Here is a 288,358-nt window from a genome sequence, read left to right as displayed (position 1 = left end):
TGTTTCCAAAGAACACCAGCGGGTGCTTCACAGAGCATCTGGCAAAGGCGATTGACCTGGACAGGAGCTGGGAAGTGGGTCTGGTCGAGCTGCACTATCCGCATACGCTAAACATGTTTGATCAAGATGAAGATTTTCTGTCCATATAGTCTAATCGCTGATGAACATGTACCTTACCTAGAGGGTACTACTGCAACATCGATCAGCTCATACATGAAATGAAACGTGCTGTGGAAAAAGTTCTGTTAAACCTCTCTATTACACTAACCTTCACATCACTGGCCATAATGAATTGTTCAATATTCTCACATTTGAGAAAATTTTGGAAGGTCCCGTTAAGAAATTATTTTCTGTCATCAGTTTGTAGCATTTTAGGAGTACGATCCTCTTGAAATATATTTCGGAAATCACTTGTCACGACACCTCCAGACTTTTCAGTGGCACAGCCCAGGCATATTTAGACAACATGTCTATATGTGAGGAGATGTAACAGAAACCATCATTGAACTCACTGTAGTCTCTCATGTTCACCAAGTCGGCCTGCCACTGCCAGTCCATTTCAGGTACCAGCGTCCTGCTTCTCTTAAAGCTCACACGTGCTGGCTTGTGTAGAATATAAGCCAGCTGGCCGGACAACCAGTCTGACACACAGCCGCGGCTGGCGCTCACACCCCAGGAAGTTGTGGCCCTCACCAGACTCCCCACCCTGCCGTAACTTAGTTGGCAAGACCTGGGTTCGAGCCTTTACAGTGAGGCACAAACTAGGGCGGGAGCGGCAAGTGCACAAGCCCTAGAACCTGAATCCATTACAATAACAAAAGGACAGAATTAAATGGGGTTAATTTCGAAATCGCAAATATGAGATACCATAGCGCGTTTTTTTTCCACTTCCTGGCGGAAACGGGCTTCCGTAGTTTTGTGTATTCTTGATGCATCACAAGGAGGTACAGATGCAGCCATTCAAAGTGCACGGTACAGACACGTACCGGAAGTAATTGGCTACGGCGTTGCGCATCGTGACGCATGATGATGCGGGGTACTGCGGTATGTGATTGGTTGACCGACAGGGGCACTCGTAGTCCGTTGGTCTGTCGTAGAAAGACTTACAGTACAGTAAACGTCTTTACTGTGCCCGTTGTAGATATTGAATTTTACCACTGAAGGGAAATCTTAGTAGCTGAGCATAAAAAGAATAGGAGCTCAGTCAATTCTTATGGAATGTGTTTTCTTTCTTCTTTTTTTCAGCATGGAATAAACCTGTTACTTGATTCATATGGATGCCTGGTTCCGCCGGGGATTCAAAACATTTTTTATTTAATTTTTTTAATCGGGTATCAAAGGGAATAGGCAGTATAACCCTGTTCATGCACAAACTGTGGCATGTTACATTGATTTGGGTGTCTCCTCTTGCCAGAGAGCTCTAAATTGCATTTTGAGCGCAGTTGTTGACTTTTTTTAAAATTGCATTTTGGGCACGGACAGCACATACAATGGTTAATGAACTGCGCCAAGAAATTTAAAATAGTATTCTTTAGGTGTGAGGGTAGGAGTGGACCGCAGCAGGCTTAATCAGCAAACCAGGAAAACAAAGAACAGGACAGGTGAGACGTGTATCCAGAAAGCGAGTGATCAGAAAAAGGAAATGGTGTTACGCCCAGGTTTTCAACCCAATTGTTTTAACTTGCTAATGCATCAGACACATTTCCTGGCATATTGTGTTTTAAATAAAATAGGAGTGTCTTTCCCTGGCATTAGCTCATCGGTATGGTGTAAGTTTTATCTGTACCATATCATACAGTATATAGGTACAGAATTCAAGCTGCACCACTGTATCGCTTTGGTAAGGAGACGGACAATGACCAAAATCACGAAGACTCTCTCACACCAAATAATGAAGATGAAAAGAAACGGGAAGTCAACACGGGACATTGTACAGCAGTTGGCTTCGATGGACATCTTCGTTTCTGAAAGCACAGTGAGACGGCATTATAAAGGGGAGAGGAGGCAAAGAGAATCTAAACCGAGGACGATTCAAAGGTAAATAAATTTCTAAAAATACCTTTCTTGCATGTAAATACAACTACGCACATTATTTTTAAAACTAACTGTTGATCTCTTTTTTTTCAAGTCCTATTGTGCGAGTTATCGACAAACTGACTGATGAAAATGATGAGCTACCGGCGATGCAAGTCCAAAGACGGCTCTGGGCTGACCTTGGTGCAACCATTAGCCCGACATCGATAAGAAGAGTACGCAGGAGGCTTGGATGGAGATACAGAAAAACCAACACATGCCCCATGATAAGACTAAAAAACAAAGAGGAAAGACTCAAGCAAGCGCTCCAATGGATTGAACAGGGGGAGGCATTTCAGGATGTACTTTTTACCGACGAAACAGTGGCTCTGGAACAGTTTTCAACAATGGCATTTTGCAAAAAGGGGAGACATGTGGACAAGCCAAAGCCCAAACATCCACTGAAGGTTCACGTCTGGGGGGGTATATCTAGAAGAGGCCCGGGACCACTTCTTATTTTCGAAGGAATTATGGACCGTGTATTCTTCGAGGAAGTCGTGGTCACACACCATGCCGCCCCATATATCAGGGAGCAGTTTGGATCAAGGCACCGTCTCTTTCAAGACAACGATCCGAAACACACAGCAGCAAGGGCGAGGCTTATAGCAGCAGGAGTGAACTGGGTGAAAACTCCAGCCGAATCACCAGATCTAAATCCGATAGAGATGGTTTGGCATTCGTTGAAAGACTACGTTCGGAAAACTGCTAAGCCCGTCACAAAGCAGGAACTGATCGATGCGATCTATAAATTCTGTGAGGAAGAACTGACCGAACAAAATTGTAACAATTTTATTAACAGGCTGTTTCGTGTTCTTCCTAGGATTGTTGACCAGGGCGGAGGACATTCGGGAATGTAAGTCTGAGAAAGAGTCTCACATTTGTGGACAGTCTGTCCACAAACAAAACATGTAAAAAAAATGTAAAAAAAACAATTACTTTTTGTCAATGAAAACCGGTGTGTGTGTGTCTCTCTCTGCTGGATGTCCCTCTCACTCTCTGCTGAATGAATAAATGCATTTTATTAAAAACGCATTTGCGTTTGTCTGGTATTTACTTTGGTCCCTTTTAACTGTTTTTCCATCTACTTTATTGCCTTGAGATGCCACTTTTAAAGGTGAAATGTTAAATAAAGTTTATTATTGTTATAGAGAAACATGAACAGGTTTTCCCTGGTTCAGAAAAAAGACGATTAAAATCTGTAATCTTTGCACTTGTATGTCATCGGAAAATACAATCAGTTTCTGCTTTGTGTTAGGATGGTTTGGTGAGAAGGTGAGAAAGCTGTGCTCCTCAAAGCGCTTTACAGGATAAAAACAATAACAACAATAGTGGCTGGGCAAACGATTTTTTTTTATCGAAATACAAAATGAGATACTGTATAATGATGTGCATGAACAAAGTTATACTGCAATTTTCCTTAGATACGCGATTAAAAAAAATATTTTTTTGAATCCCCGGTGGAACACATTCCATAAGAATCAGCGCTTTACAACCCTTACTGCGTGCGACTGGAAAAGAATTTGTGATCGGATCAACGAAATGCTTTGTAGAAGGAGGCGCTCTTTTCCTCTAGTCTAACCACAAACAAAACATTCCTGTTAGACAAGAGGAATTGAAAAAAAACAATTTTGTCAATGGAAACTGGTGTGTGTGTCTCTCTCTGCTGAATGAATAAAAGCATTTTATTAAAAACGCGTTTGCCTGGTATTTACTTTGGTCCCTTTTAACTGTTTTTCGATCTACTGTATTGCTTTGAGATGCCACTTTTAAAGGTGATATGTAAAATAAAGTTTTTTATTATTGTTATAGAGAAACATGATCAGATTTTCCCTGGTTCAGAAAAAAAGATCTAAAGTGCTACACATAACTTTCTTAATTCGATGTATTTAAAGCAGTGAACTACTGTAGGTGTAACATAACATTCAGACATACAATCGAGAATAGTTTTGTGGTGTTTGTTTAGATGAAACATATAACGTAACAAAATTAAAGACGATTAAAATCTGTAATCTTTCCACTTGTACTGTATGTCATCGGAAAGTTTCTGCTTCGTGTAAGGATGGTATCAAAAAGCAATCTTAAGTGGTGAGAAAGCTGTGCTCAATGTATTTAAGGGACTTAAAAGTAAAAGGAGATGCTTCATATTGCTTGACTAATTTTAAAAACTAAGTTTTAAATGCAGACGCTCCCTCGGTGCCGCGCCGGGTGTAAATATCAAAATATACATTCGCCCCAGGCAGAGGCCGAAGAGCGCCCGGCTGGGGTGCGTGGGGAAGAGCATTACAGGAATGAAAGGTGGGGTATAGGAAGGCGTTCAGTCTGGGCAGGTATAGATAACACTTTTCTAAAACGTACTTGAAAAATAAAAATGATTACAATCTAATCCTTCCACGTTTGATCCCAAAATCCCAAGAGATATAAATCTAAACGGGTAGAAAGTTATGCTGAAAGTTTATTAAGATACTTAGAAGACAAAGATACTATATCAATTTATGTTGCATTAGCCTGATTATGATAAAAAAAAACACATAATTAAACACACGTTTGCGATTTAAATCAATATAAATGTTTATATTGTAACACATACTGTCCAGCCTCCATTTCTCTATAAAAATTTACTCTATTACACACACACACAATAGAACCAGGAAGCAGAAGCAGGGACCGTTGTCAGAAGGCAAGAAGGTGACTATTCATTGTTATCAAAAATGACTTAGAATCGATCATGTTGTGATATTTTGAAATATAAACGTCAATTGACTGTCCATACTATCGCTATTCTATTTTTTCGAAGAAATGTTTAAGAGAAAAGTCCAGCACCAGCTGGATTTGAACACACAACCCGTGAGTTGGTAATCGGGCACGTAGACCAGTAGGCTACAAGGGAAGTAACATGAAGAGAGAGGCGAAACAGCCCTACACAGCCCTGTCGCAGTACACGAATATAATCATATCATTATTCAATTTTTTAGATACGCGATTCCATATTATATTAGCAGAAAAGCTTAAAACTACCACTTTTTCACATGCTAGTTAAATACTTGGATGCTTAAAATCATTAGGGAGAAATGGAATACCAGTGTGTATTTTTCCCGATTCCTGGAATCTGACTGGCTGACACCCTTCTGAAGTGATTCCATAAAATCTGGTATACGGAAAAGAAAGCGTTGATACATACAAGTATCTTTTAATACAGTCTTTGCTGTGCTCTTGAGGATCATTGTGATATTTTGAGCTCTAGTTGAATGATAGGTGTCGCATTTTAAATCATTTTCGTAATTAGAAATTATGAAACGCCCTGTTAAAAGTAAGGGAGTTTTTATGCCCGTTGAAGTAAAACTAAATGCCTGACAAAGTATGGCTTGGACAGATTCCAAGTGCTTGTACAAATGTGCTAAAGAAATTATACTTTGAGTATACAGCTTGTCCAAAATCATTCATTATTAATACTATTAGTAATATCTTCGGTAAAGGCTTTGATGCATACATATTTCTGATAAAGGTAGGTTGTGTACTTTTGTCCAACTGAGCAATCTTGCTTTCATAAAATATACCAACATTTTAATGACTGATGATTTTTACAAGGTGACGCGGATAGTTTCCGGCATGGCATCAAATGACGCGATTAACCACGTGATACTGCGTGACACCGCGACACGCCCACCGGGGTATGCTGCGGAATACCCCACCCATTTTGAATGGCTGCATCTGTACTCTTCTCTTTACCGCACGTATGGAGTTTGGGTCTGATCGAGCTCGTTACTCGTCCCTCACGCAATCTACTACTTTCATCTAATACAGCCCTTTATTTGGCTTTAAACTCCACCTGTTACCCCTCACACTCAATGTTTCAGAAAAAGGGTTTTAATTTAAACTTTGCCCAGCAGTGTTTGAGCAGACAGAAGAAATAGAAGCGCCATTCGCGCCAGTTTAGCATAGTAACCACTAACTCCAATAATCCACTTATTATTATTATTATTATTATTATTATTATTATTATTATTATTATTATTATTATTATTATTATTATTATTATTATTATTATTATTATTAAAGAACCCCAGCTTCTGCATAAAAAAAACTATTGATATAGTGCATCCCCAACACTGGCTGGAGACGCTGTGTGTGTACGGGCTCAGCGGTTATATAGGACAGGACTCGGCGAGCTGCAGGTGAAACTCATTGCTCTGCGCTCCCCGTGCGGAATGCGCGTCTCCTCCCTCCAGACTCGTCACACCGCCTTCTACAGCGGGGAAAAAAAAAACTCCCCTTTACTGTCTTAATACATCCCTCTTAAATCCCAGGAACACAGAAACTGCGGGGCGTTTCTGTGAGTCAGTACTGGGTTTCTCTGTTCGAGATTACAAGCGGAAACAATTAAAGCGCTGAAAGCAGGAAGTTATTTCTGCTCGTAGGCATAAACGTGTAAAAATACATTTTCTGATTCCTAAAACCTAATAAAATCCATGTAAGTCTCCCTTTTGTTCCCAATGCACATAACTGAATATAAACCAGTCAAGTTCAGGTACTTTACTGATAGTTCAGGTACTGATGTATATGAATACACTAGTTCTGGCGCAGCTGTTACAACAAAGATACTTACGAACTATTTTTTTCATACGAGCTCTTGCCGTTTTAAAATTGAATATTTTTTCATTTCGCTAAATCACACGAAACACCAACAACACTCATCATAAGCATCTGACCAATCACATTCCTGAATTTTAAAAGTATTTAGTATTTATTTTTAACTTGTTTTATTTTTAAAAAAATGTATACACCTGTTTTACATATCCTTGCCATTTTTGGCATATTGTAAGTGGATTGTAACTTCAAATTGATAATTCCTGATCTTTATAACTGTGTATCATTTCTTTTTACCTTGTTTTAATATGTTTTAATTATTTTTGCATTTTATAGAAAATTTAAAATATGACTATCAATGCTCCTGACTTCTAAAACCTGTATTTATTCTGACATTTTTCTCTCCAACTGCAGATGAGGAGGGATGCATTTGATTTTAAATTGGTTGATTTTAGGGGAAAATGTACATTAATTTCTTTGTACGTATCATCAGTGGGAAACTTGGCATTTTGGGATGAATTGCAATCTTTACTGCAAGGCCTTCAGACTGATATAGAAATGACGTGAGATTTAAATGACACGTTTGATAAATCAGACAGGCACAGTACAACATCTAAAATGGCAGAACCCTCTAAAGTACTGAAATATTTTAGGCACATTCATAATCTACAAGATGTTTGGTGGTTACTGTGTCCTGCTACCCTTTCGTATTTTTTAGTGTGCATGAATGTGTCCCACTTCTTTTACTAGTTTTTAAGGAAGATTCTGAAATATCTGATTACGAGATCAAGCCAGAAAAAAATGATGACAATAAGTAGGAAGAAAGATACAATGTATTGACAATGTAATATGCTTTAAAGGATTAAAAGGAAAATAAATACTTTATCTATGCAAACTAATTCAACTGAACTCCTCTAAACACTATAGCCTGAAGAATTGCCGAAGCACAATGTATCACTTTGGGTGACACTAAGGGAAGAGGAACACAACACTCAAAACCACAAACAACTTATTTTCAACAGCAAAAATATGCTTGAAAATATTTGACAAAAAAAAGAAACCTTACATGCATGGAAACCAATATTTATCTGCTAGGGTAGAATGCAGCAGAGAACAGTAGGGCAGAAGGTTAGTGTAACTCTATAGTGCATCACAGAGGCCGGTCTCTTCCCCTCATTATGCAGGCTGACTTGTTCACAGTTAACTGTCCTCCAGCGATAGTCAGCTGCAATCACTGACATGAGACATGATGTTAATACTCTGACAGCACTTTGGCTGATTTGGTTAATGCGTTTTCCTATTAAACAGGAGATCTTGAGTTCAAATCCCAGTGGTGCCTTTCTTCCTGTCTTGTCTTATAGAATGTATCACTATGGATGATCATGTGCGGCTTGATTTTGTTAAATGCAAGTTTTCATTTTCTTTTTAGAACAACTTGCTTTTCATGAAATTCATACAGCTTGCGAAAGATGAAACACAGATCTTGCTTATCAGTGCAAAACAAATATCACAGGCCGGCAAGAATAAAGTCTTTTTTTTTACAAAAAGCTTGCAAATGGAGAAAAGGGATGCACGTGAGTCTCTGGGAGCTGTTAATTGAAAGGTTAGTGGTTCGAGCCCATTTCTCATTATTCTACTTAATTGGATTTCTTAGTAAAACCTTAACCCACTTGATATTTGCATGAAATGCAGTTTTTTTTGTGTGATGAACTACAACAAGTAAACAAGTGAGTACATTAGTCATTATCACTGGGAATGACCAGTCATGGCCAACATTCAAGGGAATCGTATTCAGTCACGGACTTTGACCTTCAAATGGTTGGCGGGAGAATTCATTTATACTCTCGTTGCACCCTTAGTTAAAATATTTAAAATTACAACACAGATTTGTTGGAGAACTTGAAAAGCAAAAAAGACAGTTGGACAGCATGATTATGTTAGGACTGTACATTTGTATTTCAATACTTTTGTATATTTATCTTAATTTTAATATACATGTAACCATAAATGCTGTTCTATATATATATAAAGATTGTTGTATTTTATAATATTTTAGCAGAGGGCACAAGGGGGTCTATTATACCTTGCGAAACATCCAAGACAACTATAATAGAGGCTCATATTTTAATAAAATTTGCTTTAAAAGAAAACCAAAATTTGTATGAAATCATCCCTCAATATCGACGTTCAGTTGAAGGATTTGAAGAAGCAACAGCGATAGGTGAGTACATTGATTTTGGACCCATGTTTGCATCTGAATAATCTTTCCTCCTGGAAAGAATTAAAAACAGGTCTGTTTTGAGTCTCATGATGATTCTCTTCTGGATCTGAAAAAAAAAACAGTGCAAATTTGTTTCCGATGTATTTTTCAATTTTATCAGATTTTTTCAGGTGAATGCAGTCGATACGTTCAAGTTTTTATATGATGACAGGACCTACACTTAGGGCTCAGTACTGATAACACTGCTGATATTGATGGAGTAGAAATAAGTGATGTATTGGCAGCTTTATCTGAGGCGAGAAGTCCTAGAACACCTACAAAAATGTTAGGATTCAGAGGAAGAAATATTTTTCTACCTCACCCAATCCTGCTGCATTAACGAGGCTGAAGTTGGCTGCTTATTCGCCAGCTTCTTATTCGCGTTTTTCGTTCCACCTTAAGTGCTGCTGTGATGTTATGCCGCCTTTCGCCTGTAGATGGCTCTCTATAGTCATTTTTAAAAATACTAATCCGAGTTGATTACTGCACATATCCTCAGTAAAGGGGAATATGTAAGTAATGATTATCCAAATTGCATTTTTGTATGAAACACATTTCAGAAAATCGAAAACCAATTTTCAAAACTCACAATAACACAAACTGGCATGTTAGACAACAAGTAAATAAGACAAAGGCAAAACGTGAATTCTCAAAGTCTCAAAATCTTGCATTTTGCAAGAAATGTTATTATAGCAGTTACAATGGGACATTTAGAACATGACATATGAGAATATATGGTTAACGGAGGATGAGCAAAGAGTGATGGCACTTTCTGCTTATTGCTATGACCCTCCCTCCTGATTATAAAATCGTCTCACAATTCTGCCACTGAGGTGTGAGACACAATGTAACAGACTCTCAAAATCCTGAACTTCAGGAAATGTTGCTGTACCATTTTTAAAATATGACCCTCTGAATGTGGCATGAGAGAATTTATAGGGAAAAGCTAATTGCTCTTTTTGTTGTATTGCGATGGCCCCTGTTTAGAAAAAAACATCTCAGAATTCTGACACAAAGGTGTGAGACAGAATGTAACAAATTATGAAAATCATGAAGCATAAGAAAATTTACTGTACCATTTTTTTAATATGACCCTCTGAACATGGCATGTGAGGATTTATAGTCAACAAAATAGCACCCCTTCTGCTGAATTACTTTTTCCCTCCTTCCTCGTTACCAAAACATCTTAGTATTCTGACACTAAGGTAAGAGAGACAAAATCACTCATCACGAACATTTGTAATTTACAAAACTTCACTGTTGCATTTCTGCGTTGTGACATTCTGAACATGGCATGTTAAAGTATATAGAAAACCTAGATCAGAACAGGTTAAATGTAATTCATAGTGATTTATATTTTTTTAATTCTTTCTAAATGAAAAAATATGTTTTTCAGTGATTATGACACTTCAGTATTACATAAAATATGCTTCAATGCCAAAATAAATAATAATGGAAAAAATACCCACAGTGGACATTCATAGTTGTGATTATAGGAATGTTATATATCAGGTGGGTAGCTGTGTCAGCATGCGTAGGCTGCATAGGAAAAAGTAAAGGATTATTCCATGCTGAAAACAGAAGAATGGAAACATAATGTGTTGGCCGTGGAGCCTTCTTCAGGTGTGAGAAAGACAGGGCTGTAAGCAAAGATAATTTCCTTTATCTTTGCTTACTGCAGTTTAAAGACTTTAGGAAGTTTTACGGCTAACAGCTCCACATCAACTTCCTTTTATAACTAACCTCATCAGATCCCTCAACTCCCAACTCTTCCAATTTCTCACTTCAGAGAAGGATAAAAAACTCAATCATCCTCTACAGAGAAAAACCATCAACACCCCTACCACCTCCACCAATCCTAACCTAATCCTTGTTTTTACTATACCCTCTGACCTTTCCCTTTCACCCCTTTACATCCTCGGCTAACTTATTTTAAAATTACAATAGACTGTATAGTATGTATGTTTAAAATTAAGGTAAATATGTCAAAATATCAAAATCCAACTGCACAGTGCTATTGTAACAATGCTTGTCAAGTTATCAAACAAACCTGCATTGTATTTTTAAAATATTTCAGCAGAGGATTCAACTGGAGTATAAATGAAGATTCGACGATAATTTTTTCTGGGGAGTTGCAATGTTGGGCATTATTGGACATTTCCCGGTGACCCTGACACGTGTTAAACACTCGCATTTCCTGCATATATTAAAATGGTTATGGTTTCGCTGAGAAATGCAATTGACTTAAGACAACGTTTATACTGCAGAAGAATCCCATCCCTGGGTGGACTCGAACCACCAACCTTTCAGTTAAAAGCCAAATGCGCTAACCGATTGCGCCAAGTTTTGGGTTAAACAAAACTCTCTTACCGTTTGTTTTGCCAGACGGTAATATTTCTTCTGCACTGATAACCAAGAATTGAATTTCATTTTTCGCAAGCTGTGTGAATTTAATCAAAAACAAGTTTTCCAGAAAGGAAATGAATACATGCATTTAACGAAATCAAGCCCTTTGTGATTGCCCGTAATGATACGTTCTGCACTACAAGATATGAAGAAAGACACGGCTGGGATTTGAATCCCGGTTCTTTTGTTTAATAGAGAAGCGCTTTAACCAACTAGGCTACGGTGACAGGACAACTATCCCCTTTTACAGCCGCTTGGACACACCGCTCTGAGACATCTGCGTTCAGTAAGCGCTGAACCTGCGCTCAGAGCAACTTGCCTCTTTTACATAGCAGCCCCGACACTGAGAAACGAAGAGAACTGGCTTTTATCTGGCATTTTCATGTCCAATGCGTTTGATATCTCCCAAGGGCGACAGAGTTCTTTTGCGACACTTCTTTTTTATTTCTGTAGCTTTGATAAAAAAACGAGAAATCGTGCAAGGGAAAAATGTCTTTTTTTTCATAGAGAAAACGTGCACCAGGAAATGTTGTGTTGAGAAGAAATGATTTAACATGATACGTGACCTAATTTATCGGAGCAATTGCTCAACCAGCAAGGTCTGGAGAGGTTGGAGAGTCTGGTGGATGTGATAATTATACGGTGTTGTGAAAGAAAACAGTCTTTCTTTGAATTCTCAGTCAATCGGAATTTCAGTGCAAAACATAAACCCCTTGTCTGATTTAAAGAGATTATATTTTAAAACTCATAAAAAATCAGAAAACACATGTTTCTCACTTTGAAATTTTAGACGGAGCGGTGCATTACTAGTAGCGACGCTGAGCACACTATGGGGAAATTCAGGGTATGTGAAATCCCAGCGGTTTAATAAACAACGCGTCTGATTTCGGATCATAAGATTGTAGGTTCGACTTCTACCTGGCTCGTGTAAATTTTATTCAAGCTCCTCAGTAATAGATGTATATTATGTAATGAACCGCACCTGAAAGCAAACGTTGGGTCTGTTTCCTTTGTTTTCCAGCATGAAATAGCAAATCGTTACAAAAAGCACCTGCTAATGTCCAATAACGGTTTTTTTTTATTAAATTACATTTTCAGGCTTCAGGCACTTTTTAATAAAACAAAAGTGTCCGGAAACTCATTAACTTTCAGGTTTGCTTGAACCTGTATTAAAAAAAGTTATCTGAAACTTCCGGGATTCCATTATCTGATGTAGCTGTCTCTAAAGTTGGACGTGATGTTAAGCAGATGTGAACTGTGCCTTTTCTCTTAAAAAAAACAAGTTCTTTTTTCCCTCTTCACTCCAATGCTGGAGACTGTAAGCCTCTGTGAGCTCTACACTGCGTGTCCTGTACTGCTCTATTTTGTTTAGATTATCTATGTGGTGTACAGATAGAACTCAACTGTATGGTGTGAATTCCGTGTTCAGGACCAGCAGAACCTGAAAAAGTAACAGCTGACCTCGACGTGATTTGAACACGCAGCCTTCTGATCTGGAGTCAGACGCGCTACCGTTGCGCCACGAAGTCACGGCTGTCCGTGCCTTTGAATTCCCCAAAGGAGACAAATCAGCTTCACAAAAAAAAATCTCATGTGAAGTGCGCAGCTCTTCCGAAGAGAGTCTCTTCTTACCACATTTTATTCTTCCTGCGCAGCTCTTGTGCAGGTGTTGTTCTCAATTACAGATCCAGGAACACTGATTGTTTTTTCTATTTTTTTAAATTAAGTACCCCATGGTGCAACGGTAGCACGTCTGACTCTAAATCCCCAAGTTCATTTTCAAAGTATATCGGAGTCAACTGATACTGATCAGGTTCTGCTGCTACTGAACCCGCAGTCTTCACCTTAAAGTTCAATTCCCCAAGCCTTTTGACCTTATATGTCCATCCCTTCTCGTCAAAACTCGTATTTTCACAGGGTACCCTTCAGAAATCGCAGTATAGAATGAAAAAACTCCAGTAGATCTCGGCCGCTGTTGGTGATTTTCCTTTTAAAATAAATGAATCTCTGGAAATTTTACGGAGTGTATCACTTTCACTGAGACCTAGAAGTGTTAAGCTGTACATGCGTCTTTGTGGCTCAGTTGTTAACCAAAAGGGTGGTGGTTTGAGCCCTTCCAGGGACGCTACGAGCCTTTTAACGTACACACCCTCCTCACTTCATTTCTCCACGGCCGGTCTTGTACCGCTAACAAATACAGAGCCCGTAGGAGGCAGTAAGCTCGTACTAGACCTCGTGAAACCCGACTGCTGCTAGTTGAATTTGTAATTTAATTTATTTAAACTTTTCTTTTCTGTCACTGACTTTTAGCAGGAAAGTCTACATCATACGTTTTGTGTGCAATTTATAAATGTGGTTCTATATTTTCCTTTTTCGCGTAGGCGCTAGCATTGCAGATTTGAATGCGAAAGTACAAAAAATAGTCATGCTCCACTTTCTTGTGATAACGGTAAGTTTTCGGTCTCTTTGCTTAATCCTTTTCGCTCAAACACTACAACTATCAAATAGGCAAACGTATCAAACTGTTGGCTAATTTATCACAGCCAGTCTGTTTTGCTCCACGATGCGCTGTAGCGAACGTGGGGTTCGTGAGGCAATAACCAAGAGAAAGTTCTTGGGCAGCACACACACAACTTATTTACGGAGCTCCTGTAGCCTTTTTTTCAGTGAGCCAGCACTCAGGGAAGATACTTTTACAACCCGTTCGACAAGGGTTAAACACACAAGGGCAGTAAAATGTATGACATCACATGCACAGATCTGAATGAATGTTTAGGCTGTTGGAAAAAAAAAGTAAATACTCAAATAGCCCATTTGTTTTTTGCCATTCTTACAAACGATCGACTGGCAAGCACTCCGCGAACGATTGGTTGGGCACCCCTGTGTTAATGCATTAAGCTTTGTTAACATTCAAATGATTTTGACTAATTTCACGTCATGTTCAGGAAAGCAAGAAAAGTTCTTCTGCATTTTCTGCAGTTTGACACGTAGAGCAACATGAGCTTGGAAAGCCGTATTCCTTCTTTTCACAGAAACGGCGAAAACGACAGGTGTTTAAACAGAGGGTGTCCCAATGTCTGGGACAACGCATTGTGATTTTGTATAAACGCAAATGGTTTCTGATTTAAGCGCAAATGTTCCTCATTTAAACGCAATGCTACCTCATTTAAAAGCCAACAACATTACTTTTTCTCCCTGGCGCTAATAAGCTACCACACATGGAGAAAAGAAAAGAAAATTCATATGTGCATAGGAAGGCAGAATAAAATCCAGAACTGTATTGGTGATATCGATAAACAGGGCTCATGTTCTCAATAAAACGTATTTGTATAAAACATTACAATTCGTAAATATATATTTTTTAATTATGCAAAGTGTCTGTTAAACCATTCATGAAGGATTTTTTAGACAAAAAAACACACTATTATATGAGAAAATATATTTACTATATGTGCATTTAATTTCTTTTTTTAACAATTTCGATTCCAAGGTCGATAAAAATTGTTGCCCTGCTTTTTTGTCATAAATACACAAGCTTGTTATGTCTTGTGTCAGAAATAAACTGCATGAAATTCGCTAAAGCAACAAAAAGTAAGCCACAAAGAAGACAAACATTTGCGTTTATAATGCAATGTCATCTCGAGCCTTTAAAATGACTTTAAACGCAATTTGTTTTTCTCTGTGGCTCTAAGGCTTTGTCATTTAGGTGTGCTGTTTTTTACGTATTGTAAAAAAGTCGCTAAATCATACGAAACATAAAAACTCCTATTGTAAACAATTGACCATTCATATTCCTGAATTTTAAACCTATGGAGTATTTATACTTTGTCTTAGTATTTGTGAATAATACAGAGCTCCTTTTCAAAAGCTGTCAGTACGGTTTAGTGCTTAGGTCTCCTGGTTTTCACCCAGGCGGTCCGGGTTCGACGCTTAGTATAGGAGCGCATCTGTGTTGCCTTCTGGATCTCAAATGAGCAGCTCAGTACAGATAAAAGCCCCGAAGAGCAGCATGCGGAGTGCAAAAAAAAGTATAATAACGATCGTCTTAGTGTGTTAAGAGAGATACATTGCGCGTGGTGGGGAGGTGTGACTGGCAAAGAGTGTTGACCTTCGAAAAAAGGACTCTCGGGAAAATATTTCCACATCCTGAAGAGAAGATTGTCCCCATTTCTCTAGTCGGAACTCCTCTAATGCTAGAGAGCTGTAGAATGTGGAGTCTCCTATCCTGCTCTGGGGGTAGGGTGTACTGTCGTTGCCGTAGCGCGGTGGTTATCACGTTCACCTCACACGCGAAACGTCCCTGTTTTCGCTCTTTCAAACTGCTTGTGGAGTTATTGCACGGACCCATGTTGTCCTCGTGAATAATTATTAAACTAAACAGCCAGCAGCGATATCACTCCTCTTCTTCATTAATTTCCTTAGTGAACGGCCATGTCTGTGTCCGAGCGCCTGGTGCGAATAGTGAGATAAGCCATTGTTTTCCGATATTTTCCAGTGCGGTTATTTATCATTGTTTTAATTAATTGCTTACACTTATATTATAGTGCTTTTCTGGACACTCCCCTCCACCACCACTGTGCAGCATCCACCTGGATGATGTGACAGAAGCCATAGTGCACCAGAAAGCAGAGCAATATAGCCAATTGATAGAGGGGGATTATTAGGAGGCCATAATTGGTAAAGGCCAATGGGAAATTTACACCCCTACTCTTTTCAGGAAGCACACTGGGATTTTTACTGACTGCAGAGAGTCAGGATCTCACTTTTATATCTCATCCGAAGGACAGCGCCTGTTTACAGTACAGTGTCCCCGTCACTATACTGGGGCATTAGGACCCACATGAGCCTCAAGGTCAGCACGCCCCCTGCTGGCCCCACTAACACCTCTTACAATAGTTTTTTCCCAGGAGGTCTCCCATCCAGGTACTGACCAGGCTCACACTTGCTTAGCTTCCATGGGTTGCCAGTTGTGAGTTGCAGGGTGATATGGCTGCTGGCTGGTTTACATATTGAACGTGTTACCTGTAAAGTCAAAGTGACACTTTTACACATGAATTTTTGTATGAAAGCAAAGGTTTCACAATATTTATTTTATTAGAATACTAGTAAATCCTCTTATTCGCCATGCAATTTCTTGGCCTTCTGACAGGCATGTGTTTTTTAAAGAAACTCTACTGTATAAAAAATAGAGAGGAGCTAAGATACCAATAATGGTTGCAATAATGAGCAGTGTTTTGATCATGCAGTTTCAGACTATAATGTGGCATGATATTCACTGCGTTTATCTGTGTCCTAGTGTCCAATGAAAATACATTTAAAGCAGAGTCCTTGATTCATTTACTCAAGCAAGGAAAGAAATTTGCTTCTTGATAATCTTTAACTGGACCAAATATATGCATTCCCATTTAGTGCTAGGTACCATTAAGGTGTAAAGTGCTAGGTACCATTAAGGTAATTAGAGACCTTCTGTAAGATAATGACATACACTGCACCTAACATTGGGCTTGAACCTACGACCCTCAGATTAAGAGTCTCATGCTTTACTGACTAAGCAAGTCGGGCACAGATGCCAAATAGACCTGCTGTCGTCAATTTGAAGAGGTAGCTGGCTTATAATTACAGTGCCTTGCGAAAGTATTCGGCCCCCTTGAACTTTTCAACCTTTTGCCACATTTCAGGCTTCAAACATAAAGATATAAATTTTTTATTTTATGTGAAGAATCACCAACAAGTGGGACACAATTGTGAAGTGGAACGAAATCTATTGGATTTTTGAAACTTTTTTAACTAATAAAAAAATGAAAAGTGGGGCGTGCAAAATTATTCGGCCCCCTTGCGTTAATACTTTGTAGAGCCGATTACAGCTGCAAGTCGCTTGGGGTATGTCTCTATCAGTTTTGCACATCGAGAGACTGAAATTCTTGCCCATTCTTCCTTGCAAAACAGCTCGAGCTCAGTGAGGTTGGATGGAGAGCGTTTGTGAACAGCAGTTTTCAGCTCTTTCCACAGATTCTCGATTGGATTCAGGTCTGGACTTTGACTTGGCCATTCAAACACCTGGATACGTTTATTTGTGAACCATTCCTTTGTAGATTTTGCTGTATGTTTGGGATCATTGTCTTGTTGGAAGATAAATCTCCGTCCCAGTTTCAGGTCTTTTGCAGACTCCAACAGGTTTTCATCCAGAATGGTCCTGTATTTGGCTGCATCCATCTTCCCCTCAATTTTAACCATCTTCCCTGTCCCTGCTGAAGAAAAGCAGGCCCAAACCATGATGCTGCCACCCCCATGTTTGACAGTGGGGATGGTGTGTTGAGGGTGATGAGCTGTGTTCCTTTTACGCCAAACATATCGTTTTGCATTGTGGCCAAAAAGTTCGATTTTGGTTTCATCTGACCAGAGCACCTTCTTCCACATGTTTGGGGTGTCTCCCAGGTGGCTTGTGGCAAACTTTAGACGAGACTTTTTATGGATATCTTTGAGAAATGGCTTTCTTCTTGCCACTCTTCCATAAAGGCCAGATTTGTGCAGTGTAAGACTGATTGTTGTCCTATGGACAGACTCTCCCACCTCAGCTGTAGTTCTCTGCAGTTCATCCAGAGTGATCATGGGCCTCTTGGCTGCATCTCTGATCAGTCTTCTCCTTGTCTGAGCTGAAAGTTTAGAGGGACGGCCAGGTCTTGGTAGATTTGCAGTGGTCTGATACTCCTTCCATTACAAGATGATCGCTTGCACAGTGCTCCTTGGGATGTTTGAAGCTTGGGAAATCTTTTTGTATCCAAATCCGGCTTTAAACTTCTCCACAACAGTATTACGGACCTGCCTGGTGTGTTCCTTGGTCTTCATGATGCTCTCTGCGCTTTCAACAGAACCTTGAGACTATCACAGAGCAGGTGCATTTATACAGAGACTTGATTACACACAGGTGGATTCTATTTATCACCATCAGTCATTTAGGACAACATTGGATCATTCAGAGATCCTCGCTGAACTTCTGGAGTGAGTTTGCTGCACTGAAAGTAAAGGGGCCGAATAATTTTGCACGCCCCACTTTTCATTTTTTTATTAGTTAAAAAAGTTTCAAAAATCCAATAGATTTCGTTCCACTTCACAATTGTGTCCCACTTGTTGGTGATTCTTCACATAAAATAAAAAATTTATATCTTTATGTTTGAAGCCTGAAATGTGGCAAAAGGTTGAAAAGTTCAAGGGGGCCGAATACTTTCGCAAGGCACTGTATGTGGTGACCAGGAGTCCAGTGCCTATCACGGTGTGGTGTGTTGATTATTCAATGCAGAGCAAATGTCAGTAGCCATTGAAATTAATGGTTGAAATCAAAAGCACTTTATTCTTTCACACAGTAACAGATACACATATAACATAGGACGATTTTCATACCGGGGTAAAGTTAGCTTCAAGTTCGAAAATGATTTTGGCACGCCTGTAGCATTTTCACGAAACCTCCTTCACGAAACCCAAAGTAAGGCTTGGAAAGGTCAGAATGCCTGCTTAGTGTGTAAAACACTTACTTGCAGCAGTGCCACATTCAATAAAACCACAAGAAAAAGGGATACAAGTGTATCAGTTTCAGGAAAAGGTAATGCACAATGGTTCTATTGGATGCAAGTGAAACCTTTTCTGAATGGAAATCAAGACAAAGATAATACTAAACAATGAATACTAATAATTTTTCTTTTATTTCTATTAACAGGACAGGAAATGGTGTTCCAATATACCAGGATCCATGATATAACATACTTAGATTTTACAGATTACCATGGGACAGACCTCGAAGAGTTAGTACATTAACAATGGCCAATATATACACTTAATAGGGAGGGCAGATGGTGAGTGGAGAAGGTCTGTTCACCAGGTAAAAATATGATTCAAGTGAAGCTGGAAAAACCAGGAATGCCGTACAAGTTAAATCCAGTTTGAATCCAAGTAAAGCACGACAATGTATAACATGGTGGGAATATAGACCATATCCGAAAAGATTATCATCCAATTTATCCAAACTCAGAATACACAATGAAACTTATGACAGTTGGCTAATAACCGCTCTTTATAGAAATGAAACTGGACTCATTATGTGCATCACAACATATACTAGGAGCATCCCAGGACCCAGAGTATGAATTAGTACTGATTTTAATTACATCCAGATGGACTAATTTGAAACCTTTTTTATGGACAAATGGACTCGATGGACAATATTATTCAATTAAATGTATCAATGTTATCCAGAGGAAACACTGTGAATATAAACAATGTTTCAATCCAACAGCCTGTGGCTATAAAATGCTAACAATATGTCCAACATTGATGACACCACCAACAGATGGACTTCTTAGGGAAGCAATGTTGCATGTTAAAATCATTACTTTAGAGGTAACTTATGTTTTAGCTAATGTTGTATTGCAATATAAAAAATGTAATCAATTGTAGAAACAAAACCAGTACTTTACAATGGCTGCAACAAAGCATATCTGTTACAACTTGCCCAATGAGGACCTGACACACCTCTTCGCATTACAGTGCGAAATCAGTAATCAGACACACCCCTACTCTTGGGTACTTTAACCTGCTTCACTCTCATCTCCCTGCTCAGTATTTGCTTGAACTTCTCGTGATACAATTCAGAGCCTTTTGCTATCTTGATTGCTTCTTGGTTATTCTAGACTTCTAGTTTGCCGACTCGACTTCGGTTTTGGATCTTGTTTTCGGATTGGTCTTTTGGATTGACTTCCTGGTTTTTTTAACTTGATACTTTTTGACTACGGATTATGGCATCCTGGTTTTCGGCTTCTTGTTTTCTCATCTCCCGCATACGGTCCATCTTTTGTCTTTCGTTTAAACAAAGTGTAGCAATATCCACACTAATTATAGATGACCCAATTATATCAAACTTAAATTGCACCAAGAAGTGCTCGGGGAAAAAAAAAGTTTGTTTGGAGATATTGGAGGTCTCTTTGGAAGTTCAAATTTGGCTCTAATTTCTTGGAAAATTGCAAATACAGAAGCATGTGCTAACTAGGCATATGCTCAGCAGGCATTGCAAGGTCTGGGTTTAGCAGATAATGGAGAAAATTATTTTTTGCATGCTGTAAAGCTTTAGTAGAAATAGTGAATACATTAGGTCAAGGTATAGTGAAAAACACAATTATTCATGTGAAAATTTTGCTAGAGATCTATTAAATGTAGTCAAAAGTGAATTATTGGATATCAGATTAGGAGTAGTCCTAAATACACTATTGGAAATGCTTAAAAAGTTAGGCTTACAATGGTTCACTGACAAAAATGAATTAACTTGACAGAATTACAACAAAACCCACTACATGAGGTGACACTATTACAGTTCCATTTTTCTTAGTGTTTCCACAAGTATCACATAAGCATAGATACAAGAAAGTAAGGGATTTTGAGAGTTTGCGTGATTCCATATAAAGATATATTCCATATTAGATTCCATATAAAGATCAAGTAATGACTCGTGGTAAGAGAAGATCTATAGTAAACAGAAAGCATGACACTGCTCACTACAACTGATTGCTGTCCTGAAACTCACCGTTATATTATAAGCAGTTGTAATACTTTACAGCCTTTATATAACAATTCTAAATTTATTTCTAGAATTGCATCCCTGTTGGGAACCTCACAAGCAATACAAATGTCAGCCACGCAATGGTGTATCACAAGTAATAGGTTTATTCCATGCTGAAAAGAGAAGAAAGGAAGCAAATTTCAGCTGTGGAGCATTCTTCGGGTGTCACTGCTGTCAATGGTATATCATGTCTGACAAAGAAACCTATATATATGGGGATTTATTGTGACCAGAAAAGCACACTTCTGCATACAGTTAACAGATGCTTGTGCGAAGGACACAGTGTACAAACACCTGTTGTTGCAAAAAAAGAATCTGACACATACGCTGAACAAGCAGACTGTTGTGTTGCATATATGAAAGTCTGTAGCATGGATCAGCGGTTAGTCCTTAACATATTGATCATAAAATATGTGCTTCTCCAATACCATGTTAGGTACATAGAGGAGATGATTATAACGGTATAAAAGGGTGCTTTTGAACAATGGCAAGCAAATCAGATAGGATTACTCTGACAGTCTGATCTTGGGGAGGCCTCTTCATTATTAATAAACCTCTTTCAATCCTTCACTGAACTGCACTGTGCCTCTTTTCTCTACAACAGTACAGTTGGAGTTTCAGGTTCTTTTAGGTACAAAATTACTGCATAGTATAAATACTCAGATCATAGTTTTTTTTGAGCTTCTAATGTGACTACTCAATTAGGGGACTACCTTCTTTATTATTTTTTTCCTGTTTGAAAAAACAATTCTCCCACCCTTCCTATCCCAGGAAACAAGATGTGCAAATTTGTAGATACACACACACCTACTGTATATATTCTCATATAATGTTAAAAAAATGCCTTGCAAAAAATAATACTAGCCATTTTTGCAACGATTTAATTTAAACTGGGCCGAGTATCACTGTGCTAAAGGTAGAATGGTTGCAGTTGTTAAGTCCAGGAGACGTTCATAGCTTTGCCACTTGGGGCATCTTGTTATATTTTTGTTTCTGATGTAAAAAAAAGGTCGGGGGGGGGTTCCTTTCTTCAATATACTACCCTATAGTTTTGGTGGTATAACAACCACAGGCTTCCCGGTTTCTGGCCTCCACATCAGGACCTGCGCGTCGTTGGCATTGGGCTTCACCATGGCGTTGGGCGGAATGGGCTCGTTCCTGGCCAGGATCTGGGGCTGCTCCTGGGCGGTGGGCTCCAGCAGCTTGGCACGCTGGCCCAGGGGTTTGCCGGGGTCGATCTCGATCTGCAGCTGCATCCTCCACTTGATGGTCTTCAGGATGAAGTGCTCCCTGCTGGCCTGGTTGATGGCCACCAGCCAGGTGATGAAGCTCTGGTCCCTGCGGATATTGGTCAGCTGGGACTGGTTGCTGTTGCTCACGGGCACGCCCCAGGACACATTGGGGTTGAAATTGTCGTCCATGGTGACGTTGAACTCTGTGTCCTTCATGGTGGGGCTGGTGAAAATGTAGATCTCTTTCTTATTGCCATACCAGGGGTAGTTCACCCCATCAGAGTCACTTATTGCTTGAATTTTACCATCCCTTAAATCAGGGATCTCCCAGCTAGACCTAAAACAAAACACACCAATTAATAGATCAGCACATCAACATGTAACACAGCAACAGTGCAAGTTTGACACTTTCCCCCTTTATAGTAACACACAAGTCTATGGTGGCTGGATTGATTAGCTACTATAGTGTTTCTAATTGGGTCATCATTACTTTGAGTTCCTGAGATCATATTGTTGAAGATTCTGATCACTTATGGATCAAAAACTCACACAAACTGAACTGTAGGAAAAATAGTCAAAATGATTAGAGTAGTTGAAAACATTAATGGTGGCTTGTACCAATTGATGATGCTCATAACATATGGTACTTCCTGAATTTGCCTAAAATATCCAAGGCTTTTGCACAGCAAGAACTAAGGAAGAATTTTCCAGCAGGAAAATGTGTTCCCATCTAACAAGAAAATATATATATATATACAGTGGTGTGAAAAAGTGTTTGCCCCCTTCCTGATTTCTTATTTTTTTGCATGTTTGTCACACTGAAATGTTTCAGATCATCAAACAAATTGAAATATTAGACAACGATAACACAAGTAAACACAAAATGCAGTTTTTAAATGAAGGTTTTTATTATTAAGGGAAAAAAAAAATCCAAACCTACATGGCCCTGTGTGCAAACGTGATTGCCCCTAAACCTAATAACTGGTTGGGCCACCCTTAACAGCAACAACTGCAATCAAGCGTTTGCGATAACTGGCAATGAGTCTTTTACAGCGCTGTGGAGGAATTTTGGCCCACTCATCTTTGCAGAATTATTGTAATTCAGCCACATTGGAGGGTTTTCGAGCCTTAACCGCTTTCTTAAGGTCATGCCACAACATCTCAATCGGATTCAGGTCAGGACTTTGACTAGGCCACTCCAAAGTCTTCATTTTGTTTTTCTTAAGCCATTCAGAGGTGGATTTGCTGGTGTGTTTTGGATCATTGTCCTGCTGCAGAACCCAAGTGCGCTTCAGCTTGAGGTCATGAACAGATGGCCGGACATTCTCTTTCAGGATTTTTTGGTAGACAGCAGAATTCATGGTTCCATTTACCACAGCAAGTCTTCCAGGTCCTGAAGCAGCAAAACAGCCCCAGACTATCACACTACCACCACCATATTTTACTGTTGGTATGATGTTCCTTTTCTGAAATGCTGTGTTACTTTTACGCCAGATGTAATGGGACACACACCTTCCAAAATGTTCAACTTTTGTCTCGTCAGTCCACAGAGTATTTTCCCAAAAGTCTTGGGGATCATCAAGATGTTTTCTGGCAAAACTGAGACGAGCCTTTATGTTCTTTTTGCTCAGCAGTGGTTTTCGTCTTGGAACTCTGCCATGCAGGCCATTTTTGTCCAGTCTCTTTCTTATGGTGGAGTCATGAACACTGACCTTAACTGAGGCAAGTGAAGCCTGCAGTTCTTTGGATGTTGTTGTGGGGTTTTTTGTGACCTCTTGGATGAGTCGTCGCTGCGCTCTTGGGGTAATTTTGGTCCGCCGGCCACTCCTGGGAAGGTTCACCACTGTTCCATGTTTTTGCCATTTGTGGATAATGGCTCTCACTGTGGTTCACTGGAGTCGCAAAGCTTTAGAAATGGCTTTATAACCTTTTCCAGACTGATAAATCTCAATTACCCTTTTTCTCATTTGTTCCTGAATTTGTTTGGATCGCAGCATGATGTCTAGCTTTTGATGATCTTTTGGTCTACTTCACTTTGTCAGGCAGGTCCTATTTAAGTGATTTCTTGATTAAGAACAGGTGTGGCAGTAATCAGGCCTGGGTGTGGCTAGAGAAATTGAACTCAGCTTTCCAAAGATGTGATAAACCACAGTTGATATATGTTTTAACGGGGGGGGGGGCAATCACTTTTTCACACAGGGCCATGTAGGTTTGGATTTTTTTTTCCCCTTAATAATAAAAACCTTCATTTAAAAACTGCATTTTGTGTTTACTTGCGTTATCTTTGTCTAATATTTCAATTTGTTTGATGATCTGAAACATTTCAGTGTGACAAACATGCAAAAAAATAAGAAATCAGGAAGGGGGCAAACACTTTTTCACACCACTGTATATACACCTGTTTGACCTGTATTGGCTTTAACTGACAGAAGTCATACTCATTCTTAATATCCCATGCATCTGTTTTTGTTAAAAATAAACATAGGATCGCACTGGTATCACACAAGTCCTGCATCCTCTTTGGATAACTCTGCAGTACCAGTGATTCAGATGTGGCAAGATTTGTTCAGATATGCCCATGAACTTTTTTGAAAAGTAAATCCATCATCTATCCACACATATTATACAGTAACTGCTTCATCCAATTCAGAATAGCAGGGGAGCCTATCCCGGTAAGCAAAATGCACAAGCCAGGATACACCTTAGATGGGACACCAGTCCCACACACACACACACACACACACACACACACACACACACACACACACACACACACACACACACACACACACACACACACAGGCCAATTTTCCCCAGAAGGCAACTAATCCACCAGTATGTCTTTGGACTTTGGGAAAAAACCCTCCCTATATTCATTAGAAGATACAACTCTATATTGTATCTTAGAATTGAACTCAGAGATGGTGTAATGCTAACCACTGTGCCACTTAGAAGTTGTTGCACATTCTGTAATTCCCCCCCCCCACAAAAAAAAATAAAAATTGTCAATTATTTTCTTTTAAATCCCCCCCTCATCCAATTTAGATTCTCCATAGTTTAACAGGCCTGCATTTACAGCAGCTCCTAAAACCAGCACAGGAAAGATATAACCCAGCAACCTTGCAGGAACCTGTGCTTGTCAGAGTTATCTGCTATTTTTCACTTCACAGATACCAATGGAGTCACCACTGCCTGGGGGGACTGACACGGCTCTCACAGCTGCTGACAGATTGAAATCTGATGATCCAATGGATGTTTTTGATATGCAGGAGACTGAAGGAAATGACCAGCATCATCAGGAAAGCAAGATCATCCTCAGTACCTGGGTCAAGTGTGCAAATACTGTCTAAAAGTAACAAGAGTGCTATGGAGGCTTTTAAGGGTTGTATTGAGAAGAGGCAGATTGGCATGTAGTGGAGGTATGTTTCATACCAAAGCGGGAGAATGCCTAGGGCATAGGACAGTTTAGAACTATATCTTTGCTGAATGTGGAAGGAAAGATCTTTCTGGCAATTGTGGCAAGATGACTTACTGACTACATGCTGCTTAACAAGTACATGGATATATTAGTGCAGAAAGGAGGCAAAAAAAGGAATAGGGAACTAACAGTACTATGGCTGGACCTAGCCAATGGATATGGCTCATTACGACATAAATTAGTGCATCTGACAAGTAAGATGTAAAATGGCGAGTAAGATGGCGCTGACAGTGAAGGCTGGCGTCCTGCAAGTGTCCTGCGAGCATCCATTCGTCCTTGTTTATTTAGTTTTATATAATAATATATTATATAAATAATTATAAAATAATCCAGATACGACCTCAAGAAAGCCATCAAAAGAGCTAAATACAACTATAGAGTTTATAAAAAGTTTTATAAAAAGTTTATAAAAAGACCAATCCACACAAGGCTCCTGGCAATGGCCATGTTCTGAAGTCATGTGCAGACAAGTTGGCAGATGTCTTCTCAGACATACTCAATCTTTCTCTAGCTCAGTACATAGTTCCTTCCTGCTTTAAGAAAGGCACCATTGTCCCCGTTCCTAAGAAACAGAGTCAGGTGTCTAAATGACTACTGCCCCGTTGCACTTACATCAATTATCAAGTGCTTCGAGTGGTTGGTCAAAGCATTCATCACCTCCTCACTGCCTGATACACTTGACCCATTAGTATTTGCGTATCGCCAGAACAGGTCAACAGAGGATGCTATAGCCACTGCCCTCCATACTGCCCTCTCACAAGGGGATAAGAAAGGAACATATGTGAGAATGCTGTTTGTTGATTACAGCTCAGCATTCAATACCATAGTGCCCTCAAAGCTCGTCATCAAGGTCCAGGACCTGGGACTGACCATCTCCCTCTGTTACTGAATCCTGGACTTCTTGATGTCCGCAGGTGGTGAGGGTGGGCACCAACATACAGTGGTGCTAGAAAGTTTGTGAACCCTTTAGAATTTTCTGAATTTCTGCATAATTCTGACCTAAAATGTGATGAGATCTTCATCTAAGTCATAGAAATATACAAAGAGAACCCAATAAAACAAATAACACACAAAAGGATATACTTTTTCATTCATTTATTGATCAAAATGATCCAACATGAAATGTCTGTCAGAAAAAGTATGTGAACTTATGCTTTACATAAATTTACAAATGTATGTAGAAATTCAGAAAATTCTAAAGGGTTCACAAACTTTCTATGCTCTACCCAGACTCTAAAAACTGGAGCCCCCCCATGGCTGTGTGCTTAGCCCTCTCCTCTACTCCTTATTTACTCATGATTGTGTCGTCAGGCGTAACTCAACTCCATCATCAAGTTTACGGATGATACAACAGCCATCGGCCTGATCACAGATGGTGAAGGGTCTGCGTACAGGTAGGAGGTTGAAACCCTGGCAGCATGGTGCCAGGAGAACAACCTCTCTCTGAACATCAGTAAGACTAAGGAAATTATTGTGGATTATAGGAACCAATAGGGAGATCACATACCTATTTATATCAATGGGACTGCAGTGGAGAGGGTCAGCAGTTTTAAGTTCCTGGGAGTTAACATCTCAGAGGACTTTACCTGGACCCACCACACCAACATCGTGGTCAAAACAGCACGGCAGCGCCTGTTCTTTGTCCGAAGGCTAAAGATGTTCAGAATGCCATCACATATCCAGGCCAGCTTCTGCAGGTACACTATTGAGAGCATCCTGATTGGCTGCATCACTGCCTGGTATGGAAACTGCTCCACCTGAAATCGCACTGCACCAAGTACCACAGAGGGTGGTGAAGTCAGCGCAGCTTATTACCGGCTGTAAGGTACCAGACATCCATGATATCTTCTCAGCTAGATGTCTTAAGAAGTCCAGATCCATTCTCAAGACCCCAGTCATCCTAGTATCGAAGCATTCAAGGCTGCTAAATAGCCAACCTGCAGCTTCAGCAAATCACTGTAATGGCTGCATGGACATACTGTACAGTTTTCATTGTATTTCTTTGTATTTGGTGTACTGCACTACTTGGACATAATGTATTGCATACACCCTGGACACATAACAGCTCTATTTATATTGAGTTTTGTTGGAGTTCATCTTATTCATATTCTATGTTACTTAATTTAGTCATTTTTATGACCCCCCCCTCGTAGAAAAGGAATTGCATTGCCGGCATGTACTGCTACACACTGTATTGTTGTGCATTTGAGAAACGTTGATTGAGATACTGGATGTTTACAGACAAGTCACAGGGTCACTGCTGAGCACTGAGCTGAAAATACACTGATTTGAAATTCAACAAACAAACAAACAAACCACAGACAACTGGACAAGTGTCTTTGTCCTGGTCAGTCAGATAAGTGGCTCACCCACACTGAAACTAACACTGTCCATGCTCTTGGACAAACCGTCCTATCTTTACTGGCATCAAATCACTGCAGGACTGGGTAAGTGCTGTTTTGACAATAATTTGTTCCCTGGACTTGGACATTGAATACAAGAAGCTCCTTATACAGTATACCAAGATGAGAGTGTCAGCAAATCCTATAAATGCAACGTGTAGTGTGCACAGTGTCACTAATAGTAGTGACATTGCATATTACTATTTAGAGAAGGTTAAGCTGCAACATGGTAATAAAAAGATTACTGTACGGCAGAACACATTTGTGTACATCTTTACAGTAAGCACTGATTGAATATGTACTGTAGCAGCATTTCCTTTTTTATTACAGGTACATAAAAACAAAAGATTAAATATGTGTCTTTTCGTATTTGCGTCTTCTTCTTTCTCATTTCTCTCAATCCCTTCCCTGTCACTCTTCATTTCAGAGACACAAAAGGGTTTCTCCAGAGGGAAATTTGAGTCCAGGCTACTGGTGCTGAATCTATTAAGAACCGTGTTAACAAGTACTCTGCTGGGAAATGTGAAATTTCTGAGAATATTCACATCTTGACTTGTGCCACTTGTTTCAGGCGTTTTAATATAGACCTTGTCACTTTCTCCACAGCAATTCTCTTAATTTGGTACTAATCCAGAAACCATTGCTGAGCTCATTAGAGCAGTTTGCAAACATCTCAATCTAGCTGACCATGGCGTAGGACGAATGCAATTAGTTTTGATTAAGAAACTAAACATCAAATGATACATTAATTTTTCCCCCCCTAAATAATACCAGTTTTGAACATGTTTTGATAGGTCCACTTCACAGTCATTAGAGTTCAGTTATTTTACCTTCAAATACAACCAGAACATGTTCCAGCCATGTAGCTACAGTAGTTCCTGGCTAAAGATCATGATTGAAATAAAGGCAAACATTCACAGGCAACTATGAATGGTGAAAGCAGAGCACCATTTCATAACAGCAGTTATGAAAATAACAGCACACGTAGGATTAATATGCTACCTGTTAGTGATCCCTTAGACAGTTCACTGAGGATATAAAATACCTGATAATCTCATACTCTTCAGCAAAGCAAGAGGTACTGGAAGTTACTGAGGAAAGCTTTCAAAAATAAAAACAGATACAAATAAATCCAGCCATTTTATTTCTTAAGATGTGTAAAAATATATTAGAATGCAACTCTATACTTCTATTATATAAACTGTATGTATAAATATTGCATAGTATGAACATGCTAAATGCTAATTAACCTCACTTTTATTTAAGCTGATCATACTGATAGTTACACTAAATCTAAAAGTGAAACCAAAAAGTTTGCTGTCGTGACACATGAAACTTTTTAATTTAGGACTCAGTAAAAGAAATGTGCACCACTTGTGAATTTGCCGATAACACAAGAACACTGCAATAACTCAAGTAGCACTGCCAGCTTGGGGTTCTAGGGGCGCTGGAAGTTTGGAAGAAGGTTATACAAACAGTGAAGCTGGGCTCTTCCATACTGAGCCATGTTAACATTAACCTCACAGTTAAGACTAAATACAGGGCTGCAAATACTATCCACTAGACGTTGAATTCAGGGAAGTGGGGGACACAGTGCAGAGAGTGCAAGGCAGGACACGCCCCGGACAGGACGCCAATCCATCACAGCACGCACGCACGCACGCACGCACACACGCACACACCAGGGCCAATTTCCCAGAGGCCAATTTATCAACCAGCATGACTTTGGACTGTGGGAGTAAACCCATGTGAACATGGGGAGAACATACAAACTCCACGCAGACAGCACCCCAGGAACTGAACCTTAGACAATGGAGTCCACCATGCTGCCCTGGATTTGATCATTCTGCTTTATTTCTGTGTACAATTTATATTACAATTGTAAAGTAAACATTCTAAATGTGGTGCCTGGTTACTTTTCCCTTGCTACTTAACAGAACTTTCATGTACATTATACTCTTTTTCTCCCACACAGCCACCAATTAATGATCTACCTCAAAGGAGGAAAGCAGCTCTTGGATGACCAAATACTTGGGTGTAATTTTGTGTACATAGGCCTTGTTTGAAAATTTCTGCCTGCACAGGCAAATTACAAGAAGGAAAAAAGAATAATGTCTTTTGCTGTATTTCTTATAAGTTGAATAATAATAATAAATATAATAATTGCTTACACTTATATAACGCTTTTCTGGACACTCCACTCAAAGCGCTTTACAGGTAATGGGGACTCCCCTCTGCAACCACCAATGTACCGCATCCACCTGGGTGATGCGACGGCAGCCATAGTGCGCCAGAACGCTCACCACACATCAGCAATCAGTGAGGAGGAGAGCACAGTAATGAAGCCAATTCATGGATGGGGATTATTAGGAGGCCATGATTGGTAAGGGCAAATGGGAAATTTGACCAGGACACCGGGGTTACACCCCTACTCTTTTCAAGAAGCACCCTGGGATTTTAAATGACCACAGAGAGTCAGGACCTCGGTTTTACATCTCATCCGAAGGACAGCACCTGTTTACAGTACAGTGTCCCCGTCACTATACTGAGGCATTCGGACCCACATGGAGTTTCAAAAGTGGGTAAGAGGGGTTTGAAGTAAGGTAAAGCATAACTGCCTGTTTAATTCACCCCTTACTGTCTACATTCAATCAATATAAGGCACAGACTAATGTTAAGGAACAAGTAATACATTTATTACATGCTGAAAAGAATAATGGAAAAGTCAGAAAAAACACAACATGAGCCTGTCTCTCAATAATAATAATCCAGTGTGTGATCTCCTGTCCCAGCCTGAGGAACAGACAGTGAGCCTGTCTCTCAATAATAATAATCCAGTGTGTGATCTCATGTTCTAGCCTGAGGAACAGACAGTGAGCCTGTCTCTCAGTAATAATAATACAGTGTGTGATCTCCTGTCACAGCCTGAGGAACAGACAGTGAGCCTGTCTCTCAATAATAATAATACAATGTGTGATCTCCTGTCACAGCCTGAGGAACAGTGAGCAGTCGTAATAGTTACAGCTTTCCTTATTTAGCTCAGCAGCTTTTATTTCGCCCGCGGCAAGAAGTGCAAGCAACTTGTGAAAACAGATTGGGTTTGCTGTGTTCAACCGGTTTGGTTTCTTCGTTTTGTAAAGCCGAAACGTTGCGTTTAATTTCTTTTTTCAGCATGGAATAAAAGTATTACTTGTCCCTTTGCACCTTATGCATGCTGACGCAGCTACCCACCTGAACTATAGAATAATGTTATCAGACTTGCGTCTGTTCACCAATTTATACAGGCTGTAGGAAGTCAAAAGATTCTGAAACGTTTTTGTAGATACTGTATATTGTAGCAGGTTGTGCTGAGCATTTTCAGTTTTGTGTTTTTATGCGGTAAAGCATTTCTTAGAGGTTGCACAGAAACGTGTTTTTATAGGGCTATACATATTTCTTACTGAAGTCTAGTAGATAGCCCCAATAAGCCATTGTATATACAGTATATATAATGTGAACATCAGCGCGCTTGCTAACGCGGTACTTACGTTCCTTCATCCCCGTATTCATTGTAAAACTGCATGTGGTTGCACGCTTGAATCCAGCCCACGGTCCAGGTCTCCTTAGCAGCGATGGGCGGCACCAGTACCCGGGCCGAAGCTCGGAAATACGGGGTTGTGTACCGCAGAGCAGAGAAGGATTCGTAGATGCTGGTGGGATTTGAGTCTATGATAGAATTCACTTCAAGAACGGCAATGCTTTCACGGAAACGTTTGGGAAAACTCTGGCTAGAGCCTATTGCATTGAATATCACTAGAACTCCCAAGAACGGCAACAGACGCATGAAAAACATAGTCACTGATTTTGTCTCCACTCAAGGAAATATATATATATTTTTAAAGAAGGTGTTACGGTCAGTCTTCCTAAACCGAAGGATGGATCCTATGTGGGTTCAGTAGACAGAACAATAACCAGAAACTTCCTCGGTAGTGATTTCGCAATCCGAAAGATTTGCTCAAAAACGGAAAAAAACAGACAAGTTTGAATGTTACACAAAGCCGCAATCCGAGAAACGAAATAAAAATACTAAAAGGGGTCCGAAAACAAGAAGACACTCTAAATGAACAGCCAACAGTAAGGGAATATCAAAAGTCAAACGCAATACTAAGCGAGGAGGATGAGCGGCGCTTAAATGCATTGAGAGGAGCGGGTGTGTCAGCAAGAGAGCAAAGCGGTAGGTTAGGTGGTTATCGATGTCTCTGCCTACGTTTTGATCGGGACGTCTGGGTCTTAACCGAAGGTCTTCACGGCACATAGCCTAGCGTTATCGCGATGGTTAGATATCCTGTTGCAGTTTCAAATTTTTTACTAGTCTTGAAAAATATCCACTCCCGGCACATGTTCTGTATAAGAAACTTACTGCACGTTTTATGCCAAATCAGTATTTCTATACTGGAAAGCTAAGGAGGTCCAGCATTTGTAATAATAATAATAATAATAATAATAATAATAATAATAATAATAATAATAATAATAATAATAATATTCTAGTTATCAATAGCATTTTTTGATAAATATACAAACAGCTTACTTTACTTCTCTGAAGCAGGTTTCCGTTTCTTATAGCCATAGCATACAGCAGTCCATTGCCGCAGAGAAGAAGAGCGGACATCAGTGGATTCTGTACAGACCTGCAGGCATGTCCCAGGTGAGTTCAAGTTCGCGATCAACAGTTACACCAAGAGCTGCAGCCACGCTTTCCTTTAAACTATCGGCGGTTTAAAATAAACTAGCCATTTAAAACAAAGTAGTGATTGACAGAACTAGACTGATCTACATGCTCTGATGCATAAAATAATATCGACATCTGCAACAGCAATGCTTGATAAACGATCTTTCCGTCGAGCGCTTGAAGTTCCTACCTCAAGTTTTAGTACCCTTATACGATCAGTCGTTTTTTTGTCTTACTTTTGTTATAGTTTCCTTAAAAGACGGAGGAGAGGATGTGAGAGCGATTTAAGCTACGTTTGCATGTTTCTAGTTGTGAAAGAGAGCGGAATTAATATTTAGATTTCTTCATAATGTCACATTCAGACTCATCTCATGCCTCCTCAATCTAATGGTTCCGTCCTGCATCGTTTACATTCAAATTTCATAACAGGAAAAAATATATATATTTTCCCTGCTTTCCCTGTTTAGAAAACCTTAATTCGCAGGCGCTTATAAATAAAAGATACTGTAATAAATATGCCCCTGCGCATAACATGGATGTTGGCTGCCCGGGCTGAGGAAGACGGCAAGACCCCTGTTGAGTGATGGTTTGCGCCCATGTGGTAGAGAGAGGAACTGGGTGTGGCTGGGGCACAAGCCCGAGAACCCAAATTCGTTACATTGGTGTTAGGGTGGGATGGATGGACAGAGACCTACAGCACCTGTTGGACTCAGAGATGCGCCAGTTCCCCCAGCAGGTGTCCCACCCTTAAGTGCCAAGAGCTAGAATGGCTCCACCGGTGCAGCCACTGTTAGAAATTAAATCTAGGTGGACTGAGTGAGCACACTTGGTTCCTGTTCTGACCCGAGGAAGACTTAAATAATCTAGACCAGGCTCATCTTATTCTTCTGCTTGCTGTAATAAAACCAGAATCTCCATCACTCCCACTCCCTGCTCTCTAAACTGATTTCAACATAAAATCTATCCAAAACCATCTCTGCAAATTCTCCCAGTGGTTGGTCATAAGAACAAAAGAAGAGTTAGAGACCCATCTAGCCCATTTGGTAGTAATTAATGCATCAGATGATCTCATCCAGCTGTGTCTTGAAAGGAAGCAGGGTATCAGTTTTAACAACATGCCTGGGTAGCTTGTTCCACCTTTCCATCACCCTATGAGTAAAGTAGTGCCTCCAGTTTTTAGTTTTAAATCCATGTAGTTTCCACTGTTCATACTAAAGAAATCCACTGGGTTTCAGTGGATCAGTGTCTCCACTGATGATCAATGTCCTTTGAGAATATGGAATAAAAGTATCAGTGTAAGGATCCTATGCAGACGCAGATGCATAGGATCTGTATATGATATGTACAGTTGGCTTGTGCCCAACAGAGAGGGGACTATTTCCCGTATCAGTTTCAGTATCAGTTTCAGTGGGCGGCCTGGGAGAACGGCTGGTCCCAGGGGGAGATGGCAGGCCACCTTGCCATGGCCCGGGAGGGGAAGGCCTGATAGGCTTTGCTGACCAGCAATACAGCTACATGGTCAATGCTGTGTTTGAGGAGACCGGTGGGCACGTCCAGAAGGGTGCTCCCTGCTGGGCAACAGAGGCCACATCAGAGGAATCGGGTGGGGAGGAGGAGATGGCCACCGGTGTTACACCAGTAGAGCAGCGAAGACAGGTCACCTACTTACCACTGTGGACATCGCCCAGGAGGTGTTGGGCGCCAGAGCCAGAAGCTGTCGGGAAACAGGAGAAGAGCAACCTAAAGGGGGCAGGAAAACCCGGAGGAGTGCTAGACCCCGCCTGCCATTGTGGGGTTCCTTTCCTGCCTCACTGAGGGCTGGGCATCAAGACAGCCGGACCCTCAGGATGGGAGACTATCAGCCTGCGCCTGAGGACAGTGATGGGACAGTGCACAGAGGTCCTCGGCAAGGGGGTGCTGACTGACTGTGAATGTAAAGTTTGGGGCAGCCCCCTTTTATCTCCTCCAAATTCATGATGACTGAATCCTGGGGGACTGGTTGGAAGGAAGGTGGCTGCCTAGACTTGGGCTGGTGGGAATTGGTGGGGCGGGGAACAGATCCGTCTCGAACATGATTATGTTAACTCTTGTAAAACTACTTCTACTACAGACCCAAAACCGATGTAAAACTAAGATCACCAGCAATTTTTTAAAAAAGATTCTCTGAATGAAACAGGAATTAACAGAAACTCTGTTCCGGTGTTTAATAAAGCTAAACAGTAAGCAGGTGTTTAAGGACAGCCCCAGAACTACTGAACACTTGCTTGAGGAGCTTTTCTCTGGTTAGACTGAGCACAGGCAGACATAGAAGTGTAAATATTGTGTCTCTGTACTTAGTGTGTATGTTCAAATTTACTCTTCTGTTTCAGATATTTGGACGGTCACTTGACAGCTCTTGAACTCATCAGTATTTATTACCTTGATTAATGGAAATGCAGGTTTCCCCCCAAAAAACTATCATCCTTTTATCTGACTTCAGTTTTGAAACTGGATCTTTCCCCTCTTAACATGGTATAAAGTTCAGGAATGAACTCACGTTTTCTACGTTATTTAGTATGTTGATATCAGCACAAAATATAAAACTCTTCCCCTTGACTCATGAATTACTTTCTTTATTGAAGGTTGTTCCTTTCCACCTGTCCTAGAGAACCGAATCCTGTGTGCTCAAGTGCTCTGAGCAAAATCGTTCATGTCAAGGATCGCCTCAAGAAAGAGAAAGAGGAAAATCAACCCTGATATTTTTAGCACTGTCTCTGTGTGTTTCTTTTCTTACTACTTCATGTCCTTCTCCTGCCTCTTCAGTGTTCAGACAAGAATGTTGCTCAACACCCATTTTCAACACATGAGGATATATGTCAAAACCTGATTTTCAGTTCTTTAAAGCATGTGTGCAGGCACTGTTCATTCATTATACATAAACGTAAAAAAATGACTCTGACGTTTGGTGACATTTGAGTTTTAGATGAATACAAGAGAAAAGAACTCCAGGTAACTTTGATAGAGAACAATGCTGTGTTTGTGTTCTAACCTGTCATAGTGATGCTACTATTTTGTTTGTACTAGTTTTCATAGTCTGAGAGGGGGTAATAAAGAAGCAATCAGCCCTGGCTCATCTCTTCTTGTTACTGTTTTCTGGGCCAACGTGGCTGTCACAGTCCATGACCTTAGTCATTAAGAGAATGAGCTTGACTTCTTCACAACAAGCACTGTGTAGAAAAACAGACAGTTTGAGAACAGTAGTTTTGCTCTCGCCACCCAGGAACCTCGTGTTACAATGAAGTTTCAACTTCAGAATGCCCCCAAGCTCAGATACAGCTACCCTTTCACTTTCAAAATGAGGCTGTATGTATTTATTGATATCATGGCTCTGTGGAGATAAGATAAGAGTTTTTTTAAGCAGGTCATCAAACAAAGCATATCATATCTTCAATGAGAGGCACTCTGAAAATGAACCTAACGAAATCTGCAACAATAGAAATATATTTGAACTTCCTGGGATCGTGGTCTTATTAACTACAACTGGCAAAGCAAAATATCTGTTGAGGGGCCTGTTCACACAAGCTCAGGCAGTCAGAGACTTGATGACAGATCTGGAATAGAAGGATGGCTGTGATGCCAGATTCTAGGTTATAGATCGTTGACTGAACTTTTGAAGTCACTTTTTTTAAAATTAAAATGTATGTGGCCTATTAGAGCTTCAGTACTGTCAAAGCCAAAGATAAAATCAACGTTCTGCTGTCAAACACTACAAGCTTCCTATCTATTACAACTGCACTTATAAGAAATGCCTGTGAAACTAACTGCCTATAAAGAGGCTTAAGAAATTCAGCACTCCAGTCCTTCTATGGTATTTCCTCTTGGAGCAAGTAGAGTGATAATAACCAATGTCCAGGAGTGTTCACTCAGGGTATGGATTGTTACCGTGCTGATATGAATCTGCTGGCTGTTGACCTCATGATCTGCACCAGGTAGCTTATTCCCAAGGAGCAAGGCTCAAGCTACGCTCAAGAGCCCATGGAATTTGCATGTTAGATGGTACTGTAAGATCCCCCCTTCTTGTCTGTTCCAGTCTAAACTCTGTTCCGGTGTTTAGTAAAGCTAAACAGTAAGCAGGTATTTAAGGAAATCCCTAGAACTACTGAATGCTTGCTTGAGGAGCTTTTCTCTGGTGACACTGAGCACAGGCAGACATAGAAGTGTAAATATTGTTGCTCTGTACTTAGTGTCGATGTTCAAATTTACACTTCTGTTTCAGATATCTGGACGGTTGCTTGACAGCTCTTGAACCCATCAGTATTTATTACCTTGATTAATGGAAATGCAGGTTTCCCCCAAAAAGCTATCATCCTTCTTTTATCTGATTTCAGTTTTGAAACTGGATCATTCCTCTCTTAACATGGTATAAAGTTCAGGAATGAACTCACGTTTTCTACGTTATTTAGCATGTTGATATCAGCACAAAATATAAAACTCTTCCCCTTGACTCATGAATTACTTTCTTTATTGAAGGTTGTTCCTTTCCACTTGTCCTAGAGAACCGACTCCTGTGAGCTCAAGTGCTCTGAGCAAAATTGTTCGTGTCAAGGATCGCCTCAAGAAAGAGAAAGAGGAAAATCAACTCTGATATTTTTAGCACTGACTGTGTGTGTTTCTTTTCTTACTACTTCATGTCCTTCTCCTGCCTCTTCAGTGTTCAGACAAGAATGTTGCTCAACACCCATTTTCAACATATGATGATATATGTCAAAACCTGATTTTGAGTTCTTTAAAGCATCTGTGCAGGCACTGTTCATTCATTATACATAAATGTAAAAAAATGACTCTGACATTTGGTGATATTTGAGTTTTTGATGAATACAAGAGAGGAGATCTCCAGGTGACTTTGATAGAGAGCAATGTTTTGTTTGTGTTCTAACCTGTCATAGTGAAACTACTATTTTGTTTGTACCAGTTTTCATAGTGTGAGAGGGGGTAATAAAGAAGCAATCAGCCCTGGCTCATCTCTTCTCGTTACTGTTTGCTGGGCCGACTTGGCTTTCACAGCCCATGACCTTAGCCATTAAGAGAATGAACATGACCTCTTCACAACAAGCACTTTGTAGAAGAACAGAAAGTATGGGAATAGTAGTTTTGCTCTCACCACTCAAGAACCTCGTGTTACAATGAAATTTCAACTTCACAATGCCCCCAAACTCGGATACAGCTACCCTTTCACTTTCAAAATGAGGCTGTATATATTTATTGATATCATGGCTCTGTGGAGATAAGATAAAAGTTTTTTAAGCAGGTCATCAAACAGCATATCATATTTTGAGTGGCATTCTAAAAATGAACCTAGCGAAGTCTGCAACAATAGAAATATATTTGCACTTCCTGGAATCGTGGTCTTATTAACTACAACTGGCAAAGCAAAATATCTGTTGAGGGGCCTGTTCACACCGACTCAGGCGGTCAGAGACTTCATGACAGATCTGAAATAGTAGGATGGCTGGGATGACAGATTCTAGATTATAGATCGTTGACTGAACTTTTGAAGATTCTTTTAAAATTAAAATGTATGTGGCCTATTAGAGCTTCAGTACTGTCAAAGCCAAAGATAAAATCAATGTTGTGCTGCTCAAACACTACAAGCTTCCTTTCTTTTATAACTGCACTATTGAGAAACACCCTTGAAACTACTTCCCATAAAGAGGCCTACGAAATTCAGCAGTCCAGTCCTTCTACGGTATTTCCTCTTGGAGCAAGTAGAGTGATACCAATGTCCAGGAGTGTTCACTCAGGGTATGGATTGTTACCCTGCTGATATGAATCTGCTTTTAACTGATTTCCAGTTTGAAACTGGATAATGTTTCTCTTAACATGGTATAAAGGTCAGGAATGAACTCGCATTTTCTATAATAATTAGTATGTTGATTTTAGCCAAAAATATATAACTTTCTTTATTGAATGTTGTTTCTGCACTCTGTCTTGATCTGTTATTTTCCATGTTTTAGTCTCATCTTGCTTTCTGGCGATCCTGCACACTTCTTCTTCTGTTCCTGGTCCAGTTCCTGCTTACCTGGTGGTCTGTGCACTTTTGGTCATTTCCAGTCTTGTTCCTGATTATCCTGTCCAGTCCTGCTGTGCTGCACCGTCACCTGCCTGGACCACTCCCACTGCTCATGTCCATTATTGCAGATCCTCCTCGGAATCTTCCATCATTGCTTGCCTTGGCTTCAGATGTTTCCATGAGACCTCATCCTTTCAGGTACATCAACTCTTTGCTCGTGTTAATGCCTCTTTTCAATAAACTAGTCTTTATCTCATGTATGAATTCTCTCATTACTCAATAGGCTTTAGGATTTCTTCCACTTTGCCAAAGTGTAACACTTCCCAGCTGGAAGAGTCAGTCTGAGAACAGAACTCAGACAGCTCTCTGCAGAGTACATCTTTTACCTGGAATCAGTGAGTCACTTTACTGGCTACAAATGATGGTTGCAGGCAGAGTGCACCATCTGACATTGTATAGCAGATCATCTGACACTGATACTTTTGAATGGCTAATGGATAATACACAATATATATGTATGAAAAATGTAGGGTATCTGCACACACAATAGAACACATCTTAAAAAAAACATTAGCCTACAGTATGTTTTATTCATATTGTCAAATATCTTAGTGACCTTGTGGATTAGAGAACTGCACTTTCCTCTCCAGAGAGTTTCTATACTGTGATCATACACTGTGTCCATAGAGTGTTCATGGAGACTCATTCACATAGTGTACACTGTAATAATGAGAGTATTTTTAGAGGGTGGTTGAGAGAATGATATTTGGATTGAACACCATGCAACCATATGAGGAACTTTTATCACTGATCTGGAAATAGGATCAGTTTTAACCACTGATCCAGGTGCCACATGCCTTTTTATGGAGGAAGAAGATTTGTGGAGGAAGAAAATCGGTTCCTTCTATGGGTGACTGGTGGAGTTTCAGAAAAAAAATGTACTCTGCTGTGTCACAACACATCGTGTCATTGTGTCCACATACTTGAACACAGTACAGAAACGACCTGTTCCCCTGTTGCTGTCAACTAAGACTGGTTTGTGACGCATCTCAAGGGCACAGGGGATATTGGGAAATTGCAAGGATGAGGCACTCTGTCCTACTAACACATGGAGAACGTGTTGAATTAAGCCGGGACCACTATGTGTTTGTTTTTTTCAATTTTGAATCCAGAACTGAAACATTCTGCTCACATTTTCTGGACGCTGTGTGGAAGCAGTTAAAAAGGAAAACAAAATGTTTAGTTGTAGTGAAAATTGAATAATTAAAATTATGGGAAGTGGTATTAAAACTGTACAATGCACTAGTGAGGCCTCATTTAAATTATTGTGTACAGAAGTGATCACCATGTTATAGATGTTATAGAAATTATATTGGAATTAGTGTGGAGAAGAGCAAACTGAGCGGAAGGAAATGAACTACACTGCCAAGCTGGAGGAACTGTGTCTCTTTAGATTGAACGGAGTGTCCTACACTTACAGATTGAAGGATCTGCTGGTCATTGGGGTGAAAGACAAGCAATCTTGGTGTCTGAAATATCAAGGAGGAGGTTCAAAGTGGCATTTCAGTGGGTAACAGAAGATGATTTTGCAGTGGAGCAACAGATATTGAGAGTATATTGAATGGTGTGCTGCTCATTCTAGTGTGGAGCCAAGTGTATTGGTTGAAGCTTATACTGGTTTTGAGCCAACTGTACTGGTGCAGTTCAAGTATGTGGACACTATGACACTACATATTGTGACTTCACCGGTCACCCATAGAAGGACCCCATTTTCAAATTTTCATAAAGTCTAGAGATGATACTGGTTTGGAGCCAGTGTACTGTGTGTCTATGTACAAAATTTACTGTATAAGAGTTTGAGGAAGAGTTTAGTAAAAGGATGGGAAGAGTAAAGTCTGAACAAAATACATTTCCTCCTTTAGAAATGTCAAAAGTAGCTCTATGTGTCATGAGCTGTGGTGTGTCACTGTGTGATGTGTCATGAGACTGTGGGTGAGTGCTGTAATCTAACCTTTGTTCTAACCTTTGTTCTAAGACTTAAAAGTACAAAGCTAGCTTGAAATAGCACCACAAAAGTGGAAGATTGCACTGTTGAGTCTATTCGTTTCCAGCATTATGGTGATTTTTGACATTGGTTATCCCAAATAGATTAAAGTTCCAAAAGGATGACACTATTACTGTTACATGTTCAATTTGGGGTACCACAGGATCAATGCTGGGACCAATATTTTTCTCTCTCTACATGTTGGTGCTAGGTAGGATAATCCGAAAACATAATATTAACTTTCATTCATATGCTGATGACACTCAAAGGTACATTTTGCTTACACTTAATGACAACTCGTCTATTATCACTTTATTTAATTGCATTAATGAAGTAAAGACTTGAATGTGTGAAACCTTTTTGTTACTTAACTCTGATAAAACTGAGGTTTTGTTGTTTGGAGGAAACAATACTGATAGGACTGCTATAACTTCAGCACTTAACTCAGAGGATTTAAAACTTTGCCTCAGAGACTCAGCACGTAACCTAGGTGTCATATTAGACACAAGGCTCTCATTTAACTCTCATGTTAAAACAGTATCTAAAACATGCTTCCTACAAGAAATATTGCAAAACTAAGGCAGTTTTTCTCCATTCAAGACACAGAGAATACATGCACTGGTATACAGCATGTTAGATAACTGCAATGGCCTACTAACAGGGAGCACCCACCACTCTTTCAACACCTTACTGTGAACTCAGAATGCAGAAGCTAGAATTGTTACTAGGAGTAGACCATATAACCCCCATACTTAGCTCTCTTCAATTGGCTTCCTGTCAGGTACAGGGTGGACTTCAAAATCCTTCTACTTACTTACAAGGCTCTCAGAGATCAGGCATCTGTCTATCTAATGGAACTTATTAATGTATACCATCCAAGTCGCCTGCTTAGATCACAGAATGCAGGTCTTCTACATATTCCATTAAAAAACAGTTGGCAGTAAAGCCTTTAGTTACAGGGCCCCTAGCTTATGGAATAGTCTCCCACCCCATATTTGGGATGCAGAGTCAATCTCAGTATTCAAATCATTCAAATATAATATTAGCGTGCCCAAAGGGATAGGGCAACTAGTTGGCTTTGGACCACTTGAGGTTTTTTTCTCTCCTTACTAAGGAGTTTTTGGTTCCTCTCCTCCATTGTCTTCTGTTCTGTATTGACAAAATTTATTGTCAATTGTATTGTTAAGCGCCTTGGGGCAACCTTGTTGTGAAAGGCACTATATAAAAATAAGTTGAATTGAATTGAATTATATCTAACTTGCCTCTTTGTGAAAATCTGAGAGCGTGCTGTTGCAGTTCAGTTTAACAATCACCTCATTGCAATTAACCACTTTGTAACAGAGAGAGGAACCACAGAGAACATTAAATTCCCATGGACTGAATTACTATTTCTATGATACTTAAACCTACAGTATGCCCACACTAAACCTGACACTAAAGTAGCTATCTCTGCACTCTTAAACTGCATTTCTGATATAAAAACCTTCATGACTTACAATTTCCTTTACAAACTGCCACAAGACAAGGCCCATGAACTCTGTAGAGCCAGTGCAGTAACCCTGTGGATTATACAGTACTGGAACATTAGGGTTATATCCAATCCTTGCTTGATTTTTGGCTCTCAGGTGCAGAATATTGTAAACACATTGTTCTTCCATCTCAGATATACCACCACACTATGTTTTATTTTGCCTTTGTTGCTGAAAAGCTGGTCAACGCTTTTGTCTTCTCTCATATTGATTGCAGTAATGCCGGGGTATTTAAATCCACACTGAACAAACTTCAGTATGACCAGAATTTGGCAGCCAGAATCCTGACCCGGCCTAGTGCAAGTGATCACATTACTGTCCCTGCACCGGCTTCCTGTCACGTTTCTTGTCAACTTCTAAATCCTCATGCTTACATACAAGCAGGGCTTGGCACCTCAGTACCTGTCTGAGCTACTACCTTTGCCAGCTGTTTGGGGTCACAAGTGAGAAACCGTCCAGCGGTCAGAGAGAGTTTGTTTGGTTTCAAAGTCTCCAGTAATGGAGCCAGTTCCCCTGTTTCTGTGCAAAATTATTCATACTTGTATTTATGAAGTATATAAAGGGTTAATTGAAGAAGCTTTCAGAAGCGTGGAGTGATAAAAGAAAAACACACTGGTGTGTAACAGTATTGTGAGTTCAGTGAAGTGTAGTTGCATTGTGGGGAATTGTCCTGTTCAGTCCTGTGTGTGTTACAGAGTGTGACAGTTTTTAAACAGGACAGTGTAACATCACCTATAATGAGTGTAAAGATGTATGAGGCTGAGAGGAAGATCCGTGATACCAGCTGCAGTTACCCCTGTAATGCAAGAACCTGTGGAAACACCCCTATATTTGAACTAACTTTTTAGAAAATAATCCTTTAAAAAACATGATCTTGTGTGACTATTCTCGGCGTGCATCTCTGACTGCAGCCAGCACAGGAAGGGACCTACGTGACGTCATCACGGCCAGGCTGGTTGGGACTTGCAGTGCAGACGCCCCCAGGAAGTCTCCCAGGGGGTTTATTGGAATTGTATTTCGTAACTAGTATCTACTGCCAGCTATGGTGAAGTGTTCAGACAGGGTTACACTTAGAGCGAACTACCTGCCTCCATGAACTTATTTAAAACAGGCGTGGTTGAAAACACCAGGCTCAAATTACTCCTGTAATACCTGTAATACCGAAATACAATATGAGGTATTAATAAATCAATATTTATGTAGCCTGGCAAAGAATAACCAGCAAAGGACACAAATATATTTTTGGGTTTCTTTATTTCCAGGTGAGTATGGTGTCTGATCTGTTTTGTTAGTTTGGAAAATAAAAAAACAAAAGAAATTACATATAACGATATTTTTACCCACACAAAATACAGTAGTGGCTCTTCCTACCATGAAGGAAAACATAAAAAACACATTTTAGTTTTACGGTTTCAACTGACCGTTACAAAATCGCATCTAAACTGAACAAAATATAAGTTACAGTTGAAGTTTAAACAACTCACCACGCAGCACGTGCAGAAATAGGCCGCTCAAAGTTCTACCCTCACCGAGAAGTACATTACAATGATAATTAGTATAATACTGTAACGCTTACGGCCGACAGGCGCTGTGTAAGAGCCGGCGTACCAGAGCGGGTGACGTCACCGCCCTTCCCTGTGATAGCAGGACCACAGCTACTGGGCTGTGGAGAGATCTCTCTTTAGCTCACGGGGCTAGGTCGCTGCAGAGAGACGCGGAAGTCCCGGGTTCGAGCCCCGGAGGGTGCAGGGGCCGACCAGATGCGGCAAGGGCGCCCGCCTGAGCCCCCGTTGCGTTACATTGGTGTCAGAAGCGGGGCGGGATAGCCCTTCGCCGGGGACGGCGATTTAAGCGGGGGAGAGTGTAACGCTTACGGCCGACAGGGCGCTGTGTAAGAGCCGGCGTACCAGAGCGGGTGACGTCACCGCCCTTCCCTGTGATAGCAGGACAACAGCTACTGGGCTGTGGAGAGATCTCTCTTTGGCTCACGGGGCTAGGTCGCTGCAGAGAGACGCGGAAGTCCCGGGTTCGAGCCCCGGAGGGTGCAGGGGCCGACCAGATGCGGCAAGGGCGCCCGCCTGAGCCCCCGTTGCGTTACAATACTGTAACGCAACGGGGGCTCAGGCGGGCACCCTTGCCGCATTAGGTCGGCCCCCCACCGTTGGGGGCTCGAACCCGGGACTCCCACATCTCTCTGCAGTGACCCAGCCCTGTGAGCTGAATAGAGATCTCCCCACAGCCCAGTAGCTGTAGTCCTGCTATCACAGGGAAGGGCAATGACATCACCTGCTCTGGTACGCCGGCTCTTACACAGTGCCTGTCGGCCGTAAGCGTTACAATACTTACAATTGCATACACTTAACAAACGGTGCTATACCCATTTCACAGCTAAACATAAGTCTCTGTAAAGAATAAAGGAACATAAAATACAAGGAACCTGTGAAACACATTACTTACAATTCAGTAAACAGATATTCCTAACCCGAGTAGATGTCTAGAAACTGGCTACGGCCTCAGTGCACTCAGTTAAAATCTAATATCCATCTTTCTAATCTTGTCTCAATCCTATGAAATACCCCTTTATACTTGTTAATAATTTTGATTTGAGACCTTATTTAGGGTGTAAATAGGGAAACAACACAGTATTCACTGTTACAACTCTCTGCAGAAATTCAGGGTTCTTTTTAACAGTAACTCACTACTTCCTAGTCCCTTCTGCCCATGCGCAAAACGCTGAACTCAACTGACAGGAAGTAAGATACACCGCGAGCTAAGAGGCAGCACCATCTAGTGGATTTAACATAACAGACATTTCTTCGAAAAAATAGAATAGCGATATTATGGACAATCAATTGACTTTTATATTTCAAAATATCGCAACATGATCGATTCTAAGTCATTTTTGATAACAATGAATAGTCACCTTCTTCCCTTCTGACAGCGGTTCCTGCTTCTATTGTGTGTGTGTGTGTGTGCAACAGAGTAAATTTTTATAGAGAAATGGAGGCTGGACAGTATGCGTTACAATATAAACATTTATATTGATTTAAATCGTGTTCTGATTTAACCGGTTTAATTCGTCACAGCCAGCACTCCGGCAGAGAGGGGGTTGAGTAGTGGAAGCAGGCGAGATTTCCAGCGAAAGACACCTCCCCCTCAAAAACCCAGTAAGCAGTAATGCTTTAAGTTGAAAATCGAGGTAGATTTTGAGGATGATAAAGAGGGTAAACTGGGATGGGAGGAGGGTTTGGTTTTGCATAAGGGGCAGAAGATTTCCCTTCTGCTTTGTGTAAGGATGGTATCAAAAGCAATCTTAAGTGGTGAGAAAGCTGTGCTCAATGTATTTAAGGGACTTAAAAGTAAAAGGAGATGCTTCATATTGCTTGACTAATTTTAAAAACTAAGTTATAAATGCAGACGCTCCCTCGGTGCGCTGCTCTGGTACACCGGCTCTTACACAGTGCCTGTCGGCCGTAAGCGTTACAATATACATACCCAACACTGCTTGTACCCATCTGTCATGCAAATAAAACACCTTGAATTGAATTGAATTGAGGGGAGAGGGGGGGAATACTAAAGCCAATACTGGCTCAATACCCTCAATGGGCTTTGACGTGCTAATGCGTTGGTTTAACAGTCCGGGTGTGGCAAGCTTCCAATGTCAACTCGACTCGATTGGAAGACAATGAATGTATTTTAGCCCTAAATGAATTAATAGCAAACATGGTTTACATAAAAGACATTTTTCCAAGAAAGTTTATAATAATACGATCTATAGTTGAAATCTGAGCCTACTGTAAATATAAAGGAAAAGCATTTTCAGAGAGCAATCACGCTGTGTTTATGTAGAAAAAGCGATTAGGTTTATGAGCAATCTAATTACCTATTTGCTTAAAACGCTATATAAAATAAAGTTTATTTAGAGATGAATGATCAGTGTCGCAGTTTAAATAATTTTTGTGTCTGCTTGGACAGATTCCAAGTGCATTTTTGCAATTTACGTTACATTGTCCAATGTTCTGTTGTAATACAGGCTAGAATACAGTTACAGTAGTCTAAGCTTTATCAGCCTATTTAAAATAATTTTTTTGAATCCCCGGCGGAACACACTCCATAGGAATCAGCGCTTTTATACAGTATATCGCCTTTAAACACATATATTTAAACACGTGTTTACGATTTAAATCAAAACGCGATTCAAATCAATATAAATGTATATTTTGTAACGCATAGGTGACTATTCATTGTTATTAAAAAGACTTAAATTCGATCATGTTGTGATATTTAGAAATATAAATTTGTTTGGTGCGAGTGAGGTTTTATTTAATCTCTGACCAAGGGAAACGTTTCATTTTTTCAAAGAAATGTTTGTTAAAAAATAAAGTCATAGTTCCATGGGATTCAATCACAGACCATGTGACATGGGAGTCAGGAAACTTACACACAGCGCCACCGGATTTAATAACGCAATAAAAACGCTATAAAATAATGTGACTAGGCACAGAAAAAGTTTACAGCACAGTACAATAATAAATGCTGACCATGACTTTAGAAGCATAAATTACCTTACACTCAATTTAAACACAAGCTGTCTTTCTGTATGAACCTCTAAGCTGGTTCATACAGAAAATGTAGAAATGCATTAGCCTGATTATGATTAAAAAACACATAATTAAACACGCGTTTGCGATTTAAATCAGAACACGATTTAAATCAATATAAATGTTTATATTGTAACGCATACTGTCCAGCCTCCATTTCTCTATAAAAATTTACTCTGTTGCACACACACACACACACAATAGAAGCAGGAACCGCTGTCAGAAGGGAAGAAGGTGACTATTCATTGTTATCAAAAATGACTTAGAATCGATCATGTTGCGATATTTTGAAATATAAAAGTCAATTGATTGTCCATAATATCGCTATTCTATTTTTTCGAAGAAATGTTTGTTAAAAGCAAAGTCTAGCACCAGCTGGATTCAAACACACAACCTGTGCGTTGTTAGTCACGCACCTAGACCAGTAGGCTACAAGACAACTTGCATGAACAGGGAGGCGAAACAGCCCTACACAGCCCTGTCGCAGTACACGAATATAATCATACCGTTATTAAATTCTTTAGATACGCGATTCCATATTATATTCCCTATTAATCAAATTCTAAAAGTATGCTTGTTGACTCCGGTACCACGTTAGTTAAAGACTTCGAAGCTTAAAATGTTTAGGGAGAAATGGAATACTGGTGTGTATTTTTTTCTTTAAAGTACCAAGACCAGCTATATACTGTATGTTTATGTTCCAAAATTAATATCGTTTATGGCCTTCACACGCGTTACAGTATGCTCCTATTCTTTTTATTGCTCAGCTACTAAGATTTCCCTTCAGTGGTAAAATTTAATATCTACAATGGGCACAGTAAAGACGTTTACAGTAAGTCTTTCTACGACAGACCAACGGACCACGAGTGCCCCTGTCGATCAACCAATCACGTACCGCGTCATCTTGCATCATGATACGCGATACCGCAGCCAATTACCTGCGGTACGTGTCTGTACCGCGCACTTTGAATGGCTGCATCTGTAGGAACAAATCTTAGCGCATCCCTGAGTGGGCTTGAACCACCAGCCCTTTATTTAACAGCTGTACATAGACACACTCCTGTTGCTTTTCACCATTCACACGTTTGTAGTTAAAGAAAATTAAATACTGGCGTTTTCCTGACAGCCAGCAGTATTTCTTCTGCACTGACCAAGAATAACCAAGAACTTTATTTAATCTTTCATAGGTTGTAATTTCCAGAAAAGGAAGTGAATACTTGTATTAAGCTAAATCAAGCCGACGGAGATGCACTGCAGTTGTTTTTCTCCACTTTTCGTTAAAAGGAGAAAAAAAAATCACTGGCATTTTCTTGCAGTGTTTCTGATAAGCAAGACTTGTACTTTATTTTTCTGAAGTTGTATGACTTTCTTGAAATTAAGAAACAGCTTGTTCCAGAAAGGAAATTAACACTTGTTTCAAAGTAAATCAAGATGTATATCTCTCTCTGCGTGTGCTCTTATCTGTCCATCTCTATCTCCTCTTCTCTCACTCTGGCAGACTGTGCAGAGTATCTGAAGGGGATGTAACACCACTTGGCAAAGAAGAAAAATTCTCAGACGCAGAATAAAAAATCATTATTCTCTTCTCAGTCAGATTCACAGCTCAGACTCACACTCGGACAGAAGCTCATCTCCATACTGTTCTCTATCCTGACAACCCAGAACAAGAGTATATTCAGACAATCAGTGCTGCTACATGAACAATATCAGACAGAACAGCTCAAGTCACATCTCCCCCTTTTCTCCTTCCTCACAGCCTCTTAGAGACAGAGAAGAGCTCCTGGTTCTCCTCTCTGTGAACTGGGCTCAGGGGTCACTGATCTGGCAGCTGTGGGCTCTGTTCCAGGTCAGAAGCAAGAAGCTTCTATTAACCCTTTCCAGGACCTCCAGCCATTCAATATTACTGTACTTTCTTTACTGTATGTCAGCCTCCAAACATGTTTTATAAATGTTTTATAACACACATGAGTGTGGAATTATCTTAGTATTTATGTAATAAACACCAGTATTGACACTCTGATCAGTATATTGATTATTAGTAGTTGATGATCCGATGTTCATGTCTACAATAGTGACTAGTTGACCAGTCTGTAGCTCTGAGCAGTGGAACTCAGATCACACAGAAGATTCCACACCAGCCCTGGGATTCAGCTGCTCTCACAAGTGTCTAACAGTCTTATAAATTTACAATTAGATTAATTATTGTAACAGTTACACAGTTAATTTAAACCATCAGACTACCTATGAAATTGAGAGCTGGCTGGAAATAAAACCAGGATACCCAATTTAACCTCCAGGATCAGGAGTCTGTTCCTCCTGATTCCTGTACTCTGATGATTCGTTTAAAACATTTAAAAGCGCTTATTACAGGGACTTGTGCTCGTTCTCTACTGCTCCACATGGGTACGCTTTGTAACACATTAATCTGCGAAGTAAACTATTTTTTTTCCTGTTTAATGAATTTCATTCCTTGGTTTGTCACTCTCCTCCTCCAACTGTTATAAATCACTTCTCTTCACAGCCCGGTGTGTTCTTTTTTTGGGGGGGTGTTATATCTGTAAGAAAAGCCCCCGGGCTCCGGACAGGAGTCTCCTCCAGCGGAGACGCGCTCTGCTCTGTCAGAAAGAGTGCTGTGATGTCACAGACACCAGCCAGAGCGCCGGGATCAGAGAGCGAGACCGCGGGAGGAGCGCTGAGATCACGAAGGAGAGTTATTGATCACTTATCTATCCACAACCAATTAATTAAACTGAAGAACCGTAGAATAAACTATTAACTTCACCGATTGGTGAGTACTGATTCTTTTCTTGACCCTCTTTGAATATCTAGAAAACAGTCAATAAAGACTGTATCAATCAATTACAATTGTGCGTTATATGTTAATAATGGTTAATCCAAAATTAAACAATGATTATTCATATTATTATTTAGGTTACTGTATCCCAGAGCAGGAAAAATATATTCCAAGTTGATAAATGAATGTAGGTAACAGTTTAAATGCATTTTCCAGTGTTTAAAAATCATAAGAATGGTAACCACGGCGACAGGCGCCCCGTCACTGCGCGTGTCTAGGTGTCTCGCATTTGTCACAGAGAGCGGTGTGACGTCACGGGCAGCAACTAATACTAATACCAGTGTCTTAATGTTAATATTAGTCAGAGTACAACTGGTAGTTTTAATGCTAGTGTTCATGTGAGTATTAATGATGATAGTGCTACTGATCGTTTTAGTTTTAATGTTTATATTCATGTTAATATTAATTATAATTATAGTGTTACTGTTAGAGTATTAACACTAGTAGTAATGTTAGTTTTAGTAATATCATTACTGTTATTATTAGTAGTTTGTGTCAGTGTTAGTGAAAGTCTTACTGTTGTAATATTAGTAGTATTTCTATTTGTGTTAGTCATCTTGTATCTGTAGATAAGTGTGTTTGTGGTATCTGTGTGTGAATGCATGCCTGTGAATGTGTTTGTATGGTGTGTGTCTGTGAATGTGTGGTGTCTGTCAGTATGTAGTTTTATATTTGTAAGTGTATGTGTGGGTATGTCTGTCAGTGTGTGTAGTGTCTATGTGTCTATGTGAGTATTAATGATGATAGCATTACTGATAGTTTTAGTATGAATGCAAGTATTCATATTAATATTAGTGAGAGTGTATCTGGTAGTTTTACTAATAATATAAGTAAACATGTGAGAGATTGTGATGATAGATACTTTTAATTTTAGTTTTAATGCTAGTATTCATGTTAATATTAGTGATAATTATACTGTTAGTGTCAGAGTATCATCATCATGTTAGTTTTCATGACAGTATTACCGTAATTATAAGTATTATTAGTCTAGTAGTAGTTTTTGTCAGTGTTAGTGTTAGTAACAATGATAGTGTAAGTTTTGGTGTTATTGTGTTACTGTGTTAGTGTTGCTGTTGTAATATTAGCACTATTGCATTAGTATTAGTTATAGTGCATCTGTACCTAAGAGTGTATGCGGTGTCTATGTGTGTATATAGTGTTTATTTGTGTGTCTGTGAATGTGTGTGAGTAAGTGTGTGGGTGTGTATCTGTGAGTGTGTGAGTGTCTGATTGGGTGTATAATGTGTGTTGTGTCTGTGAGTGTGTGTAGTGTCTGTGGGTGTAAATGTGTGTGAGTGTGTAGGTGTACAGATGCAGCCATTCAAAGTGACGCGCGATGACGCAAAATACCGCGGTACGTGATTGGTTGACTGACAGGGGCACTCGTGGTCCGTTGGTCGGTCATGGAAAGATTTACTAAAGAAGACGGGGGTTTGAATTTAATCCTTTCTGTAGGGGGTTTAGACTTCTAAGTCACAAGCTGGGGTTTATGGCAGAAAAGGGGGTTAACTGATAAGGATTGCAGATGCAAGCTAGGAACCCCCCTGGGTGTAATCTTAAACTGACCATTTGTCCAGAACATCGTAAACTGGCCAAATACCATGAACCCCCCTCTTTACCATCAGACCGAGTGACGTCAGAAACGGAGAAGAAAACACTATATAACCCAAAAGTTTGTACCAGTACGGGGAACAATACTTCGGTTTTGTTGTTTCTTGCGGGAAACAAGACTTCGGCTTTATTGTTCCTTGCATGCAATAAACTCATCTGTTTTACTTCATCTCGGGATCAAGAACCTTATTTCTTCTGTTACAACAGGGGGGAGAAATATGGCTTGCTATGAATCCTAACACTTTACAGGAGGTATTTTATTCATTATCGGCTCAGATATAGCTGTCAATAAATACATCATACATTTCAACTCCATCAATATCAGCAGTGTTATCGCTAAATGTAGTTCTTACATCCCCATTACAGTATTAAACAAAATATTGTAAGTATTAATTGCATGCTGCTGATAAAATATATTTTCGATGGAAGTTATAGTGTAGAGATGCAAGGAGTCACAGAGCAGTGAGTTGTACTATAGTTCAGACTTGAAATAGTGTATTGTACATGCAAGTTTACAATGCAACTGTATTGTTTTTACTCAGTTCAACTTTAAGCAAAATGATACTGCACGTGAATTCTCTTCGGTTTCTTGAGAAATAGTATTACAGTATAATTCTCCTGTAAAATAGTAAATATTTAGTCTAAATTTATTCTTACGTTGTGTTAGACCATGACAAAAGTCTTATTTCATGGCTTTGGTTCTTCTTTGTCTAGGCTTCACCTAGTTTGATAAAGGGTTTAAGTTGCTGTATGCCTTCCTATGAATCCTGGGAGCTTCACTTTCATGTTGTTCTTTATAAACTCACCTGTCTCTTATCTTTACGATATAAAGTTTGTTCCAGCTATAGTAAATATACCTCTAATTTTTAGTTGTTGTATAATTTCAATTCCAAAGGTCAGAAAAGTTTTATTTTTTTACTATCCCATGCATTGTATGCATATCATTGTGTTTTTGCAGTTCTTTCAACATAATAAGTAGTTTTTAGCTTTACATAATCATGTACTCAGAAATATTATATATATTGTATTCTAATAGTTCATTAACTAATGATTTTCTCATTTTTTCTTTTAAGTGATACTTTTACTTTTCCTTAATTTTGTATTCTAGGTATATGCAATATAATAGTATTTTCTTAGGGTTATCATAAAGCTGCACTTATTATCATTTGTAATAGTGTTTAAACTATTTACACTAATTCCTTCCTCTCAGTGAGAATATTATGATAAAGTGGTTGGCTTTTATTATTTTTATATATACAGATACATGCATTTAAAATGTACAGTACAACCCTGTACTGCGTGAAAGTATCTACAGATCACAGCGTTGTACCGCAGTAAGTGATTGGCTAGCCAAAATGACCGACAGGCAGCACTCGTGATGCATTGGTTGTTAGTGAATGATTGTGTGAAACCAGTATAAAAATTTTAAGCATCAAAATCTTTCATTCCGTTACATACTGTGGTTATTTTTGAGAAGTTTTTACGTACTTCTGACTGTATTAAGTTTATATACTTCATAAAAAGTTTAACCTTTTCTATGAATAATTGCTCTCGTTATCACAGTTGAAAAACACATACTTTTTATAATTTGATTAATAGGGAATATAATCTGGAATCGTGTATCTAAATAAATTAATAACGATATAATTCTATTCATATAGCTCAAATTATTACAGTAGTAGACTTTCTTTGTAAACAGCTTCATCAATTTGACTCATTCATCCCCTTGGAAACCCCTCATTCAGTTATAGCTTAAACTATCAAGCGGTGTGGTGGTATAATGGCTTAGGCATCTAACTTGCATGCTGGAAGTTGGGGGATTGAACCCAGCTCTTGCCATGAGTTTTCTTTTAACAAATAAAAATTTATTTGAAAAACTACAAAAGTAAATATTATTGACACTATATTGAATTTGTTGGTATTTATAAATATCAAAACACATTCAAAGTTAACTGAGTTAAGTGATTAACCTTTCCTATGAAAACTTGCACTCGTTATCGATGGAATCGCTTATCTAAAGAAATTAATAATGATATTAATTTACTGTAATCCACATTCTTTGTAAACATGGTTTATTTTTAATTTGACTCAATCGCGCATGATTACTTTCAAAACATTTTAAAACTGTTCGTCTCAGCTGTGTTTTCGAGCAGCCCTTGACAATCCAAGTTCAATACCTGCTTACGGGACAAGTTTTTCTTCTAACAAATACTTAAAAAAATAAAATAGTAAGTATTATGTACACTATATTATCATATTTATATATATATTCATCATAACATATTCAATGTTAATTAATATTAATAATGAAATAAAAACGTGAATTATCAAACGGGAATACTGTCAACTGTTCAACCGATTTGATTCAAAACACTTTATTCAGTTGGGCAGTTTAACAGATGCCTCAAGCCTTAAAACAAAGTTGTATATATTGTAATTAGAATCGAGAATAACAAATTAAAAATACCACTGAAACTATATATGTGTCTGGTCATTATTAACAGTATTAATTTAATAATAATAATTTCAAGCTTCTTGTATCTTTTTCAGAGTCATTTTTTTCTTCAGTTTTCATAAGTTTCGCTTATTAAAATACTCGTGTAGGAGACACAATGTTTCAGATGTCGATAATTTTGTGAAAAAATGACAGAGCCTGCAACCTACAGTTTTAAAGATCGTGATTTGTGAAAAATTTCACAGCTTTAATTTAAACAATATCTAGTACCTGCTTGCAGTTTTAGAAATCCTAGTTTGAATAAAGCGGATTCCAGGTGCAAGTGATAACGCGAGAAGACATTATGGTATATTTTTTATGCATCACTTGAAGCATGCTGAAGTCTCTCAAAAACCTAAAAATGTAACATAATATTGTGTGGCACGATGGGCAACCGATTCTTTTAATTTTTAAGAAAATCAAAAATAGGAAACATTAAAGTGTATGTCTCAAATAGACATTGCATGGTTTTAAAACCCATAAATACTGGTTTAGGAAAAAAATACGAAAAAAAAAATATTTTGTGTGATCAGCTTAGAATCTTTGTGCAAGCTGTACATTTTTTAAACTTTTTAATTAAACATTTTTTTAATTAAAGACTTTAATATTGTAAACGCAACACAAATTTCTTACAGATCCAGAACAATCACATTCTCCTGTTTTCCCGTGGTGTGAAATGAATTAGCAGGAGATTGAGAAAACGGTGCACCCACTGAGCTCAGAGAAAAGGAGGGTGCCGTAAGGACACCATTCTGCAGCCCAGTGTTTATGGCTCTGAGTGCGCCTGCCTTTAAAACTTAAAAATAGAATGTAAATAATTTATTTTAACTTGAAATATTTTATTATTAAACATAGCTTTCTCACCAGTTCGTTTTATTTTTTAAACGATCGTTAAACAAAACAGGGGCTTATTGTACTTTCTAATGACATTACACATGGAAAGATTATACATTTTAATCATTTTTAAGTAAAAAAATAAATTTTAGAAACATTTCATCTACACAAATATCACATACTATTTTATTTCTGATTGTTATGACAACAGATTACAATCTAATCTTTCCACGTGTGTGAAGTACAATAGGCTCTTGCTTTGATTAACGATGGTATGAAAAATAAATCTAAATGGTGAGAAAGCTATGCTTAAAGTTAATTCAGGAACTTAGAAGACAAAGACAATGATTGATGTTGTTTAATTTTAAAAACTAAATAATAAATGTAGACGCGATTGGTGCCATTTGCACTGCGAAAGCTCAGGCTGTGCTGCTTCTCCCCCCGTCTTTGATGGGGCGCAGTATTTTCACAGCCTCTGACTGGGGAAAAAAGACCAGCTGATGTGTCCTACATAACAGGAAGAGAAGAGAATGTGATTTTTTTTCTGTATGAAAAGTGTGTTACGTTTATGAAATTCGAGTATTTTAAACATTTAATTAAAAAGTAAAAATCTTAAAGCTAACACAAAGGTTCAAAGTTGATCACGAAGATGAAAAATCACCCAATTTTGTTGCGCATAAAAAGTGGTTTTTAACTAAACCATTTTTTTACAGATTTTAAAGTCATGCGATGTTAGGCAGGGACACGTCATTGTATCTTATTTTTTATTTAATTTAAAAAAAAAATAAATCGTTTGGCCATCTGGTTGATAATTGGTTGATCCAATTACTGGCAATTGTAAGACAAAATAACCATTCCACCCTCCCTTGATTAACTTAAAGATTTCCATTAAGAAATGCTTAAAAACAAAACCATTATGTATAATAATTAATCCAAATTCACACGCAGGAGCCAATTTTGCCAGACACAACATCCCAGAGCAAATCAGGCACTTGGGCTGAGATCTCCTTTAGCCCAGCCAGCTGGTTTCCTGTTGAATGACGTGACAGACTGGGTTCAATCCCAGGTGGTTTACTATATAGTACAGTTAAATTTTGGTTTTAATTCCAAGTTTAATTGTTGGCTGATTACTGGCTGATGACATTTGGATGAAGACAAAATATAGATTTTCTCAATTCAGGTGTAAACCTGAAAAAGACACATCATGTTCACAATAAGCTATAGTGGACTATAGTAGTAGTAGACTATAATAATAGTGGACTATCTTTATGCATTCGGCTCTGATCGCGCCTAGGTGCGCCTAGGTACATTACTGTCATGATCGCAAACCCCTCCTCTGAAGGGCGCTCCAGCCCTTCCTTGTTTGCCTTATTCCCCACACCTGTCCCTTGTTCCAGCCCCTTTTTAGTTCCCCCTTATAAGCCAGACGCAGACGCCAATCTGGGCTCTGCATTGGTTCCTGTATCATGCGAGCCCGGGTCCTGGATGTGTCTGGCTCCGTCATAGTTTTAAGTTTCTGTTCCTGTTCCCCTTGCCGGTCCAGACCCGGTTCTGGTTTTTAATCTCCTGTCTTGGATGGATCTCCTGGCCATGGACTTTTGCCTTGTTTGTGGACTTCTCTTTGGACTCGTCCCCGGATTGTTTGCCTCGCTACACCTTCCCCGACCACCAGCACTCCATGGACACGCCCCCCTGTTTTTATTCCCGTATCCTGCATGACTTTTTCCCTGTGTTTCCTCACTCAACCCCGGATTGTGTCATCCGCATAGGGTCTGGAAAGAAAGCTTTCGTGACAATTACAGTGCTCATTACCACTACAATGACAATAGAAGTTATTTTTTAAAGAAACGAATATCAAAATGTTTCCAAAACGTCCACTTGTGATACTTTAGCTGCTTAGTTACACAATCCCATATTAATATAACTATCAAGTGATGTTAAATCACTACAACATGTATTTTTTTACAATAACAGCAAGTGGTGTTTTTACTACGAATTCTTAGAAAAGGATAAAACGTTATAACTTTTTATGAATTACAGAATATAAGCTTAATAATGTTAGAACAAGCATGTTAAAACCAGAACCCATGTTAGTTACCAAGTTAAAGACTTTGATGCATAAAATATTTATGCATAATTAAAATATTTATGATGAAGGTGGAAGGTTGTGTACTTTTGTCCACAAGAGCAATCTTTCTTTTATAAAATATACCTACTTTTTAATGTTTAATGATTGACATTCTGTAATACACAGTTTCAAATTATTAAAAATCTAAAGAGTGTGCAATTTAAATTCTTAGTTGTAAAAAGACTGTCCCTCAGCAGTGACTGGGATTCGAAACCAGGCGTTTTCTGGTGACAGCTCAAACACTGTATATGAGATGTTAAGCTGTATATGATCTGTAGGTGCCATTGCTCCAGGTGAGGTGTGAACACACAACATCGCCATGACTCTGCTGTGCACACTGACTGATTGTGCCACTGGGGCTTCGCAAGTCGCAATTCAGTCCAAAGACTTTGAACAAACAAATGGTGAAACAGGGTTTCGTCTGTGGATCAATCTCCACATGGGGAAAGGGGACAGTGAAACAGTAAGGAAAATACAAGAGAAGAAACTGAAAGAATTATAATCACTGCAAAATAGGAAGAGATGGCTGGACATGTTAAACAGTTTGGCGGTTAATTTGTGACATTTTTGGTGACAATCAGCACACGGATTTCTCTTCATGTTCTTTAAGATGTGCAGTATATATTTTCAGTATAGATTGGTTACTTCAAAAGTCCAGTAAAGTGACAGTGGAGAGCTATCCGATACACATCTTAAAGAAGACTCCCTGTAAGTCGATTAAACATTTAATTTTCAAGTCAAATCCTTTACATGAAATAGACACCAACAATAGAAGGGGATGAGAAATGTCTTTTATCAAAATAAACCTGCTATTCACAGACCTCGGCCACAACATCTCCCAGGTACTTCTGCAGGATAAGGTCAAGCTCAGCTTTAGCCTGGCGGAAGCACTTGTCCACCTCAGATAAGTCACACCTGGCCATTGTATTTTCGAAGTAGGATTTCAGCGCCTCTTTCACCTCCTCATAGTTGTCCTGCTTCATGATTCCTGTGCCCTGGGAGAACAAGAAAGGTGAATATTCATCATCATCCCTCAACAATTCTCCAAATTGCCTGACTGCAGACACCACCATGAGGAGGAGCTGGAGTGACATAACATCATCAGTAGGCAGTGAGTCAAGAGAGGGGGAGTCATCCCACTGTTATCCTTATCCATGATCAAGAGTCTCACCCCCTGCTTTATGCTGTCCCTAGTGGTGATCTGTAGACAGTGTGTCTTCCACTTCACCCACCTCCTGAGGCAATAATCTTGAATAAACAGAGGGCTGGAGGCCCAGCCCGGCTCCTGTCTCTCTCCCCTTGGGGAAAGGAGATTTTCTCAGAACCATGTTGAGGTGAAATGGGAGTGGGATGACGCAGGTGTCTTGTAGAGGTGAGTCGCCCCTGTGTACCTCAGTGTGATTCAAGCAAGGGGGAGGGGTTTAAGGGACTTACCAATCCCGCGTATGCACCCTCTGATTCAAAGTCAGGCAGGACTTCATTGTACAGCGCCAGGCAGTCCAGCTGGATAGATGATATCATGTTCTGAGCCCAGGTCCGCACCCGTATCTCCTCCTCCTGGAGCAGCCCCTCCAGCTCGACCTGCAGGCCCTCCCTGAGCCGCCACAGGGCCACTGGGGTCAGGCCCGGGTGAGCGGGTGTACCAGGGGGTGTGTGAGGGGGCGAGCAATGGGGTATGTGGGCTGCCAAGGAGGAGGTCCATGCCCTGTCCTTCTGCACATCCCTCTCCGGGCCCTTAGGGTAGTTCCACAGCTGGGTCTCGGTCTCCTGCCTGGTGATTGGCTGGCTGGCCTGAGGGGACAGGGGCACAGAGAGGGCATGAGGAGGACAGAGAGGAAACTGAGAGGGTCTTCTTTAGGAGGACCAAGCCCTGCCCCTGGTCTCCCAGCAATCACAGTCACCATCATTGCAGCTGAAACCAAACTTTCGACAGATGTCACAGACATATCAGGCTCACAGACTTGCAGCTCTCGGCTGCCCAGGGTGAGACGCAGGGGGAGTCTGTTCCCTCTTCCTCTGACAGTCCTATCAGATGACAGCGGCAGACCCGATCCAACCCCACCTTTCCTTTCACACACAGCCACACACAGGCATGACTGTGTCACCATCATCAACACCTCCACCATTATAATCTCCACTATCTTCGTCACCATCATCTTCATCACATTTCTAATAAATGATCTCCACCATCTTCATCACCATATCCTTCTTCATCATGACAATCATCATGTCCACCATCGTCATCATCAACACCTTTCTTTACATAGAGGAGGGTGGGGGTGTGGAACAAGCTGTCTAGCCATGTTGCTAAAGCCAATACTCACGTTCCTGTGGGATCTGCCCCAGGTCTCGGTGTGACACCCTTCTCTCTGCTCGGCCATTCCTCTCTCGACTTGAGCGAGTTTCTCCAGGCGGTGCTGGGGAGGAGAAAACAGAGTTACCAGCCAGTCACACAAACACACATCATCATCATGGGCCAAGATGACCCTACATGACAGTGGCCTGTCGTCCTCGATCCAGAAGCAGTGTCCAGCCCTCAGCTATCCAGCTTCATGATCCCCAACATCCCTGTCGAGACCTGTTGAGGGGCCAGTTCTGCTAGACCAGGGGTCTCAAGCCCAATCACAATCCCTGGAGAGCCAGGTGCATCTCCAGGTTTTCTTTCCAAACAGGGCTAGCCAATTAAACAATTAATCTAATTATTTTCATAAGAAGATGTGGAAATAATGTGTTTAATAATATATTTTGATGTCTCTCACTGTTGAAGACTCAAAATATTCAAGGCATAGTTGGATATTTAAGGTCTGGATAAAGGTACAGTATTAGAATATTTTTTGTTTAATTAAAAAATTAGATCAACTTTGTAACCAAGACCTCTGGGCAGGAAACCAGATGATGCACCAGACCCTCTAGGAATGGAGTTTGAGACATGCTCACCCTCTCTCACACACAACCTCACACACACTCACCCTCTCACTACAAATACTACTACCACTACTACTACTACTACTAATAATAATAATAATAATAATAATAATAATAATAATGCAGACTTGCTTTTCTTGGGGTCTTGGGTCTGGCTCCTGTTTTGGCTGAGTCTCCTGTTACCTCCTTCCTGATCTGGGGATGTCAGACACAGTTCTGTTACAGACACGGGCTGGACTAGACTCACAAGCACAAACACCCACAGACACACACTCCCACACACTAACACACACGCAGATGCACACACTGTCAGGTAGAGTCTTTCTCCTCCTCAAGAGAAGACGACAGAGCCCTGCTGCTGCGATGAGCTTTAATTTCAGGAGGAGGAAGAAGAGGAAGAATCACAATATGAAGAAGACCATCAGTGGACTCACAGCTCTCTGGGTCTGGGGCCTGACTCTCAAACTTGTCTCCAGTCTCTGGTGGGTTTGGACATCTCTGTTCACCTCTGTAGACATCTGTGGACAGGACAGTTCATTTAGACAAACAAGTTCGACCAGACTTCACTCTCATAGTCAATCAATCAATCAATCTATTTTTTTCTTATATTTTGCCTTTTAATCCAGAACATCAAAGCACTTTACAAAACATACCTGGAAAATAGAGTATAAATGTGTAATACTGTAGTTCCTGGAGTAAGTGCTTGGATAATTCAACTACCACTGTTGTTACTTCTGCTGCTACTACTATGACCATGACTACAAATTCTAATACTAATTCTGATATTAATACTACTACTGCTGTCATTACTAGTAATAGTGATAAAAACAGAGCACTCACAGCTCTCTGGACGTTGGTCTGGAATCTAGAAAGTGGTTCCATTCTCAGGCGACTCTGGACCTCAACACCTGTTGATGGGTCACTTCTGTCAGACACACGAGTGGAGCCCAAGCCCACCTACACACACACTCACACACACTGACAGATATACACCCACACAATCACACACATTATCACACACTGACAGACACCCACCCACACATATTCACACACAGACATTACACACACACACAGACACTCACACACACTCACAGACACATTCTTACACTGACAGACACACACACATACACTACACCCACTCACAGACACACATTCACAGACACACACACAGACACAACACACACTCACAGACACAACATACATTTATACACACAATCAGACACTCACACACCTACTCGCACACATTCACAGACACACACATAGACTACAAATACTTATAGACACACACCAACACACACACACAGACAAAAACACACACACTCATAACTACAAATACAGTATAACTAACACTAACACAAATGCCACTAACATTAAAACAGTAACACTATCACTAAGAGTTACACTATCATTATCACTGACACAAACTACTAATACACTACTAATACTAATAATAACAGTAATACTATCACTAAAACTAACATGACTACTGGTGTAAATACTCTAACAGTAACTCTATAATTATAACTAATATTAACATGAATGACTAGCATCAAAACTATCAGAAGCGCAATCACTATTAATACTGACATGAACACTAGCATTAATATTAAAGCTACCGATTGTACTCTCACTAATATTAAATATGAATACACTCGCATTAGTATTAGTCCGTGACGTCAAACCACTCTTTGTGACGAAGGCAAGACACCTAGCCGGACACAGTGATGTGGCACGTGTCGCCGTGGTAACCATACTTATAATTTGTAAACAGTGGAAAAATGCATTTAAACTGTTACCTACACAAATTTATCAACTTGGAATATAATTTTCAAGCTCTAGAATACAATTTCTAAACAATCATTTGAATAATCATTCTTTAATTTGGGATTAAACAATATGAACACTAAACGCACTATGGTATTTGATCGATACAGGCTGTATTGACTGTTTTATAGATATTTAAATAATTTAAAGAAAGAAAAAAATCAGTACTCACCAATCGGTGAAGTTAATCGATGATTCTAAGGTTTTTTAGTTGAATTAATAGGTTGTCGATAGATAAGTGATCAATATCTCTCCTTAGTGCGCTCCGCGCTCCTCCCGCGGTCTCGCTCTCTGATCCCGGCGCTCTGGCTGGTGTCTGTGACGTCACAGCGTTCTTTCTGACAGAGCATAGCGAGTCTCCGCTGTCCGGAGCCCGGGGGGTTTTTCTTACAGATATACTGTAACATCTCCAAAAGAAAAAACACCAGGCTGTGAAGAGAGGCGATTCATAACAGCTTGAGAAGGAGACCGACAAACCGAGGAATACAATTTATTAAACAAAAAAATAGTTTACTTCACAGATTAATGCGTTGTATAGCATACTCCCGTAGAGCAGAACAGAAAGGGCACAAATCCCTGTAAAAAGCGCTTTTAAGCGTTTTACACGAATCTCCACAGAACAGAAGCCAGGAGGATCAGACTCCTGATCCTGGAGGTTGAAGAGTATCTCCTGGTTTTATTTCCACTCGAGCTCTCAGTTCCTCAGCCAGTTTGGTGATTTAATTAACTGTATAAGACTCCGTGAGAGACGTGTGGGAGACGCTGTATCCCAGGGCTGGTGTGGAATCACACACAGACAGGTCTTCTGTGTGATTTGAGTCCCACTGCTCAGAGGTACAGACTGTTCAACTGGTCACTATTGTAGACAAGACCATCGGTCTGCTGCTGCTGATAATCATATTACACTTATAAGAGTAGCAATACTGCTGTTCATTAAATTAGTAAAAATAATAATAAGAGATAAACACATATTGCTCAATTTTCAGTCAAACACTTCTGACAGAGGGATGGAGGCTGACTTACAGTAAAGACAATGAATCAGGGCAGTAATACTGAGGGGCTGGAGGTTCTGGAAAGGGTTAATAGAAGCTTCTTGATTCTGATCTGGAACAGAGCCCACAGCGGCCAGATTAGTGACCCTTGAGCCCAGTTCACAGAGAGGAGAACCAGGAGCTCTTCTCTGTCTCTAAGAGGCTGTGAGGAAGGAGAAAAGGGGGAGATGTGACCTGAGTCCAGGCTGTTCTGTCTGATATTATTCATGTAGCAGCACTGATTGTCTGAATGTCCTCTGGTTCTGGATTGTCAGGATAAAGAGAAGGATGGAGATGAGCTTCTGTTTGTTTTTTAGGTAGGAATTTGGGAAAAGTACTGAGTGACCCAGAGCTCTGTGTGTGTCTGAGCTGTGAATCTGACTGAGAGGAGAAAAATATTTTTGTTTTATTCTGCCTCTGAGAAGTCTTTTCCTTTGCCAAGCAATGTTCCATCCCCTTCAGATACTCTGCACAGACTGTCAGAGTAAGCAGAGAGGAGAGAGAGAGATGGACAGATAAGAGCACACACTGCGAGAGAGACAGAAATGGGGAGAGAGATGAGAAGGAGCAGGAAGACAGTGCAGGTGTTCAACCACACTGTGACCACAGGAGACAGGAGGCTTTTCTCAGCTGCTGAGGAGCTCAGTACTCATGGCCATTCAGGCTCAGAGGCTCTTGCAGCAGTAAGGTCTGAGAGCGTCTCCTCATACTGACACTGGAGCTCTGAGAGTCAGTCTCCATTCTGACAGGAACAGCCCGTCCTGTTCAGACCTGAGAGACACACTGAGAGAGCTGTGTGGGGAGAGGACCTGTCACCCTGTAGAGCTCTGAACATTGGACTCTCCTGTGTCTCCCTGTGCAGCACTAGAGCTCTGAACACTAGGCTCTCCTGTGTCTCCTTGTGCAGCACTAGAGCTATGAACACTAGGCTCCCCGTGTGTCTCCCTGTACAGCTCAGCTCTCAGCTGCCTCATCACACTGACACCCACAGCCTCACAGTACAGCCTGGTTTCCTGTGCTGGAAGAGCTCGGAGGAGCAAAAACCACAGACTCACTGCAGAGTCTGACCTGAGGCTCCAGTGAAGCTCTGCCTTAAATCACCGTTGTATTAACAAGGACTGAACTTTTTTTTATTATTTTGTTGCTTTTTCTAATTTGAAACTGACTCCTGCTCTGTGGCTCCTGCTGCTGCAGCTATTATGGTGAAGCTGTAACACAAGAACTCTGCTATATTGAACAGGAGAGTTTAAATACAGCATAACTGCTAATACTACTACTGCTACCACAACTGCTGCTGCCACTGATACTACTGCTACTACTAATACTTTACTGCTGCTCCTAGTGCTGCTCCTACTACCTATAATAATAAGGAAGAGGATGTGAGCTGTGCCCTCACACTGTTCAGACTGGGGGTGTATCAGTGTATCAGTATCAGTTCAGCTCCACTGTGCTGTTAGAGAGTCTCAGTCATGCAGTCGGCTCCACACAGAGAGACACTGGGGCCACAGCTGGAGGGGTTGGAACATCTGTGTGGACTGGAGCTGCGCAGGGACAGACTCAGGGTCTGAGGGAGAGCTGCTGTCCAACAGGCTCAGTACATAAGGGACAATCACTGCTGAGCTTTTCTTTCTTTTTCATTTAAATTATTGATCACAGTCACAGGACAGCCAGTTCTTATTCAGTCCACCTTGTCTCCGTATTCCTGTGCTGACCTGAATGACCTCACTGCCACCTTGAGCACAGGCTCTCCTCACACTGCCCTTGACCAGGACCAGAAGACATTACTGTCTGGAGACACAACAACTCTGTGACTCACTGCAGGACACCAGTCACTGGACACTGCCTTACACAGACAAAAAGACAGGACCTCGTTCTAGACACTTCCTGATACAGACTGCAAGAATTACAGGACCATATATACATAATTGATTATCTTGATACTGATTTAAAAATATAATACTTGTCTACAATTTTTTTTAGTTTAATATCTGATCTCTTCCTGCCCCTGCAGCACCTGCAGCCCTGCTGTCTGTATCTGTATCTGTGTTTCCTCCAGTGAGACACAGAGCCGCTCCTGTCTCTCCTCTCCTCCGCACTGCTGGGAGTGTCTTCAGGGAGAGGAAACAGTGATGTGTTTCTGATATATATGGAGAAGACTGAAAGGGCCCTGTGTGATTGGCCGTCCCGCCTGTGTGAGAGGTTCCTGCTGTCAGTCTGAAAAGGCAGTGCTGTGTGTGATTGGCGGGGCGGGGGGCTGTGTTGTTACTGGGGGTCTGGGGTGCGGAGCAGCAGCTCAGTTGCCCTGTGGGCTCAGGGGTGAAGACAGGGGTCTCAGCTGCGCTCTGTCCTGATGACAATGGAAGGCTGCCTGTCCATCTTCTCTCTCGCTGTCCTGGTGCTGCACAGCTCAGCCAGTAAGTGTTGAGTCTTCTTCTGTTCAGACACACAACAACTGAAATTAAAGTTTGGATGAAAAAAGGATAAAAAGTATTTTGAAATGAGATTGCCTTGAAAAATATTAATGTTCTATTATAACTTCTATAGAAAAATATGGGCTTAGATATGTTAATGTTTTATTTTAAATTCAGGTTTCTGGGTATTTGTCCAAATTTATTATAACTGCATTTTAGGGGTTCTATGAGTCAGGAAGAATTAATTGCTAGTGTTGAAAAGCTAATTCATGAATAATAATTTTACCTCATCTGATTTGCTGACATAAAACTAAAGTTTTAAGTGGAAAAACACAAATCTAAATTGAAAATGAGCTTGGGTTGAAAAATGTTAACATTCTTTTTAAAATTAAGCTTTCTGTGTAACAAAATTGTCATAATTGTTTATTTCTGAGTATGTGAATAATAAAAAAGCAGTACTAATAAAATAATTCCTTATAGCTCACACTTCAGTTGATATCTACTGTATAATTGTCTGTAAACATTATTTTAAGATGTTGCCATCAGTGTTATAAACATTCATGAGCTATTACACACCCTGAGGACAGGGCTGGGGATACAGGACGGGGTTCTGTTACTTACAAGTTATCAATCTACAGCAGAGGCTGGTTATCATCGGACTTTATTGATACTTTCTAAAATATTTGATATATAAAATATATATACTATCTATATAAAGTATTTACAACTCCTAATCTGTCACCGTAAAAATAAAAATATGTAAGCTATTTCTTAGACATAGAAAAAAATGAAGACAAAAAAGTATCTATAATAGTATAATATTGTGATTTGGAAATAACGAACACTGTGATTTTTAGTATTTTTATTGTTATTTTATTAATTAAAATCAATATTTATTATTTTATTATTACAGACTAATGTATGAATAGAAATCAGTGTGTTATTAATGACTGAAGTATCATTAAGACTGACATTTTATTATTAGGGAATGGTGTTTTCATAGAAATAATTAAAAGCCTGATGCATTAATAGAGGTAAGTGTATTGTTAAATACTAGTACATTTCTGAGACATATATTATTATTACAGTCTGATGTATTAATAGCATTGTGTAATTAAAGACTGGAATTTTATTGAGATTTTAATATTAAAATAATATTTTAATATTACAGAGTGATGTATTCATAGAAATATGTGTAATTATAGACCAAAGTATTATTGAGTCTGATAGACTGATAATTATTATTACATACTGATATATTCATAGTGATAAGCGTGTTATTAACTAACAGGAGGATTATTGAGACACTGGTATTTTATTATTAAATACTAATGTATTAATAGGTATACAGTAAGTTTACACTGGATTTTTAATGGTGCCAATGTATCGCTTGTGTGTTCAGACAGTCCAGGTTTCTGTCATTAAGCCCTGCGAGATTCAGTTACCGTAAAACCATGTATTTAATTTTGGTGTTATAAGAAATGTTGTTCCATTATGATAGGTAATTATGGGTTACCCATCTGCAGTTTAAAGATATACAATTGGGTTCTGAAAATGTAAAACACTGAAGCCATAGGACAATTGGCTCTTGTAGTTTTTAAAGTGTTAAAATAAAATTGATGTTATCATTATCTGGTTCCTATAGACCAAGTTTGCTGTGTTTGACATTGAGCAGGACAGGCTGATAATGGTTACATTCTGTATTGCTTTATCAAACAGAAAATGCAGAATTTAAGATCAATTGTGAGAATTATTATTATTATTATTATTGGGAAATATTGACTGAGGTGTAACAGCAATAATTTAACAGCTAAAGGACATTGTGACATTACAACAAGAATTTAAAAACTATAGGAAGTTGTGTTATGTTTATACAGGATTTGAGTGCTACTTCACAACTAAATTATTTGTTTTATGTTCTTAGTTGTTGTCTTAGTTACAAAATGATGGAATATTTGTTTGTATATTGTGAAGGTTTAATAAGATGTTTATTTGTTTATTGGAGGTATATAATCAAATACACATATTTAAGTATGGATAATACAAATTAAATTAATCATTACTTTATCACACAATAACACATAAACTAAGCCTTGAAATATTAAATAGGCAAGCACTTAGAGATTCATAACCCAGCAGTTGAGTTTTGAGCAGTTTCTCAGGAAACCACAATAATACAATAAGTGTCAGTATCTGTGTCTGTGTTAAACCTATCCTGTATTTGTGAAAAATAATGTGCTTCAATATAATTTAATTAGTCAAGCATGTGTTAAATATATATATTGACAGGTAAAGGCTAGAAAGAGACAATGAGAATATACCCTTAACATACTGTACATTTTAGAACAACATGTGAAGCACCTGTAAACCACTGACCACTGTAGTGATCCCAGACGTCTGACGTGTCAGTCATTCCAGGCACGATGCACTATAGTGGCCACAGCTCCCAGAAACACATGTTCGAACCCTCTGAAGTCATGCAGTCATTGCAGTTACTTTCCTCTACAGTGAAAGCAGCTCACAGAGTCCCAGTCATTAAAAACACTGTCCACTGTAGTGACCACAGCTTTCGGAAACACACAGACACAAATTGCTTATCTGAAGTCATACACCCTCCACTGCAGTGACCATATGTCCCAGAATCCCAGGGAAAAAAGTCATTGCAGACACTGACCACTGTCTTGATCACTATACTGAATAGTTTAATTTTAATTATTTTTCCTAAAAAGAATCCATTTGCCTTGCACTTAAATATTTTTATTACAAGATCTTATTAAAGGTGATAAAAGGTCTGACATGATTTGTCTTGATTTCAGCCTTTACATTAACAAAAGCTGAAATTTCAATAAGGGTGTATAGACTTTTGATATTCACTGTGTGCATACAAGTCCAAGCCCTCTGAAGTCATGCAGTCTTTACAGCCACTGTCCACTGTCATGACCACATATCCCAGAAAAATACAGAAACACAAGTACCAGTCTATTGAAGTCATAAAGTCATTTAAGTCACAGATCACTTAAGTGACTGCAGTTCTCAAGGTAGTATCCAGGATAGGCCTGACACATACAGGTGTGAACATCAGGGTGTCGATGTTTGTGTGACCGCTTTGTGAAATAGAGTGGGTTATCTCTAGTGGAGACTGAGTGATCTCCAGTGGACAGTGGTTGATCTCCAGTGAAAAGTGAGTGATCTATTCCAGTGGAAAGTGAATGAATCTTTCCTATGGCTCTTTCAGTCTGGTTTGACAGACTCATGTCTATTGTGTCAGAGTAGAGAGACTGTATTGCACTGATTCACAATTCAAGACTGCAGCTTCTCTTCTCTGTTCTAAATGACCTTTTCTCTGAGTTGGACACTTTGTTTAATGATATTGTGTGCATGTTTGTTGTAAAGTGCAAAAAAAGAAAGAGTGAAAATTGCAAATTTCCTTTTGGACACCTTGAAGAGCTGTAAAAATAGAGAAAACAAGCTCTTTCTAGTCACATTGTAGCAATATTCTAGGTACTGATTTCTTCAAGACCCGGTGTTATTTAGTTTTTATTGATTGATTCATTAGTCGAACATTTTTCAAAAGGTGGGTATTTTTTTTTGTGAGATGAGATGGGAATTTGAGAATTAATCTGTAATTTATGTTTTGGTAATGTATCTGATTGTGTTATAGTATTGAATATATAAAGAAAAGCATAGAAAATTATTTTCCTCTTATTTTGGTTGAGTATGTTTGTTGACTGAGGAACTAATGTTTTACTGAATGTATTATTGTGAATTGTTAAACAAACATGGAGACTAGAGTTAAACCCCTCCCCTCTCTCTGCAGGCAGTGCTGATGTGAGGCTGGTGAATGGTGCCAGTGCCTGTGAGGGGAGAGTGGAGGTGTATCACGAGGGACAGTGGGGGACAGTGTGTGATGATGAATGGGATCTTGATGATGCTGCAGTGGTGTGCAGACAGCTGGGCTGTGGATCAGCTGTTTCAGCACCAGGAAAAGCTCACTTTGGAGCAGGGTCTGGAAACATCTGGCATTTGAGCTGTAGAGGCTCAGAGGCTGCAGTGAAGTTCTGTGGCTCTCCAACATCAGCAAATTCAGCCTGTGGTCATAATGAAGATTCGGGCATCATTTGTTCAGGTATGGCAAGCTAATTTAACTTGACTTAAACTGTTTAAAATATGTATTTTCTCAAATATAATAAGATCAGTAAATAGAGGGTGCTATCATTCTGAAGATTCAGTGGGTATTTGCTCAGGTAGGATGAGCCATTTCATGTTTACCCAAAATGCGTAAATAAATATGATAACAGATATGATTAAGAATTTTACAATTTCCTTTAATTAGTATCATAATTATCAATAGATCACAATTGTGTTTACATGCAATATAACTGAGACTTTACGTTTGCTGGGTTCTTAAACTTTTAATGTCATTTTTACTGATAGATTGTGTTCAGTACACTAAAAAGAGGAAGAATGTGATATATAACTCTCAACGGTTTGGTTGCTGAATATCTTTTATACAGAATAATTTAACTAGAATAATAAAAAATGTCAGTGCCCAGGTCAGACAGTCCTGCTCCAGCAGTGCCAGGCTGTGACAGTCCTGGTCTTGTCCAGAGTGTCTGTCAGTGCCCAGGTCAGACAGTCCTGCTCCAGCAGTGCCAGGCTGTGACAGTCCTGGTCTTGTCCTAAGTGTCTGTCAGTGCCCAGGTCAGACAGTCCTGCTCTAGTAATGCCAGGCTGTGACAGTCCTGGTCTTGCCCAGTGTGTGTGTCAGTGCCCAGGTCAGACAGTCCTGCTCCAGCAGTGCCAGGCTATGACAGTCCTGGTCTTGTCCAGAGTATCTGTCAGTGCCCAGGTCAGACAGTCCTGCTCCAGCAGTGTCAGGCTGTGACAGTCCTGGTCTTGTCCAGAGTGTCTGTCAGTGCCCAGGTCAGACAGTCCTGCTCCTGCAGTGCCAGGCTGTGACAGTCCTGGTCTTGTCCAGACTGTCTGTCAGTGCCCAGGTCAGACAGTCCTGCTCCAGCAGTGCCAGGCTGTGACAGTCCTGGTCTTGCCCAGAGTGTGTGTCAGTGCCCAGGTCAGACAGTCCTGCTCCAGCAGTGCCAGACTGTGACAGTCCTGGTCTTGTCCAGAGTGTGTGTCAGTGCCCAGGTCAGACAGTCCTGCTCCAGCAGTGCTAGGCTGTGACAGTCCTGGTCTTGTCCAGAGTGTGTGTCAGTGCCCAGGTCAGACAGTCCTGCTCCAGCAGTGCCAGGCTGTGACTGTCCTGGTCTTGTCCAGAGTGTCTGTCAGTGCCCAGGTCAGACAGTCCTGCTCCAGCAGTGCCAGACTGTGACAGTCCTGGTCTTGCCCAGAGTGTGTGTCAGTGCCCAGGTCTGACTGTCCTGTTCCTGCAGTGCCAGGCTGTGACAGTCCTGGTCTTGTCCTGAGTGTCTGTCAGTGCCCAGGTCAGACAGTCCTGCTCCAGCAGTGCCAGGCTGTGACAGTCCTGGTCTTGTCCAGAGTGTCTGTCAGTGCCCAAGTCAGACAGTCCTGCTCTAGCAGTGCCAGGCTATGACAGTACTGGTCTTGTCCAGAGTATCTGTCAGTGCCCAGGTCAGACAGTCCTGCTCCAGTAATGCCAGGCTGTGAAAGTCCTAGTCTTGTCCTGAGTGTCTGTCAGTGCCCAGGTCAGACAGTCCTGCTCCAGCAGTGCCAGGCTGTGACAGTCCTGGTCATCTCCAGAGTATCTGTCAGTGCCCAGGTCAGACTGTCCTGCTCCAGCAGTGCCAGGATGTGAGATCTCTGTTCCTTGGGTTTATAACGTCTGGAGTAACGCTGCTCTTCTTTTGTGAATTAGATGATAATGATCAGCCATTTCTTCTGTAGTTATTAATTTCATACCTCTGGCTCCACTGAATTGGAAGAAGCAGAATTCATGGATGGATTTGTTATCAGTTTCTGTTTTGATTGATTTCACAGCAGTCTGTGTGCAACATGTAGCACTACTGTCAGCGCTGTAGTAATAGTTATGGGCATGTTGAGCAGCTGGAATGATAGTGATAATTTGGGTACTTTGTAATGTTCCACAGACTGATCAATTTGGTGTCTGTGAGTTTTATTTGCCCCAGTGTACAGCTAATAATGCACTGAGTTTCTTCAGAGACACATTTTAGAGAACAGGTGGAGGTGGAGGTGGAGATTGGTGATTTAGCCTCTTTGATCTTAATATACATCTAAAATTATTTGATTAACATATATCTACATTATTTCTGGAAGAAATTAATCAATTTTACATTCAGTTAAAACATTCAGCCACAAAATATTTTTTGGTTTAACTATTTGACGTTGACCTTTCAGATTTTCTTCCAACACTCCTCTCTTTCATTTAATTTTTATATCCTATTATCTATATTCTTATTGAAAGCACTTTGCATTATTGTACAATTGATTGTTATAGTATATGCATTTATAAAATGTAATTTTCTACGCCAAATTGTAGGTGTAAATCTGTTTATGAATGGAACAATAAGAAGTCAAGATTTAAATTGAGAATCTATTATATTTATTTTTTCACATGAAGTTGGTTTATTTTCATAGGGTAGTAAGTTTAATTCTCACAGGCACCAGGTTCAGTGACAGTGAGCAATGAGCTGCACTGTGAGAGATTACCTGCTCAGACTGACAGCCTGTAGTTCTCTATTGCAGGTTTTGTGAGGCTGGTGAATGGACACAGTCTCTGCTCTGGGAGAGTGGAGGTGAATCTCAAGAACACCTGGACCTCAGTGTGCGACTCTGACTTTGACTGGCAGGATGCAGAGGTTGTCTGTCGGGAGCTGGACTGTGGGGCTCCTGCAGTGATACACAGAGGCGCTCATTTCCGACAGGGCCAGGGTGCAGTCAAGTGAAAGCAGTTCCAGTGTAGAGGACAAGAGTCCAAGCTACAGCACTGCCCCACTGCAGCCAGGCCAGAGCAGAGCTGCTCCCAGAGTAGAGCTGTGAGTCTGACTTGTACAGGTAAAAGAGTCACATCACTGTCCTTCATGGAAACAATTGTTATAGAGTCGTAAATGATACGTATTTTGATTGGGTGATCTCTGAAGTAGACTGAGTGATCTCCAGGGGAGAGTGGGTGATCTCCTGAGGAGTGTCGAGTGGGGCAGCACGCAATCGGCATGTTCTAGGCAGGGTCCCAAGCACACACCCCACACACCAGACTTAATTTAAAACATGATTTGTTAGCTGGAACTTACAGTATATGACCTGGACCTGGCACAGTAGACATAGGAGCTTGTTGTTTTTGAGGATGTCGGTTGGCTGTGTTGGTGTTCCGATTGGCACCCGGTGTGGAACTGCTAGGGGAAGAAAATAACATAGGTGGTTCAGCGTAAGAACTGAGGGGATGGTGCTTTCTGCCTGGGCTGTCTTGTGAAACGTGTATCTACAGCCTGTGCAATGGCGAAAACTGCCCTTCAGCCTTGAGGCTGGGAAAACGAATCAGCCTAGGCTGTGCCAAAGCCTGTTTTAATAGCAGCAGCCTACCCTTCAGCCCACTCAGACTGTGTGGGAAAAAAGTACAGTTAGCAGGTAGTAGGTAGATTTTTCAATTGTAACAAAGCTCCTCACCAATGAAGCTAGGAAAAGTAAGATAAACAGCCAGTGTGATGGCAAGGACTGTTACAGAAATATCAACGCTATTCTTCAGGCCTAAGACTGGAATTGTAGAGATAAAAATATAAGTGAAAACCTTCATCTTGGGGACGGTTTATTAATACTTTATTTCAATATGTGCCAGGCTGAGGCAATTATTGGGGAATTTTTCTGTCTTCTCCAAGTCCATCCTGGTTTTATGTGGCCTAGAGCAGGGTGCTAATTTTCTCCTATGAGCTGCACATCGTTATCTTACGTATGGGGAAAACTTGGAAAAATGAGTCCCCAGGGAAAGTAGCACCCTTTGAGGAAACAATCCCTTATGGCATCACAATATCTGTCCTTATTCTATGCCTGCTATTGGTTTCTCACTCACTATGTGCTGGATCTTATAGTTTTTTTCACTGTATTGGTACTTTAATTTGTTGTATTTCTTGTGGCCTGCTGTGGTGTCATGCTGGTGAAGTTCTCTCCTATCTGCTGGATACACAGGGTTCAGGCTGGCGAACGGCTCTGACTCCTGCTCTGGCCGAGTGGAGTTACAGTGGCTCTTCAAGGACTGGGGGACAGTGTGTGACCTGTACTGGGACCTGAGAGATGCCAGGGCTCTCTGCCAGCAGCTGGGCTGTGGAGAGGCTGTAGCAGCACCAGGACAGGCCTGGTTTGGACAGGGCAGTGGACCAGTAAGGGCTGATGTGTTTGAGTGCAAGGGCAATGAGAGCCGTCTCTCACACTGCGCTGTCTCTTCATGGGGGAGAGCAGTGTGCTCTCATGGACAGGACGCAGGAGTCATCTGCTCTGGTGAGAATCGTGTATTTAAAACACAGTGACACTCCCTCTGCTTGCACACAGAAGCACACTGTTTTCATGATTGAATATCTGCTCTGTTACACACTCCCAGTTATGTAAGAGATGCAAAGATGAAAACACATATTCCTTAAAACGTGAGGGTGTTTTAAACATGTCATATCTATCTCAAATATTCCCTCAAGGTGTTATTAGGTTGTTATTTTCTTTCTGATGGATAGATGCACAAATACACTGAGGACTAAAGCTCAGTTTTATATTTATGTTGATATCAATGCTCTAAAAGATTAAAGAAAGTTCTGTACCTCAGTATCCTGTAATTAACATCTGACCTGCTTAATTAGTTTAATTAATAGAGCCCAATTAAACAGGAGCCTGAAAAGAAAGTGAGTCTCAGAAAGTCAAAGTTTACAGATGTTATGTGCAGTTGAGCCCCACACACAGCTGACATTCCACTGGTGAAACATCACTCCTGTGGACAGAAATGAGCTCCTTTCTTCTCTTTTACAGACTCAAATATGACCAGAGATTCACCTGGAGCAGGTAAAGAGAGAATGAGGACTGTCTTAATCACATCAGTGCTGTTTTATTTGTAGTTTCATTTCTGGTGTTAAATTGCTCCTCTCACACAAGGTTAACAGTCTGATTTCTCTCTCTCTGTTTGTTTCACAGACTTCCTTTCTTCAGCTCTTCCCTCTTCCAAAACACCAGGTATGAATAAGCCCCTGTTCTGTATCTCCAGGGCTCTCAGTGTGTGCTGATGTCTCTGTTGCTCAGTGGAATCCCAGATCAGTCAGTGAGGCAACAGCTGTGTGTGTGCAGTTTTTTCTGTGTGTCACAAACACACTCGGGTCTTTGGGATCTACAGGAAACACATCTATCTGAATAATGCAATTTGACACTGGTGGAGCTATTGTCTCTATGCCCAACAGTGGGTCAGAAAAAATAACTTATCTGGTATATTGTTTATGAACAATGTGGAATATGTTAAACTTACTGTATATATTAAATATATATATATAATATTATATATATACTGCTTATGAACAATTTGTTACAGTAAGTGTATATATTAAATTAATCAAAAGTCAAGAAACACTGTACTTGAACTGTATCTGCTGTGCCTAGTGGGCCAACTTGTAACAGGAGGTCATGGTGATCTCTTAGAACTCCTGATCTCTGACCCCTGACCTCTAATTTTCTGGTCCTAGATCAGCTATCCCTTAGGCTGGTTGGGAGAGGAGATGATTGTGCTGGGAGGCTGGAGGTATATCACAATGGTTCCTGGGGGACAGTCTGCGATGACTCCTGGGACCTGGCAGACTCTCAGGTGGTATGCAGACAGCTCCAGTGTGGGATGGCCCTCAGTGCCCCAGTGCCGGCCTCCTTCAGCCAGGGAACTGGACCCATCTGGCTGGACGAGGTGGGCTGTCTGGGGAACGAGTCGTCTCTGTGGGAGTGTCCCTCAGCAGGGTGGGGACAGCACGACTGTGGACACAAGGAGGATGTGAGAATCCTGTGTTCAGGTAGGGGAGATAATTAAAATTACAATGATTCAGATAATTTAATCCCACATTGTGGATATGGCTTGCATCTAGAGTGCCTAGATATGTTTGACTTGTGAGGATGTGAGAATCTTGTGTTCAGTAAGTTAGTTAAGTAAAATAATCCATATTCTTAAATTCCACGTTGTGGATATGGTTTGCATCTGGAGTGCTTAAATACATCTTGTTGAGGAAAAGACTGAGCTGGATGCAGAATTAATTTTAAAATAAATATTTATATTTATGATACAGTTGTGAATGCACATATTCACATCCCAGCAAAAATAAATAAAGAGAGAAAGAAGATAAATTCACCTCCACTTTAATGGGTATATATTAATCTCAGTCCTCCAGTAAAATCTAGGGTCCAAACTTTAAACTTCTCACATCAATAAGACCTGTTGTCTGTTTGGGTGTATTTGTCTTGGCCATGATCTTTCATGATTTTCTGCTTCAAATGTTTCATTTTGATTTGTTCCAAGAATGGCTTCTGGTCGGATCCTGATGAACCACTTGGTGTTAAATGTCACCCTGAGCCTCGTTTTCTCCACTCACAGCGCTGCACTGCTCACCCTGAGCCACGCATTCTACTTTCATGCCTCAGTCTCTTAGTTGTGCTGCTGCTGAATAGCCAAGCTGATCAGAATTACATTTTGGGTCAGAACCTGATCATGTAATGGGATTTTAAAGCTCTGTGTGATGCACTCTCCAGGTTCTGAATGAACAGAACCACACACTCCTGTCACCTTCATGTCAGCTGTGTTATTGTACAGCTGTCCTTGTTTCATTACGTGAGTCAGTTATAACTGGATTAGTACAGGAAATGAGACTGGTTGCTGTTCACATTGTTTGCTGGTTGTTTCTTACCAGTTCAGATTGAAACGTTGGGCTGTCTTGTCAGGGTTTGTTGCCTTTGACTTTCCCTGCTGTCTTGACAGATCACACTCTCCTGAGACTGTCTGCAGGCTGTTCAGGACAGGCAGAGGTTTACTACAATGGCACCTGGGGCAGCATCTGTGCCAACAGCATGTCAGACATCACAGTTGCAGTGATCTGTAAACAGCTTGGCTGTGGAGACAAGGGCACTGTCAGAGAGACAAACTCCAGGCTGAGCCCTGATCCCAAATGGCTGGACTTTGTCTCCTGCCGCAAACACGACTCCACCCTGTGGCAGTGTCCCTCCTCCCCCTGGGGTCAGAATGACTGCACAGACCGAGAAGTGGCTAACATCACCTGCTCAGGTACAGAGGGAAGAGTAATGCTCTGTAAATTAGTGTTTTGCCATATTTAGAACAGACAAAAGCTTTAAACTGAATTCTTAGTAATTTATATCCAAACATGTATAAAATTAAATAATTATTATTAATCTTTGAAGGTCCTAGAAAAGAAGCTGACAGAAGCACTCCAGCCCCTCAGGAAGAGCAGCCTCAGCAGCACTGCCCAGGTGAGTTCAGTGTGTAAAACAGTCAGAGACACTGCAGCCCTGAGCTGAGGAACAGTAACCATACAGCTCTCTTCTAGAGCCACTCAATACCTCGCTAACCTCTACTACAGTCACTGAGCTGAAGACACTCAGTAACCTCTCTGCTCTCATCTGCAGTCACAGATCTAATGACACTCAGTAACCTCACTGTTGTCTTTCAGTCCCATTGGCTCTGCGCCTGGCAGGAGACACTAACTGCTCTGGCCGGGTGGAGCTGCTGTACGAGGGCTCCTGGGGGACAGTCTGTGACGACTCCTGGGACCTGCAGGATGCCCAGGTGGTCTGCAGACAACTGGGCTGTGGAGATGCAGTGAGAGCAGTTGGAAATGCTGAATGCGGAAAAGGCAGTGGCACCATCTGGCCATATAAGGTGAACTGCAGGGGCAGTGAGCACCACCTATGTGACTGCTGGCACTTTCCTCTGAATGAGGCCAACTGTGGACACAAGGAAAATGCTGGGGTTGTCTGTGTAGGTGAGGGAGTCTTGGTTTCAAAGGGCTTGACATCTCTGGGTAATAGCATTATCTAAATGATAGTTCATCTTTGCTTTTGTTTTCATTTTATCAGTATTACCTCTATATTTAATCTGACTGAGCAGGTTAATGAAAGTGAACGCTAATTTGACCTAAAATACGCTGCCCTCTTTATTATACTTTAGCTGAATGACACCGGCCAGAATCCATCAATGCTCTTGAGAGGCTTACCCTGTCAGACCCTGTCAGGTTTATTTGCCTTTAAAATGTATCTGAAAGCCTTAACAAAGGAAATAAATTAATCCTCAATTTTTTCTTCTTCGCATTTGCCAAAGGCAACAGTCAATCCAGGAGTGAGATCAAGTACATAAAATAGTTAATTTTATTTTTCCTTATTTCGTAATTGATTTATCCTCATTGTTAAATTATTGTGCTGCTTCAGGTTCTCACTGTAGATGCTGGGCTTGTTTCTCCTTCCTGCTGTGTGAAGCTCAGTGTGTCACTGGCAGAGGATGTCACCACCTCATTGTTTCTTTTGAGGCACAAACTACCACCTGTATAGTGCCAGGCCAAGGTTATTTCATCCACGCTGAGAACCTGGCTCTGAACCTACCATGCTCATCCTGGATCATCACTTTCTTTGGCAGGTGTACAGACACAGCTCCCAGCAGGCCTGTCTATCAGTGCAGTGGTCCTCCTGCTGTTGGGGCCTCTGTTCTTCGTGCTGCTGTTACTGTTAGTGGGGCAGCTGATCCAGAACAGGAAGCTGAGGAAAGGTAGAGAAATAACAAACCTGAACCATGTTTATCCTGGAAATAGAACTAATCAAAACTGTGGATAGAAAATACAGCACTGTATTATTAAAGCAAATTTTGAGATTAAATGGATAAATTAGGTACTGAACACTCTAGAACAGTTAGAAGCAATTCCTGCACTAGAAAAACTCGTTAAACCTAAAATCACCACAGAAGAAAAAAATATTTATATTGACAAAATCGTAAAAAAGAAACATAAATAAAATTTTACTTAGAGTTCTAAGCACAGCTCTTAGATGGTGGTTCAGTGTCTTTCCACTTAATCAGCCACATTACAGAAGATAAAATTAAAAGGAGGAAGGTAAATATCTGTTGTTGAACACAAATACAGCTGCAATTTTCTGTTTTCTTTCCCCAAAGCCTCAGCAAAGACACAGTTTTTCAGGGGGCATGAAGCTCTTTATGAGGAAATAGAGTACAAACTGGCCAGAGAGGGAACCTACAGCGCTCCCAGGATAGGTGAGTGGACAGAGTCTTCAGACATGATTGGTCCCAGCAGAGGGTCTGTATAGCCCTTCATAGCAAAGACTGTCAAATACAGACACATACTGCATATGCAGAGGGCAATCACCTCAATATCACAAACTACTCAATTCTAGATGTAAATTAATTAAACAATTCAGTTTTGAAGTGCTAAGTCTCTTGCTGCTCCTTCCTTTCAGTCACACATCTCTCACACTAGTAATTCCATAGCCACGCTCTCGAAACGAGCAGAGGAAAGAGTCAGGACAAACCCAGTACAGCATGTAAAGTACAGCCATGACCTCATGTCATGCTGATATGAGGTTTTAGTTTGCTTACAGTGAGCAAAAATAGCTCCTGACCTGCATTATCAGTCCCAAACTCCCAGTGGGTAAAGTAAACAGAAGACAGTGCGGCTGCTGTCTGACTGCAGGTAATATTGATCTGTCCTCCTGTTCACAGAGACATTCCTCTCTGCCAAGTTGCCCTCTGGATACAATGACATGGAGGACAGTGAGGGAGACCCAGTACCAGGTAAGAGGGGGTGGAGTCACAGGTGTCAGTATGGGAATGGGGGATCTTCAGTCCAGTACTCACTCTCATCTCAAACCAGGGTGTCATTTAGAGAACTCCTGTAGAAAATCCTGAATCTTTCAAATATAACCACATGCGTTTGATAGCTTATAACTTCTGCTCTTTGGTGTTGCCTCAGCAGATCACAGAGGCTGAGCAAAACTAGACCTGGTCAATACTGGGATGGAGACATTTAAGGGAAAGTCAAGATGCTTCTCTAATAGTGTTGATTGAGCAGGAGATGGAGCCTCGAGTCCAAAGTTCAGTAGAAGTGTCCCAGTATGATGACTGGGGAGTAGTATGCTATGCAGTAGAAATTGTCTTTCAAATTAAATGTTAAATCAACAACCCTGGAGTCTTTCCTTAATTATACACAACAAATAATTTAAAATTGCACTTTACAATAACCAAATAAAAAACACGTTTTAGTTACAGTACTTTTTAGTTCACATAAACATCAAAGTGTTATGAAAGACTAAAGTTATTGCAGCACTGTGGTCAAGTAAGTCAGAGTCCTAAAGTGTAAATTCTTTGTCTATCTGTGTGATGCAGGAGAGTTGATGTCCTCTGTGAAAGAAGAGGCCCCACAGTACTATGATGATGCTATAACTATACTTCAGAGTCCAGATGCTTTGTCAGGTGGGTTATTTTAGTCCAGTGCAATGGGGAAACTCTGCACCCATCCCAGTGAGTCTGACTCTCTCTACTCTCTTAGTTTAAGCACAGCCTCTGATTACTAAGTCTGTGTGTTATTCTGCACCCGTTATATGAATCTGACTCTCTCTGTGTGATCTCAGCCCTGCATACTCAGTCTGTGTTATTGTGCTGTCCGGCTCCCTTTCTGATATCTCACAATGCGCACAACACCACTCTCTGTCCAAATACAGCTATCATTCACTGTTCAAAATCTAGGCATAGTTTTAAATTAACTACAGAAGTGAATAATAGTGGAAATCATGTTCCTTGATCTCCTGTATTTAAAGTCTGGTGTTTTAGTTCTAGCAAGATGTTCAGTTAATCAGTGGGTTCTGAGGAACTCCAGCATGTTCTGATGTGTGACAGTGAATCTGTGCTCTGTGTTCTTCAGATGAGCTGATGTACCCTGTGACAAAAGAGATCCCAGAGTACTATGATGATGCTGTAACTGTGCCCTTGAGCCTAGATACCTTGTCAGGTGGGTTATTTCAGTCCAATCACATGGGGAAACCTTGCACCAAACCCAGTGAGTCTGACTTTTTTTCTCCCTCTGTGCACTGCACAGCACATCACACTGAGTCTGAAGTATTCTCTGGGTTATTCTGCTGCTGGTGTCCAGCTCCCCTTCATATATTTCACAAGGGTTCACAGCATTGTGCTCTCTGTCCTGATACAGGCTGCACTGTTTCCATCTCAATAAATAATAAAAAACTAGAATTAGTTTGAAATGTAATATATACTGAAGTTCCCTAATTGTCTGTATTTAAAATCTGATGTGAGACAGTAAAACTGTCTCTGTGTTTCAGGAGACCTGATGTCCTCTATGGAAGAAGAGGCCCCAGATTGCTATGATGATGCCATCACTGTGCCCCAGAGTCCAGACACTGTGTCAGGTGGGTTATTACAAATAAGACTCAGTAGTATCAGCCTGCATAAGCCTTTGTCATTAGAAATGAGTCTCGGACTAATTTCACACCAGAAAATAAACACTAACTGGAAGAGAGGTCTCTTATTGGACCTGCTCTTCTGTTTACAGGGAGACTCCTTTCTGATGAGACACCCTCTGGATACAGTGATGTGGGGGACAGTGAGGGAGACCCCACTTCAGGGAAAGGGGGCTACAGACAGGGGGCTCAGTGTGGGTGAGGTAGTTCAGGGATGGGGATTATCCCGAGTAATCCATCTGCAGAGATCAATATTAGCCAATAAAGCTGTCAGGTGTCACGGACGTCCAAAGGGACTAACCGTGGGGAGCAGGAGAGCGGAAAAAGACCCATATGCGTGGCGGCGAGACGGGAAAAAGGCCCGGGCTCATTAGTGCAAAGAGTTCAGGATTGCCGTATAGAAACCTATGCCCTCAGGGTGCGGACGTGGGCCGCCCTGGTGCTAGGCGGGTATCAGGACATCCGAACCTCAATGCTGAGCGAGGACAGAGTGCAAGACCCGGAAATATATAACCCAAGGGAAAGAGAGGGACAGGAAGGACAGCAGACCGGAAACTAGGGACAGGACAGAGAAGGAGCGCCCCCTGGCTGCAGAGGGCGTGACATCAGGGAACCTACAGGTAGAATTGGAGGATCCTCATGCGTGACCGGAATCCCACAGAACGCAGAGTAGCAAAGAGATGATCCGAAAGACGAAATCCAAAGGCTGGGTCGATAAGGGAGGCAAAGGGTCCAGTAATGAGAGATATCCAAAACAATCCAAAAGTCAAAATCCAGAAGGCGAGGTCAAGAGGCGTAAGCAGAAGATCCGTAACAGGAGATCAGTCAAAAGGCTTGGAAACGCGCACTGGAGAATACTACAAGAGGCTTCTCATTGAATCCTGTTTCGTGAGAGCCTGGGGTCCGGCTGCATCTGGCTCCTTTATGCTTTAAGTTTCCTGTTCCTGATTCCCTGCCCCGCCAGTCCCGACCCGGTTCTGGTTTTTAATTACTTTGGATGGATCACCTGGTCTTGGACTCTGCCTCCCGTATTGGATTTCCCTTTTGGATTTATGCTTGGATTGTTCTCCCCAGACTCACTTCCCCTGGACACCTGCTCACCTTGGACACGCCCCCCTGTCTCCTGACCAACTCCTGCATGATATTTTTCCCTATTGTTTCTTCACCTTCCGGATCAACCACATAGGGCCTGGAAAGAACTGTTCCTGACAAAAGCTGTTAGATCCCATAGATCAGAGTCTCATTGAAGCCCACCTACTGACACACCCAGCCAGTCAGATGATTTAAATTAATCAGCTGCTGATCAATAATGAGCGAGTGAGATCTTGGCAGAAAAAAGCTTTAGTTTCTTTATGAAGTTAATTAGTGAGTGATCAGGTGTTCATGGGAATGCAATGGTGTCTGCATGCCTCTGTGTGCTTTGTGACATCTCTGTTCAAATACTGTACATCCGTACTTTACTGCCCTGTTGTCCCTCAACATCTTAATTTAGAATCTAGGATTAATTTTAAATTTATGAAAGAAATGAATAGGAGAGGAAATCAGGTTCCCCGATCTCCTGTACTTAAGAGTCTGGTGTTTTAGTCGCAATGTGATGTTTAGTTAATCAGTGTGTTCTGATGAGCTTCAGCAGTCCTGCGCTTTAGATGAGTCAATGCTCTGATGAGTGACAGTAAAGCTGAGCTCTGTGTGCTTCAGGAGAGCTGATGTCCTCTGTCAAGGAAGAGGCTATAGAGTACTATGATGATGCCATCACTGTGCCCCAGAGTCCAGACACTGTGTCAGGTGAGTTATTATAAATAAGATTCAGTAGTACACCCTGTACCAGCCTGCACTAACCTTTGTCATTAGAAATTATTCTCGGCTTAATGTCATATCTGCAAATAAACACTACCTAGAAGAGAAAAGGTCTCTGACAGGCCAGTCTGTGTCAGAATGACAGAGCCATTACTGACCTGCTCTTCTGTTCACAGGGAGACTCCTCTCTGATGAGACACCCTCTGGGTACAGTGATGTGTTTAGCAGTGAGGAAGACCCAACTTCAGGTAAAAGGGGCTACACCCAGGGGGCTCAGTGTGGGTTAGGTAGTTCAGGGATGGGGAAGATGACCCCCCGTAATCCATCTCTGTTGCACTCTCATCCAAGACAGGGGGGAATCAGGCATTTTGCAGTAGCAGTGGCTTCACTCTTGTCCTACAAGGATCAATAACAGCCAATAAAGGTGGAGAGACATGAATGGTACAAGGTTAGATTTCAAAGATCAGAGTCTCAAGAAAACACACCTACTGTCACACCCAGCAAGTCTGATTATTTAAAATAATCAGCTGTTGATCAATGAAGAGGGAGTGAGATCTTGGCAGAACAAAGCTTTAGATTCCCAAAGACCAGGAATTCTGTTCTCTGACTGCAGAGAGAATTACTAGGTTCAGAAATTATTAGGTCTTCATTACTGTGATTTTAGAGACTTAGTACTTCATAAGCATAAGTGAAATCTGCACTGAATCATCAATTCTTTTCAAAAAGATAACATTTTATTTGAAAAACTATTGAAAAAACTATTCTGTATACTATAACTGTTAGTCCGCTAAAAGCCATTGATATCACACCAGATCACTCCTCAGATATGTTCTATTATGGTTGTTGTTTGTTCTGCATGTTATTGTTATATCATAAAATTGCATATTGTTTATTTAGATTGGTTCATAAAAGTCACCAAGTACTCTTTCAATTTACTGTTACAGTTTCCTATTGTTACAGCAAGTTTTAAACATCCACTGTACTATTGTGACTATGGAAGTGTTCTTTTTAAATGTTGCCTCAAGCCAGGTGTATCTACTGTACATGTTTTGTTCTCAGGGGCTTGTTTGCTGAGATGTAGGCATGTGAGATTCAGTGATCAAATCAACTATAAAGTTTACTTTTGTTTAGTTATGTTAAGATTTGGGTAAGTGAAGTAATCAACAGTCCTGTAAAGACAGAAGGGGAGAGGTACTTTTCCAGATCAACCAGAAAGACCAGATTGGAGATTAGTATTTGAACCTCATTAAGAGAGATTGCCATTCTGTTGTTTTTAGAAACTTTAAATTATTATTTAGAGATTCCCTTGGCTAAAAACAGCATCTACTGGTGAGTTGGAGCATATTTAGAACAGGGAGATAGGTTACCATTCAATTTGTAGCATACAGATTCACAAGAAAAAATTTAACTGTAGATTTTGTTCTGTTTGATTTAAAAAATCAGCGATATCTCTTCTTTTGGCCTGTGTAGGTGTTCTGTAAAAGTTGAGTACTTGGTAGCAGTTTGGAGTTTTTCTGGATGGTTAGGATGTAGGTCTCTAAAACGCCTTAGTAAATTTGTAAATACATTTGTACATGTGTGCTGTATATTTATGCCATGTATTGTCATTGCTAGCAAATATTTGTTTAACTAATTGTGCCTGAAATACTTATTTTTTTCTCCCAAAGAACAAAGAATCCATGTGCCCCATAAGCCTGGGTATATTATTGGCAAAATCCTTACAAGTTGGGGATCATGATTATTGTAGTAATACTGATTCTTTCAATTATAAATTTATCTACTGAGTCATTTCTGATGTTCACCTTTTTATAATCCCTATTTGTAGCACTATTATTTTAGTAACTGAATCATTTGACAAACCATATTTGTCAAGGGCTGATTTAATTAAAACATTAATTTTGTGACACTATCTATTTTCAGCATTGTTAATAAACAATTACTTCTTATAGAGAAATCACACATTTACAATTTTGCAATACAAACTGTACCCATGACTAAAAAGTCATGAATTCAATTCTAATGACCTCCTAAACCACAAATATCAGCTAAAAGTCTTCCCTATCCATCAGCCTGTCCACTGCCTGTCCCTGACTCTGTGTCTCTGTGTCAGGTGTCCCCCACACTGGCCCTAGAGTGGACAGGGTCCTGCCCACACTGCCCTCTGAAGAAGGAGCCCCTGCCCCTGACAGGACTGACTATGATGATGTTGGGGACGAGTCTCAGGGAGAGGATGGGTGCTGTGAGACTGATGGGGCTGTCTGGGAGAAGCTCCTCCTGCAGGTCTAGACACAGAAGAGCTTCATCAACAGAGTCACACAGTCTTACAGCAGCTCTGAGCACTGAGACTGTCTGAGACTGTCTGTGGCCTGAGTCCACGTCTCTCCACTATTTACACATTGACACGGTCTGTGACCTGAGTCCACTTTACTCCACTGTTTCCGTACTGTCCTCAGTGTCTGTGTCTACAGTACCTGCAGCTTGTGTTTTAGAAAAGGGAGGCTTTAACATCCCATTTCTGCTCAGTCTTTCTTTTTTATAATTTCATGTTTCAGAAATTAGAAGAAAAAAAAACATTCATTGATGTACAATTCTGAATGTACCACTTTTTTGATGGGAATTTTTTTTAAATAAATTATATTAAAGTTTTGTTTTACAATAAACTTTTTAGAAATTTTATTTGCTTGTAATTTTTAAAGTATGAAATTAAAAGTATCAGTTAAAAAATTAAGGAGCCCTTGGCCACTCTCAATGATAAAATCGAACCCAGAAGAAGAGGAAACTTCAATGTTTGTTTCTTACAGATAACTACAGCCACAAAAGCATCTGGATTCAAATGAAAGGAACACAGGAAAGATAAATGTTTACTCAAACAATAAACACTTTGACAGGTGTGACAAACTGACATTAAAAAAAATCATCATGAAAGAATAGGCGTCTGAGCTCACTTCCTAAAATAATATTAGAATGTTTTTGGACTGTGGGAGGAAACTGATGCACCTGGAGGAAACTCATGCAAACATGGAGACAACATACAAACTCCACACAGATAGAACAACAGGTCAGGAATGAAACACAGAGCTCCAGCACTGCATGGTAGCAAACTTAACCACATTGTCACCTGTAAAATAAGTATACTTGCATAACGGGAAGATATTGTGTAAAACAATGTTTCATATATTTTCACTATGAACCCTTAAGAACTCATTTAACCTTTTGTCTGCTGTAAATGTTAGGATGCCTGCTTTTTTGGGGGGGGGGGGGAATTTTCCAAATTAACAAGTAATTATTAACATTTCCAAATATAAACACAATGATAATAAAATATACATATATATTTCTTAAAGATGTGAGTTCTACAATACTGTTACGGTATTGTACTGAATGTTATAGTCTGAAGAATCACCAAAGAACAATGTATCGATTTGGAAAAAGTAAAGTTATTCCATGCTGAAAAGAGAAGAAAGGAAACACGACGTTTCATATCATCTTCCTTTTATAACTAACCTCATAAGATCCCTCAACTCCAAATCTTTCCAGTTTCTCATTTCAGAGAAGGATAAAAAACTCAATCATCCTCTACAGAGAAAAAACATCAACACCCCTACCACCTCCACCAATCCTAACCTTGTTGTTGCTATACCTCCTGACCTTTCCCTTTCACAGGATGAGCAATCTCTTCCCAGCAAAGGCCTCAGTCCCCAAGAAGCTGGACATCCCATAAACCCAAGTCGACCTCAACCTCTCTTACCGAAAGATTATTTTTGCTGACTGCACCTGAAGCAGGCTCCACAAAATTGTGTTTTCTTTCTTCTCTTTTCAAAATGGAATAAAACTCATCATTTGCCAATGTATTCTCTCATGCAATGTTCAGAGGGTAATATTTTAATAAATTGTACAGTAAAATTTCCTGAAGGTCAGGATTTTGATAGTCTGCTACATTGTCTCTCACACCTCGGTGTCAGAATTGTAAGATAATTTTATAATCAGGAGGGAGGGCCATAGTAATAAGCAGAAAGTACAATCACCTTTTTCCAGTGTAAGTTCATGTTATTGTGAGTTTTTAAAATTATTTTCTGGTTTTCTGAAATATATTCCATAGAAAAGTGTAATTCAGACAATCGCTATTTATTTTGATATTCCCTTTCACTGAGGATGTCTACAGGATGTCACTGAGGATGTCTTCATCAATTTCCCTACGGGATTAATAAAGTATTATCTATCTATCTACAGTATTCCATCCGGATTAGTACTGACCAAAGAGAGCAATCTACAGGCGAAAGGCGATATAACGTCACTGCAGCAGCATTTAAGGTGGAACGAAAAACATAAAGATGCTAGTGAATAAGAAGCCAACTTCAGCCTCGTTGCAAACAGAAGGTATGAAAAGAGTCAAGGTTCTGTAGAGAAATTCAATCATTTCTTTTGCAGAGATGTTTACTATAAAGAGATGAGTTTCTCTGGGCAGACTCAAACCACCAACCTGTCAGATAACAGCCAAACATGCTAACCAATTGCACCAATGTGACTCTGACATTTTAATTATCTCCATTTGCAGGTTTTTGATTAAAGAAAAAACTCACTGCCATTTTTTCCAACATCATAAGCAAGATTTGTATTTCATTTTTCACAAGCTGTATGAATTTCTTGAAAAACAAGCTGTTCAACAAAGGAAATGAATATTTGCATTAAACTAAATTAAGTGGTATGTGATTGTCCGTGATGATCAATTCTGTTTGACAAGGCAGGAACTCCTGTTTAGCAGGTAGGAACTTTAATCAACTAAGCCACAGCACCAGCAGATCACTGCCCTTTTACAGACACTTGGACACACCGCTCTAAGAGATCTGCGTTCTTTGTGTGCTGAGCTCTTTTGTGCTGAGAAGATTGCTCTTTTCAGTCTTGGTATGCTTTCTTTTCTCCTTTGCTCCTGTATTAGAGCAGTAATATTTCTATCAGTGGCTGAACAAGGTATGAGGCTGGTATGAACATGTAGGCTGACAGCAGGGACACGTGGCCCACAAGCAGTGCCAGTATCAGTATCAGACAAGGCTGCAGTATATTGTGTTGGGAGCTGCAATAACCTTCCTCTGGAGACAGGTGCGCCTGCATTAATACAGCTCTTTCAAGTGGAAAGAACAGACAAAGTCCACAGTTACTCTCAGTTGATAAAGATATAGACAATGCTGCTCCAGGTAAAATTTGAACTCTCAACTTCAGGATGACTCTACTATGCACTGCTGTGCACTGCTGTATAAGCACCACTGGAGCTGCACAAGTTGCTCTCCTCATACAGACTGACGCCACACAAACACAGGGTGAAAAAGAGGTTTCGGCTGTGGATTCATCTCCACATGGGGTAATGGATAGTAAAATAGCAAGGAAAATACAAGAGAAAAAACGAAAAGAATTGTGCTCACTGCACAATTTGGAGGGAAAGAGGCGATCGGACAGGTAGAACAACTTGTGTGGCTAATTTGTAGCAACATTTGTTGTCTCAATTAGCACACAGAGGTCTCTTCATGTGCCTTAAATTACACAATTTGTGTGATCATTGTATGAGATTGGTTTCTTTAAAAGACCAGTAAATTGACAGTGCAGAGCTAGCCGATGCATACCTTCATGAAGACTCTATCTAAGGCGATACTATATAACAGTCTGGAGATATTACAATGTTTGAGGGGACATCATTCCAGATAGAACTTGTGGTGTCAACTGCTGCTGCTTTTACTATTAATACTATTAGTTCTACTACTACTGCTAACATTACTACTAATCATGATGAAAGCAGTGGACTCACAGCTCTCCGGACACTGGCCCGGACTCTAGAAACTGGTGCCACTCGCAAGTGGCTCTGGACCTCAGTCATCTCTGTCCACTTTTGCTGATGGGTCAGTTCTGCCAGACACACCACTCACATACACACACTCACAGACACAACACACACATGGACACTCACAGGTACACACCCTCACACCCACTCACAGACACCACAAACACACACACACACTAACACACCTCAAACACTCACTGGTACAGTAGCAGTAGCACTATAATTATCACTAATATTAACATGAATACTACATTAATACTAAAACTAACAGTAGCTCAATCATCACTTGAAAATTAGCATTGATACTAAAACTGTTACAGTTTCATTAATACTAACAAGAATACTAGAGTGGTATAAAGCAACACCTTTCATCAAACGTTTTGACAGGTACCAAGCCCCCTTTTCAGCCAACAGGAGGCCGCTATGAGCAGATGTCCCACCCCCTTTTCAGACAATGGTGCGTTGTTATAGGTGGATGTCCCGCCCCCAATCCAATGGTTCATCGTTATGAGTGTTGTTGTCCTGCCTTTCCCCCGAGCGGTCCTGAGCCTCAGGGTCCAAATGACCACCACCACTGTCCCCTGGATTTATAAATAAGTGTATGAAAATGCGTATTAGCGACGAGGGTTGGAAGGTGATCATGACTGCCGCGGCTTTGAGCGAGCTGTATTATAACCCTAGGGAATCGGGAGTTATGGCGGCGTGGGGAGTCTGGTGAGGGCCGCGAGTTCCCGGGGTGTGAGTGCCAGCCGTGGCTGGGTGTCAGACTGGCTGTCTGTGATAGCATGTCTAAAAAAAAAAAACATTAAGCACGCAAGCACACACAAACATTGACCGAGTAAAGTCACGGAAAGAACTCTCAGGACAAATAGCATGTGAACCACTTTATTTCATTCGCAGTTTTTCAAATACAGAAACATCCCAGTATACACTTTTGAACATTTCACACACGTTATAGACTTCTGGTTGCAATTGCCAATTAAATGTTGGTGTGGCAAATTAGTTCGGTACATGTAGCTATTACCCCAACATTGCTCAGAAACTCAGCAGCATCTGAAAAAGCGTTCATAACGCCCTTTCTCTCGCCATTTATATAGCTCTGAACACCGAACTGGGCGACTCTGTCGCAAATAAATTTGCCTTCGTGATCAGAGGGACGGTGTTACCACAGGTTCTATGTAAAATATGTTGTATTTTGGAATACACACTGCTGAAACCGCCAGGCTTCAGTTTCTGATCTGAAAACAGCAGAATCGCAGTAATTTCACTCATGTTCTTTACAAACGCATCTATGTCTTTAACAAATTTATGGGCATTAGCAATCGGTTCATTGATTTTCATTTCAAGCTTTGCAGAAAGAAGAGTGTAAATCACTCTTTGTAAGAATGCAGATGTATACATTCAAAATTCTTCATTCTTCGGTCGATGGCTCACCCGTGTCTGTAAAACAGAGTGAAAGGTCTATTCACATTGCGAATACTTCACAGCCCTGGTTTTACATACTGTCGATATTTTTCTCTTCTGTTAAAATAAGTATAATGTTTCTTTTGCAACGCATCAAAAGTCATGTCTAGTATTTTTCCATCTACATTTTCAAGTAAGGAGTGTGCATAGTTGTATGGTGATCGGTTGTCAATTATATTTCTTAGCAAGTGCTTTATACCCTGCTCAGTATCCTGTGTAATAGTATATGTACCCAGGCCCCTGGCAATGTACAGAACAGCTGATAAAATTCGGACTAAACTGAGAGACATATAAATTTCCAACGCAGCAATCGACACATCATCGTACGCATCGGCGTACCCGATAGCAAGGTATGTGTGACCCCACTGACCTGGATGATTAATCAAACAGGCCGCACTTTCATCAACCAGAACCCCCTTTAAACAGTGGTGGAAGATGCAACATACTACCGCCTTTACAATCTGATCCATAGCATTGGGCTCATTAGGGCCATTGTACATAAGAATATAATATAAATACACCAAGGGATTGGGTTGAGTTCCCATCACAAAAAAAACTGCGAACCTGCACTACAGCGACCACAGTACAGTATGGAGACCAAGACCTTTTACGGGAAGAGACGGGGTGCTTCCGCCGCCCCAGCTTCCAAAGAGCGAAGGGTAAGCAAATACAGCAGACTTCATCTGAAATACGCAATTACAGCGCATATTACAAGGTATTATTGCTGTATTGAATTATACATTCTATTATAAATATTTCTTCGCAGCCTGTTCTTCAGGAAAACACCACACACGCGAAACGATCTTCGAAGACTACCAGGACAGTTAAAAAGAAAGCGGTAAGACGGATGAAAAGAAAAGTTTATTTTGATAGCTGTTCCACAACTGCTGAATACTACTGTGTGACTTTATTTCTTACATGGATTCTGTTATTTTGCCACAGGCTGTGGGTCTCTGCTCTTGGCTACTGGCCAGGGTGCCAACCTGTAGAAGCAGCACCTGTATGGAGACTTTCAGCAGCAGTACGACATTACTGGGGAGGATTGGGAGGTTAGAGACACTCCTGAAGATGCAGAAGCCAGAGACAGTATGTTAAAATGTTAGGGCAGGTCTCCAAACTGACCCTCATCTCCTGATAAGTGCCTCTCCCCACCATGCAGGTTGCAGTGCATGGCGGAAGGCGTATCTCAACACAGCTCTCTGCCCCCCCCAAAGCACACACCACCTCAGGACACTCCATCCTGGCCTCTATTCTCACCACCACCCAGGACTTGGCTGATGCTGTCCCCACTGTCTATCTCCCCTCAGGAGAGCACTGTCTATCTCCCCACAGGAAGCACTGTTTACACAGCGGAATTCACTGTTGCCCATCAGCCAAGAGAAGGAGGGGGGGGGGGGGTTGTACTTGCAGTGCATCGGTATAGATGGGAAAGCGAGAGCCGACAGCTACGCCGCTACGCCGCTACGCCGCCCTTTTGTTTTGAAATCTTGTGACTTTTGAAATTTACTGGGGTTGGACCACATCAGTAAATTTCGATGGGTCCAGAGGCAAAAGTGTCTTGCCTTGCAATCTCCAGGAAACCATTAGTAGCATGGTGAATCGGAGATTCTCAACACTTACTTTGTGCGATTGGAAAAGAATATGTGATCGGATCAACGAAATGCTTCGAAGAAGGAGGCGCTCTTTTCCTCTACTTTAACAGTCTGTCCAGAAACAAAACATTCCTGTTAAACAAGAGTGTGGCATTACTTTTTGTCAATGAAAAAGTGTGTGTTTGTGTGTCTCTCTCTCTGCTGGCGCACAGGGGGGTGCTGTACCAGCTGTACAGAAAAATAAAGTGCCCTTTTTCATTCAACGAGTGTCTTAGTCACTGTGTCCGTCCTATATAATAATGCCACAAAGTTATAAATGCCCCTTAGGCTGGGCTATCGAATTTTTTAATTTAAAAAAATTAAAAATGAGATGTTATGTTGTGTTCCTGCTTAACTTAGAAATTCCATAACTTTTAAAGTGAAAAAACAGGTTTTGATAACAAAACAATTTGGGCACAGAAGGGTTAAAAAGAAAGTCAGACAGGCAGGGGGGAGGGTGAGCTGTTAAACTGTTACCCATCTTGGATGAAGCGGCTAGAAAATAGGTGGATTTGCGTTCCAATTTTAATGCAATATGGAAGACGTTATTCATAAAAAATGTTCTTGTACGGTCTGTAAACTGAAAATGTATGAAGGAGACACGTTGTGTATTGCCTCTTTTTACACTTGGAAGTACATTCCAATGTTAATGGGACACTGAAGATAATATTAATAACCTTTTAAATCTGAAGGGAGATCTAAAGGGATCCACATGGCACAGGTCCCTGCTAGGTATTCAGAGGGAAAGACAGTGACGTCACCAAGCAGGCAAGCAGACACACCCTCTAATGTCAGGCATATGCGTTAAATACATTTAGATCTTTGCATTAATATCATTATTTATTTCTTTAGCCTCACAGCATTGTCCAATAATACTCTTCTTGTGTCTAATTTTTAGTTAAGCAGGATTTGAGCTATAGACCATAAAAAACAGGATTCACTTTTTTCACATATTGATGATAATGATATCAGTAGGAGTTTGAAAGTATTCGTTGTTATTAATAAATGACTTAGATTCGAACATGTTGTGATATTTAGAAATATAAAAAGTCAATATAGTATAATATTGCTATTTTAGTTTTTCAAAGAAAACTTGTGGCAATAGCAGGATTTGAACACCCAACCTCTCACTTATAAGTCAATCACTTAAACATCACACCACTAACACAATCACATGATAAGTGGTGAAATAGCCGTAAACATATACTACTGTTTGTGCTACAGTACATGAATATAATTATATCATTATTAATTTCTTTAGATACCTGATTCCATGTTATATTCCCTATTAATCAAATTCTAAAAGTATGCTTGTTGACTCCGGTATCAAGCGTATTCGCAGAAAAGCTTAAAACTGTATATAAACATACATAACATGGTCAGAAGGAGCACGTTAAAACGTTTCCAAAATAACCACATGTAAGACTTTGATGATTAAAATGTTTAGGGAGAAATGGAATACTGGTGTGTATTTTTTCTTTAAACTACCAAGACCAGCCATATACAGTACAGTTTACATAAAGTAATATGTTTATGTTCCTAAATTAATATATTTTATGAGCATGTGAAAGGCATGGTGAATCAGAGATTCTTAAGAATTACTTTGTATGATTGGAAACGAATGTGTGATTGGATCAACGAAATGCTGTGGTGTTACTTTTTGTCAATGAAAAAATAAAGTCTTTTCGTTTACAAAGACGGTTACAAAGAATGTGGACCAGGGTAATACTTTGAGTTTACAGCTTGTCAAGGGTCATTTATTATTAATACTATTAGTAATATATTCGGTAAAGACTTTGATGCATAAGATGTTTCTGCCTAATTAAAATATTTATGATAAAGGCGGTAGGTTGTGTACTTTTGTCCAACTGAGCAATCTTGCTTTCATAAAATATGCCAGCTTTTTAATGTATAATGGTTAGCATGCTGTAATACACAATTTAAATTTAAAAGTCTAAAGAGTATACTGTACAACTTAAATTCTTAATTGAATAAAGATTGTCCCTCAGCAGTGATCGGTATTCTAAACTAATTGTTTTCTGGAGACAGCTCAAATGCTGTACAGGAGAGGTTAAGCTTTATTAGCTCCACCTGGCGGTAATTTCGGATACCATTATCTTACTGTGGTATTATTGCGTTATGACATGCCAAGCACACTGCATTTCCGTGGTGTACCCCGGTCGGTTTGAAGAGCTGCATCTGTATACACCCACACACATTCACACACAGACACTACACAGACACACATTCACAGACACACACGTAGACACAACACAGACTCACAGACACCACACACTCACAGACATACACATAGACAGAACAAACACCACACATATTTGTACGCACAATCAGACACTCACACAAATACTCCCACACATTCACAGACTCAAATAGACACTGCAAATACTTACAGACACACACCCACACACTCACAAACACCATACTCTCACAAACACACTCAACATACACTCATAACTACAAATACACTATAACTAACACTAACACAAATGCCACTAACATTACAACAGTAAGACTATCACTAAGATTTACACTATCATCATCACCACTAAAACTGACACAAACTACTACTATACTACTAATACTAATAATAACAGTAATGCTATCACTAAAACTAACATGACTACTAGTGTAAATACCCTAAAAGTAACTCTATAATTATCACTAAAATTAACATAAATACTAGCATTAAAACTATCATCATTAATACTCACATGAACACTGGCATTAATATTAAAACTACAAGTTGTAGTCTCACTAATATTAACATGAATACACTAGCATTAGTACTAGTTGCTGTCCGTGACGTCACACAGCTCTTTGTGACAAGTCGAGACCTAGCTGGGCACAGTGACGTGGCACATGTTGCCGTGGTTACCATACTTATGATTTGTAAACAGTGGAAAAATGCATTTAAACTGTTGCCTACACAAATTTATCAACTAGGATACAATTCCTAAATAATAATTTGAATAATAATTCTTACATTTCGGATTGAACATTATTAACACTAAACGCACCATGGTAATTGATCGATACATGCTGTTTTGACTGTTTTCTAGATATTTAAAACAGGGTCAAGAATGGGAAAAGATTCAGTAGTCACCAATCAGTAAGGTTAATCGATTATTCTACGGTCCTTCAGTTGAATTAATTGGTTGTCGATAGATAAGTGATCAATAACTCTCCTCCGTGCACCCCGCGCGCCTCCCGCGGTTGCTCTCTGATCCCGGCTGGTGTCTGTGACGTCACAGCGCTCTTTCTGACAGAGCAGAGCGCGTCTCCGCTGGAGGAGACTCCTGTCCGGAGCCCGGGAGGCTTTTCTTATAGATATAACATCTCCTCCACAAAAAAAAAAACACTGGGCTGTTTTGAGAGGCGATTCATAATAGCTCGAGAATGAGAGCGACAAACCGAGGAATTAAATTCATTTAACAGAAAACATATATAACTTTACAGACTAATGCGTTGTATAGCTTACTCCCGTAGAGCAGAAGAGAAAGAGCACAAGCCCCTGTAATAAGCGCTTTAAAGCGTACTGAGCGCATTTAAGCGTTTTACACGAAACTCCACAGAATAGAAGCCAGGAGGATCAGACTCCTGATCCTGGAGGTAGAAGTCATCTCCTGGTTTTATTTCCACTCGAGCTCTCAGTTCATCAGCCAGTTTGATGATTTCATTAACTGTATAACTGTTATCAGACACTGTACTGTATATTTATAATACTCTATCTGAGAGATGTGTGGGAGACGCTGAATCCCAGGGCTGGTGTGGAATCACACACAGACAGGTCTTCTGTGTGATCTGAGTCCCACTGCTCAGAGGTACAGACTGGTCAACTGGTCACTATTGTAGACACGACCATCAGTCTGCTGCTGCTGATAATCATATTACACTTATAAGAGTAGCAATACTGCTGTTCATTAAATCAGTAAAAATAATAATAAGAGATAATCACATATTGCTCAATTTTCAGTAAAACACTTCTGACAGAGGGTTGGAGGCTGACTTACAGTCATTCAGGGCAGTAATACTGAAGGGCTGGAGGTCCTGGAAAGGGTAAATAGAAACTTCTTGCTTCTGACCTGGAACAGAGCCCACTGTGGAGAACCAGAAGCTCTTCTCTGTCTCTAAGAGGCTGTGAGGAAGGTGAAAAGGGGGAGATGTCCAGGCTGTTCTGTCTGATATTATTCATGTAGCAGCACTGATTGTCTGAATGTTCTCTGGTTCTGAATTGTCAGGATAAAGAGAAGTATGGAGATGAGCTTCTGTCTGTTCAGGAGGTAGGAGTTTGTGTAAAGTACTGAGGGTCCCAGAGCTCTGTGTGTGAGTCTGAGCTGTGAATCTGACTGAGAGGAGATAAAGATTTTTTTTATTCTGCCTCTGAGAAGTCTTTTCCTTTGCCAAGCAATGTTACATCCCCTTGAGATACTCTGCACAGACTGTCAGAGTGAGAGAAGAGAGAGAGATGGACAGATAAGAGCACAAACAGCAAGAGAGACAGGAAGGGAGAGAGAGAGGAGAAGGAGCAGGAAGACAGTGCAGGTGTTCAACCACACTGTGACCACAGGAGACAGGAGGCTTTTCTCAGTGCTCATGGCCACTCAGGCTCAGAGGCTCTGGCAGCAGTCAGGTCTGAGAGCTTCTCCTCATACTGACACTGGAGCTCTGAGAGTCAGCCTCCATTCTGACAAGAACAGCCCCTCCTGTTCAGCCCTGAGAGACACCCTGAGAGAGCTGTTAGAGCCCTGAGACAGCTGTGTGGGTAGAAGACCTGTCACCCTGTAGAGCTCTGAACACTGGGCTATTCCTAATACTGCAGTTATGAAGGTGAAGCTATAACACAGGAGCTCTGTTATATTGAACAGGAGAGATTAAATACAGCATAACTGCTAATACTACTACAGCTATTACTACTGCTGGTACCACAACTGCTGCTGCCACTGATACTACTGCTACCTACTATTACTATTAATAACTTCTATTAATATTTTACAGCTCCTTCTTCTGCTACTACTACCTGTAAGAATAAGGAGGAGGAGGTGAGCTGTGTTCTCACTGTGTTCAGCCTGGTGGTGTATCAGTTCAGCTCCACTGTGTTGTTAGAGTGTCAGTCACACAGTCAGCTCCACACACTGGGGCCACAGCTGGTGGGGCTGGAACATCTGTGTGGACTGGAGCTGCACAGGAACAGACTCGGGGTCTGGGGGACTCAACTGAAAGAGCTGCTGTCCACCAGGCTCAGTACAGAAGGGACAGTCACTGCTGGGCTTTTCTTTCCTTTTCATTAAAATTATTGATCTCTGATCACAGCCACAGGATAGCCAGTTCTTATTCAGTCCACCTCTGTATTCCTCTGCTAAGTGAGTGACCTCACTACCCCCTTGAGGACAGGTTCTCCTCACACTGTCCCTGACCAGGACCAGAAGACACTGCTGTCTGGAGGGACAGCAACCTTTTTGTTACTCACAGCAAGACACCAGTCACTGGACACTGCCTGACACTGACATGCAAATTGTATTTACCTTTTTTTGTTGAACATAATTAGTTAACTTGATAATTAATTAAAGTTACGTAATGGTGCAATTTATTTTTATCTGATCCTTTCTTGCCCCTGTAGCACCTGCAGCCCTGCTGTCTGTATCTGTATCTGTGTTTCCTCCAGTGAGACACAGAGCTGCTCCTGTCTCTCCTCTCCTCCGCGCTGCTGGGAGTGTCTTCAGGGAGAGGAAACAGTGATGTGTCTCAGATATATATGGAGAAGACTGAAAGGGCCCTGTGTGATTGGTGTCCCGCCTGTGTGAGAGGTTCCTGCTGTCAGTCTGAAAAGGCAGTGCTGTGTGTGATTGGCGGGGCGGGGGGCTGTGTTGTTACTGGGGGTCTGGGGTGCGGAGCAGCAGCTCAGTTGCCCTGTGGTCTCAGGGTGAAGACAGGGGTCTCAGCTGCGCTCTGTCCTGATGACAATGGAGAGCTGCCTGTCCATCTTCTCTCTTGCTTTCCTGGTGCTTCACAGCTCAGCCAGTAAGTGACCAGTCTTCTCCTGTCCAGACAGACAGACAACAACTGGAATTAAATTAATTAGATGTTTTATGTAAATGTAGCATTAAGTGGGTTGAACAATTTTTAATGTTTCTTTTACATTCAGCTTTGTGGGTATTCATCAAAAATAAGACTTGGGCTCAGGATCAGGGTTGTGAGGTATTGTTCCCAATATACTGTTTGTATAAAAACTGTAAGTAATATTTAGATCAAAAGGAGTCCAGATCCAAAAAAAAACTATTTTATTTTGGACTCAGTCTTGTTTATCACGGATTGTATTCTGGGTTTCTTAGTTAAGATAATTTATAGCCTAAAAATATATTAGTCTTTAAAAAATAGCAGTGACAATTCTCTTCTGAGAAAGTGGGGCTCAGCATCCGGGTGTTTATAGACTCCTCAGTTGTTACTGATTACTGTAAAAAAATAATTAATCTGTAGATGAAAAGGAGCGGAAAGTAATGTGAACATGAACAATGATTTTACTGTTTTATTTTATTAATTGCGGCATTATGTGTTTTTTATTATTGACTGTTTTCTTTGTCTGTTAGTAGGGAAAATATTAAATTGTCTGAAACAACATTGGTCTGTTCTTTAAAAAACTTAACAGAAGTGATAATAATCACATCTCTGCTAAGAGACGGGGGCTCAGGATCATGGTGTTTAGAGACTAATCAGTCACGTTGATTAACTGTATAGCAACTGGAATTAATCTGTACATGAAATTAAGCCCAGGTTGAGAGATTTACTGTTTTATTTTAAACTCAGTTTTGTGTGGTATTTATCACTAATTGTTTTTCTGGGTCTGTTTACAAAGAAAATATTTAATTGCTTAGAATAATTTACTCTTTTCTCTTGAGATCGGGATAAGGAGGTTTAAAGACTAAACAGTCTTCTTGATAAACTGTTGAAAACTATAATTAAACCATACTCCTGATGATATCTCTCAATGGCACATTTACATAAAGTAATGAAAAAATGTAATATTTTCATTTTTAATTTTACTTAGTGGCTGTTTATTAACATTATTATTTTCTAATCTAGCAAGTCAATTTTAGTTTCTCTGCTGATTCTCCTGAAAGTCAGAATCAGGCTGTTCACAGACTCATCAGATGGCTTGATTAACTGCAGAAAAACTGTAATTAAACGCAAAATCTATAAGGAGAGCAAAATATTGTGAAAATGAGCCTGGGTTAATATAATTTTCTATTTTATTTTAAATATGGTTTTGTGAAAATGTATCAGATATTATTATAAATGATTATTTTGTGGTTCTATAAGTAATTACAGAAATTGTATTGTCTACAACTATTTTAGATTTTTTAAAAATAATAAATGCTCATTTGCTGATGTACATGTTCTTCATCATAATTATCCCATAAACCCTAAAAAAGTGGAAATGAGCTCTGAGATTGGTAATCTTTTATTTTTATTCTGTTTTGTGGTAACTTAATAATATATATTTTTTCAGGGAGTCAGGAACAATTTTTTTTGTAAAGGCAGCAGTGTTAATAATAGTGCCTCTGTTGATGATCTTCAGAGACACTGGGAGTCAGGATCATGGTGTTTAGAGACTCAACAATCACTCTGATTAACTTCAGAAAAAAAAACTGCAATTAATCTTCTGATGAAAGGGAGAGATGTTACAATTTTTAATATATTTTAATAGAGCTTTGTGGCAATTAATTAGAAATTGTTTAAGTGATAAGTTATAGCAAAATCATAATTATGGCATAAATATCTAAATAAAAAGTATGTAAAGTTAATGCATTTTTTAAAATACATTAAATGTTTAGCCTGGGGAATTACTACAGACAGGTGTATTATCAGGGATAAAGGCTTGCTAACAGACTGAAGTATTTATTGAGACAGGAATGATTTTATAATTATTTACATGTATATAATTATTACAGCCTGGGACACCATTGGAGGTAAAAATGTGTTATTAAAGACTGAGGTATTTTTGAGACTTACATTTTTAGATTAAAGAACTATTAAACTATTCAAGTTTGGGACACCGTTGGAGGTAAATGTGTTATTATAAAACTGGAGAACTCTGGAGTCAGGGATATTTTTAAATTTACAAATGATTACAGTGTTTTCAAAAACAGAAAAATATCCTGTGAACAAGGAAATAAGTATTTTTTTTCCCTCTCCTCTTTCTGCAGGCAGTTCTGATGTGAGGCTGGTGAATGGAGCCAGTCCCTGTGAGGGGACTGTGGAGATTCACTATAAAGGAGAGTGGGGGACAGTTGGCAGTAATTGGTGGGATCTCAAAGATGCTGCTGTCGTGTGCAGACAGCTGGGCTGTGGATCTGCTGTTTCAGCACCAGGAGGAGCTCACTTTGGGCCAGGGTCTGGATCAGTCCTGCTGAGCTGGGTCGAATGCAGCGGGTCAGAGTCTGCACTGAGGGACTGTAGAAAAGATGAAGTGAAACAGTACAACTACCCTCATGAAGACTCTGGAGTGAGATGTTCAGGTAGATAAGACATGTCTTTGATGCTGGAATGAGGTGGTCAGGCAGGAGACATGGAGCCTCTCCAGTCTCCAGCACTGAGGACATTTAAAACTCCTCCAAAGATCTAGACCCAATCCTCATGATCCATCTGTCCATCCTTCCATTCCCACTGCTCCTGTCCTACTGAGAGCTGTGGCAAAAATAAGTCAATTTAATTGCCAAATCGGCACTTAGGGTTGTAAGGAATGTTTTGCAGTGCACTTTAAAAATAACAGAGTTACAAAGTGGAGAATGAGAAATTATAAATAACATACACGTGTTACAATACAAATGCTACATTACAGTGAATCCACAAATGTGCCAATAAATCTGTTAATAACTTTTATACAGTAACAGTGTTGAGTTGCAAGTGTGAATAGCCTAAGGATAGGTGTTCTTCTAGATCCGATACACCTGAGTCTTCTTCCTACGGGAAGGAGCTCAAACAGGGGAGAAGCTGCGTGGGAGTGGTAGTTAATAATCTTCAACAATCTTCAATAATCCCCAGGGTCACTGTGTACAGAACAGATCTACAAACAAGATCTCATTCTCAGATTATGAATTTGGAAAACTGCAACCAATTAACCTGTCCTGAACAAATCAAAATCTTGAGAAAACAACAAATATCAGATTTGTCTGTCAAGGGCTTCAGAAAAAATGATTTCTGAAAATCCCTTCAAATTTGTTAAAAATTCAGTATGGCCACCAAAATCAAAATCTACATTATATTTGTATTCCTATTGTTACAGTGTTGTTGAGGAAAATAAATCTGGCTTTTTCTGATGTATTTACAAATTTCAGAATAATAGCCAGCACTGTATGAGACAGGGTTATTTAAAAAATATTAAAACCAATCACATCTAAGATCATTTAAACACTACAGAATATTTAAGCACTATAGAACCTTGATAGCCAGGTCTGCCTGTGTCCAGTTTCTCTGGCCAGGCTGTGGTCACTCTGTTCTGTTATCTGTTACTCTGTTCTCTTATTGCAGCTCATCAAGGGGTCAGACTGATTAGGGTGTTATTGTTCTCTGTTATTGTTCTGATATTCCAGCTCATCGAGGGGTCAGGCTGGTTGGAGGCAGTGATCTCTGCTCTGGAAGAGTGGAAGCGCAACATGGAGAGACCTGGGGTTCAGTGTGTGACTCTGATTTCGATTGGCAGGAAGCAGAAGTTGTCTGTCGACAGCTAGACTGTGGGGCTCCCTCACAAGTCCTTAAAGGGGACCAGTTCAGGAAGGGGGAAGCAGATGTCCATTCTGAGGTGTTCCAGTGCCAGGGCAATGAATCTCAGATTTTCTTCTGTCCAAAGTCCACAAAAACACAGGGCTGCACCCATGAGAACTATGTGGGACTGAAGTGTTTTGGTAAGAGCAGGATCATGTCTTTTATCCCACAGAGTTTTGGAAAGAAACAGACCCCTCCTATCACTCATCGCGTCACTGCTGTCTAAACACTGGTCATCAGAGTGTCCTTCCCAGCAGTCTTTGCCATAGTGGTGCCATAGTGGTGCTCCACTGACCTCAGTGTTGATACAGTAGCCACCATGGTTTGGCCATGATGCTCTTCAAAAGAGCCTTCTGATTCACAATTATGTGTTAGCGAGTTATTTCAATAATTCATAAGGTCAAGATTGTAAATATACGTGACGGGTAGTCAGCATGAGTAACTAATTGAGGCGAATCAGCAAGCAGTTAATACAGTTCCGGATCATTTAAATTCCAGCTTGTAAGCAGGTGTATGAGGTATCTGAAGAGAAGGAGAACACCCGGTCTCTCCAAGAGACTGGTCTGCTTTGTTTTTGTGTTGTTTCTTTGCTTGAACTCGAAAATGAAAAAAAGTGTAATCAATTTGATGAAAAAAACACAAGTGAACCATCACAATGGATTTGAAGGTGAAGTTGAGAGTTATAGCCTGTTGTTTTGTTGTGAAGCTGGGTTTCTGCTCTCTCCCCTGTCCCGTGTGCAGTTTTTTTTCACTGTATTGGTACTTTAATTTGTTGTATTTCTTGTGGCCTGCTGTGGTGTCATGCTGGTGAAGTTCTCTCCTATCTGCAGGATACACAGGTTTCAGGCTGGCGAACGGCTCGGACTTCTGCTCTGGCCGAGTGGAGTTACAGTGGCTCTTCAGGGACTGGGGGACAGTGTGTGACCTGTACTGGGACCTGAGAGATGCCAGGGCTCTCTGCCAGCAGCTGGACTGTGGGGAGGCTGTAGCAGCACCAGGACAGGCCTGGTTTGGACAGGGCAGTGGACCAGTAAGGGCTGATGTGTTTGAGTGCCGGGGCAATGAAAGCCGTCTCTCACACTGTGCTGTCTCTTCATGGGGCAGAGCAGGGTGCTCTCATGGACAGGACGCAGGAGTCATCTGCTCTGGTGAGAATCGGGTGTTTAAAACACAGTGACACTCCCTCTACTTACACACAGCAGCATACTATTACAGTACTGAGTACATTTAATTAGTTCTTTAACCCAAGAACTAATTAACCAAGAGGCTGAAGAAAAAGCAAGAGTCAGATAGTGAAGATTCATAAATGTTGTTTCATAGCCCCACACACAGCTGACACTCCACTAGTGAAACATCACTCCTGTGGACAGAAATGAGAAAAAAATATATTCCTTAAATCATGTGAGGGGTTAATTGGTTGTCATTTTTGTTCAGACGGTTAGATACACTGAGGACCAAAATCAGTTTTATATTTATATTGAGATCACTGATGATCCTAAAAGATGAAAGAAAGTCCTGGACATCAGTGTCCTGTAATTAACACCTGACCTGTTTAATTAGTTTAATTTATATAATAATAACATTAAATATAATAATTAGAGCCCAATTAAACAGGAGGCTGAAGAGTCAGAAAGTGAAGGTTTACAGATGTTATGTACAGCTTAGCCCCCCACACAGCTGAAATTATCTCCTTCCATCTCTTTTACAGCCTCAAAAAACAACAGAATTTCACCTCGAGCAGGTGAAGACTGTCTTTATCACATTAGTGCTGTTTTAAGTGTAGTTTTATTACTGGTGTTAAATTGCTCATCTGACACAGAGCCCACACTCTGATTTTTTCTCTGTGTGTTTGACAGGTTTCCCGTCTTCAACTGTTCCTTCCTCACTAACACCAGGTATGAACTGGCTCTTGTTCTGTATCTACAGGGCTCTCTGTGTTGACGTCTCTATTGCTCAGTTCTATCCTAGGCTAAGCTTCAAGGCAGCAGGTGTGTGTGAGCAGTTTGCACTGTCTCACACACACAGTCTGGGTCTTTGGGATCTACAGCAAAACATGTGAAGCTATTGTCTCTGTGCCCAACAGTGGATCACAACAGTAACACATATGGCATAGTGCTGATGATCAGCATGGAGCCTGTTACAAGTATTGGATATATTAAATTACTCAAAAATAAAAAAAACACTGTACTTGTACTATATCTGGTGTGCTTGTGCTTGTACTGTATCTGCTGTCCCCAGTGTCAAGAGGTGATGTTCAACTTCTAACAGTAGACTGTCTCTACCTAGAGGTCATCATTGTGATCTCTTAGTACTGCACTGACTTCTGACCCCTGACCTCTGACTCTCTGCTCCTAGACCAGCTGTCCCTCAGGCTGGTTGGAGCAGAAGGCGACTGTGCTGGGAGGCTGGAGGTTTATCACAATGGCTCCTGGGGTACAGTCTGTGATGACTCATGGGACCTGGCAGACTCTCAGGTGGTATGCAGACAGCTCCAGTGTGGGACGGCCCTCAGTGCCCCAGTGCCGGCCTCCTTCAGCCAGGGAACTGGACCCATCTGGCTGGACGAGGTGGGCTGTCTGGGGAATGAGTCATCCCTGGGAGAGTGTCCCTCAGCATGGTGGGGACAGCATGACTGTGGACACAAGGAGGACGTGAGAATCCTGTGTTCAGGTAGGGAAGTTAACTACAATTATTCTACAGTTACAAGGATCCAGATTCTTTAATCCCACATTGTTAGAACCATATGACTTTCACCTGGAGTGTCTTGATTGTTTTACTGATATAACAAGCTGGATTTAGGATTTTAAAATGAATGTCTGTATTTCAGACACATTTGTCACATTTGTTCACACATTGTTGTGAAATAAACAGATAAAGAAATTCAGGCACTGAAACTACTAGCTTCAGAAACTTCCCTCCACCAGCAACTGAATATGTTGAGTGAACAACTCATAATCTCTGTCCTCTATGATGTCTAGGACTCAAACTGTAAACTCCCCCATCAATGTGACCTGTTGTCCTTAATCCTCAAATGTTTCATCTTGATTTGGTCCAGGAGTCTTTTTCTATTGGTGTTGAATGTCAAGCCAATCTGCAAGTTCTCTTTTCACAGCGCTACCTCAGACACCCTGACTTGTGTTGCTGCTGAATGGCCAAGGTGATCGGAATGATGCTGATGATTTGCAACATTTAATTAAGCTTACAGTCACTTAATTGTTCCACATCGTTTCTCATCTTAGATAGCACTCCATTTATGCTGTCCAGGTGCTGAAATCAACATTGTACTCCTTGTACCTTTTTGTCAGCTGTGAGCTGTCATTGCATGAATCCTGAATTACTGGAAGTACACAGCAACTGGTACTGTTTATTGGTCCTATTGTTTGCCTGTTGTTTCTTACCAGTTAAGAATGAAACTCAGGATTCGTTTCCTTTGACTTTCCCTGCTGTCTTGACAGATCACACTCTACTGAGACTGTCTGCAGGCTGTTCAGGACAGGCAGAGGTTTACTACAATGGCACCTGGGGCAGTGTGTGTCAGAATGGCATGACTGACTCCACAGCTGCAGTGATCTGTAAACAGCTGGGCTGTGGAGACAAGGGCACCGTCAGAGAGACAAACTCCAGGCTGAGCCCGGACCCCAAATGGCTGGACTTTGTCTCCTGTCGCAAACATGACTCCACCCTGTGGCAGTGTTCCTCCTCCCCCTGGGGTCAGAATGACTGCACAGACCAAGAAGTGGCTAATATCACCTGCTCAGGTAGAGAGTGAAGAGTGATGCTGCCTTCCTCTTAAACAGCTCTGCAGTGATTGTCTTTATCTCGAGCAACTCTGTGGATTAGTGTTTTGCCAAGTTCAGAACATAATAAGAGCTTTCAATTGAATTATTATAAATTTATATCCAAACATGTATAAAAATGAAAGCAATGTCATTGTTATTCATTTTATAATAATAATGTTTTTATATGACTATTAATTCTTGAAGGTCCTAGAAAAGAAGCTGACAGAAGCACTCCAGCCCCTCAGGAAGAGCAGCCTCAGCTGTACTGCCCAGGTGAGTTCAGTGTGTAAAACAGTCAGAGACACTGCAGCCCTGAGCTGAGGTACAGTAACCATACAGCTCTCTTCTAGAGCCACTCAATACCTCACTAACCTCTACTACAGTCACTGAGCTGAAGACACTCAGTAACCTCTCTGCTCTCGTCTACAGTCACAGATCTAATGACACTCGGTAACCTTTCTGTTGACTTTCAGTCCCACTGGCTCTGCGCCTGGTTGGAGACACTAACTGCTCTGGCCGGGTGGAGCTGCGGTATGAGGGCTCCTGGGGGACAGTCTGTGACGACTCCTGGGACCTGCAGGATGCCCAGGTGGTCTGCAGACAGCTGGGCTGTGGGGACGCAGTGAGTGCAGCAATAGAGGCCTCATTCGGACCAGGGAGTGGCACCATCTGGCTGGACGAGGTGAACTGCAGGGACAGTGAGCTTCACCTGTGGGACTGCTGTCACTCTGGACTGAATCAGAGCGACTGTCGACACAAGGAGGATGCAGGGGTTACCTGTACAGGTGAGGGGAGTCTTAGCACTGTAGATGAACAAAGTAGCAGATCGATGGAGAAGATACACTGTTACACATATTTTATCACTGCCTAATATCTAACTGAACCAGCTAAGATCATCAGTCACAAGATTAGGATGTTTTGTAGCCCTGTGTATGTGTCTTTAATTCAGAACAAGACACCTTTCATCCTGCAATCCTACATTTGACCTCAAGGAACAAATGTAAAGATTTTTTTTTATTAAGACCACTGTGGATTCAACCTGCTGTAAAACCAAAGGCAATATATTGACAGCTCTCCTATCTCTTTTACAGGTTTGTCAGAGACAACAGCCAGTCCAGCAACAGCTACAGGTGAACAGAAATCTTCCTTGTCATTGATAACTCCTGTCTTTCTGTCACTTCAGATTCCCAGTGTAGCTGTAGTGTCTCCTCTCCTCCCTCATTGTGAAGATCAGTGTTTTCAGTTTCCCAGTGTAGATCTAGTGCTAGTGTCCTCTCTTTCATCACTGATTTACTGACAGTCCTGGTGGTTTAGATTTGGAATTCTTAACTATTCTTCGTTGATCTTGGGTTCACCCTGAAGCCATGATAGCCCCATATGGGAACATGAGGAGAACAGGACATTCCATCTGTCGAAGCATATATGAGCCCAAGAGCACCTCTCCTGATCCCTGTTCATCCATTGTCTCCCCCTCTTTCAGGCAGAACCAGGACAACACCCCAGACACAGCCGCTGGGAGGCCTGTCTGCCTCGCCCCTGGTCCTCCTGCTGCTGGGGGCTCTGCTCTTCGTGGTGCTGGCTCTGTTAGTGGGGCAGCTGATCCAGAACAGGAAGCTGAGGAAAGGTAGGGAGGGAACTCTCCATCCACATAGTGACCTCTAGTGGTCAGTTCTGTCACTCACATGGAACTTATATTTACATAATTACCTTGAGGAATAATTCAATTCAATTCAATTCAACTTTATTGTCATTAAACTTACACAGGTGCATAGTATAATGAAAAGTGTTTCTCATTAGTCACTCAGGTGCAGTATATAAATAGGACAGAAGATGAGACAATAGACAGTTACACAATAAGACAGTTACACAATAGCAATAATAGTAACATGTAATAACATAACATAAATAACATGTAATCAAGTAATCGAAAACTGTGCAAAATTCCGCAGAGAAAATTTAACAGGACAAAAGCAGTGCAAGGTAATTCTTGGAACAGTGCAAAAAAATAGTGTGGTTAAAAGCAGTATGGTTAATTAATATTGAATATTATTATGCCTGTTACAATTTTACTGGGCTATCGAGGGGACAGTACAATTTTGGCTTACGTGTGTGTGGTGGTGTAGGAGTACAGTGGTTGTGGGTACAGGAGGATGTTAGGAGAGATCATAATAAGGTGGAAGGGAGTGGGGGCGTCACCAACTTGACAGCTCTGGGGAAGAAGGTATTTTGGAGTCTAGTTGTGTGCAACTGGAGTGACCGGAACCTTCTGCCAGATGGTAGGGGAACAAACAAGTTATGACCGGGGTGAGTGGGGTCAGACATAATTTTGGTGGCTTTTTTCAGACTCCTGGTGTTGTATATTTCCTGGATGGATGGTAAGGCACTGCCGACGATGTGTTGGGCAGTTTTGACCACCCGCTGTAGTGCCTTACGGTCGGATGCGGTGCAGTTGCCGTACCAGACTGTGATGCAGGTGGTCAGTATGCTCTCCACCGTACATCTGTAGAAGTTGGTGAGGATCAGTGGGTGTAGGTGTATTTTCTTCAGCCTTCTCAGGAAGTACAGCCGCTGTTGTGCCTTCTTGATGAGACTGGAGGTGTTCAGTGTCCATGTAAGGTCCTTAGAGATGTGAACGCCTAGAAATTTGAAGTTATTCACCATCTCCACCGCAGACCCTTCTATGTAGATGGGGGAGTGAACTTTTCCTTGTCTTCTGAAGTCAACAATCAGCTCTTTGGTTTTGCTGATGTTGAGACATAGGTTGTTGGTTCGGCACCAGTCTGCGAGTTGTTTTATCTCCTCTCTGTAGGCAGCCTCATCGTTGTCAGTGATCAGGCCCACGACTGTGGTATCGTCTGCATACTTGGTGATGGTGTTTGTGCTGAACTTAGCAGTACAGTCGTGGGTGAACAGGGAGTAAAGCAGTGGGCTGAGCACACAGCCTTGAGGGGCACCTGCTATGCCCTGGTAGAGACCTGGTAGAGAAAACCATTTAAAGTTTAAAAAAGATTATCAACAATTACAGATGGAGATATCAGGAAATTTGCAAATCCAGAAGCATAACATTTATGTGCTGTAATGTCCAAAGAAGGTTTAGTAGTCAATGTTTGATCTTGTACTCCTCTCCCTGCATGTTAACCCTGAGTGTCTATTTTCTCACACAGCCCTATCTAAGGGAGCACTCGCATCCTATCATGATGCCGTTTACGAGGAAATAGAGTACAAACTGGCCAGAGAGGGAACCTACAGCGCCCCCAGGAGAGGTGAGTGGAGAGAGTCTTCAGGAGTGATTAGTCTCCATCTTCTGAGGAAGATCTGAGGACTTAACACTTGTAGAAAATCTCACCATACTGGTTTTAAATCTGTAGAGTTTTCTTTCTCAACTGCTGTCAAAGTAAGTGAAGAAAAGCATCATAAACTCTGTGTTTCTGTTGACAACCTGGCTTCTCTCCCAGTAAGAGACAGTGCTGACTGACTGTAGGATTGTTTTTTCTCAACTGGTGTCAAAGTAACTGACACCACAGTTCACAGTTCCTGATCTGCCTTAAACACACAAACTCTGAGATACTGTTCACACCCTGGCTTCTTCCACAGCCAGTGGAAGACAATGAGTCTGCTCTCTGACTGCAGGTAATATTGATCTGTTCTCCTGTTCACAGGGAGATTCCTCTCTGACGAGCTGCCCTCTGGATACGATGATGTGGAGGACAGTGAGGGAGACCCAGTACCAGGTGAGGGGAGATGGAGTCAGGGGGCTCAGTGTGGGAGTGAGGAGGTCTTCAGTCCAGTACTCACTCTCACCTCAAACCAGGATGCCATTTAGAGAACTTATGTAGAAAATCCTGAATTATATAAATATAACCACACGTGTTTCTTCAGTGTTGCCTCACACTAGCCTTATCTCAGCAAATCATAGATGCCGAGCAAAACTAGACCTGGTCAATACTGGGGTGCTCTCATTGGTTTTGATAGAAAAGGAGACTGCGGAACAGCATGCTGTAAAAACGGTCTTTCAGATCAGATTAATCAGCGACCCTAGAGTTTTGGCTTAACTATACACCACAAAACATTTAAAATCACACTTTCCAATTACTTTGCAGCTCTATGGTCAAAGTAAGTCTGAGTCCTGAAGTGTAAATTCTCTGTCTCTCTGTGTGGTTCAGGAGACTCAATAACCTCTCTGAAAGAAGAGATCCCAGAGTACTATGATGATGCTGTAACTGTACCTCAGAGTCCAGATGCCTTGTCAGGTGGGTTATTTCAGTCCAATCACATGGGGAAACTCTGCACCAATCCCACAGAGTCTGAATCTCTCTACTCTTTCTTGGATCTAAGCCTCTGAATACGGAGTCTGTACTATTCTGTACCAGTTACATTAATCTGACTCTCTCTCTGTGATCTCAGCCCTGCACACTCAGTCTGGGTCACTGCTGCCAGTGTCCGGCTCCTCTTCAGTATCTCATAGGGTTCACATCACCACCCTCACTGTGCAAATACAGCCAAACTTTCTCTGCCCTGTTTTCCTTCAACATCTTAATTGAAAATCTAGGAATTGTTTTACATTTATTACAGTTGTGAATAGGACTGGAAATCAGGTTCCCCCTGATCTCCTGTACTTAGAGCCTGGAGTTTTAGATCCTGTGTGATGTTCAGTTAATCAGTGTGTTCTGATGAGCTCCAGCAGTCCTGTGCTCTAGATAACTCAGTGTGCTGATGTGTGACAGTGAAGCTGTGCTCTGTGTGCTTTAGGAAAGCTGATGTCCTCTGTGAAAGAAGAGGCCCCTGAGTACTATGATGATGCCATCACTGTGCCCCAGAGTCCAGACACTGTGTCAGGTGAGTTATTATAAATAAGACTAAGGAGTACCCCCTGTACCAGCCCACAGTAGCCTTTGTCATTAGAAATTAGTCTCAACCTAATTTCATATCTGCAAATAAACACTACCTAGAAGAGAAGAGGTCTCTGACAGGCCAGTCTGTGTCAGAATGACAGAGCCATTCCTGACCTGCTCTTCTGTTCACAGGGAGACTCCTCTCTGATGAGACACCCTCTGGGTACAGTGATGTGTTCAGCAGTGAGGAAGACCCCACTTCAGGTAAAAGGGGCTACAGCCAGGGGGCTCAGTGTGGGTTAGGTAGTTCAGGGATGGGAAAGATAACCTCCAGTAATCCATCTCTGTTGTCATCCAAGACAGGGGGGAATCAGGCATTTTGCAGTAGCGGTAGCTTCACTCTGTCATGTCCTACAAGGATCAATAACAGCCAATAAAGACTGAGTGACCTGAATTGTACAAAGTTAGATCACAAAGATCACAGTGTCACTGAAACCCACCTACTGACACACCTAGCCAATTAGATTTAAATTGATTTAAATTGATCAGCAGCTGATTAATGATGAGGGAATGAGGTCTGGGCAGAATAAAGCTTTAGATTCCCCAAGACCAGGAATTCTGTTCTCTGACTGCAGAGAGAATTACTGGGCTCAGAAATTACTAGGTCTTCCTCACTGTGGTTTTAGAGCATTGATACTTCATAAGTATAAGTGAATTCTACACTGGATCATCAATTCTTCCAAAAAGATACAATTTAATTAAAAAAACCTATTAAATGCTTTTGAGTACAATATTGTAACATCTATTCTGTATACTATAACTGTTAGCCCACTAATAGCCATTGATATCAAAGCAGAGTACTTCTCAGATACAGTATGTTCTATTATGCTTATTGTTTGTTATGCAAATTATGATTATATCAATAAATTGTATATTGTCTGGTTAGAATACATGTGTGAAACTATAGATTATTATGTTTGATTAGTTCCTAAAAGTCTACAAGTACTCTCAAAATATACTGCTATAATTTCTGATTGTTACAGAAAATTAAAATCCCCATTCACTACACTATTGTGACTATGTAAGTGTTTTAAAAAATCTAGGTACACCTGGGTAATGTCATCAATTCCAATTCCAATTACAGTACATGGCTAGGGGCTGCAAAGCAAGGAGATGTTTGCTGAGATGCTGAGGTGTGAGATTCAGAGATCAAAGCAACCATAAAGTTCTGGGTAAATGATTGTCAATCAACTGTCCAGGAATGATAGAAGGCGAGAGCTACTTCTTGCTTCTACTACTTGTCCAGATCAACTGGAAAGATCAGACTGGAGTTTAGTCTTTGACCCTCATAAAGAGAGCTTGCATTTCTGTTGTTTTTAGAAACTTTTATTTCTTTTTTAGAGAATCCCTTAGTTAAAGAGTGCCTCTCCTGGCTAGTGGGAGCATCTTTAGAACAGGGAGATAGGTTCCCATTCATTTTGTAGCAATTGGGTTCACAAAGAAAGAGATTTAACTGTAGGTTGTAATGTCTTTGGTTTAGAAGGTTTGGTTTATCTCTTTCTTTTATGTAGGTGTTCTGTAAAAGCTGAATACTTGGTAGCAGTTTGAGGATTTTCTGGGTGTTTAGGATGTAGGTGTCTAAAACACCTTGTTAGCAAATTTGTAATTGCGTGTTGTATGTTTATGTTGTGTGTAGTGTTGTTAACAAATATTTAACTAATTGTCTCAACTATTACTTTTTTTCAATAAAGCTGTTCCAAAGAACAAATCTCTTATGTGCCTTTAACTATACCAAATGCTTGGGTATATTCTTGGCAAAATCTTTAAAAGTTGGGGGTTATGATTAATGTATTTTTTAATTTATCTACTCAGTCATTTTTTATATTCACAATTTTCATAATCCTAATATGTAACAATATTATTTCAATAACTGGCTCATTTGACAAATCGTGAGTCTGTCTCTCTGTCAGGTGTCCTCCAGCCTGGCCCTGGAGTTGACAGGGTCCTGTCCACACTGCCCTCTGAAGAAGGAGCCCCTGCCCCTGATAGGACTGACTACGATGATGTTGGGGATGACTCTCAGGGAGAGGATGGGCACTGTGAGACTGACAGAGCTGTCTGGGAGAACCTCCTCCAGCAGGTCTAGACACAGAAGAGCTTCACCAACAGTCACACAGTCTTACAACAGTTCTGAGCACTGAGACTGTCTGTGACCTGAGTCCACTTCACTCCACTGCTTCCACACTGACACTGTCTGTCACCTGAGAGCTCTGACCAGTGAGTCACTGTCCTCATTGACTTTGTCTACAGGACCTGCAGTTTGTGTTTTAAAACAGGGAGACCTTAAAGTTCCCTATTCCATTCAGTCTTTTTTCTTGTACAATATGATATGTTTCTGAAATAAAACTATTAATTGATATAGAATTCTGAATGTAACATTTCTGATGTGCAGAAATGTATAGACATTTTCTTAACATTTCCTTTTTAAAAATAAACTTTTTAAAACCATTTTGTCATTCATTTGTAATTTCTTAATTTTGTACAATTAAAGACTTTTAATTAAATATATAAGGAACCTTTGGCCACTCACAATGATAAAATCAACCCCAGAAGGAGAGAATGCCTAAATGTTTGTGATCAATTCATAAGTATGATTTAATCCACACAAGGAACAAAAGGCACTGTCGACAGAGCCAGATACAACACAACCAAAGAGACAACCTGGCTGTTATTTACATTCCCTTCAAATCAAAAGGTTAAGATAGATAGATACTTTATTGATCCCATGAGAAGAAATTGCATCTATCTATCTAAGACTCCTTGTCCTGCCTTCAGGAGCTGCTCAATTTAAAACACAGCATCCCACAGCACTAGAGACACCCCAATATTCACTTTATACTGCACCTCAAACCATAGGTATTTTATAGCACCCAAATTGACCAGTACAGAGCACTAGATACAGTAAAACATCTTCATATTTGAAAGAAATGTGAGTGTTTTGCACATTTCAAGCTACACCAAGTAAACATTTGAGGACCTAAGTCAATATCACCTGGAATGATCAATAATGACCAACATCGGCAACTTCCAAGAAAATCATTTTCACTCATTGAATTTGATCTTCATACTCACCTTGCATTCTTAGCTATAATACTTCAAAATTACACTGCAGATTTGGTGGAAAACTTCACAAATCTGTACAATTGTATTTTAATATCTTGGTATATGTACCTTCATTTTAATATACATGTAAGCATAAATGCTGTTCAGTATATTGTACTTTTGTTGTACTTTTTAAAACATTTTACCTGAGGACGCAAGGGGACTGTTATATCTTGTGATACATGCAAGACATCTGTAAAAGAAGGTGAAATTTTAATAAAATTGGTGATTAAAAGAAAACCACAACTTGTATGATATTATCCCTCGATATCGAAGATCAATTGAAGGATTTGAAGAAACTATCAAAGAAACAACAGCAATAGCAGATGATTTGGGTTTTGAACCAATGATTACACCTCAATAATCAATTTGTCCTCAAAAAATGAAGAGACAGGCATGTTTTGAGCCTCATAATGATCCTCTTCTGGATCCACAAGAAACGTGTTTTGGATGTACTTATAACTTCCATCGAAGAGAGATCTCATCAGTTGCATACAATTGAAACTTGACTTTTTGGATGGTATTGAAAATATTTTTAAAAAATAAAATAAACAATTTTCCAACGAAGATCTCACGAAGGATTGCCAGGATCTATTCTTAGCGTTTGGTAGTGATAACACTGCTGATATTGATGGAGTAGAAACGTACGATGCATTGACAGGATTTCTGAAGCGAGAAGTCCTAGAATGCCGCCTATAAATGAGCTAGGATTCATACCAAGAAATACTTTTTGTTTTCCACCCAGAAGGCTGCTATTGCATTACAACTGTCCAATTGTACAATTTGGTAGCTTCTGGGCGCGATTTTCCAAAACCGAAACTAATAACAACTAATAAGAAAGTTAATTAAGATGCACCATGTCCAAAAATTGTAAATCGAGACTAGTATTACTACAGAAGAAAATATTTAACTGAAATATTAAGACTATGTAAGTATAAAAAGTAGAACAATTCAATTTCTATAACTTATTTTTTATTCTTATTAGAAATGGGCTCACACACCGGAAGACACTAACGTTTATCTTCGTTAGAGTGTGTGAATAACAGTTTAACCCAAAATGTTTGTAATTGTGATTTTGTTAAAATGCAATAAATCGTCTATCAGCAGTAAGAAATTATTAAGAAAGTAAGAAATTGTTTTATTTCACAAACGGTAAGACGTGAAGAGAGTTTACAGTTCGTATCCTTCGCTTTGTCTTAAGCGTTCAGGATCCAAGCCCGTGTGTGGATGGTTGTGTTTCTTGAATCTCTTGTAATCATCAAAAGGCATTGTTTAGTCCTTCAGTACTTTCTTGAGTTGTACCATGGATATTTTAAACGATTAATACTATTCATGCTCTTTTGCCTTTTCCTTCACATACGGAAAAAGTTCAAAGTGTCCTTATGGCTGTGCTCCACATCTACACGAGAGCACTTGTAACAGTACAGGACACGCAGTGAGGAGTTCGCGCAGCTTTCAGTTTAGTGCGGAGTCCAGAGGGAGGACTCACTCGCTGATTGATCTCTCAAGAAATCCCGGGTGAGATTTAACAGGTGATTTCTTCAACAGCCACGACAAGTGTGGAGACGTTCTCTGGATTTCCTGAATATGACATTAAATTAGTTCAAATCATTTGTTGTAGTTAACAGAACTAAATGCTTTGGAGGTACATCTAAAACAGCAGAGCAACACTGTAGCACTTCGTGTGTGACTGAATTAATTGTGTAAACCTGGCTCTCTATGAACACCGACAAAGAGTTCTCACTCAACAGAAGATTGCGATGTGAGCACAATAATATAAAGCACGTGGAGATGCCAGGGATTGAACCCGGGACCTCATACATGCGAAGCATGCGCTCTACCACTGAGCTACATCCCCAGTAGTGTGTGCTCATGGAGAATGCCTGCAATTTCCCACTTTCGTGTTTCCTCTACTACAGAGTAAATTCATGGGAATGAAGAAATAAGGAAGGAAAAATAATCGCATTGAAGCTTCCAGAGACTGGGCAAAAACGAATCAGTTATTTTTATATCCAGTCACACGGGCGACAGTGGTTAATTCCTCGACGGGGGAGTGCTTTTTTACCTCCTTACTCTGCTGTCTTTTAATTCTGTTTTCTTTGAAAGCTTTTTGCATCTTTTAAGTGCTCTCGGTTAAACTATGCATAGGACAACAGCAGTACTGATGATTTTCATGGACCGATGCACACTTCTTCTGTACAACTCCAGTGATAAAGCCCTGTCTGTAAATATTGTAGAAGAACGAAAAAGGGTGAAACAACGCTCCAACCACAGGAATGGTAACCAGAAGGATCGTGTTCTAATTTAATATGTCATTTTGAGATGCCTTGTCAACGCAGACAGGTGTTAGAGCTGAACAAATAATTTATAGTGGTGGTTGTAAACATGGAACATGTTATTTCTATACCAGGAAGAAAGGAGCAGACTCTTAAACTCTTTAACTCTTAAGTTAAAAGAGACAAAAATGACACCTAATCACAGCTAACATTAATTAAAATGACATCACAACAAAAGAGCAGAGCCTTGAGTGAATCAAATTCGTTTTCATTAAATGTCTGTGTCTTCATCACTTTGACTGGGGTAAAGTTAGCTTGAAGTTCGAAAACGATTTTGGCATGCCTGTAGCGTTTTTATGAAACAATTGCTTTGTATATACAATTGCTCTGTGTATAAAGTACATTGTGAATGTTCTCACAGCCTTCAGTTTGTCTTTTTATCCCACGCACGAATATTCTTGTGCCATATCACATATCATATAACACAGAATGCCTTCAAACCAAATGCATTTTAAAGACCACGACTTTGAAAATTTTCACAACCCCTCCATAAACATATCAGTGAGCTAATTATCCTTTTCTGGCACTCGGGGTTTTGATTGATGCGCAATTACGCACCATCTGGAACACTGGGGGACCGCTGTATACATACATACGTTCACAACGCAGAAATACTGCTCAATAGAGTTTCATGCGAAAAACCCATATATGACCATAGGAAGCAGAACAGCAGTTTCCAATTACCCAGACTGTCAGCATGGGAATAAAGCTTTGTTTTATTTCTGAAACCCTTTCTTTATTTCCTGTTTTCATTCTGCAGGACAATTCCTATTCTTTACTCAACAGCTTTTTAAAAACAGCACCCATGATGTTCAAATCATGATGTCCATGATTGTTTACACAGAAGACTGGCAGAGCTTTGGGTTGTGAATCTCTTTTTCTCATGGTTTGATTGAATGTGGCACTGTGCACTAGGATAGGGGGATGCTGTTCACAAGCCAATAGCATTTAAAACACAGCACCCACAATGCTGCAAGTAAGTGTTTTACACACTAAGCAGGTCCTCTGACCTTTCCCAGCCTTGCTTTGGGTTGTGAAACCTCTTTCAGTTTTTTTATGATTTTTTCAATACGGCACCGATTAGACATGCAATACACTGGGATAGGGAGGTCCTCTTCATGACTCAATAGCATTTGAAGCACAACATTCACAATGCTACAACCAAGTGTTTTACACACCAGACAGCCCCCCTCACCTTATACAACCTTGCTTTGGGTTGTGAAAGTGTTCTTTCTTTTTAATGATTTTTTTAATATGGGGGTCTTCTTAATACATGGGGTACATGCGGATAGAGCCTTAAAAGGTGGCTTCTCAAAGCTCTTTACAGAATGACAACAACAATAAATAAAAATACACAAGATAAAACACAATTACAATATATAGAGGAGACCGTGAATGGTGGTACTAAGAAAAGCAGAGGGGTGAAGAATGGAACCAGTTCAGTAAAGGCTTTTCTGAAGAAGAGGGTTTTGAGTCTGGATTTGAAGGAGTTTAGAGAAGGTGACTCTGTGATATCCTTGGGGAGAGAGTTCCAGGGCTTGGGGGCAGAACAGGAGAAGGCCCTGTCACCCACAGAATGTAGATGGGCTTGGGGAACAGTTAGGAGAGCAGAATTAGAAGAGAGAAGGTTGCGAGGTGGGGAGTAGGGCGATAATAGTTCAGACAGGTACTGAGGTGCCAAGCCATGCAGAGCCTTATAGGTGAGCATGAGAAATTTCATGTACATTTTTTCCCCTCTGTAACAAGAAACATGTGCACTCTGAATTAAGTGGGTGTCAAATTTGTAAACCTTATATAGTCATTAAGATCCAAAAGACTTGGACAGAGATTCAACGAGCCCAGGCATAGAGACTGAGTGTCGAGCGAGCAGGAGCGGTGAGGAAGGAGACTGCGAGAGCATAGATATAGATACTTTACACAAAGTACAGACAGTGCATCAAGACAATATACTGTACAAACAGTAGACAACGTACAAGTAAACAATGCAGACATGTAAACAGTGACTGCAGATGTGCGGAATAAATAAGAAATTACGGTAGATGTTTCTATTAAATTAACGGTATTCGAAATGTTGCAAAAAGAAAAGCGATTTGTTTTGTAAAAAAATGAAAGATTATTTTTACTTTATACAGGAAAGGCATGTGCGTCAAGTTGATCTTTTTGGATTGCACCATTTGAAAATATAAATTGGAAGTTAGTTTGGACAACTCCAGTTGGATATTGTATTACAAATAAAGTTAAAAAGATATAGTTTAAAATTGTTCATAGGTTTTATCCAGTTAAATAAGTACTCTCTAAAGTACTTATTTAAGCATGAGCAGGATGATTTGTGCATTTTTGTCGGGCTGAAAGGGAACCTTTGGTACATAGTTGTAAGGTGTGTGTTTGTGAAGTTGGTTTGGACGGACTTGCACAATTTTGTTTGTAGGCATTTAAAGGTGTTTTTTTAGGTTTAATGACTTTTATATTGTACTGTGTAAGATAACTTTTTTTAAAAAGAATTTATTTATAGCAAATGTATTAGTCATTCTGAGTAAATTTCACATTCATAAATCAAAATGGTCCAATAATACTCCCCTTTTTAGTACTTTTCAGATGGAGTTGAAATATTATTTAAATTCTATAAAAATCAATCAAATAAAGCAAGGAAAACATTTGATATATGTAAACAATATAATTTACTTCGTTACCTCTGCCAGTTAATTTTTTTTTCTGTTCGTGTTTTTTTTCTCTTGTATCTGTTTCTGCTCCTCTAGTTGTATTTGTAAATTATTTACACATTTAATAAAAATAATAAAAAAATGTCGACCGTATACGTTACACTATAATATAACGCAAACATCTATTCTGGACTATTTTTTTTTCAGATTTTTATTATTCGAATAATATTTTTGTGGTTTATAGCAACGGTCACTAAGGAAGTTCATCTGATAACCCGGAAGTCTTCTCTTTGACCACATTTCGCTTTCTGTGTTCAAGCCCACGTGTTTGCAGCCGCAGGACTTGTCTGTGTCTTCCAGATCGACTCTGAAAAAAATGGAGAATCTGTTGCTTAATCTGAAAACTGAGGCGCACTCTTTCATGGAGAAAAAAGCGACATTAGCAAACAATTGTATGTTCTTACAAAGAGGCTTTAACGAACACATCTTAATACCTCGTAGCGGTGACCTTTTTTAAAAATCATAAGAAGTAATCAGTTTCGCATTGTCTAATTCTTAAATAAACAGGCATCAAGGGACATGTGAAGATTCGACCTGTCTGTCAAGCCACGTATTTAAAAAGACTTGAATTTGCAACATTCTGAACATTCTGAACCATTGTTGCTCTTTTTTATGCAAAGCCAAAGTGAAAAGGAACCAGGACTTCAGGACTTTTTTTTTTAAAGGGGCACTATGTACAAAGTTTACACAGTTCATAACACAACCGAGAAACAAGAGTCTATCATCTCACACATGAACACCGTGGCAATATTGGAAATTGTTTTTATTTTCACAGAACAGAAGTGAACATATATCTAGGTTCTTTGGAAAAACTGGCATTATCCACGTGTTTGTATTTACAGGGGTCTTATGCACAAACATGAAACGATTAGCTCAGTCCTTTTATCTGTATTTCTGGTCAGTCCTTGGTGTAGAAAACAGCATGAGGGCACACCTTGAGCTCTGAAGACACAGATATGACTGCCTTTGTTAGATCGCCAGATTTCTCCCAGGTGAAGTCGTGTCTTTAGCAGTATGCAATGTAATGACCCAGGACAGGTGGGCAGAATGCAGTGACACCTCTTAATTTGAAGGTCCCATTTAATTCCAGGTTATGTGGAAAATCTGAAAGTTGACTCTCAAAGATATTTTGAGACTGGACAGTGTTTTCTTCACGACTCAGCCAGTCAATGACAGGATGTTGCCCAGTTGACAAGCGGTGCTCTACAGTACCATTACACAAGATGTGTTCTGATAAAGCTGGGTCACAAACTTGCATTTCTATCGGAGTGTTCTGCACATCTGTAATTTGAACAAGTGTTAACAACACTTTTGCTATGATTTCTGAAATATTACATTCAGCTCTCACTTATTGTAGCTCTGACTCTGTTTTAATTGCACCAAAGATGTCCCTCAAAATTTTAGCTCTTAGAACATAAACATCTTTGTGCACACCTTTCTGTGCCAAATGTTTCACCAGTTGTAGATGCTATCTACAGCCTGATTAACATAGCTGCTATAAGACCTGCTATCGCAATAGGCCCTGCATAGGCACTGGCATCAAAGGCACTAGTGTTCAGTACACTCACAGTGTCTCCACTCACCTTTACTGGGGGCAGGTCTCTGCTGCTTCAGTTCCTCATCAGAGCCACTACAGCCTTTTTCACAGGAACCGAACAATCTATGTTGTAACCACTCAGAACAAGGCACAAGATAAAAAGATGGTTTCCGTTTTTTAAGTTGTGCTGGATGTCTCTGCCTCACAGGTTGTAGCACTGACAACGGCCCTCTCACACTGCTGGGAAACACTATGAACACCCATTGATATTCTCATACCTCCTATGTGTGCTAGGTGCTTCATAAGGAACCTGTCATCTCGCATTGGCATTGTCATGCTTCAGCACTGATTGTATTAGGTTTTTGAAATCCGCCTCCTCATTGGCTGAACTTGCAGTAATGTTCACACTTTTGAAAAGTGGAACCATTAAGCCTATCCAGAGTGGGAGATAGCAAGCAAGCCTCGTGAGATGAGGAACAATCTCCGGTAGGAAATGCAGGTTATGTCTATCACCACTGTCCACAGCAAGCAACCTGCATTCTTCACAGATTTCTGTTACCCAGTCTTCCAATGCTGTCGGGCATGCATCAAGGGTACAACTTGGCTCTTGGTCCCCAGCTACACCTATTTTTTCTAGAACTTCATCAGAAGGAAAAGCATCGTATCCTTCTGCTATTTTTTTGTGTGTGAGGTTTTAAGTGTGATTTTATCTGTTATGCATGTATACATTTATTCTTTGTTACCTTTGCAGTCCTGCAGCACTTGGGTATATTCTTTTGTCAGGTTATGTCTGGCAGCACAGCCTGAATGTTAGTACTGTTAAGTTCCTACCCTCCTAACAGTGCCCGTAGGTGATGAATCCTGGAATGAAGGGCAAATATGTAGAATGAGTACTTTGGTGCAACAACATACATTGTTTAAAATACAAAAAAACAAATCCTGTCCTCACATCGACTTTCGTAACCAAACAATGTGTAAAATGTTTAACAATGTCAGAATAACAATGAACAATGCAGAGCTTTAATCCAGTACATTTCCTTGGTCTCTTAAGTGTGGTAACAGTGTAACACACCAAATGATGCAATTTTATACCAACTCTGTACTTCCTTAATATACTCTGTTATGTGAGGGTATAACTTAATAAAGCTCACAAAACTAATTTTATCCTGTTCTATGCTCTGTGAAGGCAGACCTTAATCTATTGTCAAATGGTTAACTCTACTACATTTACTACAATAGTGGAATCACCAGTTTCGTGCCTGCTGCTTCTGGGACATGATACAAACAACGTAAACCGTGCAAACATTCCCAAAGATGCTCAGAACTTCAAAGAGGCAGGTACTTCAATGTACATTATAAACCCCTCTCCTCCTCTACAGGTAATGGAACAATAGAAAGTCAACAGGTCCTTAATAAGCTACTGCATGCAGTAGGTCTGATATCTACTTTTCATACACAATTAAGAATTAACAATCAAAAATCACAAATATGTAGTGCAGTACGTGGAATCTGACCGCTCAAGGTTTAAAAAAAATCAAGCAATTGATGAGTAGTTTAAATCCCCAGAAAGAAATAAGGATGAATGCAAAACACTGTATATTGCTTGGAACTGAAGTCTCAAACAACAAATCGTGGCGAGCTTTACACTTCTCTTTTGTTAGCTCCATGATGTCACCCTTTAATCTTAGTGTTCATGTGATGGCCGAATCCCTAGCTAGACCCATGGCCCGGGTATTATAGGAAATGTTTAATGCAAAGTATAGAGAAGTCCGATTAACACTCAAAAATGTAACAAAAAATGAATTTCACCAAACCTGGCTTAAACTGTGCTTCTTCCCAATTTTTACGTGATTTATAATAATATCCTTTCAGTTACATAGTGCTTCTCTGGAAACCCCAGTGAAAGCGCTCTACAGGTAATGGGGACTTCCCTCCACCGCGTAAATGAAAATAACTAAGTTTTTTACATTGTTATGGATTACAGTTTAAGTGCACATCAAAAAGTCTCTGTATATGTAGATAGAAATTGATAAATTAATATTTTGTAGACCTGCCTACTCACGTTAACTGCAATACCAAGGCCCATCACCACTTCTTTCATTTATGATATGTTTTTAAAGCATTGCATTCACCACTTAATAATTTCTGCTTTCACATCAGCAATTTCTAACATGTCAGAGATTTTTTGGGGTTCAGTTCTCCTTGTAACACTTACAGAAACAAAACATTATAATTTAAATTCAGAAGTGTGACAAATCCTTTCAAGTTTCACTTGCATGTGTAGAAATATCATGATAACGGCAAATGCAGCTTACTAATTTTTGTAGTATTCCCCACGATATAAAACAAGTTTCTCAAATATCTTTACTTTAAAATAAATTCATGAATGTCAACGTAGCATCATAATTACAGTATAGCATTTCTAGTTTGTAAAGTAACTTACGATTTGGAAGAAGAGGTCTTCGCCAGAGATGCAGATAATAAATCAAACATCAACTGCAAAGGCTGGGGTCAGCTGATCAAGAGATCACAATTGAAAGATCTGGTGGTCGTGAACTTGCGGTTTTGTATGGTGCCGACGGCACAGAGTGACGTCACGGCCAGAAAAAGAAGGCGCTATATTAAAATGTAAAACATCCACCCCCACCCGACCAGACAGAGTCGGAAAACAAATTGCATTCACTGTTTTCATCACATCTAGTAATTTAAGTACTGAGTGTGTTGGTACCTGTAAACGTCCTTGTAGTCATATCTGTGTATTCAGAGGTCAAGGTGTGCCCTCATGCTGTATTCTACACCAAGGACTGACCAGAAACACAGATAAAAGAACTGTGAGCTAATCGTTTCATGTTTGCGCATAAGACCCCTGTAAATACAAACACATGGATAATGCCAGTTTTTCAGAGAACCTAGATATGTTTACTTCTGTTCTGTGAAAATAAAACTATTTTCCAATATTGCCACAGTGTTCATGTGTGAGATGATAGACTCTTGTTTCTCGGTTGTGTTATGAACTGTGTAAACTTTGTACATAGTGCCCCTTTAAAAAAAAAGTCCTGAAGTCCTGGTTCCTTTTCACTTTGGCTTTGCATAAAAAAGAGCAACAATGGTTCAGAAAGTTGCAAATTCAAGTCTTTTTAAATACGTGGCTCGACAGACAGGTTGAATTTTCACACGTCCCTTGATGCCTGTTTATCTAAGAAGGAGACAATGCGAAACTGATTACTTCTTCAGATTTTTAAAAAAGGTCACCGCTATGAGGTATTAAGACTTGTTTGTTAAAGCCTCTTTGTAAGAATATACAATTTTGCTAATGTTCGCTTTTTAAGTCTACACCCGCAACTCTTCTAATTGGGGTATGATATTGGAGACAAATTATATTTTCTTGTTCACACAAACGCATAGAAGATAATGATATTAAATGTAAAATCCTCCACCGCCCCCCGTACCTGGGCAAACAGAGGAACAAAGTTGCAGAATTGTTACTCTCGCGCTGGTAACAGAGTGCTTGAACTTGGCAGACGGGGTTACTTGAGGTCCAAGTCACCGTGCATGGTCACGTGATCATCAGAAAAACAAGGCGCTATATCTCGGGAATGAAAGCAGCACAAACGCTACTTTCAACGGCACAAACACAGCACTAACGATTGAGACCGGTCTGGTTCCCCTACAACGTTGTAGGGGGGCTGAGTGACGTCACCACCTGAAAAAGAAGATGTTATATCTAAGGAACAAAAGTAGCTGGGAAGTTACTTTCAATGGCACAAACCGGCACAAAAGCAGCACTAACGAATGAGACCAGTCTGGTTCCGCTACGATCTTGTAGGGGGGCTGAGAGATGTCATGACCCCGAAAAAACAAGGCTCTATATCTCGGAATTGAAAGCAGCACAAATGCTACTTTTAACGCCACAAACGTAACACTAACGAATGAGGTGAGTTTAATCATTTGTGCTGTTTGTAGAGGGGTCAACTTCACGGAGCCAATTAACCCCACTCTCTCAGTGCAGTGATAATGTACTGTAGCGTTTGGTCAGTGTGTCTGTATGAACCCCCTCTCTCAGTGCAGTGTTCATGTACTGGAGTGTCCAGTCAGTGTGTCTGTATGAACCCCTCTCTCTCTCAGTGCAGTGTTCATGTACTGGAGTGTCCAGTCAGTGTGTCTGTATTAACCCCTCTCTCTCAGTGCAGTGTTAATGTACTGCAGTGTCCAGTCGGTGTGTCTGTATGAACCTCTCTCTCTCAGTGCAGTGTTAATGTACTGGAGTGTCCAGTCGGTGTGTCTGTATTAACCGCCCTCTCTCAGTGCAGTTTTAATGTACTGGAGTGTCCAGTCGGTGTGTCTGTATTAACCCCTCTCTCTCTTTCAGTGCAGTGTTCATGTACTGCAGTGTCCAGTCTGTGTGTCTGTATTAACCCCTCTCTCTCGTTCAGTGCAGTGTTAATGTACTGGAGTGTCCAGTCAGTGTGTCTGTATTTACCTCTCTCTCTCAGTGCAGTGTTAATGTACTGGAGTGTCCAGTCAATGTGTCTGCATGAACCCCCCTCTTTCCCAGTGCAGTGTTAATGTAAATGTATATTATTATTATTTCTGTAGTCTTACTTTTTACATGGTAGTTAGGTTTCTGACAAAGCTTGTATATCTAAAATCACATAATATTAGAAACCCCCTTAAACCCTCTTATTCCTCTATGCTTAAACAACCCAAATTGATTGCGAGTATACTAGACGTGTGTTTGTGTAGCTTAAAGCTTACAGCTTTAGCTTGAAGCATTTTGTTAGATCACATGGCCTCAGCTATCATTACTATGCTAATGATACTCATATAAACATACATACCAAACCTTATGCTGATGTGGGTGTCTCTATTCTAATTGCATCTCTGACATAAGAACTTGGATGACTCAAAATGTCCTTCATGTTAACTGTGACAAGACTGAAACCATGCTTATTGGCACCACCCATCAACTTTATAAAACCCGTAAGAAACCCTATCTGTAGATGGTCTTGTACTTGAGCTTCAGTCTAAACTGAAAAACTTGGGGATGATATTTGACGTTCGACCCACATGTGTAGAATGTTGTCAAAACATTTTCATTCACTTCAGAAATATTCCTCGACTACGCCCTATGTTATCACTAACTGTGGCTGAAAAGTGTTGTCTAATCTTGAATTGACTATTGTAACCCTCTACTCTCTGGGGTTTCTAAATCACCATTGAAGAAACTCCAGTATGTCCACAATTCGGCAGCCAGAATCCTAACCAGGTCTAGTGCAAGTGTTCACATTACTCTTATCCTGGAGTCCTTGCACTGGCTTCCTGTCAAGTTTCATATTGACTTAACAATCCTCCTGCTCACCTATAAGGCTCTCCATGGCTCGGTACCTGTCTGAGTTATCACCCTACTCCCCACCTCACAACCTTCGCTCTTCTAATTCTGCTCTCCTTACTGTCCCCCAAGCCCGTCTACATTGTATGGGTGACATGGCCTTCACCTGTTATCCCCCCAAGCTGTGGAACTCTCTCCCTAAGGATATCGGCGAGTCACCTTCTCTAAACTCCTTCAAATCCAGACTCAAAACCTTCTTCTTCAGAAGAGCCTTTATTTAACTGGTCTTTACCCCTCTGCTCCTACTGTACTTAGTACCACCATCTACCGTCTCCTCTAACTGTGTATTCTCATCGTGCTTAAATTGTGTATTTTTTGTTGTTGTCATTCTATAAAACGCTTTGAGAAGCCACCTTTAAAGGTGCTATATAAAATAGTTTTTTTATTATTATTATAAAGGTCTTGTTTTCTTGTCCTGTGTTTACAGGCTCAGAGGCCAGTACTCTCTCTGAAGCTGGGGAAAGGGCTCCTCTTGAACAGCAGCACAGTGAGGAGGAGTGGGGCTCCAGTCTGATGCAGGAGACAGTGCTCACTGCAGCACAAGAGAAAGAGAAACTCAGGGAGCAGCACACCAAGAGCAGACAGAGTGTCAAGGATCTGGACTCTGTGCCCACGATGAAGACAGACCCTGAGAGTGAGACTCCTGGGCTCTTAGTATGTGATGATTTTACAGAGATGAATAATCTGGACTCGAACAATATTACACAAGGTTGTAATGAACTGGGCTGTGTCTCTGTACAAGAGCACAGTGAAGAACTGGGTGTCTTTAATCTTACAGAGCAGGACATGGAGCCCCAGTTGATTGACTGTGCAGAGCAGCAGACTGATGTACCTGGTGAAGAGAACAGTGTTGAGATACAGCACCGAGAGGAGAGTCAGTACAGGGAGGAGCAACAGCAGCTCCTACAGGGCTTGATAATAATTAGGCCTTGTTCTGTTCAAGTGGAGAGACTGTCATTGCACAGTCTCAAACAATCATATGATCCCTTAGCATCTGATGACTTTACACACGGGTTTAATAATCTGGTTACTGAAAAAATCGTTGAAAGTTTTAATGAACTGGAGAGTGTGTCTGTTCTTGGGCAAAGAGAGGAACAACTGAATGAACTGGATGGTTTAAGTCTCAGAGAGCTGGAGATGGAGTCCCAGATGATTCACACTGCTGAGCAGCACACTGAGGGATGTAATGAAGAAAACAAATCTCACTTTCATCACACAGAGCAAGACCATTCCATGGAGCATTTGCAGAATAAGAGACCCCAGCACGATCAGAGGATGAGGAAGAATCACTCAAGGCCTTGCTCAGATGGAGTGGACAAACTGTCATTATGGCACAGGGAGGAGCAGGGTTTCTGTCATTCTAGCATTTCAAAACCCTACCAGCACCTTCACACAGGAGAGAGACCTTTCAGCTGCAGTCAGTGTGGGAAGAGTTTTAGTCAATCACGCATCTTAAAACGACATCACCGCATTCACACAGGAGAGAGACCATTCAGCTGCAGTCAGTGTGGGAAGAGTTTTAGTGTAAAAAGCCACTTACAATTACACCAGCGCATTCACACAGGAGAGAGACCTTTTAGCTGCAGTCAGTGTGGGAAGAGTTTTAGTAAGTCAAGTCACTTAACAAGGCATCAGCGCATTCACACAGGAGAGAGACCTTTCAGCTGTAGTCAGTGTGGAAAGAGTTTTAGTCGATCACACATCTTAAAACGACATCACCGCATTCACACAGGAGAGAGACCATTCAGCTGCAGTCAGTGTGGGACAAGTTTTAGTCGGTCAGGTGACTTAAAAACCCACCAGCACATTCACACAGGAGAGAGACCATTCAGCTGCAGTCAGTGTGGGAAGAGTTTTAGTAAGTCAAGTCACTTAAAAACCCACCTGCGCATTCACACAGGAGAGAGACCGTTCAGCTGCAGTCAGTGTGGGAAGAGTTTTAGTCAGTCAAGTAGCTTAATATCCCACCAGCGCATTCACACAGGAGAGAGACCATTCAGCTGCAGTCAGTGTGGGAAGAGTTTTAGTCAGTCAAGTAGCTTAATAACCCAATAGCGCATTCACACAGGAGAGAGACCATTGTAGCGGCAAGGTTTATTCAAATACAGGAATTAAGTTTGCTGCTCGCTTGCCAGTCTCTCTCCCTCACCTCCAATGGTGCTTGATACAGAGAGGTCATTCCATTTGGTTCACATTTAAGGTGTTTTTGTAGCTGATAGAGTGTCCTGATAAGGAACAACTCCCAAAGCTGAGACACATCAGCCACCCTAATGAATGGTCATCTCTGGTGCCTCACTGTCTGGGAGATTCCAAGGGAGAGTCTCATCCCAAGTGGTTTAGAACCCCAAGGTCAGAGTTCATGGCTACTCATCCTCACACGGGGCACCAATAAATGTAGGCAACCATTGAGCGACCGTAGTTCTCCAGGTAAAACTCCAGGTCCTCCTGGACATCCTCAGCTCAGACAGTCACGTAACTGCCAGTGTGTCCCAGTGCCAGGACTTTTCCTTGTTCTAAGAGTTGAGAACGGAGGTTGCCAGCGTGTAACCAAAGGATCCACCCGAGGTTAGCCCAGCAGCAAGCCTCGTGAACCCACCGCGAACGCTCACCTGATCAACGAGTGAACTACAGTCGGAACTGTGGACAGCTGTATATCAGTATTCAGAACTTGCACTACATCGGGAACGAACCGGTCTTCTTCCTGTCTAAAGATTGTGACTTTTCTGTGTGCAAACTCTGCTAGTTTCAGCCAACACTAACTAGCCGGTCTTCAGAGAGCATCAGCAGCGCACCGCAGCAGAAATCTCTCCCTCCTTCTCCTTCTCTCAGGTCGAACCAGCACTGCCTTGCACCAGGCCACAGAGCGCCGATTGGACACGGCAACAGCCTGCCACTGCTTCTTTGTGTCTGCGGGAGATCTGAATCCTACCTCTAACCATATATGTATAATACTCCTCTAAAGTTTACCGGAACTCCAACCATATATGTATAATAGTCCTCTAAGTTTATCCGTATACTAGAACTCCAACCATTTATGTATAATGAACATCTAATCACAGACGTATAACGATAGACGTATATTAGAATTTTAGTACTGTAATCCTTATATTTTAAAAGACAATTTTGCAGTTTTACACCTTGCACATTCAGTGGTTAACACATAGGTATCTATAAGCTCAATTCTGTGGATATGTTAACTTGATCAAAGTAAAAATGTAATGTAAAAACATTTTAAAAATCAACAAGCAATACCTTGACAAGACTGTGAACACACTTTCTCTGACATCACTGCCGCCTACTCTCCGAAGTTGGTTTATCTGGAAATAATATTATATTAGAAATAATGTTAGAAGCTACTAGATCTTCATTAATTAACTAATGAGACATACCCATTTACACATTCAGTGGAACAAACACATTTTCACATATTAACTGCTTTTTTGCAGTATTTTCTCAGTCTATAAATAAAAAGTGTCCATTTTTCAAAGTAAAAAAAAAATTGTATGAACTTTTTAGAACATGAAAGCACTTTATTTTGCCATTAAAGGATAAGCAAGATTATACATTAAAAACAGTAAGATCCATCAGGATTGCGAGCAGCTCAAACTCGGTCTCCCGGACAGTTGGCTGGAGAAGCTCTGTCCACAAGACGGGGCAGCAGGACCGGCTTGGCCGGAGCTGTGGGTGAGACGTGCCCAGATCCGAGCTGGCATGGATCTGGGCACGTCTGAGGCTGCCTTTCCTGCCCCAGAGATGCGAACAGCTGGACTTCTTCATCCGTCACAACTGTGTTTTCCCCAAGATGGTGCTGCAGTGCTTCCATGCTGGGGAGGACTTCTTCTGCCTGGTGTGCGTGCAGTGGACGGAGGGGCTGCTGCACCTCTTTGTCAGTTGTGATGGATTGAAGGATTTGAGGGTGTATTTGACAGACCTGCTGGATGGCCTGTTTCGCTCTGTTCGAGGAGCTGTTCTTGACGGGGTACCCTGGAAAGAGCTGTTCCTCTTTGGATACCGCGGGTCTGAGGAGGGGGTTAATGCCATTTTAGCAAACCTCCTCCACAGCCTAGTGAGGGCAGTTGTCTGGGAGAGGGGGAACCTGGTGATGTACAATAGCCTGAAGCCAGACCTTATCAGGCTGTACATCGCCAGGGTGAAGGACTGCTTCTCTCTCAGCCTGGCCTACTGCAGGGCTGAGAGGCGGATGGCCGACTTTCGCAGGATCTTCTTTAAAAATAACATTTTTGTGGAACTGCGAGAAAAAGACCTGTACTTCAGGCTCTGAGGTGGGGGTGTCTCCTAATAGAGAAAGATAAGATCCGAATATATTTTATGTTTGTGGTTTAGGGTTGTTATATTTATTTTGTTTTCTTGTGCCTTAATTAGCTTATTTTTTTCTTGAACTATGTTTTATATACACATTTGATTGGTGTTGTAATTGTCAGTTTCTTATTTTCTTTTTGTTTTTAAACCATTTAAATACTTTATTGCATTATTGGTAAATGAAAGATAAAAAAGGCGTTGCATTTAGGTTGCAGTTTCCACTGGCGACATTTGTTCAAATCTCACTTCCGACAAAGAGCCTCTCTCGTTAGAATAGAAACGACAGAACTTCTAAGTAGAAAACTTTTTCACATCTCACATTTTATGTGTTTAATGTTAAGTGTCTTAGTGGTTGCCTCGGTGAATGATGGCTCTTCTCCCTTGCAGGGTGACGTTAAACTTCTTCAGAGGAGTCTCCCACGTACAGCTTTTCTTCATCAAGAGCCAAAGCAACAGAGACAGACTTCAAACTCAAATGAATTACTCATTGAGTGTTTATGACAGTCTTTAAAAAGATGAGAGCAGGCGAAACCGTCTTTGGAAATGAGCAAATTTAGTTCGTACAGTGCTGAGTACCCCCATTTGTTGCGCGTGAGACCGGGGTACGTTTCTGTAACAGGGCGCTGGTTTAATTTTTTTAATTGTTTGAATCAAATCTGAATGGCCAAGTGGTTAAGGTGTTGGACTTTAAATCCAATGGACAAATGTTAATGTGGGTTTAAACCCCCCTCCAGGTAGACTCTTATAAATATTCTGAAGTGATAGAATAGTTTGAAGATTTACACTCTATTTAAATGTCAATTTATTAAATTTCAGTTCTCCCCGGGATAACTGAACTCTCACAATCTCATACTGAAGGCTTTACATGCAGTAGCTGTGTTGCAGTTTCTAATAAAGATGGAATTAAACTGTTTGTTTTGTGTGTCCCTGATCCACTTCTTGATCCAAATGAAATGTTTAATATGATCCCTCGAGAAAAAAAAGTCCTTGAGTCATTTTCCACCTGGAATGATTGATGCCCCATCAAACCTTTTGTAATATCCCTGGAAGTTTAAAAAGTAGAATCCTGGTTCGTGGCTTAAATTCAAGGTAAACAAGACTAAGGAAATGAGTTGGAAACTTGTCCATTATATAAATGAACAGCACCTGAAAGCAAACGTTGGGTCTGGTTTCCTTTCTCACCAACATGAAATAGCAATCATTACAAATAGCACCAGCTTATGTCCAATAGGGTTAGTCATTTTAATTAACATGAATATACTGTAAGGTCCTGGTACATGGGAGTGGATTTCATCCACAATTAAAAAAGGGCAAATTATATTTACAGGCTTGATACTTTTTAATACAAAAGTGACCCAAAACTCCCTAACTTTCAGGTTTCCTTGAACCTGTGATAAAAAAGGGGTCTGAAACTTCCATTCTGTTATGTAACTGTCTCTAAAGTCGGACGTGGTGTTTCGCGGATGTGCCTTTTCTCTTGTCGTGTTCAAGATGATTCGCTCCTGACTGCATGTTCTGTACTGCTCTGTTATTTAGTTCAGATTACCTATGTGGTGTACAGATAAAACTCAACGGCCTGGTGTATTTTCCTGGTTCAGCACCAACAGAACCAGAAAACACATCAGGTGACTTTGACAGGATTTGAACATACAACCTTCTGAAGGGGAGTCAGACACGTTACCATTGTGCCACAAGGTCACTCCTGCTGAGTGATTTTAATTCCCCCAAGGAGAAAAATCCGCATCCCTGAATTTTTTTTTTTATTCTCTCCTGTGAGGAGCAGCGCTCTTCCGAAGGGGTTCTCTTCTTCCCAGATCACAGATTATTCTTCCTGCACATCTCTTACACATAGACCAGACACACCATCTCCACTAACATCTTCACTATATCTATAGATCTGACCCGCTACAGCCCCGATATTCCTGGACAGGATATTTACCACCAGCCTCATGAAATTTCCTTACGAGGATATGGACATAAGAATATTTGTGTTTGGTTAAAAAAATGGTGTAAATGGCTGTGAAAACATTCACATTGTATTTTATACACTAAGTGTTTTCGTAACTGTAAGATGTTTCGTGAAAATGTTACTGGCATGCCAAAATCGCTTTCGAACTTCAAGCTAACTTCACCGCGGTGTAGGGCAATAGGTCAGTGTGCGGCGGTTATACAGCGGTGTACTGGAGAGGTTGTGAGTTTGATCATCACCTGGAGCAGTCTCCGTTTTCAGCTGCAGAAACTTAATGTTGAATTTAAGTTGGTTCTTGTATTACTTTTTCCGCTCGATGGAGCTGTATTAATGCAGGCACACCTGCTTCCACGTCAAGTTATTTTATCGTTGCTCACAAACCAACAGACTGCAGACATCTCTGATATTATCACTGCTTTTGGGCCATATGTTCCTGCTGTCAGCCTACCATGATCATACACCTATAGAAATATTACTGCTGTAGTATAGGAGCAAACGAACGAAACGAAAGCACACCAAGTTTAAAAAGGTCTTCATGAAATTCCTCGTATTTGAGCCAGCACTAAAATATTTCATTCGGGTTCGCCCAATACATCATGGAAACAGTATTTGCAGGGGAATGCTGTCACACACGAAATCTTATTCGGTTCTGAAGTTTGAGAGGTATATTACAAAACGAGTGGGTGAATAGAAAATGAAACAGTTGTCACTTCGTAGACTTAAAGAAATCCAAGCAGCATAAAAACCTGTGAATTTTAACAATGTAGAACACTCAAAAATTGCTTTGTGCTGCACCTTTCTGCTGCTGCTTTTATAATTCAGTCTTTCACATTTTAATGCCCATCTTACCGAACATCTTTTCTCAATTACAGAAAGCCCAAATAGTTCTTAAGGCAGAAATCGAAGGCTATCTAATTTTTCCTTTCTGCTAAAGACAGAGTTTTTGGGAAGCATTTTTCTGTCCATTATGTTCTTGCTAAGCAATTTCTCAGTTTTCCTCTTATTGTGATTGTCAGTGGGTACTGGAATAATGCTAGACAGGAAAAGCTTAGCTATTGGGAGTGACCGACGCCTCCGCTCAAAGACCAGAGCACATAAGCAACATGAAAAGACAAGAGTCCTTGTGGCTGGCACCTAAGACCACCCAGCCATCCTGACAAGCAACAGAGGTTGGTGTTTTGAATGCACCCGTTGCTTTGTCAACTCAAAATCAGGGCAGATTATGCTAGAACAACAGAAGGATTATTTACCACTACTGATAATTCTTTTCCTCTTATTACAGAGATTTCTACATTACAAGACAATCGACGACTTAGATAAAGGAATGTCATAGTAAACACAACAGGCAAGGAGAGGGTTCAAACCCGCACTCTTCACTTTACAAGAGCAACATCTTACTGCTTGGACACCACACTCCATGTTATTTCCCATCAAGGCTATCACGTTTTTAAAATAAAAGAAAATAAATCTGTGTGTACAAATTGTAATGAGGGAATAAAACAAATATAATTATTATATGATTGTTTAAATTAATTCTACTGAAAGTTTAATAAATCACATGGAAGCAACAAAAACAATACCGTGATTCTTAACAAGGAGATTTGGGGCAGCAGTGGGATTCCAGCTCACGCCCATGAAGAGACTGGAGCTTTAATCCAGCCAATTACCAGTTACCATTCATAGCGGCTTTTCAGCACTCATAGTCTGACTCTGTGGTGCTATGACGCTTCAACCTCCTTTTTCAGAGATGCTTCCTCTCACTTGGTGCAATATTCACTTCTTTGGCCCTCTGAATACAGTTCTTCTGCGGAACAGGCTCAAGATTCTGCTTATAGTGCTCGTGTAGATATTTTATTTTTACAGGAAGACGCATTTCGAAACCTCTCCTGTTTTGGAAAAGTTTGAACAGCATATTTTATACAACGCACAAACAGTATTCTAATTGCAGACTGCAGATCTGTGCAGCAATCAGACTAGATTTCACTGTGATTCTGAAATATTTTTAGCAAAGATATATAGGTTTCCTTGAACCTTTAATGGAAAACAACCTTGCTTCCAATCTCTGATGTCATTGTTAACCTGTTAGTACCAGTGACATATTTAGCCAATGTCCGCCTGGAATTTCCCCCCCTTAAACATTTGTTATATCTCTGCAGCAGAACATAGCAGGAGCCTGGTTCAGGTCTTAAAATTGAAGCTAACCCCCTTGGCTTTAAGTTTCTTATATTTCTTAATGTGTCCACTCAGCAGACAAACATGAATAAAACCCAAAAAAACAGCTGGCGAACATTTTTTTTTGGTCTTCAGAGGTCAGATTTTTCAACTATATGCATGTCAAGGGCCTGGGAATGATTTGAAAACCTTGTTCTAGGTGGCTACTAGCTTGGATAAAAATTTGGGACAAATTGATCAATTAGAAAAAATTCTACATCATGTTTTGTGAAGACTGGACCTGGAATGAAATTTCACGCCTATAATAAAAAAAAATCATAAAAATATTGAAAATAATAAGAATAAAAACCATTGCAATTGCTATAAAAACCTTAAGACACTGCTAGAGAGCCTTTATCTGCTGTTATGCAATGAAAAAAAACCTCAGAGTTGCCTTCTGGTGTGAAAAAAAGGAGCACTGATAAGAAACTGATAAAAAACTGATTGATTATCCCTTCTGAGTCAATGATTGACAGCTAAAAATGCAGCCTGAAGCTTCTAGAGGAAGTCTCACCTCCTAAGGGCTCTGAATGGCTGAAAATACAAAGAATGACAGCGGTTTTTACCAATCAAATCGCCTTATTTCTGGCACTCGTTCCTCAAACATTTACTACGTAATCAGTAACGTTTACTAGTCTCTAGCTCTTGAGATAAAATAGTCTGGGTTATTTTGGATATATATCATGCTCCAGAATAAGGTAAAAATGGGATATATATATATATTTGCTGGTTTTTGCTTTTGCGGTTTTGTTGGTAAAAATGTATGATATTGACATGCTGTGCTTGACGGGTTGCCGTGTGTTTTTATTGGGATTCTGCTAGCTAATTAATTTATTGGTTTATTGCATAATAGTGTCATGTCTGTGGAAACAAACTTTATGGTTTTGTTGTGGTGATATTTGAGAATACGTGCATGTGAGAAAATTTGTGGAGCGGTTTCAAACAAACGTTGTTTATCTCGCGTTTATCTTAAAAATAAAAAGTGTCATCTGGGGAGACAAGAGTGGTCCTCGGTGACCGCGATCCGGACTAAGTTAACAGGTGTGTAATTTAAAAAAAATAAAACAAGTTAAAAATAAATGCTAAATGGGTTTAACATTCAGGAATGTAATTGGTCAGATGCTTACGATAAGTGATGCTGGTGTTTCGTGTGATTTAGCGAATTCAAAAAAATATTCATTTTAAAAACGGCAAGAGCTCGTATGAAAAAAAAAGTTTGTAAGTATCTTTGTTACAACAGCCGCGCCAGAACTATTCAGATACTGTATATCAGAAAAGTACCTGAACTTGACTGGTTTATATTCAGTTATGTGCATTGGGAACGAAAGGGAAACTTAGATGGATTTTATTAGGGTTTTAGGAATCAGAAAATCTATTTTTACACGTTTATGCCTACGAGCAGAAATAACTTCCTGCTTTCAGCACTTTTTTTGTTTCTGCTTGTAACCTCGAACAGAGAAACCCAGTACTGACTCACAGAAACACCCCGGAGTTTCTGTGTTTCTGGGATTTAAGAGGGATGTATGCAGCGGTGTTACGAGTCTGGAAGGAGGATACGTGCATTCCGCACGGGGAGCGTAGAGCAATGAGCCGCACCTGCTGCGCGCTGAGTCCTGTCCTATATAACCACAGAGCACGGACACAGAGTCTCCAGCCAGTGTTGGAGATTTATGATTTCAATGTTTTTTTTTTCCTTTTGAGCAGAAGCTGGGTTTCTTCCTCTAGTTAAAGTTATTGGAGTTGTGGTTACTGTGCTAGACTGTCGGGAATAGCGCTTTTATTTTTTTTTTTCGTCAAGCAGTCTGCTGTATACTGTACGTGAAATAAAGATAAGAGTGCTTTGTTGATATTTCACAAGAGTATACATAATTTTTGAGCTGTATTAAAAAAATGAACTGGAAGAAAAGCAATAGGGCTGGAGTTTATAGACTGTGATGCAAATACGAGAGTAGGAGAGGAGGGGACTAGTTCAGGAGCACAACCGGCCCTCTCCTGCCCATTCTCCCACCAGGGTCTGTTGTAACCCAGTGTGAAATTCAGCTCCTTGCAGTTCAGCTTTCGATCACTCAGCTGCTTTGCCCTGGGAATATAGGGCAAATAAACGAGATAGCAACCAGACTAGAGGGAGAGTTTTTATTCCTAAGGGATGACTTGTTTTACAACAGCAGACAACTTAAAGAAACAAAAACCTCTGTTCTGCTGCTCCAGGTTGGTCAACAAGGCCAGGAGCTCATGAACAGTAATTAGGGGTTGTTTCCACAAGGGGGGCTGGAGTAAGTTAGATGTCAAGGGCAATAAAACTCATTAGACCTAATTGACCAGTTAAAGTGAGTTGTTCTGCTTTCTGCACAGAAACCAGTGCTCTCTTCTCAATGTGTGGGTGAGTCTGTCAGTGATATAACAGCTAGGCAGGACTGCCACTGTGGTCTATTTCATCACCTGTGACCCCATCTTCCAAACACAACAGTCCAATCTAGCATAGAGTGTCCCGGACTGCTCCGTCAGTGACAGTGGGAGGTTTATCTTGTCTCTTCTTCCGCCAGAATGTAACAAATAGTGACCCTTTAATGGAGGAAACTTTAGCTTTTGTAGGTAATTATACCACTTGACAATGTTACAGGTGTTGGGGGGGGGGGGAACCCCTAGTGATCCCACAGTCTCACATAGACAATGGCCAGTCTACACAAAAATCCAGTCAACACAGCCCTGACCTCTGTTATGTCACCCAGGTCTTCTCTGTGAGACAATGATTATTTAGAAAAAATTGTAAGGAATGCATTCCAAAGCAGTCAATGGAAGTATGGAATTAAAATAGTGAAGTCTTGATAAATAGAGTATATTATCTATTTATTATACCTTTACATTGTGACAAAAACAAATTTCAAGTCCATTATGAGCACACACAGCATATTAAAGATGGGTCTCTGCACTGTAAAGGGATCTCAGTTCACTTATAAAAACTTTAGCTAATAAACCTGAAATGTAATTTTTTACTGCTTGTTCTTTAAGGTACTAACTCATTGACATTATGTAGGTTAAAATAAGACTATTCACAAAGAAAAAGCATTCATCACAAATGTATCATGCCAAATAAACTCTAGTAATCAAGAGCAATTAAGAAAAGGAAACAAAACCATCTTTTGAGGATGCCAGATAGAAATGTAAACACTTACACGTGGGGCCAATCTTACCAGAAATCAATTAACCCATCAATGATCTTGGACTGATGTCTGAAAACCAGAGCAAACAGTACAATATTAAGGTATTACAGCTATTAGTAGAACAGATCTAGCTTCTCAACATATTACTTATGTCTGAACTTCATTGAATGGTCACACTTCAATCTTTCATATTCAATATTTTTCACAAAATCAACAGCTGAGAACAGACCGCCATGTACCTTTATCCAGTGGTTTTCAGAGCAGAGACATCCATGTGGGCAAGAGTCTTTCCCTGAGGTCCACTGCACGTCAGCTAGCCACGTTCTGGCTGGGTTGTGTGTACTCCTGGGAACGTCGCCTGTAAAGAATATTGGGGACTTTGTACAAATGAATAACGTGAGCATATTAATATGATTTGTGTTGATGCCAAACATAGAGAATCACTGTTAAAACTTGAATTCAACCTCCATTGTCCACTCTTGAAATGCTGACCACCCATCTTCTGGCTTCTAGATGCACGTTAATGGATATTTCTTGTCATCTTTTTTTTCCCCCATATGCTCTTCTCTGCATCATTAAGTACTCTGGGTCATCTCATGTACCTCGTGGCATCCTGGCTGGTGGCGAATGGCAGACGGCTGCTATAAAAATAAAATGCCTATTAGTATGATGTTGAAGACAAAACCAAAACAATACAACTTTGTTTTGCACTTTAAAATTTATCACTAGCTTGTCATATTTACAGTCATCAACTGATTTAGGCTGCTTTTCCTGTGAAAAATGTCCTTTGTTTAAGAAAGATTCAATTTTAAATCTTTAGGTTTTAAATATAAACCACTGGCAATATGGTAATCACTTTTACAACTTTTAAGAAGTTGCAAGATAGCTCTACAACTATGTTGTCCTTAACCTATTCAGAAACTACCACTAATATTATAAGAAATTGTTCTCTAGACTCATCTTGTGGGCTCTCTTCTCGATGAATTGGAAAGGTGTCGTTCATGAAGTCCAGTACTGTCGATGTCTCTCTTATCAAGAGACTACCCATCTAACACTGCAGGAAACTCCAGTGCCTGGTCTGGGAATGCTGTGCTATTCAGATTCTATCAATACATTTCAAGAATGGTTCACCTTTTTGTTTACACTGTGGCATTTCTTTGCAGTAACAATTGAGTGGGATAGTTATCTGCCTTCTATACTCTTCTGAAAATCATGTATCTTTTTAGTACTCCCATATCCCTTCTTTATATCCTTGCTGATTAGAATGAGAAATGCTATTTTCAAGACATTAACACAAACATAATTTTTACATTAATTCCAAGGTACAAGAAAATGAATATCTTCAAAATATGCACTTTACAGAGGAGCTCTTCTCCCCTCAACAATGACCCTTTTTGTCACAGACAGAATTATGACAGGCTGTTCGTTGATTATATTTGACTTTCTTATAGCCCTAACATTGTCTTTTCTCTTTGATGGATTTATCCATCTTCCGATTTGCCTCCTTATCCGGGAGGCAGGCTCAGTGTTTTTCATGAGCATCAATGCACAGTTTTTGTGCAGGTTCATCTGAAAAGAAAAGACATCTCATCTCTCCCTCTGTCATCTGTGAGCTTCAGCAGTTGTCTTTGTGATGACCTTGCCATTGTAATCACACACCACCTCTCCCTTCTGGAAACACCTGGAAGTCACAAACTTCTTCCCCTTCACAGGATCGTCAGTTATGCTCAGGCCTTCCCAGATTTGATACTTTATCAACTTTTAAATTTGCATGTCATTTGGTGGCAGTCCTGTGTTGGGCTTCCACTTCTCTAGCACTTCGACACTGTTGATACATTGGCTGACCAGTCCATCTTCTTTGTCTCCTTTCACAGCTGCTGACCTGGGTATTACAGCATAGTTTAGTGAAGTAAAGATGAAACGGCTGATAAAACACAAATAAAATGCAATTAAGGTACATTCCAGATTTTCTTAAATACTATACATGATTGGAGCTATGCAGGTGGAGGTCTTTTGTTCTGTATTAACATGGATTTTAATTGGCTTCTATGAAAATTGGCCATGGTGTGAGTGAGTCCTGTGATGGACTGGTGTCACATTATGGGCGATGCAGTGCTTTGCATCCACTGCTTGCCAGGATAGTTCCAGCTCTACCACAATCCTGAATCGAGTGGATGGGTATATCAATGTAGCCATCAACTTGCATGTTCCCCTTCTTCACTAAATGTAAAGGAAGCCAGCTGCTGTTTTAGGTTGTGTGCTCTTTAACAGCAATTATGACCATTTTTGTGCCCACTTGTTGAAACAACTTTTTCTTTGCACCCATTCCTCGACCTGTAATAGCGAGAAAATAAAAATGAATACACCAAACTGTAAAAATCCCATATATGTAATTTCTTACTTTTGTTGTATGAAAGTATCCTTACTCTCATGTTCTTTACCACCCCTGGGTGCTGCAGGTGCTTCAGGTGGAGAAAGGCCTGCAGGTAATACAGTACAAGAAGCTGCTCAGGCAAGGTGATGTCTTGCCCAGTCTGTGTAACACATCTCTTTCTTTGCAATCTCTCTCTTTCTCAACTTGAATTAAAAAAAACAATACAGACTTTAAAGCATTTCTTCTGCTCCACAAAACACTAAAGGGTCTACCGCCCCTTTATTTAAGTGATCTGGTAAAAACAGACCAAGCAGAGCACAGCAGTTAGATAGTGGACCCTAGAAATTACAAAATAACTGCTGGGGGCAGTGTCTTTAGCTACAGGACCACTAAATTGTAGAACTTCCTGAAACAGTCTAAGAGATAACCCTGTGCTATCAGAAGTGTTTTTTTATCGTTTAACTGCTGTAAAAACAAACTTAATGGTTGGATTTAGAGGATATTGGAGATCACTCGCAAAACACTGATAAAACACGACAAGAACAGCAGACTTTAGAAAAATCAGTTGTGATCATTGTAAGAGGACCCAGGGAAGGGTCATTTATAACTGGTATTTCTGGAATGAAACACTGAAAATACTCAATATAGACCTGGGCAAGATGGCCACCCGGGATAACCAGCTGACCCGCTATTGGGAAAAGCCTATGCAGCGAAACAAGGAGACACAGCTGAACTACATCAGGAAACAGGATATAAATGCCCCAGAAGCGATGAGCCGGCGCGGAAGCCGATAAGGTGAAAGTGTTTAGATAAGAAGGAGAGATTTAGGAGTGTGCTGGAAGGAATTTAAGAATAATGGACAATTGGATACGGTTTTTGAATAAGATTATGGATAACGGCTTGGATACGGCGCGGAGTAGTGTGGACATACAGACTTTGGAATTTGGATCGTTTAAGGATACTGGCAACGGATTGCGGAACGGATTTGGGGAGATGTACGGACGAAGAACAAAGAAGTTCAGTGTGGTGTGAGTTAGATCTCTTTTACACCTGTTTTCCCCCGGTGACACCACAATTGATGGAGGATGCGGGCAGCTCCCGCTCGGGTTTGAGAATCGGAGAAAGCAAGTTTTTTTGTGTGTGTGTGTGGGTTTTGCTTTGCGTGTGTGGAGAAAAAAACATGGAACAATTAATACAGCAATTGTCCCAGGCCACTCTCGCCCAATTTCAGGCATTAAAGGGACAGCAAGAAGCTATCCAAGTGCAACAGGAGGCGGAATCAAATTCAAAGCGAAACTAACGAACGAATTATAGAGGAGCAAAAATTAGTACGCAAAGAATTGCACAGATTAGGGGAAGAAATGCGGCAGACAGGGAGAGACCGTTCAGGCTGAACAAATTGGGCTACAAAAGATGACAGAACTTGATGATGTGGAGGCTTATTTAACCACATTTGAAAGAACTGCATCTCGAAATGCATGGCCCAAAGAGCAATGGGCTGGGAGAGTAGCCCCTTATTTAATTGGAGAAGCCCAAAAGGCATATTATGATTTAAAAGAAGAAGATGCCGAGAATTATGAGACTCTGAAAAAGGAGATTTTGGCAAGAGTAGGGGTAACCATGGCAATACGAGCCATCCGGTTACACAATTGGAGATACCAAATGGACAAGCCTACGAGGTCTCAGATGTTTGACCTGGTACATCTGGCAAAGCAATGGCTCCAGCCAGAAGAATTAAACCCAGGACAGGTGGTAGAAAGGGTGGTGTTGGATCACTTTGTGAGGAGTCTGCCTGTTCACCTGAGAAGGAAAGTGAGTGATAGGGATCCCCAGACACTAGATCAGGCAGTGGACTTAGTGGACAGACACCATGCCACAGAGGCCTTGATTAGGGAGGAAAAGGGGGACTTTCAAAAAGAGGAGAGAAGAAGCCCAAAGAGTCTGGAAACTGAGATGAAGAATTGGCCGATTAAGTACAATGATTTTCGAGGACCTATACAGTTTAAGAAACCCCTTCAGGAAAGATCAGACTCCAGGCCCCGACCATGGAAAGAAACCCGACGATGTTTTAATTGTCAGGAAGAAGGGCACTTAGCCAGCCATTGCCCCAGCCTGTCCAACCCATGCAGGTAGACCCCAGAGATGAACCCAAGTGTAACTACCTTACAGCACCGGTCCCAACCTGCGAGGATCCCCATCTTACGAAAATCGAGATAGGGGGAGAACCCGTCGAGGCCTTGTTGGACTCCGGCAGTACTGTGATCCTGGTGAGCCCTACAATACTTCCTGGAGAACGGGAGATCTCGTTCTCCAGGAAGAACAGAGGGGATACCCATTACTTGCATTCACGGGGATACCAAGGTCTATCCGACAGTAGAAATTAGCATCTCTACGGAACAGGGGACCTACCGTTCAACTGTCGGAGTGGTTGAGCAGTTATCTTACCCTGTGGTACTGGGACGAGACTGTCCCCACTTCCTCCAAATTTGGAAAACTGTGCCAACAGCTAGGCGAAGACCAATGCCCTGTCCGGAAGGCCGAGGTGACGCCCCTAATGATGCCCCAGGTGAGACGGACCCACAGGAAGGAGGAGCTGTACTTGGAGATGAATTTGTAAATATGGATTTACCGGACTTGGAGCCACCCGAACATCGTGGTAGGTTTGGAACGGCCCAATTAGAAGATGGAAATTTGAAGCATGCATGGGGACATGTCAGGAAAATCGATGGGAAGTGGTGTACTGATCCTAGTACATTGAGTTACTCCTATTTCATGATAAAAAATAATCTCCTCTACCAGGTGCAGCTGAAGGGACAGGAAGAAGTGGAACAACTCCTGATTCCCCAGGCCTACCAGATGAAGCTCCTTAACTTGGCCCATAGCCATCTTCTGGGTGGACACCTAGGGGTGAAGAAGACGTCCAAGAGACTACTCTCTAGGTTCTTTTGGCCAGGGATCTATAAGGCCATTGAGAAGTACTGTCGGGAATGCCCGGAGTGTCAGAAAACTGCTCCACAACCTTATTATAGAAACTCTTTGATTCCCCTCCCTATTATTGAAACCCCCTTTGAACGGATTGGGATGGATTTGGTGGGGCCCCTGATCAGAACCACCAAAGGTAACCAGTATATTTAAGTGATAGTGGACTATGCTACAAGGTACTCTGAAGCCATTCCGTTGAGAGCTGCCACTGCCAAAAATATAGCTAGGGAGCTAGTACAACTGTTTGCTTGGGTCAGAATTCCTAAAGAGATCTTAACTGATCAAGGAACTCCTTTCATGTCTAAAGTCAATGGAGACGTATGCAAGCTACTGGGAATACACCAGATCTGAACCTCAGTCTATCACCCTCAAACTGACGGTCTAGTCGAACATTTTAATAAGACCCTGAAAAGCATGCTGAGGAAGGCTATGCAAAAGGATGGGAAAAACTGGGATCAGCTGCTCCTGTATCTCATGTTCGCGGTACGAGAAGTGCCACAGGCCTCGACCGTTTTTTCTCCATTTGAATTGCTATACTCTCAAAAACCATGGGGCCTATTAGACGTCGTCAAGGAATCCTGGGAACACCAACCCTTACCTTTACAGACCATCATTGAACATGTGGAACAAATGAGAGAGAGAATAAACGTTATTGTTCCCATTGTGAAAGAAAACCTGGAAAAAGCACAGGCTCAAGAAAAACAAGTTTATAATAGGGGAGCTATTGCAAGAGAATTCCAACTGGGTGATAAAGTACTGGTATTAGTTCCGACCCCCGAATGTAAATTCTTGGCCTCCTGGCAGGGTCCTTATGAGGTGGTGGAAAAGATGGGACCGGTCAACTATAAAGTCAAGCAGCAAGACTGAAGACAGCAACATCAAATCTACCACATCAATTTATTGAAGAAATGGCATGGGACCGAAGTTCTGCTCACTCACTTCTTCCCCGAACCGTTGGAAGAAGAAATGGGAGCTGTAGCCGTGGGAGAAGAATTCCTGTCCCAAAACAAAGATGTTTTTTCCCGGACACCTGGTCGAACCCATCTTATACGACATAAGATTACAACGATACCAGGGAAGAAGGTAAGACTACCCCCGTATCGAGTACCTGAAGCAAAAAGGAAATTGATTAAAGAAGAGGTGGAAAAGATGCTAGAGATGGGAATAATAGAAGAATCCCATAGCGTGTGGGCTAGCCCGATAGTTCTGATCCCCAAGCCGGATGGAACTGTTCGATTTTGCAACAATTTCAAAAGGTTAAATGAGATCTCGCTGTTTGATGCATACCCCATGCCCCGTATAGATGAACTAATTGAGCAATTAGGCAATGCCCGATACATCAGTACCCTTGATCTTACGAAGGGATATTGGCAAGTGCCGCTGGCCAAAGAAGATAAAGCCAAAACCGCTTTTGCCACCCCTGAGGGGCTATATCAGTACAGGGTCCTACCCTTCAGTTTGCATGGCGCTCCCGCAACATTTCAAAGTTTAATGGACCGAATTCTGAGACCATATCGTGATTTTGCAGCCACCTACTTGGATGACGTCATGATCCATAACATGTCCTGGGAACAACATCTACAACACCTGGAAGCAGTGACTGGAGCGTTGCGAGCAGCAGGATTAACAGCCAACCCAAATAAATGTTGTCTGGGGGCCCGGGAAGCCAATTATCTTGGTTATACGATCGGGAGAGGATTGATCAAGTCCCCAGATCAGAAGGTGCAGTTAATTAAAAACAGGCCCAAACCTTCTACAAAGAAGCAAATCTGAACATTTTTGGGACTGGCGAGTTATTATCGACGTTTCATTCCAGGGTTTGCCTCCATTGCCGCCCCTCTGCACGATTTAACGAAGTTGATTTATCCGGAAAAAAAAATGGACCGAATTGGAAGAGAGGGCCTTTCAAGACTTAAAAACAACTCTCTCTTCTCAACCCGTCTTACAGGTACCGGACTTCATGGTACAAACTGATGCTTCTGACACTAGAATTGGAGCCATACTCTCGCAAGAAATTGAAGGACTGGAGCATCCTATTTTATATATCAGTCGTAAGTTGAATCCTGCAGAAAAACACTTTTATAATAATAATAATAATAATTGCTTACACTTATATAGCGCTTTTTCTGGACACTCCACTCAAAGCGCTTTACAGGTAATGGGGACTCCCCTCCACCACCACCAATGTGCAGCATCCACCTGGATGATGCGACGGCAGCCATAGTGCGCCAGAACGCTCACCACACATCAGCACACATCACCACACATCACCACACTTTTCTACGATAGAGAAAGAATGGCTAGCAATAAAATGGGCCCTAGACTATTTGAGGTATTATTTATTGGGAAGATGATTTATATTGTACACAGATCATGCACCATTAACATGGATGTTACAAAATATGGATAAAAATTATAGAATTACACGATGGGGTCTTAGTCTGCAAAGGTTTCAATTCCAAACGGTATATAGACCCGGAAGGAAACATGGAAATGTAGATGCCCTCTCCCGAAATGCACTGTTTATTTTTTTTCTAGACCGCCCGAGGACGGGGCTGATCTCAGGGGGAGGGAGTGTAAGAGGACCCGGGGAAGGGTCATTTATAACCGGTATTTCCGGAGCGAAACACTGAAAATACTCGATATAGTCCTGGGCAAGATGGCCACCCAGGATAACCAGCTGACCCGCTGTTGGAAAAGGCCTATGCAGCAAAACAAGGAGACACAGCTGAACTACATCAGGAAACAGGATATAAATCCCCCAGAACCGGTAAGTCGGCGCAGAAGCCGATAAGGTGAATGCGTTTTGGAGGAAGGAGAAGAGTAGGATTGTGCTCAATAGGAATAAGGCAGTGGTTCTCAAACTTTTTGGACCAAGTACCACCCCTAATCCAACCAAAGCATCCAAGTACCACCTACAAGTCATCATCTCATAGGAACCCCAGAAATTCTCAATGACCAACATGAGTGCGCGTGCACACACACTCACACATACATATAATAAATATTATAATAATAACTTTATTTGATATAGCGCCTTTAAAGGTGGCTTCTCAAAGTGTTTTACAGAAAAACAACATTAACAACAACTAATAAAAAAGCACCATTTCAGTGAGAGGGGTGAGCCTGTTTAGTTGAGCAAAGCAGATGTGAATTAATTTTTCGAGCCTTGATACAATTCACAACAGAGTCTAACGGCTATTAAATCGTCAGGCATTTTACTTGACGGCAAAGGTCTCGCGGTGGATGTTGTAATGCTTACATTAATTTCTGGAGCAACCTCTCTAATTAGTGCAACTACACCGTTATGTCGGCTTGTCATTGCTCTAGCACCGTCTGTACAAACTCAGACACATTTTATCCAGTCGATGCCATTCTCTTCGATAAATTAATTCAGAAGCTGAAATACGTCCTCTCCTGTAGTTCCTGTTGGTAGCGGCTTACAGAACAGAAAGTCCTCACGGGACGTACGCTCAAACTCGTATCTAACGTAAACGAGCAAATTGGCCAAATCGACTACAGATTTATCTAATTGCAGTGAAAAACATCTGCTCATCTTAACGCGCTCTGTCATCGTACTTTTGATATAATCCTTCATTTCAATAATTCTATGAATGACTGTCTTTCAGGGGGAGGGGGGCAGCAGGTCGAGCTGTTTAGCAGCTTTTTCTCTACACATAATACGTGTCAGCTCTTTTGCCAACGGTAAATAAGGTTCTTCAAAAATAGTGTAGCTTACCTGCTTTAGCAATCCGCAAGCTTGCATTTTTCCGCGTTTCAGTTTTTATTTCTGTATTTATTTAAAGTTTTTATTTCATGCGCATGGGAGCGAAACACAGAGACGCTCGGTGTATTTTTCTCAAATTAGAACAGTTCTTAAATATTTTTCTGTTATCACGCTTTCGTGTGCTCACAAGATTACCTGCATTTGCAGCACGTATTTCTATGCATTCCTGTGTTTACAACTTTGGCATTGTTCCAAAATCACGCACATTCTCCTTTCTCCCTATTTGCCGGAGATACAGTAGCTTTTTTTTAAATACAATTGGTCACTTGCATCCGTAGCACGCATTCCTATAGAGTGGTATAGAATTACAGAGTATCTCTTGTGTCCACTGAAGTATTAGCGCGTACTGTATCGTAGTACGTAGGCTGCATATTCGACATGTATTAAAATACAAAATATGAAAACCCGTCCCGATTTTTCAGCGCACACGGCACAGTTCCAGGGTGTGGGACACCACATTATATGGTTCAGTCACAGAAACAGGAGAGCATGCCTTCTTCTTATTATTATTTTGTTTTTGTTTCTGAGAGATCATGTTACATAGTATATATAAAACAATTTTACGTTGTACTTCAAAGTTCTGGATCATAAACATTTTACTTTTCCTTGCTGAAAGTCTAACGCACAAGAGAGAATGGCGATATACATAAAAACGTGGTACCAGATGATAATTTCTAGTGGCTTCCTGAATATTTGTCCCACAAAAGACACTTTTTGGGGAAAAAAAAACTTTGATTTGATGAGCTATCATGTGAACTCTTGCTCTTAAGATGGAAAGAGATTGCATTTGGTATTGCATGTAATTAGATGGTAATTCTTTTATTTGCTCTGTCCTCTTGTTAAGATGTGTTATATCAGGCAAATTAAGTATTTTTTTTTCATCAATTTCCCTACGGGATTAATAAAGTATTATCTATCTATATGTTCAGTAGAAGGGTTGTCATATTTTGTCTGTTAATCAAACATAAACAATTCTGGACAACTATTTTTTTTTATAATGAATATTATAATGCCTCTGAAGTCACATTAAAACTTCCTGTAGAATTAAAAAACACAGAAATACAAGCGGGCATGATTTGTGTCCAGGATACTCTAATGTAATAAGTCCTGCCAAGGAAAGTGCCCCCTTCTCTCGTTTTGAGCCACTGCCCTCCAAAAGGTCTCTGTGCAACTCTGTTTGGGAGATGTCAAGATGCTGAGCCCATGCTGTGCTTTACTGGCGGGTGTAGAGGACACGGAAAGCACATCGAGTTCCCTGGACATGAAAACTGACAGGTGGTTAAAACTTCTCTCAATAAACAGGAGATCCTGTGTCCAAAATCCTGAGGTGCCTTTCTTCCTGTCTTGACATATAGAATGTATTATTAAAGACAATCACATAGGGCTTGATTTAGTTTAATGCAAGTATTTATTTCCTATCTTGGAACAACTTGTTTTTCAACAACATTCATACTATTTGTGAAATATGAAATACAAATCTTGCTTATGGGTGCAGAAGAAATACTGCCAGCTGGAGAGAAAATTACGGATTTTTTTCTTTAAACAAACACCTGCATAGGGAGATGTAAAACAAAAATCCACTTGAGACGTTTTCGTTGGGGAGGAGGGTTGTGGAAGGGCAAAAAAAAATCTGTTGCGTTTCACAAAATTCACACTTACGAACGGCGCAAGTCGCAGATGATTCACTTCTCTTGACTAGGTGGCGCTAGGAGGTGCAGTGAAGTTTATATCCGGCTGCAGAAACTCTTTCTCAGCTCTGCTTCTCGATTGTCTTGAAGTCGCCGCCACGCTAACGAATGACGTCATCATACGGCGCGACACTGCATGTATTTCACCCACGTGTAGGTGAGTGAATCATTTTCTTTAGATAAAGAAGGAAGTTGTTTTTTAATAACTTCAGTTTCTGAAAACGTAGAGTCTTGTCGGTTGTGTTTATGCTTGAACAGAGCACAGGCCTGATAACAGAATCTGTGAAGAATAAAAATAAAGAAGTTGTTCTGTTTAAACATCGCAAGTCAGCCTTTGTTTCTGACCGACTCTGAAGAAGGATGGCGGAGTGCTTGTTAAATCTGCAAACCCAGCTTGACTCTTTTATGCAGGTTTTGCTCAAATCGATCGTGTATGAAGTGTCAGAAGTTTTTGGAAACAGGATGTCTGACTCCGAGAACGAGTTTCAAGAAAAACTTCGCAGCGTCTCCCAGATCCTGGTGAGACGGGCCGTGATTAAAATCACACAGTGTGTGAAGGACAGTGTCGGGAGTGAAATGGCGCAGCTGAAGAAGGAAAACGAGAGCCTGAAGTGGAGATTGCAGCTGTGGGAGAAGGAGTCGGGAGCAGGAGGAAATCAGGGGCAGACAGATCAGGGTACCCAGACGCTTCCTTGTGAAGTGACTGCAGGAATAAAAGAAGAAATGGACACGAAACTGGAGCTGTCAGGTCAGTGTGACCGGGGTAAAGTTATCTCGAAGTTCGAAAACGATTTTGGCACGCCTGTAGCGCTTTCACGAAACCTCTTAGAGTGGCGAGAATGTTTGTTTTGTGTATAAAATACATTGTGGATGCTTTCTCAGCCTTTACGTTTTCGTTTTTATGACATTTTTTGGACCGAGCACGAATATTCTTTTGTCCATATCTTCGCAATGGAAGCACAGAACGCCTTCAAACCAAAAGCATTTTAAAGACCACGACTCGTGGATATTTCCACAGCCTTTACATCAAACTATCAGTGAGCTAATTATCTTTTTTTAAAACTCCGGTTTTTCATTGATGCGTAATTACGTACGAACTAGAACCCGGGGGACCGCTGTGTGCCCACGTTCACAACGCGAGAAATACTGTTCAATACGGCTTCGTGCGAAAAACCCGTATATGACCATAGGAAGCAGAACAGCGCAGTCTCCCATTACCCAGACTGTAAGCACGGGAATAAAGCTTTGTTTGATTTCTGAAACCCTTCCTTTACATCCTGTTTTCATTCAGGTAAGGGTCAACTATATTCACAATACTACTGACAACAGGAAGATTAAAATATTCTTTTCGCAGCAGCTTATTAAAAACAGCTCCCATGATGTTCAAACCGACTTTTTACACAGAACACTGACACAGCTTTGCATTCTGAATCTCTTTTTCTCATGCTTTTATTTAATATGGCACAATGCACTGGGATAGGGGTATTCTGTTCACAAACCAATAGCATTTAAACCACAGCACCCACAATGCTGCAAGTGTTTTGCACACTAAGCAGGTCCTCTGACTTTTCCCAGCTTTGTTTTGGGTTGTGGAACCTTTCTTTATATTTTTTAGGATTTTCTGAAGATAACAATACAGGTAACACACTGGGACAGGTGGGTCGTCTTCATGGCTCAATAGCATTTCAAATACAACAGCCACACTGCTGAAACCAAGTGTTTTACACACCACATGTGCTTCCATTGCAGAGATATGGACAAAAGAATATTCGTGCTTGGTCAAAAAAATGTCATAAAAATGTCATAAAAACGAAAACGTAAAGGCTGAGAAAGCATCCACAATGTATTTTATACACAAAGCAAGTGTTTTTGTAACTCTAAGAGATTTCGTGAAAGCGCTACAGGCGTGCCAAAATCGTTTTCGAACTTCAAGCTAACTTTACCCCGGTGTCAGTTTGGTGACTTGTATGAAGTCAGAGTGTGTTAAAGAACAGTGTCTATAACTAACTCAATGGTGAGATTTTTTATTTTATTTTAAAGAAAACATCTCACAAGAGTTAACATTCTTGTTATCTAACAAACTATCAAACTGTCATAAAAACTTTCCTCACTGGTGAGAACATAGTGCAGAGATGCAGAGTGAAGTGGGAAAGACTTGTGTGATGTAGCAACGGGATTCTTTAATAGAAACTGAACTGTTTTGTCCGGTTACAGTGCTGAAAACACCTCGTTCACATTCAACAATTGTTCCACTGAATCAATTTGTATTCCAACGTCATTATGAAACAACATTTATAAATGAACAAGTAATAGGTTTATTCCATGCTGACAAAAACACAACGTTTCGGCCGTGGAGCCGTGTTTTTTCTCTCTTCTTTTTTTCAGCATAGAATAAACCTGTTTCTTGTTCCTTTGCAGCCTATACATGCTGACACAGCTATCCACATGAACATTTATAAATATTGTATTTAAGTTGTATTGGTCTAAATTTTTATAAGTATACTAATGATTGTGTATATAAACATTTTTTAATTGGTTTAAGTATTACTGTCGTCCAGGGTCTGTGTCTGTATTGAGTCCTCTTGAATATTAATCCAGTGTGTCTATATTAACCCCTCTCTTTCTCAATGCAGTGTTAATGTACTGTAGTGTCCAGAAAGTGTCTGTATCAACCTCTCACTCAGTGCAGTGTTAATGACCTGTTGTGTGCAGTCAATGTGTCTGTATTAACCCATTTCTTTGATTGCAGTATTAATGTCCTATAGTGTACAGTCAGTCTGTATTAACTCCTCTTTCAGTGCAGTGTTAATGTGCTGTAGTCTCCAGTCTCTGTGTCTGTATTCACCCCTCTCTCTCAGTGCAGTCTTTATGTCCTGCAGTGTCCAGTCAGTGTCTGTATTAACCAGCCTCTCTCTGTGCAGTTTTAAAGTAATGTAATGTGCAGTCAGTGTGTGTCTATTAACCCCTCTCTCTGTGCAGTGTTAATGTACTGTATTGTGCAGTCAATGTGTCTGTATTAATCCCTCTCTCAGTGCAGTGTTAATGTACTGGAGTGTCCAGTCAGTGTGTCTGTAATAACCAGCCTCTCTTTGTGCAGTTTTAAAGTAATCTAATGTGCAGTCAGTGTGTGTCCCTTTCTCTGATTGCAGTGTTAATGTGCTGTATTGTCCAGTCGCAGTGCCTGTGTTAAGCCCTCTCTCAATGCAGTGTTAATGTACTGTATTGTGCAGTCAATGTGTCTGTCTTCACCCTTCTCTCTCAGTGCAGACTTTATGTCCTGTAGTGTCCAGTCAGTGTCTGTATTAACTCCTCTCTCAGTGCAGTGTTAATGTACTGGAGTGTCCAGTCAGTCAGTGTGTCTGTATAACCCCTCTTTCAGTGCAGTGTTAATGCACTGTAGTGTCCAGTCAGTCAGTGTGTCTGTATTAACCCCTCTTTCAGTGCAGTGTTAATGCACTGGAGTGTCCAGTCAGTGTGTGTGTGTATTAACCCCTTTCTCTGATTGCAGTGTTAATGTACTGGAGTGCCCAGTCAGTGTGTCTGTATGAACCCCTCTCTTTCAGTGCAGTGTTCATATACTGGAGTGTCCAGTCAGTGTGTGTGTATTAACCCCTCTCTCTCAGTGCAGTGTTAATGTGCTCTAGTGTCCAGTCAGCATGACTGTATTAACCTCTGTTTCGGTGCATTGTTAATGTGCTGTAGTGTCCAGTCAATGTGTCTGTATTAACCCCCCCTCTCTCTCTCAGTGGAGTGTTAATGTAAATGTAATGTAATAGTGATATTATTACAGAAGTCTTACTTTTTACATGGTAGTTAGGTTTCTGATTAAGATAAATCAGAACATGCCCTTATACCCACTTATTCCGCTATGTTTAAACAACCCAAATTGATTGTGAGTGTACTTGTATGAATGTGTGTAGTCTAAAGCTTTTAAGATCACATGGCCTCAGTTATCACTACTATGCTGATGATACTCAAATATAAATCCATTCCAAACCTGACGTTGATGTGGATGTATTTAGTTTTATCTCCGATATAAAATCTTGGATGATTCAAAATGTCCTTCATCTTAACTGTGACAAGACTGAAGTCATGCTTATTGGCACCACCCATCAACTTTATAAAACCAGTGCTGTAACCCTATCTGTAGATGGTCTCGTACTTGAGCTTCAGTCTAAATTGAAAAACTTGGGGATGATATTTGACGTTTGACCCACATGTGCAGCATGTTGTCAGAACATCTTTCATTCACCTCATAAATATTGCTCGACTACGCCTTATGTTATCACTAACTGTTGCTGAAAAGTGTTGTCTAATCTTGAATCGACTACTGTAACGCTCTACTCTCTGGGGATTCTAAATCCACATTGAACAAACTTCAGTATGTCCAAAATTCAGCAGCCAGCATCCTGACCAGGTCTAGTGCAAGTGTTCACATTACTCCTATCCTGTAGTCCATGCACTGGCTTCCTGTCAGGGTTCATATCGACTTAAAAATCCTCCTGCTCACCTATAAGACTGCAAGTCTTGGCTTGGCACCTCCATACTGGTCTGATATTACCACCCTACTCCCTACCTTGCAATCATAGCTCTTCTAATTGTGTTCAACAATTTTTCCCCCCAGTCTGTCTACACTCTATGGGTGGCATGGCCTTCTCCTGTTTTGCCCCAAGCTCTGGAATTCTCTCCCCAAGGTATCAGAGAGTCACCTTCTCTAAACTCCAAATCCAGACTCAAAACCTTTTTCTTCAGAAGAGTCTTTATTTAACTGTTCTGTACCCCTCTCTTCCTACTGTACTTAGTACCACTGTCTACTGTCTACTGTCTCCTCTAACTGTGTATTCTCATCGTGCTAATTTTGTGTATTTTATGTTGTTGGCATTCTGTAAAATGCTTTGATTAGCCACCTCTAAAGGTATGAAACTATAAAATAAAGTTTATTCTTATGAAGGTCTTGTCTTGTCTTGTATTTACAGGCTCAGAGGCCAGTGTTCTCTCCGACGCTGGGGAAAGGGCTCCTCTTGAACAGCAGCACAGTGAGGAGGAATGGGGCTCCAGTCTGATGCAGGAGACAGAGCTCCCTGCCTCAGAAGGGAAAGAGGCACTTAGTGAGCAGCACACAGAGAGCAGACAGAGTATCAAGGATCTGGACTCTGTGCCCATGATGAAGACAGAGCCTGAGAGTGAGACACCTGGGCTCTTAGTATGTGATGATTTTACAGAGAAGATGAATAATCTGGACACAACCAATATTACACAAGGTTGTAATGAACTGGGCTGTGTCTCTGTACAAGAGCACAGTGAAGAACTGGATGCTTTAAATCTTACAGAGCAGGATATGGATCCCAAGTTGATTGACCCTGCAGAGCAGCAGACTGATGTACCTGGTAAAGAGAACTGTACTGAGATACAGCACACAGAGGAGAGTCAGTACAGGGAGGAGCAACAGCAGCTCCTACAGGGCTTGATAATAATTAGGCCTTGTTTTGTTCAAGTCGAAAGACTGTCATTGCAGAGTCTGAAACAATCATATGATCCCTTAGTATCTGAATGCTTTACACACAGGTTTAATAATCTGGTTACTGAGAAAATTGTTGAAAGTTTTAATGAACTAGAGAGTATGTCTGTTCTTGGGCAAAGAGAGGAACAACTGAATGAACTGGATGGTTTTAGTCTCAGAGAGCTGGAGAAGGAGCCCCAGATGATTCACACGGCTGAGCAGCACACTGAGGGACACTATGGAGAAAACAAATCTCAGTTTCAGCACACAGAGCAAGACCATTCCATGGACCATTTGCAGAATAAGAGACCCCAGCACGATCAGGGGATGAAGAAGAATCACTCAAGGCCTTGCTCAGATGGAGTGGACAAACTGCCATTAAGGCACAGGGAGAAGCAGCGTTTCTGTCAGTCTAGCATTTCACAACCCTACCAGCACCTTCACACAGGAGAGAGACCTTTCAGCTGTAGTCATTGTGGGAAGAGTTTTAGTCAGTCAAGTAACTTAATAGCCCACCTGCGCATTCACACAGGAGAGAAACCATTCAGCTGCAGTCAGTGTGGGAAGAGTTTTAGTCAATCAAGTAACTTAAAAACCCACCAGCGCATTCACGCAGAAGAGAGACCATTCAGCTGCAGTCAGTGTGGGAAGAGCTTTATTCGGTCAGGTGACTTAAAAACCCACCAACGCATTCACACAGGAGAGAGACCGTTCAGCTGCAGTTAGTGTGGGAAGAGTTTTAGTCGGTCAAGTAACTTGATAGTCCACCAGCACATTCACACAGGAGAGAAACCATTCAGCTGCAGTCAGTGTGGGAAGGGTTTTATTCAGATAAGCGCCTTAGAATCACACCAGCACATTCACACAGGAGAGAGACCATTCAGCTGCAGTCAGTGTTGGAAGAGTTTTAGTCGGTCAAGTAGCTTAAAAACCCACCAGCGCATTCACACAGGAGAGAGACCGTTCAGCTGCAGTCAGTGTGGGAAGAGTTTTAGTCAGTCAAGTAGCTTAATAGCCCACCAGCGCATTCACACAGGAGAGAGACCATTCAGCTGCAGTCAGTGTGGGAAGGGTTTTATTCAGATAAGCAACTTACAATCACACCAGCACATTCACACAGGAGAGAGACCTTTCAGCTGTAGTCAGTGTGGGAGGAGTTTTAGTTGCTCAAGTGACTTAAAAACCCACCAGCGCATTCACTCAGGAGAAAGACCGTTGTAGTGGCAAGGTTTATTAAAATACAGGAATTAAGTTTGCTGCTCCCTTGCCAGTCTCTCTCTCCCTCATCTCAAGTGGTGCTTGATACAGAGAGGCCATTCCATTTGGTTCACATTTAAGGTGTTTTTCTAGCTGATAGAGTGTTCTGATAAGGAACAACTCCCAAATTTGAGTCCCATCAGCCACCCTAATGAATGGTCATCTCTGGTGCAGATTCCAAAGGAGAGTCTCATCCCAAGTGGTTTACAACACCAAGGTCACGAGACACCAATAACTGTAGGGTTTTGTGCATTTCCTGGGACAATTGTTTATTGTAGCAGTAAGTCACAAAATGATTCTCAAATGCCCATGGATCTTTCAACCAATGAGCGACCGTAGTTCCTCCAGGTAAACCTCCAGCTCCTCCTGGACATCTTCAGACTCAGCTCAGACAGTCACGTAACGGCCAGTTTGTCCCAGTGCCAGGACTTTTCCTTGTTCTAAGAGTTGAGAACGGAGGTTGCCAGCGTGTAACCAAAGGATCCACCTGAGGTTAGCCCAGGAGCATGCCTCGTGAACCCACTGTGAACGCTCACCTGATCAACGAGTGAACTACTTTTGGAACTGTGGACAGCTGAATATCAGTATTCAGGACTCGCGCTACATCGGGAACAAACCGGTCTTCTTCCTGTCTAAAGAGTGTGACTTGCTCAGATCTGCAGTCACTTTTCTGTGTGCAAACTGCTAGTTTCAGCCAACACTAACTAGCCGGTCTTCAGAGAGCATCAGCAGCGCACCGCAGCAGAAATCTCTCCCTCCTTCTCCTTCTCTCACGTCAAACCAGCACTGCCTCAATGCCAGTTGATATCAATTTAATTCCTATGAGTTATGTACTTGGTTTAGAGTATTTAGTGTAGAAGTTGTAACCAAGTTCATTTACGAAATGGTCTAAATGAATGATATACTGAATGTATGTCCCTCTTAGTATTTGTAACTCTTCGTGATTGAATGTATACCTTTTGTATTCTGCTAACCCTCACTATAAGATCTGTTATGTTCAAATGCACATTTTATGCATTAATAAATGTATTCTCTTGTATTAGTATCCGAGTGTGTGTGTTGCTGAGTATCCCGCTGGGACGGTCTTCTAATAGCCATCAAAGAATCATTTTCTGACTTAATGCTACAATTAATAATTGTGCCTGTAAATGCACAAACACCTACATTTACTGGAGCCTCGTGAGAGGATGCCTATAAGCTCCTCCAGTCAGGACAGGAGCCTCTACTGTATACAGAGAGGGGTGGGAGGGGGGAACAAGCTGATACCCTGGCTTCTCTCCAGACACAGCTGGATGAACTCCTCCAGTTGGGATATGTGGCTCTACTGTACACAGAGGGGGGAACAAGCCGATACCCAGGCTTCTCTCCAGACACACCTGGATGAGCTCCTCCAGTCAGGACAGGAGGATCTACTCTACACAGAGAGAGGTGAAAGGGGGGAACAAACTTCCCAGCCCTGTTGTTGAAATTGATACCCTGGTTTCTCTCCAGACACAGCTGGATGAGCTTCTCAAGTCAGGACAGGAGGATCTACTGTACACAGAGAGGGGTGGAAGGGGGGAACAAGCTGATACCCTGGCTTCTCTCCAGACACAGCTGGATGAGCTCCTCCAGTCACGACAAGAGGCTCTACTGTATACATAGAGGGGTGGGAGGGGGGAACAAGCTCCCCAGGTCCGTTGTTGAAGCCGATACCCTGGTTTCTCTCCAGACACTGCTCGATGAGCTCCTCCAGTCAGGACAGGTGGCTCTACTGTACACAGAGAGGGGTGGGAGAGGGTAAAAAGCTGATACCCTGGCTTCCCAGTGGGCAGTGATTCGTCAAATATACGTATATATCACAGCGATAATATAGCTATGCATATATATATACATTGGCGCGATGTATAATCAATGTTGAATTGCAACCGTAAAATTGACGACATTAATAAATGCATATATATAACGTCAAAAACACATCTAACACAGTGCCAAAGGCTTTTTATACATTGTTTGTGCTGCATCTAGGAGTATACGGCAATCTGCATAGTGTACGAAGTAAATTATTTTCGCAGTAATTAATTTATTTACACAGCTTTGCATACAAGGGTTTTGTGGAGGGGTCTTGCCCCTTGCCTGAAAAAAAAAATGTTTGAGTGCCTATAGATTTTCTATTTTTATTTTCTTAAGAAAAGTTGATACCATTTCCTGGACACCCCGTCCCCCAACAGAGCCGGTGCCCAGGGAAAAATCTGTAGGGGGGCGTCTGAAATTCTGAGGGGGGGTGATATTTTGGTTGAAACTGAGCTGTATGGTGCAGCTACCCAAATGAAATCTCGCAGCTATGCCATTTATTAGTGCTTCATGATAGAAGATAACGACTAGCGATCTGGTATTTTCCATGAAGTTCAATTTCACATTTTTTGTCACTCTCGCAGTTTGGATTGCCTGGAGCGCAAGTTAAGTTAAGTAAATCCTTTTGCCCAAAACTGAAAGGGCGACACTCCTCCCTCCCCCCGTGACTCCAGGCCTGTCCCCATCTTATTCCATAATGTCATTATATATAACACCTTACAACAGTGACCGATCCTTACAAACTGCATGCGTTAAAATTGCACATCAGGGGGGCACATAAACGCGATGTATTATCAATGTTAAATTTCAACCATAATATCGACAACATTAATAAACGCATACGTTGAGAAAATATCTAACCCAGCATATTTTCTGGTTATATACCACAATGCATTGCTAGTATTCGTTGGTCACCATTTTGGAGACGTTTTTCAATCGTAGAAGATTGAAGTATTTATCCGCAAATATCTCAACAATCCTCTTTTGACGAGTAAGTATAAATAATAATAATACTATCTGAATACATACAGATCTTACTTAATATTATTTTGATTAAAATAGTACGTGAATAAGCAAAAAATGGCACATAAAAATAGTGCGAATGGGGAAGATGACACAAAATCGTTTTGCTGTTTCTTACATTGTTACATTGGGTCTGTTTCCTTTTCTTTCCAGCATGAAATAGCAAATTGTTACAAAAGCACCAGCTAATGTCCAATAGTGTTTTTTTTTTTCAAATTACATTTAAAGGCTTCACACACTTTTTAATGAAACAAAAGTGTCCTGAAACTCCCTAACTTTCAGGTTTGTTTCATTCTCTGATGTAGCTGTCTCTAAAGTCAGACATGATGTTTAGCAGATGTGAACTGTGCCTTCTCTTTTGTGTTCAAGGGTATTCGCTGCGTGAGCTCCTCACTGTGTGTCCTGAACAGCTCTATTTTGTTTAGATTATCTATGTGGTGTACAGATAGAACTCAACTGCATGGTGAGAATTCCGGGTTCAGTACCAGCAGAACCTGAAAAACGTATAGCTGACCTAGTGATTTGAACATACAGCCTTCTGATCTGGAGTCAGACACGCTACCGTTGCACCAGGTCACACCAAGCAGCTACTTTTAATCCCCCAAAGGAGAAAAAACAGCGTCGCGATTTTTAAAATTTTTTATTTCATTCTCTCCTGTGAGGAGCACCGCTCTTCTGAAGAGAGTCTCTTTTTCCCAGAACACATTTTATTCTTCCTGCACAGCTCTTGTGTAGGTGTTGTTCTCAATAACAGATCCAGAAACATTGACCCCATGGTGCATCAGTAGCACGGCTGTCTCTAAATCCAGACTAAGTTTTCAAAGTATATCGGAGTCAATTGATACTGATCAGGTTCTGCTGCTGCTGAGCCCGCAGCCTTCACCGAAAGGTCCAATTCCCCAAGTCTGCTGACCTTACGATGTCCATCCCTTCTCGTCAAAACTCGTATTTTCACAGGGTACCCTTCAGAAATCGCAGTACAGAATGAAAAAACTCCAGTAGATCTCAGCCGCAGTTGGTGAGTTTCCTTTAAAAACAAATTAATCTCCCGAAATTTTACGGAGTGTATCACTTTCACTGAGACCGAGAAGTGTTAAGCTGTATAATGAGTCTTGTGGCTCGGTTGTTAACCAAAAGGGTGGTGGGTTGAGCCCTCCCAGGGACGCTATGAGCCTTTTAATGATCACACCCTCCTCACTTCATTTCTCCACCAGTCTTGTACCACAATCAAATACAGAGCCCGTAGGGGGCAGTAGGCTTGTATATATAGCTCACTGTGTATATAATGAAGAAGCAGAGATTAGTTTCTCATCTGCATGTTGCAGAGCCTTATGCAACTCGTACCAACAGCTAGGGTTTGATCCCTGCATGGGCTATTAGTTGAAAAACCATTGTAAATGACATGTAACAGATTTATCCAGCGTTCTTTTATGTTTCACACTAAATTGAGATCTTGAAACCAAAATAATTAGAAATATGGAACACAACCGTTGTTCCCCAAGAAGGAAAGCTATTTTACACTGATGTCACTCCTTTTTATTTAACCCAGATTGTGAAGACAACTCCACCCTATCAAAGGAAAATGTTACACAAAAGTTGGAAAGCACACTCTGAACCTATCTGTATATTTGATTTCCGTGATCTGTTCAAGGCTGCTTAGTGCTTCGCAAGGAAATCATTTCAGGGAAGAAACTCAGTTTAGTGAACTACTTTTGTGTTTTCACTCATTGAATTTGATCTTTGTACTCTCTTTGCATTCTCAGCAATAATATTTCAAAGTTACAGTTCGGATTTATTGGAAAACTTCACAAGCATTATGAGGTTAGGACTGTAAAATAGTTTTTTAATATCTTGGTATATTTACCTTCATTTTAATATAGACATAACCATAAATGTTGTTAAGCATATTGTACTTTTGTCGTACTTTTTAAAACATTTTAGCTGACGACGCACGGTGACTATTATATGATACATGCAAGACATCTGAAAACGAAGATGTAATTACAATAAAATTAACAATTAACAGAAAACCACAATTTGTATATTATTCCTCGATATCGATGATCAGTTGAATGATTTGAAGAAACTATCAAAGAAACAGCAGCAATAGCAGATGATTTTGGTTTTGAACCCAACTTTACACCACAATAATCCATTTGTCCTCGAAAAAAGAAAAGACAGGCATGTTTTGAGTCTCATAATTATCCTCTTCTAGATCCAAAAGAAACGTATAAATTGATTGCTTCGTTAGTATTTTGGATTTTCTTACGAAGATCACACGAAGTATTGCCAGGATCTATATTTAGCGTTTGGTAGCGATAACACTGCTGATATTGATTGAGTAAAAATCTATGATGTATTGACAGCTTTATCTGAAGCGAGAAGTCCTCGAACGCCGCTTATGAAGTGTTGGGACTCATACCAAGAAATACTTTTTGTTTTCCCACCCAAAATGCTGCTATTGCATTACACATTATATTGTAACGCTTACGGCCGACAGGCACTGTGTAAGAGCCGGCGTACCAGAGCAGGTGACGTCACCGCCCTTCCCTGTGATAGTAGGACCACAGCTACTGGGCTGTACCGAGATCTCTCTTTGGCTCACTGGGCTGGGTTGCTGCAGAGAGACGTGGGAGTCGTGGGTTCGAGCCCCCGATGGTGGGGGGCCGACCTAATGCGGCAAGGGCGCCCGCTTGCGCCCCCGTTGTGTTACATTATGAACATTACCAGTTGTGGTAGCTTCTGGGTGCGATTTTCCAAAATTGAAACTAATTACAAAATTATTTAAGATGAGCCATGTCCAAAAATTTTAAATCATGACTAATATTAATATCAACTGAAATTACTACAGAAAAAAAGATTTAACCGAAACATTTATAAGGCTATGCAAGCCTAAAAAGTAGAACAATTAATTTCATATAACTTTTATTTTTTTAGAAATGGTGCTCACACACCTGAAGACACTAACGTTTCTCTCCGCTAGAGTATGTGAATAATAGTTTAACCCAAAATGTTTCTAATTGTGATTTTGTTAAAATGCAATAAATCGTCTATCAGCAGTAAGAAATTATTAAGAAAGTAAGAAATTGTTTTATTTCATAAACTGTAAGACGTGAAGATAGTTTACAGTTTGCATCTTTCGCTTTGTCTTTTAACTTAAGCGTACAGGATCGAAGCCTGTGTGCGGACGGTTGTGCTTCTTGAATCTCTTGTAATCATCAAAAGACGTTGTTTAGTCTTTCAGTTTTTTCTCGAGTTGTACCATGGATGTTTTATATGATCCATACTTTTCATGCTCTTTTGAATTTTCCTTCACTTATGGAAAAAGTTCAAGGTCTTGTTGTCGCTGTGCTCCACATCTAGACGAGAGCACCTGTAACAGTACGATGCAGCTTTCAGTTTAGTGCGGAGTGCAGAAGGAGGACTCGCTCGCTGAATGATCTCTCAAGAAATCCCGGGTGAGATTCAACAGGTGGCTTCTGCAACAGCCACGACAAGTCTGAAGACTTTCTCTGAATTTCCTGAATATACTGTAACGTTAAATTAGTTCAAATAATTTGGTAGTTAACATAACTAAATGCTTTGGAGGTATATTTACAGCAGAGCAAGACTTCAGGCACTTCGAGTATGCATGAAATTAATTGTGTAAACCTGGATCTATATGAACAAGAGTTCTCTTGTTCATAATATATTTTTATATTTGTTAATTGAATATATCAATTGAGTATATCTGTTATATTTTTTAATGGGATAGGACTGTACACTGGTGGTTCCCAGTGGAAAAAAGGGTTATTGAGCCATTGGACATTCAGAGATTATATGTTGTGTGGGCGAATGTAACCGTGTGCGAAAGTAACAAAAAAATCCTCTTAGATGATCAAAGAATAAGTTGGGTGGGTGGATGTAACTGTGCTCTAACAATCCTCTTAGATGAAGCCCTACAGATGCAGCCCCTGAAAGTGTATTCGACTTACCTGTATAGTACTGCTGACACAAATGTAGCCTCTACATCAGACAGAAAAGGCAATGTGTTCGCTTAATCGTGTGAAGGATCTCCTTGTGAATCTGTCTCATTCATCAATGGAAATAGAAGCCATTAGAATACGATACATGTTCACCTTCAACCCCGCAGCTGCCGGACGTGCTTGTTTTAGGACTATTTGCGATGAGTATCGCATTAGTAGGTATGTGTCCTTAAAAATGTAAGGGACATTCAGTTATATACAGACGGTACAGAGACAAAGTAATAATCCTATTTTAACGTGTCCTGCATTTTAACTTACTGAACAGATAAATCGAAATGTTCTTATTCAGAGCCCCTGCAATTCATGCAAATTAGAACCACAACAATACTCCTGAGTCCTGAGCACCACACTGAGCACACGTTCAACTGGGCTCTGACTTTGTTCAGCACGACTTCTTGTTGCAGTTGAGCTCAGAGCTGGAGATGATCTCCATATTCTACCGCACTAACTAGTCCTAAACGTAGAACACAGTACACACTTTCTTTAAAACAATTTAAAATATTACACAAAGGCTGTAAAGCACACTCTGAATCGATCCGAATATTTGATTTCCACGATCCGTTTAGGCAACAACAGGCAGCGTGGAGCTTCTCCAGCAAAGCATTTCTCAGTTTTGTGAACTACTGGTGTTTTTAACAAACTGATTTGCATAGCTTGTCAGCATGGCTGAGTAGTGTAAAGCGCCAGACTCAAGGGCTCCTGCCTTTCCATTGCTTGGGTGTTCTGGTCTCTGAATAGAGGTGTGGGTTCAAATCCCACTCCTGACAGCTGCTCCCTTTTCCCGTCTTCTTCTGCTCGCTGACAACAACCGGAAGAGGAAAACTGAGAAACCGGTTTGCGGGCACATGATGGGCAGGGAAATGCTTCGTGAATACTTACACGTTATTAGCAGAAAGTCAAATAGGCTTCGATTTCTGCCTTAAGAACTGTTTCGGGTGCCTGTAATCGAGTAAAGATTTACGGCCAAGGTATGCATTGAAAGGTGAAAGACCGAAAATATAAATCCAGAAGAAGATTTATTAAAACATTGTTTTCCTTGCGGTTTCTCCTGTATTTAATTAAATGTGGCATTGTGAAATCAACCTGTAGCCATACGGAATGCAGAGTGACAGCAGAAGGAACAGAGAAGATTATATAAGAAGATCATATAAGTCTCACAGTCTTATAAATTTACAATTAGATGAATTATTGTAACAGTTATACCGTTAATTTAAATAATCAGACTACCTATGGAACTGAGAGCAGTCTGGAAATAAAACCAGGAAACACATTTTAACCTCCAGGATCAGGTTCCTGATCCTCCTGGCTTCTATACTCTGATGATTCGTTTAAAACATTTAAAAGCACGTATTACAGGGACTTGTGCTATTTCTCTACTGCTCCACACGGGTACGCCTTGTAACACATTAATCTGTGAAGTAAACAATTTTTTTCCTGTTTAATGAATTTCAGTCCTTGGTTTGTCGCTCTCCTTTTACAACTGTTATGATTCGCTTCTTTTCACAGCCCGGTGTGTTCTTTTTTGGGGGGGATGTTATATCTGTAAGAAAAGCCGCCCGGGCTCCGGACAGGAGTCTCCTCCAGCGGAGATGCACTCTGCTCTGTCAGAAAGAGCACTGTGACGTCATAGACACCAGCCTGAGCGCCTGGATCAGAGAGCGAGGGCACGCACAGAGGAGAGTTATTGATCACTTATCCATCGAAAACCAATTAATTCAACTGAAGAACCGTAGAATAAACGATTAACTTCACCGATTGGTGAGTACTGATTCTTTTTCCGTTTTTGACCCTGTTTTAAATACCTAGAAAACAGTCAATAAAGACTGTATCCATCAATTACCATAGTGCGTTTAGTGTAGAAAAAAAATAGGTAACTGTATCCTAGAGCTAAAAAATTATATTCCAAGTTGATAAATGTATGTAACAGTTTACATGTATTTTTTCCTGTGTTTATAAATCAAAGAGCGATGTGACGTCATGGGTAGCAACAAATACTAATACTAGTGTATTCATATTAATATTAATGAGAGTACAACTGGTTGTTTTAATGCTAGTGTTCATGTGAGTATTAATGATGATAGCGCTACTGATAGTTTTAGTTTTAATGTTCATATTCATGTTAATATCAATCATAATTATACTGTTACTGTTATTAACAGTAGTAGTAGTAGTAGTAGTGTTAGTTTTAATAATAGCATTACTGTTATTACTGTTATTATAAGTAGTTTGTGTCAGTGTTAGTGATAATGATAGTGTATGTCTTAGTGATAGTGTTACTGTTGTAATATGAGTGGTATTTGTGTTAACGTTAGTTATCGTGTATTTGTAGATACTGGATGGTATAGCTCTCGGTATAGCCCTCGGTATAGGGATAGCCCTCCTGCACATCAAACAGTCCGAGTGACTGTTAGTGTCAGTTAGTGTTGTCTGACCATTGACAAAGTACAGCTATTTTTTAGGGCGCAAGTTAAGTAAGCAAAAGTGTTCAAAAATCCTTTTGCCCTGTTCTGAGGGCCTGTCCCCATCCTATTCCATAATGTAATTATATATAATATAATACCTTACAACAGTGACCATTTCCTTACTAACTGAATGCGTTAAAGTTGTACATTAGCACATAGCAGGGGGCTCATTGCCACAATGTATTATTAATGTTAAATTACAACCGTAATATTGACAACATTAATAAACGCATATATTATTGAAATTGAAAACATATCTAACACAGCATCTTTTCCAGTTATATACCAAAATGCATTGCTGATATTCGTTGGTCGCCATTTTGGTTAAATACTGTCATGTTTTTCAACTAAGGAGAAATCTGCAAAAATCTCAGCAATCCTCTTTTCACGAGTAAGTATAAATAATAATACTATTTTAATGCATCATGTCTAACTTAATATTACTTTGATGAAAAATAGTATGTTAATAAGCAATAAATGGCACATAAAAATAGTGTGAAGGTGAAGATCACACAAAATCAACTACAAATGTGGGAATTTTAAATTTTTAAGATTATAAATTACATGTAGCACATTAGCAACACTACAGTAATGCTAATATAACAATAGTGTAAGAAAATCCTGACCTAATTCCTTTCAAATGCTGATACAAAATGTGAATGATTTCAGAAGTGGGTATTGAGTCTCCTATAGAGATCAGAGATGAATTGAGGCATGTGGGAAGGTGTACAGAACAGGTGGACTCCCAATTCCACATCAAGAGGCTGAGCACAATGGAAGAGTTCTGTACACACAAGCGAGTCTATGCTGCTGGTATGATATTATATTCTCTCTGTGGTGTAGAAAATATTTACTACTAGTATTCTTGGTTACAGATAGGTCATAATATGACAGCCTACATCTGATTAATAGGATCCATCTCTGGCATACTTTCTTATTTTGTGTTTATAATGTATAATCTTGCTTATCTTTTAATGCCAAAATAAAGTGTTTTACAAAAAGCTCTATGTTCTAAAAAGTTACTACAACTTTTGAACTTTGAAATATGGTCACTTTGTATTCTAGGACTGAGCAAATACTGCAAAAAAGTGTAGTTAATATGTGAAAATGTGCAATGGGTATGTCTGATTAGTTTATTAGTGAAGATCTAGTAGTAAAAATAACTTCTAATATTATTTCTAATATAATATTATTTCCAGATAAACCAACTTTGGAGAGTAGGCAGCAGTGATGTCAGAGTGTGTTCACAGTGTTGTCAAGGTATTGATTATTGATTTTTTAAATGTTTTTACCTTACATTTTTACTTTGATCAAGTTTAAATATCCACAAAATTTAGCTTAAAGATACCTTGTTAACCACTGAATTTGCAAGGTGTAAAACAGCAAGTGTCTATTTAAATATAAGGATTACAGTAGTACATTCGATCCTAAATATTTGAGTGAATAAACGTTGAGTGGAAACTCACTTGAGAAATGTCTAAGCTCAGTGAGAATTCAGTTTTCAGACTTATGACAAATGAACTGATGATGGAATTCAACTTCGCTGGCACAAACCGGAAAGATCAACGGCAAAAGAGGGGCCTGGGAGACACAAATCTTTATAGAGCAATTAAAGGTACTCTTATTCAATGTTGTACTTTCAAACTTTGGGTACTCTTTAATTAGGACAGACTATTGCTCAATTACTATGATGCAAGTTAAATTTAATGTATTGATTACGCTTTGAGTTTAGTAAACCTTAATGGTTCTTTTTTGAGATTATATTCAAGAAGATATTAATCATCATTTATTTGAGAACTAATATTATAAAATTTTCTCTTAGCTGCGGTGCTGAAGTCCCATCCAACAGCACCAGAAAAAGAAATAAAGGAGCACACAATGCGTATGCAAGGCAGGGGGGCTGGAAGTCTGGACACTGAAAATGATAAGTTCCTGGTTCTAACTGTTAGGACAATTAGATGGTGTTGTAAATAGTGGACAGTAAAAATCGCCTTAACTTCACATTGTAATAATATTTCCCTGGAAGTATAGAAGTTGTACATTTTAAAACTTATATTTGAATCAAAATGTTGTTTTGATTTAGATATTAGCGTGTTCATGTAATTAGTTTGTGTTTGTAAATATATTGCCATGTTACTAGAATTTGTAGCTGAAGTTTACTAGTTGTGTTTTTTTTATGATTTTTGATGATTAGCCATATGTTGATTACAATATTGTACAGATGCAGCCATTCAAAGTGCGCGGTACAGACATGTACCGGAGGTAATTGGCTACGGCGTCGTGCATCGTGACGCGCGATGACGCAATATACCGCGGTACATGTTTGGATGACCAACAGGGGCACTCGTGGTCCGTTGGTCTGTCGTAGAAAGACTTACTGTAAACGTCTTTACTGTGCCCGTTGTAGATATTGAATTTTACCACTGAAGGGAAATCTTAGTAGCTGAGCATAAAAAGAATAGGAGCATACTGTAACGCGTGTGAAGGCCATAAACGATATTAATTTTGGAACATAAACATACAGTATATAGCTGGTCTTGGTACTTTAAAGAAAAAAATACACACCAGTATTCCATTTCTCCCTAAACATTGTAAGCTTCGAAGTCTTTAACGTGATACCGGAGTCAACAAGCATACTTTTAGAATTTGATTAAAAGGGAATATAATATGGAATCGCGTATCTCAAGAATTTAATAACGGTATGATTATATCCGTGTACTGCGACAGGGCTGTGTAGGGCTGTTTCGCCTGCCTGTTCATGCGAGCTGTCTTGTAGCCTACTGGTCTAGGTGACTACCAACTGGCAGGTTGTGTGTTTGAATCCAGCTGGTGCTGGACTTTTCATTTTTATTTATTTATTTTTTAATCGCGTAACATAAACATATTACTGTATGCAAACTGTACTGTATACAGTATGTATATGTATATTTAATGTCTTAACTGTGCCCGTTTAATTGAATTTAAAAAAATTATTTAACACGAACATTAAGCTGTTTACATCTTCCGCCTGAGAACAGTCACCCGTTGCTACCCAACGCAGAAACACAGCCACTAACTAGCAAAGAGAGGACATTAGCTACCCAAAATGATAAAGAAATAAATGATTATTTTGTTTATTTCTTTTGCACATTTATTTGAACATTTCCATCGATTGTACAAGCACTTGGAAACTGTCCAATCCCTAGTTCATCAGGCATTTTACCGGTCTGGTGCCGGTCTTTGTCTTCCAGGATATAATGCCAGCGAACTCTTGTTTTTATGTCCACTATAACAGACAATCTCCTTTGCTTTTAACTGAGCGTTTAATAATTTCCTAAAATGAAAATGATTTACTTTATTTCCCTCACGGGATCAATAAAAGTATCTATCATCTGTCTAAACTATGGGACAGAATTCTGGGGTCTCCCCATACCAGAGATTATGGTAGGGCTTCAGAATGGTGTTTGGCTGACACCATCTGACACCCCTGTGATTGGAGAAAAAAGACGTGCTGGTTTGCTAAACATACTGTACAAGGAAGAGGATTTCTTTCTATTCAAAACGTGTATTTTAAAAGTTTAAGAAGTAAAAACCTTACAGCGTACACAGATTTCTAAACTGATCAGGATCGTTATCTTTGTCTTATGCATAATAATGTTCACCGCTCTGTCCAGCAAATTAATAATAAACTTTATTTTATATAGCGTTTTAAACGAATAAGTAATTAGATTCCTCATAAACCTAATCACTTGCTTTTTCTTTTTATTTAGGCTCAGATTTCAACTATAGATCGTATTATTAATAACCATAATAACAACCAACCAACAAAAACAACCATATAAACATAATACCAACCAAAAACATAGATAACGACCACAAAACAAAATCAAATAATCAAACCATTTTACTCTCGCAAAGTCCTCCAATTATCATAATCCCGCCCCTTATGCAAAACAAAACCTTCCTCCCATCCCAGTTTATTCTGTTGATCATAAACAAAATCCACCTCAATTTTCAACATAAAGCATTACACAAAATCAATACCTCAACACTCCATACTCAACAACGATAATTCACAAACAGCCAGAACATGTAACTACACATTCCCAAACAGACCTAATTTCCATAGCCCCGCCCCTTATGCAAAACCAACATCCCTCCCCTGTTCTCTCTCTCTCCTGGCGGTTGTAATTGTTTTTATTTTCAAATAAATTTTAGCAAAGTCATGTATTTTAAAAATGTTAAGATTTGTATATTTATGTCTTTATTTAGTGGTTTCATTAGTGACAAAGGCTAAACTTTCTTGGAAAAATGTCTTTTATGTAAACCATGTTTGCTATTAATTCATTCAGGGCTAAAATATGTTCATTGTCTTCTAATGAAAGAAGGGTTCCTTTCGCCGTAGTTGGGAGCCTAGCCTTTAACTAGTAAGTACTGTAATTACTGGGTTTTTGAAGGGGGGGGGAGGTGTCTTTCGCTGGAAATCTCGCCTCCTACTTTGAAAATACCCGTGAAACCGGTTCAATTCGTCACAGCCAGCACTCCTGCAGAGAGGGGGGTTGTACTTGCAGTGTATACAGTACACGCGTTATGCTCTTCGTTAATGTCTGTGAAGTTTTATTTAATCTCTGAGCCATACTGATTCTTCTGGAAGCCAGTTTCCGCCAGGGAGTAAAAAAAAAAAACACACTATGATATTCTCTCCAATGCAGTGCAGTTAAAAACATACCTCTGATGCTGTTCCTAAATGAATATCGTTTATGACCATCAGAAGCTTCATGCTCCTTTTCTTTTTTCCAGTGGATTGAACAGGGAGAGGCATTTCATGATGTACTTTTCACTGATGAAACAACAGTGGCTCTGGAACAGTTTTCAACCAAGTCGTTTTATAAAAAGGGGAGATATGTACACGTTACTGAAGCTAAAAGTTTAGCCTTTGTCACTAATGTAACCACTAAATAAAGACATATAGAAATCCCTACGTTACAGACTGTATATGGCTGGTATTGGTAGTTTAAAGAAAAAATACACACCAGTATTCCACTTTCTCCCTAAACATTTTAAGCATCAGAGTCTTACATGTGGTTATTTCGGAAACGTTTGTACGTGCTCCTTCTGACCATGTTACTGTTTACTGTTACTGACCATATTAAGTTTAAGTGCCTGTGGGCACTTTTCCTGTCCGTGGGGGGTGGACCGTCTTTCATTAGAAGGTTAGTCTGTTCTACTCTGAGAATGTAGAGGGGGTGGAAAGTGCCCGCGGTCATTTAATTAGTATTAAAATTCACACTGATTCCCTTGCGAAGATACGGACATAGGAATATTCGTGCGTGGTCAAAAAATGGCATAAAAACGACAAAGTGAAGGCTGTGAAAACATTCACAATGTACTTTATACACAAAGCAAATATACCCCCCCCCCCCTCTCTCAATTCAATTCAAGCTGCTTTATTAGCATGACAGATGGGTACAATCAGTGTTGGGTATTTACTTTGCTTTGAGATGCCACTTTTGAAGGTGATATATAAAATCAAGGCTTTAACTTGCTTTAACTCCGCAAGTCTGAGTTCTTGTGTCTGTCCTATCCGACCCGAAAGTATTACAATATGTATCTTTATAGCAGGTGGTGTACAGCTTTTTAGTATAGATTACACTTTTCTAAAATGTATTTAAAAAATAAAAACGATTACAATCTAATCTTTCCACGTTTGATCTCAAAATAAATCTAAACGGGGAGAAAGCTATGCTGAAAATTTATTAAGATACTTAGAAGACAAAGATATCAATTTATGTTGCATTTGTCTGATTGTGAATCAAAAAACACATATATTTAAACCCGCATTTGCGATTTAAATCAAAACGTAATTTAAATCAATATAAATGTTTATATTGTAACGCCTAGGTGACTATTCATTGTTAATAAAATGACTTAAATTCGATCATGTTGTGATATTTAGAAATATAAATTTGTTTGGTGCGAGTGAGGTTTTATTTAATCTGTGACTCAGTGATAGCCTGGCATGGTGAGGTGCGCTGGCAGCTATGTGGTGTTACGCAGTGGTGGCCTGACACGGTGAGGTGCCCTGGCAGCTGTATGATGCAGTGGTGGCCTGGCACGGTGAGGTGCGCTTGCAGCTATGTGACGCAGTGGTGGCCTGGCACGGTGAGGTGCGCTGACAGCTGTGTGGTGTGGCGCAGTTGTGGCCTGGCACGGTGAAGTGCGCTGGCAACTGTGTGATGCAGTGGTGGCCGGGCACGGTGAGGTGCGCTGGCAGGTGGGTGATGCAGTGGTGGCCTGGCACCGTGAGGTGCGCTGGCAGCTGTGTGGTGTAACGCAGTGGTGGCCTGGCACGGTGAAGTGCGCTGGCAGCTGTGTGGTGTGACGCAGTGGTGGCCTGGCACGGTGAGTTGCGCTGGCATATAATGAATATATTCATTTGCATCCAACACACAGTTCAACGCTAGCAACTACACAAAATCTAAAATATGAGCTCTACTTGCCACTTACAATACCAACAGTACCAGCTAACTTCAGTAGTGACATTTTCATGGATTTTTTTAAACAATAAAATTTACAACATCAGACTTCAGACACAATTAAACACGCCTCAAAAAAGTCTGGTACAAACATTTTCAGCATGGTGAAACATGGTGAACATTTCCACCACTGCGTCACACCACACAGCTGCCAGCGCACCTCACCGTGCCAGGCCACCACTGCATCACATAGCTGCCAGCGCACCTCACCGTGCCAGGCCACCACTGCATCACACAGATGCCAGCGCACCTCACCGTGCCAGGCCACCACTGCGTCACAACACACAGCTGCCAGTGCAGCTCTACATACCCGACCACCACTGCATCACACAGCTGCCAGCGCACCTCACCGTGCCAGGCCACCACTGCGTCACATAGCTGCAAGTGCACCTCACCGTGCCAGGCCACCACTGCATCATACAGCTGCCAGGGCACCTCACCGTGTCAGGCCACCACTGCGTCACACATATTTCAGCGCCATATATTTCATGGATATTATGGAATATAATGGATGGATATCTTAGTTATCTTTCTAATTCACAGGTTTGCATGCATAATTTAATTTTGAAAGCCACTGAGACATCAGGTACTACTGTTGTATTTATGAAAAAGAAACAAAACAAAAAACATACTAACAACTGTGCCATCCTACTCCTTAGTTAATACATTTTATTATTCATAAACAGTTAACATTGTTAGCAAAATATTTTGAATTATATTTAACCCTATTTTTTCTTTAGTTTTGTATTTAACTTATTATATGATAGTCAGACTTAATGTATATTTGAACAATGAAAATATATTTTTACAAGATTTTACATTAAGCACTTAAAATTAATATGGTAAATAATAGTAAACTTTAACATGCTTTAACAAGATCGGTTAAACTGCGAAGAAAATGCTTTCAGAGAAAATGTTTCAGGTGTGAAGAACATAGATCTCCAATGCAATTTCAACCAAACCTGTTCCCACACACCCTGCCCCCACTACCATTAGAATATACACAAACATTTTAGCGTTTCATTCTGAGCAGAAGACCCTCACACCTGAAGAGTGCTGGCTGTGACGAATTAAACCGGTTTTACAGGTTTCAATCACAGACCATGTGACATGAGAGTCAGGAAACTACAGTAACACCGTATTTGATAACGCTATAAAAACGCTATAAAATAATGTGACTTGGCACAGAACAAGTTTACAGCACAGTACAAAAATAAATGCTGACCATGACTTTAGAAGCATAATTTGCCTTACACTCAATTTAAACACAAGCTGTCTTTAGCCCTCTAAGCTGGTTCATACAGAAATGTAGAGATCCAGGCTCAGAACACACAGCTTCATTAGCGAATACATATGCAGGACAACTAGAGAAGACGTTTTACAGAGGATGGATTTTTAGAAACATCCCATCAGACATCCCATCATATTCACAACGTGAAATCTAGAAAATAATATTACGTAACCAAAATCCGCAATATGGAAACAGAACCTGTGTAATTGTTGATAGATGATGTACTCGTAACATTTTTTCAAGACGAACTACAACATTTAAAAAATGACTTGTATGTACTTGATATCTCTAATCAATCCACGGGTCCCAGCACAAAACGAAACTAAAACGCATACCGTTTCGCGCTCCTTATTCAAAAGTAATTCTAAAAGTATGCTTGTTGACTCCGGTATCACGTTAGTTAAAGACTTCGAAGCTTACAATGTTTAGGGAGAAATGGAATACTGGTGTGTATTTTTTTCTTTAAAGTACCGAGACCAACCATATACTGTATGTTTATGTTCCAAAATTAATATCGTTTATGGCCTTCACACGCGATACAGTTGTCACGGACGTCCGAAGGGACAAACCGTGGGGAGCAGGAGGGCAGAAAAAGACCCATATGCGTAGCGGCGAGACGGGAAAAAGGCCCGGGCTCATTAGTGCAAAGAGTTCAGGAATGCCGTATAGAAACCTATGCCCTCAGGGAGCGGACGTGGGGCGCCCTGGTGCTAGGCGGGTCTCAGGACATCCGAACCTCAATGCTGAGCGAGGACAGAGTGCAAGACCCGGAAATATATAGCCCAAGGGAAAGAGAAGGACAGGAAGGACAGCAGACCGGAAACTAGGGACAGGACAGAGAAGGAGCGCCCTCTGGCTGCAGAGGGCGTGACAACAGTATGCTCCTATTTTTTTATGCTCAGCTACTAAGATTTCCCTTCAGTGGTGAAATTAGATATGATAGGTGTCGCATTTTAAATCATTTTCGTAGTTAGAAATTATGAAACGCCCTGTTAAAAGCAAGGACGTTTTTATGCCCGTTGAAGTAAAACAAAATGCCTGACAAAGTATGGCTTGGACAGATTCCAAGTGCTTGTACAAATGTGCTAAAGAAATTATACTTTGAGTATACAGCTTGTCCAAAGTCATCCATTAATAATACTATTAGTAATATCTTCAGTAAAGGCTTTGATGCATAAATATTTCTGATAAAGGTAGGTTGTGTACTTTTGTCCAACTGAGCAATCTTGCTTTCATAAAATATACCAACATTTTAATGACTGATGATTAACATGCTGTAATACACAGTTCAAAATTAAAGGCTCAAATGCTGTACATGAGAGGTTAAGCTCCCCCTGGCGGTTTTACAAGGCGAAGCCGGATAGTTAGTCACGTGACACACGTGAACTGCGTGATACCCCGGTGGGCGTGTCGCGGTATGCAGCGAAATACCTCACCCATTTTGAATGGCTGCATCTGTACATAATGTACTATAATTTGAACTAGATATTTTTCAGGTGTGAATGATTGTATATTTTCAGGATACATTTCTAAACCAAATCATTGGCTTGATTTACTTGTTTCTATGCCTATAAAACCTATCTTTGATGTATAATAGATCTCTATCCATATGTGTATATGTGTATATAGTTCTCTATAGTTAATTGTATAATAGAACTCCAACCATATATGAAAAAAGAAAAGACAGGCATGTTTTATCATTATCCTCCTCTTCTTGATCCAAAAGAAACGTATACATTTGATTGCTTCTGTAGTATTTTGGATTTTCTTACGAAGATCTCACGAAGTATTGCCAGCATCTATATTTAGCGTGCGGTAGCGATAACACTGCTGATATTGATTGAGTAAAAATCTATGATGTATTGACAGCTTTATCTGAAGCGAAAAGTCCTCGAACGCCACTTATGAAGTGTTGGGATTCATACCAAGAAATACCCTTTGCTTTCCCACCCAAAATACTGCTATTGCATTACACAGTATATGAACATTAAGAGTTTTGGTAGCTTCTGGGTGCGATTTTCCAAAACTGAAACTAATTACAAAATTATTTAAGATGAACCATGTCCAAAAATTGTAAATCATGACTAATATTAATATCAACTGAAATTACTACAGAAAAAAAAGATTTAACCGAAATATTCATAAGGCTATGCAAGCCTAAAACGTACAACAATTAATTTCATATAACTTTTATTTTTTATTTTTTTTAGAAGTGGACTCACACACCTGAAGACGCTAACGTTTCTCTCCGTTAGAGTGTGTGAATAACAGTTTAACCCAAAATGTTTGTAATTGTGATTTTGTTAAAATGCATCTATCTATCTAATCGTCTATCAGCAGTAAGAAATTATTAAGAAATAAGAATTTTTTTATTTCATAAACTGTAAGACGTGAAGAGAGTTTACAGTTCGCATCCTTCACTTTGTCTTTTAACTTAAGCTTTCAGGATCCAAGCCCGTGTGCGGACGGTTGTGTTTCTTGAATCTCTTGTAATCATCAAAAGTCATTGTTTAGTCCTTCAGTTTTTTCTTGAGTTGTACCATGGATGTTTTATATGATCCATACTTTTCATGCTCTTTTGAATTTTCCTTCACTTATGGAAAAAGTTCAAGGTCTTCTTGTCGCTGTGCTCCACATCTAGACGAGAGCACCTGTAACAGTACAGGACACACAGTAAGGAGTTCGTGCAGCTTTCAGTTTAGTGCGGAGTCCAGAGGGAGGACTCGCTCGCTGAATGATCTCTCAAGAAATCCTGGGTGAGATTCAAGAGGTGGCTTCTTCAACAGCCATGACAAGTCTGAAGACTTTCTGCTGAATTTCCTGAATATGACGTTAAATTAGTTCAAATAATTTGGTAGTTAACACAACTAAATGCTTTGGAGGTATATTTAAAACAGCAGAGCAAGACTTCAAGCACTTCGAGTATGCATGAAATTAATTGTGTAAACCTGGATCTATATGAACAAGAGTTCTCTTGTTCATAATATCTTTGTATATTTGTTAATTGACTATATTGAGTATATCTGTTATATTTTTGAATGGGACGGGACTGTACACTGGTGGTTCCCAAGGGAAAACAGGGTTATTGAGCCATTGGACATTCAGAGATTATATGTTGTGTGGGCAAATGTAACCATGTGCGAAAGTAAAAAAATCCTCTTAGATGATCAAACAATAAGTTGGGTGGGTGAACACCTCTATGCTCTAACAATCCTCTTAGATGAAGCGCTACAGATGCAGCCACTGAAAGTGTATTCGACTTACCCGTATAGTACTCGTATAGACACAAATGTAGCCTCTACATCAGACAGAAAAGGTAATGTGTTCGCTTAATCGTGTGAAGGATCTCCTTGTGAATCTGTCTCATTCATCAATGGAAATAGAAGCCATTAGAATACGATACATGTTCACCTTCAACCGTGCAGCTGCCGGACGTGATTGTTTTGGGACTATTTGCAATGAGTATCGCATTAGTAGGTGTGTGTCCTTAAAATTGTAAGGGACATTCAGTTATATACAAACGGGACAGAGACAAAGTAGTAATCCTATTTTAACGTGTCCTGCATTTTAACTTACTGAACAGATAAATTGAAATGTTCTGATTCAGAGCCCCTGCAGTTCGTGCAAATTAGAACCACAACCAATACCCCTGAGTCCTGAGCACCACACTGAGCACACGTACAGCTGGGCTCTGACTTGTTCAGCACGACTTCTTGTTGCAGTTGAGCTCAGAGCTGGAGATTATCTCCATATTCTACCACACTAACTAGTCCTAAACGTTGAACACAGTACACACTTTTTAAAAAACAATTTAAAATATTACACAAAGGCTGTAAAGCACACTCTGAATCGATCCGAATATTTGATTTCCGCGATCCGTTTAGGCAACAAAAGGCAACGTGCCGCTTCTCCAGTAAAGCATTTCTCACTTTTGTGAACTTCTGGTGCTTTTAACACACCAACCTATGTACCTCGTCAGGATGGCCGAGTGGTCTAAGGCGCCAGACTCAAGGACTCCTGTCTTCTCATTGCTTGGCTGTTCTGGGGTTTCCCAAAAACGATGAATCTTAGAGACTAACGAGCAACTTCACGATGTACGTACAAGCTACTTTTTCGTGGGTTTCCCAAAACCCCTCTTAATCGATCATTTAACGAGCAAGTATAAAGTACTTCTTTGTTAACCCCTTTTGTGAAAAGGAATATGAAGTAAACATGACATAATTTAACAAACATTTAAGCGAAAGCGTATAGATAGGCACAAAATGGGACCCTTATTGTTTCTAAGAGAAAATAAAATAAATGACTGACATGCCGTAAAAGAAAACCAAGTTTAACTGTGTGAACAGTGTATGCGTCCTGCACGACGTCTTTGATTTAAAGCAATATTTTTTGTCACACTGCCATCGTTAGGAATCACAGTGTTTCAAGAGAAAATACTGTTGTTATTTAAAGTTGTTGGGTGTGTTGGAACTCCTTTTTGATTGGTCTTATTAACGTGACATCTGGAAAAATTAACTACTAAGCTTGGCACATGTCACTCAACAAATACAAGACCTATAATCAAATTTAAAAACAAGTAGGTCTAAGCTTTACCGTAAACAATCAAGACAGAACATAAAACGGCATTCGAACTTAAAGTATTGTATCGACCGCGGGTTTCGGTACGGAATGGAGCAGGCGTGGGACTCAGGGAATGGGGTTGAACAACACATTTAATAACTCAAATCGGGAAAGGTACACACACAGGGACAGGGGTTACAGCGCTGCACCTACGCTAACATACACACACACGAAGGGAAGAGACTGTATCTTAGCCTCCGTCCCACTATATACAGTCCGGTAGTCCCCAGGTGCCGTTCTCAGCCCGCCCTGCGTGGCGCTACATTGTAATGTTACATGTTTTACGTTCTTTATGGAATTTAAATACAATTTAAACCCCATCAAAAGTAATAAAAGTGGGAGTATTATTAAAACATTTGACTTATGAATATGAAATTTACCCAAGATGACTAATAAATTCATAACTGTATAAATAAATGTTATTTTTTCGAATTTACTCTTACATAGTACAACAAAATATCAAAATCCTTAATATAAACACTTAGTAATCCATATTTCCAGAGAATTCCCATGACGTGAATTGAATGTGCTCTGTCTGGCGATCTCTGTCACTAAGGTTGGTGCAAGAGGTAGCCAGGTTTAAGAAGCACTTAGTGATTAACGAGTGGGTCGGGGAGCACGCATATTACGAAGGATTTAACGTTCTACTTTAGTTACGATAGGTTTTGGGAAACACTCGTAAATCAACGATCGATCTTAAGAGCGAGTTTACGATGTTCTTAGCGCTAAGATGCTTTTGGGAAACTCACCCCTGGTCTCTGAATAGAGGCGTGGGTTCAAATCTCACTCCTGACAGTCGCTCCCTTTTCCCTCTCTTGCATTTGTCCCATCTTGTTGTGCTTGCTAACAACGACAGGAAGAGGAAAACGGAGAAACCGGTTTGTGGGCACATGATGTGCAGGGAAATGCTTCGTGAACACTAACACGTTATTAACAGAAAATCAAATGGGCTTCGATTTCTGCCTTAAGAACTGTTTGGGGTGCCTGTAATCGAGTAAAGATTCACGGCAAGGTATGCATTCAAAGGAAAAAGACCGAAATATAAATCCAGAAGAAGATTTCATAAAACATATTGTTGTCCTTGCGGTTTCTCCTGTATTTAATTAAATGGCATTGTGAAATCAACCTGTAGCCCTACGGAATGCAGAGTGACAACGACAGGAGCAGAGAGGATTATATCAGAGCTCGAACAGGGAGTTCGAAAATATAGGCAGATCGATTTATAGAACATTTGATTTAAACTTTCCTATCTGCTCGGCCTTAGTGAAGTATTTGTAGCTGTATTTCATCTTCTGTCTATTTCTATACTTTACAGTAGATAGTGTTTAGCCAGAGACGAGAGATACAAATGCTATACCCCCACAGCAGCTGCCGATTCCGATAACCTTAACTAAAGCAGAAAGATCAGTTTCTGCTCGAGACAGACGTTTTCTGAACTGTAAATCTCCAACACGGACTGGAAACGCTTTGTGTCCGGACTCAGTGGTTATATAAGAAAAGACTCAGAGAGCTGCAGGCGCGGCTCATTGCTCTGCGCTCCCCGTGAGGAATGCGCGCGTCCTCCCTCCCCAGTGGGCAAAAGACGTATAATATACGTCTATTAAACGCATACCTTAGACGTCTAAATGTGGTCTACAATTCGTCTAGAATGAAATTCTAATATACGTCTAAAGTTATACGTCAATTATACGTCTATGTTTAGACGTTCATTATACATACATGGTTGGAGTTCTATTATACGGATAAATTTAGAGGACTATTATACATATATGGTTGGAGTTCCGGATAACTTTAGAGGTCTATTATACGGAAAACTTTAGAGGACTATTATATGTATATGGTTAGAGGTCTATTATACGTATATGGTTAGAGGTCTATTATACGTATAACTTTAGAGGTCTATTATACGTATATGGTTAGAGGTCTATTATACGGATAACTTTAGACGTCTATTATACGTATATGGTTAGAGGTCTATTATACGGATAACATTAGAGGTCTATTATACGTATATGGGTAGAGGTCTATTATACATCAAAGATAGGTTTTATATGTGTAGAAACAAGTAAACCAAGCCAATGATTAGGTTTAGAAATTTATTCTGAAAATACACATTCACACCTGAAACATATGTATTTCAAATTATACATTGTATACAATCAATCAACAATCAACATATGGGCAATAATCATAAAAAACACAACTAGTCTTAAACTTCAGCTACAAATTCTGGCAACATGGCAATATACAGTATAGTAATGACAAACACAAAACTAATAACATTAACACACTAACTCAAAACCACATTTTGATTCAAATATACATTTTAAAATGTACAACTTCTATATTTCCAAGAAAAAAAAATATTAACACGATTTTTGTCCACTATTTGCAAACCCTGTCTAATTGTCCTAACAGTTAGAACCAAAAACCTATTATTTTCAGAGTCCAGATCTCCTGGCCCCCTGCCTTGCATATGCATTCTTCAAGTAACACATTGCGTGCTCCTTTATTTCTTTTTCTGTTGATGTAGGGTGGGACTTCAGCACTGCAGCTAGGAGAAAATTATATAATATTACTTCCCAAATAAATGATGATTAATATCTTCTTAAGTATAATCTAATATAAAATGAACGGTTTACTAAGCTCAAAGCTGAAATAAATGTATAAAATTTGGCTTGCATCATAGCAGTTGAGCAATAAAGTCTGTCCTAATTAAAGAGTACCCAAAGTTTGAAAGTACAACATAGAATAAGAATAAGAGAAACGGCAAAACGATTTTGTGTCATCTTCCCCATTCACACTATTTTATGTGCCATTTTTTTGCTTATTCACGTACTATTTTAATCAAAATAATATTAAGAAAGATCTGTACGTATTCAGATAGTATTATTATTGTTCATACTTACTCGTCAAAAGAGGATTGATGAGATATTTGCGGATATAGTTCTACGTTTGAAAAACGTGCCAAAATGGTGACCAACGAATACTAGCAATGCATTGTGGTATATAACCGGAAAATATGCTGGGTTCAATATTTTCTCAACGTATGCGTTTATTAATGTTGTCGATATTATGGTTGAAATTTAACATTGATAATACATCGCAGCTATGTGCCCCCTGCTATGAGCTGATGTGCAATTTTAACGCATGCAGTTAGTAAGGATCAGTCACTGTTGTATGGTATAATATATAATGACATTATGGAATAGGATGGGGACAGGCCTGGCATCACGGGGGGAGGGGGGAATGTTGCCCCTTCAGTTTTGGGCAAAAAGATTTACCTAACTTAATTTGCGCCCTAAAAAAATAGTTGTACTTTGTCAATGGTCAGACAACACTAAATGACACGAACAGTCACTCAGTCTGTTTGATGGGCAGGAGGGCTATCCGTCCAGGAACTGCACATATCAGTGTCGTTATTGAGTGTCAACATTACGATCCTGTTTGCTCAGGTGGACCGATTCCTTGCAGTAGTTTATCATTATACTTAAAATTGTTATATAACTAGGACTAGTTATAGCAGTCTGTGCTATAAGTCTTTTTCTTAACGATTCAGAACGTCCATGTAGCTGCAAAAATGAACGCTTATGGTACTTTTCGCTCCAGGCAATACAAACCGTGAGAGTGACGAAAAATGTGAAACTGAACTTCATCGCAAATACCAGATTGCTAGTCGTTATCTTCTATCATGAAGCACTAATCAATGGCATAGCTGCGAGATTTCATTTGGGTAGCTGCACCGTACAGCTCCGTTTCAACCGAAATATCACTCCCCCCTCAGAATTTCAGACGCCCCCCTACAGATTTTTCCCCGGGCACCGCGCACTGATGGGGGACGGGGTGTCCAGGAAATGGTATCAACTTTTCTCAAGAAAATAAAAATAGAAACTCTATAGGCACTCAAACATTTTACTGTTTTTTTTCAGGCAGGTGGCAAGACCCCCTCAGCAAAACCCTTGTATGCCAAGCTGTGGGCATTGATTCGTCGAATATACGTATATTTACGGCGAAATTACGTCTATACGTATATATACGTCGCCTCGACGTATAATCAACGTCGAATTGCAACCGTAAAATCGACGACATGAATAAACGCATATACAGTGCCTTGCGAAAGTATTCGGCCCCCTTGAACTTTTCAACCTTTTGCCACATTTCAGGCTTCAAACATAAAGATATAAATTTTTTATGTTATGTGAAGAATCACCAACAAGTGGGACACAATTGTGAAGTGGAACGAAATCTATTGGATTTTTGAAACTTTTTTAACTAATAAAAAAATGAAAAGTGGGGCGTGCAAAATTATTCGGCCCCTTTACTTTCAGTGCAGCAAACTCACTCCAGAAGTTCAGCGAGGATCTCTGAATGATCCAATGTTGTCCTAAATGACTGATGGTGATAAATAGAATCCACCTGTGTGTAATCAAGTCTCTGTATAAATGCACCTGCTCTGTGATAGTCTCAAGGTTCTGTTGAAAGCGCAGAGAGCATCATGAAGACCAAGGAACACACCAGGCAGGTCCGTAATACTGTTGTGGAGAAGTTTAAAGCCGGATTTGGATACAAAAAGATTTCCCAAGCTTCAAACATCCCAAGGAGCACTGTGCAAGCGATCATCTTGAAATGGAAGGAGTATCAGACCACTGCAAATCTACCAAGACCTGGCCGTCCCTCTAAACTTTCAGCTCAGACAAGGAGAAGACTGATCAGAGATGCAGCCAAGAGGCCCATGATCACTCTGGATGAACTGCAGAGAACTACAGCTGAGGTGGGAGAGTCTGTCCATAGGACAACAATCAGTCTTACACTGCACAAATCTGGCCTTTATGGAAGAGTGGCAAGAAGAAAGCCATTTCTCAAAGATATCCATAAAAAGTCTCGTCTAAAGTTTGCCACAAGCCACCTGGGAGACACCCCAAACATGTGGAAGAAGGTGCTCTGGTCAGATGAAACCAAAATCGAACTTTTTGGCCACAATGCAAAACGATATGTTTGGCGTAAAAGCAACACAGCTCATCACCCTCAACACACCATCCCCACTGTCAAACATGGTGGTGGCAGCATCATGGTTTGGGCCTGCTTTTCTTCAGCAGGGACAGGGAAGATGGTTAAAATTGAGGGGAAGATGGATGCAGCCAAATACAGGACCATTCTGGATGAAAACCTGTTGGAGTCTGCAAAAGACCTGAAACTGGGACGGAGATTTATCTTCCAACAAGACAATGATCCCAAACATACAGCAAATTCTACAAAGGAATGGTTCACAAATAAACGTATCCAGGTGTTTGAATGGCCAAGTCAAAGTCCAGACCTGAATCCAATCGAGAATCTGTGGAAAGACCTGAAAACTGCTGTTCACAAACGCTCTCCATCCAACCTCACTGAGCTCGAGCTGTTTTGCAAGGAAGAATGGGCAAGAATTTCAGTCTCTCGATGTGCAAAACTGATAGAGACATACCCCAAGCGACTTGCAGCTGTAATCGCAGCAAAAGGTGGCTCTACAAAGTATTAACGCAAGGGGGCCGAATAATTTTGCACGCCCCACTTTTCATTTTTTTATTAGTTAAAAAAGTTTCAAAAATCCAATAGATTTCGTTCCATTTCACAATTGTGTCCCACTTGTTGGTGATTCTTCACATAAAATAAAAAATTTATATCTTTATGTTTGAAGCCTGAAATGTGGCAAAAGGTTGAAAAGTTCAAGGGGGCTGAATACTTTCGCAAGGCACTGTATAACGTCGAAAACACATCTAACACAGTGCCTGAGGCTTTTTACTGTATGTATCGTGTGTGCCGCAACTAGGAGTATACGGCACTCTGCACAGTGCACGAAGTAAATTATTTTCGCAGTAATTAATTTACACGTGTATAATAAATATAGTAAATATAATAAATTAATTACTGCGAAAATAATTTACTTCGTGCACTGTGCAGAGTGCCGTATACTCCTAGTTGCAAAGTTATCTTTACCTAGCACTAAATGTAGCTTTAAATAAGAGTACATTTTAAAACATATGTTAAAATAAACGGTATTCCATATATTGTTACTTTGTGGTATTTAGAATGTTTATCTGAGGATGCAAGGGAAAGTATTATACCTTGCGAAACATCCAAGACAAAGGTAAAAGAGGCTCATATTTTAATAAACTTTTCGATCAAAAGAAAACCACAATCTGTATGGTATCATCGTCAATATCCCAAGAAGTTCAGTTGAAAGATTTGAAGAAACTCTCCAAGAAGCAACTGCAGTAGCAGAGTTTTGATTTGAACCGATGTTTGCAGCTCAAAAGTCCTCGAAACAAGCAAAGACAGGGATGTTTTGAGTGTCACCATGATCCTCTTCTCAATCCAAAAGAAAGGTTTTGTATGGTACTGATCCCACTAGAAAAAGAGTCAATTTCCGCCTGCACTGTTGTCCCTCCAAACGTTTTGTAAAACCTCTGGAAGATTATTCAGTAGAATCCTGGTCCATTTCTTCTACTAAACAAGACTATGGGAGTGCGTATTTTGATGTCGAACTGAGATTTAAATAAACAGAAACACTACACTACATTGGGCTACGCGTATGACAAAACGTGTGCGTTTGGAGTCGACCTTTCGATAGCTCAGTTGCTAGAGCGTAAAACTGTTTAAAAAAGCAGTGGGTGATTGTTATGTCGCTGTTTTGAATCCGGCTCGAAGGATGGTGTTTTCTTGTTCCTTAATTAAAAAGTGAAAATAGTGAATTTGTTTTTCACTTTGACGTTCACCGAAAGCTCAGTAAACAGAGAAGCAGAGGCTCCTGTTCTGAATTCTCTTCACATCTAATTGTCTTGCTTTGGCCTTTAAAATGCGCTCTGTTGACTGTTCACTCTTCCTAACACAATTAAAGACCTGCAGAAAAAGTTCACTATCGGGAGTTTAATTCAGTGGTAGCGCGCACGTACTATATGAAGCTTCTTTTTCATTCGCCGGCGTCTCCACTCTGGATGTTCCTATCTCTACAGGAAAGATATTGCTGCTCCCAACACAATATACTGCAGCCAAATCTGATAGTGATATTGTCAGTGATTGTGGGCCATGTGTTCCTGCTGTCAGCCTACTATGTCATGTTCATCCACACCCAGAAACATTACTGCTGTAGCACTAGCAATAAATAGGCGCAGTTGATAAAGCATGAATCTCTTAATCTCAGAACTGTGGGTTCAGTCCCCACATTGTGTCCCTCTGTGTCAGTTTGATCCCCCAAATCCTCCTAGCATGACCTAATGGTGTAACAGTGATACCCAGTGCCTTATGACCTTTGCGGAATTCAGCTTTCTTTCCACTTGATTCAGATTTTGATCTGAAATCATCGACCGAACAAGAGTTTGTCTAAATTGTGGGAGATCTGCTCACAAGCATTAAACACTTCAGCATTTACTTTTCGAATACCACACTTTGACAAAACACTGCCTCTTCTTAAGCTAATAAGAAACGGTTTTTGAGCACGCATTGTATTGTTAATGCTTATATTCAAAAAAATAAATTCACATATTGGAATTTGGATGGAACAAAGTATTCCAGCCCCTTTACAACATTACATACCCACTGTTTAAAACTACAGGAGCAGGGGTAACAATAATAGCAACAACGTGTTTGGAGTTTGGCATTTCTCATTTCTTATGCAGAAACATCGTATCGGAATGAGCTGCCTTAGATAAAAGAGGAATTGCGGCTTCAGATCATTTTTACAGAGCATTGTGTTGTTCTGTTCATGCCGACTACACGCTTTAAATTTGTCATTTACTGCAAGCGTTGCTTTTCCAGGTTTTTCTGAAATTCCTCGCATTTGAGTCAGCACTAAAATATTTCATTCAGGTTCGCCGAATACATCGTGGAAACGGTATTTCCAACGGAATGCTGTCACACATTAAACTGTTTTGTTATTCGGCTCTGAGGTTTGAAAATGAAAATGAAACGGGGGTCACTTCATAGGCTTGAAAGAAGTCCAAGCAGCATAAAAACCTGCGAATTCTCACAAATTGCATTGTGCTGCACCTTTCCTCTGCTGTTTTTATAATTGAGGTTTCAACATTTGAATGCATACCTTACTGCTGCTAATCACATTCACGTGCTCATGAAGCTTTTTCCTGTCCATTATGTTCTTGCTAAGCAGTTTCTCCGTTTTCCTCCTGTTGTGATTGTCAGCGAGTACAAGAAGACTGAAACAGTGTAAAGACAGGTAAAAAAAGACAGGGTAAAATGCCTGACTGTCGGGAGTCGGATTTTAACCCGTGCCTGTATTTGGAGAGCGGAGCACAAAGCTTTAAAGACACAAATCTATAAATTTTCTATTTTAAACCACTCGACTATCCTGAAGAAACGCATGCTGAATGCACCAGTTGAATCCGATTTTCCTTAACTTTAGGACAATTGACACGACTGGACGAACACAATTTGTGGCATTTAGCATGACATAGTCTTGCAGGCAGGCAATGTTCTGTCCCATTACTTATATTATTTTATCGTTTACTTGTTTATAAAAACACGGTCTTCTCGTTCCTAAGTCAGATTTTTAGTGCTTTCGAACGTTACTTTCAACCTAGACTGACAGCTCACCCGATCTGTTTGTGATCAGACTGTGGAGTGGGGGCTGTACCAAACGCACGTTCCTTCCTAATGCTGAGGCGATCATTCGGAAGATGGGTGTGAAGAAACACAGGCTTTGTCGACTAAAAAACAGGGCAGGATATGCAAGAACACTAATCACTGGCAACAGTTACATTCTCTTACTATAGAGACTCCTACATTGCAAGTTTTTTAAAGACTCTGTAACTCAAGGAAAGTAGCGACAAATGAAACAGGCACAGGTGGGGTTTGAACCCACAAACGTTAGTTTACAAGACCAACACCTTACCACTTGGCCACCGCAACCGAATAATGTTGTTCAAATTATTCTTTTCTGAATCTGGTTTACATCTGGAGGCAGCAACAAAAAAAAGGGATTCTTAACAAGGAGATACGCTGCAGCGGTGTGATTCCAAGAGATGCCCCCGAAAAGACTGGAGCTTTAATCCAGCTCTTTAAGCGTTCGGCCGCAATACTCTCGAAAGCGGCTCTTCAGCTCTTGTTGTCTGACCTAGTAGTGTTATGATGCGTGGAAGCGACTGCAACTTCATTTTCTGAGATGCATTCTCTCACGTGGTGAAACCTCGACTTCTTTGGCATCTCTGGATATAGTTCTTCTGTAGAGCAGGCTTTCACACCTCTGCTTATAGCGCCCTTGAAGTAATTTTATTTTTATAGAAAGACGCATTCCAAAACGATATCTCCTGCTTAAGAAATGCTTTATGCGGTGTGTTTGATTAAACGGACAGTTTTCTAGTTGTAGAATGCACATCTGTGCAGCAATTGTACTGGATTTGACTGGGATTCTGAAGTACTTCTTGCAAAGGTATTTAGACTTTCATGAACCTATAATAAAAAAGCAAACCTGAAACTCCCTAGCTTCCAATCTCTGATGTTACTGTCCTGAAACTCAGACGTGATGTTCTGCAGACATGCAGTGTCCCTTTGCTCTTGTTGTTTTCAAAATGACCTCCGTTGTCGGGAGCAGTTGAAGTGGAACTGGCCTGACTGCACAGGAAAGTACGGAATGATAAAATGTTTCTACGGCTAAAAATGCCCCTTTAGACACTCGTCACGTCTCTGTGAAGAACGGGCAGGTAGAGAGGTTTTACAGATACTCATGATGTTTCGCACGGGGTGTTACCTGTTGTAGTGTCTCCCCAGTGGGCAAAAGATGTAAAATATACGTCTATTAAATGCATACCTTAGAAGTATAAATGTGCTCCGTAATTTGTCTAGAATGAAATTCTAATATACGTATATCATTATACGTCAATTACACGTCTATGATTATTTGTCCATTATATATAAATGGTTGGAGTTTTAATATACGGATCAATTTAGCGGACTATTATACATATATGGTTGGAGTTCTATTATACAATTAACTATAGAGAACTATTATACACATATGGATAGAGATCTATTATACATCAAAGATAGGTTTTATAGGCATAGAAACAAGTAAATCAAGCCAATGATTTGGTTTAGAAATGTATCCTGAAAATATACAATCATTCACACCTGAAAAATATCTAGTTCAAATTATAGTACATTATGTACAGATGCAGCCATTCAAAATGGGTGAGGTATTTCGCTGCATACCGCGACACGCCCACCGGGGTATCACGCAGTTCACGTGTGTCACGTGACTAACTATCCGGCTTCGCCTTGTAAAACCGCCAGGGGGAGCTTAACCTCTCATGTACAGCATTTGAGCCTTTAATTTTGAACTGTGTATTACAGCATGTTAATCATCAGTCATTAAAATGTTGGTATATTTTATGAAAGCAAGATTGCTCAGTTGGACAAAAGTACACAACCTACCTTTATCAGAAATATTTATGCATCAAAGCCTTTACTGAAGATATTACTAATTGTATTAATAATGGATGACTTTGGACAAGCTGTATACTCAAAGTATAATTTCTTTAGCACATTTGTACAAGCACTTGGAATCTGTCCAAGCCATACTTTGTCAGGCATTTTGTTTTACTTCAACGGGCATAAAAACGTCCTTGCTTTTAACAGGGCGTTTCATAATTTCTAACTACGAAAATGATTTAAAATGCGACACCTATCATATCTAATTTCACCACTGAAGGGAAATCTTAGTAGCTGAGCATAAAAAAATAGGAGCATACTGTTGTCACGCCCTCTGCAGCCAGAGGGCGCTCCTTCTCTGTCCTGTCCCTAGTTTCCGGTCTGCTGTCCTTCCTGTCCTTCTCTTTCCCTTGGGCTATATATTTCCGGGTCTTGCACTCTGTCCTCGCTCAGCATTGAGGTTCGGATGTCCTGAGACCCGCCTAGCACCAGGGCGCCCCACGTCCGCTCCCTGAGGGCATAGGTTTCTATACGGCATTCCTGAACTCTTTGCACTAATGAGCCCGGGCCTTTTTCCCGTCTCGCCGCTACGCATATGGGTCTTTTTCTGCCCTCCTGCTCCCCACGGTTTGTCCCTTCGGACGTCCGTGACAACTGTAACGCGTGTGAAGGCCATAAACGATATTAATTTTGGAACATAAACATACAGTATATGGTTGGTCTCGGTACTTTAAAGAAAAAAATACACACCAGTATTCCATTTCTCCCTAAACATTGTAAGCTTCGAAGTCTTTAACTAACGTGATACCGGAGTCAACAAGCATACTTTTAGAATTACTTTTGAGCAACTAATAAGAAGCGCGAAACGGTATGCGTTTTAGTTTCGTTTTGTGCTGGGACCCGTGGATTGATTAGAGATATCAAGTACATACAAGTCATTTTTTAAATGTTGTAGTTCGTCTTGAAAAAATGTTACGAGTACATCATCTATCAACAATTACACAGGTTCTGTTTCCATATTGCGGATTTTGGTTACGTAATATTATTTTCTAGATTTCACGTTGTGAATATGATGGGATGTCTGATGGGATGTTTCTAAAAATCCATCCTCTGTAAAACGTCTTCTCTAGTTGTCCTGCATATGTATTCGCTAATGAAGCTGTGTGTTCTGAGCCTGGATCTCTACATTTCTGTATGAACCAGCTTAGAGGGCTAAAGACAGCTTGTGTTTAAATTGAGTGTAAGGCAAATTATGCTTCTAAAGTCATGGTCAGCATTTATTTTTGTACTGTGCTGTAAACTTGTTCTGTGCCAAGTCACATTATTTTATAGCGTTTTTATAGCGTTATCAAATACGGTGTTACTGTAGTTTCCTGACTCTCATGTCACATGGTCTGTGATTGAAACCTGTAAAACCGGTTTAATTCGTCACAGCCAGCACTCTTCAGGTGTGAGGGTCTTCTGCTCAGAATGAAACGCTAAAATGTTTGTGTATATTCTAATGGTAGTGGGGGCAGGGTGTGTGGGAACAGGTTTGGTTGAAATTGCATTGGAGATCTATGTTCTTCACACCTGAAACATTTTCTCTGAAAGCATTTTCTTCGCAGTTTAACCGATCTTGTTAAAGCATGTTAAAGTTTACTATTATTTACCATATTAATTTTAAGTGCTTAATGTAAAATCTTGTAAAAATATATTTTCATTGTTCAAATATACATTAAGTCTGACTATCATATAATAAGTTAAATACAAAACTAAAGAAAAAATAGGGTTAAATATAATTCAAAATATTTTGCTAACAATGTTAACTGTTTATGAATAATAAAATGTATTAACTAAGGAGTAGGATGGCACAGTTGTTAGTATGTTTTTTGTTTTGTTTCTTTTTCATAAATACAACAGTAGTACCTGATGTCTCAGTGGCTTTCAAAATTAAATTATGCATGCAAACCTGTGAATTAGAAAGATAACTAAGATATCCATCCATTATATTCCATAATATCCATGAAATATATGGCGCTGAAATATGTGTGACGCAGTGGTGGCCTGACACGGTGAGGTGCCCTGGCAGCTGTATGATGCAGTGGTGGCCTGGCACGGTGAGGTGCACTTGCAGCTATGTGACGCAGTGGTGGCCTGGCACGGTGAGGTGCGCTGGCAGCTGTGTGATGCAGTGGTGGTCGGGTATGTAGAGCTGCACTGGCAGCTGTGTGTTGTGACGCAGTGGTGGCCTGGCACGGTGAGGTGCGCTGGCATCTGTGTGATGCAGTGGTGGCCTGGCACGGTGAGGTGCGCTGGCAGCTATGTGATGCAGTGGTGGCCTGGCACGGTGAGGTGCGCTGGCAGCTGTGTGGTGTGACGCAGTGGTGGAAATGTTCACCATGTTTCACCATGCTGAAAATGTTTGTACCAGACTTTTTTGAGGCGTGTTTAATTGTGTCTGAAGTCTGATGTTGTAAATTTTATTGTTTAAAAAAATCCATGAAAATGTCACTACTGAAGTTAGCTGGTACTGTTGGTATTGTAAGTGGCAAGTAGAGCTCATATTTTAGATTTTGTGTAGTTGCTAGCGTTGAACTGTGTGTTGGATGCAAATGAATATATTCATTATATGCCAGCGCAACTCACCGTGCCAGGCCACCACTGCGTCACACCACACAGCTGCCAGCGCACTTCACCGTGCCAGGCCACCACTGCGTTACACCACACAGCTGCCAGCGCACCTCACGGTGCCAGGCCACCACTGCATCACCCACCTGCCAGCGCACCTCACCGTGCCCGGCCACCACTGCATCACACAGTTGCCAGCGCACTTCACCGTGCCAGGCCACAACTGCGCCACACCACACAGCTGTCAGCGCACCTCACCGTGCCAGGCCACCACTGCGTCACATAGCTGCAAGCGCACCTCACCGTGCCAGGCCACCACTGCATCATACAGCTGCCAGGGCACCTCACCGTGTCAGGCCACCACTGCGTAACACCACATAGCTGCCAGCGCACCTCACCATGCCAGGCTATCACTGAGTCACAGATTAAATAAAACCTCACTCGCACCAAACAAATTTATATTTCTAAATATCACAACATGATCGAATTTAAGTCATTTTATTAACAATGAATAGTCACCTAGGCGTTACAATATAAACATTTATATTGATTTAAATTACGTTTTGATTTAAATCGCAAATGCGGGTTTAAATATATGTGTTTTTTGATTCACAATCAGACAAATGCAACATAAATTGATATCTTTGTCTTCTAAGTATCTTAATAAATTTTCAGCATAGCTTTCTCCCCGTTTAGATTTATTTTGAGATCAAACGTGGAAAGATTAGATTGTAATCGTTTTTATTTTTTAAATACATTTTAGAAAAGTGTAATCTATACTAAAAAGCTGTACACCACCTGCTATAAAGATACATATTGTAATACTTTCGGGTCGGATAGGACAGACACAAGAACTCAGACTTGCGGAGTTAAAGCAAGTTAAAGCCTTGATTTTATATATCACCTTCAAAAGTGGCATCTCAAAGCAAAGTAAATACCCAACACTGATTGTACCCATCTGTCATGCTAATAAAGCAGCTTGAATTGAATTGAGAGAGGGGGGGGGGGGTATATTTGCTTTGTGTATAAAGTACATTGTGAATGTTTTCACAGCCTTCACTTTGTCGTTTTTATGCCATTTTTTGACCACGCACGAATATTCCTATGTCCGTATCTTCGCAAGGGAATCAGTGTGAATTTTAATACTAATTAAATGACCGCGGGCACTTTCCACCCCCTCTACATTCTCAGAGTAGAACAGACTAACCTTCTAATGAAAGACGGTCCACCCCCCACGGACAGGAAAAGTGCCCACAGGCACTTAAACTTAATATGGTCAGTAACAGTAAACAGTAACATGGTCAGAAGGAGCACGTACAAACGTTTCCGAAATAACCACATGTAAGACTCTGATGCTTAAAATGTTTAGGGAGAAAGTGGAATACTGGTGTGTATTTTTTCTTTAAACTACCAATACCAGCCATATACAGTCTGTAACGTAGGGATTTCTATATGTCTTTATTTAGTGGTTACATTAGTGACAAAGGCTAAACTTTTAGCTTCAGTAACGTGTACATATCTCCCCTTTTTATAAAACGACTTGGTTGAAAACTGTTCCAGAGCCACTGTTGTTTCATCAGTGAAAAGTACATCATGAAATGCCTCTCCCTGTTCAATCCACTGGAAAAAAGAAAAGGAGCATGAAGCTTCTGATGGTCATAAACGATATTCATTTAGGAACAGCATCAGAGGTATGTTTTTAACTGCACTGCATTGGAGAGAATATCATAGTGTGTTTTTTTTTTTTACTCCCTGGCGGAAACTGGCTTCCAGAAGAATCAGTATGGCTCAGAGATTAAATAAAACTTCACAGACATTAACGAAGAGCATAACGCGTGTACTGTATACACTGCAAGTACAACCCCCCTCTCTGCAGGAGTGCTGGCTGTGACGAATTGAACCGGTTTCACGGGTATTTTCAAAGTAGGAGGCGAGATTTCCAGCGAAAGACACCTCCCCCCCCCTTCAAAAACCCAGTAATTACAGTACTTACTAGTTAAAGGCTAGGCTCCCAACTACGGCGAAAGGAACCCTTCTTTCATTAGAAGACAATGAACATATTTTAGCCCTGAATGAATTAATAGCAAACATGGTTTACATAAAAGACATTTTTCCAAGAAAGTTTAGCCTTTGTCACTAATGAAACCACTAAATAAAGACATAAATATACAAATCTTAACATTTTTAAAATACATGACTTTGCTAAAATTTATTTGAAAATAAAAACAATTACAACCGCCAGGAGAGAGAGAGAACAGGGGAGGGATGTTGGTTTTGCATAAGGGGCGGGGCTATGGAAATTAGGTCTGTTTGGGAATGTGTAGTTACATGTTCTGGCTGTTTGTGAATTATCGTTGTTGAGTATGGAGTGTTGAGGTATTGATTTTGTGTAATGCTTTATGTTGAAAATTGAGGTGGATTTTGTTTATGATCAACAGAATAAACTGGGATGGGAGGAAGGTTTTGTTTTGCATAAGGGGCGGGATTATGATAATTGGAGGACTTTGCGAGAGTAAAATGGTTTGATTATTTGATTTTGTTTTGTGGTCGTTATCTATGTTTTTGGTTGGTATTATGTTTATATGGTTGTTTTTGTTGGTTGGTTGTTATTATGGTTATTAATAATACGATCTATAGTTGAAATCTGAGCCTAAATAAAAAGAAAAAGCAAGTGATTAGGTTTATGAGGAATCTAATTACTTATTCGTTTAAAACGCTATATAAAATAAAGTTTATTATTAATTTGCTGGACAGAGCGGTGAACATTATTATGCATAAGACAAAGATAACGATCCTGATCAGTTTAGAAATCTGTGTACGCTGTAAGGTTTTTACTTCTTAAACTTTTAAAATACACGTTTTGAATAGAAAGAAATCCTCTTCCTTGTACAGTATGTTTAGCAAACCAGCACGTCTTTTTTCTCCAATCACAGGGGTGTCAGATGGTGTCAGCCAAACACCATTCTGAAGCCCTACCATAATCTCTGGTATGGGGAGACCCCAGAATTCTGTCCCATAGTTTAGACAGATGATAGATACTTTTATTGATCCCGTGAGGGAAATAAAGTAAATCATTTTCATTTTAGGAAATTATTAAACGCTCAGTTAAAAGCAAAGGAGATTGTCTGTTATAGTGGACATAAAAACAAGAGTTCGCTGGCATTATATCCTGGAAGACAAAGACCGGCACCAGACCGGTAAAATGCCTGATGAACTAGGGATTGGACAGTTTCCAAGTGCTTGTACAATCGATGGAAATGTTCAAATAAATGTGCAAAAGAAATAAACAAAATAATCATTTATTTCTTTATCATTTTGGGTAGCTAATGTCCTCTCTTTGCTAGTTAGTGGCTGTGTTTCTGCGTTGGGTAGCAACGGGTGACTGTTCTCAGGCGGAAGATGTAAACAGCTTAATGTTCGTGTTAAATAATTTTTTTAAATTCAATTAAACGGGCACAGTTAAGACATTAAATATACATATAGTAATATGTTTATGTTACGCGATTAAAAAATAAATAAATAAAAATGAAAAGTCCAGCACCAGCTGGATTCAAACACACAACCTGCCAGTTGGTAGTCACCTAGACCAGTAGGCTACAAGACAGCTCGCATGAACAGGCAGGCGAAACAGCCCTACACAGCCCTGTCGCAGTACACGGATATAATCATACCGTTATTAAATTCTTGAGATACGCGATTCCATATTATATTCCCTTTTAATCAAATTCTAAAAGTATGCTTGTTGACTCCGGTATCACGTTAAAGACTTCGAAGCTTACAATGTTTAGGGAGAAATGGAATACTGGTGTGTATTTTTTTCTTTAAAGTACCAAGACCAGCTATATACTGTATGTTTATGTTCCAAAATTAATATCGTTTATGGCCTTCACACGCGTTACAGTATGCTCCTATTCTTTTTATGCTCAGCTACTAAGATTTCCCTTCAGTGGTAAAATTCAATATCTACAACGGGCACAGTAAAGACGTTTACAGTAAGTCTTTCTACGACAGACCAACGGACCACGAGTGCCCCTGTTGGTCATCCAAACATGTACCGTGGTATATTGCGTCATCGCGCGTCACGATGCACGACGCCGTAGCCAATTACCTCCGGTACATGTCTGTACCGCGCACTTTGAATGGCTGCATCTGTACAATATTGTAATCAACATATGGCTAATCATCAAAAATCATAAAAAAAACACAACTAGTAAACTTCAGCTACAAATTCTAGTAACATGGCAATATATTTACAAACACAAACTAATTACATGAACACGCTAATATCTAAATCAAAACAACATTTTGATTCAAATATAAGTTTTAAAATGTACAACTTCTATACTTCCAGGGAAATATTATTACAATGTGAAGTTAAGGCGATTTTTACTGTCCACTATTTACAACACCATCTAATTGTCCTAACAGTTAGAACCAGGAACTTATCATTTTCAGTGTCCAGACTTCCAGCCCCCCTGCCTTGCATACGCATTGTGTGCTCCTTTATTTCTTTTTCTGGTGCTGTTGGATGGGACTTCAGCACCGCAGCTAAGAGAAAATTTTATAATATTAGTTCTCAAATAAATGATGATTAATATCTTCTTGAATATAATCTCAAAAAAGAACCATTAAGGTTTACTAAACTCAAAGCGTAATCAATACATTAAATTTAACTTGCATCATAGTAATTGAGCAATAGTCTGTCCTAATTAAAGAGTACCCAAAGTTTGAAAGTACAACATTGAATAAGAGTACCTTTAATTGCTCTATAAAGATTTGTGTCTCCCAGGCCCCTCTTTTGCCGTTGATCTTTCCGGTTTGTGCCAGCGAAGTTGAATTCCATCATCAGTTCATTTGTCATAAGTCTGAAAACTGAATTCTCACTGAGCTTAGACATTTCTCAAGTGAGTTTCCACTCAACGTTTATTCACTCAAATATTTAGGATCGAATGTACTACTGTAATCCTTATATTTAAATAGACACTTGCTGTTTTACACCTTGCAAATTCAGTGGTTAACAAGGTATCTTTAAGCTAAATTTTGTGGATATTTAAACTTGATCAAAGTAAAAATGTAAGGTAAAAACATTTAAAAAATCAATAATCAATACCTTGACAACACTGTGAACACACTCTGACATCACTGCTGCCTACTCTCCAAAGTTGGTTTATCTGGAAATAATATTATATTAGAAATAATATTAGAAGTTATTTTTACTACTAGATCTTCACTAATAAACTAATCAGACATACCCATTGCACATTTTCACATATTAACTACACTTTTTTGCAGTATTTGCTCAGTCCTAGAATACAAAGTGACCATATTTCAAAGTTCAAAAGTTGTAGTAACTTTTTAGAACATAGAGCTTTTTGTAAAACACTTTATTTTGGCATTAAAAGATAAGCAAGATTATACATTATAAACACAAAATAAGAAAGTATGCCAGAGATGGATCCTATTAATCAGATGTAGGCTGTCATATTATGACCTATCTGTAACCAAGAATACTAGTAGTAAATATTTTCTACACCACAGAGAGAATATAATATCATACCAGCAGCATAGACTCGCTTGTGTGTACAGAACTCTTCCATTGTGCTCAGCCTCTTGATGTGGAATTGGGAGTCCACCTGTTCTGTACACCTTCCCACATGCCTCAATTCATCTCTGATCTCTATAGGAGACTCAATACCCACTTCTGAAATCATTCACATTTTGTATCAGCATTTGAAAGGAATTAGGTCAGGATTTTCTTACACTATTGTTATATTAGCATTACTGTAGTGTTGCTAATGTGCTACATGTAATTTATAATCTTAAAAATTTAAAATTCCCACATTTGTAGTTGATTTTGTGTGATCTTCACCTTCACACTATTTTTATGTGCCATTTATTGCTTATTAACATACTATTTTTCATCAAAGTAATATTAAGTTAGACATGATGCATTAAAATAGTATTATTATTTATACTTACTCGTGAAAAGAGGATTGCTGAGATTTTTGCAGATTTCTCCTTAGTTGAAAAACATGACAGTATTTAACCAAAATGGCGACCAACGAATATCAGCAATGCATTTTGGTATATAACTGGAAAAGATGCTGTGTTAGATATGTTTTCAATTTCAATAATATATGCGTTTATTAATGTTGTCAATATTACGGTTGTAATTTAACATTAATAATACATTGTGGCAATGAGCCCCCTGCTATGTGCTAATGTACAACTTTAACGCATTCAGTTAGTAAGGAAATGGTCACTGTTGTAAGGTATTATATTATATATAATTACATTATGGAATAGGATGGGGACAGGCCCTCAGAACAGGGCTAAAGGATTTTTGAACACTTTTGCTTACTTAACTTGCGCCCTAAAAAATAGCTGTACTTTGTCAATGGTCAGACAACACTAACTGACACTAACAGTCACTCGGACTGTTTGATGTGCAGGAGGGCTATCCCTATACCGAGGGCTATACCGAGAGCTATACCATCCAGTATCTACAAATACACGATAACTAACGTTAACACAAATACCACTCATATTACAACAGTAACACTATCACTAAGACATACACTATCATTATCACTAACACTGACACAAACTACTTATAATAACAGTAATAACAGTAATGCTATTATTAAAACTAACACTACTACTACTACTACTACTGTTAATAACAGTAACAGTATAATTATGATTGATATTAACATGAATATGAACATTAAAACTAAAACTATCAGTAGCGCTATCATCATTAATACTCACATGAACACTAGCATTAAAACAACCAGTTGTACTCTCATTAATATTAATATGAATACACTAGTATTAGTATTTGTTGCTACCCATGACGTCACATCGCTCTTTGATTTATAAACACAGGAAAAAATACATGTAAACTGTTACATACATTTATCAACTTGGAATATAATTTTTTAGCTCTAGGATACAGTTACCTATTTTTTTTCTACACTAAACGCACTATGGTAATTGATGGATACAGTCTTTATTGACTGTTTTCTAGGTATTTAAAACAGGGTCAAAAACGGAAAAAGAATCAGTACTCACCAATCGGTGAAGTTAATCGTTTATTCTACGGTTCTTCAGTTGAATTAATTGGTTTTCGATGGATAAGTGATCAATAACTCTCCTCTGTGCGTGCCCTCGCTCTCTGATCCAGGCGCTCAGGCTGGTGTCTATGACGTCACAGTGCTCTTTCTGACAGAGCAGAGTGCATCTCCGCTGGAGGAGACTCCTGTCCGGAGCCCGGGCGGCTTTTCTTACAGATATAACATCCCCCCCAAAAAAGAACACACCGGGCTGTGAAAAGAAGCGAATCATAACAGTTGTAAAAGGAGAGCGACAAACCAAGGACTGAAATTCATTAAACAGGAAAAAAATTGTTTACTTCACAGATTAATGTGTTACAAGGCGTACCCGTGTGGAGCAGTAGAGAAATAGCACAAGTCCCTGTAATACGTGCTTTTAAATGTTTTAAACGAATCATCAGAGTATAGAAGCCAGGAGGATCAGGAACCTGATCCTGGAGGTTAAAATGTGTTTCCTGGTTTTATTTCCAGACTGCTCTCAGTTCCATAGGTAGTCTGATTATTTAAATTAACGGTATAACTGTTACAATAATTCATCTAATTGTAAATTTATAAGACTGTGAGACTTATATGATCTTCTTATATAATCTTCTCTGTTCCTGCCGCTGTCACTCTGCATTCCGTATGGCTACAGGTTGATTTCACAATGCCACATTTAATTAAATACAGGAGAAACCGCAAGGAAAACAATGTTTTAATAAATCTTCTTCTGGATTTATATTTTCGGTCTTTCACCTTTCAATGCATACCTTGGCCGTAAATCTTTACTCGATTACAGGCACCCGAAACAGTTCTTAAGGCAGAAATCGAAACCGCAAACCGGTTTCTCAGTTTTCCTCTTCCGGTTGTTGTCAGCGAGCAGAAGAAGACGGGAAAAGGGAGCAGCTGTCAGGAGTGGGATTTGAACCCACACCTCTATTCAGAGACCAGAACACCCAAGCAATGGAAAGGCAGGAGCCCTTGAGTCTGGCGCTTTACACTACTCAGCCATGCTGACAAGCTATGCAAATCAGTTTGTTAAAAACACCAGTAGTTCACAAAACTGAGAAATGCTTTGCTGGAGAAGCTCCACGCTGCCTGTTGTTGCCTAAATGGATCGTGGAAATCAAATATTCGGATCGATTCAGAGTGTGCTTTACAGCCTTTGTGTAATATTTTAAATTGTTTTAAAGAAAGTGTGTACTGTGTTCTACGTTTAGGACTAGTTAGTGCGGTAGAATATGGAGATCATCTCCAGCTCTGAGCTCAACTGCAACAAGAAGTCGTGCTGAACAAAGTCAGAGCCCAGTTGAACGTGTGCTCAGTGTGGTGCTCAGGACTCAGGAGTATTGTTGTGGTTCTAATTTGCATGAATTGCAGGGGCTCTGAATAAGAACATTTCGATTTATCTGTTCAGTAAGTTAAAATGCAGGACACGTTAAAATAGGATTATTACTTTGTCTCTGTACCGTCTGTATATAACTGAATGTCCCTTACATTTTTAAGGACACATACCTACTAATGCGATACTCATCGCAAATAGTCCTAAAACAAGCACGTCCGGCAGCTGCGGGGTTGAAGGTGAACATGTATCGTATTCTAATGGCTTCTATTTCCATTGATGAATGAGACAGATTCACAAGGAGATCCTTCACACGATTAAGCGAACACATTGCCTTTTCTGTCTGATGTAGAGGCTACATTTGTGTCAGCAGTACTATACAGGTAAGTCGAATACACTTTCAGGGGCTGCATCTGTAGGGCTTCATCTAAGAGGATTGTTAGAGCACAGTTACATTCACCCACCCAACTTATTCTTTGATCATCTAAGAGGATTTTTTTGTTACTTTCGCACACGGTTACATTCGCCCACACAACATATAATCTCTGAATGTCCAATGGTTCAATAACCCTTTTTTCCACTGGGAACCACCAGTGTACAGTCCTATCCCATTAAAAAATATAACAGATATACTCAATTGATATATTCAATTAACAAATATAAAAATATATTATGAACAAGAGAACTCTTGTTCATATAGATCCAGGTTTACACAATTAATTTCATGCATACTCGAAGTGCCTGAAGTCTTGCTCTGCTGTAAATATACCTCCAAAGCATTTAGTTATGTTAACTACCAAATTATTTGAACTAATTTAACGTTACAGTATATTCAGGAAATTCAGAGAAAGTCTTCAGACTTGTCGTGGCTGTTGAAGAAGCCACCTGTTGAATCTCACCCGGGATTTCTTGAGAGATCATTCAGCGAGCGAGTCCTCCTTCTGCACTCCGCACTAAACTGAAAGCTGCATCGTACTGTTACAGGTGCTCTCGTCTAGATGTGGAGCACAGCGACAACAAGACCTTGAACTTTTTCCATAAGTGAAGGAAAATTCAAAAGAGCATGAAAAGTATGGATCATATAAAACATCCATGGTACAACTCGAGAAAAAACTGAAAGACTAAACAACGTCTTTTGATGATTACAAGAGATTCAAGAAGCACAACCGTCCGCACACAGGCTTCGATCCTGTACGCTTAAGTTAAAAGACAAAGCGAAAGATGCAAACTGTAAACTATCTTCACGTCTTACAGTTTATGAAATAAAACAATTTCTTACTTTCTTAATAATTTCTTACTGCTGATAGACGATTTATTGCATTTTAACAAAATCACAATTAGAAACATTTTGGGTTAAACTATTATTCACATACTCTAGCGGAGAGAAACGTTAGTGTCTTCAGGTGTGTGAGCACCATTTCTAAAAAAATAAAAGTTATATGAAATTAATTGTTCTACTTTTTAGGCTTGCATAGCCTTATAAATGTTTCGGTTAAATCTTTTTTTCTGTAGTAATTTCAGTTGATATTAATATTAGTCATGATTTAAAATTTTTGGACATGGCTCATCTTAAATAATTTTGTAATTAGTTTCAATTTTGGAAAATCGCACCCAGAAGCTACCACAACTGGTAATGTTCATAATGTAACACAACGGGGGCGCAAGCGGGCGCCCTTGCCGCATTAGGTCGGCCCCCCACCATCGGGGGCTCGAACCCACGACTCCCACGTCTCTCTGCAGCAACCCAGCCCAGTGAGCCAAAGAGAGATCTCGGTACAGCCCAGTAGCTGTGGTCCTACTATCACAGGGAAGGGCGGTGACGTCACCTGCTCTGGTACGCCGGCTCTTACACAGTGCCTGTCGGCCGTAAGCGTTACAATATAATGTGTAATGCAATAGCATCATTTTGGGTGGGAAAACAAAAAGTATTTCTTGGTATGAGTCCCAACACTTCATAAACGGCGTTCGAGGACTTCTCGCTTCAGATAAAGCTGTCAATACATCATAGATTTTTACTCAATCAATATCAGCAGTGTTATCGCTACCAAACGCTAAATATAGATCCTGGCAATACTTCGTGAGATCTTCGTAAGAAAATCCAAAATACTAACGAAGCAATCAATTTATACGTTTCTTTTGGATCTAGAAGAGGATAATTATGAGACTCAAAACATGCCTGTCTTTTCTTTTTTCGAGGACAAATGGATTATTGTGGTGTAAAGTTGGGTTCAAAACCAAAATCATCTGCTATTGCTGCTGTTTCTTTGATAGTTTCTTCAAATCCTTCAACTGATCATCGATATCGAGGAATAATATTATACAAATTGTGGTTTTCTGTTAATTGCCAATTTTATTGTAATTACATCTTCGTTTACAGATGTCTTGCATGTATCACAAGGTAAAATAGTCGCCGTGAGTCCTCAGCTAAAATGTTTTAAAAAGTACGACAAAGGTACAATATGCTTAACAACTTTTATGGTTATATCTATATTAAAATGAAGGTAAATATACCAAGATATTAAAACACAATTTTACAGTCCTAACCTAGTAATGCTTGCGAAGTTTTCCAATAAATCCGAACTGTAATTTTGAGATCAAATTCAATGAGTGAAAATACACAAGTAGTTCACTAAACTGAGTTTCTTCCCAGAAATGATTTGCTTGCGAAGCACTAAGCAGCTTTGAACGGATCGCGGGAATCAAATATACAGATGGGTTCAGAGTGTGCTTTCCGACTTTTGTGTAACATTTTTCTTTGATAGGGCAGAGTTGTCTTCACAATCCGGGTTAAATAAAAAGGAGTGACATCAGTGTAAAACAGCCTTCCTTCTTGGAGAACAACGGTTGTGTTCAATATTTCTAATTATTTTGGTTTCAAGATCGCAATTTAGTGTGAAACATAAAAGCCAGCTGGAAAAATCTGTTACACGTAATTTACAATGACCTTTCAACTTATAACCCGTGCAGGGATCAAACCCCAGCTGTTGGTATAAGTTGCGTAAGGCTCTGCAACAGGCAGATAAGAAACTAACCTCCGATTCTTCATTATATACACAGTGAGCTATTTTTGCGAGCCTTCTGCTCCCTACGGGCTCTGTATTTGATTGCGGTACAAGACCGGCCATGGAGAAATGAAGTGAGGAGGGTGTGTACATTAAAAGGCTCATAGCGTCCCTGGGAGGGCTCAAACCACCACCCTTTTGGTTAACAACCGACTCACAAAGACTCATGTACAGCTTAACACTCCTCGGTCTCAGTAAAAGTGATACACTCCGTAAAATTTCCGGAGATTCAATTGTTTTTAAAGGAAAATCACAAACATCTACTGGAGTTTTTCATTCTATACAGCGATTTCTGAACGGTACCCTGTGAAAATACGAGTTTTGACGAGAAGGGATGGACATACAGATGCAGCCATTCAAAATGGGTGAGGTATTTCGCGGCATACCGCGACACGCCCACCGGGGTATCACGCGGTTCACGTGTGTCACGTGACTAACTATCCGGCGTCGCCTTGTAAAACCGCCAGGGGGAGCTTAACCTCTCATGTACAGCATTTGAGCCTTTAATTTTGAACTGTGTATTACAGCATGTTAATCATCAGTCATTAAAATGTTGGTATATTTTATGAAAGCAAGATTGCTCAGTTGGACAAAAGTACACAACCTAACTTTATCAGAAATATTTATGCATCAAAGCCTTTACTGAAGATATTATTAATTGTATTAATAATGGATGACTTTGGACAAGCTGTATACTCAAAGTATAATTTCTTTAGCACATTTGTACAAGCACTTGGAATCTGTCCAAGCCATACTTTGTCAGGCATTTCGTTTTACTTCAACGGGCATAAAAACTTCCTTGCTTTTAACAGGGCGTTTCATAATTTCTAACTACGAAAATGATTTAAAATGCGACACCTATCATGAAAAGAAAAAAATACACACCAGTATTCCATTTCTCCCTAAACATTGTAAGCTTCGAAGTCTTTAACTAACGTGATACCGGAGTCAACAAGCATACTTTTAGAATTTGATTTAAAGGGAATATAATATGGAATCGCGTATCTCAAGAATTTAATAACGGTATGATTATATCCGTGTACTGCGGGAGGGCTGTTTCGCCTGCCTGCTTATGCGAGCTGTCTTGTAGCCTACTGGTCTAGTTGCGTGACTACCAACTGGCAGGTTGTGTGTTCGAATCCAGCTGGTGCTGGACCTTTCAGTTTTATTTATTTATTTTTTAATCGCGTAACATAAACATATTACCGTATGCAAACTGTACTGTATACAATATGTATATGTATATTTAATGTCTTAACTGTGCCCGTTTAAGTATTGAATATTCATATCTAATTTTACCACTGAAGGGAAATCTTAACATAAACATACAGTATATGGCTGGTCTCGGTACTTTAAAGAAAAAAATACACACCAGTATTCCATTTCTCCCTAAACATTGTAAGCTTCGAATGAAACCACTAAATAAAGACATAAATATAGAAATCTTAAGATTTGTTTTATTTAATGTTGGTAGCAGGATGAACTGTCAGAGTGTATATTTTGTCGCAAAGTTGCTACAAGATGTTAACAGTGAAAAAGGTATTTAGAAATGAGTTATTTCAAGATGAAAAAGAAAACATACACGAAACATGGTTTCATTACGACCAGAATCGGTCTTGAGATATTTTTAACTTGATTTACAGTATTTGAGAGGTATGTCTTAACACCGATACTACAGTGCTTAAGTACTGCTCACGTATATGTTTCTAGGTTTATATTATGCATTTCATACGGTCAAATTACTTTTGAGCAACTAATAAGAAGCGCGAAACGGTATGCGTTTTACTTTCGTTTTGTGCTGGGACCCGTGGATTGATTAGAGATATCAAGTACAAACAAGTCATTTTTTAAATGTTGTAGTTCGTCTTGAAAAAATGTTACGAGTACATCATCTATCAACAATTACACAGGTTCTGTTTCCATATTGCGGATTTTGGTTAGGTACAGTATTATCAAATCCAGTGGCGCTGTGTGTTACTTTACTGATTCCCAATCTGTGATTGAAACCTGTAAAACCGGTTTAATTCGTCACAGCCAGCACTCTTCAGGTGTGAGGGTCTTCTGCTCAGAATGAAACGCTAAAATGTTTGTGTATATTCTAATGGTAGTGGGGGCAGGGTGTGTGGGAACAGGTTTGTTCTTCACACCTGAAACATTTTCTCTGAAAGGATTTTCTTAGCAGTTTAACCGATCTTGTTACAGCATGTTACAGTTTACTATTATTAACCATATTAATTTTAAGTGCTTAATGTAAAATCTTGTAAAAATATATTTTCATTGTTCAAATATACATTAAGTCTGACTATCATATAATAAGTTAAATACAAAACTAAAGAAAAAATAGGGTTAAATATAATTCAAAATATTTTGCTAACAATGTTAACTGTTTATGAATAATAAAATGTATTAACTAAGGAGTAGGATGGCACAGTTGTTAGCATGTTTTTTGTTTTGTTTCTTTTTCATAAATACAACAGTAGTACCTGATGTCTCAGCGCCTTTCAAAATTAAATTATGCATGCAAACCTGTGAACTAGAAAGATAACTAAGATATCCATCCATTTATAATGGTGGCAAAGTGGTTAGCATTGCTATCTTGGAGCACTGGGGTCCTAGATTCAATTCCTGCCATCCTGTGTCTGTGGGGTTTGCATGTTCTCTCTGGGTTACATGGTTTTTCTCCGTATGTGTGATATGACTCCCTCTCGCACTCCAAAACATACTGGTAAGTTAATTGGTTTATGGGAAAACTGGCCCTGGTGTGTGTGTGTTTGTGTCTGTCTGTCCTGTGATGGACTGGCGCTATGTCCAGGGTGTATTCTGCCTTGTGTCCGTTGCTTACTGGGATAGGCTCCAAATCCTCAGTACTGGATAAAGAGATTAGAAATAGATGGACTATACACAGTGTTAGAAACCCACTATGAAATGGCAGCATCTCACTGAGAATAAAATATTTTATAGTGCTGGCCTTTCCACCTCTCTTGCACATCAGTATCCATACCTAGTTATTTAAACAAATTACCTCTAATTATAAACATCTTAATATGCTGGCTCTGTGGATCCGCATCAGCTATGTTTGCCCATTCCTTCAATTCATGTGCATCCAACACAAAGTTCAATACTAGTAACTGCACAAAATCTAAAATACAATCCTCATTTCAGTATCTATGTAAACATATAGTCTGTTAACTTCATCATCTTCATCAAAAGTATGCCTAACCCCATTAGGAAGTGTTCTTGTTATCAGTGTATTCCTTAGCTTTCCCAAAATTATCTTCTTCTTACCAACATCTCTAGTCTTTTATCCTGCAATAACTCAGCCAACACTTAAATCCCCAAAAGCTGCTTGTGTTAATTTCTTTAAATCACAAATATCATGTGTAAATACTGGCCATTTAATACTCTGCATTGTGGGATAATAGTTTATTTTAAAGGGAACTAGAGAAACTAAGAACTAGAGAAATTAAGAAAGGCTTTTTTTTCCTAGAATTAATAAATGCACATCCTGTTCACTGGGGAAATTAAATCCACACTGAGCAATCTTCAATATGTTCAGAATATGACAGCGAGAATCCTATCAGGGATGCATTACACCTGTTTTCAAGTCCTTGCACTGGTTACCTATCAGGTTTCGAGTCAACTTCAAATTCCTCATCCTCATTCTGTACCTACAGTATATGGCTTATTATCCGTCTACTCCCCCACCTTTGTCTGTCTGACTCTGGTCTTCTAGCTGTCCTCAAGAACATCTACATTCTGTGGGTGACAGGGTCTTCTCCAGCTGCACCCCAGAGCTCTCAATTTGTATTCCCAGTGATATCAGTCACGTACCCTGAGTGCATTTAAATCTAACCTCAGAACCTTTCTTTTCAGAAGACTTAGTGTCTGTATCTGCTTCATTTTCTAATTTTGGTCGCACCTCTAACTGCTTGTCTTTCTTATATGTATTTACTTTGTAATCTGTGGTCCTTTTATCTGTTTTTACATCTACCATATTGCTTTGAGATGCCACCTTTAATGGTAATATATAAAATAAAGTTTTTTATTATTGTTATAGGGAAACATGATCAGATTTTCCCTGGTTCAGAAAAAAAGATCTAAAGTATACTAGTTTGTCACTCTTCTCATTCCCTTTGCTAAATGACTTTTCATACTAATCTGATCAATCTAACTGCCAGTTTTCTGTGCTTTCTCTATCCTGCTAGATTTGCAATTATTCTGAAAATTTTCATCTTGAAATAACTCATTTCTAAATACCCTTTTCACTGTTAACATCTTGCAGCAACCCTGCGACAAAATATACACTTAGCTCAACCTGACAGTTCATCCTGCTACCAACATTAAATAAAACAAATCTTAAGATTTCTATATTTATGTCTTTATTTAGTGGTTTCATTAGTGACAAAGGCTAAACTTTCTTGGAAAAATGTCTTTTATGTGTTGCGGAAAAAACTGACTTGCTTTAACAAAATATGTTTACAAGTCCTTTCACCTGGCAGTTTACCTAAATGCCCAACTATCTGAGAAGCCCTCCATGAAACCATAGTTGCTATTAATTCATTTAGGGCTCACTGACAGAATTGCTGTTTTTTATGCATGCTAATTTCTGATTCCTCACTCTGTTTCATGTTTATAGATAAGACTATTGATCGCGAAGGGAAATTGATGTACATGTTTACATGTTCTTTTGTAACATAGACCTTTTTGTGATTTTTTTGTATATCTAAGCAAGTGTTCCTGCATCCCTCTTCTGCACTATAGGCATGGCTTTTATTCTGTTTGCTCCATTTCTAAAACGTTTTGCTCATGTGCATTTTTGTATTTTTTTACACCTCTAGCACTTTAACGTCCTGAATTTTCATTTGCCTTAATTTGTAGAATGAATTTGAGTTTTAGCCTTAAAAATCTTAAGTTTTCACTATCTTTTGTTTCTTGTCCTACAACTGTTATTATTGATCACCATGACTTCATTCAGCCTTTCCTGAACGTCTATGACAGGCAGAGAGAGTGCTGTTTCTGGTGCGATCTTTTGCAGCTGACATTTCACTGTTTTAAACGAACAAGAAATTAGATTGCTCATAAATCACTTATTCTATATAAATACAGCGTAATTGCCCTCCGAAAATCCTCTTTTTCTTGTTCGTTTTAGAGACCTTGATCGAAACTGATTTTAGATGTCAGAAAGGATTTATTTTCTCTGTATTTCCTACATTGCTTTGTCGAGATTTTAACTTTATTTTTAGGCTCAGATTTCAACTATAAATCATACACTAATTAATAGCAGTAAATACTGATGTTTTGCTCCCTCTTACCACAAAAATATATATGTTTTGTAGCTGGGATGAACTTTATTTCGTACGCGTAGCTACTGCGATTTGGACACGAAGCGGTTAAAGATGGCGGCAAATCAGGCACCCAGAGGGGGGGGGGGGGCGTCTTCTCGCCTCCATAACTAAAATGCCAAATAGGAGTGGCTTAAGCGACTTACACAGTCGTGTAACTGACAGTTTGAGGTAGCCTATCGTGTAAATTTCGCTTTGTTGCTGATAGGTTAAGCTTTCGAAACTCTGCCCCAAAGTCATGTGACTGATTTTTCGCCCTGTTTCCTTGGTTAAACGCAATGATCACAAGCACCACCATGGTTACTGGGATGTGTAGTTTTTAATTCCGTTTGAATTATAACTGTACGTACTGTCTTCATATTTGGCCAGGGCTTTAAAGAGAAGGCGCGCCAAAAAATTTCGGTGCCGTCGTCTCCGCTTTAAAGGTACCCCCGTGCTGGAAGAATTTGACCTCGGAACGTTTGCCCAGCGTACTTAAACTTAATATGGTCAGTAACGGTAAACAGTAACATGGTAAGAAGGAGCACGTACAAACGTTTTCGAAATAACCACATGTAAGACTCTGATCCTAAAAATGTTTAGGGAGAAAGTGGAATACTGGTGTGTATTTTTTCTTTAAACTACCAATACCAGCCATATACAGTCTGTAACGTAGGGATTTCTATATGTCTTTATTTAGTGTTTACATTAGCGACAAAGGCTAAACTTTTAGCTTCAGTAACGTGTACATATCTCCCCTTTTTATAAAACGACTTGGTTGAAAACTGTTCCAGAGCCACTGTTGTTTCATCAGTGAAAAGTATATCATGAAATGCCTCTCCCTGTTCAATCCACTGGAAAAAGAAAAGGAGCATAAAGCTTCTGATGGTCATAAACGATTTTCATTTAGGAGCAGCATCAGAGGTATGTTTTTAACTGCACTGCATTGGAGAGAATACCATAGTGTGTTTTTTTTTTTTACTCCCTGGCGGAAACTGGCTTCCAGAAGAATCAGTATGGCTCAGAGATTAAATAAAACTTCACAGACATTAACGAAGAGCATAACGCGTGTACTGTATGCACTGCAAGTACAACCCAACTCTCTGCAGGAGTGCTGGCTGTGACGAATTGAACCGGTTTCACGGGTATTTTCAAAGTAGGAGGCGAGATTTCCAGCGAAAGACACCCCCCCCCTCAAAAACCCAGTAAATACAGTACTTACTAGTTAAAGGCTAGGCTCCCGACTACGGCGAAAGGAACCCTTCTTTCATTAGAAGACAATGAACATATTTTAGCCCTGAATGAATTAATAGCAAACATAGTTTACATAAAAGACATTTTTCCAAGAAAGTTTAGCCTTTGTCACTAATGAAACCACTAAATAAAGACATATATAGAAAAATCTTAAGATTTTTAAAATACATGACTTTGCTAAAATTTATTTGAAAATAAAAACAATTACAACCGCCAGGGGAGAGAGAGAACAGGGGAGGGATGTTGGTTTTGCATAAGGGGCGGGGCTATGGAAAGTAGGTATGTTTGGGAATGTGTAGTTACATGTTCTGGCTGTTTGTGAATTATCGTTGTTGAGTATGGAGTGTTGAGGTATTGATTTTGTGTAATGCTTTATGTAGAAAATTGAGGTGGATTTTGTTTATGATAAACAGGATAAACTGGGATGGGAGGAAGGTTTGGTTTTGCATAAGGGGCGGGATTATGATAATTGGAGGACTTGCGAGTGTAAAATGGTTTGATTATTTGATTTTGTATTGTGGTTGTTATCTATGTTTTTGGTTGGTATTATGTTTATATGGTTGTTTTTGTTGGTTGGTTGTTATTATGGTTATTAATAATACGATCTATAGTTGAAATCTGAGCCTAAATAAAAAGAAAAAGCAAGTGATTAGGTTTATGAGCAATCTAATTACTTATTCGTTTAAAAAGCTATATAAAATAAAGTTTATTATTAATTTGCTGGACAGAGCGGTGAACATTATTATGCATAAGACAAAGATAACGATCCTGATCAGTTTAGAAATCTGTGTACGCTGTAAGGTTTTTATTTCTTAAACTTTTAAAATACACGTTTAGAATTGAAAGAAATCCTCTTCCTGGTATAGCAAACCAGCACGTCTTTTTTCTCCAATCAGAGGGGTGTCAGATGGTGTCAGCCAATCACCATTCTGCGTTGGGTAGCAACGGGTGACTGTTCTCAGGCGGAAGATGTAAACAGCTTAATGTTCGTGTTAAATATTTTTTTTAAATTAAAATTCATTCTATACAGCAATCGCATATTTGGGTACCGTTTCATAAAACTTTCATGCTTAAAATGTTTAGGGAGAAATGGAAGACTGGTGTGTATTTTTTCTTTAAACTACCAAGACCAGCCATACACAGTACAGTTTACATACATACAGTAATGTTTTAAATTAATATCGTTTATGACCTTCAGATGCGTTATGCTCCTCTTCTTTTTATGCTCAGCTACTAAAATTTCCCTTTAGTGGTAAAATCCATATAAATATTCAAAACTAAGCGGATTAAAATGTGCACAGTAAAGACATTAAATGATTAAATCTTTGCACTACCAACCAATGCACCACGAGTGCCCCTGTCGGTCATTTTGGCCAGCCAATCACTTGCCCTGCGGTATGCTCCGGTGCCCCGCGGTGGCTTGTGGGTAGGTTACCATACCGCGGGTTTTTACCGCGCATTTTGAATGGCTGCATCTGTATAAGGTCAGCAGGCTTTGGGAATTTGACATTATGATTAAAGCTGTGGGCTCAGCAAAATCAGAACCTGATCAGTATCAGTTGACTCCGATATACTCTGAAAATTAACTTCGGGATTTAGAGTCAGACGTGTTACAGTTGCACCATGGGGTACTTAATTAGAGAAATAATTAAGAAATAGAAAAACAATCAGTGTTCCTGGATCTGTTATCGAGAACAACACCTGCACAAGAGCTGCGCAGGAAAAATAAAATATGGTATGGGAAGAAGAAACTCTCTTCAGAAGAGCGGCGCTCCTCACAGGAGGAAAAAAAAATCTTTTTTTTGTGAAGCTGATTTTTCTCCTTTGGGGAATTCAAATCGGTAGACAGCTGTGGCGCAACGGTAGCGCATCTGACTCCCGATCAGAAAGCTGTGTTTTCAAATCACATCGGAGTCAGCTCATAGTTTTTCAGGTTCTGCTGGTCCTGAACACGGAATTCACACCATGCAGTTGAGATCTGTGTGTACACCACATAGATAATCTAAATAAAATAGAGCTCACACAGCGAATACCCTTGAACAAAAGAGAAAAGGCACAGTTCACATCTGCTAAACATCACGTCCGACTTCAGAGACAGCTACATTAGAGAATGAAATGGAATCCTGGAAGTTTCAGATAACTTTTTTTAATACAAGTTCAAGCAAACCTGCTAGGGAGTTTCAGGACACTTTTGTTTTATTAAAAAGTGTCTGAAGCTTGAAGTAAATGTAATTAAAAAAAACGCTATTGGGCAGCTGGTGCTTTTTGTAACGATTTGCTATTTCATGCTGGAAAAAAAGAACAGACCCAACGTTTGCTTTCTGTTGCAGTTCATTACATAATAGACATCTATTACTGCGGAGCCTGAGTAAAGTTTACACGAGCCAGGTACAAGTCGAACCTACAATCTTATGATTTGAAATCAGACTCGTTATTTATTAAATCTCTGGTATATCACATAACCTGAATTGCGCCATAGTGTGCTGCGCTGCTACTAGTAATACACCGCCCCGTTAAAATTTCAAAGTGAGAAACAGGTGTTTTCTACATTTTTATGAGTTTTAAAATATAATCTCTTTAAATCAGACGAAAAGTTTATGTGTCGCACTGAAATTCCGACTGATTTAGAATTCAAAAAAGACTGTTTTCTTCCACAATGCCGAGAAATGATCAAATCTTTCACTCTTGTAGTAAAGCAGACCTCGACGGGTGAGCATTTGCTCCGGTAAGTTAGGTCACGTATCATGTTAAATAATTTCTTCTCAACACATTTCCTAGTGCTCGTTTTCTCTATGAAAAAAAATGACATTTTTCCCCTGCGCGATTTCTTGTTTTTTTATCAAAGCGCACAGAAAGAAAAAAGAAGAAGAAATAGTGTCACAAAAGATCTCTGTCGCCCTTGGGAGATGTCAAACGCATTGGACATGAAAAATGCCAGATAAAAGCCAGTTCTCTTCGTTTCTCAGTGTCGGGGCTGCTATATAAAAGAGGCAGTTTGCTCTGAGAGCAGGCTCAGCGCTTACTGAACGCAGATGTCTCAGAGTGGTGTGTCCAAGTGACTGTAAAAGGTGATGGTTGTCCTGTCACCGTGCCTTACTAAGTTAAAGCACCTGTCTATTAAACAAAATAATCTAGATTCAAATCCCAGCCATGTCTTTCTTCTTATCTTGTGGTACAGAACGTACCATTTCGGGCAATCACAAAGGGCTTGAATTCGTTAAATGCATGTGTTCAGTTCCTTTCTGTAAAACTTGTTTTTCAAGAAATTCACTCAGCTTGCGAAAAAATGAAATTCAATTCTTGGTTATCAGTGCAGAAGAAATATTACCGGCTGGCAAAAAGTGACTTGGAAAGCAATCAGTGGAATTGTGTTTTGACAGTCTCTTGAGAACCTAAGCTAAGTTTTAGAGATACTTTGTCAGCTTGACATCAAGGCAGAAAACAAAAGCTTTACTGCGTCCTCTCAACCCAAATGCGCTTTGCCACCTTTAGCGTTATGCAGGGAACAACGTCTGCTGAGATCACTTTCGAGTCAGTGCAAATCGTAGTGTTTTAATGTTGGTTGTGCTGGCGTACTGCTTCTGTCTGTGAAACTTCAATGTTTTGCTTCTTCACGGCGAATCGTTGGCGGGAGTTGAGCTTGTTAAATCTTTGCACACAGCTCCATCAGAAATAACAAATAGAACATTTTTGGAACAACAATAATAATAATAATAAAAATCTTTCAATCCCTTGATTGCATAAGAGTGCAAACCCTTTATATAGGGGGTTGTAACTGTTGAAATGTAACCAGTCACATCCCAAATCATGAACAAAGGTTATTTGCCTTTGCCAGACATCAATTATTATATCAATGATTATTCCTATTTAATATCAGTTCATCTCAAACTGCACAACAGAACCTGAATCCATCTGCTGATTGTCACTGAAGAATGTCATTACAAATTATCCGCTGAGCTGTTTTAAGTGTCTGGCCACCTCTGTCCTTCCTACTTTGCAGTGGGCACAATTCTTTCAGTTTCTTCTCTTGTATTTTCCTTGCTATTTTACTGTCTCTTTCTTCCACGAGGAAATGGATCCAGAGCCAAAACCCTGTGTTTCTGCAGTGTCAGTCAGTGTAGAGAGAAATACTCGCACAGCTCCAATGCACCACTGCACCAATCGTTCTCAACAGCAGTGTGCAGTGAAGTCATGCCCAGGTTGTGAGTTTCCTGGAGAAGTCTCGCCTGTGTTTTCAGCTGCAGAAGATCGCTGTTGAATTTATGTTGGTTCTTCTGTTACTTTTTCTGCTCGATGGCCTCTATTAAATCAGGCACACCTGCTTCCTCGGCAAGTTACTTTATCGCTTCTCACAAACCAACATACTGCAGGCACCTCTAATACCATCACTGCTTGTGGGCCAAGTGTTCCTGCTGTCAGCCTACTATACCACGTTCATGCACATCTAGAAACATTACTACTCTAGTACAAGAGCGAAAAATGAAACGAAAACACAACCACTTAAAAAGGGGTAGTGCTTTGCTGTGGATTAGTTGGTAAAAGTACTTGCCTAGTCAACAGAACATCCTGGGATCAAATCCCACTGGTTCCTTTTGCACCATTTTTCATTATAGACAACATGCTTCTGCATTAAGTTTAATGAAGGTGTTCATTTAGTTTTTGGCACAACTTGTTTTTAAAAAAATCCACACATTGTGTGTGAGTCTTACATGTGTCCTGTCACATCTGGATGTTAAATTAATAGATGTGTTGTGTTATTTAATATGATTTGACTCCACGCTTGTGTTTCTTGGGAGACAGCAGAAATATTGGGAATTTGCGGCTACAGAAAAATATATGAACTTTATGGGCAGATGTAAGGTTACGTTAAAGAAAAAAAAAGTTATTGTCACTGATGAGGATGGGATTCAAACCCATGCGTGCAGAGCACAATATATTAGTAGTTAATCACCTTAACCACTCAGCCACCTCACCTAGAAACCCACTCCCTTCAGACATGATTTGGCGCCCTTAAGATGACCATCTTTCTGCATTGTTGAGGGTTATTTTCCTCTTCCACCTGTAATTTCACTATTTTCCTTGGGAGATGTCAAGCCACCAAGCCTGTGCTATGCTTCGGTGGCGGGTGTAGAGGACACCCTGTTGTACACGAAAAGCACATTGATCTCCTTGGACATGAAAAGTGCCAGATAAAAGCCATTTCTCATCCTGTCTCTTAGTATGGGGGCTGCTAGTGCATTAAAGGAGGCAACTTGCTCGGTGAGTAGGCTCAACGCACACCGAACGCAGATGTCTCATGGCAGTGTGTCCAAGCTGCTATAAAAGAAGAGCGCTCTGCCGGCGCCATGACAAAGTTGATTAAAACACCTGTTTAATAAAGAGGAGATACTGGATCCGAATTCCAGTGGTACCTTTCTTCCTTCCTTGTTTTACAGAACATGTAATTTGGGACACTCACAGAGGTCTTGATTTGGTTTAATGCGTGTATTCATTTCCTTTGCGGAACCCATCTTTCTTTTTTTTAACCATATAGCTTACAAAAGATGAAATGCGAGCAAATTTTTTGTTCACCAAAAGCATGTAAATAAAACAAAAAGCAAGGTGCAAGCATTTCTGTGGTGCAATCGGTTTGCGTGTTCGGCTATTAACCCAAAGGTGGGTGTTTTGAACCCACCCAGGGACGCGCTTCTTCCTATAGTAAACATCATCACCGCAAAAATTAGATTTTTCCGCAAAACTGTAACTATTTTGATATTTGCAGTTGTAAACAATTGAGAAAAGAGTCAACATTACCGGGAATTTCCAATGATTACCGACATCGGCAACTTCCAAGCAGATAGTATTCACCCATGGAATTACTGTATATGTTCCAATGGGTGGCGGGAGAATTCACTTATGCTCCCATTGCATCTTCAGCTAAAGTAATTTAAAAAACAATGCAAAATTGTTTGAGAACTTGACAAGCAAAAACAACAGATCGCCGGAGTTCTATTTTAATATTTTCGTATATTTACCTTAATTTGAATATAAATGTTAACCGAAGTGCTGTTCAATATAATGTAATGTTGTTGTACTTTTAAAATATTTTAGCTGAGGGTGAGAGGGGGGATATTACGCCTTGCCAAACATCTAAAATAACTGTAAAAGAGGATGGCATTTTAATAAAACTGGCAATCAAAAGAAAGTTACAATTTGTATGGTATTGTAACGCTTACGGCTGACAGGCACTGTGTAAGAGCCGGCGTACCAGAGCAGGTGACGTCACCGCCCTTCCCTGTGATAGCAGGACTACAGCTACTGGGATGTAGAAAGAGATCTCTCTTCGGTCCACCGCGCTGGGTCCCTGCTGAGAAACGTGGGAGTCCTGGGTTCGAGCCCCCGAAGGTGGGAGGCCGACCTAATGTGGCTAGGGCGCCTGCCTGAGCCCCTGTTGCGTTACAGTATTATGCTCAATATCCCTTGATATTGAAGGTCAGATGAGAAATTTGAAGAAACTATCAAAGAAACAACGGCAATAGCAGAGGGTGTTGATTTTGAACCAGTGTTTGCACCTCAATAATCCATCAGTCTTTGCTTGACAGGCTTCCTCAAGATATTCAGTGTTCTATACAAAAAATCGACAATTAAGCACAAATGTGACAAGAGGCAAAGACTGCGGTAGAGGAGGAATAAACTCCACACGATGACTGTATGTGTACGTCTGTCTAATATTCGGCCCCTGCAGGGGCATCATATTCGCTGAACTGCCTGCCGGCGTGTGTACAGGCTTATAATTCAAGAATATCAATGGTCAGACGCTTACAACGGGTGTTTGAGTTGGAAATGATGTCGATCTGGGATTTAAATCATCCACAACATTTCACTACATAGGGCAGTATGTGCCAGAGAGCAGCTCCTGACATCTGTTGATAGCCCAGTTGGTAGAGCGGAGGACTGTAGTGAAAACAAGAGGGAATCCTTAGGTCGCTGGTTTGACTTCGGCTTGAAGGAAGGTGCCCTTTGTGTATTTCATTCAAACAGTTAAAATAGCTGATCTTTTTTCACTCAGACTTTGATCAAAAGCTCAATAAACGACGAAGCAGAGGCTCTTGTTCCGAATTCAGCTCACGTCTGATTGTCTTGTTTTGGCCAAGATCTGATCTTTGAATTCAGGGACTACTCTGACTGCTTTGTACAGTAATTCAAAAGTAGATACAAATGTCACATTTTTATTGTAGATATAAAGGTGTTCTCTGTTTTCAAAGGATAGGTACTTAATTGGCTTTATGATTTGGTTTTGATTTTGTATCGTTGTATTAGTAAGTTTGTGCTTTTTGTGTTTTTAACATATTGTGAACTTATTTTTTAAACAAATGCTTACAAAGACAGACATGGCACACATCTCTTTATACCAGTGGTGAATTGCATATTTGTATTAAGTAGAAGCTACTGCGCACTTCTGGGAGTATAACGGGTTCGATATAAAGTGGCAAAAATATAAAAGGGGAAAATACCCCAGACTGGGTGTAAAGGCCTCATTGTGACTGTTGTTTTATTGTTGAATACGGCATACTGTGCACGAAATGTACTGTGCAGAAACACAATCTGATAGTTAAATAATTATTTTAATAATTTGATAAGTATGAGGCCCCGGATCCAAATATTCAGTTCTGATTTTTTAAGTGATATCTTCCCTTCCTCTGGTGGAAGTAACACGATGTGAGCAATTGTTTTTTGTTCTTTTTTTTCACGTTGCGATCCAAAAAGCCTCAGATGCACAGTCTGACAGCAACCAAACCAGAATGGATTCTGCTGGGAGCTGGACAGAGCTCATTCTTGCTCCCTGTGCTGAAAACAGAATTAGCTCTTACCCGAGCACCATCTACAGCTGCTGGATGGTACTCTACGTCCTGCTGCTCCAGCAATTATTTTGATGAAAGACAGATCACTTGTGCGCTTTTAACCTTCTCGCAGCTACAGACGAGACTGAAGCTGGCGATATAAAGGCACGCGCTGGTACACCTTCTCTAACTTTCACAATCGCGATAAACATTTTTTTAAGACCTTTGAAAAACTAAATATAGATATAGATAAAACTAGATAAAAAACATGAGCTTTATCGGTTTTTACATTAATCGTTTTTGAATCAAATGTGATCTTTTTACATTGCATTTTACATTGAAATGTAGCATGCATACCTAATCCACCAATGGACAGAGCAATATTTTACGTTGCCTTCCAACGTGTGATGGATTTGTATGGGTGTCTGTATGATACCACTACAGCACTGGCGCAGGTGCAAAATCCACTTTCACTCGACTTTTTCAGTGTCTTCTCTCTCAAATGGACCGAAGCACAGGAGCCAATATTAGAGAAAACGACAGGTGTTTAAACAGAGGATGTCCCAATGTCTGGGACAACGCATTGTGATTTTGTATAAACGCTAATGGTTTCTCATTTAAAAGCCAACAATATTCTTTTTCTCCCTGGCGCTAATAAGCTACCACACATGCGAGCTGTTGTGTGAAAGAAAATTCATATGTCCATAGGAAGGCAGAATAAAATCCAGAACTGTGTTGGTGATATCGATAAACAGGGCTCATGTTCACAACAAAACTTTACTGTATAAAAAGTTACAATTCGTACATATATTTTTTTTATTATGCAAAGTGTCTGTTAAACCATTCATGAAGGATTTTTAGACAAAAAAACACACCAATATATGAGAAAATATATTTACTATATGTGCATTTAACTCACTTTTTAACAATTTCAATTTCAAGGACGATATAAATTGTTGCCCTGCTTTTTTGTCATAAATACACAAGCTTGTTATCTCTTGTGTCAGAAATAAACTGCATGAAATTTGCTAAAGCAACAAAAAGTAAGCGCCACAAAGAAGACAAACATTTGGGTTTATAGTGCAATGTTATCTCGAGCCTTTAAAATTACTTTAAATGCAATTTGTTTTTCTCTGTGGCTCTAAGGCTTTGTCATTTAATGTAGTTATTCAGGAGAACATTATGTTAATCGTATAGATGAAATGTTTAATATATTCAGGTGGGTAGCTATGTCAGCATGCGTATCTGCAAAGGAACAAGTAATACTGCAGGTTTATTCCATGCTGAAAAGAGAAGAGAGAAAACAAACCTGAAGAAGGTTTCACAGCTGAAATGTTGTGTTTTCTCTCTTCTCCTTTCAGCATGGAATAAACCTATTATTTGTCCTTTAATATATTGTTTGGTTTGACTCAAAATACTTTACTACTACAAGAGAGAATTATAGTATGGAGAATGAGACAAATTTATGATTTCTTGGAAGAAAATGTTTTTTCTTTGCATTCGAAATGAATCGAAACTTAAGCGCGACACACAAACCCTTTGTCTTTTTTAAAGATATAATATTTTTAAACAGACAAGTAAAGAAAATGTTTTTTTTTTACTAAGCAACTTTGGCCGGGGGCGATGTATTACTAGTAGTGGCGCTGAGGTCACTATGGTGCAGTTGAGCACCGTAAGATTAGGGCCAGTGACGTAATGTATAACACATCTGACTTTGGATCAGAAGATTGTAGGTTTGACTCCTGCCTGGCTCATGTTCCTTTTAAACCAATCAGGGTCCTCAGTAGTAGATTTCCTTTATGTAAATGAACTGCAGCTGAAATCTATAGAAAACACGTTGGGTAAATTGCAAGGAACTGTCGAACTGTTTTGCATGAAGCTGCAGACTACTTAACACGGTACTGTCTGAAGATCAGCTCCTGCTCTGGGCTCAATAGCAATGCAAAACTGTGCGTAACAAAGCTGGCGAGCAGCTGAACTTGTGCTCAGCAGTCAGTACGGTGCTGAGGGTTCAGTACTGCCGTTGTTCTAATTAGCACGAACTGCACAGGCTCTGAATCTGACCATTTCTATAGAAGCCCGGTTCCGCCAGGGAGTAAAAAAAAACGTGCGATGGTATCTCCGAATTCCGACTTAGTAACTAGAATTCCGACTTAAAACTCAGAATTGCGACTTTATATCTCACATTTGTGACTTCGAAATAGCCCATATTTCATTGTCTGTCCTTTTGTTATTGTAACGGATTCTGGTTCAAGGGCTTGTGCCCCTCACCACCCCCACCCTAGTTCGTGCCTCACTGCATTGGCTCGAACCAAGTCTTGCCAGCTAAGCTAAAGAAGACCTTCTTTTTTAAGTAAAAAAGGACATACAATGGAAATATGAAAAAAGTATAAGTTTCAGCTTTAATAATTGTGAATTCTCCTGGATGTGAAGTGTCTATTTCTGTATCTTATTTCATATTCTGTCTTCGTTTTTGTATTTCTGGTGTTTAAATTAAAAAAAAAATTAAAATCCCACCTTCCACTATTCCATCCGTGTACTATGGTAGCCTCACTACCAGAAATGGGATTCCATAAAAAATAGTGTAATTAATTTGATTTTTATCAGGGCACTGTACAAGACAAGTCTTCAGGCTTATAGATCCTATGATCTTGTACGATTCATCAATATAGTGTAACGGAACGGCCGACATACAATTTGTAGTTCAGGTGGGTAGCTGCATCAGCATGCGTAGGCTGCAAAGGAACAAGTAATAGGTTTATTCCATGCTGAAAAAAAGAAGAAAGAAAATATGTTTTGGCCGAAACGTACCAGTAAACTTTACATTAACAATACCAGCCAACGATACATTATCATTTCACACCGGTTCTACAGGAATCTACAGCAGAGCCCTGAGTTGATTCCCAGAGTCCCACTGAGCCCATAGAATTCCACATCACTCATCACTCCTGCACACAGTCCGCTGAGAGCGCCTGTCCATAAACTACTGGATTGGGAATGGGATCAAATAATTCCCCATTTTCTTAATTCTACATCAAAGGACTGTTAAAGGTCTATTTGAAGGCATCGATTCGTATTCTTAAACCAGATGAATGCCTGGAATAAGTTAATATTACTTATAAATAGTCGTGGTATAATACTCCAGTTGAAGGCATGCTTCTAGCTTTGTGGTACTCTGGTGCGTTATGAATTTATGTTTGAATTTCTGTGGACGAAGTACTATAGGTGTACCCTCGCACACTTTCTTTAGCGACAGTCGTTGCTCTTCATCTGAGTGATGTATTTGCCTGTTTTTCAGTTCACTTCCCTTCAAGGAATATTCACCTCAGAGCTCTCTTTCGCAGACTGCAGGCGCTATGTTTGTTAACAGGTGTTATAGTGATGACATCTTTCTGTATGATCAGGACAGGAGCTGCAGGTCCACTGTGTTGTGGCTGCAGTACAATTTTAGCTTATTATTATAATACTTTTTAACAGCGACAGATTCTTAAGATAACGAGGTGTTTACGATATTATTTCAGTATTAAGCTGTTACTACATTCGTAACTGTCCCATAGGATTCAGTGTTCCATTAGTTTGGCACTAAACTGCTTAGTCTATTGCAGGAATTGTACTTAGTCCTGTCCTGTAGTCTCCTCTAGAGAGCAGCAGCTGTTTCCTTGGGCTCATTGCAATTGGGAACATTGTGATTACTGAGCAGGGGACTAAAGTCAGCAGACAAGCGCGTTGTAAATCGGTATTAATCTGGCGTACAGAGCTGCATGCTAATCTCTGGATCATCTCCAGTTAATGTGATGCTGTTCTTACCTTGCAATTGACCCAATCTGACTACTGGCACCAACACCCCTGTTATTACAAATAAACTTTTTATGTACATACAGTGATACATAAGTTTGGTGGAGAGGTTTGGCAGCCCATATTCAGTCAAAGGTGTGTGTGCAGGTCACTGTGATATACAGGCATCAACAAACTGACAAATACAATATTAAATATTTAACTGATAAAACCCAAATGAACCAAACCTGAATAAATTAGTGGTGGAAAGGAGTCTTTTTATACATCAAAAGCTCTCTGATTCTTTGGTAAGAACGATGGGTATATAACCCATTGTCCTCAATATTAGAAATGAATCCTTGAGCATTGCCGTTGTACCAACGGTCCTCAAAAGTGCTGCCATTACCCCCTTCCCATAAAAGCCTTACATTAACCTTTCTTGCATAAACTATAGAACGTGCCTTCACATTTCAGTTGCACCTCAGTAGCAGTTTAATCTATTATCACTCTACTCCTTCATAACCTTCGGTCTTCTAATTCTGGTCTCCTAACTGTCCCCCAAGCCCCTCTACACTGTATGGGTGACAGGGCCTTCTCCTGTTATGCCACCACACTCTGGAACTCTCTGCCCAAGGGTATCAGAGTCACCTTCCCTAAACTCCTTCAAATTCAGACTCAACACCTTGCTCCGTAGAAGAGCCTTTACTGAACTGGTTCCATTCTTTACCACTCTGCTTCTACTTTTCTTAGTACCACCATCCATGGTCTCCTCTGTCTATTGGAATTGTTTTATCCTGTGTATTCTTATAATTCTGTCAAGTGCTTTGAGAAGCCACCTTTGGAACCATTATATAAAATATTTTATCCTAAATCCTTGAAGCTTTAATAGGGCAGTGCAGTAGGGCTAAAAATTGACAGTGTTAGTGGGCCAGCAGGATTTGTGCAAGTTATAGGTAGTCACAAAGGAAGACTAGGATTCACTTGAAATTTATGACATGGGACACTGAAACAGTGGAGAGGCTTTTTGTAGTAAGCGTTCAGTCTCAATCTACACAGTCTGTACTGCTGGTAGAGGTGGTTGTGAACACCTGTCTTCCCAGTCAAGTACTGGGATCTCCAGTCACGATCCTAATACTCCTCATGACTGTCCACTACCACTGCTGTGAAACCAACACCCATAACATAAGACCTCCGAGATTCTAACTGTACCATTATTCACTGATGTTTTTGCACCAGTATTGTTCCTCTGCTAAGGAAGGGAAGGCCTACTTTACACCAAGCCCCTGTTGACAATTCCTTCCTTGTGTTTCTTTTAGTCAGTTTGTGCAGCCTAGAATAGGACACCAGATCTCACTCTTACTGGGCACTACAGTAGCAACTCACACTCCATAAGCACCACCCCTCTCAGAAATGGGAGGATTTCCAGTATATTGAACACCTCTGTCTCTCCCACAGTAAAAAAAAAAAGTCACACTGCCCTCCCTAAGGAATAATACAGCCATCTTTGCCCAGTACAATGCTTTATTACTCCAGCCATTTTCAGTCCTCATTGGCAGCAAGACAGGAAGCATTCTTGAAAGGGGAACCCCCCCCACAAATACTTTCATTGATTAATGGGTCTCACTTCCCTTGAATTCCTCCACCCCATTCAAACCTGTAAACCATAAAGAAACAAGGGCAGGCAGAAGGGTCTTTCACAGCTTTATTGAGATGTTGCCATTACAAGGCGAGTGGAGGCAGGAGAGTCACAAGGGCCAGGCTGGAGCCTTCATTCAGGCACCTGGGGAGGAAGAAGGAGAACAATGCAGCTGAACTGCAGGACACCCACCCCTACTGGGGCTCCTCCTGCCAGACCCTACCTGTCCACTGGCCAACATCTCCAAAGTCCTCTGCTCCCTCCACATCCTCACTGGTGCTCTCAGCATCTTCACTGGAGCTCTGAGGGTCTCCTTCCTCATCCTCAGTCCAGTCAGCTCCCACATCCAGAGGAGTTTCAACTGGTGCCACAGCCACCCGACTGCGGGTCACCAGGCTCCTGGTACCTGTGGACAAGCAGCACCCAGGAGTGAGGGATCCGCTATACCCAGAGACCCACAGTCTACTCATCTAAACGGTCCCTTTGTCCAGCATGGGATCATTCCTCAGTTGTCCAAGCATGGTTGTCTCTTGGGCAGAGATGCATCCACAAGGGATAGAGAACCAGACCCACCTTCATTCCGGCTGCCAGCACACCTGGACTCACAGCAGGCACAGACCTCATGGTCACCATACAGTTCCTCCCACCTGGAGGAGAGGACAGGTGAGGCCTCCACCTTGCGTGTCCCAGAGCACCCTCAGCAGGCTCCTTGCAGAAGTACCTCTTAGCCTCCCTGTTGTAGGTGCAGGACTTGGTCCCTGGTGTTGCTTTAGCAGGAGCCACAGCCATGACACAGTGCATGTACAGCTCAGTCACTTCATGCTGCAAGAGGGAAAGTCACAGCATTAAGGGATCAAGGCCAATAGAGGGACAGAGAAGAACCTTCTGCCATCAGTGAAGGCAAGCTGGCAGCTCTAGGCACTAGAGCTGCCACAGTCTGGTTCACATCTAGATCATGGATGGAAAAGCAGACCATGGATCAGTAGAGCAAGAAGGCTGAGCAGCCTTTGAGAGCAGTACCTTCCTGGACAGCTTCTTCTGGAAGAGGAAGGAATCAATTGTGAAGCGGAGCACATCCTTCTGCTTGGAGGGGACAAACCTGGACAGGCAGCCATCTGCCTTGCTGTCCACCATGCACCTGGGGACAAGGACAAGGATGAACCCCTGCAGGCTCTCAGGGCTCCTGCCCACCTCTCCTCCCAGAAGGGGCCGTACCCCAAGTTGTCGATCACGGGGAAACGGGGCTAGTGTGCTGGTCTGGTTTCTCCGTTACGTAACACGAGTGGATGTACAGCCTCTGCTCCACTGTGGCAAAGTAGGCAGTGGCCTGGAAGTACATGGGCTGACCCAGGAAGTACTCATCCTTAGGAGAGAGAGAGAGAGAGAGAGAGAGAGAGAGAGAGAGAGAGAGAGAGAGAGAGAGAGAGAGAGAGAGAGAGAATTACACCTGCACACAGCACCCCCTGCAGGCAGGTGGAGCCACTCGCTCAAGGACCTTACAGTTGGTGGTGAGCAGGACAAAGCTGTGTTTGTTCTTCAGGTCCTTGAAGAAGGTCTTTCTCCTGGCCCACGTGGGGACATAGCCAACCTTGTAGGAGTAGTGGAACCTGCAGGACAGAGGGGATGAGGGGCTTCTGGACAAGTCCCAGCCAGCCGGCCCGGCGGAGATCAGTGCGGGGAGCCCGGCCCCTGCGCACAGGCACAGCACAAAGAGAAACAAGCGCATTGCCAAATTGACGTCCCGCTAAACTGCTACAGAAGTAAGACAAATAAACCACCAAACTATGTTGAAACAAGAGAGCATAGAGTGTGAATGCGGTGACTAGGTTTTTATACTAGCAGGACTATGCTACCACACACATGGTCGCACTACCGCTCAATCAACACAATCAATTACACACAGAGACCCGGATTGTTCTCAGCGTCTAATTAGAACCTGCTTCCAGTCTGAGGCGGGACTCCGTGAAGCCGCCTGAACACTTTCCCGTGTGTATCTGACCCCAGCGGAGGAGTTCCACGTAATTTAACAGAATTAAATCACCCACACGTGTAAAATTTGCTCAGATTAATTTATTGTTCAATTAGTTTCTAATTTCCAAGGACAGTGTGTTAAACTCGCTGTCAGACAGAGTACGGAACATGCGACACGTCCGTCCACACTTTCTTTTATCGAGGGGGCTGTTCTATCAACACTTACCGCAATGAAAATAATTTTACTAGTTTTCATGTGTAATTGCATGTCATATTAAAATGTGTAATACAAGCATTTCTTTGCTTCCCAGTTAAGAAATACTGATCAGCTTTTGACATGTTCTGATAATAATTTGTCTGATTTCTCAGAGATTGCTTTTGCTTCGCAGCACTGAGAACCAATGGAAGCCCGTTTCCTCCAGGGAGTAAAAGAAAACGCACTATGGTATCTCAGAATTGTGACTTTGAATCTCAGAATTGCGACCTAAAAACTCAGAATTTTGACTTTATATCTCACATTTGCGACTTCGAAATAGCCCATATTTCATTGTCTGTCCTTTTGTTCTTGTAACGGATTCGGGTTCTAGGGCTTGTGCCCTCGCCGCTCCCACCCTACTAACTGTATTAGCTTGAATCCAGGCCTTGCTAGCTGAGCTAAAGAACATTTTAGATATAAAGTCGCAGTTCTGAGTTACTAAGTCGCAATTTTGAGTTACTTAGTCGGAATTCTGCGATACCATAGCGCGTTTTTTTAACTCCCTGGCAGAAACGGGCTTTCATACATTTCAATTAGTCTGATCAGTGTAGGACAAGTTAATGTAGAACCATTGCTATGTCTGTCTCTTGTTTGTATATAAATGAATGTCTTTGACAACTTAATGTTAGTTTATAATTTAGTTTTATGATGTAGGTCATGCGTTAACATATGCACGAGCATACAAAATGTCTCCCTCCTGATTCAGCTCATGCTCCATAGGAGTGAAGCGATTCCTCCTGCTTCTCGTACAATCATATCAGAACAGAAGCCCGTCTCACCCGGCTCTGATTCAAGAGCAACTCACATCTTTAGCCCCTTTTTTTATTCGTGATCGTAATTTTCTTAAGTTATGATCAATATTGAACTTTTTCTAAATAAAACGACAATAATCAAACATACAAAGTATTAGGAGTTGACAGGGTGCCCCTTTGGAATAGTCGTCAGAAAATGTGAGAAAAGGAAAGTTACCTAAGCTCTCACACACAGCATTAGAGATTGGAATCTGATTGTAAAAAAAACGACCTGTCTCCCCTTCATTTAACGGTGCTGTTGTTTTTATTTTACATATTGTAGCATTTTAATGAATTGTTAAAAGATTGATACACAAATCGCTAAATAAGAAAACGTAAAAACCCAACTGTAAGCAATTGACCATTCATATTCCTGAATTTTAAATCCCTTTGTTTATCTGTGTCCAAGTGCCTGGTGCAGCTATTTTGAAAGCAGAGTCTATGACTTATTGCGGAAGCGCATTGTTGCCACCCAGGAAAAAAATCTTAATTAATAAATACCAAATTATCTCCTTATTACGAGATAGCAACGATATCATATGTGTGTATGAACAACCTGTTATATTTGCAATGGCAGTACCTACAGGCTATCGAAAGGTTTGCTGGCACTGTGGGTTTAATTTTCCTGACAATGTGCATGCTGAGAAATGCGCACGGACTGACTTTCTTCTCGCAATGAAAATGTTAACGTTTGTAGCTCATGTAAACACAGTTTTAACCATTAGCACACTCATATATATCCTGAATCAAGAACGAAAGTGACCTAGAATCCATTGTACCGCTTCAAACTGAAAGTCAGATATTTAGTCTCAAAACTACATAACTCAGGATTTTTTTTTCCTTTGATGGCAGCATTGGCTTCTGTTATTTAGATTCAACCACTGAAGAGGTTGGTTTTGCGTTTTTAGCTATTGAACATAACTGGTAAGTTTAAGTCAGTTCTTGTTACTCTTCCCGCTCGAAAGAGCTGTATTAATACCGGCGCACCTGTCTCCACAGGAAGGTTATTGCTGTTCCCAAACCAATGTACTGCAGCTTCTGGCCACGTGTTCCTGCTGTCAGCCTGTGATACCATGTTCTTCCACCGCTAGAAATATTACTGCTCTAGTACAGTAGTAAAAGAGGAAACAAATGCAAACACCGTTTAGAAAAAACACACACGTCTCAAGCCTTAACCATGACAAGGATGGGATTTGAACCTAGACGAGCAGAGCACAATGGATTAGCAATCCAAAAAGTGACTCATGTTTAATTTTCTTTTCGCTTGCTCGATTTGTAGTACGCTCCTCAATCCTTACAACCGCTAAACAAAACAACTTCATGTGCCACAGCATTCTGCTGCAGGTACGGTTTGCACCGTGTATTAGGCGAACCCGAATGAAATATTTCAAATATGTGAAGAATTTTATGAAACCTGAAAAAAGATCACAGCCAATGTCAACAATTTAGAGCCTGTAGGCAGCTTCAACAGAACAAAACGATCTGAAGCCGCAATTCTTTCTTGGAGTGTATTGTGACACTCTAACCACGTTGTTGCTATTACTGCTACATCTGCTGTCGTTGGTTAAAACTCTACTCAGCGGGCAAGTAAAGTTGTACAAAAGACTACTTAAAGCCGTCCAAATTCCATTATGTGAATTTAAGCTTTTTTTAATAATAGCATTAGTAATACAATGCGTGCTCAGAAACCTTACTTATTAGCTTATGAAGCAACAGTGTTTCGACAATTTGCGGTCTTCAAAAAGTAAACGCTGAAGTTTTTATACTTCCTTGTGAGCAGATCACCTTTGATTTAGAAAAGGAAAACTTACTCCCCTGTTGCTTTCATTGCAATATCTGAATCGAGACCCAAGCGCTAAGAAAGCTGAATAACGCAAAAGACATATTCCCGATTTTAATTTAGATACACATTTTCTAATGCAGCTTTCATTACAAGACAGTCTATTTCTCGAAAGCGTGTTATGTAAAAAAGAGAAAAACGAAAATATATGGATGACAATCTTTCAAAGATTAAGATTTTACTTTTGAGAAATTGTCATCTTATGTATCTAGACGCTTTTCAACCGCTGGTTTTGGAACTTTGCTGTGCTTCCTGAATCATTTTCAGTGTTATAAACTGGGTGTAGAGGGAGCGATCACTGTAGAACAGTTGATAGGTTGGAGCTGTTCAGACTACTCTCGTTATTTCTCAAATGCTCACATCATTTTTCTTTCACGCTACGACGCGAGTGTGTACATGTGTTTGGTTTTCGTTTCACTGATTCTCATTGAAGATTTGGAAATTAACGACGAAAGAATCAGTTGCCTCGGAAAGCAGAAGCTTTGGTTCACAACGATCTTGAAGACACGCCCATGTAGTGCAGCGTGTGATATTTGTACTATAAAAGACCAAGTGCTCAAGGTGACGTCTGCGTTTACCGTTTAAACTTTTCATCCCGGGCGCACTTTTAGAAAGCAAAGATAGAGCAAATGTGTTGAATCACACTATGACAGCCGTCAGCAGAGTGGCGCAGCGGGAGCGTGCTGGGCCCATAACCCAGAGGTTGATGGATCGAAACCATCCTCTGCTATACACACCGTCAGTTTAATGATGATGATTTTTGATTTTTTGTCTCTCGTGTGTGTGCAAGCTTCAAACTTACTGTATTCGTTAATCTTTACCAATAGCAGATGCCCAAATGTATCTTTGGTTGTTCTGAGATCCTTGATAGTTTCCTCAAATCCTTCAAATGAACATTCATATCAAATCAATTATGTTTATATTTATTACAATTAAGGTACATATACAAAATATCAACGCACATTTGTATAATGCTCATTTAATGATTGTCAAGGATTGTCAAGTTCTCCAACAAATCTGTGTTCTAATTTTAAAATATTTTTGCTAAGGATACAACGGGTGTATAAATGAATTCTCCTGACAGCCAGTTGAAGATAAAATTCCACACGTGAAAATGGTTCTCTTGAACATTGACTTAGGTACTTAATTGTTTACATGTAGTTCCACACGAGTAAAATGCACATTTCCTGCAAAGATCAAGAGGGTTTACAAAGAAATCCCATCAAGTTTAAGAAGAGATTATGGTTATAGCAGAACAATCTGAAGCACATCCCTGAGTGGGTTTGAACCACCAGCCCTTTATTTAATAGCTGCACAGAAACACACTCCCGTTGTTTTTTGACATTCACACGTTTGTAGCTAAAATAAAATACTGACATTTTCCTGCCAGCCAGCAGTATTTCTCCTGCACTGACCATGAATAACCAATAACTTTATTTCATCTTTCGCAGGCTGTAATCTACAGAAAAGGAAGTGAATACTTGTATTAAGATAAATCAAGCCGAAGGAAATGCACTGCCGTTGTTTTTCTCCACTTTTCGTTAAAAGGAGAAAAATCACTGGCATTTTCCTGCGGTATTTCTTCGGTCCTGATAAGCAAGACTTGTATTTTATCTTTCATAAGTTGTTTGAATTTCTTGAAGTTCAGAAACAACTTGTTCCAGCAAAGAAATGAACACTTGCTTCAAAATAAATCAAGACGTATGTCTCTCTCGCTGCGTGTGCTCTTATCTGTCCATCTCTCTCTCCTCTTCTCTCTGGCAGTCTGTGCAGAGTATCTGAAGGGGATGTAACACCCCTTGGCAAATAAGAAAAATTCTGAGGCAGAATAAAAAAAAACATTATTCTCTTCTCAGTCAGATTCACAGCTTAGACTCACACTCAGACAGAAGCTCAACTCCGTACTGCTCTCTATCCTAATAATCCAGAACCAGAAGATATTCAGACAATCAGTGCTGCTACATGAACAATATCAGACAGAACAGCCTGGACTCAAGTCACATCTCCCCCTTTTCTCCTTTCTCCCAGTCCTCTTAGAAACACAGAAGAGCTCCTGGTTCTCCTCTCTGTGAACTGGGCTCAGGGGTCACTGATCTGGCAGCTGTGGGCTCTGTTCCAGGTCAGAAGCAAGAAGCTTCTATTAACCCTTTCCAGGACTTCCATCCCTTCAGTATTACTTTCTTTACTGTATATCAGCCTCCAAACATGTTTTTTAAGTGTTTTATAACACAAGTGAGTGTGGAATTATATTAGTATTTATGTAATAAACAGCAGTATTGACACTCTGATCAGTATATTGATTATTAGTAGCCAATGGGCCGATGGTCGTGACTACAATAGTGACCAGTTGACCAGTCTGTATCTCTGAGCAGTGCTCTGGTGATTCTACACCAGACCTGGGAATCAGCTGCTCTCACAAGTGTCTCACAGACAGTCTTATAAATGTGCAATTAGATGAAGTCTTGTAACAGTTATACAGTTAATTTAAATCATCAGACTACCTATAGAGCTGAGAGCTGGGTGGAAATGAAACCAGGATACACATTTTAACCTCCAGGAACATGAGTCTGATCCTCCTAGGTTCTATACTCTGATGATTCGTGTAAAACCCTTAAAAGCGCTTATTTCAGGGACTCCTGCTCGTTCTCTACTGCTCCACGCGGGTACGCTTTGTAACGCATTAATCTGTGAAGTAAACTTTTTTCTTTCTGTTTAATGAATTTCATTCCTCGGTTTGTCGCTCTCCTCCTCCAACTGTTATAAATCGCCTCTCTTCACAGCCCATTTTTTTGGGGGGGGAGATGTTATATTTGTATGAAAAGCCCTCCGGGCTCCGGATAGGAGTCTCCTCCAGCAGAGACGCGCTCTTTTTTTAATTAAACGTATGGAATTTACAAATATAACTACAACCAGAGGATCAGAAACAGGTACAAGAGAAAAAAACACAACAGAAAAAAACATTTAACCACCAGAGGTAATGAAGTAAATTATGTGATCAAATTGTATTTTTACATATGTTTTCCTGGCTTTATTATTTCTCAATTATTTATAGAATTTAGTGTTTCAACATGCATGCATTTCCTGTTTAAAATAAAAATCAGCACTCACTTTTTTACAAAACGAAAAAGACGCTTTTCTTTTTGCAACATTTCGAGTACCTCTGGTATTCCTGAAAAAGACACACAAAAGCAGCAGAGACGCGCTATGTTCTGTCAGAATAAGCGCTGTGACGTCACAGACACCAGCCAGAGAGCCGGGATCAGAGAGAGAAAGAGCGCGGGAGGCGCACGGAGTGCACGGAGAAGAGTTATTGATCACTTATCTATCGACAACCAATTATTTCAACTGAAGAACCGTAGAAAAATCGATTAACTTCACCGATTGGTGAGTACTGATTCTTTTCTTGATCCTGTTTAAATATCTAAAAAACAGTTAATAAATAATAATAATAATAATAATTGCTTACACTTATATAGCGCTTTCTGGACACTCCACTCAAAGCGCTTTACAGGTAATGGGGATCCCCTCCACCACCACCAATGTGCAGCATCCACCTGGATGATGCGACGGCAGCCATAGTGCGCCAGAACGCTCACCACACATCAGCTATCAGTGGGGAGGAGAGCAGAGTAATGTAGCCAATTCATAGATAGATAGGGTTAATAATGTTCAATCTGAAATTAAACAATGATTATTCATATTATTATTTAGGTAACTGTATCCTAGAGCTAGAAAATTATATTTCAAGTTCATAAATGTATGTAAGTAACAGTTTAAATGCTTTTTTCCAGTGTTTATAAATCATAAGAATGGTAACCAAGGCGACAGGCGCTCCGTCACTGCACGCGTTTAAGTGTCTAGCATTTGTCACAGAGAGCGGTGTGACGTCACGGGCAGCAACTAATACTAATATCAGTGTCTTCATGTTAATATTAGTGAGAGTACAACTGGTAGTTTTAATGCTAGTGTTCATGTGAGTATTAATGACAGTGGCACTACTGATTGTTTTAGTTTTAATGTTCATATTCATGTTAATATTAATTATAATTATCGTGTTACTGTTAGAGTATTAACACTAGTAGTAATGTTAGTTTCAGTAACAACATTTTTGTTATTATTAGTAGTTTGTGTCAGTTTTAGTGATAGTGTTACTGTTGTAGTATTAGTAGTATTTATATTTGTTTTAGTTATTGTGTATCTGTGGATAAGTGTGTTTGTGGTATCTGTGCGTGTGTGGGTGCATGTCTGTGCATGTGTGGTGTCTATGCGTGTGTGGGCTGTTAGTGTGTGAGCGTGTGAGGTCTCTGAGTGTTTGGTGTCTATAAGTGTGTGTCTGTGTGTCTGTGAGTATGCGTAGTGTCTGTTTCTGTGAATGCATGCCTGTGAATGTGTGTGTATGGTGTGTGTCTGTGAGTGTGTGGTGTCTGTCAGTGTGTAGTTTTATATTTGTAAGTGTATGTGTTGGTATGTCTGTTAGTGTGTGTAGTGCCTGCGTCTATGTGAGTATTAATGATGATAGCATGTGTGAGTGTATATATGTGAGTGTGTAAGTGTATAAATGTGTGATGTGTCTGTGAGTGTAAATGTGTGTGAGAGTGTAGGTGTACAGTGTATCTATCAGTGTGTGTGAATGTGTGTGTAGGTGGGCTTGGGTTCCACTGATGTGTCTGACAGAAGTGACCCATCAACAGGTGTTGAGTTCCAGAGCCGCTTGCAAATAAAAACACTTTCTAGAGTCATGACCAACATCCAGAGAGCTGTGAGTTCTCTGTTTTTATCAGTATTAGTAATAATGACAGAAGTAATTCCCACGCAAATGATTATTAACCAAGACAGACATCAGAAAATATCGCCTTTGCAATGATGTCACACCTCTTCTTCATAAATTTTCTTTAATGACAAGACATTTCTGTGTCTGAGTGTCTGCTGAAAATAGCGCGACAAGCCATTTCTCTCCAATATTTTCTGGTGCGGTTATTTATCGCATACAAAATATTATTCTCATTAAGAATATTTTACCTGCAAAGTCACAGTGAAACTGCTACGGCGAATGAACTTTTTATGAGTGAAAAACATTCAGAAGACTTAATGGCTCCAGGGGAGGCTTGAACTTATAACCTCAGCATGACTCCACTCTACACAGCTATATAAGTAACACAGACTGACTGATTGTACCACTAGACCTGTGTAAGGCAGGCTTTTACACAGATTGTAAAACTGGCACAAATGCAGGGTGAAACATGGGGTTTTGGATGTGGATTCATCTCCACATGGGGGAAAGGGATAGTAAAATATCAAGGAAAATATAAGAGACGAAAATAAAATATATGTGCTCACTGCAAAGTAGGAAGAGGTGGTTAGACAAGCAAAACAGCTTTGCAAATAATGTGAAGCGACATTGTTTTGTGTCTATCTGCTCACGAATTTCGCTTCATGTGCCTTAAGCTGTGCAATTTGTATGGTTGTTGAATGAGATTGGTTTCTTCAAAAGCCCGGTCAATTGCCAGTGGAGAGCTTGCCATTAACACCTTCATGAAGACTCCTTTAATTGTCAAGGCACCTCCTTTGCATAGAATAGTAGCACCAACACTAAGAGAAAGGATGAGAAGTGTCTTTTATCAAGCTATTGCAGTGTTTGTTTGACGGAGGATCCTCGTGTGCTGAACTGGCTCCTGGAGAAGTGTAGTGCAGTAAAAGAGAAGGACACTCAAGACTGTCACAGAACAATACAATTACAATACTTTTATGAGAGTAAATATTACTGGTGAAACAGTTTTTATAATGGTGAAAACAGGAGCACCTTCTCTACATTTTTGACTGAAATATTTAAACGACAAGAAATACTATCACTATGCAATTCATGAATGCAATTGAGCTCCTCTAAATGTTCTAGTCTGATGAAACAATGTATAGAATTATGTGACAATATTGGAATTAATTCAAATGCACAAGATAAAGTTTCAGCAACAAAAATGTGCTCGAAAATATTTTACAAAAAAGAAACCTTACATTCACCTTAAACAACATTCACCCTCTACGTTAGCAGAGAACAGTAGGACAGATAGTTAGTGTCACTGGACACTGCGTCACAGAGGCCAATCTCTTCTCCCTCATTATGCAGGCTTACCCACTCATGATGAACTGTCCTCCAGTGATAGTCAGTTGCCATCACCAACTCAGATTTCAGACTCAGTTCATGTACATATTATACCTTAATTGTACCTGCCACTGCATTACAATAATTTGATCAAAACAACTGCTAGACAATTATCAAATATTTCCTTTCTTCTTTTAGCAGATAAAAAATAAGTATTTATTCCTTTCCTCTCCTACCAGTCTTTGCAAGCCACCCAGTTTTCTCTGAGCCAGTGTGAGGTATGAGGCACTCAGGGCTAATGCAGCCGAGCACTCTAAAGAGCTGGATTAAAGGTCCAGACTCTTTGGGGACGTAAGTTGGAATCCCACTGCTGCCAAATATCTCCAACTATCTCTGTGTTAAGAAGCACTTAATTTTTTGTTGTTACATCCCTTTGATTTAAACCAATTTCATACCAATACATTTAAATAACCACACTGTTCTTACGGCATGGCTTTGTCTGGCAAAAAAATAACATGACATCTCCTTTAAAACACACATTTTCTACAGAGGGAAAAGGAGAACTCGTGCCATTCAACCTTATAGCGTGATGTCATTTTCTCACGCTAATTTTTAGATGCTTGTGATCGAATCTATGATCCTTATGAGTGCGCTCACCCTCCATAAAGGTACAACAGATATAATGTGCCAAGTTTTTAGAGAATTGCTTTAAATACAGGTCAGAAGAAGGCGACAAAATGTCCGCTAGGCAGTTCAGCGATGTCAACTGTGTTCTCTGTTGTTTAGGTGTAGAGTGCCAGCCGTTACAACCAGGAACCACACAGTTTCAGGCATCAAAAAGACTTCCCCGAACCCTGATCCTGTCCTTACTCCGATGATGGCATTCAGACATTTCCTGCAACAAAGTGATGATATGGTCTTCAACAACACATGTGAAAAGCTTGTTCCCTACCCCTGCAGTCCTTCTCAAAGAAGGACCAAGTGTGCTCAGTGTTAAATGCACTGTTCATTATTAATAATAATAATAATAAACTTTACTTTATATAGCACCTTTAAAGGTGGCTTCTCAAAGCACTTTGCAGAATTAGAACAATACAATGAAAAAATACACAAGATAAGCAGGATGAGAATACACAGTTAAAGGAGACAGTACAGATGCAGCCATTCAAAGTGCGCGGTACAGACACCGCGGTACAGATACCGCAGGTATGATGACACGGGGTACCGCGGTGCGTGATTGGTTGACCGACAGGGGCACTCGTGGTCCGTTGGTCTGTCGTAGAAAGACTTACTGTAAACGTCTTTACTGTGCCCGTTGTAGATATTGAATTTTACCACTGAAGGGAAATCTTAGTAGCTGAGCATAAAAAGAATAGGAGCATACTGTAACGCGTGTGAAGGCCTTAAACGATATTAATTTTGGAACGTAAACACAGTATATAGCTGGTCTTGGTACTTTAAAGAAAAAAATACACACCAGTATTCCATTTCTCCCTAAACATTGTAAGCTTCGAAGTCTTTAACTAACGTGATACCGGAGTCAACAAGCATACTTTTAGAATTTGATTAAAAGGGAATATAATATGGAATCGCGTATCTAAAGAATTTAATAACGGTATGATTATATCCGTGTACTGCGGCAGAGCTGTGTAGGGCTGTTTCGCCTGCCTGATCATGTGAGCTGTCTTGTAGCCTACTGGTCTAGGTGCGTGACTACCAACTGGCAGGTTGTGTGTTCGAATCCAGCTGGTGCTGGACTTTTCATTTTTATTTATTTATTTTTTAATCGCGTAACATAAACATATTACCGTATGCAAACTGTACTGTATACAGTATGTATATGTATATTTAATGTCTTAACTGTGCCCGTTTAATTGAATTAAAAAAAATTATTTAACACGAACATTAAGCTGTTTACATCTTCCGCCTGAGAACAGTCACCCGTTGCTACCCAACGCAGAATGGTGATTGGCTGACACTATCTGACACCCCTCTGATTGGAGAAAAAAGACGTGCTGGTTTGCTATACACACTGTGCCAGGAAGAGGATTTCTTTCTATTCAAAACGTGTATTTTAAAAGTTTAAGAAGTAAAAACCTTACAGCGTACACAGATTTCTAAACTGATCAGGATCGTTATCTTTGTCTTATGCATAATAATGTTCACCGCTCTGTCCAGCAAATTTTATTTTATATAGCGTTTTAAACGAATATGTAATTAGATTGCTCATAAACCTAATCACTTGCTTTTTCTTTTTATTTAGGCTCAGATTTCAACTACAGTATAGATCGTATTATTAATAACCATAATAACAACCAACCAACAAAAACAACCATATAAACATAATGGTGGTGCTGGACCTTCCAGTTTTATTTATTTTTTAATCGCGTAACATAAACATATTACCGTATGCAAACTGTACTGTATACAATATGTATATGTATATTTAATGTCTTAACTGTGCCCGTTTAAGTATTGAATATTCATATCTAATTTTACCACTGAAGGGAAATCTTAACATAAACATACGGTATATGGCTGGTCTCGGTACTTTAAAGAAAAAAATACACACCGGTATTCCATTTCTCCCTAAACATTGTAAGCTTCGAAGTCTTTAACTAACGTGATACCGGAGTCAACAAGCATACTTTTAGAATTTGATTAAAAGGGAATATAATATGGAATCGCGTATCTCAAGAATTTAAAGACCAGACAATTGCAAACTCGTTTTCAATAAAATTATTTTATTCATTCAGCAGTTTGTGAGAGGGACATCCAGCAGGGAGAGACACACACACCGTTTTTCATTGACAAAATTTTTTTTTTTTTCAATTCCTCTTGTCTAACAGGAATGTTTTGTCTGTGGACAGACTGTTAGACAAGAGGAAAAGACCGCCTCTTCCTACGAAGCATTTCGTTGATCCGATCACGAATTATTTTCCAGTTGTACGCAGCAAGGGTTGAGAATCTCCGATTCACCATCGTACTAATGGTTTCCCGGAGATTGCAAGGCAAGGCACTTTTGCCTCTGGACCCATCGAAATTTACAGACGTGGTCCACCCCCAGTAAGTTTCAAAAGTCACAAGATTTCGAAACACGAGGGTGGCGTAGCGGTCGGCTCTTGCTTTCCCGTCTATGCCGATGCACTGCAAGTACAACCCCCCCTCCATCTCCTGGGTGATGGGTAGCAGTTGGACATCTGGGGGAATTATTCGTCCCACTGGCATCTGTGAATTCCGCTGTGCTTCCTGGGGGGAGATAGCCGGCGGGGACAGCATCAACAGATTCCTGCGCGGTGGTGAACTGAGAGGCCGGGATGGAGTGTCCTGAGGCGGTGTGTGCTCTGCGGGGGGCAGAGCTTCCGCCAGGCATTGCAGCCTGCGCGGCGGGGAGAGGCACTTTTCGGGAGACAGCTGCTCAACTGTTTGACTGCTGGAACTCTAGCCTCCCAATCCTCCCCAGTAATGCATCGTAATGCTCCCGCTGCTGCCGAAATGTCTCCATACAGGTGCTGCTTCTACAGGTTGGCACCCTGGCCAGTGGCCGAGAGCAGAGACCCACGGCCTGTGGCAAAATAACATAATTCATGTAAGAAATAAAGTCACACAGTAGTATTCATCAGTCGTGGAACAGAAGTCAAAATAAACTTTTCTTTTTTTCCGTCTTACAGCTTTCTTTTTTACTGTCCTGGTGGTAGATCGTTTCGCCCGTGCGGTGTTTTCTTGAAGAACAGGCTACGAAGAAATAATTATAATTGAATTTAAAATTCAAAACGGCAATAATACCTTGTAATATGCGCTGTAATCGCGTATTTCAGATGAAGTCTGCTGTATTTGCTTACCCTTCGCTCTTTGGAAGCTGGGGCGGCAGAAGCACCCCGTCTCTTCCCGTAAAACGCCTTGGTCTCCATACTGTACTATGGTCGCTGTAGTGCAGGTTTGCAGTTTTTTTTTTGTGATGGGAGCTCACCCAATCCCTTGGTGTCTTTTATGCGTCACACATACTGTATTTCAGCGCCATATATTTCATGGATATTATGGAATATAATGGATGGATATCTTAGTTATCTTTCTAGTTCACAGGTTTGCATGCATAATTTAATTTTGAAAGCCACTGAGACATCAGGTACTACTGTTGTATTTAAGAAAAAGAAACAAAACAAAAAACATACTAACAACTGTGCCATCCTACTCCTTAGTTAATACATTTTATTATTCATAAACAGTTAACATTGTTAGCAAAATATTTTGAATTATATTTAACCCTATTTTTTCTTTAGTTTTGTATTTAACTTATTATATGATAGTCAGACTTAATGTATATTAATGTATATTTGAACAATGAAAATATATTTTTACAAGATTTTACATTAAGCACTTAAAATTAATATGGTTAATAATAGTAAACTGTAACATGCTGTAACAAGATCGGTTAAACTGCGAAGAAAATCCTTTCAGAGAAAATGTTTCAGGTGTGAAGAACATAGATCTCCAATGCAGGGTGTTCCCACACACCCTGCCCCCACTACCATTAGAATATACACAAACATTTTAGCGTTTCATTCTGAGCAGAAGACCCTCACACCTGAAGAGTGCTGGCTGTGACGAATTAAACCGGTTTTACAGGTTTCAATCACAGACCATGTGACATGGGACTCAGTAAACTACAGTAACACCGCATTTGATAACGCTTTAAAAACGCTATAAAATAATGTGACTTGGCACAGAACAAGTCACATCAAGTCAATTTAAACACAAGCTGTCTTTAGCCCTCTAAGCTGGTTCATACAGAAATGTAGAGATCCAGGCTCAGAACACACAGCTTCATTAGCGAATACATATGCAGGACAACTAGAGAAGACGTTTTACAGAGGATGGATTTTTAGAAACATCCCATCAGACATCCCATCATATTCACAACGTGAAATCTAGAAAATAATATTACGTAACCAAAATCCGCAATATGGAAACAGAACCTGTGTAATTGTTGATAGATGATGTACTCGTAACATATTTTCAAGACGAACTACAACATTTAAAAAATGACTTGTATGTACTTGATATCTCTAATCAATCCACGGGTCCCAGCACAAAACGAAAGTAAAACGCATACCGTTTCGCGCTTCTTATTAGTTGCTCAAAAGTAATTTGACCGTATGAAATGCATAATATAAACCTAGAAACATATACGTGAGCAGTACTTAAGCACTGTAGTATCGGTGTTAAGACATACCTCTCAAATACTGTAAATCAATTTAAAAATATCTCAAGACCGATTCTGGTCGTAATGAAACCATGCAAGGGAGTTTTTATGTCCGTTGCAGTTCTTTTGCAACATGAATATAATTATATCGTTATTAATTTCTTGAGATACGCGATTCCATATTATATTCCCTTTTAATCAAATTCTAAAAGTATGCTTGTTGACTCCGGTATCACGTTAGTTAAAGACTTCGAAGCTTACAATGTTTAGGGAGAAATGGAATACCGGTGTGTATTTTTTTCTTTAAAGTACCGAGACCAGCCATATACCGTATGTTTATGTTAAGATTTCCCTTCAGTGGTAAAATTAGATATGAATATTCAATACTTAAACGGGCACAGTTAAGACATTAAATATACATATACATATTGTATACAGTACAGTTTGCATACGGTAGTATGTTTATGTTACGCGATTAAAAAATAAATAAATAAAAATGTAAAGTCCAGCACCAGCTGGATTCAAACACACAACGTGCTAGTTGGTAGTCATGCACCTAGACCAGTAGGCTACAAGACAGCTCGCATAATCAGGCAGGCGAAACAGCCCTACACAGCCCTGCCGCAGTACACGGATATAATCATACCGTTATTAAATTCTTTAGATACGCGATTCCATATTATATTCCCTTTTAATCAAATTCTAAAAGTATGCTTGTTGACTCCGGTATCACGTTAGTTAAAGACTTCAAAGCTTACAATGTTTAGGGAGAAATGGAATACCGGTGTGTATTTTTCCTTGTGATATTTTAAGCTCTAGTTGAATGATAGGTGTCGCATTTTAAATCATTTTCGTAGCTAGAAATTATGAAACGCCCTGTTAAAAGCAAGGAAGTTTTTATGCCCGTTGAAGTAAAACAAAATGCCTGACAAAGTATGGCTTGGACAGATTCCAAGTGCTTGTACAAATGTGCTAAAGAAATTATACTTTGAGTATACAGCTTGTCCAAAGCCATCCATTATTAATACTATTAGTAATATCTTCAGTAAAGGCTTTGATGCATAAATATTTCTGATAAAGGTAGGTTGTGTACTTTTGTCCAACTGAGCAATCTTGCTTTCATAAAATATACCAACATTTTAATGACTGATGATTAACATGCTGTAATACACAGTTCAAAATTAAAGGCTCAAATGCTGTACATGAGAGGTTAAGCTCCCCCTGGCGGTTTTACAAGGCTACGCCGGATACTTAGTCACGTGACACACGTGAAATGCGTGAAATGCGTGATACCGTGACACGCCCACCGGGGTATGCCGCGAAATACCTCACCCATTTTGAATGGCTGCATCTGTAGATGGTGGTACTAAATACAGTAGGAGCAAAGGGGTAAAGAATAGTTAATTAAAGGCTCTTCTAAAGAAGGAGGCTCTGAGTCTGGATTTGAAGGAGTTTAGACAAGGTGACTCTCTGATATCCTTGGGGATAGAGATCCAGAGGTTGGGGGAATAACCGGAGAAGGCCCTGTCACCCGTAGAGTGTAGACGGGCTTGGGGGACAGATAGGAGACCAGAATTAGAAGAGCCAAGGTTGCGATTAGGGGAGTAGGGCAATAAGAGCTCAGACAGGTACTGAGGTGCCAAGCCATGGAGAGGCTCATAGGTGAGCATGAGGATTTTAAAGTCGACATGAAACTTGACAGGGAACCAGTGCAAGGACTACAGGATAGGAATAATGCGATCACCGACCTTGTCCAGTGCTAATTTCTCCCTTGTGGCCGCTTGTTCATTTTCGACTGTCGACTCAGAAGAAGTCCTTTATTTGACTTGATCAACACCAATCCCTAGAGGATTTCGAAAGGCTGAATCAAAATAACATGTGACTCTGGGTGGACTCCAACCCACAACCTTTGAATGACTTAATTCTATTAACATCTAGAAGTCCAACACGCCCTCCATTGTGCCACAGAGCAAACACTTGTGCTAAAACATAAAACACCTGCAGAAAGCTGTAACACATGCATATCCTTTCATCCTTAAATTGAGCTCCATAAATATTGGCAGTGATTGGCCTGCTGTTTATGAATAGATACCACTGGGATTCACACCCAGGATCTTTTGTTTTTTAGTCAGGCACACTAACCAGCTAAGCCATGGCAACAAACATGCAAAATGTTATCTACAGCTTCAAACATCTGTGAGAAACAGGCAGCTTTGCAGTGTTACACCTGCTGGCTCAAAAGGTTAACCTTTTCAAAGATGAAGATCGGGAGAGGATTTCTTTGTCAATTCAATCAAACGTTTCAGAAATGCGGAAAGATTGGTGTGATTCATGCCCAGCGTGGGTTCTCGTTTGCTTACAAATAGAATTAATTTCTTTCTCCAATCTACTCAACTTCAATTTTTGCTAATCTTTTGTTTAATTGCTTCCTAATGTATACTTTGCTGATTACTGCACTGTTCAATTTACCAGTTGATTTTCATTTCTTGTTTTGTAAGACAAAGAGGCTGTTCAAAACGTTACCTCACACTTCAGCCGCAGAGGCGCAGAGAGAGATACTACGACAGGTAACACCCCATGAGAAATATCATGAGCATCTGTAAAACCTCTCTACCTGCCCACTCCCCACACCGACGTGTGTGAGGAGGGTTTTAAAGGGACATTTTGAAGTGTAGAAACATTTTATCGTTCCGTAATTTTCTGTGCAGTTTGTTCCCCTTCAACTCTGCCCAACAACAGAGGTAATGTTTAATACGACAAGAGTAAAGGCACACTGCACATCTGCAAAAGACCACATCCGAGTTTAGTTACAGCAACATCAGAGATTGGAAGGTACAGTAGGTAGTTTCAGATCACCTTTTTATTCAAGTTTTAAGCAACCCTGAATACCTTCTTAAGAAAAATTTGAGAATCCCAGCTAAATCCAGTACGATAGCTGCACTGATCTACAGTATAAAGTTAGAAAACTGTTTGTGCGTTAAAAGAAGACACACCGCCCAGAGCTTTTCTAAAACAGGAATTACACATTTTGGAATGCGCCCTCCTTTATAAATTAAATAAAAGGTCTGAAGTCTGCTCCAAAGAAGAACTATATTCAGAGCTGCCAAAGAAGTTGAGATTTCACCAAGTGACAGGAAATATCTCATAAAACGAAGGTACAGTCATTTCCATGTTGGACAAGAGCTAAAGCCCAGTGTTCTTTAATTGAGTAATGTGAGGAAGGCATGTGCTGCAGAAGGTAGTGTGGCTGAGCAGTCTAAGGTGTTGGGTTTTAGGCTACAGTCTTTTTGGAGTCATGGGTTCAAATTCCGCTGCTGCCAGTTTCTTCTATGTTAAGACCTTGCTTCCGATGAGAATTTGATCAGTTAAGAATTTATTCGACAGTCTGTCGAGAGATTGGGATATCTTTCAAGATAGTCTTTGTCAGCTCAACATCAAGGCAAAAAAAAGCTTTAATTTGTCTTCTCAACAGAAATGCTCATTGACCCTTTCAGCTTCATGCGGGGAACAACAGCTGCCGAGATAACTTTTCAGCCAGTGCGAATCGTAGTGTGCTGTCAATTCCATTTAATATTGCTTTTGGCTTGCATTCAGCTTTTGTCAGTGAAACTCGAATGCTCTGCTTTTTCACACCGAATTGTCAGCAGGAGTACAGTTTATGAAATCTTTGCACACAGCGCTCCATCAGGAATACTTTATCAAGATTAGAAGAAATTGTGGGATTCTCTGCATGCGTTCACAACGCATACCTCAAACAACAGCACCATTCAATGGGAAATTGATTCTGCTTCTTGCTGTTGTTCCTGTGGTTGCGGTAGTTATAAAGTTGAACGCTCTTCCACCTTCTGCCAAAGTATTCACTGGGTCGGCTTCATCAATTGGCTCACAAAGGTCAACTGTGATTCGGCTCCGGAAAAAATCAGCAGCAGTGTCGTTATTTTGTCAGTGGGTATGGCTGTCTTTTAAAACACAAGAAAAACACGAGTTTGTGGATTTCTCCAATTAGCAACAGCAAGTTTTAAACCTGCGATAAACATTCTTCCAGTTGAATAGTTTTCCTTCAAGGAAAAGGCAGCACAACAGGGAGAGTCAATATTTAAAGACTTCAGCATCTGTATTGGATTGCTTGTATGCAGACATCGCTCAGATTCCCTAATATTATTCTCCCGAATTCAGTTGTGCAGTGCTTTAGTGGTTTCAGAGTTTCTTTTATCGACACTGCTGTAGTAGAGAAGTGACATAATCACAAACGCAACCATTTGTGCTGGCTGTTTCACTATTAAGCTTTGTTAACTATCACATGATTTTAACTAATTTAACATCATCTTCAGGAAGGCAAGAGAGCGCTGCACACTGAGCTGAAAGCTGTGTGAGCTCCTAACTGGGTGTCCTGTGCTGTTACATGCGCTCTCATATAGCTTGCCACCTTTAAAGGTGCAATATAAAATAAAGTTATTTATTATAATTATTATATAAGCTCAACCCCTGCCAATGATTCGGTGTGAAGAAGCAGAACATTCAAGTTTCACAGACAGAAGCAGCACGCAAGCACAACCAACATTAAAATGGAGGGCATTAAAACTGAGTTTCTTGAGAGACTGTGAAAAAGCAATTCATTCCCTTTCATATGAAGTCAGCTGAAAACAATAAAACTACATACAATACAAACAAGAGCACATATAAAATATCAATAACATCGGCAGGGGCTCATGCTATAATACAATTACACTTTATGAAAAAAGATTACACAAGGTAAATAAAGATAAGGTCCGCACAGCTTGTTCTTACATTTCGAAAGAGTCCGTAAATACCCCTTTACGTCTATTTTGAACTGTTCAAACGTAGGACTCTTCCCAGACCATTTCACTTTATCTCACATTCCTAAACGAGAATGCATCTCCTGTTTTAGAACTATTTTGGGCAGTATGGCTTATGCAACGCACCCACAGTATTCTAACCATGGACTGCAGATCTGTGCTGTAGTTCAGCTGAATTTGAGGGATCCAGCAAACGTACTGGGTTTGACTGGGATTCTGAAATTTCTCTTGCAAAGGTATTCGGGTTTGTTTGAACCTTTAATAATAATTTAATAATCGTTCCCTGCATAACGCAAAAAGTGGCAAAACGCATTTAGGTTGAGAGGACGCAAGAAGGATTTTGGTTTGTGCCTTGATGTCAAGCTGAGAAAGTATCTTTAAACACTTTGCTTAGTTTCTCGAGAGACTGCCAAAACGCAGCTCCCTCCCTTTCGTCTGAAGTCAGCTGAAAGGAGGTCTCAACAGAAGCACCTGGCAGCGGTGGGATTCGAACCCACGCCTCCGCAGACACTGGAGCCTTAATCCAGCGCCTTAGACCACTCAGCCACGCTACCCACTGTGCCCTCTCTCTTTGTCTCACTACTTGCCTGGAGGAAGCCGGTTGGGTTTTGCTCTTGTCGCCCGACTTAGTGGCGTTATGACCGTGGAATTGACTGCACCTGCTTTTTCTGAGATGCTTCCCCTCTCATGGCGAGATCTCGACTTCTTTAACACCTCTGGATAAAGATCTTCTGTGAAGCAGGTTTCAGACCTCTGTGTACAGCACCCTTGATGTCATTTTATTTTTACAGCAGCCGCATCCGGAAAGTTGTGTCTTTTACATTTTATTTGAACAACAAAACTACATATAATACAAACAAGAGCACATATAAGGTATCAAGAAAATTGACAGGGGCACATGCTATAATACAATTACACTTTTTGGAAAACGATTACACAAGGTAAATAAAGATAAGGTCCGCACAGCTTGTTCTTACATTTCGAAAGAGTCCGTAAATACCCCTTTACGTCTATTTTGAACTGTTCAAACGAAGGACTCTTCCCAGACCATTTCACTTTATATCACGTTCCTAAACGAGGATGCATCTCCTGTTTTAGAACTATTTTGGGCGGTATGGCTTATACAACACACCCACAGTATACTAATGGTGGACTGCAGATCTGTGCTATAGTTCAGTCGAATTCGAAGGATCCAGCAATCGTACTGGATTTGACTGGGATACTGAAATGTCTCTTGCAAAACTATTTGGGTTTGCTTGAACCTTTGATAAAAAAGTGATCTGATCTGAAACTACCCAGCTTCCAATCTCTGAGGTAGTTGTCACTAAACTCGGTCGTGATGTGGCACACATGTGCCATGTGCCTTTACTTTTGTAAAAAACTGGTATGGGGAAAAGTTTCTTAATATTTCTTTTGATTAGCATGCAAGAAAATGTGATCATTACCTATGGAATTTCCCGCCAGCGTGGAGCTTGAATTCACAATCTTGAGATTGAGTGTTCAAGAGTCACAGAAGAGGTTGGCCTGGTCTTCAGTTTGCCAACCATAAGCTCCGGCAGTGCTCCTCTGTAAAGCAGATTGTTCGGATCGGTTATGTGGGACGGCACTTCGATACTAAGATCGTTTGCAGCACACGCATGGTTTCCCCCCTCCACACAAAAAACATAGACGAAGGAAGCTCTCTTGTCTTGGGCTGCTGACTCCCGGATTTAAAGCGCTCTGGGTGCCAGCTAAGTCTCTAACAAGCACACTATAAAGACAGGAATTACACTTTGCTCACATCACGCATGGAATGGCGAGGCTACTTGTTCCAATATTATCTAGTCTCACCTCATATGGTGCCGATTCCTGGTTTTCATTTAAGAAAGAGCACTGCAAACACCGTAAACAGTGCAAAACGTGTGATGAAAGAAGTCTTTTCCCCCCTTTTGTCTAAAGCAGAACACAGCGGAGTCATGCCGAGTGTTGTGAGATCAAGATTTCAGTGGAGCACTGTCGTCTACGTCTTTAGCTACATGAGATGGACATCCTCTTGTACACGGAAAGCAGATTGAGATCCTCTGACATGAAAAGTGCCAGATAAAAGCCATTTCTCATCCTTTCTCTTAGTGGTGGAGCTATCGCATGTAAAAGAGGCAACTTGCAAGGCGAGCAGGCTCGGTGCACACCGAATGCAGATGTCTCAGAGCAGTTGAGACGTGTCCAAGTGGCTGTCAAAGGACAGCACTTTGCTGGCGCCGTGGCTTAGTTGGCTAAAGTGCCTGTCTAGTAAACAGGAGATCCTGGGTCTGATTCCCAGCGGTGCCTTTCTTCCTGTCTTACTGTACAGAATGTATCCTTACGGGCAAATCCCATGCCTTTTAATCCAGGTGAATGCAAGTGTTCGTTTCCTTTCTGGAACAACTTGTATTGAAACATATCTATACAGCTTGCAAAAGATGAAACACAAATCTTGCTTATCAGTGAAGAAGAGGTGCTCCCAGCAGGCCAGCTAATACCAGCAAAGTTTTTTTTTCACCCTAACCCTGAGAATGGAGAAAGGCGAGGCACCTGTGGCTCTGCAGTGTAATCAGTTTGCGAGTGCGGCGGTTAGCTGAAAGAGTGGTAAATGGAGCTCGCCCCAGCCCGTCCTTATTCCTTTAAAGAGGATAAAAAATTAACTTCGCCGCCATTACTACCAGCTTTAAAAGACTGCCATGGGCACGGAAAAAACACACTACAGATGAGTTTTCTGGAACCGAAGCAGAGATTCCTTTTCGAACCAACTGATAAAGCTCAGCCAGTGAATACAGAATTTAACAGAATGTGAAAGCACGATCAACTTTGTAACTGCAACCACAGGAAAAACAGCAAGAAGCAGACTCCATTCTCCAAAGATTTAACAAGCTCAACCCCTGCCAACAATTCGGTGTGAAGAAGCAGAACATTCAAGTTTCACAGACAGAAGTAGCACGCCAGTACAACCAACATTAAAGCGGAGGGCACACTACGATTTGCATTGACACAAAAGTGATCTCGGCAGACGTCGTTCCCTGCATAACGCAAAAAGTGGCAAAACGCATTTAGGTTGAGAGGACGCAAGAAGGATTTTGGTTTGTGCCTTGATGTCAAGCTGAGAAAGTATCTTTAAACACTTTGCTTAGTTTCTCGAGAGACTGCCAAAAAGCAGCTCCCTCCCTTTCGTCTGAAGTCAGCTGAAAGGAGGTCGCGACAGAAGCGGGATTCAAACCCATGCCCCCGCAGAGATTGGAGCCTTAATCCAGCGCCTTAGACTGCTCGGCCACACTACTCGCTGTGCCCTCTTTCTTTGTCTCACTACTTGCCTGGAGGAAGCCGGTTGGGTTTTGCTCTTGTCGCCCGACTTAGTGGCGTTATGACCGTGGAATCGACTGCACCTGCTTTTTCTGAGATGCTTCCCCTCTCATGGCGAGATCTCGACTTCTTTAACACCTCTGGATAAAGGTCTTCTGCGAAGCAGGTTTCAGACCTCTGTGTACAGCACCCTTGATGTCATTTTATTTTTACAGCAGCCGCATCCGGAAAGTTGTGTCTTTTACATTTTATTTGAACAACAAAACTACATACAATACAAACAAGAGCACATATAAGGTATCAAGAAAATCGTCAGGGGCACATGCTATAATACAATTACACTTTTTGGAAAACGATTACACAAGGTAAATAAAGATAAGGTCCGCACAGCTTGTTCTTACATTTCGAAAGAGTCCGTAAATACCCCTTTACGTCTATTTTGAACTGTTCAAACGAAGGACTCTTCCCAGACCATTTCACTTTATACCACGTTCCTAAACGAGGATGCATCTCCTGTTTTAGAACTATTTTGGGCGGTATGGCTTATACAACACACCCACAGTATTCTAATGGTGGACTGCAGATCTGTGCTATAGTTCAGTCGAATTCGAAGGATCCAGCAATCGTACTGGATTTGACTGGGATACTGAAATGTCTCTTGCAAAACTATTTGGGTTTGCTTGAACCTTTGATAAAAAAGTGATCTGATCTGAAACTACCCAGCTTCCAATCTCTGAGGTAGTTGTCACTAAACTCGGACGTGATGTGGCACACATGTGCCGTGTGCCTTTACTTTTGTAAAAAACTGGTATGGGGAAAAGTTTCTTAATATTTCTTTTGATTAGCATGCAAGAAAATGTGATCATTACCTATGGAATTTCCCGCCAGCGTGGAGCTTGAATTCACAATCTTGAGATTGAGTGTTCAAGAGTCACAGAAGAGGTTGGCCTGGTCTTCAGTTTGCCAACCATAAGCTCCGGCAGTGCTCCTCTGTAAAGCAGATTGTTCGGATCGGTTATGTGGGATGGCACTTCGATACTAAGATCGTTTGCAGCACACGCATGGTTTCCCCCCTCCACGCAAAAAACATAGACGAAGGAAGCTCTCTTGTCTTGGGCTGCTGACTCCCGGATTTAAAGCGCTCTGGGTGCCAGCTAAGTCTCTAACAAGCACACTATAAAGACAGGAATTACACTTTGCTCACATCACGCATGGAATGGCGAGGCTAGTTGTTCCAATATTATCTAGTGTCACCTCATATGGTGCCAATTCCTGGTTTTCATTTAAGAAAGAGCACTGCAAACACCGTAAACAGTGCAAAACGTGTGATGAAAGAAGTCTTTTCCCCCCTTTTGTCTAAAGCAGAACACAGCGGAGTCATGCAGAGGGTTGTGAGATCAAGATTTCAGTGGAGCACTGTCGTCTACGTCTTTAGCTACATGAGTTGGACATCCTCTTGTACACGGAAAGCAGATTGAGATCCTCTGACATGAAAAGTGCCAGATAAAAGCCATTTCTCATCCTTTCTCTTAGTGGTGGAGCTATCGCATGTAAATGAGGCAACTTGCAAGGCGAGCAGGCTCGGTGCACACCGAACGCAGATGTCTCAGAGCAGTTGAGACGTGTCCAAGTGGCTGTCAAAGGACAGCACTTTGCTGGCGCCGTGGCTTAGTTGGCTAAAGCGCCTATCTAGCAAACAGTCTGATTCCCAGCGGTGCCTTTCCTCCTGTCTTACTGTACAGAATGTATCCTTACGGGCAAATCCCATGCCTTTCAATCCAGGTGAATGCAAGTGTTCGTTTCCTTTCTGGAACAACTTGTATTGAAAGAAATCTATACAGCTTGCGAAAGATGAAACACAAATCTTGCTTATCAGTGAAGAAGAGGTGCTCCCAGCAGGCCAGCTAATACCAGCAAAGTTTTTTTTTCACCCTGACCCAGAGAATGGAGAAAAGTGAGGCGCCTGTGGCTCTGCAGTGTAATCAGTTTGCGTGTTCGGCGGTTCCCAGTGGGCAAAAGACGTATAATATACGTCTATTAAACGCATACCTTAGACGTCTAAATGTGGTCTACAATTCGTCTAGAATGAAATTCTAATATATGTCTAAAGTTATACGTCAATTATACGTCTATGTTTAGACGTTCATTATACATAAATGGTTGGAGTTCTATTATACGGATAAATTTAGAGGACTATTATACATATATGGTTGGAGTTCCGGATAACTTTAGAGGTATATTATACGGATAACTTTAGAGGACTATTATACGTATATGGTTAGAGGTCTATTATACGTATAACTTTAGACGTCTATTATATGTATATGGTTAGAGGTCTATTATACGGATAACTTTAGACGTCTATTATACGTATATGGTTAGAGGTCTATTATACGGATAACATTAGAGGTCTATTATACGTATATGGGTAGAGGTCTATTATACATCAAAGATAGATTTTATAGGTGTAGAAACAAGTAAACCAAGCCAATGATTAGGTTTAGAAATTTATTCTGAAAATACACATTCACACCTGAAACATACGTATTTCAAATTATACATTGTATACAATCAATCAACAATCAACATATGGGCAATAATCATAAAAAACACAACTAGTCTTAAACTTCAGCTACAAATTCTGGTAACATGGCAATATACAGTATAGTAATGACAAACACAAAACTAATTACATTAACATACTAACTCAAAATCACATTTTGATTCAAATATACATTTTAGAATGTACAACTTCTATATTTCCAAGAAAAAAAAATATTACAATGGAAGTTAAGACGATTTTTGTCCACTATTTGCAAACCCTGTCTAATTGTCCTAACAGTTAGAACCAAAAACCTATTATTTTCAGAGTCCAGATCTCCTGGCCCCCTGCCTTGCATATGCATTCTTCAAGTAACACATTGCGTGCTCCTTTATTTCTTTTTCTGTTGATGTAGGGTGGGACTTCAGCACCGCAGCTAGAAGAAAATTATATAATATTACTTCCCAAATAAATGATGATTAATATCTTCTTTAGTATAATCTAAAAAATGAACGGTTTACTAAGCTCAAAGCTGAAATAAATGTATAAAATTTGGCTTGCATCATAGCAGTTGAGCAATAAAGTCTGTCCTAATTAAAGAGTACCCAAAGTTTGAAAGGACAACATAGAATAAGAATAAGAGAAACGGCAAAACGATTTTGAGTCATCTTCCCCATTCACACTATTTTATGTGCCATTTTTTTGCTTATTCACGTACTATTTTAATCAAAATAATATTAAGAAAGATCTGTATGTATTCAGATAGTATTATTATTGTTCATACTTACTCGTCAAAAGAGGATTGCTGAGATATTTGCGGATATACTTCTACGTTTGAAAAACGTGTCCAAAATGGTGACCAACGAATACTAGCAATGCATTGTGGTATATAACCGGAAAATATGCTGGGTTCGATATTTTCTCAACGTATGCGTTTATTAATGTTGTCGATATTATGGTTGAAATTTAACATTGATAATGCATCGCGGCTATGTGCCCCCTGCTATGAGCTGATGTGCAATTTTAACGCATGCAGTTAGTAAGGATCGGTCACTGTTGTATGGTATTATATATAATTACATTATGGAATAGGATGGGGACAGGCCTGGCAACACGGGGGGAGGGGGGAATGTCGCCCCTTCAGTTTTGGGCAAAAAGTTTTACCTAACTTAATTTGCGCCCTAAAAAAATAGTTGTACTTTGTCAATGGTCAGACAACACTAAATGACACGAACAGTCACTCAGTCTGTTTGATGGACAGGAGGGCTATCCGTCCAGGAACTGCACATATCAGTGTCATTATTGAGTGTCAACATTACGATCCTGTTTGCTCAGGTGGACCGATTCCTTGCAGTAGTTTATCATTATACTTAAAATCGTTATATAACTAGGACTAGTTATAGCAGTCTGTGCTTTCTGTTGGTTTTACAACATTTTTTTCTTAACGATTCAGAATGTCCATGTAGCTGCAAAAATGAACGCTGGTACTTTTCGCTCCAGGCAATACAAACCGTGAGAGAGACGAAAAATGTGAAACTGAACTTCATCGCAAATACCAGATTGCTAGTCGTTATCTTCTATCATGAAGCACTAATCAATGGCATAGCTGCGAGATTTCATTTGGGTAGCTGCACCGTACAGCTCAGTTTCAACCGAAATATCACTCCCCCCTCAGAATTTCAGACGCCCCCCTACAGATTTTTCCCCCACTGATGGGGGACGGGGTGTCCAGGAAATGGTGTATACGGCACTCTGCACAGTGCACGAAGTAAATTATTTTGGCAGTAATTAATTTATTATATTTACTATATTTATTATACATGTGTAAATTAATTACTGCCAAAATAATTTACTTCGTGCACTGTGCAGAGTGCCGTATACTCCTAGTTGCGGCACACACGATACATACAGTAAAAAGCCTCAGGCACTGTGTTAGATGTGTATTCGACGTTATATATGCGTTTATTCATGTCGTCGATTTTACGGTTGCAATTCGACGTTGATTATACGTCGAGGCGACGTATATATACGTATAGACGTAATTTCGCCGTAAATATACGTATATTTGACGAATCAATGCCCACTGGGAATGTATCTTTGGTTGTTCTGAGATCCTTGATAGTTTCCTCAAATCCTTCAAATGAACATCCATATCAAAGCAATTATGTTTATATTTATTACAATTAAGGTACATATACAAAATATCAACGCACATTTGTATAATGCTCATTTAATGATTGTCAAGGATTGTCAAGTTCTCCAACAAATCTGTGTTCTAATTTTAAAATATTTTTGCTAAGGATACAACGGGTGTATAAATGAATTCTCCTGACAGCCAGTTGAAGATAAAATTCCACGCGTGAAAATGGTTCTCTTGAACATTGACTTGGGTACTTAATTGTTTACATGTAGTTCCACACGAGTAAAATGCACATTTCCTGCAAAGATCAAGAGGGTTTACAAAGAAATCCCATCAAGTTTAAGAAGAGATTATGGTTATAGCAGAACAATCTGAAGCACATCCCTGAGTGGGTTTGAACCACCAGCCCTTTGTTTAACAACTGCACAGAAACACACTCACGTTGCTTTTTGCCATTCGCACGTTTGTAGTTAAAATAAAATACTGACATTTTCCTGCCAGCCAGCAGTATTTCTCCTGCACTGACCATGAATAACCAATAACTTTATTTCATCTTTTGCAGGCTGTAATCTACAGAAAAGGAAGTGAATACTTGTATTAAGTTAAATCAAGCCGACGGAAATGTACTGCCATTGTTTTTCTCCACTTTTCGTTTAAAGGAGAAAAATCACTGTCATTTTCCTGCGGTATTTCTTCTGTCCTGATAAGCAAGACTTGTATTTTATCTTTCATAAGTTGTTTGAATTTCTTGAAGTTCAGAAACAACTTGTTCCAGAAGGGAAATGAACACTTGCTTCAAAGTAAATCAAGACATATGTCTCTCTCGCTGCGTGTGCTCTTATCTGTCCATCTCTCTCTCCTCTTCTCTCTGGAAGTCTGTGCAGAGTTTCTGAAGGGGATGTAAGACCACTTGGCAAAGAAGAAAAATTCTGAGGCAGAATAAAAAAAAAACATTATTCTCTTCTCAGTCAGATTCACAGCTTAGACACACTCAGACAGAAGCTCAACTCCGTTCTGCTCCCTATCCTCACAATCCAGAACCAGAAGATATTCAGACAATCAGTGCTGCTACATGAACAATATCAGACAGAACAGCCTGGACTCAAGTCACATCTCCCCCTTTTCTCCTTTCTCCCAGCCCTCTTAGAGACATAAAAGAGCTCGTGGTTCTCCTCTCTGTGAACTGGGCTCAGGGGTCACTGATCTGGCAGCTGTGGGCTCTGTTCCAGGGCAGAAGCAAGAAGCTTCTATTAACCCTTTCCAGGACTTCCAGCCCTTCAGTATTACTTTCTTTACTGTACTGTAAATGATATCTCCCGCCAGCCCTTCAAAGATACGTTTCCATGGGTGAATATGGTTGTCTGGGGAGTTGCGGTGTTGATCACTATTGGACTTCCCCGAGTGTTCAAGTGTTGTTCTTGGACACGGGCAAAAGACTCGCATTTTCGGTAAATATAAAGAGGGTTAAGGTTTCGGCTTTAGCGGAGACAGTGTTTACATTGACAATAATAAGAAGAACGTCCCTGGGTGGGCTTGAACCACCAACCTTTCAGTTAACAGCTGAACGCGCTCACCGATTGCGCCACAGAGACTGACAGGAAGGCTCTACTCCATTCGCACCTTTCCGGTCAAAAAATAAACATAGCTTGCATTTTCTTGCCAGTCTGCAATATTCTTTCTGCTCTGATAGCCAAGAATTAAATTTCATTTTTCACAAGCTGCATTAATTTCTTGAAAAACAAGTTGTTGCAGAAAGGAAATGCATTCATGCATTAAACTAAATCAAGCCCTGTGCGGTTGTCCAAGATGGTAGTTTCTGCACAAAAAGACAGGAAGAAAGTCACAGCTGGGATGTGGAGCCAGGATCTCCAGTTAACGAGACAGGTACTTAAACCGACTCAGCTACGGTGCCGGCAGAATTCTCCTCTTTTACAGCAGCTTGGACACACCGCTCTGAGCCATTTGCGTTCAGTAAGCCCTGAGTCTGCCGGCTGAGCAAGCTGCCTCCTTTACATGGAACAGGAGCCCTGACCGTAAGAGAAATGGCTTTTATTGGGCACTTTTCATGTCCAATGCGCTTGACATCTCCCAAGGGCGACAGAGTTCATTTATGACACTTTTCCTTTCTTTCTTCTTTCTGTACTCTTTGATGAAACTAAATGAGAAATCATCTAAGGGAAAATGTATTTTTTCATGGAGAAAACATGCACCAGGAAATGTTGTGTTTAGAAGAAGTGAGTTAACATGAAAAGTTACCTAATTTACCGGAGCAAATGCTCACCTAGCAAGATAAGCTTTACTACTAGAGAGAAGTAGAGTGAAAGACATGATCATTTCACGCCGTTGTGGAACAAAACACTTTTTTCTTGGAATTCTAAATCAATTAGAAATTCAGAGCGACACAAAGGCTTTGTCTGCTTAAAAGTACTGATTTTTTAAAACTGATAAAAATGTAGAAAACACGGTTCTCACTTAGAAATTTAAGATGGGGGTGGGGTATTACTAGTAGCGGCGCTGAACTCACCATGGTACAATTCATTTACGTGACGGGCTAGTGGTTTAATGGATAACGCGGCTGATTTCGGTTTATAAGATTGTCGATTCGACTTCTACAGGGGTTGTGTGATTTAAATCAGGCTCCTCAGAAATAGATGTCCGTTATGTAAATGAACCGCACCTGAAAGCAAACGTTGGGTCTGGGTTCCTTTCTTTCCTGCATGAAATAGCAAATCGTTACAAAAAAAAACACCAACTAATGTCCAATAGTCCAATAGTTAGTAATTTAAGTAAACATGAATATACTGTAAGGTCTTGGTACATGGGAGTGGATTTCAACCACAATTAAAAAAGGGCAAATTATAATTACAGGCTTCAGACACTTTTTCATACAAAAGTGACCAAACACTCCCTAACTTTCAAAAGCAACCACATCAGCTGACCTCGACATGATTTGAACACGCAACCTTTTGATCAGGAGTCAGATACGCTACCATTGCACCACAAGGTCACTCATGGCGAGTGTTTTTAATTCACCCAAAGAGAAAAATCAGCGTCCCTGAAAAAGATTGTTTTCATTCTCTCCTGTGAGGAGCGCCGCTCTTCCAACGAGGGTCTCTTCTTCCCAGACCACAGATTATTCTTCCCGCCCGGCTCTCTCACGGAGAGCAGACACACCGTCTCCACTAATGTGTTTACTACATCTATAGATCTGACCCCCTACAGCCTCGATATTCCTGGACAGGATATTTACCACCAGCCTCGTGAACGTCTCATCTTGACCTCTCCCAGGAGGAGCACAATTAACACAGAATCCTCTCTCCATTTAGCAAATAACACAAAACACTGTTTACCTGCAAGACAGAAAACCAGGCTGCTCCAGGTGAGGCTTAAACTCACAACTTCGGCATGACTCCACTGAATATGTCATTTTACATGGCCTGAACCAGGAAAGAGATTGGAAGTCAAGAAGTTATGGTGTTGTTTTAATACTTGCCTACTCTTTTAATTTTTCGGTCAAATCTTTTATTTGGGAGTACTTTCAATGGATGTTAATCCTTGTCCCGATGCACGATTCTGGGCCATGGTGCATCTTGAATAATGTTCTTATTCAGTTTGGAAAAGTGCTCTCTTCAGAAGCTACGAAACCGCTAATGGTTACATAACACTTAATGCAAAAGCAACGTTCGGGTTTGAAAAAGAATATTACTTGCTATAAATACAAACACTGTTACAGGAAGCGTGTTAGGGCTATTTTAGCTTAGATCATCAATTCATCTTAAATTCTTGTCCATCTATAGCAACAGCGTCATTGCTACTAAGCGCTAAAGGCAGGTCCTGGCAATACAATCTTCTTTAGAAAACATTTTTAAAACTATTTCCACTACCATACGTGAAGTAAAAGATTCCGATTGCATGCAACTAATAAATTATCTTTGCCAGGGACGTTGTAGCTAGATACAAATTACAATCAAACATTTGTCAGCTTTAACATTTTCTTTCGGATCCACAGGACGATCAGCATGAGCCATCAAAGAGCCTGTAGCGGCAAGAAGTTTAAAAGCACACAAGTGATCTGTCTTTGGTCAAAGGAATTGCTGGAGCAGTAGGACGCAGAGCAATATCTAGCAGCTGTAGACGATGTTCGGGGAAGAGAGATTCTGTTTTCAGCACAGGGAGTGAGAATGAGCTCAGTCCGGCTCCCAGCAGAATCCATTCTGGTTTGGTTACTGTCAGACTGTGCGTCTGAGGCTCTTTGGATCACAATGTGAAAAAAAAAGAACAAAAAACATTTGCTCACATCTTGTGATTTCCATGAGAGGAAGAGAAGATATCACTTTAAAAAAAATCAGAACTGAAGATTTGGATCCGGGACCTCATACTTGTCAAATGATTAAAATAATAATTATGAAAATATCAGGTTGTGTTTCTGCAACATATCGTGCACAGTACGCCATTTTTTTCTAAAAATACAGTAGATTGTACTTAATAAAAATGTACAATTCACCGCTGGTATAAACAGATGTGTGCTGTGTTTGCCTTTGTTTAAAAAAGTAGTTCACAATACGATGGAAAACACAGAAAGCACAAACTTAATAATATAACGATACAAAATCAATACCAAATCATAAAGCCAATTAAGTACCTATCCTTTGAAAACAGTGACATTTGTATCTACTTTTGAATTACAAATCAGACAGAGTAGTCCCTTAATTCAAAGATCAGATCTTGGCCAAAACAAGACAATCAGATTTTGGCTGAAATCGTAACAAGAGCCTCTGCTTCATCGTTTATTGAGCTTTTGATCAACGTCTGAGTGAAAAAGATTCGCTATTTTAACTCTTTGATTAAAGTTCACAAAAAGCACCTTCCTTCCAGCCGGAGTCAAAACAGTGACTTAAGGATTCCCTACTGTTCCCACTACAGTTTTCAGCTCTACCAACTGAGCTGTCAAACGGATCTAAAGAACTCCACTCTGGCACATACTACCCAAAGTAGTGAAATATTCCGGGTGATTAAATTCCAGTTCGACATCAAGTTTCCAACTTGTTTCCTTAGTCTTGGTTACCTTGAATTTAAGCCACAAACCAGGATTCTACTTTATAAACTTCCGGGGATGTTACAAAATGTTTGATAGGGCATCAATCATTAGAGGCGGAAATTCACTCCTTTTTTTTTCTTGAGGCATCATATTAAACATTTCATTTGGATCGAGAAGAGGATCACCATGAGAAACAGAACAAACTGTTTGATTCTGGCTTTACTGGGAGCTGTATCACAGCTAATGCATGTAAAGCCTTCAGTATGCGATAGTGAGAGTTCAGTTATGCCAGGGAGTGGGAGTGAAGAGAACTGAACTGAAATTTAGTAAATTCATATTTAAATAGAGTGTTCTGTCACTTAAAACTTACTGCAACACTACCAGGAGTGGGGATTGAACCCACATGGACATTTGTCCATTGGATCTTAAGTCCAACGCCTTAACCACTCGGCCATCCTGATCTACAGCTAGATGCTGATCAGTTGTTTAACATTTAAAAATGATTCAACAATTAAAAAAAATTAAACCAGCGCCCTGTCACAGAAACGTACCCCGGTCACCCGCGCAACAAGCAGGGGTACTCAGCACTATACTAACGAGGAGCACTTGTCCGGAGCTGAGCGTGAGCTCTGTTTACGGTCAGCAGTCATTTCTTCTTTTCCAAAGACATTTTCGCCTGCTCTCAGTAATTAATGTCGGTTTGAAGTCTGTTCCTGTTGTCTCCACTCTTGACAAAGAGCAGCCTTACGTAGGAGACTCCCTCTCTCAAGAAGTTTGCCATCACCCTGCAAGAAAGAAGAGCCAACCGGGGTAAACAGCTTGAAGTTCGAAAAAGATGTTGGCACGCCTGTAGCGTTTACATGAAACCTCTTAAAGTTGCAAGAATACTTCCTTTGTGTATAAAATACATTGTGAATGCTTTCTCAGCCTTTACTTTTTCGTTTTTATGACATTTTTTTACCAAGCATGTATATTCTTTTGTTCATATCTCCGCAATGGAAGCACAGAACGCCTTCAAACCAAATGCATTTTAAAGACCACGCCTTGTGGATATTTCCACAGCCTTTACATCAAACTATCAGTGAGCTAATTATCTTTTTTTAAACCTCCAGTTTTTCATCGATGCGTAATTACGCACGAACTGGAACCCGGGGGACCGCTGTGTGCACACGTTCACAACGCGAGAAATACTGTTCAATATGGCTTCGTGTGAAAAACCCATATATGACCATAGGAAGCAGAACAGTGCAGTCTCCAATTACCCAGACTGTAAGCATGGGAATAAAGCTTTGTTTGATTTCTAAAACCCTTCCTTTATGTCCTGTTTTCATTCAGGTAAGGGTCAACTATATTCACAATACTACTGACAGCAGCAAGATTAAAATATTCTTTACTCAGCGGCTAATTAAAAACAGCTCCCATGATGTTCATACCGACTTTTTACACAGAACACTAACACAGCTTTGTGTTCAGAATCTCTTTTTCTCATGCTTTTATTTAATGTGGCACAATGCACTGGGATAGGGGTATTCTGTTCACAAACCAATAGCATTTAAACCAAAGCACCCACAATGCTGAAAGTAAGTGTTTTGCACACTAAGGAGGTCCTCTGACTTTTCCCAGCTTTGTTTTGGGTTGTGGAACCTTTATTTTTTTATGATTTTCTGAAGATAACACTACAGGTAATACACTGGGGTAGGTGGGTTGACTTCATGGCTCAATAGCAATTCAAATACAACAGCCACACTGCTGAAACTAAGTGTTTTCCACACCAGACAGGCCCCTGAACCTCATACAACCTTGCTGTGGCTGAGGCCGCTTTCTTTATTTTGTAATGATTTTTTGAAGATTACACTACAGGTAATACAGTGCGATAGGTGGGTCGACTTCATGGCTCAATAGCATTTCTAATACAACAGCCACACTGCTGAAATCAAGTGTTTTACACACCAGACAGGCCCCCTTACCTTATACAACCTTGCTGTGGCTGTGGCCCCTTTATTTATTTTTTTATTTCCATATGGCACCATTAGACAGGCGGTACATGGTGATAGGAGGGTGCTATTCACGAGTCAATAGCTCTTCAAGCACAACAGCCACAGTGCTGCAACCAGGTGTTTTACACATCAGACAGCTCCCCTAACCTTATACAACCTTGCTTTGAGTTGTGGAACATTTCTTTCAAATCACTTGGGTTCATCAATCATTTGATCATTTTTCAGCATGGAATAAACCTATTACTTGTGAACTTGAACTTGAACTTGAACTTTATTGCCATATGTAACCGGTACTGGTACAATGGAATTCTTACTTACAGAAAGTCTCTCGATTGTAAAACAAGTGTAAAAAACAAAACAAAGTGCAAACAGTGCATCAAGACAATGTACAAACAATAGACAATGTGCAAGTAAACATGTAGACAGTTTGAATGTAAACAACACAGACGTGTAAACAATGACTGGAGATGTGCAATAGATAAGAAATCATAAAGAGGTAGATGGTCATGGTGTAGGTGTGGTCCGAGGGGGATGGCTAAATGTGTTCGCCAGTCTCACTGCTTGTGGATAGAAGCTATTGAAGAATCTTGTGGTAAGTGTCCGTATGCTCTTATATCTCTTGCCTGAGGGCAGTGGGGTGAAGAGCTCCTGCCCGGGGTGGTGACTGTCCTCTGTGATGGCCAGAGATTGTTCCTTGGAGATTACCATCTGCTGATAAGATATGATCACTATATTGACCATATACAATTTCTTGCATAAGGAATTCATATTTTGCATACACTGATCCCCCCGGAGTCCCAAGTGATTCTGGTTTTGGAAAGCTAAAGGACAATGAACTTCACGATACCAGGGGGACAGTGGGTGGTCAAGTCTCCCCTAAACAATGTCTCTTATCAGATTATGATGTCAGTGCATTTAATAATGTTGTTGAATTCTCTTTAGCCCAAATACAGAGGAGCTCAGACCCAGAATGTTACACATACTGACAGAGAGTGATCTCATTATGTGTGTTTGGATTTTAACAACTATTATTATTGTTTGCTAGAACCAAAACAATCTATGTTAGACATTTTCATCTTCAGCCAAAAATACAAACCTGTGTACGCAGTGTGGTGCAGGTTCTTGTCCAATCCTGCTCTTGGTCCAGGTTGGAGGGTTGCACCGATTCTGAGTCTTGTTGGCTGGTATGAATGGGTTTGGGGGTGTTGATACCAGAGTGGTCCAGGAGGGGGGTGCAGGTGTCTCGGGGGCATTCTTGTTTTTCTATGAGTTCAGGTTGATTCTGTTGGTTCTGTCACGAATCTCCCTCACGCAGGCAAGCGCTCCCGCATTCCCTCGAGCTCTCCCCGTACCAAACGTGCACGCGTCAATCAGTCCTCTACTTAAACCCTCATTTGTCCCCCGGTCATTGCTCACGATTGAGATTCTCTCCTGGAGCTTACCTACTAACTACGCCTTTGCCTTACTATGACTTCTCCCCTGGACCTCGACCCCGCTTTTCCGACAACCGCTTTAGCCACTCGATTTTGTACCTTCGCCTGTTTTACGCTTTCTCGGATCCTGACCCATAGCCTGTCTCTTCGTTTACGCCTCTGCCTATCGACGCAACTTCTACGCCTTCCCGGACTCCGACCCCTGCCAGTCCCTCGACTACGCCTTCACCTGTCGATTCTGTGCCTACGCCTGTACTACGCCTTCCCGGACTCGGACCCCTGCCTGTTTACTCCGACTACGCCTGCGTCTCGCGCCAACCCTACCAAGGGCACCGCATTGGATCCCTATCCTCAGCAGTCTGCCCCTGCGTGACAGGTTCTGAGTGTCTTGGTCACATCCGTTTGTGTGTATAGATGAAAAAGCTATTGAAGAGCACCCCCATACCCTCCCCATCTCGGTGGAAGTTGCCATGTTAAAAAAATCCTAAAAAGATAATTAAAGTTGCACACAACAAAGCATGACTGTGAAAGGTCAGGAGGCCTGCCTAGTGAGCACAACACTTGATTACAGCCAAAAAATCATTAAAAAATAAAGAAATGTTCCACAACTCAGAGTGAGGTTGTATAAGGTTAGGGGAAATGTCTGGTGACTCGTGAATAGCACCCCCCTATCCCCATGTACCGCCTGTCTAATGGTGCCATATTGAAATAAAAAAATAAATAAAGGGGCCACAGCCACAGCAAGGTTGTATAAGGTAAGGGGGCCTGTCTGGTGTGTAAAACACTTGGTGTCAGCAGTGTGGCTGTTGTATTTGAAATGCTATTGAGCCATGAAGAAGACCCACCTATCGCACTGTATTACCTGTGGTGTTATCTTCAGAAAATCATTACAAAATAAAGAAAGGGGCCACAGCCACAGCAAAGTTGGATGAGGTTCGGCGGCCTGTCTGGTGTGTAAAACACTTGGGTACAGCAGTGTGGCTGTTGTATTTGAAATGCTATTGAGCCATGAAGAAGACCCACCTATCCCAGTGTGTTACCTGTGGTGTTATCTTCAGAAAATCATAAAAAAAAAATAAAGAAAGGGGCCACAGCCACAGCAAGGTTGGATGAGGATCGGGGGCCTGTCTGGCGTGTAAAACACTTGGTTTTAGCAGTGTGGCTGTTGTATTTGAAATGCTATTGAGCCATGAAGTCAAACCATCTATCCCAGTGTATTACCTGTAGTGTTATCTTCAGAAAATCATAAAAAAATAAAGGTTCCACAACCCAAAACAAAGCTGGGAAAAGTCAGAGGACCTGCTTAGTGTGCAAAACACTTACTTGCAGCATTGTGGGTGCTGTGGTTTAAATGCTATTGGTTTGTGAACAGAATACCCCTATCCCAGTGCATTGTGCCACATTAAATAAAAGCAGGAGACAAAGAGATTCAGAACACAAAGCTGTGTCAATGTGCTGTGTAAAAAGTCGGTATGAACATCATGGGAGCTGTTTTTAATAAGCCGCTGAGTAAAGAATATTTTAATCTTCCTGCTGTCAGTAGTATTGTGAATATAGTTGACCCTTACCTGAATGAAAACAGGACGTAAAGGAAGGGTTTTAGAAATCAAACAAAGCTTTATTCCCGTGCTTACAGTCTGGGTAATTGGAGACTGCACTGTTCTGCTTCCTATGGTCATATATGGGTTTTTCGCACGAAGCCGTATTGAACAGTATTTCTCGCGTTGTGAACGTGTGGACACAGCGGTCCCCCGGGTTCCAGTTCGTGCGTAATTACGCATCGATGAAAAACCGGAGGTTTAAAAAAAGATAATTAGCTCACTGATAGTTTGATGTAAAGGCTGTGGAAATATCCACAAGTCGTGGTCTTTAAAATGCATTTGGTTTGAAGGCGTTCTGTGCTTCCATTGCGAAGATATGGATAAAAGAATATTCGTGCTTGGCAAAAAAATGTCCTAAAAACGAAAAAGTAAAGGCTGAGAAAGCATTCACAATGTATTTTATACACAAAGGAAGTATTCTCGCAACTCTAAGAGGTTTCGTGTAAACGCTACAGGCGCGCCAAAATCGTTTTCCAACTTCAAGCTAACTTTACCCCGGTCCAGAAAACCATATTCACCCAAGAAAAATGATCGTCGAATCGTCATTTATACTCCCGTTGAATCCTCTGCTGAAATATTTTAAAAATACAATGCAGGTTTGAGAACTTGACAAGCATTGTTACCTTAGTACTGTGCAGTTGGATTTTGATATTTTGACATATGTATCATAATTTTAAACATAAATACTGTAGAATCTATTGTAATTTTGTTGTAATTTTAAAATATGTTAGCTGAGGATGCAAAGGGGTGAAAGGGAAAGGTCAGAGGGTATAGTTACAACAAGGTTAGGACTGGTGGAGGTGGTAGGGGTGTTGATGGTTTTTCTCTGTAGAGGATGATTGAGTTTTTTATCCTTCTCTGAAGTGAGAAACCGGAAGAGTTGGGGGTTGAGGGATCTGATGAGGTTAGTTATAAAAGGAAGTTTATGTGGAGCTGTTAGCCGTAAGAATTCCTTAACGTCTTTGATGTTGTCATCAAAGATAAACTGCAGTCAGCAAAGATAAAAAGATAATTATCTTTGCTTACTGCCCTGTCTTTCTCACACCTGAAGAAGGCTCCACAGCCAAAACGTTGTGATTCTTTTCTTCTCTTTTCAGCATGGAATAGCCCTTTACTTGTTCCTTTGCAGCCTACGCATGCAGGAACAGCTACTCACTTGATACTGTATATAACATTAGTATAATCACAACTATGAATGTCCACTGCAGGCATTTTTTCCATGATTATTCTGGCATTGAAGTGTATTTTATGTCATAATCACTGAAAAAATATGTTTTGTACATTCAGGAAGTAAGACAATGACAAATCACTATGTATTGCAATTAGCTTGACCTGATCTAGATATTCTATATACTTTAACATACCATGTTCAGAATGTCACAACGCAGAAATGCAACAGTGAAGTGTCGTAATTACAAATGTTCATGATGAGTGATTCTGTCTCTCTTACCTTAGTGTTGGAGTTTTAAGATGTTTTGGTAATAAGGAAGGAGGGACATGCCATGTTTACAGGGTCATATTTTAAAAATGGTACAGTTAAATTTCCTGAAGTTCAGGATTTTGATAGTCTGACTCTCAGACCTCAGTGTCAGAATTTTGAGCTGTTTTTATAACCTGGAGATAGTTTCATGCAATAAGCAGAAAGTGCCATCACCCTTTTCTCATTCTCGGTTAACCGTATATTCTCATATCCCATGTTCTAAATGTCCCAAATTAAAACTGCTATATTAAAAGTTCTTGCAAAATGCAAGATTTTAAGATTTGTAATGATTTTTAATGATCAGAAGGCAAGGTCGTGGTAAATATGCAGAAAGTGCCAGTGAATTCACGTTTTGCCTTTGTCTTATTTACTCGATTTTCATCAGCCCAAAATCAATGTACTCTCCAATCGCTGTTGCTTCTTCAAATCCTTTAACTGAACATTGATATTGAGGGATTATATTGTATAAATTGTGGTTTTCTTTTTAAAGCAAATTTGAAAATCTGAGCCTCTATTACAGTTGTCTTGGATGTTTCGCGAGGTATAACAGACCCCTTGCACCCTCAGTTAAACTATTTAAAAATATAACAAACTTAATTGATATAGAACAGCATTTAAGGTTACATGTAAATTACAATTAAGGTAAATATACAAAGGTATTAAAATACAAATGTACAGTTCCGACATAATTATGCTGTCCATCTGTCTTTTTTGCTTGTCAAGTTCTCCAACAAATCTGTGTTGTAAATTTAAATATTCTAACAGCGAGAGAATGCACTAATAAGCAAGATTTGTATATCATCTTTTGCAGGCTGTATGAATTTCATGAAAAGCAAGTTGTTCCAGAAAGGAAATGAAAACTTGCATTAAACAAAATCAAGCTACACGTGATCATCCATAGTGATATATTCTATAAGACAAGACAGGAAGAAAGGAATTAATGTCTGGGAATGCTGAGGAATACTGGAACCAATGTCCAAGGATTCAGGATTAGCACATTTAAAAATGACTGTAGAGAGACATCTACAGGCGAAAGGCGACATAACATCACAGCAGCAGCATTTAAGGTGGATCGGAAAACGCGAACAAGAGGAAGCTGGCGAATAAGAAGCCAACTTCAGCCTTGTTAATGCAATATCATTAGGTGAGGTGAAGTGGAAAAACATTTCTTGCTCTGAATCCTAACATTATTATAGGAGGTATTCTAGGACTTCTCGCCTCAGATAAAACTGCCAATACATCAATAATTTCTACTCCATCAATAGCAGCAGTGTTATTGGTACTGAGTAATAAATGTCATCATACAAAAAGTCGAAAGTTTCAACTGCAGTCAAGTTTCAACACCAGGCAGGAGGGTCAGGTCTGTCCAGCACCAGAGCAGGATTTGGTTTCTCCAGCAATGCTGGGCTACTGGGAGTGATGCTAGTACGACCTTAATCAGAGTCAATCATTTCCTGTTGGCACTGCAGTACGAACACAGAAGAGCTCAGACTGGAGCTGCTGAATTCACAACTTCCTGGCGGGATTCCGAAGAATATTACAGCCGATGTCTGGCAATTTGAAGGAATAAAGGAGCGGATGTCTGGGAATTCTGAGGAATACTGGAGCCATTGTCCAAGGATTCAGGGAAAGGCTGGAGCCAGTGTCCTTAAATGTGGAGGAATACTGTACCCGAGGCTCACACACCTCTATCCATTCACTAACTTCCTATACTGCAGGTTCAGAGGCCAGTGACTCCTCTACCTGCCCTCAGGCTACCAGACTCTCCTCTGGCCTTCCAGTCTTTACTTCTGTCTCCCCAGAATTAAAAGACCAGCTGTCCATTCTAGCTCCTGACAAATGTGCTTCATTTCAGTTTTTAGCTTTTATTATCCATTTTATTTACCTTTTTGCCTTTTCAAGCTACTATGCAACTGCCTCAAGTCACTCATTAAAGAACATATCTATCACTTCTAACAGTTCTTGGTCATCTCCTTTGCATGTACAGATGCAGCCATTCAAAATGGGTGAGGTATTTCGCGGCATACCCCGGTGGGCGTGTCGCGGTATCACGCATTTCACGTGTGTCACGTGACTAAGTATCCGGCGTAGCCTTGTAAAACCGCCAGGGGGAGCTTAACCTCTCATGTACAGCATTTGAGCCTTTAATTTTGAACTGTGTATTACAGCATGTTAATCATCAGTCATTAAAATGTTGGTATATTTTATGAAAGCAAGATTGCTCAGTTGGACAAAAGTACACAACCTACCTTTATCAGAAATATTTATGCATCAAAGCCTTTACTGAAGATATTACTAATAGTATTAATAATGGATGGCTTTGGACAAGCTGTATACTCAAAGTATAATTTCTTTAGCACATTTGTACAAGCACTTGGAATCTGTCCAAGCCATACTTTGTCAGGCATTTTGTTTTACTTCAACGGGCATAAAAACTTCCTTGCTTTTAACAGGGCGTTTCATAATTTCTAGCTACGAAAATGATTTAAAATGTGACACCTATCATTCAACTAGGGCTTAAAATATCACAAGGATCCTCAAGAGCACAGCAAAGAGTGTATTAAAAGACACTTGTATTTATCAATGCTTTCTTTTCCGTATACCAGATTTTATGGAACCACTTCAGAGGGGTGTCAGCCAGTCAGATTCCAGGAATCGGCACTTTAAAGGAAAAATGCACACCGGTATTCCATTTCTCCCTAACGATTTTAAGCATCGAAGTATTTAACTAGCATGTGAAATAGCGTGTGAAAAAGTTGTCGTTTTAAGCTTTTCTGCTAATCACGCTGTGTTTATGTAGAAAAAGCGATTAGGTTTATGAGCAATCTAATTACCTATTCGCTTAAAACGCTATATAAAATAAAGTTTATTTAGAGATGAATGATCAGTGTCGCAGTTTAAATAATGGGAGTCAGGAAACTAACACACAGCGCCACCGGATTTAATAACGCAATAAAAACGCTATAAAATAATGTGACTAGGCACAGAAAAAGTGTACAGCACAGTTCAATAATAAATGCTGACCATGACTTTAGAAGCATAAATTACCTTACACTCAATTTAAACACAAGCTGTCTTTCTGTATGAACCTCTAAGCGGGTTCATACAGAAAATGTAGAAATGCATTAGCCTGATTATGATTAAAAAACACATAATTAAACACGCGTTCGCGATTTAAAGCAGAACACGATTTAAATCAATATAAATGTTTATATTGTAACGCATACTGTCCAGCCTCCATTTCTCTATAAAAATTTATTCTGTTGCACACACACACACACTAGAAGCAGGAACCGCTGTCAGAAGGGAAGATATGTTCAAAATATCACAAATATCGATCATGTTCAAACACACAACCTGCCAGTTAGTAGTCACGCACCTAGACCAGTAGGCTATAAGACTGCTTGCATGAACAGGCAGGTGAAACAGCCCTACACAGCCCTGTCGCAGTACACGGATATAATCATACCGTTATTAAATTCTTTAGATACGCGATTCCATATTATATTCCCTTTTAATCAAATTCTAAAAGTATGCTTGTTGACTCCGGTATCACGTTAGTTAAAGACTTCGAAGCTTACAATGTTTAGGGAGAAATGGAATACTGGTGTGTATTTTTTTCTTTAAAGTACCAAGACCAGCTATATACTGTATGTTTATGTTCCAAAATTAATATCGTTTATGGCCTTCACACGCGTTACAGTATGCTCCTATTCTTTTTATGCTCAGCTACTAAGATTTCCCTTCAGTGGTAAAATTCAATATCTACAACGGGCACAGTAAAGACGTTTACAGTAAGTCTTTCTACGACAGACCAACGGACCACGAGTGCCCCTGTCGGTCAACCAATCACGCACTGCGGTACCCCGTGTCATCTTACCTGCGGTACGTGTCTGTACCGCTCACTTTGAATGGCTGCATCTGTATAAGGTAAAAAAACTACTGTTGCACTGAACTAAACTAAATTCCACCTCTATAATTACTCTTCACACAAAGACAGTGTAAACAAGAGAATCCCACTTCTAAAACAATTACAGAGAAGGGATTAAGCTGATATAATTAAATGCACTTTGTTCCCTGGCAGAGCTCTTGGGAAGAGCTAAAATAAAGAAAATAGGGTTAAATGAATATTTACCAATAATGGAACAAGTAAAGGGTTTATTCCGTGCTAAAAAGAGAAGAAAGGAAACACAGTGTTTCAGTTGTGGCACCTTCTTTGGGTTAACTTTAACTAACCATTTACTTTTAATTAACCCAAAGAAAGCTCCTTAGCCGAAACGCTGTGTTTATTTTCTCTCTTTTCTCCCCCCCAATATGCAGCCCACCACCAGCTGTTGAATCTCTCTCTCAATCCTCTCGGGAAGAGGCATCCAGATAGAGGGTACCACAGGGTGGACAGGCACAGCATTTTGACCAACAGGACCCTTCCCTTCGAGATCAGGGACCTGCGTCTCCACCTGCCAAGTCTGACTCTTATCTTAAAGAGCTTCTCCTTCCACAGCAGAAGCCCAGTGGCCTACTCATCAGTAGCAATATAGACTCCGAGGACCTTCAGGTGACCCGTCTCCACCTTGAAGGGTAGCCAAGGAGCAGGGCAGTGTCTGCCTTCCCTACCAGCAAGACCTCGGGCTTCTCCAGGTTAACCCTGGTGCCAGAGGCAGCACAGTAGGCCTGAACCACCTCCAAGGTGGACTGGATCTCCGCCACCTCTGTCAACATTATTGTGGTGTCATTGGCATACTAATAGATCAGTGAGGTGGCAGCGCCCCAAGGCAAGGTGACCCCGCGCACCCCCTCCTTCCTGCGGATCACCAGGCCCAAGGGCTCAGTCACCAAGGAGAAGAGCAGGGCAGACAGAGGGCAACCCTGCCACACTCACCTGGTCACGGGAAAGAAGATCATGAGGGAACCGTTCACCCTGACACACCTCAGTATCCCCCTGTACATGAGCTTCATGTCCTCTCCCTTTCCCGTCATGTCCTCCACAGGAAGACAGATGAAGGGAAATCCATGTGCTGATTGACAACAAAAAAGTCGCTTGAAATTATTCACCAATCTGTTTTATGTCTGACCACATCTCCCCTTCCTCTTTTCCAGTGAGCACATTACTTTCAGTGTCTTCTCCTGTCTTTTCCTTGCTGTATTACTGTCCCCTTCCCTCATGTGGAGATGGATCCACAGCCAAAACCCTGCTTGTTTCACCCTGTTTGTGCAGCATCAGTCTGTGTGAGGAGAGGGACTCACGCTGCTCCGGTGGTGCAATAGGTCAGCATACTTATACAGCAGAGTCATGCTGAGATTGTGAGTTCCAGCAGCTCCTGGAGCATCATTACTTCTAGTTTTAGCGACTGAAACTAATTGTTAGGTTTAGGTCTGTTCATGTTTCTCTGTCCATTTAGAAGAACTGTATTAACACAGGTAAATATGTTTCCACAAGCCAATACACTGCAGCTACATCTGATACTGTTGCTGTTTGTAGGCCAAGTGTTCCTGGTGTCAGCCTACTATACCATCTTCAATTGGCCCAAGTTTTTTTCTGCCACTTGACGATTCTGCTTCTGTATTTTTGCCAGTCTTTTTTGCATTTTATATAAACAGCTAACATGCATATTCTTTGTTGTATATATATGGTTCATTCACAGAAATAGGAGAGACTGCCTTCTTCTTCTTATTATTATTGTTTTGTTTTTGTTTCTGAGAGATCTTGGTACAAAGTATATACAGTATAAAACAATTTTACGTTGTACTTCAAGGCAATGGATCATAAAAATTTCACTTTTCCTTGCTGAAAGTCTAACGCACAAGAGAGAATGGTGATAAACTTCCTGAATATTTGTCCCACAATAGACACTTTTTGGGGAAATTTTTTTTTTAATTTGATGTGTTATCATGTGAACTCTTGCTCTTATGATGGAAAAATATTGTATTTGGTATTGCATGTAATTAGATGGTAATTCTTTTATTTGTCCTGTCCTCTTGTTAAGATGTGTTGTAACGTTGCCATAGCCAAAATGTAATGTAGTGGCTCTCTGAAGGCACCAGTTCTGTAGGGTTTGGGCATTTACTGGGACAATTATTAATTGTAGCAGTAAATCACAAAATTGATTCTTTTGATGGCTTTAGAATCCAACCATGCGACATAACTCAAACAACGCACACACACAGGTACTAATACACAAGGATACATTTATTAATACATAGAATATGCATATAAACCTAACAGATCTTATCGAGAGGGTTATCAGAAGACAAAAGGTATATATTCATTCAGTTACAAAGAGTTACATATATCAAGAGGACATACGTTCAGTATATCATTCATTTAGACCGTTTCGTAAATGAACCTGGTTATAACTTCTACATTAGATGCTCAAAACAAGTACATAACTCTTAGGAATTAAATTGATATCAACTGGTTGGGATAACAATTGAATTCTCGAGCAGTAATGCATTGAAGTTGAATACTCATCCAATCTCTGGGGATTCAGATCTCCTGCGGGCACAAAGAAACAGTTGCAGGCTGTTGCTGTCCAATCCGCGCTCTCTGGCTCGGTGCCAGGCTGTGCTGTGCGGCTTGCGACGGTGCGCTGCTGATGCTCACTGACCGGCTAGTTAGTGTTGGCTTTAACTAGCAAAGTTTGCGCACAGGATAAAAGATGACTGTGGGTCCCAGCAAGTCAGGAAGAGGACCGGTTCGTTCCTGATGAAGAGCTAGTTCTGAATAGTGATTCAGCTGTCCACAGTTCCGACCTGTTCACGAGGCTTGCTGCTGGTGCTCACCTCGGGTGGATCCTCTGATTACTCCCTGGCAACCTCCGCTCTAGACTCTTAGAACAAAGGAAAGCTCTGGCACTCGGACACACTGGCCGTTCCGTGGTTGTCCGGGCTGAGTCTCAGGATGGTCAGGAGGCGCGCTGCGAGAATGTCCTGCCCTAGGGAGCCTTCTGCTCCTGGGCCGTCCTGCCCTGGAATTCTCCTTTGAATTCCCTTTAGAATAGTCTCAGAAGTCCACTGAATCTCTTGAATCTCACTGAATCTCTGTGTTACCTGTTTTAACCTGGTGGAACTTCAGCTCGTTGATTGGCTGAAAGTTCCATGGGCATCAGAGTCCCACGTGGGTTACTCGGCCCTACCAGTCCCTGATTGGTTGATCAAGGTGAGATATGAGTCACTTACTCCTGACACTTAGGAATGCAGTCCAGATGTCCATCTGGCACTCCCTAGACAGATAGGCGCCAATGGATGACCATTGATCATGATAGCCAGGCTTAGCTAAGTGCATCCCCCTTTGGGAGCTGTCCTAGGAAACCTTATCACAGGTTCACAGGCTGCACCACAGAGATGAAAAGAGAAATGGGGCCTCATTTGGGAAGGCTCAGAACACTTAATTCTTTCTTATTAATAAGCCTCGCCGCTACAGTGTTATTTCAGGAAAATAAAGTATATGCTCAGTAGAGGGGGTATAATATTTTGTCTGTTAATCAAACATAATCAGCAATTATGGACAACCTTTTTTTTTTGCCAAGGTTGTGAATATTGTAATGCCTCTGAAGTCACATTAAAACTTCCTGTAGAATTAAAAAAACACAGAAATACACGCGGTCATGATTTGTGTCCTGGATACTTGAATGCAACAAATCCTGCCCCGGAAAGTGCCCCTTCTCTCCTTTTGAGCCACTGCCCACCAAAAGGTCTCTGCACAGCTCTGTTTGGGAGATGTCAAGATGCTGAGCGTGTGCTGTGTTTCAGTGGCGGGTGTAGAGCACACGCTGTTGTACACGGAAAGCACATTGAGCTCCTTGGACATGAAAATTGCCAGATGGTTAAAACTTCTCTCAGTAAACAGGAGATCCTGCGTCCAAAATCCTGAGGTGCCTTTCTTCCTGTCTTGTCATACAGAATGTATTGTAACCAACGGGGTTCATGTGGGTTCCCTCGCCGCCACCACATTAGGTCGGCCCCCAACCGTTGGGGACTCGAACCTGGGCCTCTGGCGTCACTCAACAGGGACCCAGCCTGTTGAGCTAAAGAGAAATCTCCCTTTAGCCCAGCGGCTGCAGCCCCTGGTATCACAGGGAAGGGCGGAGATGTCACCGCGGCGGTAAGCCGGCTCTTACACGCTTCTGGTTACGTTACACTCTCCCCCGCTTAACTCGCCGTCCTTGGTGAAGGGCTATCCCATCCTACTGCTGACACCAATGTAACACTACGGGGTTCACGTGGGCGCCCTTCCCGCTGCCACATCAGGTCGGCCCCCCACTGTTGGGGACTCGAACCCGGGACTCTGGCGTCACTCAACAGGGACCCAGCCAGTTGAGCTAAAGAGAGATCTCCCTTCAGCCCAGTGTCTGCAGCCCCTGCTATCCACAAGGGAGGGCGTAGACATCACCACTCTGGTAAGCCGGCTTTCACACTCATTGGTGGCTGTTAGCGTTACAGTATCATTAAGGACAATCACATAGGGCTTGATTTAGTTTCATGCAAGTATTTACTTCCTTTCTTGGAATAACTTGTTTTTCAACAACATTCATACAATTTGCGAAATATGAAATACAAATCTTGCTTATCAGTGCAGAAGAAATACTGCCAGATGGCAAGAAAATGACGTATTTTTTTTTCTTTAACCAAAAACCTGCACATAGAGATGTAGAACAAAAATCCGCTTGAGACGTTTTCGTTGGGGAGGAGGGTTGTGGAAGGGCAAAAAAATAAATCTGTTGCGTTTCATAAAATTCAGTTACGAACGGCGCAAGTTGCAGGTGATTGACTCCTCTTCACTAGGTGGCGATAGGAGGTGCAGTGAAGTTTATATCCGGCTGCAGAGACTCCTCTTTCTCAGCTCCGCTTCTCGATTGTCTTGAAGTCGCCGCCACGTTAACGAATGACGTCATCATACTGCGCAACACTGCATATATTTCACCTACGTGTAGGTGATTGAATCATTTTCTTTAGGTAAAGAAGGAAGTTGTTTTTTTAATAACTTCAGTTTCTTAAAACGTAGCGTCTTGTCGGTTGTGTTTATGCTTGAACAGAGCACAGACCTGACAACAGAATCTGTGAAGAATAAAAATAAAGAAGTTGTTCTGTTTAAATCGCAAGTCAGCCTTTGTTTCTGACCGACTCTGAAGAAGGATGGCGGAGTGCTTGTTAAATCTGCAAACCCAGCTTGACTCGTTCATGCAGGTTTTGCTCAAATCGATCGTGTATGAAGTGTCAGAAGTTTTCCGAAACAGGATGTCTGACTCTGAGGACGAGTTTCAAGACAAACTCCGCAGCGTCTCCCAGGTCCTGGTGAGACGTGCCGTGTTTAAAATCACACAGTGTGTGGAGGACAGTGTCGGGAGTGAAATGGCGCAGCTGAAGAAGGAGAACGAGAGCCTGAAGTGGAGATTACAGCTGTGGGAGAAGGAGTCGGGAGCAGGAGGAGATCAGGAACAGACAGATCGTGTTGGACACACGCTTCCCTGTGAAGTCACTGCAGAAATAAAAGAAGAAATGGACACGGAACTGCAGCTCTCAGGTCAGTGTGGTGACTTGTATGAAGTCAGTGTGTTTAAAACCAGTGTCTATAACTTTCTCACTGGTGAGTTTTTTTTAAAATAAACTTTATTTTAAAGAAAACATCTCGCAAGAGTAAACATTCTCGTTATCTAACAAACTATCAAAGTGTCATAAAAAAAACTTTCCTCAGTGGTGAGAATATAGTGGCGAGATGCAGAGTGACGTGGGAAAGACTTGTGTGATGTAGCAACGGGATTATTTACTGGAAACTGAATTGTTTTGTCCGGTTACGGCGCTGAAAATACCTCGTTCACATTCAACAATTGTTTCACTGAATCAATTTGTACTCTGACGTCATTAGGAAACAACATTTATAAATGAACAAGTAATAGGTTTATTCCATGCTGAAAAAAAGAAGAGAGAAAACACAACGTTTCGGCCGTGGAGCCGTGTTTTTCCTCTCCTTTTTTCAGCATGGAATGAACCTATTACTTGTTCCTTGGAAGCCTACGCATGCTGACGCAACTATCCACATGAACATTTATAAATATTGTATTTACGTTGTATTGGTCTAAATTTTTACTAAGTATACTAATGATTGTGTATATAAACATTATTTAATTGGTTTAAGTATTACTGTCGTCCAGGGTCTGTGTCTGTATTGAGTCCTTGAATATTAATCCTGTGTGTCTATATTAACCCCTCTCTTTCTCAATGCAGTGTTAGTGTACTGTAGTGTCCAGAAAGTGTCTGTATTAACCTCTCACTCAGTGCAGTGTTAATGACCTGTAGTGTGCAGTCAGTGTGTCTGTATTAACCCATTTCTTTGATTGCAGTGTTAATGTCCTATAGTGTCCAGTCAGTCTGTGATAACCCCTCTCTCAGTGCAGTGTTAATGAACTGTAGTGTCCAGTCTGTATGTATCTATTAACCCCTCTCTCTCAGTGCAGTGTTAATGTACTGTTATGTTCAGTCATTGTGTCTGTATTAACCACTCTTTCAGTGCGATGTTCATGTACTGGAGTGTCCAGTCAGTGTGTCTGTATTAACCCCTCTCTCTGTGCAGTGTGTATGTGCTGTTATGTCCATTCAATGTGTCTGTATTAACCCCTCTCTCAGTGCAGTACTAATATCCTGCTGTGTGCAGACAGTGTGTCTGTATTAACCCCTCTCTCTCAGTACAGTGTTAATGCACTGTAATGCCCAGTCAGTCACCGTGTCTGTATTAACCCCTTTCTCTGATTGCAGTGTTAATGTCCTGCAGTGTCCAGTCAGTGTCTGTATTAACCTGCCTCTCTCTGTGCAGTTTTAAAGTAATGTAATGTGCAGTCAGTGTGTCTATTAACCCGTTTCTCTCAATGCAGTGTTAATGTACTGTGTTGTGCAGTCAATGTGTCTGTATTAACCCCTCTCTCAGTGCAGTGGTTATATGCTCTTAGTTCCAGTTTGTCCATGTCTGTATTAACCCCTCTCTCTTTCAGTGCAGTGTTAATCTACTGTAGTGTGCAGTCAGTGTGTCTGTATTAACCCCTCTCTCTCTGTGCAGTGTCAATGTAAATGTAATGTAATAGTGATATTATTACAGTAGTCTTACTTTTTACATGGTAGTTAGGTTTCTGACTAAGCTAAATCAGAACATGCCCTTATACCCACATATTCCGCTATGTTAAAACAACCCAAATTGATTGTGATTGTGAGTGTACTAGTATGCGTGTGTGTAGTTTAAAGCTTTTTAGATCACATGGCCTCAGCTATCACTACTATGCTGCTGATACTCAAATATACATCCATACCAAACCTGACGCTGATGTGGCTGTCTCTGATGTGCAAATTCTATTTGCATCCCCGATATAAAAACTTGGGTGACTCAAAATTTCCTTCATTTAACTCTGACAAGACTGAAGTCATGCTTATTGGCACCACCCATCACCTTTGTACAACCAATGTGTAACCCCATCTGTAGATGGTCTTGTACTTGAGCTTCAGTCTAAATTGAATAACTTGGGGATGATATTTGACGTTCGACCCACATGTGCAGCATGTTGTCAGAACATCTTTCATTCACCTCATAAATATTGCTCGACTACGCCCTATGTTATCACAAACTGTGGCTGAAAAGTGTTGTCTAATCTTGAATCGACTACTGTAACGCTCTACTCTCTGGGGTTTCTAAATCCACATTGAACAAACTTCAGTATGTCCAAAATTCAGCAGCCAGAACCCTGACCACGTCTAGTACAAATGATCACATTACTCCTATCCTGGAGTCCTAGCACTGGCTTCCTGTCAAGTTTCATATCGACTTAAAAATCCTCCTGCTCACCTATAAGACTCTCCATGTCTTGGCTTGGCACCTCCATACTGGTCTGATATTATCACCCTACTCCCTACCTTGCAATCTTCGCTCTTCTAATTGTGTTCAACTATTTGTCCCCCAGTCTGTCTACACTCTATGGGTGACATGGCCTTCTCCTGTTTTGCCCCAAGCTCTGGAACTCTCTCCCCAAGGATATCAGAGAGTCACCTTCTCTAAACTCTAAATCCAGACTTAAAAACTTTTTCTTCAGAAGAGCCTTTATTGAACTGTTCTGTACCCCTCTGCTCCTACTGTACTTAGTACCACTGTCTACTGTCTCCTCTAACTGCGTATTCTCATCGTGTTAATTTTGTGTATTTTTTGTTGTTGGCATTCTGTAAAATGCTTTGAGAAGCCACCTCTAAAGGTATGAAACTATAAAATAAAGTTTATTCTTATAAAGGTCGTGTCTTCTTGGCCTGTGTTTACAGGCTCAGAGGCCAGTGTTCTCTCCAACGCTGGGGAAAGGGCTCTTGAACAGCAGCACAGTGAGGAGGAGTGGGGCTCCAGTCTGATGCAAGAAACAGAGCTCACTTCCGCAGAAGGGAAAGAGGCACTTAGTGAGCAGCACACAGACAGCAGACAGAGTGTCAAGGATCTGGACTCTGTGGCCATGATGAAGACAGAGCCTGAGAGTGAGACACCTGGGCTCTTAGTATGTGATGATTTTACAGAGAAGATGAATAATCTGGACACAATCAATATTCCACAAGGTTGTAATGAACTGGGCTGTGTCTCTGTACAAGAGCACAGTGAAGAACTGGATGTTTTAAATCTTACAGAGCAGGATATGGATCCCAAGTTGATTGACCCTGCAGAGCAGCAGACTGATGTACCTGGTGAAGAGAACATTACTCATATACAGCACACAGAGGAGAGTCAGTACAGGGAGGAGCAACAGCAGCTCCTACAGGGCTTGATAATAATTAGGCCTTGTTCTGTTCAAGTGGAGAGACTGTCACTGCAGAGTCTCAAACAATCATACGATCCCTTAGTATCTGATGACTTTACACACAGGTTTAATAATCTGGTTACTGGGAAAATTGTTGAACTGGAGAGTATGACTGTTCTTGGCCAAAGAGAGGAACAGCTGAATGAACTGGATGGTTTAAGACTCAGAGAGCTGGAGAACGAGCCCCAGATGATTCACACTGCTGAGCAGCACACTGAAGGTCACGGTGGAGAAAACACAGCTCTGTTTCAGCACATGGAGCAAGACCATTCCATGGAGCATTTGCAGAATAAGAGACCCCAGCACGATCAGAGATTGTGGAAGAATAACTCAAGGCCTTGCTCAGATGGAGTGGACAAACTGCAATTATGGCACGGGGAGAAGCCGCGTTTCTGTCAGTCTAGCATTTCACAACCCTACCAGCACCTTCACACAGGAGAGAGACCTTTCAGCTGTAGTCATTGTGGGAAGAGTTTTAGTCGGTCAGATTACTTAAAAACCCACCAGCGCATTCACACAGGAGAGAGACCATTCATCTGCAGTCAGTGTGGGAAGAGTTTTAGTCAATCAAGTAACTTTAAAACCCACCAGCGCATTCACACAGGAGAGAGACCGTTCAGCTGCAGTCAGTGTGGGAAGAGTTTTAGTCGGTCAAGTATCTTAATAGCCCACCAACACATTCATACAGGAGAGAGACCATTCAGCTGCAGCCAGTGTGGCAAGAGTTTTAGTCAGTCAAGTGACTTAAAAACCCACCGGCGCATTCACACAGGAGAGAGACCATTCAGCTGCAGCCAGTGTGGCAAGAGTTTTAGTCAGTCAAGTGACTTAAAAACCCACCGGCGCATTCACACAGGAGAGAGACCTTTCAGCTGCAGTCAGTGTGGGAAGAGTTTTAGTCAGTCAAGTGCCTTAAAAACCCACCAGCGCATTCACACAGGAGAGAGACCGTTCAGCTGCAGTCAGTGTGGCAAGAGTTTTAGTCAGTCAAGTGCCTTAAAAACCCACCAGCGCATTCACACAGGAGAGAGACCGTTCAGCTGCAGTCAGTGTGGCAAGAGTTTTAGTCAGTCAGGTGGCTTAAAAAACCACCGGCGCATTCACACAGGAGAGAGACCGTTCAGCTGCAGTCAGTGTGGGAAGAGTTTTAGTCGGTCAAGTGACTTAAAAACCCACCAGCGCATTCACACAGGAGAGAGACCATTGTAGCGGCAAGGTTTATTAAAATACAGGAATTAAGTTTGCTGCTCCCTTGCCAGTCTCTCTCTCCCTCATCTCAAGTGGTGCTTGATAGAGAAAGGTCATTCCATTTGGTTCACATTTAAGGTGTTTTTCTAGCTGATAGAGTGTTCTGATAAGGAACAACTCCCAATGCTGAGACACATCAACCACCCTAACAAATGGTCATCTCTGATGCCTCACTGTCTGGGAGATTCCAAGGGAGAGTCTCATCCCAAGTGGTTTACAACCCCAAGGTCAGAGTGCATGGTTACTCATCCTCTCACGAGGCACCAATAAATGTAGGGGTTTGTGCATTTACTGGGACAATTGTTAATTGTTCCAGTTAGTCACAAAATGATTCTCGAATGCCCATGGATCTTCCAACCAATGAGCGACCGTAGGTCCTCCAGGCACAACTCCAGCTCCTCCTGGACATCCTCAGACTCAGCTCAGACAGTCACGTAACGGCCAGTGTGTCCCAGTGCCAGGACTTTTCCTTGTTCTAAGAGTTGAGAACAGAGGTTACCAGCATGTAACCAAAGGATCCACCCAAGGTTAGCCCAGCAGCAAGCCTCGTGAACCCACCGCGAACGATCACCTGATCAACGAATAAACTACGGTTGGAACTGTGGACAGCTGAATATCAGTACTCAGGACTCGCGCTACATCGGGAACGAACCGGTCTTCTTCCTGTCTAAAGATTGTGACTTTTCTGTGTGCAAACTCTGCTAGTTTCAGCCAACACTAACTAGCCGGTCTTCAGAGAGCATCAGCAGCGCACCACAGCAGAAATCTCTTCTTCCTTCTCCTTCTCTCACGTCGAACCAACACTGCCTTGCACCGGGCCAGAGAGCGCCGATTGGACACGGCAACAGCCTGCCACTGCTTCTTTGCGTCCGCGGGAGATCTGAATCCCCACAGAGCGGATGAGTATTCCACATTCTGCATTAAAGCTCGAGAATTCAATTGTTACCTCAACCTGAGTTGATATCAATTTAATTCCTATGAGTCATGTACTTGCTTTTGAGTATCTAATGTACAAGTTGTGACAAAGTTCATTTACAAAACGGTCTAAATGAATGATATACGGAATGTATGTCCCTCTTGGTTTGTAACTCTTCGTGATGGAATGTATACCTTTTGTATTCTGCTAACCCTCACAATAAGATCTGTTATGTTTAAATGCACATTTTATGCATTAATAAATGTATTAGTATCCGAGTGTGTGTGTTGCTGAGTTATCCCGCAAAGTCGGTTTTCTAATAGCCATCAAAGCCATTTTCTGACTTAATGCTACAATTAATAATTGTCCCTGTAAATGCACAAACCCCTACATTTACTGGAGCCTCGTGAGAGGATGCCTATAAGCTCCTCCAGTCAGAACAGGAGGTTCTACTGTACACAGAGGGGTGGGACGGGGGAACAAGCTGATACCCTGGCTTCTCTCCAGACACAGCTGGATGAATTCCTCCAGTTTGGACAGGAGGATCTACTGTACACAGAGAGGGGTGGGGGTGTGGAACAAGCTGATAACCTGGCTCTCTCTCCAGACACAGCTCGATGAGCTCCTCCAGTTAAGACAGGTGGCTCTACTGTACACAGAGAGGGGTGGGAGAGGGGAACAAGCTGATACCCTGGCTTCTCTCCAGACAGCTGGGTGAGCTCCTCCGGTCAGGACAGGTGGCTCTACTGTACACAAAGAGGGGTGGGAGAGGGTAACAAGCCGATACCCTGGCTTCCCAGTGGGCAGTGATTTGTCAAATATACGAATATATCACAGCAATAATATAGCTATACGTGTATATATACGTTGCCGCGATGTATAATCAATGTTGAATTGCAACCGTAAAATTGACGACATTAATAAATGCATATATAATGTCAAAAACACATCTAACACAGTGCCAAAGGCTTTTTATACATTGTTTGTGCCGCATCTAGGAGTATACGGCAATCTGCATAGTGTACGAAGTAAATTATTTTCGCAGTAATTAATTTATTTACACAGCTTTGCATACAAGGGTTTTGCGGAGGGGTCTTCCCCCTGCCTGAAAAAAAAGTAAAATGTTTGAGTGCCTTTAGATTTTCTATTTTTATTTTCTCAAGAAAAGTTGATACCATATCCTGGACACCCCGTCCCCCATCAGAGCCGGTGCCCAGGGAAAAATCTGTAGGGGGGCGTCTGAAATTCTGAGGGGGGGTGATATTTCGGTTGAAATGGAGCTGTACGGTGCAGCTACCCAAATGAAATCTTGCAGCTATGCCATTGATTAGTGCTTCATGATAGAAGATAACGACTAGCGATCTGGTATTTGCGATGAAGTTCAGTTTCACATTTTTCGTCACTCTCGCGGTTTGGATTGCCTGGACCGAAAAGTACCACTAGCTGAAGTTTAAGACTAGTTGTGTTTTTTATGATTATTGCCCATATGTTGATTGTTGATTGAATGTATACAATGTATAATTTGAAATACATATGTTTCAGGTGTGAATGTGTATTTTCAGAATAAATTTAATCATTGGCTTGGTTTACTTGTTTCTACACCTATAAAACCTATCTTTGATGTATAATAAACCTCTACCCATATACGTATAATAGACCTCTAACCATATACGTATAATAGACCTCTAAAGTTATCCGTATAATAGACCTCTAAAGTTATCCGTATAATAGACCTCTAAAGTTAACCGTATATTAGACCTCTAACCATATACGTATAATAGACCTCTAAAGTTATCCGTATAATAGACCTCTAACCATATACGTATAATAGACCTCTAAAGTTATCCGTATAATAGTCCTCTAAAGTTATCCAGAACTCCAACCATATATGTATAATAGTCCTCTAAATTTATCCGTATAATAGAACTCCAAACATTTACGTATAATGAACATCTAATCATAGACGTATAATTGACGTATAACAATAGACGTATATTAGAATTTCATTCTAGACGAATTGCGGACCACATTTAGACGTCTAAGGTATGCGTTTAATAGACGTATATTATACGTCTTTTGCCCACCGGGGTGTTTTTGTATCCACGCAAAACCTCGCATGAAAGTGAAGTTGATAAATTTTACTTGTAAAATATTTAACACGTTACAAACTATTAAAATACATCAGAAAAGTACCCGAACTCATCCAATTTATGCATTTGAAACGAACGGATGGGGGACTTTAACATGACTTTAAGGAATCTGGAAATTCACTTTTAGGAGTCTTCGGAAGTCTGGACCCAGATGTGCTCGTACAGTGAGGAGGAGTGTTTTGACTTCCTGCTTTCAGCTCGTGCATTGTTTCTTCTTGTGACCACCAACAGAGAGAGCTTTACCGGTTCACAGAAATGTCCCGGGAGTTTTCTGGGTTAAGAGGGAAGAATAAATGTAATAAATGGAGATGTTATTGCCGCTGGGGAGTATGAAGGCGGTTTAGCGAGGCGGTGGCGTGTGGAGGGAGGAGACGCGCATTCCGCACGGGCAGCGTAGGGCAATGAGTCGCACCTGCTGCGCGCTGAGTCCTGTCCTATATAACCGCTGAGCCCGGACACCCACAGCCTCTCCAGTCAGTGCTGGAGTTTTTTTTTTTAAATAATACTTCAGAAGGTGCAGAAACGGACTCTTTTGCTCAGTTGAGGCTATTGGAATCTTTGTTTCTTTTCAGAATAGCGCTTATTATATTTTTTTTTCTCAGACTAAACAGTATCATTGGGCTGAATTTCAGTTAAACGCCTAGTTTAGGAAGATCAAGAATGAGCTAGGGAAGACAGAGGTGGAGACTAATGGAAGTTATGAAAGCCATTAATGGGTTGTCTCTGCTTGAGCTTGATTTACACCTTCGTAGTGCAAAGTCTAAGGGTTAATTGCAACAAACTGAAAGTGAAGTACTAACAGGTGTTCAACCCGTGTTTAGTACGCAGCTGTGGTCTGAAGTTGTGCTCCACCTTAAGTCCAATTGCAACGAACGTTGCTGCTGTGCTTAGTTCACAGCACTGTACTAAACCTGTTCTCAATTGCAACGAACACAGAGTAATATTTGTTGCCCTCTAGAAGTGACTAAACTAGTTAATTATTTTAAACCACCTTTTAATATGGCTTGAGCAACTTAATACCATACTTGGTGTAACGATGAATTGCATTAGAAGGCTCCAGAATATAGTGGAAATAATATTGTTACCACGTACTGAATTTATGCATCCGTCGCTTGAAAACATTGTAATATTTAATTAAAATTGCTTAACACTCATACCACATTTATTCATAATGAAGTTGATTAATGTGTGTATTTACAAAAGTGACATTTACTAATTATGTTGAATGTTAATCATTACTAGTAGCTGTGAAGTTTAAGGTGCTAGGGAGTGAAGAGAACAGAACTTAAACTATTATTTATATAAATGTAGCGTGAGGCTTTAATGTGTTCTATAAAATCGAGGAGTCAACTGGATAGATTTGTTAAATATTTTAGTGATGGGTCTCCGTATTTGTGGTTATCGGAGGAAAGCAGGGAGAAGGAGGAAATAGGTGGTACCCAAGCATGTTAAAGGAAAAAACTTGGCATCTTAAGTGATTTATGATGGTTTACAGTCCCTTTTCTGTCCTGTAGCTGTGATCCAATGACTGTGTTGAAACAGCCAGGGTTGTGCTAGCTCTTGATGGACTGGTATGCAAACCAAATGACAGACAAGCAAAGCGTTGTTTTACAATTCTGAAAGCTTGTTCAATGTGGCTTCTTGTGGTTTTATGACTCCTGTTATAGTGCTGGTCTTGTAATGTTGTTGGATTGTGCACAGGTGTCAGAAGATACCGTTATAAAGGATAAGCACGAGTTAGCAAAACAACACGCCAGCAAGCACTTCCCCCCTTCGAAAGGAAGATGTTGGAACTGATTAAAGAACTTAATCTGAGCTGACACAGGAGAGAGAGAAAATCAAAGTTCTGAAAAGTAAGCACAAGGCACACCCTGCTAAAGAAATGTATTGCCTTAAAAAAATGCTTAGAAGGTCAGAGGAACAATTGTTGTGTTGTTTTTTTTGCTCAAGTATTTTTATAAGTTTAATTTCCAGATCTGTTAAAAATAAAACTTAACTTTACTGGTTATTAGTCGGTGTCTTTTGTAATGATTTAGCTGTAATGATGTCTGCTTATTCATCTGGAGTGTTAAACAAAATTAATGCTGCAATAATACAGTAGTGTTTAATTTCAAATGCACAGCTGCTGTTCTCATTTGTTTTCATGACTAATTATAATTGGGTATCTCATTAATAACTATGTAGCCTCATCAGGTGAATTGTCGCCTAAATGCAATTCTTAAATTAAAAACTAACTGATTTGTCAGGAAATTGAGTTTGAATATAAATGAGAAACAGAAAAGTAATTGTATATTAATGTTGTTGGATTGTGCACAGGTGTCAGAAGATACCGTTATAAAGGATAAGCACGAGTTAGCAAAACAACACGCCAGCAAGCACTTCCCCCCTTCGAAAGGAAGATGTTGGAACTGATTAAAGAACTTAATCTGAGCTGACACAGGAGAGAGAGAAAATCAAAGTTCTGAAAAGTAAGCACAAGGCACACCCTGCTAAAGAAATGTATTGCCTTAAAAAAATGCTTAGAAGGTCAGAGGAACAATTGTTGTGTTGTTTTTTTTGCTCAAGTATTTTTATAAGTTTAATTTCCAGATCTGTTAAAAATAAAACTTAACTTTACTGGTTATTAGTCGGTGTCTTTTGTAATGATTTAGCTGTAATGATGTCTGCTTATTCATCTGGAGTGTTAAACAAAATTAATGCTGCAATAATACAGTAGTGTTTAATTTCAAATGCACAGCTGCTGTTCTCATTTGTTTTCATGACTAATTATAATTGGGTATCTCATTAATAACTATGTAGCCTCATCAGGTGAATTGTCGCCTAAATGCAATTCTTAAATTAAAAACTAACTGATTTGTCAGGAAATTGAGTTTGAATATAAATGAGAAACAGAAAAGTAATTGTATATTAATGTGGCCTACATATTATTCTACTGATCAGAAGTGTTCTGATGTACAGTCCTCTCCAGTTCGGGCTAATTAGTACAACAAGGCCGAGCCCTTGGAACCGGATTAAGCACAAGTTGAGCTGAGCTCCAACTTTGTTCCACATATTTTTTGCTGCAATTGAACTTTGGAGCGGGAGATGATCTCCAGAATGTACCATACTAACTTAGTACGCGGCTGTGTTTTAACTCGGGAAGTCCATTGCATTTGACCCTATGAGCTTATATACATGGGTTTCTCTGCATACACTACCATAAGGGAGGAATGGTGAGTTAGAGGGAGGGCACCAGTTTGGTTTATCAAGAATTCACCAAACTGAGTAGAACTACAGATCCAACCATTCAAAATGTGAAAGGTATGCTGCAGTAAATCGCAGTGCTCGTTCCGCAAAGAACTGTAGGAAACCGCATGATGTATCGAAGTAGGGTGGAATATCTTGTAAAACCACCAGGTGGAGCTATGAAAGCTCTCATGTGCAGCATTTGGGCTGTTGCCAGAAAACACTTGGTTTTGAATCCCTGTCAATGCTGAGGGACAATCTTTTGTCCATTACAGAATTTAACAGTCTAAATGGTATATACAATTTAATAAGTTTAAGCTTTGTATTACATTGCTAAACATTAAACTGATTAAAAAGTACACTGAAGTGAAGAAACATTAAAAAAAATATTCATTTTAATGTGATATGAAAGATTAATAATGAATAACATTGGAAAGGCTGTAAGATCAAAATATTACTGTAGTCCACTTTCTTTCTAAACATCTGCATCAATTTCTCATTCACCCGTGATTACTTAAACATTTTGCCTGCCCTTTTCAGCTATAGCTTTGTTTGAACCCATCTCCTGGCATGAGTTTTCCTTTAACAAAAACATTTATTTGAAAAACTAAAATAGTCAATTATATTGATTTGTTGTTATTTCTAAATATCACAACATGTTCAAAGTTAAGTGATTTATTAATAACAACTAATAATTTCAAACTGCTTGTATTCTAAAATTGTATTTTGTTTGGGGTGATTTGTCACTGTTTTCACAAACTTGAATTTATTAAACATCTGAGATAGGGTGTTCTATACCTCTGTTTACTTTCTGAAACTCCATCGATATTTCCTGTTTTCACACAGATAAGAATAAACTGCACGTGCAAATCTTTTCACAAGTGTAAAGATGTTCTGTGCTCAATAGCTCTTTAACACAGTGTGCATTATGTCAAATCTATAAGCATCAGTGGAAGCACTCTGAAGTCTGACAATCGTAAAAAGTTACCAAATAGTATTGGTGAAACTGTTACCTGTCCTGGATAAAGCGATTAGAAAATAGTTAGATTTACACATGAACTTTCTGATTTTAATGGGATATGGAAGATATTAATAATAAATTACATTGGATGGTCTAAATGGAAAATATATAGAGGGGACATGTTGAGTCTTCTTTTCAGCTTGAAATTAACTTTTGCCTACTACTGTATATTCCATTGCAGCCATTTTAATGCAACGCAGCTCCATACCTCTCACAAAGTCTAGGCTAGGTGTTACATCCCACTGTGTTTATGTAGATTAGACAGTTCTACTGGGGGAGGGGAAGGAACTTTCAGTTTTCTGGTGTCATTGTTGGCCTTTAATATAATGCAACCAGCAATCAAATGTCCTGTTTTTTCTTAAGTTGAACAAAGACGTGCCACATGCATACGGTGTGATATTGTATACTTTTAAAGCTACTACAGTATAGCTTGTGGGAAATACATTTGTCCTGTATCAAAGTTTAACTTGTTCAGAGCACCCTACATTACAAACTGAGTGAATTCAACAGTATCGACTGCTAAAAGCAACATGTCAAAATGTTCCCAAAATAATAAGAAGTGAACGAGTTGAGGATTCGATAATAGAGTAATAATAACAATAACTCCTGAGTTGTTTCATACAATCCAAATGAAAGAAGGACACTTAAATAAACATGAAAAGACTATTTTTTCATTGACGAAAAGTAACGTCACACTCTCTCTTGTTTAATCTGATTGTTTTATTGCTGCACAGACTAAAACCAGAGAGAAAGAGCACCTCTTTCTTTGAAGCATTTTGTTTATCCTATCATGTATCAGTTTCCAATCACACAAAGTAAGTTTTGAGAACATCCAATTTACCATGCCTATGCGTTCGCGGAGAATGCAAGGCAAGACCCTTTTGCCTCTGGACCAGTCGACATTTACGGATGTGATTCACTCCCAGTCACAAAATTACAAAACAGAAGAGCGGCGTAGTGGTCGGCTCTGGCTGTCCCCTCTGTGCCGACACACTGCACATTCAATCCCCCCTCCTTCCCTTGACTGATGGGCAAAAGGTGGACATCTGGGAGAACTGTATGTGGCATTGGCATCCGTGAGTTCTGTTTTGTAGATGGTTAGAATTGTTAGAAGACGTGCTTTTGATCATCGATTGCTTAACAATCACATTCGTTCGACTTGAGCCATCAAGCTCGTAGTTTTCCTTCAAATCTTGAAAGCTCTCAGCGAGAACATCATAGGCTGCAGGACGCCCCGTAACTTGATTACTTCAACAGAAAGAAGAGCAGACAGCTCCACAAATATGCGAGGCGCAGAGAGCGCAAGGCGAGCCGCACACGTTTCGATGGCTGAGAGAGGGCAGTTTTTGCTTCTGCATTTCCCAAGTAAGGACGCATGACAACAAGCGATCGCGGTGCTCATCTACGACAGTGGTGATGAGTTTTCAGTACGTGTTCTTTTGAACGAGCAATGAGGTTGCCGCCTTGGACAGCTGACTGCACGCTCTCATTGTGCCACGTGATGAGAATTCACCAGGCTCGTTCAGTCATTAGTCACATTCCATCGTTTGCCATAAGCAGACGCTGCGAAGTGATGTGGATATCAGTTCCCAGTCTTGTGGAAGAGGAGGAAAAGAGCACACGAGGGCTCGTCCGGGAGTTGAACGCGGGACCTCTCGCACCCTAAGCGAGAATCATGCCACTAGACCAACGAGCCACGGCAGCACTTTCCATTTCAATCTGTCAGCGAGCTTGAGGATGGGGGAGAGGCGTCATTCGCTCGTCCAGTAAGACCTTCATCAATAAGTCAAGAAAGCCGCAATTACACGACTGCCTTGCAGACGAAGGGCAGTGAACTGTGCCCGGTAAGAGGGGAACAAGCGGCACCAGGTGACACCGAGGCATAAGCCCCAGCGAGGGGGGTTGGCTTGTATGGTACAGTGCTTGCTTTGCATGTGGGAGGTAGCAGGATCAATTCCCGCATCCTCCAGGTGTGTGCTTAGAGCTTGATGTGCCGAAAGGTGTCCTTCAGCCTGTGGTCACGCCTTGCATGGAGAGCATCGTGCAGCTGTCAAGCGTTTCGCAGCCACGCCCCCTTTTCATCTTCTCTCTGGCTTAAAAGTCACTCCGCCACTCTCTCTTGACATTTCATGTCAGCATGTCAGAAGTCCGAGTGACATTTTTAATGGCTGAGTGAGGGCACGATGCTGAAGCAGAGAGGCCACTTCAGCCACAGAGACTTGTGCTAGGTGAGATCTGAAAGACGGACTCGCAACAGAAACAGACCAAAAATGTATCGGTGAGATCAAAAGGCAAATGCAACATTCAGCAGAGGGCGTCTAAAGATTAGGGAACGGGCGACTGAAATCCATGTGAGGCAAACTTTCCGGTGTGTGTACTGCAGCTGGGCTTGTTGGCGTAATTGATAGTGCGTCAGTCTCGTCATCTGAAGGGCCTGAGTTTGATCCTCACACGGGGCAGGGCTGCTTCCTCTCTTGCTCTTTTCAAACACTTGCGGCAACTGTTCGATCATAACCACGTCTGGAATGCGTGACCTTTACACGGGCGAGAAGCAACGCCGCATCCCTTTTCTAAAGAACATTCACATTCAGAAATAAGTCAAGAAATTTGCCATTACTTTCGCTCGCACTGCTGTCAGCCTGCCCATGTTGCCAAAGAAAGATTCACTCGGCGTCAACATGACAGAACAGCGATCACTTGAAAACAATGTTCCACACTCCGTAAGCAAGAACTTCAGTGTTTGCAGTTGTAGAGAAAACCGGTTCAGGGACGCCAAATATGTAATCATAGTGGCTCTCTGAAGGCACCAGTTCTGTAGGGTTTGGGCATTTACTGAGACAATTATTAATTGTAGCAGTAAATCACAAAGTTGATTCTTTTGATGGCTTTAGAATCCAACCATGCGACATAACTCAAACAACACGCACACACAGGTACTAATACACGAGGATACATTTATTAATACACAGAATATGCATGTAAACCTAACAGATCTTATCGAGAGGGTTATCAGAATACAAAAGGTATATATTCAATCAGTTACAAAGTGTTACACATATCAAGAGGACATACGTTCAGTATATCATTCATTAAGACCGTTTCGTAAATGAACTTAGTTATAACTTCTACATTAGATACTCAAACAAGTACATAACTCTTAGGAATTAAATTGATATCAACTGGTTGGGATAACAATTGAATTCTCGAGCTGTAATGCATTGAAGTTGAATACTCATCCAATCTCTGGGGATTCAGATCTCCTGCGGGCACAAAGAAACAGTTGCAGGCTGTTGCTGTCCAATCTGCGCTCTCTGGCTCGGTGCCAGGCTGTGCTGTGCGGCTTACGACGGTGTGCTGCTGATGCTCACTGGCCTGCTAGTTAAGTTTGTGCACAGGAGAAAAGATGACTGTGGGTCCCAGCAAGTCAGGAAGAGGACCGGTTCGTTCCTGATGAAGAGCTAGTTCTGAATAGCGATTCAGCTGTCCACAGTTCCGACCTGTTCACGAGGCCTGCTGCTGGTTACTCTCTGGCAACCTCCACTCTAGACTCTTAGAACAAAGGAAAGTTCTGGCACTCAGACACACTGGCCGTTCCGTGGTTGTCCGGGCTGAGTCTCAGGATGGTCAGGAGGCGCGCTGCGAGAATGTCCTGCCCTTGGGAGCCATCTGCTCCTGGGCCGTCCTGCCCTGGAATTCTCCTTTGAATTCCCTTTAGAACAGTCCACAGAATCCTCTCCAGAATCTTGCTGAATCTCGTTGAATCTGAATCTGAATCTGAATCTCACAGGCTCTCTGTGTTGCCTGTTTTTACCTGGAGGAACTTCAGCTCATTGATTGGCTGAAAGTTCCATGGGCATCAGAGTCCCACGTGGGTTACTCGGCCCTACCAGTCCCTGATTGGTTGATCAAGGTGAGATATGAGTCACTTAGTCCTGACACTAAGTAATGCAGTCCAGATGTCCAACTGGCACTCCCTAGACAGATAGGCGCCAATGGATGACCATTGATCATGATAGCCAGGCTAAGCTAAGTGCATCCCCCTTTGGGAGCTGTCCTTATCAAAAGAAAACATCTTGCATGAATAGTTTCTCTGTGGCTGCACCACAGAGATGAACAGAGAAATGGGGCCTCATTTGGGAAGGCTCAGAACACTTAATTCTGCCTTATTATTAAGCCTCGCCACTACACAGTCACCCGATATGCCGATAGTCAAAGGAGCGCAAAACACGAAGCGTCAAAAGACAAGATGAGTTGATGGAAAGAGCGTTGAATTGATGAGCACAAAAGTTCAGCTCGTACAATAGGCAACGAAGGTCCCAGCGTCGTCATCGCACTTGAAAGGACTGCCTTGCAGACCAAGGGCAGTGGGAGGTTGCTGTTTTGAGACGGAGGCATTGGGATGGTGGGCCGAGATCTATTTTTATTAAGGAATTCTTCATCGTGAAAGATCTGTCCACAGGTCATCCAAAGAACTCAGGGAATCATGTGCTACTGAAGGGAGTGAAGTGCTGAAACACATGACATGCCCCCTTGATCTCACATGCACAATTCTGCTGCAACATGCACAGCTACCGTCCACACCAGGCAGTGGGGCTTCAGCAGAATTTGCTACGCCACCTGCAATTGCATATCCAGCTGCACACATATACATGGCCCTTCTGTCCTTTTCAGGATCTCAAAAAAAAGCATAGCGTGGTTTTCCTGCCACCTGATTGACCTCATCTCCCTCAGAATGTGCCCCGCCACATTCATTGCTGAAGCAGGACGGAGGCTAACGGACATGTCAGAACAGTGAGGTTCAACGATCTCTCCAAAATATTGTGGTTGTAGTGGAAGAGATATGTTTTAAATTGTACCTTGGTATTTCAAACTCTTTCTAGAATGTTATCCATTTCTATTTTATTTTGACAGGAACTGTTAAAAGGCTAATGACACTAGATGAAAAGAGAAGAAAGAAAACACAACGTTTCAGCCGTGGAGCCTTCTTCAGGTGTGAGGGCTCCACGGCTGAAATGTTGTGTTTTCTTTCTTTTCTTTTAAGCATGGAATAGACCTATTACTTGTTCCTTTGCAGCCTACACATGGTGATGCAGCTCCCCACCTGAACTGCTAATGATACTAGATGCGTGGTAGTTTGTGGTACTTGGTTATTGTCTTATGTTTGCTCAAACTCCATATGTGTTGTAACAGCGAGGCTTATTAATAAGAAATAATTAAGTGTTCTGAGCCTTCCCAAATGAGGCCCCATCTCTGTTCATCTCTGTGGTGCAGCCACAGCGAAACTATTCATGCAGGCTGATTTAAGGTTTCCTTTAATAAGGGACAGCTCCCAAAGGGGGATGCACTTAGCTAAGCCTGGCTATCATGATCAATGGTCATCCATTGGCGCCTATCTGTCTAGGGAGTGCCAGATGGACATCTGGACTGCATTCCTAGGTGTCAGGAGTAAATGACTCATATCTCACCTTGATCAACCAATCAGGGACTGGTGGGGCCGAGTAACCCACGTGGGACTCTGATGCCCATGGAACTTTCAGCCAATCAACGAGCTGAAGTTCCTCCAGGTACAAACAGGAAACACAGAGAGCCTGTAGTAAGATTCAGGAGACTTCTGTGGACTTTTCTAAAGGGAATTCAAAGGAGAATTCCAGGGCAGGACGGCCCAGGAGCAGAAGGCTCCCAAGGGCAGGACATTCTCGCAGAGCGCCTCCTGACCATCCTGAGACTCAGCCCGGGCAACCACAGAACGGCCAGTGTGTCCGAGTGCCAGAACTTTCCTTTGTTCTAAGAGTCTAGAGCGGAGGTTGCCAGAGAGTAACCAGAGGATCCACCCGAGGTTAGCACCAGTAGCAGGCCTCGTGAACAGGTCGGAACTGTGGACAGCTGAATCACTATTCAGAACTAGCTCTTCATCAGGAACGAACCGGTCTTCTTCCTGACTTGCTGGGACCCACAGTCATCTTTTCTCCTGTGCGCAAACTTTGCTAGTTAAAGCCAACACTAACTAGCTGGTCAGTGAGCATCAGCAGCGCACCATCGCAAGCCGCACAGCATAGCCTGGCACCGAGCCAGAGAGCGTGGATTGGACAGCAACAGCCTGCCACTGCTTCTTTGTGTCCGCGGGAGATCTGAATCCACACAGATCGGATGAGTATTCAACATTCTGCATTACAGCTCGAGAATTCAATTGTTACCTCAACCACAATTGATATCAATCTAATACCTATGAGTGATGTACTTGCTTTTGAGTATCTAGTGTAGAAGTTGTAATCCCAGTTCATTTACGAAACAGTCTAAATGAATGGTATACTGAATGTATGTCCCTCTTGGTTTGGAACTCTTCATGATTTAATATAAACCTT

At 40.5% G+C, this 288,358-nt stretch overlaps 7 protein-coding genes, 1 long non-coding RNA gene and 6 other non-coding genes across 17 annotated transcripts; 5 read left to right on the top strand and 9 right to left on the bottom strand.

The window, feature by feature from the left end:
* Positions 1-12,780: 12,780 nt before the first annotated feature.
* On the bottom strand, positions 12,781-12,852 carry trnaw-cca (transfer RNA tryptophan (anticodon CCA)). Its single transcript has one exon. It is a non-coding gene; the product is annotated as a tRNA-Trp (tRNA).
* Positions 12,853-18,644: 5,792 nt separating this feature from the next.
* LOC148668510 (protein FAM78A-like) lies at positions 18,645-32,604 on the bottom strand. Its single transcript, XM_088632569.1, has 2 exons — positions 31,567-32,604; positions 18,645-22,496 (listed from the first exon to the last, which is right to left on the bottom strand). Exons 1-2 carry the CDS (start codon positions 31,869-31,871, stop codon positions 21,971-21,973), a joined length of 831 nt encoding a protein of 276 aa, XP_088488695.1. The 5' UTR covers positions 31,872-32,604; the 3' UTR covers positions 18,645-21,970.
* Positions 32,605-57,668: 25,064 nt separating this feature from the next.
* LOC148668509 (uncharacterized) lies at positions 57,669-61,953 on the bottom strand. Of its 4 annotated transcripts, none has more exons than XM_088632577.1 (7): positions 61,816-61,953; positions 60,660-60,727; positions 60,254-60,337; positions 59,952-60,014; positions 59,219-59,311; positions 58,329-58,685; positions 57,669-57,889 (listed from the first exon to the last, which is right to left on the bottom strand). In XM_088632577.1, the coding sequence occupies exons 2-7, from the start codon at positions 60,699-60,701 to the stop codon at positions 57,704-57,706; spliced, it is 825 nt and encodes a 274-aa protein (XP_088488703.1). In that variant the 5' UTR covers positions 60,702-60,727; positions 61,816-61,953; the 3' UTR covers positions 57,669-57,703. The 4 variants fall into 4 exon arrangements, with proteins under 4 accessions (XP_088488703.1, XP_088488705.1, XP_088488706.1 ...); XM_088632579.1 differs by lacking the exon at positions 61,816-61,953 and adding an exon at positions 61,407-61,437; XM_088632580.1 differs by lacking the exon at positions 59,952-60,014.
* Positions 61,954-74,872: 12,919 nt separating this feature from the next.
* LOC148668508 (scavenger receptor cysteine-rich type 1 protein M130-like) lies at positions 74,873-84,978 on the top strand. Its single transcript, XM_088630995.1, has 11 exons — positions 74,873-75,041; positions 75,998-76,300; positions 76,704-77,015; positions 77,663-77,791; positions 78,191-78,289; positions 78,755-78,826; positions 79,418-79,504; positions 79,953-80,039; positions 80,368-80,454; positions 82,204-82,290; positions 82,479-84,978. The coding sequence occupies exons 1-11, from the start codon at positions 74,873-74,875 to the stop codon at positions 82,712-82,714; spliced, it is 1,668 nt and encodes a 555-aa protein (XP_088487121.1). The 3' UTR covers positions 82,715-84,978.
* Positions 84,979-97,162: 12,184 nt separating this feature from the next.
* Positions 97,163-102,542, top strand: LOC148668507 (scavenger receptor cysteine-rich type 1 protein M130-like). The gene is made up of 4 exons (XM_088632543.1): positions 97,163-97,266; positions 99,450-99,761; positions 100,836-101,147; positions 101,838-102,542. The coding sequence occupies exons 1-4, from the start codon at positions 97,203-97,205 to the stop codon at positions 102,182-102,184; spliced, it is 1,035 nt and encodes a 344-aa protein (XP_088488669.1). The 5' UTR covers positions 97,163-97,202; the 3' UTR covers positions 102,185-102,542.
* A 7,265-nt stretch (positions 102,543-109,807) lies between these two features.
* Positions 109,808-112,126, top strand: LOC148668506 (uncharacterized). Its single transcript, XR_015937088.1, has 2 exons — positions 109,808-109,882; positions 111,589-112,126. It is a non-coding gene; the product is annotated as an uncharacterized LOC148668506 (long non-coding RNA).
* Positions 112,127-114,566: 2,440 nt separating this feature from the next.
* trnaa-cgc (transfer RNA alanine (anticodon CGC)) lies at positions 114,567-114,638 on the bottom strand. The gene has a single exon. It is a non-coding gene; the product is annotated as a tRNA-Ala (tRNA).
* Positions 114,639-125,194: 10,556 nt separating this feature from the next.
* Positions 125,195-127,733, top strand: LOC148668504 (uncharacterized). The gene has a single exon (XM_088632487.1). The coding sequence runs from the start codon at positions 125,276-125,278 to the stop codon at positions 126,815-126,817; it is 1,542 nt and encodes a 513-aa protein (XP_088488613.1). The 5' UTR covers positions 125,195-125,275; the 3' UTR covers positions 126,818-127,733.
* Positions 127,734-147,422: 19,689 nt separating this feature from the next.
* LOC148668498 (uncharacterized) lies at positions 147,423-274,652 on the top strand. Its single transcript, XM_088632443.1, has 4 exons — positions 147,423-148,002; positions 152,231-152,564; positions 272,914-273,250; positions 273,608-274,652. Exons 1-4 carry the CDS (start codon positions 147,615-147,617, stop codon positions 274,643-274,645), a joined length of 2,097 nt encoding a protein of 698 aa, XP_088488569.1. The 5' UTR covers positions 147,423-147,614; the 3' UTR covers positions 274,646-274,652.
* trnas-acu (transfer RNA serine (anticodon ACU)) lies at positions 211,772-211,853 on the bottom strand. Its single transcript has one exon. It is a non-coding gene; the product is annotated as a tRNA-Ser (tRNA).
* On the bottom strand, positions 219,602-221,508 carry LOC148668502 (zona pellucida sperm-binding protein 3-like). The gene is made up of 5 exons (XM_088632942.1): positions 221,325-221,508; positions 221,130-221,247; positions 220,831-220,931; positions 220,683-220,756; positions 219,602-219,633 (listed from the first exon to the last, which is right to left on the bottom strand). The coding sequence occupies exons 2-5, from the start codon at positions 221,241-221,243 to the stop codon at positions 219,602-219,604; spliced, it is 321 nt and encodes a 106-aa protein (XP_088489068.1). The 5' UTR covers positions 221,244-221,247; positions 221,325-221,508.
* Positions 241,557-241,638, bottom strand: trnal-aag (transfer RNA leucine (anticodon AAG)). The gene has a single exon. It is a non-coding gene; the product is annotated as a tRNA-Leu (tRNA).
* Positions 250,597-250,670, bottom strand: trnan-guu (transfer RNA asparagine (anticodon GUU)). Its single transcript has one exon. It is a non-coding gene; the product is annotated as a tRNA-Asn (tRNA).
* trnal-uaa (transfer RNA leucine (anticodon UAA)) lies at positions 254,495-254,577 on the bottom strand. The gene has a single exon. It is a non-coding gene; the product is annotated as a tRNA-Leu (tRNA).
* Positions 274,653-288,358: the final 13,706 nt, after the last annotated feature.

This window comes from Lepisosteus platostomus, chromosome 5, assembly GCF_059453375.1.
Source record: "Lepisosteus platostomus isolate fLepPlt1 chromosome 5, fLepPlt1.hap1, whole genome shotgun sequence".
In the NCBI taxonomy this organism is placed as follows: domain Eukaryota; kingdom Metazoa; phylum Chordata; class Actinopteri; order Semionotiformes; family Lepisosteidae; genus Lepisosteus; species Lepisosteus platostomus.
The sequence above is the reverse complement of the archived record's forward strand: the minus strand, read 5'-3'. Positions and strand labels throughout refer to the sequence as shown.

What these genes read in the sequence shown, in the direction of transcription:
- LOC148668502 (XM_088632942.1), bottom strand. Translation starts at nt 221,243, where the DNA reads ATGGTGGACAGCAAGGCAGATGGCTGCCTGTCCAGGTTTGTCCCCTCC. An exon ending in AGAAGAAGCTGTCCAGGAAG is followed by an intron (nt 220,932 to 221,129) that starts GTACTGCTCTCA and finishes TCCCTCTTGCAG; the next exon opens with CATGAAGTGACTGAGCTGTA. An exon ending in TACAACAGGGAGGCTAAGAG is followed by an intron (nt 220,757 to 220,830) that starts GTACTTCTGCAA and finishes CCTCTCCTCCAG; the next exon opens with GTGGGAGGAACTGTATGGTG.
- LOC148668507 (XM_088632543.1), top strand. Translation starts at nt 97,203, where the DNA reads ATGACAATGGAGAGCTGCCTGTCCATCTTCTCTCTTGCTTTCCTGGTG. An exon ending in CTCTGGAGTGAGATGTTCAG is followed by an intron (nt 99,762 to 100,835) that starts GTAGATAAGACA and finishes CTGATATTCCAG; the next exon opens with CTCATCGAGGGGTCAGGCTG. An exon ending in TGTGGGACTGAAGTGTTTTG is followed by an intron (nt 101,148 to 101,837) that starts GTAAGAGCAGGA and finishes TCCTATCTGCAG; the next exon opens with GATACACAGGTTTCAGGCTG.
- LOC148668510 (XM_088632569.1), bottom strand. Translation starts at nt 31,871, where the DNA reads ATGTTTTTCATGCGTCTGTTGCCGTTCTTGGGAGTTCTAGTGATATTC. An exon ending in GAATACGGGGATGAAGGAAC is followed by an intron (nt 22,497 to 31,566) that starts GTAAGTACCGCG and finishes GTTTTGTTTTAG; the next exon opens with GTCTAGCTGGGAGATCCCTG.
- LOC148668504 (XM_088632487.1), top strand. Translation starts at nt 125,276, where the DNA reads ATGCAGGAGACAGTGCTCACTGCAGCACAAGAGAAAGAGAAACTCAGG.
- LOC148668508 (XM_088630995.1), top strand. Translation starts at nt 74,873, where the DNA reads ATGGCCCTCAGTGCCCCAGTGCCGGCCTCCTTCAGCCAGGGAACTGGA. An exon ending in TGTGAGAATCCTGTGTTCAG is followed by an intron (nt 75,042 to 75,997) that starts GTAGGGGAGATA and finishes CTGTCTTGACAG; the next exon opens with ATCACACTCTCCTGAGACTG. An exon ending in GAACAGGAAGCTGAGGAAAG is followed by an intron (nt 77,792 to 78,190) that starts GTAGAGAAATAA and finishes CTTTCCCCAAAG; the next exon opens with CCTCAGCAAAGACACAGTTT.
- LOC148668509 (XM_088632577.1), bottom strand. Translation starts at nt 60,701, where the DNA reads ATGGAACCACTTTCTAGATTCCAGACCAACGTCCAGAGAGCT. An exon ending in GGCCCCAGACCCAGAGAGCT is followed by an intron (nt 60,015 to 60,253) that starts GTGAGTCCACTG and finishes TGACATCCCCAG; the next exon opens with ATCAGGAAGGAGGTAACAGG. An exon ending in AGGGTGCATACGCGGGATTG is followed by an intron (nt 57,890 to 58,328) that starts GTAAGTCCCTTA and finishes TTGTTCTCCCAG; the next exon opens with GGCACAGGAATCATGAAGCA.
- LOC148668498 (XM_088632443.1), top strand. Translation starts at nt 147,615, where the DNA reads ATGGCGGAGTGCTTGTTAAATCTGCAAACCCAGCTTGACTCTTTTATG. An exon ending in CACGAAACTGGAGCTGTCAG is followed by an intron (nt 148,003 to 152,230) that starts GTCAGTGTGACC and finishes TTGTATTTACAG; the next exon opens with GCTCAGAGGCCAGTGTTCTC. An exon ending in CAAGAGCACAGTGAAGAACT is followed by an intron (nt 152,565 to 272,913) that starts GGATGCTTTAAA and finishes GCCTGTGTTTAC; the next exon opens with AGGCTCAGAGGCCAGTGTTC.